Source organism: Balaenoptera physalus (genome assembly GCF_965194825.1).
Source record: "Balaenoptera physalus genome assembly, contig: SUPER_7_unloc_2, whole genome shotgun sequence".
NCBI lineage: Eukaryota > Metazoa > Chordata > Mammalia > Artiodactyla > Balaenopteridae > Balaenoptera > Balaenoptera physalus.
Window position 1 is genome coordinate 321,567 of NW_028126533.1, and position 288,358 is coordinate 609,924.

The window sequence follows — 288,358 nt, forward strand, 5'->3', positions numbered from 1 at the left end:
GTCTTTTATTTTCTGGATATTTTAAAGATTTTCTCCTTATCTTTACTCATCAGTAATCTGAGTATGATGTGCCCAGGCTTGGTTTTCTTTGTATTGATATTTATCATGTTTGGGGTTTTCTTTTTTTTTTTTTTTTAATTAATTAATTAATGTATTTATTTTTGGCTGTGTTGGTTCTTCGTTTCTGTGCGAGGGCTTACTCTAGTTGCGGCGAGCCGGGGCCCCTCTTCATCGCGGTGCGCGGGCCTCTCACTATCGTGGCCTCTCTTGTTGCGGAGCACAGGCTCCAGACGCGCAGGCTCAGTAATTGTGGCTCACGGGCCCAGTTGCTCCGCGGCATGTGGGATCTTCCCAGACCAGGGCTCGAACCCATGTTCCCTGCATTAGCAGGCAGGATGTAAACCACGGTGCCACCAGGGAAGCCCCCGAGTTCTTCAGCTTTTTTATAAGATAGCCTCAATTGAAAATAATTACACTCATTAGTTTCACTCAGTAAGAGAATGCGATTCTGTGCAATCAGTTTGTCAGACATATATCACAAAAGAAAACAACCGAATAAAATAATGGAGCATCCCTTCTCCAAACCGTCTTCCTCTCTGTTGCTCTCATGTTCCCTCTTTCTAACACCTAATTTCTATTCGTGGCAAGCCCTCCACCTCGGGTGACGCTTACTGTGTGAGTCCCCAGAAACCAGACGTCCATCTGTTCTTTCTTTCTTTCGATTACTTCCGATGATAAAGCCACTCCTCTGTTACTGAGGTGGTGGCAACAACGGATATTTGTAGTGCGCTCCATCTTTTGTATGCCCTTCATTGAAGGCTGCTGAGTTGGTAGCTTCACGAAGGAGGATGCACTCTTCGGCATTTGTACGTGTGTGTTTGGGGAAGAGGGTTTTGTAATCGTTTTCATTCAGAAAGAAATGCTGACAGCTTCACTCCAAATTAATAGTGTATACTTTTCCGTGTCGTCAATATTGACATTTGGAAATCTTATTCATTAGTCTGTGATCTGGAAGGAAACTATTTTAATGGCTCTTGGCCCTTGCATCTGTGATTCTCTTGTCATTGAAATCTGTAAAAAACTGATATTAACTCTGAAATTTTATACTTTTAAACATTATTGACTTCCTGGGAAGAAGTCATATGTTAGAACCTTACAGCATACACTTCAGCTATAGAAAAACTATTAAGTGCTGTTTATTTAATTTAATAACACAGATCTAGGCCATTTAATTTTTTAGCCAGATTTATTAAGATATAATTCACATATGATTATAACTCATCCATTTAGAGTGTAAAATTCAGTCGTTTTTAGTATATTCACAGATAGGTGCAGTGATCACGACGGTTAATTTTAAAACATTTTTGTCACCTCAAGAAGAAATCCCATACCTATCACCCTACTATCCCCTCAAGCCTCCTAGCCCTAAGCAATCACTTACTGCATTTTTGTTAAATCTCTAAAACCTTCATGAATCAGCACTTTGCTACAAATCTACAACTCTCTCTGCCACCCTTTCTTTAATTAGAAACGTTTTTTTGAGCAGTGTTAGGTTTACAGAAATATTAAGCAGATATAGAGACTCCATTTATTCTATTCTCCTGCCAACGCCCCATTCCCTTTTCCCCAATTATTAACATTTTGCATTAGTGGTACATTTTTACAATTGATGAACCAATACTGATAGATTGTTGTTAATTAAGTTTTACATTAGAGTTCACTATTTGTGTTGTACGTTCTATAGGTTTGGATAAATGTATAATGACATGTATTGACCATTACAATCTCATACATAATAGTTTCACTGCCCTAAAAATTCTTGTAATCTACCTGTTCATCATTCCTTCTCTTGTCCCTAATTCCTGGCAACCCCTAATCTTTTTAGTGTCTCCATAATTTTGCCTTTTCCAGAGTGTTGTAGAGTTGGAAGATTTTCTTCCATGTTATCTTCCAGAAGTTTTATAGCTTTGTGTTTTATATTTAGGTCTGTGCTCTATTTTAACTTAATGTTCGTGAAAGGTGTAAGGTTTGTTTCTAAATTCACTTTTTTTTTTTTTTTTTGCATGTGGATGTCTAGTTATTCCAACATTGTTTGTTGAAAAGACTATCTTTGTTCATCATATTGCCTCTGTTCTTTTGTCAAAATCAGTTGACTGTATTTGTCTTGGTCTGTTTCTGGGCTTCCTATTCAGTTCCATTGATCTATTTGTCTATTCTTTTGCCCATACCACACTGTCTTGATTACTGTTAACTTTATAGTAAGTCTTGATTTTGGGTAATGTTAATCCTCCAACTTTGTTCTCTCCCTTCAATACTGTGTCAGCCATTCTGGGTTTTTATAAACTTTAGAATCAGTTTGTCAATATCCACAAGATCACTTGGGATTTTGATTGGGATTAATTAAATCTGTAGATCAAGTTGGGAAGAACTGACATCTTAACAATTTTGATCATCCTATACATGACCATGTAGTGTCCCTCCATTTTTTAAAATTATTTGATTTCTTTCATCACAGGTTTGTAGTCTTTCCTTATATAGATATGACACATATTTTCTTAGTTTTATACCTAAGTATTTCATTTTTGGGTGTTAATGTAAATGATATTGTGTTTTTTAATTTCAAAACCCAGTTGTACATTGCTGGTGTACAGGGAAGCAATTAATTTGTATATGTGAAAAATGTATCCTGCAACCTTGCTATAATTGCTTATTAGTTCTCAAAGTTTTTTGTTGATTCTGTGAGATTGCCTACATAGATGATCGTGTCATCTACAAAAACAGTTTTATTTCTTCCTTTCCAATTTATATACTTTTAATTTCCTTTTTTTGTCTAATTAGATTAGCTGTGAATTCTAGGACAATGTTGAAAAAATGTGTTGAGGCGATATCCTTGCCTTGTTCTTTTTTATTTATTTATTTATTTATTTATTTTTGGCTGTGTTGGGTCTTCGTTTCTGTGAGGGCTTTCTCTGGTTGCGGCAAGCGGGGGCCACTCTTCATCGCGGTGCGTGGGCCCCTCACTATCGTTGCCTCTCTTGTTGCGGAGCACAGGCTCCAGGCGCGCAGGCTCAGTAGTTGTGGCTCACGGGCCTAGCTGCTCCGTGGCATGTGGGATCTTCCCAGACCAGGGCTCGATCCCGTATCCCCTGCATTAGCAGGCAGATTCTCAACGACCGCGCCACCAGGGAAGCCCCCTTGCCTTGTTCTTAATCTTAGTGAGAAAGCATCTAGTTTCTCACTAATAAATATTATATTAGCTGTAGGTGTTTTGTAAATTCTCATTATTAAGTTGCAATAGTTCCCTTCTATTTCTAGTTTACTGAAAGTTTTTGTCATGAATGAATGCTGGATTTGTCAAATGCTTTTTCTGGATCTATTAATAGGACCATATAGTTTTTCTTCTTTAACCTGTTTATATGATGAATTACACTAGTTGGTTTTCTTATGTTGAACCAGCCTTGTATACCTGGAATAAATCCCACTTGCCCATGGTGTATAATTCTGTTCATACATAGTTGGATTTGATTGACTAATATTCTGTTCAGGATTTTTGCAACTATATTCATTTGTCTGAATTTTTCCTTTTTTTTGTAATGCTTTGTATGCTTTTGGTGTTAGGATAATGCTGGTTTCCTAGAATGAGTTAGAAAGTATTTATTCTAGTTCTATTTTTAGAGAATAAGCATACATTTTCCCTAAAATATTTGTTAAAATTCACCAGTGAACCAATCTGGCCCTAGTGCTTTCTTTTTGGCAGGTTATTAATTATAGTTTCAAATCCTTTAATAGATATAGGCCTATTGAGATTGTCTGTTTCTCCGTGTGTAATTTTGGTGCTGGAACAACTGGACAGCTACATGCAAAAAAAAAAAAATGAATCTAGACAAAGACCTTACACTTTTCATATACATTAAATGGATCATAGAACTCAATATAAAATGCAACAGGACTTCATTAAAATAAAATAGTAATAAAATAAAATGTGATGCCCCCGGTAAGCCTTTTTAGATTCTTCAATCATGTGTTTCTTCCTAATTATGCCTTAATTTCACCTGGTTTATACCTCTGCAGTATTTATAAAAGAAATCTTGCATGTTATATGTACATGCCTATCAACTCCATTGGACTGTGACCTCGTTGAGGGCTGGTAGGATGTGTCATTCATCTTTGGTGCCAGTTCAACATTTGTTCTGGTACAAAATAGTAAGTAGAACATATCCTTTGAATTGAACAATGCAGAGTTTTGGTTAATTTAAAATTCAGTTTCACAGGCCTACAATTACTAAATGGTATAGGGACACAAAACTCTTTATAACTAAAACATTCACGAGTCCATTTATGAAATCAGTGTCCTCTCAGCTCTCCTTTGCTCATCGTAGTGGAATTGATCCCCACCCACCAGGTCAGGTGTTTGATTAGTTCTTTTTGATAGGGGAATGGTGCCAATCACCACTAATCTAAACAATTGCAATGAAGTTGATTGCAAGGGAAATAGTCCCATCCAAGGAGTATGATTAGACTTGGTAAAAGAGGGGCAAAGGGAAGGGAGAAGGAAAAGCAGAAGTGTACAAGCAATCTCCCCAAGTAAGGGGGAAGACCAAAAAGAAGGAAGAGTGGGGCAGTGGTGGAGGTTCTCCCCAGGGTTCTCTCCAGGCAGACAGCGGGAACAAGCAGGGCAGGGAGGTGGTGGTGAGTAAGGACACCTCAGTGTTGTAGGTGTAAGGACACCTACAGTATGGAGCTGCAGGCTTAAACTTTCCAGAATAAATCTCAGCTTTGGATAGGAGCCTGTTATCAGACCCACCCTCAAATCACTAGGCACTAACTATCCTATGGAAAAGGGCAGAGTCCAAAATTTTGATTAAAAATTATATATGAGCTTAAAACAAATATAAGCCTACATATTTTTAACAGAGAAACTTAACATATCTACTGGATATTGGGAAATCTGAGCTCTTATGAACCCAAATAAAAGCAGGGAAAAGATAGCAGAGATACTGTTTGAAAGTGACCAGTTTTTTTGGTGTGTATGTCCATGCAGGTAGCCCTTACTTTGTGTGCCCATGGTTTGTTGACTGGTGCACATTGTGCTTCTCACAATTGCTCCTTGTCAAAGTATCATTTTCATAAATTAAACTCATGACTCTCATGCAAATGTAAAATGAGTATATGGCACAGATTTAATGAACCCATTAATAAGAGAACTGGCATGATGGTAGTGCTGATTCAAAAGAACTAAATGGGGTAGAAGCTTTTATAGTAGCTGGAAGAATTCCTAAATAGGATTACTGATTTTAGATAAAAAAATAGCTCATGTTCTGTAGGGAAAATCAGCTAACATTCTGAATTTTGGAAATTGTATTTTCCATCAGAAAGGAATCATTTGCATCCCTACTGAACAGACATTATTTGTCTTGCTATCTGACAGAAATCAAGGTACAAATCAACATCAACCCCTTCAGAATTACACCATACCTTTATCAATAGTAAATAACAAGTTAAACAAAGATGCAAAGGTACATGCCTAGAGATTCAGATAATCCGCAGGCAGGCCTGATAATCAAACCCTAGCATAACTAAGAAAGAACAGGCAAACGTCCCTTTAGATTTTTTCAGGCTTCTGGATAATTTTCCTTAACGCCATTTTACAAAGGTTTTTCTCTTCCGTATCTTACTGATGTCAAGGAGACTAGAATTACTGGGAAGGGTATTCTCAGATATATTATCAAGTTATCCCATTGTAAAAAATACGAAAAACCAAAACACTAATCTTGAAGCTATCCACAGGATTAAAGAAAAACTATACAATTTTGAGTGAGAGCAGAAACTGCTCTTAGAAAGCATAGTATTAGTGAGTTCTTACAGGCTCCCAGGTAGCTACATCATCAGAGAGAAGGAAGCACCAGAAGAGGTATTTTACCCATGTTTGGTCAATACGAGGGAGTGCAGAATTGCTTTTGACACAGTCTAGAGGCTGACATTGATACCATGCCAGAGACCCGTAAGCATGTTGTGCTTTCTCAAAGGTCTTCTCTGTGAGCTGAGCTGCCTTCGAACTTAGAACATGAATTGTATGGTTTTACCTTGAACAAGATTCTGGAAATAGTTTATAAAATAATATCTGCATATAGGCCTCACCTTGGAGAGAGCTCATTACATTCCTGGGCACTGCAGTGCTACCAGATATCATGAGAAATAGAGGCAGGACAAGAATACCAAGGGAGGGTTGCTCAGCATAGATGACTGATGTGACCATTGTGATGATTTGACCAACTCCAAAGTTCATTCCCATGTCACCACTAAAACATTTTTTTCCCCTTCATTGCTAATGTCTGAGAGGAAATTTCTTTCCTCTACCCTCTTAGGTTTATTCGTAGGGGCCTGCAAAGTAAACTGACAAACGACAGAATGATGGAAGAAAAAACATAAATTATTTTAATTAATATTTTCTGTGTGAAAGAGTCCAAGAGGAAGGAAGTGAAACTCAAAGAAGTAGTTAGACTTGGGGGCTTATATTCCATTTTTAAGAAAGGAAAGGGGGTTTGGAGGAAAGTGAGTAGGAAATATATGGGGAAACTGATGGGAGAGAAGCGCTATTTTCATAAGGTTTGTTTATGTAGACTCACCTCAGTGCCCATTCTCCACCTTTGGTGACAAGAGTCACTCTCTTCTTCCTGGTTCGGGAGAGGGGGCCCCGGTCTCAGGGAAAATTCATGCCCTGCTTTTAGGGAGAAAAGGGGAGGGAAGATTTCTTCCTGCATCTGCTGATTTTCAACTGCTTTCAGCTGAAAACCATATTTATGCCAAAGTGGCATTTTTTGAGGTGGCATTTTTTTTTTTTAATTTATTTATTTTTGGCTGTGTTGGGTCTTCGTTTCTGTGCGAGGGCTTTCTCCAGTTGCGGCAAGTGGGGGCCACTCTTCATCGCAGTGCGCGGGCCTCTTATTATCGTGGCCTCTCTTGTTGCGGAGCACAGGCTCCAGACGCGCAGGCTCAGTAGTTGTGGCTCACGGGCCCAGTTGCTCCGCGGCATGTGGGATCTTCCCAGACCAGGGCTCGAACCCGTGTCCCCTGCATTGGCAGGCAGATTCTCAACCACTGCGCCACCAGGGAAGCCCTACTGCTTATGTTTTTGAACTCCCATTTTTCAGTTACATTTCTATTTGGAATAGTGTGGTAAAGTAGATGTCAATGGATTCAATGTTTTTCTAGAGTTTCTGTATTCCTTTTTAAAAACAGCTTTGAGATATAATTCACCTACTGTACAATTCACCTACTTAAAGTGTCCAATTCAATTGTTTTTTTGTATATTCACAGAGTTGTGCATTCATCTCCACAATCTATTTTATCCATTTTATTGATAAAAAAAATTTTGGAAATTTTATCAATTTCCAAAACAAGAAATCTTTCTTTTCCTAGCCTACAAGGCTCCCATCTCCCACAGCCCCAAGCAAACACTCATCTACTTTCTGTCTCTATAGGTTTGTCCTTTCTGACATTTCATATCAATGGGCTCATATAATATATGGTTCCTTATGACTGACTAATTTCACTCAGAGTATTTTCAAGATTCCTGTACATTGGAGTACTTCATTCATCAGTACTTCAGCCTAAAACAATATCACTGGAATTATGGAATAAACTTAATCCTTACGGGTGTATTTTTTTAATTATCCAGCACTATTACAAGTTCTCAGTCTTGTTTTCAATTTAAAAAGACTTTTAATGATAATCATTAAAATGCTTATGGTTGAATTTAGATTCAATTCTGTGCAATAAAATCAAATTGGTTATAACACAATAAAGGCCGTATATGAGAAGCCCATAGCTGATGTCATACTCTGCGCTTTTCCTCTAAGATCAGGAATAAGAGAAAGATGCCCACTCTCGCCACTTTTATTCAACGTAGTATTAGAAGTCCTAGTCAGAGTAATTAGGCAAAAAAAAAAAAAAAAAAAGAAATCAGCAGCACCCAGCTGGAAAGGAAGAAGTAAAATTGTCAATATTTGCAGATGACATGATATTATATATAGAAAACCCTAAAGACTCCACCAAAAAAACACTGTTAGAACTAATAAACAACTTTAGTACTGTTGCAGAATACAAAATCAATATACAAACATTGGTTGCATTTCTATATGCTAGTAATAAAACAATACCACTTACAATTGCATCAAAAGAATAAAATACCTATGAATAAATTTAACCATGGAGGTGAAAGACCTGTACATTGAAAACTGTAAGACACTGATGAAAGTAACTGAAGAAGACACAAATAAATGGAAAGATATTCTGTGGCTCATAGGTTAGAAGAATTAATATTGTTAAACTGTCCATACTACCAGAAGCAATCTACAGATTCAATTCAATCCCTATCAAAATTCCAATGGCATTTTACACAGAAACAGAGCAAAAAAATCCTAAAATGTGTAAGGAACCACAAAACACCCTGAGTAACCAAAGCAATCTTCAGAGAGAACAAAGCTGGAAGCATCATGCTTCCTGATTTTAAGTTATATTACAAAACTATGGTATGGTATTGGTATAAAAACAGGCACATGGATGAATGGAGCAGAATAGAGAGCTCAGAAATAAACGCACACATATATGGTCACTTAATTGATCACAAAGGAGCCAAGAATATACAATGGGGAAAGGACAGTCTGTTCAACACATGGTGTTGGCAAAACTGGACAGCCACATGCAAAAGAATAAAACTAGACTACTACCTTACACCATACAGAAATTAACTCAAAATGGAATAAAGACTTGAATTTAAGACCTGAAATCATAAAACTCCTAGAAGAAAACATATACGGTAAGCTCCTGGACATTGGTCATGGCCATGATTTTTTGGATATGACACCAAAAGCAAAGGCAATAAAAGTAAAAATAAACAAGTGAGACTACATCAAACTAAAAAGCTTTTGTACAGTAAAGGAAACCATCCACAAAATGAAAAGGCAACCAATTGAATGGGAGAAATATTTGCAAATCATGTATCTGATAATGGGCTAATAGCTAATATATATAAAGATCTCGCACAACTCAATAGCAAACAAACGATCTAATTAAAAATGGGCAAAGGATCTGAATAGACATTTTTCCAAAGAACACATACAGTTGACCAACAGGTATAGGAAAAGATGCTCAACGTCACTAATCATCAGGGGAATGCAAATCGAAACCACAATGAGCTATCACTTCACACCTGTTTGTATGATTAGCATCAAAAGATAAGAAATAACAAGTGTTGGCAAGGATGTGGAGAGAAGGAGACACTTGTGCACTCTTGGTGGGAATGTAAATTGGTACAGACAGTATGGAAAATAGCATGGAGTTTCCTCAAAAGATCAAAACTGGGACTACCATATGATCCAGCAATTTCACTTCTGTGTATTTGTACAAAGAAAATGAAAACACTAACTCCAAAAGATATATGCACACCCATGTTTATTACAGAATTATTTACAAGAGTTGAGACATGGGAACAACTTCAGTGTTCATTGATGGGTGAATGGCTAAAAAAATGTGATACACACACTGGAATACTATTGAGCCATTAAGAAAAAGGAAATTTTGCCATTTGTGACAACATGGAGGGACTTCGAGAGCATTATGCTAAGTGAAATAAGTTAGAGAAAGATAACCTATGGTCTCACTTATATGAGTAATCTTAAAAAGAGAAAAAAGGAGCTCATAAATACAGAGAAGAGATAGTTGGTTGCCAGACTGCGGGGATGGGGATGGGGGTGGGAAGTAGGTGACATGAGTGAAGGGGGTTCAAAAGGTACAAATTTCCAGTTATAAAATAAATAAGCCACAGGGATGTAATGTATAGCATGGTGAATATAGTTATTAATACTGTATTGCATATTTACAAGTTGCTGCAAGTAAATCTTAAAAGTTCTCATCACAAGAAGAAAGAAAAAAATCTGTGACTGTGTATGGTGATTGATGGTAACCAGACTTACTGTGATGTTCATTTTGCAATACACACAAATGTCAAATCATTGAATTGTACACCTGAAACTAATATAGTGTTCTATGTCAATTATACCTCAATAGAAAAATTCTTAGGTCAAGATCAGATGTTGATTTTAATTTTAAATTAGAAAAGGACTTTTAAGGATACACTCAACTCTGCCTCCCTCTTCCTACCCCAAAGAAGTAAAGAAAAACTGTGACCTTTTATGCCTTTCATAAAATTAGAAATTTTGTTTAAAGGGTATAATATATCTCAATTTAAAAAGTTAAAAAAAAAAAAAGAATTTTTTTTCCTGGACACTCATGTAGTTGATTCTGTGAATTTATCCTTCTTTGTGATATGATAGAAGGAAGTTCTCGAATCTCCCTTTTCTCTATATGTATGCACCTCAGCTGCTGCCATCAGTGGACATGTGTGCAAGATGATATTGGAGACTGTGGTGCTTGAATTGGGTAGAATGCTGGACAGCTGACTCTGCACTTCATTTTAACGTTAAGCCTCTCTGATTCTACTTGTGCCAGAATGTCAGGAAAAGTGTGTTGTTTATGCGCAATCCTGTGAAATGTTTATTAAGCACTTTTGGAAATACCATGCAGTATTGCTTTTATACTTCAAGTTCTTAGTTGTGGTTTGTTCTGTCTTAGATACCAGTGTTTGTTAGTCCCCAAAAGTCCTCCTGGGTTGAAATGGGCTGAATTGGAAAGAAATATTATAAGCAGATAAGGTAGGGGGTCTATGGAGAAAGAAAACCAGGCATGGCTTTCTGGCCATAAGAGAACACCTATTCATTTAGTACAAGCCATTTCGTGATCTAAGCCTGGCCAGAGCGCTTGCCCTTGAACAGGTCTCAGTAATTAAGGATCTTAAGGGAAAACAAGAATGCTGACTGTTATCAGGCAAGAGAAGTAGCACTAGTAATAATGTATCAGTTGTAAAGACTTCCAGTTCTGTTTCCATGGTAGGGATTAGCCTGAAACAGACAATCACCCCATCCCCCTCAAGAATTTTTTAAAAATCAGGTTGTAGGGAGTAAGGCAAGCTCTTATGCATTTCAAGAAAGTGCTAGTAGGCATGTTAGAAACCGACCTTGCTGCTGGGGGTGGGGTGGGCTGGGGAACTCTGCCCTTACCAGAAGTTTGTGCTAAAGTGAAAAGCATATTGTACAAATAGTTACCCTTCCAGCATTCATCCAGATATGCCCCGAGGCTGTGATAAGTTTGTGTTGTCATCATTTAGTGTCAGCTCATTTAATGCCATATTATATGAGTCACTCCTGAAAATGAGCCTTAGTCTCCTTTAAGAAAATACTGCCCCGTGTTTCAGACGGAATTTTAATTTAACTTTGGGCACAATTTCCATGAATTAATTAAAATGGGGGCATTTACATGAAATCCTTAGGTCCTGCAGTAAAGCATTTATCACTTTGCTAAGAAATTAAAAATGTAGTACTAAATGATTTGCTAGTATAAAAGAATTGTAGAATAATTTAACATAGTACACTGAGGTGCAATTAAAAAGTCACCAGAGGTCACTCTTACTTAAAGGAAACATGGCTTCAAAAATCCTTCCCTTAGAAGAGAAGCAGAGTGCTGTGCTGCCTTTCTTGTCTCCTTAGTTGTGATTACAGGATATTGCAAGATCAGTTATTTTGATATTTCTTTATTTTCTGTTTGTATTTTATTCCCTGAAATCCACAGAGGTATCATGTTCTTCATACTGAACATCTTTTTTAAGAGTCACATGCTCTGAGGTGCTCCATGTCTGAATATCCAGGCAGATAGCCTTTTCTGAATTGAATATATCTCTAAGCTCAGTTCGTCTGGGTCTCTGGCTGACTCTTCAAATGTCAATGCTAGTTTTCACTTTTCAGCCTCTGTTTTATTTAGATGTGCTTAGTACTCTGATTAAAAGTTCAGTAAGTTTAAAGTACCTATGTAAATTTGCATGGCTAAGAACATTTTAGATACTATAGAGTCCTTGATCACTGCAAAGATGGCTACTATAGTTGTTCAAGTGTCAAGTATATATTTAAATGTCTTTGCAGACTTAAAGATTCATAGAGGGTACACAAACTGTGTTTGATCATTGCTTGCTAATCTCATTTGACAGTATCCTTTGTAGCAGTAGAAGTAATGGTGAATGAATCTTATTATAGTCTAGATTAGCTAATTTGACCAATTGGATTTTTCCTTAACTCTCGAATATTTGGGAGGTGTTTGTTTGTATGTGTAGATGTATATAGAAGCAAGGTATTTCAAACCCATATTTGAAATTTGTTAGTACGTAAATCAAGGTAGAGGGTTCTTTTAGTCCTGTCCCATCATTTGAGAAATTCTAAAGAGGAGTTTGCCAGCAGGATGGGATTTAGGCTACCAACAAGAAATCACGAACACCAGCATTTGCTCAAGTCTTTTGATCGCTAACCTTTTATTCCTAAGAAGTGTTTTAAGAACTCAAGTAATCTTTTCAGACAAGACTTTAAAACTAACAAAAATGAAATATTCTTAAGCCCTGATAAAATAATGAGAACTGTATGTAAATTTTTAAAAAGGTAAAGATCTTCTCCCCAAAAGGATACAGTGACATTTTTCCTCTATTTACAACTGGTTCTCAGTAGTAAGTTAGTCAGACGGGGGGGAGGGGCGGGGGGGGTGTCAACCTGGGTGAGGTTCTGGCATAAGACATACTCTCATACAGGACTTGGTTGAAACATTTGACATCTCAGAAATTGTCCATGTTTTGACATGAATCTTTATAATTAATGGGAAATTTTAAGTCAGGAGGAGTCTACACAGGGCGAGAGTAATGTTTCTAAATAGCCAAAAACATGGGCTTTTTTTTTTTTTTTCTCTTATTCTCTGTCTTTTTGAAGATAAAACAAGTTGAATGGACAGCATCCTCTAGGACCTGATATTTAAAAATTGTGCATCTCTACTTGGTCTGCCTTCTAGAGCTCTTTGTATTTAGTCAAGATGAAAGTGTTATTCTAATGGAGTTATCCTCTTAAATGGAACTTGCCCAAGTTCCACAGCTTCTGTGAAAAGCTAATTTTCAAAGTAAACATTTTAGTGCTATTTGACTTTTTAAACTATGTGCCTCTATTAATTTTGTGACTAAAATTTTAAAATTCCAATTGAATAGAGATTTTTTGCTTCCATTATATTTTTTTCTGGAAAAAATATTATTAAGTTTGCCCCCAAATACCACTGAATTATAAAGTTGCTTTTTACAGTTATACATCCAAAACTTAATGCAAAATTGAGATCTAAAGATAATAGGCAATATTTTCTATTGGTGTTTGTAATATCAGGGCACAAACTTTTAGAAGTGACTTTGTTAGCCAGCCCTCCTGTAACTAAATCTATTTGGAAATCTCAGCCTATTATCTTAAGGTGTCGTTAAAATGAATTATCGGAGTGGCTGGGTACATCTGTACTTAAAACACTATTTGTCTAATTGCTTCTACTTAAGTAAACATTACATATTACTAGAGATTTCAAATTGATTTTAAATTAAATAAGATCTAGTAAAACAAAGAGCAACATAAACTGTTTTAACTTGCCGCTTGCTTTTGTTGTTTTGTTTTGTTTTCTTCTTCTTTTCAAAGAGTTTCTTACTGATTTCTTCAAAGGAAATCAGGAAACTCTACATGTTTCGATAAAGTTCTATCTATAGCATAAGACCCAGGACTTCAGATGAAAAAGGTTTTATAGATAATCCTCCTCCTCTTGAAATATTTATAATAATCCAGGACATACCTTCCGGTCAATCATATCATCTAGATAAATACTATTTTTAGTTTTTATTACTTATTCAGTACCTATGGAGTATTACGTAATGCAGTGTAGTCCAATTTATATATGAAATACAAATTTAAATAACAGAATTTGGTGTATAGTGCACCTTTATTTCTTTTAAACATAGACATGTTTTAAGAGGTGAACTTTATCAACTTTACATGGACATATCGTTTTGGAAGTGGAGTATTAAGTTTGAATAGAATAAAGGTTTCCAAATGGATATTGGCTAATATATCATTTATATATATACATATGTTATAAAAATAATTTTGTTTTATTCTCTAAAACATCACATACATGTTTTCACCCTGGGAATCATTCCTGTGTAAGTCAGTGCCTTAAAATATATATGCTAATAAACAATATTCAATGTGCTACAAAAATAATTTAGTTAAATTTTTAAATGAACTTACCTTCTAGTGACCTCATTTCAATATTTATAGATTATAGGAATGAAGTACAGGAAACTGAATTTTACCTTATAGGGAACTTGCATTCAGGAGCACCATCAATTTTAGCCTGCAATGATTGTGCAAATATGTCTAAGAAAAGAAGCATGCACTTAGATGCAGAAATTCTTCCATCTTACAGCTTACAGTGTTTAAGAAGTTGATCTATATGCATATATAATAAGCTTTTAACAATATGCCTTTGAAATTCAGTTGTTTATACAAATATTTTTAGGACAATAAGTTTGAAGAATATGACAAGAATTTAGAGCACCAAAGTGTTTTTGTTTTTTTTTTTTAATTGCCATGTGGTTAAACATCTTTGTCATAAAGCTACAGTAAAGGCACTCATGTGAAATGTACATGTGTGAGGTGTAAGAAGGGATCTCCTCTCTTGGTTACACTATTGCCAATAGCTATTTCAGTCTCGTGAATTCAAACATAATTGGTGGATGCTCCAAGCTTAGAGTCCAAAATCATCCACATGTTTTTGATTGAAATCTCCCAAGATCTTAGATAATACTAAAACAAGGGTGGGAAGATGTTATATGGAGAACAAATGGAGCACAAGTACAATGAAATGTGATTTTTCACTTGATGAAACAGAGGTGAATTAGAAACTATAGAAGAGAGTGTACAAAATACCCCAAATAACAGCGATCTAAAGTCCCTATTAAAAGCTAGCTTTTCATAGGATATTTTAAAAGAATCAAAAAAATCATTTTTTTTGGTTTTAGTTCTTCAGCATTTTTTTTTTTTTTTTGGTTCCTCTGTATGTGTTGTGTCTTTTATTTTCTGGATATTTTAAAGATTTTCTCCTTATCTTTACTCATCAGTAATGTGAGTATGATGTGCCCAGGCTTGGTTTTCTTTGTATTGATATTTATCATGTTTGGGGTTTTCTTTTTTTTTTTTTTTTAATTAATTAATTAATGTATTTATTTTTGGCTGTGTTGGTTCTTCGTTTCTGTGCGAGGGCTTACTCTAGTTGCGGCGAGCCGGGGCCCCTCTTCATCGCGGTGCGCGGGCCTCTCACTATCGTGGCCTCTCTTGTTGCGGAGCACAGGCTCCAGACGCGCAGGCTCAGTAATTGTGGCTCACGGGCCCAGTTGCTCCGCGGCATGTGGGATCTTCCCAGACCAGGGCTCGAACCCATGTTCCCTGCATTAGCAGGCAGGATGTAAACCACGGTGCCACCAGGGAAGCCCCCGAGTTCTTCAGCTTTTTTATAAGATAGCCTCAATTGAAAATAATTACACTCATTAGTTTCACTCAGTAAGAGAATGCGATTCTGTGCAATCAGTTTGTCAGACATATATCACAAAAGAAAACAACCGAATAAAATAATGGAGCATCCCTTCTCCAAACCGTCTTCCTCTCTGTTGCTCTCATGTTCCCTCTTTCTAACACCTAATTTCTATTCGTGGCAAGCCCTCCACCTTGGGTGACGCTTACTGTGTGAGTCCCCAGAAACCAGACGTCCATCTGTTCTTTCTTTCTTTCGATTACTTCCGATGATAAAGCCACTCCTCTGTTACTGAGGTGGTGGCAACAACGGATATTTGTAGTGCGCTCCATCTTTTGTATGCCCTTCATTGAAGGCTGCTGAGTTGGTAGCTTCACGAAGGAGGATGCACTCTTCGGCATTTGTACGTGTGTGTTTGGGGAAGAGGGTTTTGTAATCGTTTTCATTCAGAAAGAAATGCTGACAGCTTCACTCCAAATTAATAGTGTATACTTTTCCGTGTCGTCAATATTGACATTTGGAAATCTTATTCATTAGTCTGTGATCTGGAAGGAAACTATTTTAATGGCTCTTGGCCCTTGCATCTGTGATTCTCTTGTCATTGAAATCTGTAAAAAACTGATATTAACTCTGAAATTTTATACTTTTAAACATTATTGACTTCCTGGGAAGAAGTCATATGTTAGAACCTTACAGCATACACTTCAGCTATAGAAAAACTATTAAGTGCTGTTTATTTAATTTAATAACACAGATCTAGGCCATTTAATTTTTTAGCCAGATTTATTAAGATATAATTCACATATGATTATAACTCATCCATTTAGAGTGTAAAATTCAGTCGTTTTTAGTATATTCACAGATAGGTGCAGTGATCACGACGGTTAATTTTAAAACATTTTTGTCACCTCAAGAAGAAATCCCATACCTATCACCCTACTATCCCCTCAAGCCTCCTAGCCCTAAGCAATCACTTACTGCATTTTTGTTAAATCTCTAAAACCTTCATGAATCAGCACTTTGCTACAAATCTACAACTCTCTCTGCCACCCTTTCTTTAATTAGAAACGTTTTTTTGAGCAGTGTTAGGTTTACAGAAATATTAAGCAGATATAGAGACTCCATTTATTCTATTCTCCTGCCAACGCCCCATTCCCTTTTCCCCAATTATTAACATTTTGCATTAGTGGTACATTTTTACAATTGATGAACCAATACTGATAGATTGTTGTTAATTAAGTTTTACATTAGAGTTCACTATTTGTGTTGTACGTTCTATAGGTTTGGATAAATGTATAATGACATATATTGACCATTACAATCTCATACATAATAGTTTCACTGCCCTAAAAATTCTTGTAATCTACCTGTTCATCATTCCTTCTCTTGTCCCTAATTCCTGGCAACCCCTAATCTTTTTAGTGTCTCCATAATTTTGCCTTTTCCAGAGTGTTGTAGAGTTGGAAGATTTTCTTCCATGTTATCTTCCAGAAGTTTTATAGCTTTGTGTTTTATATTTAGGTCTGTGCTCTATTTTAACTTAATGTTCGTGAAAGGTGTAAGGTTTGTTTCTAAATTCACTTTTTTTTTTTTTTTTTGCATGTGGATGTCTAGTTATTCCAACATTGTTTGTTGAAAAGACTATCTTTGTTCATCATATTGCCTCTGTTCTTTTGTCAAAATCAGTTGACTGTATTTGTCTTGGTCTGTTTCTGGGCTTCCTATTCAGTTCCATTGATCTATTTGTCTATTCTTTTGCCCATACCACACTGTCTTGATTACTGTTAACTTTATAGTAAGTCTTGATTTTGGGTAATGTTAATCCTCCAACTTTGTTCTCTCCCTTCAATACTGTGTCAGCCATTCTGGGTTTTTATAAACTTTAGAATCAGTTTGTCAATATCCACAAGATCACTTGGGATTTTGATTGGGATTAATTAAATCTGTAGATCAAGTTGGGAAGAACTGACATCTTAACAATTTTGATCATCCTATACATGACCATGTAGTGTCCCTCCATTTTTTAAAATTATTTGATTTCTTTCATCACAGGTTTGTAGTCTTTCCTTATATAGATATGACACATATTTTCTTAGTTTTATACCTAAGTATTTCATTTTTGGGTGTTAATGTAAATGATATTGTGTTTTTTAATTTCAAAACCCAGTTGTACATTGCTGGTGTACAGGGAAGCAATTAATTTGTATATGTGAAAAATGTATCCTGCAACCTTGCTATAATTGCTTATTAGTTCTCAAAGTTTTTTGTTGATTCTGTGAGATTGCCTACATAGATGATCGTGTCATCTACAAAAACAGTTTTATTTCTTCCTTTCCAATTTATATACTTTTAATTTCCTTTTTTTGTCTAATTAGATTAGCTGTGAATTCTAGGACAATGTTGAAAAAATGTGTTGAGGCGATATCCTTGCCTTGTTCTTTTTTATTTATTTATTTATTTATTTATTTTTGGCTGTGTTGGGTCTTCGTTTCTGTGAGGGCTTTCTCTGGTTGCGGCAAGCGGGGGCCACTCTTCATCGCGGTGCGTGGGCCCCTCACTATCGTTGCCTCTCTTGTTGCGGAGCACAGGCTCCAGGCGCGCAGGCTCAGTAGTTGTGGCTCACGGGCCTAGCTGCTCCGTGGCATGTGGGATCTTCCCAGACCAGGGCTCGATCCCGTATCCCCTGCATTAGCAGGCAGATTCTCAACGACCGCGCCACCAGGGAAGCCCCCTTGCCTTGTTCTTAATCTTAGTGAGAAAGCATCTAGTTTCTCACTAATAAATATTATATTAGCTGTAGGTGTTTTGTAAATTCTCATTATTAAGTTGCAATAGTTCCCTTCTATTTCTAGTTTACTGAAAGTTTTTGTCATGAATGAATGCTGGATTTGTCAAATGCTTTTTCTGGATCTATTAATAGGACCATATAGTTTTTCTTCTTTAACCTGTTTATATGATGAATTACACTAGTTGGTTTTCTTATGTTGAACCAGCCTTGTATACCTGGAAGAAATCCCACTTGCCCATGGTGTATAATTCTGTTCATACATAGTTGGATTTGATTGACTAATATTCTGTTCAGGATTTTTGCAACTATATTCATTTGTCTGAATTTTTCCTTTTTTTTGTAATGCTTTGTATGCTTTTGGTGTTAGGATAATGCTGGTTTCCTAGAATGAGTTAGAAAGTATTTATTCTAGTTCTATTTTTAGAGAATAAGCATACATTTTCCCTAAAATATTTGTTAAAATTCACCAGTGAACCAATCTGGCCCTAGTGCTTTCTTTTTGGCAGGTTATTAATTATAGTTTCAAATCCTTTAATAGATATAGGCCTATTGAGATTGTCTGTTTCTCCGTGTGTAATTTTGGTGCTGGAACAACTGGACAGCTACATGCAAAAAAAAAAAAAATGAATCTAGACAAAGACCTTACACTTTTCATATACATTAAATGGATCATAGAACTCAATATAAAATGCAACAGGACTTCATTAAAATAAAATAGTAATAAAATAAAATGTGATGCCCCCGGTAAGCCTTTTTAGATTCTTCAATCATGTGTTTCTTCCTAATTATGCCTTAATTTCACCTGGTTTATACCTCTGCAGTATTTATAAAAGAAATCTTGCATGTTATATGTACATGCCTATCAACTCCATTGGACTGTGACCTCGTTGAGGGCTGGTAGGATGTGTCATTCATCTTTGGTGCCAGTTCAACATTTGTTCTGGTACAAAATAGTAAGTAGAACATATCCTTTGAATTGAACAATGCAGAGTTTTGGTTAATTTAAAATTCAGTTTCACAGGCCTACAATTACTAAATGGTATAGGGACACAAAACTCTTTATAACTAAAACATTCACGAGTCCATTTATGAAATCAGTGTCCTCTCAGCTCTCCTTTGCTCATCGTAGTGGAATTGATCCCCACCCACCAGGTCAGGTGTTTGATTAGTTCTTTTTGATAGGGGAATGGTGCCAATCACCACTAATCTAAACAATTGCAATGAAGTTGATTGCAAGGGAAATAGTCCCATCCAAGGAGTATGATTAGACTTGGTAAAAGAGGGGCAAAGGGAAGGGAGAAGGAAAAGCAGAAGTGTACAAGCAATCTCCCCAAGTAAGGGGGAAGACCAAAAAGAAGGAAGAGTGGGGCAGTGGTGGAGGTTCTCCCCAGGGTTCTCTCCAGGCAGACAGCGGGAACAAGCAGGGCAGGGAGGTGGTGGTGAGTAAGGACACCTCAGTGTTGGAGGTGTAAGGACACCTACAGTATGGAGCTGCAGGCTTAAACTTTCCAGAATAAATCTCAGCTTTGGATAGGAGCCTGTTATCAGACCCACCCTCAAATCACTAGGCACTAACTATCCTATGGAAAAGGGCAGAGTCCAAAATTTTGATTAAAAATAATATATGAGCTTAAAACAAATATAAGCCTACATATTTTTAACAGAGAAACTTAACATATCTACTAGATATTGGGAAATCTGAGCTCTTATGAACCCAAATAAAAGCAGGGAAAAGATAGCAGAGATACTGTTTGAAAGTGACCAGTTTTTTTGGTGTGTATGTCCATGCAGGTAGCCCTTACTTTGTGTGCCCATGGTTTGTTGACTGGTGCACATTGTGCTACTCACAATTGCTCCTTGTCAAAGTATCATTTTCATAAATTAAACTCATGACTCTCATGCAAATGTTAAATGAGTATATGGCACAGATTTAATGAACCCATTAATAAGAGAACTGGCATGATGGTAGTGCTGATTCAAAAGAACTAAATGGGGTAGAAGATTTTATAGTAGCTGGAAGAATTCTTAAATAGGATTACTGATTTTAGATAAAAAATAGCTCATGTTCTGTAGGGAAAATCAGCTAACATTCTGAATTTTGGAAATTGTATTTTCCATCAGAAAGGAATCATTTGCATCCCTACTGAACAGACATTATTTGTATTGCTATCTGACAGAAATCAAGGTACAAATCAACATCAACCCCTTCAGAATTACACCATACCTTTATCAATAGTAAATAACAAGTTAAACAAAGATGCAAAGGTACATGCCTAGAGATTCAGATAATCCGCAGGCAGGCCTGATAATCAAACCCTAGCATAACTAAGAAAGAACAGGCAAACGTCCCTTTAGATTTTTTCAGGCTTTTGGATAATTTTCCTTAACGCCATTTTACAAAGGTTTTTCTCTTCCGTATCTTACTGATGTCAAGGAGACTAGAATTACTGGGAAGGGTATTCTCAGATATATTATCAAGTTATCCCATTGTAAAAAATACCAAAAACCAAAAAACTCATCTTGAAGCTATCCACAGGATTAAAGAAAAACTATACAATTTTGAGTGAGAGCAGAAACTGCTCTTAGAAAGCATAGTATTAGTGAGTTCTTACAGGCTCCCAGGTAGCTACATCATCAGAGAGAAGGAAGCACCAGAAGAGGTATTTTACCCATGTTTGGTCAATACGAGGGAGTGCAGAATTGCTTTTGACACAGTCAAGAGGCTGACATTGATACCATGCCAGAGACCCGTAAGCATGTTGTGCTTTCTCAAAGGTCTTCTCTGTGAGCTGAGCTGCCTTCGAACTTAGAACATGAATTGTATGGTTTTACCTTGAACAAGATTCTGGAAATAGTTTATAAAATAATATCTGCATATAGGCCTCACCTTGGAGAGAGCTCATTACATTCCTGGGCACTGCAGTGCTACCAGATATCATGAGAAATAGAGGCAGGACAAGAATACCAAGGGAGGGTTGCTCAGCATAGATGACTGATGTGACCATTGTGATGATTTGACCAACTCCAAAGTTCATTCCCATGTCACCACTAAAACATTTTTTTCCCCTTCATTGCTAATGTCTGAGAGGAAATTTCTTTCCTCTACCCTCTTAGGTTTATTCGTAGGGGCCTGCAAAGTAAACTGACAAACGACAGAATGATGGAAGAAAAAACATAAATTATTTTAATTAATATTTTCTGTGTGAAAGAGTCCAAGAGGAAGGAAGTGAAACTCAAAGAAGTAGTTAGACTTGGGGGCTTATATTCCATTTTTAAGAAAGGAAAGGGGGTTTGGAGGAAAGTGAGTAGGAAATATATGGGGAAACTGATGGGAGAGAAGCGCTATTTTCATAAGGTTTGTTTATGTAGACTCACCTCAGTGCCCATTCTCCACCTTTGGTGACAAGAGTCACTCTCTTCTTCCTGGTTCGGGAGAGGGGGCCCCGGTCTCAGGGAAAATTCATGCCCTGCTTTTAGGGAGAAAAGGGGAGGGAAGATTTCTTCCTGCATCTGCTGATTTTCAACTGCTTTCAGCTCAAAACCATATTTATGCCAAAGTGGCATTTTTTGAGGTGGCATTTTTTTTTTTTAATTTATTTATTTTTGGCTGTGTTGGGTCTTCGTTTCTGTGCGAGGGCTTTCTCCAGTTGCGGCAAGTGGGGGCCACTCTTCATCGCAGTGCGCGGGCCTCTTATTATCGTGGCCTCTCTTGTTGCGGAGCACAGGCTCCAGACGCGCAGGCTCAGTAGTTGTGGCTCACGGGCCCAGTTGCTCCGCGGCATGTGGGATCTTCCCAGACCAGGGCTCGAACCCGTGTCCCCTGCATTGGCAGGCAGATTCTCAACCACTGCGCCACCAGGGAAGCCCTACTGCTTATGTTTTTGAACTCCCATTTTTCAGTTACATTTCTATTTGGAATAGTGTGGTAAAGTAGATGTCAATGGATTCAATGTTTTTCTAGAGTTTCTGTATTCCTTTTTAAAAACAGCTTTGAGATATAATTCACCTACTGTACAATTCACCTACTTAAAGTGTCCAATTCAATTGTTTTTTTGTATATTCACAGAGTTGTGCATTCATCTCCACAATCTATTTTATCCATTTTATTGATAAAAAAAATTTTGGAAATTTTATCAATTTCCAAAACAAGAAATCTTTCTTTTCCTAGCCTACAAGGCTCCCATCTCCCACAGCCCCAAGCAAACACTCATCTACTTTCTGTCTCTATAGGTTTGTCCTTTCTGACATTTCATATCAATGGGCTCATATAATATATGGTTCCTTATGACTGACTAATTTCACTCAGAGTATTTTCAAGATTCCTGTACATTGGAGTACTTCATTCATCAGTACTTCAGCCTAAAACAATATCACTGGAATTATGGAATAAACTTAATCCTTACGGGTGTATTTTTTTAATTATCCAGCACTATTACAAGTTCTCAGTCTTGTTTTCAATTTAAAAAGACTTTTAATGATAATCATTAAAATGCTTATGGTTGAATTTAGATTCAATTCTGTGCAATAAAATCAAATTGGTTATAACACAATAAAGGCCGTATATGAGAAGCCCATAGCTGATGTCATACTCTGCGCTTTTCCTCTAAGATCAGGAATAAGAGAAAGATGCCCACTCTCGCCACTTTTATTCAACGTAGTATTAGAAGTCCTAGTCAGAGTAATTAGGCAAAAAAAAAAAAAAAAAAAGAAATCAGCAGCACCCAGCTGGAAAGGAAGAAGTAAAATTGTCAATATTTGCAGATGACATGATATTATATATAGAAAACCCTAAAGACTCCACCAAAAAAACACTGTTAGAACTAATAAACAACTTTAGTACTGTTGCAGAATACAAAATCAATATACAAACATTGGTTGCATTTCTATATGCTAGTAATAAAACAATACCACTTACAATTGCATCAAAAGAATAAAATACCTATGAATAAATTTAACCATGGAGGTGAAAGACCTGTACATTGAAAACTGTAAGACACTGATGAAAGTAACTGAAGAAGACACAAATAAATGGAAAGATATTCTGTGGCTCATAGGTTAGAAGAATTAATATTGTTAAACTGTCCATACTACCAGAAGCAATCTACAGATTCAATTCAATCCCTATCAAAATTCCAATGGCATTTTACACAGAAACAGAGCAAAAAAATCCTAAAATGTGTAAGGAACCACAAAACACCCTGAGTAACCAAAGCAATCTTCAGAGAGAACAAAGCTGGAAGCATCATGCTTCCTGATTTTAAGTTATATTACAAAACTATGGTATGGTATTGGTATAAAAACAGGCACATGGATGAATGGAGCAGAATAGAGAGCTCAGAAATAAACGCACACATATATGGTCACTTAATTGATCACAAAGGAGCCAAGAATATACAATGGGGAAAGGACAGTCTGTTCAACACATGGTGTTGGCAAAACTGGACAGCCACATGCAAAAGAATAAAACTAGACTACTACCTTACACCATACAGAAATTAACTCAAAATGGAATAAAGACTTGAATTTAAGACCTGAAATCATAAAACTCCTAGAAGAAAACATATACGGTAAGCTCCTGGACATTGGTCATGGCCATGATTTTTTGGATATGACACCAAAAGCAAAGGCAATAAAAGTAAAAATAAACAAGTGAGACTACATCAAACTAAAAAGCTTTTGTACAGTAAAGGAAACCATCCACAAAATGAAAAGGCAACCAATTGAATGGGAGAAATATTTGCAAATCATGTATCTGATAATGGGCTAATAGCTAATATATATAAAGATCTCGCACAACTCAATAGCAAACAAACGATCTAATTAAAAATGGGCAAAGGATCTGAATAGACATTTTTCCAAAGAACACATACAGTTGACCAACAGGTATAGGAAAAGATGCTCAACGTCACTAATCATCAGGGGAATGCAAATCGAAACCACAATGAGCTATCACTTCACACCTGTTTGTATGATTAGCATCAAAAGATAAGAAATAACAAGTGTTGGCAAGGATGTGGAGAGAAGGAGACACTTGTGCACTCTTGGTGGGAATGTAAATTGGTACAGACAGTATGGAAAATAGCATGGAGTTTCCTCAAAAGATCAAAACTGGGACTACCATATGATCCAGCAATTTCACTTCTGTGTATTTGTACAAAGAAAATGAAAACACTAACTCCAAAAGATATATGCACACCCATGTTTATTACAGAATTATTTACAAGAGTTGAGACATGGGAACAACTTCAGTGTTCATTGATGGGTGAATGGCTAAAAAAATGTGATACACACACTGGAATACTATTGAGCCATTAAGAAAAAGGAAATTTTGCCATTTGTGACAACATGGAGGGACTTCGAGAGCATTATGCTAAGTGAAATAAGTTAGAGAAAGATAACCTATGGTCTCACTTATATGAGTAATCTTAAAAAGAGAAAAAAGGAGCTCATAAATACAGAGAAGAGATAGTTGGTTGCCAGACTGCGGGGATGGGGATGGGGGTGGGAAGTAGGTGACATGAGTGAAGGGGGTTCAAAAGGTACAAATTTCCAGTTATAAAATAAATAAGCCACAGGGATGTAATGTATAGCATGGTGAATATAGTTATTAATACTGTATTGCATATTTACAAGTTGCTGCAAGTAAATCTTAAAAGTTCTCATCACAAGAAGAAAGAAAAAAATCTGTGACTGTGTATGGTGATTGATGGTAACCAGACTTACTGTGATGTTCATTTTGCAATACACACAAATGTCAAATCATTGAATTGTACACCTGAAACTAATATAGTGTTCTATGTCAATTATACCTCAATAGAAAAATTCTTAGGTCAAGATCAGATGTTGATTTTAATTTTAAATTAGAAAAGGACTTTTAAGGATACACTCAACTCTGCCTCCCTCTTCCTACCCCAAAGAAGTAAAGAAAAACTGTGACCTTTTATGCCTTTCATAAAATTAGAAATTTTGTTTAAAGGGTATAATATATCTCAATTTAAAAAGTTAAAAAAAAAAAAAGAATTTTTTTTCCTGGACACTCATGTAGTTGATTCTGTGAATTTATCCTTCTTTGTGATATGATAGAAGGAAGTTCTCGAATCTCCCTTTTCTCTATATGTATGCACCTCAGCTGCTGCCATCAGTGGACATGTGTGCAAGATGATATTGGAGACTGTGGTGCTTGAATTGGGTAGAATGCTGGACAGCTGACTCTGCACTTCATTTTAACGTTAAGCCTCTCTGATTCTACTTGTGCCAGAATGTCAGGAAAAGTGTGTTGTTTATGCGCAATCCTGTGAAATGTTTATTAAGCACTTTTGGAAATACCATGCAGTATTGCTTTTATACTTCAAGTTCTTAGTTGTGGTTTGTTCTGTCTTAGATACCAGTGTTTGTTAGTCCCCAAAAGTCCTCCTGGGTTGAAATGGGCTGAATTGGAAAGAAATATTATAAGCAGATAAGGTAGGGGGTCTATGGAGAAAGAAAACCAGGCATGGCTTTCTGGCCATAAGAGAACACCTATTCATTTAGTACAAGCCATTTCGTGATCTAAGCCTGGCCAGAGCGCTTGCCCTTGAACAGGTCTCAGTAATTAAGGATCTTAAGGGAAAACAAGAATGCTGACTGTTATCAGGCAAGAGAAGTAGCACTAGTAATAATGTATCAGTTGTAAAGACTTCCAGTTCTGTTTCCATGGTAGGGATTAGCCTGAAACAGACAATCACCCCATCCCCCTCAAGAATTTTTTAAAAATCAGGTTGTAGGGAGTAAGGCAAGCTCTTATGCATTTCAAGAAAGTGCTAGTAGGCATGTTAGAAACCGACCTTGCTGCTGGGGGTGGGGTGGGCTGGGGAACTCTGCCCTTACCAGAAGTTTGTGCTAAAGTGAAAAGCATATTGTACAAATAGTTACCCTTCCAGCATTCATCCAGATATGCCCCGAGGCTGTGATAAGTTTGTGTTGTCATCATTTAGTGTCAGCTCATTTAATGCCATATTATATGAGTCACTCCTGAAAATGAGCCTTAGTCTCCTTTAAGAAAATACTGCCCCGTGTTTCAGACGGAATTTTAATTTAACTTTGGGCACAATTTCCATGAATTAATTAAAATGGGGGCATTTACATGAAATCCTTAGGTCCTGCAGTAAAGCATTTATCACTTTGCTAAGAAATTAAAAATGTAGTACTAAATGATTTGCTAGTATAAAAGAATTGTAGAATAATTTAACATAGTACACTGAGGTGCAATTAAAAAGTCACCAGAGGTCACTCTTACTTAAAGGAAACATGGCTTCAAAAATCCTTCCCTTAGAAGAGAAGCAGAGTGCTGTGCTGCCTTTCTTGTCTCCTTAGTTGTGATTACAGGATATTGCAAGATCAGTTATTTTGATATTTCTTTATTTTCTGTTTGTATTTTATTCCCTGAAATCCACAGAGGTATCATGTTCTTCATACTGAACATCTTTTTTAAGAGTCACATGCTCTGAGGTGCTCCATGTCTGAATATCCAGGCAGATAGCCTTTTCTGAATTGAATATATCTCTAAGCTCAGTTCGTCTGGGTCTCTGGCTGACTCTTCAAATGTCAATGCTAGTTTTCACTTTTCAGCCTCTGTTTTATTTAGATGTGCTTAGTACTCTGATTAAAAGTTCAGTAAGTTTAAAGTACCTATGTAAATTTGCATGGCTAAGAACATTTTAGATACTATAGAGTCCTTGATCACTGCAAAGATGGCTACTATAGTTGTTCAAGTGTCAAGTATATATTTAAATGTCTTTGCAGACTTAAAGATTCATAGAGGGTACACAAACTGTGTTTGATCATTGCTTGCTAATCTCATTTGACAGTATCCTTTGTAGCAGTAGAAGTAATGGTGAATGAATCTTATTATAGTCTAGATTAGCTAATTTGACCAATTGGATTTTTCCTTAACTCTCGAATATTTGGGAGGTGTTTGTTTGTATGTGTAGATGTATATAGAAGCAAGGTATTTCAAACCCATATTTGAAATTTGTTAGTACGTAAATCAAGGTAGAGGGTTCTTTTAGTCCTGTCCCATCATTTGAGAAATTCTAAAGAGGAGTTTGCCAGCAGGATGGGATTTAGGCTACCAACAAGAAATCACGAACACCAGCATTTGCTCAAGTCTTTTGATCGCTAACCTTTTATTCCTAAGAAGTGTTTTAAGAACTCAAGTAATCTTTTCAGACAAGACTTTAAAACTAACAAAAATGAAATATTCTTAAGCCCTGATAAAATAATGAGAACTGTATGTAAATTTTTAAAAAGGTAAAGATCTTCTCCCCAAAAGGATACAGTGACATTTTTCCTCTATTTACAACTGGTTCTCAGTAGTAAGTTAGTCAGACGGGGGGGAGGGGCGGGGGGGGTGTCAACCTGGGTGAGGTTCTGGCATAAGACATACTCTCATACAGGACTTGGTTGAAACATTTGACATCTCAGAAATTGTCCATGTTTTGACATGAATCTTTATAATTAATGGGAAATTTTAAGTCAGGAGGAGTCTACACAGGGCGAGAGTAATGTTTCTAAATAGCCAAAAACGTGGGCTTTTTTTTTTTTTTTCTCTTATTCTCTGTCTTTTTGAAGATAAAACAAGTTGAATGGACAGCATCCTCTAGGACCTGATATTTAAAAATTGTGCATCTCTACTTGGTCTGCCTTCTAGAGCTCTTTGTATTTAGTCAAGATGAAAGTGTTATTCTAATGGAGTTATCCTCTTAAATGGAACTTGCCCAAGTTCCACAGCTTCTGTGAAAAGCTAATTTTCAAAGTAAACATTTTAGTGCTATTTGACTTTTTAAACTATGTGCCTCTATTAATTTTGTGACTAAAATTTAAAAATTCCAATTGAATAGAGATTTTTTGCTTCCATTATATTTTTTTCTGGAAAAAATATTATTAAGTTTGCCCCCAAATACCACTGAATTATAAAGTTGCTTTTTACAGTTATACATCCAAAACTTAATGCAAAATTGAGATCTAAAGATAATAGGCAATATTTTCTATTGGTGTTTGTAATATCAGGGCACAAACTTTTAGAAGTGACTTTGTTAGCCAGCCCTCCTGTAACTAAATCTATTTGGAAATCTCAGCCTATTATCTTAAGGTGTCGTTAAAATGAATTATCGGAGTGGCTGGGTACATCTGTACTTAAAACACTATTTGTCTAATTGCTTCTACTTAAGTAAACATTACATATTACTAGAGATTTCAAATTGATTTTAAATTAAATAAGATCTAGTAAAACAAAGAGCAACATAAACTGTTTTAACTTGCCGCTTGCTTTTGTTGTTTTGTTTTGTTTTCTTCTTCTTTTCAAAGAGTTTCTTACTGATTTCTTCAAAGGAAATCAGGAAACTCTACATGTTTCGATAAAGTTCTATCTATAGCATAAGACCCAGGACTTCAGATGAAAAAGGTTTTATAGATAATCCTCCTCCTCTTGAAATATTTATAATAATCCAGGACATACCTTCCGGTCAATCATATCATCTAGATAAATACTATTTTTAGTTTTTATTACTTATTCAGTACCTATGGAGTATTACGTAATGCAGTGTAGTCCAATTTATATATGAAATACAAATTTAAATAACAGAATTTGGTGTATAGTGCACCTTTATTTCTTTTAAACATAGACATGTTTTAAGAGGTGAACTTTATCAACTTTACATGGACATATCGTTTTGGAAGTGGAGTATTAAGTTTGAATAGAATAAAGGTTTCCAAATGGATATTGGCTAATATATCATTTATATATATACATATGTTATAAAAATAATTTTGTTTTATTCTCTAAAACATCACATACATGTTTTCACCCTGGGAATCATTCCTGTGTAAGTCAGTGCCTTAAAATATATATGCTAATAAACAATATTCAATGTGCTACAAAAATAATTTAGTTAAATTTTTAAATGAACTTACCTTCTAGTGACCTCATTTCAATATTTATAGATTATAGGAATGAAGTACAGGAAACTGAATTTTACCTTATAGGGAACTTGCATTCAGGAGCACCATCAATTTTAGCCTGCAATGATTGTGCAAATATGTCTAAGAAAAGAAGCATGCACTTAGATGCAGAAATTCTTCCATCTTACAGCTTACAGTGTTTAAGAAGTTGATCTATATGCATATATAATAAGCTTTTAACAATATGCCTTTGAAATTCAGTTGTTTATACAAATATTTTTAGGACAATAAGTTTGAAGAATATGACAAGAATTTAGAGCACCAAAGTGTTTTTGTTTTTTTTTTTTAATTGCCATGTGGTTAAACATCTTTGTCATAAAGCTACAGTAAAGGCACTCATGTGAAATGTACATGTGTGAGGTGTAAGAAGGGATCTCCTCTCTTGGTTACACTATTGCCAATAGCTATTTCAGTCTCGTGAATTCAAACATAATTGGTGGATGCTCCAAGCTTAGAGTCCAAAATCATCCACATGTTTTTGATTGAAATCTCCCAAGATCTTAGATAATACTAAAACAAGGGTGGGAAGATGTTATATGGAGAACAAATGGAGCACAAGTACAATGAAATGTGATTTTTCACTTGATGAAACAGAGGTGAATTAGAAACTATAGAAGAGAGTGTACAAAATACCCCAAATAACAGCGATCTAAAGTCCCTATTAAAAGCTAGCTTTTCATAGGATATTTTAAAAGAATCAAAAGAAATCATTTTTTTTTGGTTTTAGTTCTTCAGCATTTTTTTTTTTTTTTTATTTGTTCCTCTGTATGTGTTGTGTCTTTTATTTTCTGGATATTTTAAAGATTTTCTCCTTATCTTTACTCATCAGTAATCTGAGTATGATGTGCCCAGGCTTGGTTTTCTTTGTATTGATATTTATCATGTTTGGGGTTTTCTTTTTTTTTTTTTTCATTAATGTATTTATTTTTGGCTGTGTTGGTTCTTCGTTTCTGTGCGAGGGCTTACTCTAGTTGCGGCGAGCCGGGGCCCCTCTTCATCGCGGTGCGCGGGCCTCTCATCATCGTGGCCTCTCTTGTTGCGGAGCACAGGCTCCAGACGCGCAGGCTCAGTAATTGTGGCTCACGGGCCCAGTTGCTCCGCGGCATGTGGGATCTTCCCAGACCAGGGCTCGAACCCATGTTCCCTGCATTAGCAGGCAGGATGTAAACCACGGTGCCACCAGGGAAGCCCCCGTGTTCTTCAGCTTTTTTATAAGATAGCCTCAATTGAAAATAATTACACTCATTAGTTTCATTCAGTAAGAGAATGCGATTCTGGGCAATCAGTTTGTCAGACATATATCACAAAAGAAAACAACCAAATAAAATAATGGAGCATCCCTTCTCCAAACCGTCTTCCTCTCTGTTGCGCTCATGTTCCCTCTTTCTAACACCTAATTTCTATTCGTGGCAAGCCCTCCACCTCGGGTGACGCTTACTGTGTGAGTCCCCAGAAACCAGACGTCCATCTGTTCTTTCTTTCTTTCGATTACTTCCGATGATAAAGCCACTCCTCTGTTACTGAGGTGGTGGCAACAACGGATATTTGTAGTGCGCTCCATCTTTTGTATGCCCTTCATTGAAGGCTGCTGAGTTGGTAGCTTCACGAAGGAGGATGCACTCTTCGGCATTTGTACGTGTGTGTTTGGGGAAGAGGGTTTTGTAATCGTTTTCATTCAGAAAGAAATGCTGACAGCTTCACTCCAAATTAATAGTGTATACTTTTCCATGTCATCAATATTGACATTTGGAAATCTTATTCATTAGTCTGTGATCTGGAAGGAAACTATTTTAATGGCTCTTGGCCCTTGCATCTGTGATTCTCTTGTCATTGAAATCTGTAAAACACTGATATTAACTCTGAAATTTTATACTTTTAAACATTATTGACTTCCTGGGAAGAAGTCATATGTTAGAACCTTACAGCATACACTTCAGCTATAGAAAAACTATTAAGTGCTGTTTATTTAATTTAATAACACAGATCTAGGCCATTTAATTTTTTAGCCAGATTTATTAAGATATAATTCACATATGATTATAACTCATCCATTTAGAGTGTAAAATTCAGTCGTTTTTAGTATATTCACAGATAGGTGCAGTGATCACGACGGTTAATTTTAAAACATTTTTGTCACCTCAAGAAGAAATCTCATACCTATCACCCTACTATCCCCACAAGCCTCCTAGCCCTAAGCAATCACTTACTGCACTTTTGTTAAATCTCTAAAACCTTCATGAATCAGCACTTTGCTACAAATCTACAACTCTCTCTGCCACTCTTTCTTTAATTAGAAACGTTTTTTTGAGCAGTGTTAGGTTTACAGAAATATTAAGCAGATATAGAGATTCCATTTATTCTATTCTCCTGCCAACGCCCCATTCCCTTTTCCCCAATTATTAACATCTTGCATTAGTGGTACATTTTTACAATTGATGAACCAATACTGATAGATTGTTGTTAATTAAGTTTTACATTAGAGTTCACTATTTGTGTTGTACGTTCTATAGGTTTGGATAAATGTATAATGACATGTATTGACCATTACAATCTCATACATAATAGTTTCACTGCCCTAAAAATTCTTGTAATCTACCTGTTCATCATTCCTCTCTTGTCCCTAATTCCTGGCAACCCCTAATCTTTTTAGTGTCTCCATAATTTTGCCTTTTCCAGAGTGTTGTAGAGTTGGAAGATTTTCTTCCATGTTATCTTCCAGAAGTTTTATAGCTTTGTGTTTTATATTTAGGTCTGTGCTCTATTTTAACTTAATGTTTGTGAAAGGTGTAAGGTTTGTTTCTAAATTCACTCTTTTTTGTATGTGGATGTCTAGTTATTCCAACATTGTTTGTTGAAAAGACTATCTTTGTTCATCATATTGCCTCTGTTCTTTTGTCAAAATCAGTTGACTGTATTTGTCTTGGTCTGTTTCTGGGCTTTCTATTCAGTTCCACTGATCTATTTGTCTGTTCTTTTGCCCATACCACACTGTCTTGATTACTGTTAACTTTTATAGTAAGTCTTGATTTTGGGTAATGTTAATCCTCCAACTTTGTTCTCTCCCTTCAATACTGTGTCAGCCATTCTGGGTTTTTATAAACTTTAGAATCAGTTTGTCACTATCCACAAGATCACTTGGGATTTTGATTGGGATTAATTAAATCTGTAGATCAAGTTGGGAAGAACTGACATCTTAACAATTTTGATCATCCTATACATGACCATGTAGTATCTCTCCATTTGTTTAAATTATTTGATTTCTTTCATCACAGGTTTGTAGTTTTTCCTCATATAGATATTACACATATTTTCTTAGACTTATACCTAAGTATTTCATTTTTGGGTGTTAATGTAAATGATATTGTGTTTTTTAATTTCAAAACCCAGTTGTACATTGCTGGTGTACAGGGAAGCAATTAATTTGTATATGTGAAAAATGTATCCTGCAACCTTGCTATAATTGCTTATTAGTTCTCAAAGTTTTTTGTTGATTCTGTGAGATATCCTACATAGATGATCATGTCATCTACAAAAACAGTTTTATTTCTTCCTTTCCAATTTATATACTTTTAATTTCCTTTTTTTGTCTAATTAGATTAGCTGTGAATTCTAGGACAATGTTGAAAAAATGTGTTGAGGCGATATCCTTGCCTTGTTCTTTTTTATTTATTTATTTATTTATTTATTTTTGGCTGTGTTGGGTCTTCGATTCTGTGAGGGCTTTCTCTGGTTGCGGCAAGCGGGGGCCACTCTTCATCGCGGTGCGTGGGCCCCTCACTATCGTTGCCTCTCTTGTTGCGGAGCACAGGCTCCAGGCGCGCAGGCTCAGTAGTTGTGGCTCTCGGGCCTAGCTGCTCCGTGGCATGTGGGATCTTCCCAGACCAGGGCTCGAACTCGTATCCCCTGCATTAGCAGGCGGATTCTCAACCACTGCGCCACCAGGGAAGCCCCCTTGCCTTGTTCTTAATCTTAGTGAGAAAGCATCTTGTTTCTCACTAATAAATATTATATTAGCTGTAGGTGTTTTGTAAATTCTCATTATTAAGTTGCAATAGTTCCCTTCTATTTCTAGTTTACTGAACGTTTTTGTCATGAATGAATGCTGGATTTGTCAAATGCTTTTTCTGGATCTATTAATAGGACCATATAGTTTTTCTTCTTTAACCTGTTTATATGATGACTTACACTAGTTGGTTTTCTTATGTTGAACCAGCCTTGTATACCTGGAATAAATCCCACTTGCCCATGGTGTATAATTCTGTTCATACATAGTTGGATTTGATTGACTAATATTCTGTTCAGGATTTTTGCAACTGTATTCATTTGTCTGAATTTTTCCTTTTTTTTGTAATGCTTTGTATGCTTTTGGTGTTAGGATAATGCTGGTTTCCTAGAATGAGTTAGAAAGTATTCATTCTAGTTCTATTTTTAGAGAATAAGCATACATTTTCCCTAAAATATTTGTTAAAATTCACCGGTGAACCAATCTGGCCCTAGTGCTTTCTTTTTGGCAGGTTATTAATTATAGTTTCAAATCCTTTAATAGATATAGGCCTACTGAGATTGTCTGTTTCTCCGTGTGTAATTTTGGTGCTGGAACAACTGGACAGCTACATGCAAAAAAAAAAAAAATGAATCTAGACAAAGACCTTACACTTTTCATATACATTAAATGGATCATAGAACTCAATATATAATGCAATAGGACTTTATTAAAATAAAATAATAATAAAATAAAATGTAATGCCCCCGGTAAGCCTTTGTAGATTCTTCAGTCATGTGTTTCTCCCTAATTATGCCTTAATTTCACCTGGTTTATACCTCTGCAATATTTATAAAAGAAATCTTGCAAGTTATATGTACATGCCTATCAACTCCATTGGACTGTGACCTCGTTGAGGGCTGGTAGGATGTGTCATTCATCTTTGGTGCCAGTTCAACGTTTGTTCTGGTGCAAAATAGTAAGTAGAACATATCCTTTGAATTGAACAATGCAGAGTTTTTGTTAATTTAAAATTCAGTTTCACAGGCCTACAATTACTAAATGGTATAGGGACACAAAACTCTTTATAACTAAAACATTCACGAGTCCATTTATGAAATCAGTGTCCTCTCAGCTCTCCTTTGCTCATCGTAGTGGAATTCATCCCCACCCACCAGGTCAGGTGTTTGATTAGTTCTTTTTGATAGGGGAATGGTGCCAATAACCACTAATCTAAACAATTACAATGAAGTTGATTGCAAGGGAAATAGTCCCATCCAAGGAGTATGATTAGACTTGGTAAAAGAGGGGCAAAGTGAAGGGAGAAGGAAAAGCAGAAGTGTACAAGCAATCTCCCCAAGTAAGGGGGAAGACCAAAAAGAAGGAAGAGTGGGGCAGTGGTGGAGGTTCTCCCCAGGGTTCTCTCCAGGCAGACAGCGGGAACAAGCAGGGCAGGGAGGTGGTGGTGAGTAAGGACACCTCAGTGTTGTAGGTGTAAGGACACCTACAGTATGGAGCTGCAGGCTTAAACTTTCCAGAATAAATCTCAGCTTTGGATAGGAGCCTGTTATCAGACCCACCCTCAAATCACTAGGCACTAACTATCCTATGGAAAAGGGCAGAGTCCAAAATTTTGATTAAAAATTATATATGAGCTTAAAACAAATATAAGCCTACATATTTTTAACAGAGAAACTTAACATATCTACTGGATATTGGGAAATCTGAGCTCTTATGAACCCAAATAAAAGCAGGGAAAAGATAGCAGAGATACTGTTTGAAAGTGACCAGTTTTTTTGGTGTGTATGTCCATGCAGGTAGCCCTTACTTTGTGTGCCCATGGTTTGTTGACTGGTGCACATTGTGCTACTCACAATTGCTCCTTGTCAAAGTATCATTTTCATAAATTAAACTCATGACTCTCATGCAAATGTAAAATGAGTATATGGCACAGATTTAATGAACCCATTAATAAGAGAACTGGCATGATGGTAGTGCTGATTCAAAAGAACTAAATGGGGTAGAAGCTTTTATAGTAGCTGGAAGAATTCCTAAATAGGATTACTGATTTTAGATAAAAAAATAGCTCATGTTCTGTAGGGAAAATCAGCTAACATTCTGAATTTTGGAAATTGTATTTTCCATCAGAAAGGAATCATTTGCATCCCTACTGAACAGACATTATTTGTCTTGCTATCTGACAGAAATCAAGGTACAAATCAACATCAACCCCTTCAGAATTACACCATACCTTTATCAATAGTAAATAACAAGTTAAACAAAGATGCAAAGGTACATGCCTAGAGATTCAGATAATCCGCAGGCAGGCCTGATAATCAAACCCTAGCATAACTAAGAAAGAACAGGCAAACGTCCCTTTAGATTTTTTCAGGCTTCTGGATAATTTTCCTTAACACCATTTTACAAAGGTTTTTCTCTTCCGTATCTTACTGATGTCAAGGAGACTAGAATTACTGGGAAGGGTATTCTCAGATATATTATCAAGTTATCCCATTGTAAAAAATACGAAAAACCAAAACACTAATCTTGAAGCTATCCACAGGATTAAAGAAAAACTATACAATTTTGAGTGAGAGCAGAAACTGCTCTTAGAAAGCATAGTATTAGTGAGTTCTTACAGGCTCCCAGGTAGCTACATCATCAGAGAGAAGGAAGCACCAGAAGAGGTATTTTACCCATGTTTGGTCAATACGAGGGAGTGCAGAATTGCTTTTGACACAGTCTAGAGGCTGACATTGATACCATGCCAGAGACCCGTAAGCATGTTGTGCTTTCTCAAAGGTCTTCTCTGTGAGCTGAGCTGCCTTCGAACTTAGAACATGAATTGTATGGTTTTACCTTGAACAAGATTCTGGAAATAGTTTATAAAATAATATCTGCATATAGGCCTCACCTTGGAGAGAGCTCATTACATTCCTGGGCACTGCAGTGCTACCAGATATCATGAGAAATAGAGGCAGGACAAGAATACCAAGGGAGGGTTGCTCAGCATAGATGACTGATGTGACCATTGTGATGATTTGACCAACTCCAAAGTTCATTCCCATGTCACCACTAAAACATTTTTTTCCCCTTCATTGCTAATGTCTGAGAGGAAATTTCTTTCCTCTACCCTCTTAGGTTTATTCGTAGGGGCCTGCAAAGTAAACTGACAAACGACAGAATGATGGAAGAAAAAACATAAATTATTTTAATTAATATTTTCTGTGTGAAAGAGTCCAAGAGGAAGGAAGTGAAACTCAAAGAAGTAGTTAGACTTGGGGGCTTATATTCCATTTTTAAGAAAGGAAAGGGGGTTTGGAGGAAAGTGAGTAGGAAATATATGGGGAAACTGATGGGAGAGAAGCGCTATTTTCATAAGGTTTGTTTATGTAGACTCACCTCAGTGCCCATTCTCCACCTTTGGTGACAAGAGTCACTCTCTTCTTCCTGGTTCGGGAGAGGGGGCCCCGGTCTCAGGGAAAATTCATGCCCTGCTTTTAGGGAGAAAAGGGGAGGGAAGATTTCTTCCTGCATCTGCTGATTTTCAACTGCTTTCAGCTCAAAACCATATTTATGCCAAAGTGGCATTTTTTGAGGTGGCATTTTTTTTTTTTAATTTATTTATTTTTGGCTGTGTTGGGTCTTCGTTTCTGTGCGAGGGCTTTCTCCAGTTGCGGCAAGTGGGGGCCACTCTTCATCGCAGTGCGCGGGCCTCTTATTATCGTGGCCTCTCTTGTTGCGGAGCACAGGCTCCAGACGCGCAGGCTCAGTAGTTGTGGCTCACGGGCCCAGTTGCTCCGCGGCATGTGGGATCTTCCCAGACCAGGGCTCGAACCCGTGTCCCCTGCATTGGCAGGCAGATTCTCAACCACTGCGCCACCAGGGAAGCCCTACTGCTTATGTTTTTGAACTCCCATTTTTCAGTTACATTTCTATTTGGAATAGTGTGGTAAAGTAGATGTCAATGGATTCAATGTTTTTCTAGAGTTTCTGTATTCCTTTTTAAAAACAGCTTTGAGATATAATTCACCTACTGTACAATTCACCTACTTAAAGTGTCCAATTCAATTGTTTTTTTGTATATTCACAGAGTTGTGCATTCATCTCCACAATCTATTTTATCCATTTTATTGATAAAAAAAATTTTGGAAATTTTATCAATTTCCAAAACAAGAAATCTTTCTTTTCCTAGCCTACAAGGCTCCCATCTCCCACAGCCCCAAGCAAACACTCATCTACTTTCTGTCTCTATAGGTTTGTCCTTTCTGACATTTCATATCAATGGGCTCATATAATATATGGTTCCTTATGACTGACTAATTTCACTCAGAGTATTTTCAAGATTCCTGTACATTGGAGTACTTCATTCATCAGTACTTCAGCCTAAAACAATATCACTGGAATTATGGAATAAACTTAATCCTTACGGGTGTATTTTTTTAATTATCCAGCACTATTACAAGTTCTCAGTCTTGTTTTCAATTTAAAAAGACTTTTAATGATAATCATTAAAATGCTTATGGTTGAATTTAGATTCAATTCTGTGCAATAAAATCAAATTGGTTATAACACAATAAAGGCCGTATATGAGAAGCCCATAGCTGATGTCATACTCTGCGCTTTTCCTCTAAGATCAGGAATAAGAGAAAGATGCCCACTCTCGCCACTTTTATTCAACGTAGTATTAGAAGTCCTAGTCAGAGTAATTAGGCAAAAAAAAAAAAAAAAAAAGAAATCAGCAGCACCCAGCTGGAAAGGAAGAAGTAAAATTGTCAATATTTGCAGATGACATGATATTATATATAGAAAACCCTAAAGACTCCACCAAAAAAACACTGTTAGAACTAATAAACAACTTTAGTACTGTTGCAGAATACAAAATCAATATACAAACATTGGTTGCATTTCTATATGCTAGTAATAAAACAATACCACTTACAATTGCATCAAAAGAATAAAATACCTATGAATAAATTTAACCATGGAGGTGAAAGACCTGTACATTGAAAACTGTAAGACACTGATGAAAGTAACTGAAGAAGACACAAATAAATGGAAAGATATTCTGTGGCTCATAGGTTAGAAGAATTAATATTGTTAAACTGTCCATACTACCAGAAGCAATCTACAGATTCAATTCAATCCCTATCAAAATTCCAATGGCATTTTACACAGAAACAGAGCAAAAAAATCCTAAAATGTGTAAGGAACCACAAAACACCCTGAGTAACCAAAGCAATCTTCAGAGAGAACAAAGCTGGAAGCATCATGCTTCCTGATTTTAAGTTATATTACAAAACTATGGTATGGTATTGGTATAAAAACAGGCACATGGATGAATGGAGCAGAATAGAGAGCTCAGAAATAAACGCACACATATATGGTCACTTAATTGATCACAAAGGAGCCAAGAATATACAATGGGGAAAGGACAGTCTGTTCAACACATGGTGTTGGCAAAACTGGACAGCCACATGCAAAAGAATAAAACTAGACTACTACCTTACACCATACAGAAATTAACTCAAAATGGAATAAAGACTTGAATTTAAGACCTGAAATCATAAAACTCCTAGAAGAAAACATATACGGTAAGCTCCTGGACATTGGTCATGGCCATGATTTTTTGGATATGACACCAAAAGCAAAGGCAATAAAAGTAAAAATAAACAAGTGAGACTACATCAAACTAAAAAGCTTTTGTACAGTAAAGGAAACCATCCACAAAATGAAAAGGCAACCAATTGAATGGGAGAAATATTTGCAAATCATGTATCTGATAATGGGCTAATAGCTAATATATATAAAGATCTCGCACAACTCAATAGCAAACAAACGATCTAATTAAAAATGGGCAAAGGATCTGAATAGACATTTTTCCAAAGAACACATACAGTTGACCAACAGGTATAGGAAAAGATGCTCAACGTCACTAATCATCAGGGGAATGCAAATCGAAACCACAATGAGCTATCACTTCACACCTGTTTGTATGATTAGCATCAAAAGATAAGAAATAACAAGTGTTGGCAAGGATGTGGAGAGAAGGAGACACTTGTGCACTCTTGGTGGGAATGTAAATTGGTACAGACAGTATGGAAAATAGCATGGAGTTTCCTCAAAAGATCAAAACTGGGACTACCATATGATCCAGCAATTTCACTTCTGTGTATTTGTACAAAGAAAATGAAAACACTAACTCCAAAAGATATATGCACACCCATGTTTATTACAGAATTATTTACAAGAGTTGAGACATGGGAACAACTTCAGTGTTCATTGATGGGTGAATGGCTAAAAAAATGTGATACACACACTGGAATACTATTGAGCCATTAAGAAAAAGGAAATTTTGCCATTTGTGACAACATGGAGGGACTTCGAGAGCATTATGCTAAGTGAAATAAGTTAGAGAAAGATAACCTATGGTCTCACTTATATGAGTAATCTTAAAAAGAGAAAAAAGGAGCTCATAAATACAGAGAAGAGATAGTTGGTTGCCAGACTGCGGGGATGGGGATGGGGGTGGGAAGTAGGTGACATGAGTGAAGGGGGTTCAAAAGGTACAAATTTCCAGTTATAAAATAAATAAGCCACAGGGATGTAATGTATAGCATGGTGAATATAGTTATTAATACTGTATTGCATATTTACAAGTTGCTGCAAGTAAATCTTAAAAGTTCTCATCACAAGAAGAAAGAAAAAAATCTGTGACTGTGTATGGTGATTGATGGTAACCAGACTTACTGTGATGTTCATTTTGCAATACACACAAATGTCAAATCATTGAATTGTACACCTGAAACTAATATAGTGTTCTATGTCAATTATACCTCAATAGAAAAATTCTTAGGTCAAGATCAGATGTTGATTTTAATTTTAAATTAGAAAAGGACTTTTAAGGATACACTCAACTCTGCCTCCCTCTTCCTACCCCAAAGAAGTAAAGAAAAACTGTGACCTTTTATGCCTTTCATAAAATTAGAAATTTTGTTTAAAGGGTATAATATATCTCAATTTAAAAAGTTAAAAAAAAAAAAAGAATTTTTTTTCCTGGACACTCATGTAGTTGATTCTGTGAATTTATCCTTCTTTGTGATATGATAGAAGGAAGTTCTCGAATCTCCCTTTTCTCTATATGTATGCACCTCAGCTGCTGCCATCAGTGGACATGTGTGCAAGATGATATTGGAGACTGTGGTGCTTGAATTGGGTAGAATGCTGGACAGCTGACTCTGCACTTCATTTTAACGTTAAGCCTCTCTGATTCTACTTGTGCCAGAATGTCAGGAAAAGTGTGTTGTTTATGCGCAATCCTGTGAAATGTTTATTAAGCACTTTTGGAAATACCATGCAGTATTGCTTTTATACTTCAAGTTCTTAGTTGTGGTTTGTTCTGTCTTAGATACCAGTGTTTGTTAGTCCCCAAAAGTCCTCCTGGGTTGAAATGGGCTGAATTGGAAAGAAATATTATAAGCAGATAAGGTAGGGGGTCTATGGAGAAAGAAAACCAGGCATGGCTTTCTGGCCATAAGAGAACACCTATTCATTTAGTACAAGCCATTTCGTGATCTAAGCCTGGCCAGAGCGCTTGCCCTTGAACAGGTCTCAGTAATTAAGGATCTTAAGGGAAAACAAGAATGCTGACTGTTATCAGGCAAGAGAAGTAGCACTAGTAATAATGTATCAGTTGTAAAGACTTCCAGTTCTGTTTCCATGGTAGGGATTAGCCTGAAACAGACAATCACCCCATCCCCCTCAAGAATTTTTTAAAAATCAGGTTGTAGGGAGTAAGGCAAGCTCTTATGCATTTCAAGAAAGTGCTAGTAGGCATGTTAGAAACCGACCTTGCTGCTGGGGGTGGGGTGGGCTGGGGAACTCTGCCCTTACCAGAAGTTTGTGCTAAAGTGAAAAGCATATTGTACAAATAGTTACCCTTCCAGCATTCATCCAGATATGCCCCGAGGCTGTGATAAGTTTGTGTTGTCATCATTTAGTGTCAGCTCATTTAATGCCATATTATATGAGTCACTCCTGAAAATGAGCCTTAGTCTCCTTTAAGAAAATACTGCCCCGTGTTTCAGACGGAATTTTAATTTAACTTTGGGCACAATTTCCATGAATTAATTAAAATGGGGGCATTTACATGAAATCCTTAGGTCCTGCAGTAAAGCATTTATCACTTTGCTAAGAAATTAAAAATGTAGTACTAAATGATTTGCTAGTATAAAAGAATTGTAGAATAATTTAACATAGTACACTGAGGTGCAATTAAAAAGTCACCAGAGGTCACTCTTACTTAAAGGAAACATGGCTTCAAAAATCCTTCCCTTAGAAGAGAAGCAGAGTGCTGTGCTGCCTTTCTTGTCTCCTTAGTTGTGATTACAGGATATTGCAAGATCAGTTATTTTGATATTTCTTTATTTTCTGTTTGTATTTTATTCCCTGAAATCCACAGAGGTATCATGTTCTTCATACTGAACATCTTTTTTAAGAGTCACATGCTCTGAGGTGCTCCATGTCTGAATATCCAGGCAGATAGCCTTTTCTGAATTGAATATATCTCTAAGCTCAGTTCGTCTGGGTCTCTGGCTGACTCTTCAAATGTCAATGCTAGTTTTCACTTTTCAGCCTCTGTTTTATTTAGATGTGCTTAGTACTCTGATTAAAAGTTCAGTAAGTTTAAAGTACCTATGTAAATTTGCATGGCTAAGAACATTTTAGATACTATAGAGTCCTTGATCACTGCAAAGATGGCTACTATAGTTGTTCAAGTGTCAAGTATATATTTAAATGTCTTTGCAGACTTAAAGATTCATAGAGGGTACACAAACTGTGTTTGATCATTGCTTGCTAATCTCATTTGACAGTATCCTTTGTAGCAGTAGAAGTAATGGTGAATGAATCTTATTATAGTCTAGATTAGCTAATTTGACCAATTGGATTTTTCCTTAACTCTCGAATATTTGGGAGGTGTTTGTTTGTATGTGTAGATGTATATAGAAGCAAGGTATTTCAAACCCATATTTGAAATTTGTTAGTACGTAAATCAAGGTAGAGGGTTCTTTTAGTCCTGTCCCATCATTTGAGAAATTCTAAAGAGGAGTTTGCCAGCAGGATGGGATTTAGGCTACCAACAAGAAATCACGAACACCAGCATTTGCTCAAGTCTTTTGATCGCTAACCTTTTATTCCTAAGAAGTGTTTTAAGAACTCAAGTAATCTTTTCAGACAAGACTTTAAAACTAACAAAAATGAAATATTCTTAAGCCCTGATAAAATAATGAGAACTGTATGTAAATTTTTAAAAAGGTAAAGATCTTCTCCCCAAAAGGATACAGTGACATTTTTCCTCTATTTACAACTGGTTCTCAGTAGTAAGTTAGTCAGACGGGGGGGAGGGGCGGGGGGGGTGTCAACCTGGGTGAGGTTCTGGCATAAGACATACTCTCATACAGGACTTGGTTGAAACATTTGACATCTCAGAAATTGTCCATGTTTTGACATGAATCTTTATAATTAATGGGAAATTTTAAGTCAGGAGGAGTCTACACAGGGCGAGAGTAATGTTTCTAAATAGCCAAAAACATGGGCTTTTTTTTTTTTTTTCTCTTATTCTCTGTCTTTTTGAAGATAAAACAAGTTGAATGGACAGCATCCTCTAGGACCTGATATTTAAAAATTGTGCATCTCTACTTGGTCTGCCTTCTAGAGCTCTTTGTATTTAGTCAAGATGAAAGTGTTATTCTAATGGAGTTATCCTCTTAAATGGAACTTGCCCAAGTTCCACAGCTTCTGTGAAAAGCTAATTTTCAAAGTAAACATTTTAGTGCTATTTGACTTTTTAAACTATGTGCCTCTATTAATTTTGTGACTAAAATTTAAAAATTCCAATTGAATAGAGATTTTTTGCTTCCATTATATTTTTTTCTGGAAAAAATATTATTAAGTTTGCCCCCAAATACCACTGAATTATAAAGTTGCTTTTTACAGTTATACATCCAAAACTTAATGCAAAATTGAGATCTAAAGATAATAGGCAATATTTTCTATTGGTGTTTGTAATATCAGGGCACAAACTTTTAGAAGTGACTTTGTTAGCCAGCCCTCCTGTAACTAAATCTATTTGGAAATCTCAGCCTATTATCTTAAGGTGTCGTTAAAATGAATTATCGGAGTGGCTGGGTACATCTGTACTTAAAACACTATTTGTCTAATTGCTTCTACTTAAGTAAACATTACATATTACTAGAGATTTCAAATTGATTTTAAATTAAATAAGATCTAGTAAAACAAAGAGCAACATAAACTGTTTTAACTTGCCGCTTGCTTTTGTTGTTTTGTTTTGTTTTCTTCTTCTTTTCAAAGAGTTTCTTACTGATTTCTTCAAAGGAAATCAGGAAACTCTACATGTTTCGATAAAGTTCTATCTATAGCATAAGACCCAGGACTTCAGATGAAAAAGGTTTTATAGATAATCCTCCTCCTCTTGAAATATTTATAATAATCCAGGACATACCTTCCGGTCAATCATATCATCTAGATAAATACTATTTTTAGTTTTTATTACTTATTCAGTACCTATGGAGTATTACGTAATGCAGTGTAGTCCAATTTATATATGAAATACAAATTTAAATAACAGAATTTGGTGTATAGTGCACCTTTATTTCTTTTAAACATAGACATGTTTTAAGAGGTGAACTTTATCAACTTTACATGGACATATCGTTTTGGAAGTGGAGTATTAAGTTTGAATAGAATAAAGGTTTCCAAATGGATATTGGCTAATATATCATTTATATATATACATATGTTATAAAAATAATTTTGTTTTATTCTCTAAAACATCACATACATGTTTTCACCCTGGGAATCATTCCTGTGTAAGTCAGTGCCTTAAAATATATATGCTAATAAACAATATTCAATGTGCTACAAAAATAATTTAGTTAAATTTTTAAATGAACTTACCTTCTAGTGACCTCATTTCAATATTTATAGATTATAGGAATGAAGTACAGGAAACTGAATTTTACCTTATAGGGAACTTGCATTCAGGAGCACCATCAATTTTAGCCTGCAATGATTGTGCAAATATGTCTAAGAAAAGAAGCATGCACTTAGATGCAGAAATTCTTCCATCTTACAGCTTACAGTGTTTAAGAAGTTGATCTATATGCATATATAATAAGCTTTTAACAATATGCCTTTGAAATTCAGTTGTTTATACAAATATTTTTAGGACAATAAGTTTGAAGAATATGACAAGAATTTAGAGCACCAAAGTGTTTTTGTTTTTTTTTTTTAATTGCCATGTGGTTAAACATCTTTGTCATAAAGCTACAGTAAAGGCACTCATGTGAAATGTACATGTGTGAGGTGTAAGAAGGGATCTCCTCTCTTGGTTACACTATTGCCAATAGCTATTTCAGTCTCGTGAATTCAAACATAATTGGTGGATGCTCCAAGCTTAGAGTCCAAAATCATCCACATGTTTTTGATTGAAATCTCCCAAGATCTTAGATAATACTAAAACAAGGGTGGGAAGATGTTATATGGAGAACAAATGGAGCACAAGTACAATGAAATGTGATTTTTCACTTGATGAAACAGAGGTGAATTAGAAACTATAGAAGAGAGTGTACAAAATACCCCAAATAACAGCGATCTAAAGTCCCTATTAAAAGCTAGCTTTTCATAGGATATTTTAAAAGAATCAAAAAAATCATTTTTTTTGGTTTTAGTTCTTCAGCATTTTTTTTTTTTTTTTGGTTCCTCTGTATGTGTTGTGTCTTTTATTTTCTGGATATTTTAAAGATTTTCTCCTTATCTTTACTCATCAGTAATCTGAGTATGATGTGCCCAGGCTTGGTTTTCTTTGTATTGATATTTATCATGTTTGGGGTTTTCTTTTTTTTTTTTTTTTAATTAATTAATTAATGTATTTATTTTTGGCTGTGTTGGTTCTTCGTTTCTGTGCGAGGGCTTACTCTAGTTGCGGCGAGCCGGGGCCCCTCTTCATCGCGGTGCGCGGGCCTCTCACTATCGTGGCCTCTCTTGTTGCGGAGCACAGGCTCCAGACGCGCAGGCTCAGTAATTGTGGCTCACGGGCCCAGTTGCTCCGCGGCATGTGGGATCTTCCCAGACCAGGGCTCGAACCCATGTTCCCTGCATTAGCAGGCAGGATGTAAACCACGGTGCCACCAGGGAAGCCCCCGAGTTCTTCAGCTTTTTTATAAGATAGCCTCAATTGAAAATAATTACACTCATTAGTTTCACTCAGTAAGAGAATGCGATTCTGTGCAATCAGTTTGTCAGACATATATCACAAAAGAAAACAACCGAATAAAATAATGGAGCATCCCTTCTCCAAACCGTCTTCCTCTCTGTTGCTCTCATGTTCCCTCTTTCTAACACCTAATTTCTATTCGTGGCAAGCCCTCCACCTCGGGTGACGCTTACTGTGTGAGTCCCCAGAAACCAGACGTCCATCTGTTCTTTCTTTCTTTCGATTACTTCCGATGATAAAGCCACTCCTCTGTTACTGAGGTGGTGGCAACAACGGATATTTGTAGTGCGCTCCATCTTTTGTATGCCCTTCATTGAAGGCTGCTGAGTTGGTAGCTTCACGAAGGAGGATGCACTCTTCGGCATTTGTACGTGTGTGTTTGGGGAAGAGGGTTTTGTAATCGTTTTCATTCAGAAAGAAATGCTGACAGCTTCACTCCAAATTAATAGTGTATACTTTTCCGTGTCGTCAATATTGACATTTGGAAATCTTATTCATTAGTCTGTGATCTGGAAGGAAACTATTTTAATGGCTCTTGGCCCTTGCATCTGTGATTCTCTTGTCATTGAAATCTGTAAAACACTGATATTAACTCTGAAATTTTATACTTTTAAACATTATTGACTTCCTGGGAAGAAGTCATATGTTAGAACCTTACAGCATACACTTCAGCTATAGAAAAACTATTAAGTGCTGTTTATTTAATTTAATAACACAGATCTAGGCCATTTAATTTTTTAGCCAGATTTATTAAGATATAATTCACATATGATTATAACTCATCCATTTAGAGTGTAAAATTCAGTCGTTTTTAGTATATTCACAGATAGGTGCAGTGATCACGACGGTTAATTTTAAAACATTTTTGTCACCTCAAGAAGAAATCCCATACCTATCACCCTACTATCCCCTCAAGCCTCCTAGCCCTAAGCAATCACTTACTGCATTTTTGTTAAATCTCTAAAACCTTCATGAATCAGCACTTTGCTACAAATCTACAACTCTCTCTGCCACCCTTTCTTTAATTAGAAACGTTTTTTTGAGCAGTGTTAGGTTTACAGAAATATTAAGCAGATATAGAGACTCCATTTATTCTATTCTCCTGCCAACGCCCCATTCCCTTTTCCCCAATTATTAACATTTTGCATTAGTGGTACATTTTTACAATTGATGAACCAATACTGATAGATTGTTGTTAATTAAGTTTTACATTAGAGTTCACTATTTGTGTTGTACGTTCTATAGGTTTGGATAAATGTATAATGACATGTATTGACCATTACAATCTCATACATAATAGTTTCACTGCCCTAAAAATTCTTGTAATCTACCTGTTCATCATTCCTTCTCTTGTCCCTAATTCCTGGCAACCCCTAATCTTTTTAGTGTCTCCATAATTTTGCCTTTTCCAGAGTGTTGTAGAGTTGGAAGATTTTCTTCCATGTTATCTTCCAGAAGTTTTATAGCTTTGTGTTTTATATTTAGGTCTGTGCTCTATTTTAACTTAATGTTCGTGAAAGGTGTAAGGTTTGTTTCTAAATTCACTTTTTTTTTTTTTTTTTGCATGTGGATGTCTAGTTATTCCAACATTGTTTGTTGAAAAGACTATCTTTGTTCATCATATTGCCTCTGTTCTTTTGTCAAAATCAGTTGACTGTATTTGTCTTGGTCTGTTTCTGGGCTTCCTATTCAGTTCCATTGATCTATTTGTCTATTCTTTTGCCCATACCACACTGTCTTGATTACTGTTAACTTTATAGTAAGTCTTGATTTTGGGTAATGTTAATCCTCCAACTTTGTTCTCTCCCTTCAATACTGTGTCAGCCATTCTGGGTTTTTATAAACTTTAGAATCAGTTTGTCAATATCCACAAGATCACTTGGGATTTTGATTGGGATTAATTAAATCTGTAGATCAAGTTGGGAAGAACTGACATCTTAACAATTTTGATCATCCTATACATGACCATGTAGTGTCCCTCCATTTTTTAAAATTATTTGATTTCTTTCATCACAGGTTTGTAGTCTTTCCTTATATAGATATGACACATATTTTCTTAGTTTTATACCTAAGTATTTCATTTTTGGGTGTTAATGTAAATGATATTGTGTTTTTTAATTTCAAAACCCAGTTGTACATTGCTGGTGTACAGGGAAGCAATTAATTTGTATATGTGAAAAATGTATCCTGCAACCTTGCTATAATTGCTTATTAGTTCTCAAAGTTTTTTGTTGATTCTGTGAGATTGCCTACATAGATGATCGTGTCATCTACAAAAACAGTTTTATTTCTTCCTTTCCAATTTATATACTTTTAATTTCCTTTTTTTGTCTAATTAGATTAGCTGTGAATTCTAGGACAATGTTGAAAAAATGTGTTGAGGCGATATCCTTGCCTTGTTCTTTTTTATTTATTTATTTATTTATTTATTTTTGGCTGTGTTGGGTCTTCGTTTCTGTGAGGGCTTTCTCTGGTTGCGGCAAGCGGGGGCCACTCTTCATCGCGGTGCGTGGGCCCCTCACTATCGTTGCCTCTCTTGTTGCGGAGCACAGGCTCCAGGCGCGCAGGCTCAGTAGTTGTGGCTCACGGGCCTAGCTGCTCCGTGGCATGTGGGATCTTCCCAGACCAGGGCTCGATCCCGTATCCCCTGCATTAGCAGGCAGATTCTCAACGACCGCGCCACCAGGGAAGCCCCCTTGCCTTGTTCTTAATCTTAGTGAGAAAGCATCTAGTTTCTCACTAATAAATATTATATTAGCTGTAGGTGTTTTGTAAATTCTCATTATTAAGTTGCAATAGTTCCCTTCTATTTCTAGTTTACTGAAAGTTTTTGTCATGAATGAATGCTGGATTTGTCAAATGCTTTTTCTGGATCTATTAATAGGACCATATAGTTTTTCTTCTTTAACCTGTTTATATGATGAATTACACTAGTTGGTTTTCTTATGTTGAACCAGCCTTGTATACCTGGAAGAAATCCCACTTGCCCATGGTGTATAATTCTGTTCATACATAGTTGGATTTGATTGACTAATATTCTGTTCAGGATTTTTGCAACTATATTCATTTGTCTGAATTTTTCCTTTTTTTTGTAATGCTTTGTATGCTTTTGGTGTTAGGATAATGCTGGTTTCCTAGAATGAGTTAGAAAGTATTTATTCTAGTTCTATTTTTAGAGAATAAGCATACATTTTCCCTAAAATATTTGTTAAAATTCACCAGTGAACCAATCTGGCCCTAGTGCTTTCTTTTTGGCAGGTTATTAATTATAGTTTCAAATCCTTTAATAGATATAGGCCTATTGAGATTGTCTGTTTCTCCGTGTGTAATTTTGGTGCTGGAACAACTGGACAGCTACATGCAAAAAAAAAAAAAATGAATCTAGACAAAGACCTTACACTTTTCATATACATTAAATGGATCATAGAACTCAATATAAAATGCAACAGGACTTCATTAAAATAAAATAGTAATAAAATAAAATGTGATGCCCCCGGTAAGCCTTTTTAGATTCTTCAATCATGTGTTTCTTCCTAATTATGCCTTAATTTCACCTGGTTTATACCTCTGCAGTATTTATAAAAGAAATCTTGCATGTTATATGTACATGCCTATCAACTCCATTGGACTGTGACCTCGTTGAGGGCTGGTAGGATGTGTCATTCATCTTTGGTGCCAGTTCAACATTTGTTCTGGTACAAAATAGTAAGTAGAACATATCCTTTGAATTGAACAATGCAGAGTTTTGGTTAATTTAAAATTCAGTTTCACAGGCCTACAATTACTAAATGGTATAGGGACACAAAACTCTTTATAACTAAAACATTCACGAGTCCATTTATGAAATCAGTGTCCTCTCAGCTCTCCTTTGCTCATCGTAGTGGAATTGATCCCCACCCACCAGGTCAGGTGTTTGATTAGTTCTTTTTGATAGGGGAATGGTGCCAATCACCACTAATCTAAACAATTGCAATGAAGTTGATTGCAAGGGAAATAGTCCCATCCAAGGAGTATGATTAGACTTGGTAAAAGAGGGGCAAAGGGAAGGGAGAAGGAAAAGCAGAAGTGTACAAGCAATCTCCCCAAGTAAGGGGGAAGACCAAAAAGAAGGAAGAGTGGGGCAGTGGTGGAGGTTCTCCCCAGGGTTCTCTCCAGGCAGACAGCGGGAACAAGCAGGGCAGGGAGGTGGTGGTGAGTAAGGACACCTCAGTGTTGGAGGTGTAAGGACACCTACAGTATGGAGCTGCAGGCTTAAACTTTCCAGAATAAATCTCAGCTTTGGATAGGAGCCTGTTATCAGACCCACCCTCAAATCACTAGGCACTAACTATCCTATGGAAAAGGGCAGAGTCCAAAATTTTGATTAAAAATAATATATGAGCTTAAAACAAATATAAGCCTACATATTTTTAACAGAGAAACTTAACATATCTACTAGATATTGGGAAATCTGAGCTCTTATGAACCCAAATAAAAGCAGGGAAAAGATAGCAGAGATACTGTTTGAAAGTGACCAGTTTTTTTGGTGTGTATGTCCATGCAGGTAGCCCTTACTTTGTGTGCCCATGGTTTGTTGACTGGTGCACATTGTGCTACTCACAATTGCTCCTTGTCAAAGTATCATTTTCATAAATTAAACTCATGACTCTCATGCAAATGTTAAATGAGTATATGGCACAGATTTAATGAACCCATTAATAAGAGAACTGGCATGATGGTAGTGCTGATTCAAAAGAACTAAATGGGGTAGAAGATTTTATAGTAGCTGGAAGAATTCCTAAATAGGATTACTGATTTTAGATAAAAAAATAGCTCATGTTCTGTAGGGAAAATCAGCTAACATTCTGAATTTTGGAAATTGTATTTTCCATCAGAAAGGAATCATTTGCATCCCTACTGAACAGACATTATTTGTATTGCTATCTGACAGAAATCAAGGTACAAATCAACATCAACCCCTTCAGAATTACACCATACCTTTATCAATAGTAAATAACAAGTTAAACAAAGATGCAAAGGTACATGCCTAGAGATTCAGATAATCCGCAGGCAGGCCTGATAATCAAACCCTAGCATAACTAAGAAAGAACAGGCAAACGTCCCTTTAGATTTTTTCAGGCTTTTGGATAATTTTCCTTAACGCCATTTTACAAAGGTTTTTCTCTTCCGTATCTTACTGATGTCAAGGAGACTAGAATTACTGGGAAGGGTATTCTCAGATATATTATCAAGTTATCCCATTGTAAAAAATACCAAAAACCAAAAAACTCATCTTGAAGCTATCCACAGGATTAAAGAAAAACTATACAATTTTGAGTGAGAGCAGAAACTGCTCTTAGAAAGCATAGTATTAGTGAGTTCTTACAGGCTCCCAGGTAGCTACATCATCAGAGAGAAGGAAGCACCAGAAGAGGTATTTTACCCATGTTTGGTCAATACGAGGGAGTGCAGAATTGCTTTTGACACAGTCTAGAGGCTGACATTGATACCATGCCAGAGACCCGTAAGCATGTTGTGCTTTCTCAAAGGTCTTCTCTGTGAGCTGAGCTGCCTTCGAACTTAGAACATGAATTGTATGGTTTTACCTTGAACAAGATTCTGGAAATAGTTTATAAAATAATATCTGCATATAGGCCTCACCTTGGAGAGAGCTCATTACATTCCTGGGCACTGCAGTGCTACCAGATATCATGAGAAATAGAGGCAGGACAAGAATACCAAGGGAGGGTTGCTCAGCATAGATGACTGATGTGACCATTGTGATGATTTGACCAACTCCAAAGTTCATTCCCATGTCACCACTAAAACATTTTTTTCCCCTTCATTGCTAATGTCTGAGAGGAAATTTCTTTCCTCTACCCTCTTAGGTTTATTCGTAGGGGCCTGCAAAGTAAACTGACAAACGACAGAATGATGGAAGAAAAAACATAAATTATTTTAATTAATATTTTCTGTGTGAAAGAGTCCAAGAGGAAGGAAGTGAAACTCAAAGAAGTAGTTAGACTTGGGGGCTTATATTCCATTTTTAAGAAAGGAAAGGGGGTTTGGAGGAAAGTGAGTAGGAAATATATGGGGAAACTGATGGGAGAGAAGCGCTATTTTCATAAGGTTTGTTTATGTAGACTCACCTCAGTGCCCATTCTCCACCTTTGGTGACAAGAGTCACTCTCTTCTTCCTGGTTCGGGAGAGGGGGCCCCGGTCTCAGGGAAAATTCATGCCCTGCTTTTAGGGAGAAAAGGGGAGGGAAGATTTCTTCCTGCATCTGCTGATTTTCAACTGCTTTCAGCTGAAAACCATATTTATGCCAAAGTGGCATTTTTTGAGGTGGCATTTTTTTTTTTTAATTTATTTATTTTTGGCTGTGTTGGGTCTTCGTTTCTGTGCGAGGGCTTTCTCCAGTTGCGGCAAGTGGGGGCCACTCTTCATCGCAGTGCGCGGGCCTCTTATTATCGTGGCCTCTCTTGTTGCGGAGCACAGGCTCCAGACGCGCAGGCTCAGTAGTTGTGGCTCACGGGCCCAGTTGCTCCGCGGCATGTGGGATCTTCCCAGACCAGGGCTCGAACCCGTGTCCCCTGCATTGGCAGGCAGATTCTCAACCACTGCGCCACCAGGGAAGCCCTACTGCTTATGTTTTTGAACTCCCATTTTTCAGTTACATTTCTATTTGGAATAGTGTGGTAAAGTAGATGTCAATGGATTCAATGTTTTTCTAGAGTTTCTGTATTCCTTTTTAAAAACAGCTTTGAGATATAATTCACCTACTGTACAATTCACCTACTTAAAGTGTCCAATTCAATTGTTTTTTTGTATATTCACAGAGTTGTGCATTCATCTCCACAATCTATTTTATCCATTTTATTGATAAAAAAAATTTTGGAAATTTTATCAATTTCCAAAACAAGAAATCTTTCTTTTCCTAGCCTACAAGGCTCCCATCTCCCACAGCCCCAAGCAAACACTCATCTACTTTCTGTCTCTATAGGTTTGTCCTTTCTGACATTTCATATCAATGGGCTCATATAATATATGGTTCCTTATGACTGACTAATTTCACTCAGAGTATTTTCAAGATTCCTGTACATTGGAGTACTTCATTCATCAGTACTTCAGCCTAAAACAATATCACTGGAATTATGGAATAAACTTAATCCTTACGGGTGTATTTTTTTAATTATCCAGCACTATTACAAGTTCTCAGTCTTGTTTTCAATTTAAAAAGACTTTTAATGATAATCATTAAAATGCTTATGGTTGAATTTAGATTCAATTCTGTGCAATAAAATCAAATTGGTTATAACACAATAAAGGCCGTATATGAGAAGCCCATAGCTGATGTCATACTCTGCGCTTTTCCTCTAAGATCAGGAATAAGAGAAAGATGCCCACTCTCGCCACTTTTATTCAACGTAGTATTAGAAGTCCTAGTCAGAGTAATTAGGCAAAAAAAAAAAAAAAAAAAGAAATCAGCAGCACCCAGCTGGAAAGGAAGAAGTAAAATTGTCAATATTTGCAGATGACATGATATTATATATAGAAAACCCTAAAGACTCCACCAAAAAAACACTGTTAGAACTAATAAACAACTTTAGTACTGTTGCAGAATACAAAATCAATATACAAACATTGGTTGCATTTCTATATGCTAGTAATAAAACAATACCACTTACAATTGCATCAAAAGAATAAAATACCTATGAATAAATTTAACCATGGAGGTGAAAGACCTGTACATTGAAAACTGTAAGACACTGATGAAAGTAACTGAAGAAGACACAAATAAATGGAAAGATATTCTGTGGCTCATAGGTTAGAAGAATTAATATTGTTAAACTGTCCATACTACCAGAAGCAATCTACAGATTCAATTCAATCCCTATCAAAATTCCAATGGCATTTTACACAGAAACAGAGCAAAAAAATCCTAAAATGTGTAAGGAACCACAAAACACCCTGAGTAACCAAAGCAATCTTCAGAGAGAACAAAGCTGGAAGCATCATGCTTCCTGATTTTAAGTTATATTACAAAACTATGGTATGGTATTGGTATAAAAACAGGCACATGGATGAATGGAGCAGAATAGAGAGCTCAGAAATAAACGCACACATATATGGTCACTTAATTGATCACAAAGGAGCCAAGAATATACAATGGGGAAAGGACAGTCTGTTCAACACATGGTGTTGGCAAAACTGGACAGCCACATGCAAAAGAATAAAACTAGACTACTACCTTACACCATACAGAAATTAACTCAAAATGGAATAAAGACTTGAATTTAAGACCTGAAATCATAAAACTCCTAGAAGAAAACATATACGGTAAGCTCCTGGACATTGGTCATGGCCATGATTTTTTGGATATGACACCAAAAGCAAAGGCAATAAAAGTAAAAATAAACAAGTGAGACTACATCAAACTAAAAAGCTTTTGTACAGTAAAGGAAACCATCCACAAAATGAAAAGGCAACCAATTGAATGGGAGAAATATTTGCAAATCATGTATCTGATAATGGGCTAATAGCTAATATATATAAAGATCTCGCACAACTCAATAGCAAACAAACGATCTAATTAAAAATGGGCAAAGGATCTGAATAGACATTTTTCCAAAGAACACATACAGTTGACCAACAGGTATAGGAAAAGATGCTCAACGTCACTAATCATCAGGGGAATGCAAATCGAAACCACAATGAGCTATCACTTCACACCTGTTTGTATGATTAGCATCAAAAGATAAGAAATAACAAGTGTTGGCAAGGATGTGGAGAGAAGGAGACACTTGTGCACTCTTGGTGGGAATGTAAATTGGTACAGACAGTATGGAAAATAGCATGGAGTTTCCTCAAAAGATCAAAACTGGGACTACCATATGATCCAGCAATTTCACTTCTGTGTATTTGTACAAAGAAAATGAAAACACTAACTCCAAAAGATATATGCACACCCATGTTTATTACAGAATTATTTACAAGAGTTGAGACATGGGAACAACTTCAGTGTTCATTGATGGGTGAATGGCTAAAAAAATGTGATACACACACTGGAATACTATTGAGCCATTAAGAAAAAGGAAATTTTGCCATTTGTGACAACATGGAGGGACTTCGAGAGCATTATGCTAAGTGAAATAAGTTAGAGAAAGATAACCTATGGTCTCACTTATATGAGTAATCTTAAAAAGAGAAAAAAGGAGCTCATAAATACAGAGAAGAGATAGTTGGTTGCCAGACTGCGGGGATGGGGATGGGGGTGGGAAGTAGGTGACATGAGTGAAGGGGGTTCAAAAGGTACAAATTTCCAGTTATAAAATAAATAAGCCACAGGGATGTAATGTATAGCATGGTGAATATAGTTATTAATACTGTATTGCATATTTACAAGTTGCTGCAAGTAAATCTTAAAAGTTCTCATCACAAGAAGAAAGAAAAAAATCTGTGACTGTGTATGGTGATTGATGGTAACCAGACTTACTGTGATGTTCATTTTGCAATACACACAAATGTCAAATCATTGAATTGTACACCTGAAACTAATATAGTGTTCTATGTCAATTATACCTCAATAGAAAAATTCTTAGGTCAAGATCAGATGTTGATTTTAATTTTAAATTAGAAAAGGACTTTTAAGGATACACTCAACTCTGCCTCCCTCTTCCTACCCCAAAGAAGTAAAGAAAAACTGTGACCTTTTATGCCTTTCATAAAATTAGAAATTTTGTTTAAAGGGTATAATATATCTCAATTTAAAAAGTTAAAAAAAAAAAAAGAATTTTTTTTCCTGGACACTCATGTAGTTGATTCTGTGAATTTATCCTTCTTTGTGATATGATAGAAGGAAGTTCTCGAATCTCCCTTTTCTCTATATGTATGCACCTCAGCTGCTGCCATCAGTGGACATGTGTGCAAGATGATATTGGAGACTGTGGTGCTTGAATTGGGTAGAATGCTGGACAGCTGACTCTGCACTTCATTTTAACGTTAAGCCTCTCTGATTCTACTTGTGCCAGAATGTCAGGAAAAGTGTGTTGTTTATGCGCAATCCTGTGAAATGTTTATTAAGCACTTTTGGAAATACCATGCAGTATTGCTTTTATACTTCAAGTTCTTAGTTGTGGTTTGTTCTGTCTTAGATACCAGTGTTTGTTAGTCCCCAAAAGTCCTCCTGGGTTGAAATGGGCTGAATTGGAAAGAAATATTATAAGCAGATAAGGTAGGGGGTCTATGGAGAAAGAAAACCAGGCATGGCTTTCTGGCCATAAGAGAACACCTATTCATTTAGTACAAGCCATTTCGTGATCTAAGCCTGGCCAGAGCGCTTGCCCTTGAACAGGTCTCAGTAATTAAGGATCTTAAGGGAAAACAAGAATGCTGACTGTTATCAGGCAAGAGAAGTAGCACTAGTAATAATGTATCAGTTGTAAAGACTTCCAGTTCTGTTTCCATGGTAGGGATTAGCCTGAAACAGACAATCACCCCATCCCCCTCAAGAATTTTTTAAAAATCAGGTTGTAGGGAGTAAGGCAAGCTCTTATGCATTTCAAGAAAGTGCTAGTAGGCATGTTAGAAACCGACCTTGCTGCTGGGGGTGGGGTGGGCTGGGGAACTCTGCCCTTACCAGAAGTTTGTGCTAAAGTGAAAAGCATATTGTACAAATAGTTACCCTTCCAGCATTCATCCAGATATGCCCCGAGGCTGTGATAAGTTTGTGTTGTCATCATTTAGTGTCAGCTCATTTAATGCCATATTATATGAGTCACTCCTGAAAATGAGCCTTAGTCTCCTTTAAGAAAATACTGCCCCGTGTTTCAGACGGAATTTTAATTTAACTTTGGGCACAATTTCCATGAATTAATTAAAATGGGGGCATTTACATGAAATCCTTAGGTCCTGCAGTAAAGCATTTATCACTTTGCTAAGAAATTAAAAATGTAGTACTAAATGATTTGCTAGTATAAAAGAATTGTAGAATAATTTAACATAGTACACTGAGGTGCAATTAAAAAGTCACCAGAGGTCACTCTTACTTAAAGGAAACATGGCTTCAAAAATCCTTCCCTTAGAAGAGAAGCAGAGTGCTGTGCTGCCTTTCTTGTCTCCTTAGTTGTGATTACAGGATATTGCAAGATCAGTTATTTTGATATTTCTTTATTTTCTGTTTGTATTTTATTCCCTGAAATCCACAGAGGTATCATGTTCTTCATACTGAACATCTTTTTTAAGAGTCACATGCTCTGAGGTGCTCCATGTCTGAATATCCAGGCAGATAGCCTTTTCTGAATTGAATATATCTCTAAGCTCAGTTCGTCTGGGTCTCTGGCTGACTCTTCAAATGTCAATGCTAGTTTTCACTTTTCAGCCTCTGTTTTATTTAGATGTGCTTAGTACTCTGATTAAAAGTTCAGTAAGTTTAAAGTACCTATGTAAATTTGCATGGCTAAGAACATTTTAGATACTATAGAGTCCTTGATCACTGCAAAGATGGCTACTATAGTTGTTCAAGTGTCAAGTATATATTTAAATGTCTTTGCAGACTTAAAGATTCATAGAGGGTACACAAACTGTGTTTGATCATTGCTTGCTAATCTCATTTGACAGTATCCTTTGTAGCAGTAGAAGTAATGGTGAATGAATCTTATTATAGTCTAGATTAGCTAATTTGACCAATTGGATTTTTCCTTAACTCTCGAATATTTGGGAGGTGTTTGTTTGTATGTGTAGATGTATATAGAAGCAAGGTATTTCAAACCCATATTTGAAATTTGTTAGTACGTAAATCAAGGTAGAGGGTTCTTTTAGTCCTGTCCCATCATTTGAGAAATTCTAAAGAGGAGTTTGCCAGCAGGATGGGATTTAGGCTACCAACAAGAAATCACGAACACCAGCATTTGCTCAAGTCTTTTGATCGCTAACCTTTTATTCCTAAGAAGTGTTTTAAGAACTCAAGTAATCTTTTCAGACAAGACTTTAAAACTAACAAAAATGAAATATTCTTAAGCCCTGATAAAATAATGAGAACTGTATGTAAATTTTTAAAAAGGTAAAGATCTTCTCCCCAAAAGGATACAGTGACATTTTTCCTCTATTTACAACTGGTTCTCAGTAGTAAGTTAGTCAGACGGGGGGGAGGGGCGGGGGGGGTGTCAACCTGGGTGAGGTTCTGGCATAAGACATACTCTCATACAGGACTTGGTTGAAACATTTGACATCTCAGAAATTGTCCATGTTTTGACATGAATCTTTATAATTAATGGGAAATTTTAAGTCAGGAGGAGTCTACACAGGGCGAGAGTAATGTTTCTAAATAGCCAAAAACGTGGGCTTTTTTTTTTTTTTTCTCTTATTCTCTGTCTTTTTGAAGATAAAACAAGTTGAATGGACAGCATCCTCTAGGACCTGATATTTAAAAATTGTGCATCTCTACTTGGTCTGCCTTCTAGAGCTCTTTGTATTTAGTCAAGATGAAAGTGTTATTCTAATGGAGTTATCCTCTTAAATGGAACTTGCCCAAGTTCCACAGCTTCTGTGAAAAGCTAATTTTCAAAGTAAACATTTTAGTGCTATTTGACTTTTTAAACTATGTGCCTCTATTAATTTTGTGACTAAAATTTAAAAATTCCAATTGAATAGAGATTTTTTGCTTCCATTATATTTTTTTCTGGAAAAAATATTATTAAGTTTGCCCCCAAATACCACTGAATTATAAAGTTGCTTTTTACAGTTATACATCCAAAACTTAATGCAAAATTGAGATCTAAAGATAATAGGCAATATTTTCTATTGGTGTTTGTAATATCAGGGCACAAACTTTTAGAAGTGACTTTGTTAGCCAGCCCTCCTGTAACTAAATCTATTTGGAAATCTCAGCCTATTATCTTAAGGTGTCGTTAAAATGAATTATCGGAGTGGCTGGGTACATCTGTACTTAAAACACTATTTGTCTAATTGCTTCTACTTAAGTAAACATTACATATTACTAGAGATTTCAAATTGATTTTAAATTAAATAAGATCTAGTAAAACAAAGAGCAACATAAACTGTTTTAACTTGCCGCTTGCTTTTGTTGTTTTGTTTTGTTTTCTTCTTCTTTTCAAAGAGTTTCTTACTGATTTCTTCAAAGGAAATCAGGAAACTCTACATGTTTCGATAAAGTTCTATCTATAGCATAAGACCCAGGACTTCAGATGAAAAAGGTTTTATAGATAATCCTCCTCCTCTTGAAATATTTATAATAATCCAGGACATACCTTCCGGTCAATCATATCATCTAGATAAATACTATTTTTAGTTTTTATTACTTATTCAGTACCTATGGAGTATTACGTAATGCAGTGTAGTCCAATTTATATATGAAATACAAATTTAAATAACAGAATTTGGTGTATAGTGCACCTTTATTTCTTTTAAACATAGACATGTTTTAAGAGGTGAACTTTATCAACTTTACATGGACATATCGTTTTGGAAGTGGAGTATTAAGTTTGAATAGAATAAAGGTTTCCAAATGGATATTGGCTAATATATCATTTATATATATACATATGTTATAAAAATAATTTTGTTTTATTCTCTAAAACATCACATACATGTTTTCACCCTGGGAATCATTCCTGTGTAAGTCAGTGCCTTAAAATATATATGCTAATAAACAATATTCAATGTGCTACAAAAATAATTTAGTTAAATTTTTAAATGAACTTACCTTCTAGTGACCTCATTTCAATATTTATAGATTATAGGAATGAAGTACAGGAAACTGAATTTTACCTTATAGGGAACTTGCATTCAGGAGCACCATCAATTTTAGCCTGCAATGATTGTGCAAATATGTCTAAGAAAAGAAGCATGCACTTAGATGCAGAAATTCTTCCATCTTACAGCTTACAGTGTTTAAGAAGTTGATCTATATGCATATATAATAAGCTTTTAACAATATGCCTTTGAAATTCAGTTGTTTATACAAATATTTTTAGGACAATAAGTTTGAAGAATATGACAAGAATTTAGAGCACCAAAGTGTTTTTGTTTTTTTTTTTTAATTGCCATGTGGTTAAACATCTTTGTCATAAAGCTACAGTAAAGGCACTCATGTGAAATGTACATGTGTGAGGTGTAAGAAGGGATCTCCTCTCTTGGTTACACTATTGCCAATAGCTATTTCAGTCTCGTGAATTCAAACATAATTGGTGGATGCTCCAAGCTTAGAGTCCAAAATCATCCACATGTTTTTGATTGAAATCTCCCAAGATCTTAGATAATACTAAAACAAGGGTGGGAAGATGTTATATGGAGAACAAATGGAGCACAAGTACAATGAAATGTGATTTTTCACTTGATGAAACAGAGGTGAATTAGAAACTATAGAAGAGAGTGTACAAAATACCCCAAATAACAGCGATCTAAAGTCCCTATTAAAAGCTAGCTTTTCATAGGATATTTTAAAAGAATCAAAAGAAATCATTTTTTTTTGGTTTTAGTTCTTCAGCATTTTTTTTTTTTTTTTATTTGTTCCTCTGTATGTGTTGTGTCTTTTATTTTCTGGATATTTTAAAGATTTTCTCCTTATCTTTACTCATCAGTAATCTGAGTATGATGTGCCCAGGCTTGGTTTTCTTTGTATTGATATTTATCATGTTTGGGGTTTTCTTTTTTTTTTTTTTCATTAATGTATTTATTTTTGGCTGTGTTGGTTCTTCGTTTCTGTGCGAGGGCTTACTCTAGTTGCGGCGAGCCGGGGCCCCTCTTCATCGCGGTGCGCGGGCCTCTCATCATCGTGGCCTCTCTTGTTGCGGAGCACAGGCTCCAGACGCGCAGGCTCAGTAATTGTGGCTCACGGGCCCAGTTGCTCCGCGGCATGTGGGATCTTCCCAGACCAGGGCTCGAACCCATGTTCCCTGCATTAGCAGGCAGGATGTAAACCACGGTGCCACCAGGGAAGCCCCCGTGTTCTTCAGCTTTTTTATAAGATAGCCTCAATTGAAAATAATTACACTCATTAGTTTCATTCAGTAAGAGAATGCGATTCTGGGCAATCAGTTTGTCAGACATATATCACAAAAGAAAACAACCAAATAAAATAATGGAGCATCCCTTCTCCAAACCGTCTTCCTCTCTGTTGCGCTCATGTTCCCTCTTTCTAACACCTAATTTCTATTCGTGGCAAGCCCTCCACCTCGGGTGACGCTTACTGTGTGAGTCCCCAGAAACCAGACGTCCATCTGTTCTTTCTTTCTTTCGATTACTTCCGATGATAAAGCCACTCCTCTGTTACTGAGGTGGTGGCAACAACGGATATTTGTAGTGCGCTCCATCTTTTGTATGCCCTTCATTGAAGGCTGCTGAGTTGGTAGCTTCACGAAGGAGGATGCACTCTTCGGCATTTGTACGTGTGTGTTTGGGGAAGAGGGTTTTGTAATCGTTTTCATTCAGAAAGAAATGCTGACAGCTTCACTCCAAATTAATAGTGTATACTTTTCCATGTCATCAATATTGACATTTGGAAATCTTATTCATTAGTCTGTGATCTGGAAGGAAACTATTTTAATGGCTCTTGGCCCTTGCATCTGTGATTCTCTTGTCATTGAAATCTGTAAAACACTGATATTAACTCTGAAATTTTATACTTTTAAACATTATTGACTTCCTGGGAAGAAGTCATATGTTAGAACCTTACAGCATACACTTCAGCTATAGAAAAACTATTAAGTGCTGTTTATTTAATTTAATAACACAGATCTAGGCCATTTAATTTTTTAGCCAGATTTATTAAGATATAATTCACATATGATTATAACTCATCCATTTAGAGTGTAAAATTCAGTCGTTTTTAGTATATTCACAGATAGGTGCAGTGATCACGACGGTTAATTTTAAAACATTTTTGTCACCTCAAGAAGAAATCTCATACCTATCACCCTACTATCCCCACAAGCCTCCTAGCCCTAAGCAATCACTTACTGCACTTTTGTTAAATCTCTAAAACCTTCATGAATCAGCACTTTGCTACAAATCTACAACTCTCTCTGCCACTCTTTCTTTAATTAGAAACGTTTTTTTGAGCAGTGTTAGGTTTACAGAAATATTAAGCAGATATAGAGATTCCATTTATTCTATTCTCCTGCCAACGCCCCATTCCCTTTTCCCCAATTATTAACATCTTGCATTAGTGGTACATTTTTACAATTGATGAACCAATACTGATAGATTGTTGTTAATTAAGTTTTACATTAGAGTTCACTATTTGTGTTGTACGTTCTATAGGTTTGGATAAATGTATAATGACATGTATTGACCATTACAATCTCATACATAATAGTTTCACTGCCCTAAAAATTCTTGTAATCTACCTGTTCATCATTCCTCTCTTGTCCCTAATTCCTGGCAACCCCTAATCTTTTTAGTGTCTCCATAATTTTGCCTTTTCCAGAGTGTTGTAGAGTTGGAAGATTTTCTTCCATGTTATCTTCCAGAAGTTTTATAGCTTTGTGTTTTATATTTAGGTCTGTGCTCTATTTTAACTTAATGTTTGTGAAAGGTGTAAGGTTTGTTTCTAAATTCACTCTTTTTTGTATGTGGATGTCTAGTTATTCCAACATTGTTTGTTGAAAAGACTATCTTTGTTCATCATATTGCCTCTGTTCTTTTGTCAAAATCAGTTGACTGTATTTGTCTTGGTCTGTTTCTGGGCTTTCTATTCAGTTCCACTGATCTATTTGTCTGTTCTTTTGCCCATACCACACTGTCTTGATTACTGTTAACTTTTATAGTAAGTCTTGATTTTGGGTAATGTTAATCCTCCAACTTTGTTCTCTCCCTTCAATACTGTGTCAGCCATTCTGGGTTTTTATAAACTTTAGAATCAGTTTGTCACTATCCACAAGATCACTTGGGATTTTGATTGGGATTAATTAAATCTGTAGATCAAGTTGGGAAGAACTGACATCTTAACAATTTTGATCATCCTATACATGACCATGTAGTATCTCTCCATTTGTTTAAATTATTTGATTTCTTTCATCACAGGTTTGTAGTTTTTCCTCATATAGATATTACACATATTTTCTTAGACTTATACCTAAGTATTTCATTTTTGGGTGTTAATGTAAATGATATTGTGTTTTTTAATTTCAAAACCCAGTTGTACATTGCTGGTGTACAGGGAAGCAATTAATTTGTATATGTGAAAAATGTATCCTGCAACCTTGCTATAATTGCTTATTAGTTCTCAAAGTTTTTTGTTGATTCTGTGAGATATCCTACATAGATGATCATGTCATCTACAAAAACAGTTTTATTTCTTCCTTTCCAATTTATATACTTTTAATTTCCTTTTTTTGTCTAATTAGATTAGCTGTGAATTCTAGGACAATGTTGAAAAAATGTGTTGAGGCGATATCCTTGCCTTGTTCTTTTTTATTTATTTATTTATTTATTTATTTTTGGCTGTGTTGGGTCTTCGATTCTGTGAGGGCTTTCTCTGGTTGCGGCAAGCGGGGGCCACTCTTCATCGCGGTGCGTGGGCCCCTCACTATCGTTGCCTCTCTTGTTGCGGAGCACAGGCTCCAGGCGCGCAGGCTCAGTAGTTGTGGCTCTCGGGCCTAGCTGCTCCGTGGCATGTGGGATCTTCCCAGACCAGGGCTCGAACTCGTATCCCCTGCATTAGCAGGCGGATTCTCAACCACTGCGCCACCAGGGAAGCCCCCTTGCCTTGTTCTTAATCTTAGTGAGAAAGCATCTTGTTTCTCACTAATAAATATTATATTAGCTGTAGGTGTTTTGTAAATTCTCATTATTAAGTTGCAATAGTTCCCTTCTATTTCTAGTTTACTGAACGTTTTTGTCATGAATGAATGCTGGATTTGTCAAATGCTTTTTCTGGATCTATTAATAGGACCATATAGTTTTTCTTCTTTAACCTGTTTATATGATGACTTACACTAGTTGGTTTTCTTATGTTGAACCAGCCTTGTATACCTGGAATAAATCCCACTTGCCCATGGTGTATAATTCTGTTCATACATAGTTGGATTTGATTGACTAATATTCTGTTCAGGATTTTTGCAACTGTATTCATTTGTCTGAATTTTTCCTTTTTTTTGTAATGCTTTGTATGCTTTTGGTGTTAGGATAATGCTGGTTTCCTAGAATGAGTTAGAAAGTATTCATTCTAGTTCTATTTTTAGAGAATAAGCATACATTTTCCCTAAAATATTTGTTAAAATTCACCGGTGAACCAATCTGGCCCTAGTGCTTTCTTTTTGGCAGGTTATTAATTATAGTTTCAAATCCTTTAATAGATATAGGCCTACTGAGATTGTCTGTTTCTCCGTGTGTAATTTTGGTGCTGGAACAACTGGACAGCTACATGCAAAAAAAAAAAAAATGAATCTAGACAAAGACCTTACACTTTTCATATACATTAAATGGATCATAGAACTCAATATATAATGCAATAGGACTTTATTAAAATAAAATAATAATAAAATAAAATGTAATGCCCCCGGTAAGCCTTTGTAGATTCTTCAGTCATGTGTTTCTCCCTAATTATGCCTTAATTTCACCTGGTTTATACCTCTGCAATATTTATAAAAGAAATCTTGCAAGTTATATGTACATGCCTATCAACTCCATTGGACTGTGACCTCGTTGAGGGCTGGTAGGATGTGTCATTCATCTTTGGTGCCAGTTCAACGTTTGTTCTGGTGCAAAATAGTAAGTAGAACATATCCTTTGAATTGAACAATGCAGAGTTTTTGTTAATTTAAAATTCAGTTTCACAGGCCTACAATTACTAAATGGTATAGGGACACAAAACTCTTTATAACTAAAACATTCACGAGTCCATTTATGAAATCAGTGTCCTCTCAGCTCTCCTTTGCTCATCGTAGTGGAATTCATCCCCACCCACCAGGTCAGGTGTTTGATTAGTTCTTTTTGATAGGGGAATGGTGCCAATAACCACTAATCTAAACAATTACAATGAAGTTGATTGCAAGGGAAATAGTCCCATCCAAGGAGTATGATTAGACTTGGTAAAAGAGGGGCAAAGTGAAGGGAGAAGGAAAAGCAGAAGTGTACAAGCAATCTCCCCAAGTAAGGGGGAAGACCAAAAAGAAGGAAGAGTGGGGCAGTGGTGGAGGTTCTCCCCAGGGTTCTCTCCAGGCAGACAGCGGGAACAAGCAGGGCAGGGAGGTGGTGGTGAGTAAGGACACCTCAGTGTTGTAGGTGTAAGGACACCTACAGTATGGAGCTGCAGGCTTAAACTTTCCAGAATAAATCTCAGCTTTGGATAGGAGCCTGTTATCAGACCCACCCTCAAATCACTAGGCACTAACTATCCTATGGAAAAGGGCAGAGTCCAAAATTTTGATTAAAAATTATATATGAGCTTAAAACAAATATAAGCCTACATATTTTTAACAGAGAAACTTAACATATCTACTGGATATTGGGAAATCTGAGCTCTTATGAACCCAAATAAAAGCAGGGAAAAGATAGCAGAGATACTGTTTGAAAGTGACCAGTTTTTTTGGTGTGTATGTCCATGCAGGTAGCCCTTACTTTGTGTGCCCATGGTTTGTTGACTGGTGCACATTGTGCTACTCACAATTGCTCCTTGTCAAAGTATCATTTTCATAAATTAAACTCATGACTCTCATGCAAATGTAAAATGAGTATATGGCACAGATTTAATGAACCCATTAATAAGAGAACTGGCATGATGGTAGTGCTGATTCAAAAGAACTAAATGGGGTAGAAGCTTTTATAGTAGCTGGAAGAATTCCTAAATAGGATTACTGATTTTAGATAAAAAAATAGCTCATGTTCTGTAGGGAAAATCAGCTAACATTCTGAATTTTGGAAATTGTATTTTCCATCAGAAAGGAATCATTTGCATCCCTACTGAACAGACATTATTTGTCTTGCTATCTGACAGAAATCAAGGTACAAATCAACATCAACCCCTTCAGAATTACACCATACCTTTATCAATAGTAAATAACAAGTTAAACAAAGATGCAAAGGTACATGCCTAGAGATTCAGATAATCCGCAGGCAGGCCTGATAATCAAACCCTAGCATAACTAAGAAAGAACAGGCAAACGTCCCTTTAGATTTTTTCAGGCTTCTGGATAATTTTCCTTAACACCATTTTACAAAGGTTTTTCTCTTCCGTATCTTACTGATGTCAAGGAGACTAGAATTACTGGGAAGGGTATTCTCAGATATATTATCAAGTTATCCCATTGTAAAAAATACGAAAAACCAAAACACTAATCTTGAAGCTATCCACAGGATTAAAGAAAAACTATACAATTTTGAGTGAGAGCAGAAACTGCTCTTAGAAAGCATAGTATTAGTGAGTTCTTACAGGCTCCCAGGTAGCTACATCATCAGAGAGAAGGAAGCACCAGAAGAGGTATTTTACCCATGTTTGGTCAATACGAGGGAGTGCAGAATTGCTTTTGACACAGTCTAGAGGCTGACATTGATACCATGCCAGAGACCCGTAAGCATGTTGTGCTTTCTCAAAGGTCTTCTCTGTGAGCTGAGCTGCCTTCGAACTTAGAACATGAATTGTATGGTTTTACCTTGAACAAGATTCTGGAAATAGTTTATAAAATAATATCTGCATATAGGCCTCACCTTGGAGAGAGCTCATTACATTCCTGGGCACTGCAGTGCTACCAGATATCATGAGAAATAGAGGCAGGACAAGAATACCAAGGGAGGGTTGCTCAGCATAGATGACTGATGTGACCATTGTGATGATTTGACCAACTCCAAAGTTCATTCCCATGTCACCACTAAAACATTTTTTTCCCCTTCATTGCTAATGTCTGAGAGGAAATTTCTTTCCTCTACCCTCTTAGGTTTATTCGTAGGGGCCTGCAAAGTAAACTGACAAACGACAGAATGATGGAAGAAAAAACATAAATTATTTTAATTAATATTTTCTGTGTGAAAGAGTCCAAGAGGAAGGAAGTGAAACTCAAAGAAGTAGTTAGACTTGGGGGCTTATATTCCATTTTTAAGAAAGGAAAGGGGGTTTGGAGGAAAGTGAGTAGGAAATATATGGGGAAACTGATGGGAGAGAAGCGCTATTTTCATAAGGTTTGTTTATGTAGACTCACCTCAGTGCCCATTCTCCACCTTTGGTGACAAGAGTCACTCTCTTCTTCCTGGTTCGGGAGAGGGGGCCCCGGTCTCAGGGAAAATTCATGCCCTGCTTTTAGGGAGAAAAGGGGAGGGAAGATTTCTTCCTGCATCTGCTGATTTTCAACTGCTTTCAGCTCAAAACCATATTTATGCCAAAGTGGCATTTTTTGAGGTGGCATTTTTTTTTTTTAATTTATTTATTTTTGGCTGTGTTGGGTCTTCGTTTCTGTGCGAGGGCTTTCTCCAGTTGCGGCAAGTGGGGGCCACTCTTCATCGCAGTGCGCGGGCCTCTTATTATCGTGGCCTCTCTTGTTGCGGAGCACAGGCTCCAGACGCGCAGGCTCAGTAGTTGTGGCTCACGGGCCCAGTTGCTCCGCGGCATGTGGGATCTTCCCAGACCAGGGCTCGAACCCGTGTCCCCTGCATTGGCAGGCAGATTCTCAACCACTGCGCCACCAGGGAAGCCCTACTGCTTATGTTTTTGAACTCCCATTTTTCAGTTACATTTCTATTTGGAATAGTGTGGTAAAGTAGATGTCAATGGATTCAATGTTTTTCTAGAGTTTCTGTATTCCTTTTTAAAAACAGCTTTGAGATATAATTCACCTACTGTACAATTCACCTACTTAAAGTGTCCAATTCAATTGTTTTTTTGTATATTCACAGAGTTGTGCATTCATCTCCACAATCTATTTTATCCATTTTATTGATAAAAAAAATTTTGGAAATTTTATCAATTTCCAAAACAAGAAATCTTTCTTTTCCTAGCCTACAAGGCTCCCATCTCCCACAGCCCCAAGCAAACACTCATCTACTTTCTGTCTCTATAGGTTTGTCCTTTCTGACATTTCATATCAATGGGCTCATATAATATATGGTTCCTTATGACTGACTAATTTCACTCAGAGTATTTTCAAGATTCCTGTACATTGGAGTACTTCATTCATCAGTACTTCAGCCTAAAACAATATCACTGGAATTATGGAATAAACTTAATCCTTACGGGTGTATTTTTTTAATTATCCAGCACTATTACAAGTTCTCAGTCTTGTTTTCAATTTAAAAAGACTTTTAATGATAATCATTAAAATGCTTATGGTTGAATTTAGATTCAATTCTGTGCAATAAAATCAAATTGGTTATAACACAATAAAGGCCGTATATGAGAAGCCCATAGCTGATGTCATACTCTGCGCTTTTCCTCTAAGATCAGGAATAAGAGAAAGATGCCCACTCTCGCCACTTTTATTCAACGTAGTATTAGAAGTCCTAGTCAGAGTAATTAGGCAAAAAAAAAAAAAAAAAAAGAAATCAGCAGCACCCAGCTGGAAAGGAAGAAGTAAAATTGTCAATATTTGCAGATGACATGATATTATATATAGAAAACCCTAAAGACTCCACCAAAAAAACACTGTTAGAACTAATAAACAACTTTAGTACTGTTGCAGAATACAAAATCAATATACAAACATTGGTTGCATTTCTATATGCTAGTAATAAAACAATACCACTTACAATTGCATCAAAAGAATAAAATACCTATGAATAAATTTAACCATGGAGGTGAAAGACCTGTACATTGAAAACTGTAAGACACTGATGAAAGTAACTGAAGAAGACACAAATAAATGGAAAGATATTCTGTGGCTCATAGGTTAGAAGAATTAATATTGTTAAACTGTCCATACTACCAGAAGCAATCTACAGATTCAATTCAATCCCTATCAAAATTCCAATGGCATTTTACACAGAAACAGAGCAAAAAAATCCTAAAATGTGTAAGGAACCACAAAACACCCTGAGTAACCAAAGCAATCTTCAGAGAGAACAAAGCTGGAAGCATCATGCTTCCTGATTTTAAGTTATATTACAAAACTATGGTATGGTATTGGTATAAAAACAGGCACATGGATGAATGGAGCAGAATAGAGAGCTCAGAAATAAACGCACACATATATGGTCACTTAATTGATCACAAAGGAGCCAAGAATATACAATGGGGAAAGGACAGTCTGTTCAACACATGGTGTTGGCAAAACTGGACAGCCACATGCAAAAGAATAAAACTAGACTACTACCTTACACCATACAGAAATTAACTCAAAATGGAATAAAGACTTGAATTTAAGACCTGAAATCATAAAACTCCTAGAAGAAAACATATACGGTAAGCTCCTGGACATTGGTCATGGCCATGATTTTTTGGATATGACACCAAAAGCAAAGGCAATAAAAGTAAAAATAAACAAGTGAGACTACATCAAACTAAAAAGCTTTTGTACAGTAAAGGAAACCATCCACAAAATGAAAAGGCAACCAATTGAATGGGAGAAATATTTGCAAATCATGTATCTGATAATGGGCTAATAGCTAATATATATAAAGATCTCGCACAACTCAATAGCAAACAAACGATCTAATTAAAAATGGGCAAAGGATCTGAATAGACATTTTTCCAAAGAACACATACAGTTGACCAACAGGTATAGGAAAAGATGCTCAACGTCACTAATCATCAGGGGAATGCAAATCGAAACCACAATGAGCTATCACTTCACACCTGTTTGTATGATTAGCATCAAAAGATAAGAAATAACAAGTGTTGGCAAGGATGTGGAGAGAAGGAGACACTTGTGCACTCTTGGTGGGAATGTAAATTGGTACAGACAGTATGGAAAATAGCATGGAGTTTCCTCAAAAGATCAAAACTGGGACTACCATATGATCCAGCAATTTCACTTCTGTGTATTTGTACAAAGAAAATGAAAACACTAACTCCAAAAGATATATGCACACCCATGTTTATTACAGAATTATTTACAAGAGTTGAGACATGGGAACAACTTCAGTGTTCATTGATGGGTGAATGGCTAAAAAAATGTGATACACACACTGGAATACTATTGAGCCATTAAGAAAAAGGAAATTTTGCCATTTGTGACAACATGGAGGGACTTCGAGAGCATTATGCTAAGTGAAATAAGTTAGAGAAAGATAACCTATGGTCTCACTTATATGAGTAATCTTAAAAAGAGAAAAAAGGAGCTCATAAATACAGAGAAGAGATAGTTGGTTGCCAGACTGCGGGGATGGGGATGGGGGTGGGAAGTAGGTGACATGAGTGAAGGGGGTTCAAAAGGTACAAATTTCCAGTTATAAAATAAATAAGCCACAGGGATGTAATGTATAGCATGGTGAATATAGTTATTAATACTGTATTGCATATTTACAAGTTGCTGCAAGTAAATCTTAAAAGTTCTCATCACAAGAAGAAAGAAAAAAATCTGTGACTGTGTATGGTGATTGATGGTAACCAGACTTACTGTGATGTTCATTTTGCAATACACACAAATGTCAAATCATTGAATTGTACACCTGAAACTAATATAGTGTTCTATGTCAATTATACCTCAATAGAAAAATTCTTAGGTCAAGATCAGATGTTGATTTTAATTTTAAATTAGAAAAGGACTTTTAAGGATACACTCAACTCTGCCTCCCTCTTCCTACCCCAAAGAAGTAAAGAAAAACTGTGACCTTTTATGCCTTTCATAAAATTAGAAATTTTGTTTAAAGGGTATAATATATCTCAATTTAAAAAGTTAAAAAAAAAAAAAGAATTTTTTTTCCTGGACACTCATGTAGTTGATTCTGTGAATTTATCCTTCTTTGTGATATGATAGAAGGAAGTTCTCGAATCTCCCTTTTCTCTATATGTATGCACCTCAGCTGCTGCCATCAGTGGACATGTGTGCAAGATGATATTGGAGACTGTGGTGCTTGAATTGGGTAGAATGCTGGACAGCTGACTCTGCACTTCATTTTAACGTTAAGCCTCTCTGATTCTACTTGTGCCAGAATGTCAGGAAAAGTGTGTTGTTTATGCGCAATCCTGTGAAATGTTTATTAAGCACTTTTGGAAATACCATGCAGTATTGCTTTTATACTTCAAGTTCTTAGTTGTGGTTTGTTCTGTCTTAGATACCAGTGTTTGTTAGTCCCCAAAAGTCCTCCTGGGTTGAAATGGGCTGAATTGGAAAGAAATATTATAAGCAGATAAGGTAGGGGGTCTATGGAGAAAGAAAACCAGGCATGGCTTTCTGGCCATAAGAGAACACCTATTCATTTAGTACAAGCCATTTCGTGATCTAAGCCTGGCCAGAGCGCTTGCCCTTGAACAGGTCTCAGTAATTAAGGATCTTAAGGGAAAACAAGAATGCTGACTGTTATCAGGCAAGAGAAGTAGCACTAGTAATAATGTATCAGTTGTAAAGACTTCCAGTTCTGTTTCCATGGTAGGGATTAGCCTGAAACAGACAATCACCCCATCCCCCTCAAGAATTTTTTAAAAATCAGGTTGTAGGGAGTAAGGCAAGCTCTTATGCATTTCAAGAAAGTGCTAGTAGGCATGTTAGAAACCGACCTTGCTGCTGGGGGTGGGGTGGGCTGGGGAACTCTGCCCTTACCAGAAGTTTGTGCTAAAGTGAAAAGCATATTGTACAAATAGTTACCCTTCCAGCATTCATCCAGATATGCCCCGAGGCTGTGATAAGTTTGTGTTGTCATCATTTAGTGTCAGCTCATTTAATGCCATATTATATGAGTCACTCCTGAAAATGAGCCTTAGTCTCCTTTAAGAAAATACTGCCCCGTGTTTCAGACGGAATTTTAATTTAACTTTGGGCACAATTTCCATGAATTAATTAAAATGGGGGCATTTACATGAAATCCTTAGGTCCTGCAGTAAAGCATTTATCACTTTGCTAAGAAATTAAAAATGTAGTACTAAATGATTTGCTAGTATAAAAGAATTGTAGAATAATTTAACATAGTACACTGAGGTGCAATTAAAAAGTCACCAGAGGTCACTCTTACTTAAAGGAAACATGGCTTCAAAAATCCTTCCCTTAGAAGAGAAGCAGAGTGCTGTGCTGCCTTTCTTGTCTCCTTAGTTGTGATTACAGGATATTGCAAGATCAGTTATTTTGATATTTCTTTATTTTCTGTTTGTATTTTATTCCCTGAAATCCACAGAGGTATCATGTTCTTCATACTGAACATCTTTTTTAAGAGTCACATGCTCTGAGGTGCTCCATGTCTGAATATCCAGGCAGATAGCCTTTTCTGAATTGAATATATCTCTAAGCTCAGTTCGTCTGGGTCTCTGGCTGACTCTTCAAATGTCAATGCTAGTTTTCACTTTTCAGCCTCTGTTTTATTTAGATGTGCTTAGTACTCTGATTAAAAGTTCAGTAAGTTTAAAGTACCTATGTAAATTTGCATGGCTAAGAACATTTTAGATACTATAGAGTCCTTGATCACTGCAAAGATGGCTACTATAGTTGTTCAAGTGTCAAGTATATATTTAAATGTCTTTGCAGACTTAAAGATTCATAGAGGGTACACAAACTGTGTTTGATCATTGCTTGCTAATCTCATTTGACAGTATCCTTTGTAGCAGTAGAAGTAATGGTGAATGAATCTTATTATAGTCTAGATTAGCTAATTTGACCAATTGGATTTTTCCTTAACTCTCGAATATTTGGGAGGTGTTTGTTTGTATGTGTAGATGTATATAGAAGCAAGGTATTTCAAACCCATATTTGAAATTTGTTAGTACGTAAATCAAGGTAGAGGGTTCTTTTAGTCCTGTCCCATCATTTGAGAAATTCTAAAGAGGAGTTTGCCAGCAGGATGGGATTTAGGCTACCAACAAGAAATCACGAACACCAGCATTTGCTCAAGTCTTTTGATCGCTAACCTTTTATTCCTAAGAAGTGTTTTAAGAACTCAAGTAATCTTTTCAGACAAGACTTTAAAACTAACAAAAATGAAATATTCTTAAGCCCTGATAAAATAATGAGAACTGTATGTAAATTTTTAAAAAGGTAAAGATCTTCTCCCCAAAAGGATACAGTGACATTTTTCCTCTATTTACAACTGGTTCTCAGTAGTAAGTTAGTCAGACGGGGGGGAGGGGCGGGGGGGGTGTCAACCTGGGTGAGGTTCTGGCATAAGACATACTCTCATACAGGACTTGGTTGAAACATTTGACATCTCAGAAATTGTCCATGTTTTGACATGAATCTTTATAATTAATGGGAAATTTTAAGTCAGGAGGAGTCTACACAGGGCGAGAGTAATGTTTCTAAATAGCCAAAAACATGGGCTTTTTTTTTTTTTTCTCTTATTCTCTGTCTTTTTGAAGATAAAACAAGTTGAATGGACAGCATCCTCTAGGACCTGATATTTAAAAATTGTGCATCTCTACTTGGTCTGCCTTCTAGAGCTCTTTGTATTTAGTCAAGATGAAAGTGTTATTCTAATGGAGTTATCCTCTTAAATGGAACTTGCCCAAGTTCCACAGCTTCTGTGAAAAGCTCATTTTCAAAGTAAACATTTTAGTGCTATTTGACTTTTTAAACTATGTGCCTCTATTAATTTTGTGACTAAAATTTAAAAATTCCAATTGAATAGAGATTTTTTGCTTCCATTATATTTTTTTCTGGAAAAAATATTATTAAGTTTGCCCCCAAATACCACTGAATTATAAAGTTGCTTTTTACAGTTATACATCCAAAACTTAATGCAAAATTGAGATCTAAAGATAATAGGCAATATTTTCTATTGGTGTTTGTAATATCAGGGCACAAACTTTTAGAAGTGACTTTGTTAGCCAGCCCTCCTGTAACTAAATCTATTTGGAAATCTCAGCCTATTATCTTAAGGTGTCGTTAAAATGAATTATCGGAGTGGCTGGGTACATCTGTACTTAAAACACTATTTGTCTAATTGCTTCTACTTAAGTAAACATTACATATTACTAGAGATTTCAAATTGATTTTAAATTAAATAAGATCTAGTAAAACAAAGAGCAACATAAACTGTTTTAACTTGCCGCTTGCTTTTGTTGTTTTGTTTTGTTTTCTTCTTCTTTTCAAAGAGTTTCTTACTGATTTCTTCAAAGGAAATCAGGAAACTCTACATGTTTCGATAAAGTTCTATCTATAGCATAAGACCCAGGACTTCAGATGAAAAAGGTTTTATAGATAATCCTCCTCCTCTTGAAATATTTATAATAATCCAGGACATACCTTCCGGTCAATCATATCATCTAGATAAATACTATTTTTAGTTTTTATTACTTATTCAGTACCTATGGAGTATTACGTAATGCAGTGTAGTCCAATTTATATATGAAATACAAATTTAAATAACAGAATTTGGTGTATAGTGCACCTTTATTTCTTTTAAACATAGACATGTTTTAAGAGGTGAACTTTATCAACTTTACATGGACATATCGTTTTGGAAGTGGAGTATTAAGTTTGAATAGAATAAAGGTTTCCAAATGGATATTGGCTAATATATCATTTATATATATACATATGTTATAAAAATAATTTTGTTTTATTCTCTAAAACATCACATACATGTTTTCACCCTGGGAATCATTCCTGTGTAAGTCAGTGCCTTAAAATATATATGCTAATAAACAATATTCAATGTGCTACAAAAATAATTTAGTTAAATTTTTAAATGAACTTACCTTCTAGTGACCTCATTTCAATATTTATAGATTATAGGAATGAAGTACAGGAAACTGAATTTTACCTTATAGGGAACTTGCATTCAGGAGCACCATCAATTTTAGCCTGCAATGATTGTGCAAATATGTCTAAGAAAAGAAGCATGCACTTAGATGCAGAAATTCTTCCATCTTACAGCTTACAGTGTTTAAGAAGTTGATCTATATGCATATATAATAAGCTTTTAACAATATGCCTTTGAAATTCAGTTGTTTATACAAATATTTTTAGGACAATAAGTTTGAAGAATATGACAAGAATTTAGAGCACCAAAGTGTTTTTGTTTTTTTTTTTTAATTGCCATGTGGTTAAACATCTTTGTCATAAAGCTACAGTAAAGGCACTCATGTGAAATGTACATGTGTGAGGTGTAAGAAGGGATCTCCTCTCTTGGTTACACTATTGCCAATAGCTATTTCAGTCTCGTGAATTCAAACATAATTGGTGGATGCTCCAAGCTTAGAGTCCAAAATCATCCACATGTTTTTGATTGAAATCTCCCAAGATCTTAGATAATACTAAAACAAGGGTGGGAAGATGTTATATGGAGAACAAATGGAGCACAAGTACAATGAAATGTGATTTTTCACTTGATGAAACAGAGGTGAATTAGAAACTATAGAAGAGAGTGTACAAAATACCCCAAATAACAGCGATCTAAAGTCCCTATTAAAAGCTAGCTTTTCATAGGATATTTTAAAAGAATCAAAAGAAATCATTTTTTTTTGGTTTTAGTTCTTCAGCATTTTTTTTTTTTTTTTATTTGTTCCTCTGTATGTGTTGTGTCTTTTATTTTCTGGATATTTTAAAGATTTTCTCCTTATCTTTACTCATCAGTAATCTGAGTATGATGTGCCCAGGCTTGGTTTTCTTTGTATTGATATTTATCATGTTTGGGGTTTTCTTTTTTTTTTTTTTCATTAATGTATTTATTTTTGGCTGTGTTGGTTCTTCGTTTCTGTGCGAGGGCTTACTCTAGTTGCGGCGAGCCGGGGCCCCTCTTCATCGCGGTGCGCGGGCCTCTCATCATCGTGGCCTCTCTTGTTGCGGAGCACAGGCTCCAGACGCGCAGGCTCAGTAATTGTGGCTCACGGGCCCAGTTGCTCCGCGGCATGTGGGATCTTCCCAGACCAGGGCTCGAACCCATGTTCCCTGCATTAGCAGGCAGGATGTAAACCACGGTGCCACCAGGGAAGCCCCCGTGTTCTTCAGCTTTTTTATAAGATAGCCTCAATTGAAAATAATTACACTCATTAGTTTCATTCAGTAAGAGAATGCGATTCTGGGCAATCAGTTTGTCAGACATATATCACAAAAGAAAACAACCAAATAAAATAATGGAGCATCCCTTCTCCAAACCGTCTTCCTCTCTGTTGCGCTCATGTTCCCTCTTTCTAACACCTAATTTCTATTCGTGGCAAGCCCTCCACCTCGGGTGACGCTTACTGTGTGAGTCCCCAGAAACCAGACGTCCATCTGTTCTTTCTTTCTTTCGATTACTTCCGATGATAAAGCCACTCCTCTGTTACTGAGGTGGTGGCAACAACGGATATTTGTAGTGCGCTCCATCTTTTGTATGCCCTTCATTGAAGGCTGCTGAGTTGGTAGCTTCACGAAGGAGGATGCACTCTTCGGCATTTGTACGTGTGTGTTTGGGGAAGAGGGTTTTGTAATCGTTTTCATTCAGAAAGAAATGCTGACAGCTTCACTCCAAATTAATAGTGTATACTTTTCCATGTCATCAATATTGACATTTGGAAATCTTATTCATTAGTCTGTGATCTGGAAGGAAACTATTTTAATGGCTCTTGGCCCTTGCATCTGTGATTCTCTTGTCATTGAAATCTGTAAAACACTGATATTAACTCTGAAATTTTATACTTTTAAACATTATTGACTTCCTGGGAAGAAGTCATATGTTAGAACCTTACAGCATACACTTCAGCTATAGAAAAACTATTAAGTGCTGTTTATTTAATTTAATAACACAGATCTAGGCCATTTAATTTTTTAGCCAGATTTATTAAGATATAATTCACATATGATTATAACTCATCCATTTAGAGTGTAAAATTCAGTCGTTTTTAGTATATTCACAGATAGGTGCAGTGATCACGACGGTTAATTTTAAAACATTTTTGTCACCTCAAGAAGAAATCTCATACCTATCACCCTACTATCCCCACAAGCCTCCTAGCCCTAAGCAATCACTTACTGCACTTTTGTTAAATCTCTAAAACCTTCATGAATCAGCACTTTGCTACAAATCTACAACTCTCTCTGCCACTCTTTCTTTAATTAGAAACGTTTTTTTGAGCAGTGTTAGGTTTACAGAAATATTAAGCAGATATAGAGATTCCATTTATTCTATTCTCCTGCCAACGCCCCATTCCCTTTTCCCCAATTATTAACATCTTGCATTAGTGGTACATTTTTACAATTGATGAACCAATACTGATAGATTGTTGTTAATTAAGTTTTACATTAGAGTTCACTATTTGTGTTGTACGTTCTATAGGTTTGGATAAATGTATAATGACATGTATTGACCATTACAATCTCATACATAATAGTTTCACTGCCCTAAAAATTCTTGTAATCTACCTGTTCATCATTCCTCTCTTGTCCCTAATTCCTGGCAACCCCTAATCTTTTTAGTGTCTCCATAATTTTGCCTTTTCCAGAGTGTTGTAGAGTTGGAAGATTTTCTTCCATGTTATCTTCCAGAAGTTTTATAGCTTTGTGTTTTATATTTAGGTCTGTGCTCTATTTTAACTTAATGTTTGTGAAAGGTGTAAGGTTTGTTTCTAAATTCACTCTTTTTTGTATGTGGATGTCTAGTTATTCCAACATTGTTTGTTGAAAAGACTATCTTTGTTCATCATATTGCCTCTGTTCTTTTGTCAAAATCAGTTGACTGTATTTGTCTTGGTCTGTTTCTGGGCTTTCTATTCAGTTCCACTGATCTATTTGTCTGTTCTTTTGCCCATACCACACTGTCTTGATTACTGTTAACTTTTATAGTAAGTCTTGATTTTGGGTAATGTTAATCCTCCAACTTTGTTCTCTCCCTTCAATACTGTGTCAGCCATTCTGGGTTTTTATAAACTTTAGAATCAGTTTGTCACTATCCACAAGATCACTTGGGATTTTGATTGGGATTAATTAAATCTGTAGATCAAGTTGGGAAGAACTGACATCTTAACAATTTTGATCATCCTATACATGACCATGTAGTATCTCTCCATTTGTTTAAATTATTTGATTTCTTTCATCACAGGTTTGTAGTTTTTCCTCATATAGATATTACACATATTTTCTTAGACTTATACCTAAGTATTTCATTTTTGGGTGTTAATGTAAATGATATTGTGTTTTTTAATTTCAAAACCCAGTTGTACATTGCTGGTGTACAGGGAAGCAATTAATTTGTATATGTGAAAAATGTATCCTGCAACCTTGCTATAATTGCTTATTAGTTCTCAAAGTTTTTTGTTGATTCTGTGAGATATCCTACATAGATGATCATGTCATCTACAAAAACAGTTTTATTTCTTCCTTTCCAATTTATATACTTTTAATTTCCTTTTTTTGTCTAATTAGATTAGCTGTGAATTCTAGGACAATGTTGAAAAAATGTGTTGAGGCGATATCCTTGCCTTGTTCTTTTTTATTTATTTATTTATTTATTTATTTTTGGCTGTGTTGGGTCTTCGATTCTGTGAGGGCTTTCTCTGGTTGCGGCAAGCGGGGGCCACTCTTCATCGCGGTGCGTGGGCCCCTCACTATCGTTGCCTCTCTTGTTGCGGAGCACAGGCTCCAGGCGCGCAGGCTCAGTAGTTGTGGCTCTCGGGCCTAGCTGCTCCGTGGCATGTGGGATCTTCCCAGACCAGGGCTCGAACTCGTATCCCCTGCATTAGCAGGCGGATTCTCAACCACTGCGCCACCAGGGAAGCCCCCTTGCCTTGTTCTTAATCTTAGTGAGAAAGCATCTTGTTTCTCACTAATAAATATTATATTAGCTGTAGGTGTTTTGTAAATTCTCATTATTAAGTTGCAATAGTTCCCTTCTATTTCTAGTTTACTGAACGTTTTTGTCATGAATGAATGCTGGATTTGTCAAATGCTTTTTCTGGATCTATTAATAGGACCATATAGTTTTTCTTCTTTAACCTGTTTATATGATGACTTACACTAGTTGGTTTTCTTATGTTGAACCAGCCTTGTATACCTGGAATAAATCCCACTTGCCCATGGTGTATAATTCTGTTCATACATAGTTGGATTTGATTGACTAATATTCTGTTCAGGATTTTTGCAACTGTATTCATTTGTCTGAATTTTTCCTTTTTTTTGTAATGCTTTGTATGCTTTTGGTGTTAGGATAATGCTGGTTTCCTAGAATGAGTTAGAAAGTATTCATTCTAGTTCTATTTTTAGAGAATAAGCATACATTTTCCCTAAAATATTTGTTAAAATTCACCGGTGAACCAATCTGGCCCTAGTGCTTTCTTTTTGGCAGGTTATTAATTATAGTTTCAAATCCTTTAATAGATATAGGCCTACTGAGATTGTCTGTTTCTCCGTGTGTAATTTTGGTGCTGGAACAACTGGACAGCTACATGCAAAAAAAAAAAAAATGAATCTAGACAAAGACCTTACACTTTTCATATACATTAAATGGATCATAGAACTCAATATATAATGCAATAGGACTTTATTAAAATAAAATAATAATAAAATAAAATGTAATGCCCCCGGTAAGCCTTTGTAGATTCTTCAGTCATGTGTTTCTCCCTAATTATGCCTTAATTTCACCTGGTTTATACCTCTGCAATATTTATAAAAGAAATAATGCAAGTTATATGTACATGCCTATCAACTCCATTGGACTGTGACCTCGTTGAGGGCTGGTAGGATGTGTCATTCATCTTTGGTGCCAGTTCAACGTTTGTTCTGGTGCAAAATAGTAAGTAGAACATATCCTTTGAATTGAACAATGCAGAGTTTTGGTTAATTTAAAATTCAGTTTCACAGGCCTACAATTACTAAATGGTATAGGGACACAAAACTCTTTATAACTAAAACATTCACGAGTCCATTTATGAAATCAGTGTCCTCTCAGCTCTCCTTTGCTCATCGTAGTGGAATTCATCCCCACCCACCAGGTCAGGTGTTTGATTAGTTCTTTTTGATAGGGGAATGGTGCCAATAACCATTAATCAAAACAATTGCAATGAAGTTGATTGCAAGGGAAATAGTCCCATCCAAGGAGTATGATTAGACTTGGTAAAAGAGGGGCAAAGGGAAGGGAGAAGGAAAAGCAGAAGTGTACAAGCAATCTCCCCAAGTAAGGGGGAAGACCAAAAAGAAGGAAGAGTGGGGCAGTGGTGGAGGTTCTCCCCAGGGTTCTCTCCAGGCAGACAGCGGGAACAAGCAGGGCAGGGAGGTGGTGGTGAGTAAGGACACCTCAGTGTTGTAGGTGTAAGGACACCTACAGTATGGAGCTGCAGGCTTAAACTTTCCAGAATAAATCTCAGCTTTGGATAGGAGCCTGTTATCAGACCCACCCTCAAATCACTAGGCACTAACTATCCTATGGAAAAGGGCAGAGTCCAAAATTTTGATTAAAAATTATATATGAGCTTAAAACAAATATAAGCCTACATATTTTTAACAGAGAAACTTAACATATCTACTGGATATTGGGAAATCTGAGCTCTTATGAACCCAAATAAAAGCAGGGAAAAGATAGCAGAGATACTGTTTGAAAGTGACCAGTTTTTTTGGTGTGTATGTCCATGCAGGTAGCCCTTACTTTGTGTGCCCATGGTTTGTTGACTGGTGCACATTGTGCTTCTCACAATTGCTCCTTGTCAAAGTATCATTTTCATAAATTAAACTCATGACTCTCATGCAAATGTAAAATGAGTATATGGCACAGATTTAATGAACCCATTAATAAGAGAACTGGCATGATGGTAGTGCTGATTCAAAAGAACTAAATGGGGTAGAAGCTTTTATAGTAGCTGGAAGAATTCCTAAATAGGATTACTGATTTTAGATAAAAAAATAGCTCATGTTCTGTAGGGAAAATCAGCTAACATTCTGAATTTTGGAAATTGTATTTTCCATCAGAAAGGAATCATTTGCATCCCTACTGAACAGACATTATTTGTCTTGCTATCTGACAGAAATCAAGGTACAAATCAACATCAACCCCTTCAGAATTACACCATACCTTTATCAATAGTAAATAACAAGTTAAACAAAGATGCAAAGGTACATGCCTAGAGATTCAGATAATCCGCAGGCAGGCCTGATAATCAAACCCTAGCATAACTAAGAAAGAACAGGCAAACGTCCCTTTAGATTTTTTCAGGCTTTTGGATAATTTTCCTTAACACCATTTTACAAAGGTTTTTCTCTTCCGTATCTTACTGATGTCAAGGAGACTAGAATTACTGGGAAGGGTATTCTCAGATATATTATCAAGTTATCCCATTGTAAAAAATACGAAAAACCAAAACACTAATCTTGAAGCTATCCACATGATTAAAGAAAAACTATACAATTTTGAGTGAGAGCAGAAACTGCTCTTAGAAAGCATAGTATTAGTGAGTTCTTACAGGCTCCCAGGTAGCTACATCATCAGAGAGAAGGAAGCACCAGAAGAGGTATTTTACCCATGTTTGGTCAATACGAGGGAGTGCAGAATTGCTTTTGACACAGTCTAGAGGCTGACATTGATACCATGCCAGAGACCCGTAAGCATGTTGTGCTTTCTCAAAGGTCTTCTCTGTGAGCTGAGCTGCCTTCGAACTTAGAACATGAATTGTATGGTTTTACCTTGAACAAGATTCTGGAAATAGTTTATAAAATAATATCTGCATATAGGCCTCACCTTGGAGAGAGCTCATTACATTCCTGGGCACCGCAGTGCTACCAGATATCATGAGAAATAGAGGCAGGACAAGAATACCAAGGGAGGGTTGCTCAGCATAGATGACTGATGTGACCATTGTGATGATTTGACCAACTCCAAAGTTCATTCCCATGTCACCACTAAAACATTTTTTCCCCTTCATTGCTAATGTCTGAGAGGAAATTTCTTTCCTCCACCCTCTTAGGTTTATTCGTAGGGGCCTGCAAAGTAAACTGACAAACGACAGAATAATGGAAGAAAAAACATAAATTATTTTAATTAATATTTTCTGTGTGAAAGAGTCCAACAGGAAGGAAGTGAAACTCAAAGAAGTAGTTAGACTTGGGGGCTTATATTCCATTTTTAAGAAAGGAAAGGGGGTTTGGAGGAAAGTGAGTAGGAAATATATGGGGAAACTGATGGGAGATAAGTGCTATTTTCATAAGGTTTGTTTATGTAGACTCACCTCAGTGCCCATTCTCCACCTTTGGTGACAAGAGTCACTCTATTCTTCCTGGTTCGGGAGAGGGGGCCCCGGTCTCAGGGAAAATTCATGCCCTGCTTTTAGGGAGAAAAGGGGAGGGAAGATTTCTTCCTGCATCTGCTGATTTTCAATTGCTTTCAGCTCAAAACCATATTTATGCCAAAGTGGCATTTTTTGAGGTGGCATTTTTTTTTTTTTAATTTATTTATTTTTGGCTGTGTTGGGTCTTCGTTTCTGTGCGAGGGCTTTCTCCAGTTGCGGCAAGTGGGGGCCACACTTCATCGCGGTGCGCGGGCCTCTTATTATCGTGGCCTCTCTTGTTGCGGAGCACAGGCTCCAGACGCGCAGGCTCAGTAGTTGTGGCTCACGGGCCCAGTTGCTCCGCGGCATGTGGGATCTTCCCAGACCAGGGCTCGAACCCGTGTCCCCTGCACTGGCAGGCAGATTCTCAACCACTGCGCCACCAGGGAAGCCCTACTGCTTATGTTTTTGAACTCCCATTTTTCAGTTACATTTCTATTTGGAATAGTGTGGTAAAGTAGATGTCAATGGATTCAATGTTTTTCTAGAGTTTCTGTATTCCTTTTTAAAAACAGCTTTGAGATATAATTCACCTACTGTGCAATTCACCTACTTAAAGTGTCCAATTCAATTGTTTTTTTGTATATTCACAGAGTTGTGCATTCATCTCCACAATCTATTTTATCCATTTTATTGATAAAAAAAATTTTGGAAATTTTATCAATTTCCAAAACAAGAAATCTTTCTTTTTCTAGCCTACAAGTCTCCCATCTCCCACAGCCCCAAGCAAACACTCATCTACTTTCTGTCTCTATAGGTTTGTCCTTTCTGACATTTCATATCAATGGGCTCATATAAATATATGGTTCCTTATGACTGACTAATTTCACTCAGAGTATTTTCAAGATTCCTGTACATTGGAGTTCTTCATTCATCTGTACTTCAGCCTAAAAAAATATCACTGGAATTATGGAATAAACTTAATCCTTACGGGTGTATTTTTTTAATTATCCAGCACTATTACAAGTTCTCAGTCTTGTTTTCAATTTAAAAAGACTTTTAATGATAATCATTAAAATGCTTATGGTTGAATTTAGATTCAATTCTGTGCAATAAAATCAAATTGGTTATAACACAATAAAGGCCGTATATGAGAAGCCCATAGCTGATGTCATACTCTGCGCTTTTCCTCTAAGATCAGGAATAAGAGAAAGATGCCCACTCTCGCCACCTTTATTCAACATAGTATTAGAAGTCCTAGTCAGAGTAATTAGGCAAAAAAAAAAAAAAAAGAAATCAGCAGCACCCAGCTGGAAAGGAAGAAGTAAAATTGTCAATATTTGCAGATGACATGATATTATATATAGAAAACTCTAAAGACTCCACCAAAAAAACACTGTTAGAACTAATAAACAACTTTAGTACTGTTGCAGAATACAAAATCGGTTGCATTTCTATATGCTAGTAATAAAACAATACCACTTACAATTGCATCAAAAGAATAAAATACCTATGAATAAATTTAACCATGGAGGTGAAAGACCTGTACATTGAAAACTATAAGACACTGATGAAAGTAACTGAAGAAGACACAAATAAATGGAAAGATACTCTGTGGCTCATAGATTAGAAGAATTAATATTGTTAAACTGTCCATACTACCAGAAGCAATCTACAGATTCAATTCAATCCCTATCAAAATTCCAATGGCATTTTACACAGAAACAGAGCAAAAAAATCCTAAAATGTGTAAGGAGCCACAAAACACCCTGAATAACCAAAGCAATCTTCAGAGAGAACAAAGCTGGAAACATCATGCTTCCTGATTGTAAGTTATATTACAAAACTATGGTATGGTATTGGTATAAAAACAGGCACATGGATGAATGGAGCAGAATAGAGAGCTCAGAAATAAACGCACACATATATGGTCACTTAATTGATCACAAAGGAGCCAAGAATATACAATGGGGAAAGGACAGTTTGTTCAACAAATGGTGTTGGCAAAACTGGACAGCCACATGCAAAAGAATAAAACTAGACTACTACCTTACACCATCCAAAAATTAACTCAAAATGGAATAAAGACTTGAATTTAAGACCTGAAATCATAAAACTCCTAGAAGAAAACATATACGGTAAGCTCCTGGACATTGGTCATGGCCATGATTTTTTGGATATGACACCAAAAGCAAAGGCAATAAAAGTAAAAATAAACAAGTGAGACTACATCAAACTAAAAAGCTTTTGTACAGTAAAGGAAACCATCCACAAAATGAAAAGGCAACCAATTGAATGGGAGAAATATTTGCAAATCATGTATCTGATAATGGGCTAATAGCTAATATATATAAAGATCTCGCACAACTCAATAGCAAACAAACAATCTAATTAAAAATGGGCAAAGGATCTGAATAGACATTTTTCCAAAGAACACATACAGTTGACCAACAGGTATAGGAAAAGATGCTCAACGTCACTAATCATCAGGGAAATGCAAATCGAAACCACAATGAGCTATCACTTCACACCTGTTTGTATGATTAGCATCAAAAGATAAGAAATAACAAGTGTTGGGAAGGATGTGGAGAGAAGGAGACACTTGTGCACTCTTGGTGGGAAAGTAAATTGGTACAGACAGTATGGAAAATAGCATGGAGTTTCCTCAAAAGATCAAAACTGGGACTACCATATGATCCAGCAATTTCACTTCTGTGTATTTGTACAAAGAAAATGAAAACACTAACTCCAAGAGATATATGCACACCCATGTTTATTACAGAATTATTTACAAGAGTTGAGACATGGGAACAACTTCAGTGTTTATTGATGGGTGAATGGCTAAAAAAATGTGATACACACACTGGAATACTATTGAGCCATTAAGAAAAAGGAAATTTTGCCATTTGTGACAACATGGAGGGACTTCGAGAGCATTATGCTAAGTGAAATAAGTTAGAGAAAGATAACCTATGGTCTCACTTATATGAGTAATCTTAAAAAAAAAAAAGGAGCTCACAAATACAGAGAATAGATAGTTGGTTGCCAGACTGGGGGGATGGGGATGGGGGTGGGAAATAGGTGACATGAGTGAAGGGGGTTCAAAAGGTACAAATTTCCAGTTATAAAATAAATAAGCCACAGGGATGTAATGTATAGCATGGTGAATATAGTTATTAATACTGTATTGCATATTTACAAGTTGCTGCAAGTAAATCTTAAAAGTTCTCATCACAAGAAGAAAGAAAAAAAATCTGTGACTGTGTATGGTGATTGATGGTAACCAGACTTACTGTGACGTTCATTTTGCAATACACACAAATGTCAAATCATTGAATTGTACACCTGAAACTAATATAGTGTTCTATGTCAATTATACCTCAATAGAAAAATTCTTAGGTCAAGATCAGATGTTGATTTTAATTTTAAATTAGAAAAGGACTTTCAAGGATACACTCAACTCTGCCTCCCTCTTCCTACCCCAAAGAAGTAAAGAAAACTTGTGACCTTTTATGCCTTTCATAAAATTAGAAATTTTGTTTAAAGGGTATAATATATCTCAATTTAAAAAGTTTAAAAAAAAAAAAAAGAATTTTTTTTTCCTGGACACTCATGTAGTTGATTCTGTGAATTTATCCTTCTTTGTGATATGATAGAAGGAAGTTCTCGAATCTCCCTTTTCTCTATATGTATGCACCTCAGCTGCTGCCATCAGTGGACATGTGTGCAAGATGATATTGGAGACTGTGGTGCTTGAATTGGGTAGAATGCTAGACAGCTGACTCTGCACTTCATTTTAACGTTAAGCCTCTCTGATTCTACTTGTGCCAGAATGTCAGGAAAAGTGTGTTGTTTATGCGCAATCCTGTGAAATGTTTATTAAGCACTTTTGGAAATACCACGCAGTATTGCTTTTATACTTCAAGTTCTTAGTTGTGGTTCGTTCTATCTTAGATACCAGTGTTTGTTAGTCCCCAAAAGTCCTCCTGGGTTGAAATGGGCTGAATTGGAAAGAAATATTATAAGCAGATAAGGTAGGGGGTCTATGGAGAAAGAAAACCAGGCATGGCTTTCTGGCCATAAGAGAACACCTATTCATTTAGTACAAGCCATTTTGTGATCTAAGCCTGGCCAGAGTGCTTGCCCTTGAACAGGTCTCAGTAATTAAGGATCTTAAGGGAAAACAAGAATGCTGACTGTTATCTGGCAAGAGAAGTAGCACTAGTAATAATGTATCAGTTGTAAAGACTTCCAGTTCTGTTTCCATGGTAGGGATTAGCCTGAAGCACTCAAGCACCAGGTCAAAGGGAACCTAAGGGATGATGGCCTTGACCTTTTCTGATCCTCCGGATTTCAATCAACTAAAGCCTGGGCTCTGCCTACCTCCCAAGTCCTTTCATGAATATACATGTACCCTTAGCTTCAAACTTCCCCAGTTTTGCTGTTTGGGGAGACACTGCTTTGGGAAAGATCCCTGGTGTTCTACTTACTTGCTGCAAGTAACAAATCCTTCCTTCTCTCACTCTTTGTCTTGGTTGTGTCTTTTGGCTCGACACCCACCAAGAGGCGAACCTAGTTTTTCGGGTAACAATATGAGGCTGACTATTCTCTAGCTGAGATTTTATGTAATTAGATGCATAATCCTTTGGTTGTTAAAACCAGGGCTTCCAAGGGCTAGTTATAGGGAACATAGCTCATCAGAGATAACCTGCGAAGACACCGTACAGTGTGTTTTTTATCACACATGTGACAGCTCTTCTCCCTGCAGTCTGTCTCTCCATAACTGTTCTTCAGGATTTGTTGCCTGGGGGCTTATGGGAAAAATGACTCCTAATAGAAATACTATTCTATTTGATTCACAGTATTCTTTCAGAGGATTTAATGATAAATCTGTTCCCATTACAAGAGTAAAGTTAAATGTATTCCCAGATTTAGATAAAACACGCAGAAATAATTTACAGGGAGAAAACTGCTGAATAAAGAAGAAAAATGAATGGAGTCATGTTTTGATCTATGGAGAGCATTGAGAAAGGATTTCATTCGGGTGGGGTGAGTTGATCCTTCCTCTTCTCGGTGGGGAATCCTGAGTGCACAGTCTGCTCCCAGGTGAGCAGGAAAACAGATGACTTTGGTCAGGAAATGCCAAGGGTGTAGTTTCACTTAGAATCTACTTTCCTAGGCAGCCTGTCTGCACTTACACATATGAGGGTCCACACACTTCTGAACATCGGAAGTTGATTTCTTGTCTTTTATTTGTGACGTGTGCTGATTTCAAGTTCTCTTTTGTGTTTGGTGTGAACTCTGCAGACACATACATATATGCGCGTGCGTGATTTGTGGGGTTTGAATCATCACTTATAGAAATGTGCAAGATTAGATCTACACATTTTCTTCACCTTTCCTTTGTTTTGATTTTTTAAAATTTAATTTAATTTTATATTGGAGTATAGCTGATTTACAATATTGTGTTAGTTTCAGTTGTACAGCAAAGTGATTCAGTTATACATATACATGTATCCATTCTTTTACAGATTCTTTTCCCATATAGATTATGACAGAATGTTGAGTAGAGTTCCCTGTGCTATACAGTAGGTCCTTGTTGATTATCTGTCATCTTTCTTACATAAAAGAGCAAAGGGCTGTGGAAACAGGTCACAGAATGCAGCGGACTGCCCCTGACCTGCAGGGATTTAGCTTGGAGGCCTTGGCGTTCCCGTTAGGCATCCTTTCTCCTCTGAGCCTGGAGCTCTAGCATCAGCCTACCTGATCCAGCGCCCTGTGGATGAGCATGGTGTTAAGTACTTGACATTCATTTTCTCCTGTAACCCTTGGATCAGTTCTCTGCTGGTAAGACTTCTATTATCTTATGAAACAGACAACGAAGCTGAGGATCACAGATGCTGAGCAGCTGCCGGGGGTCTCACGGGTGGGTACCAACTCCCAGGGCAGCTCTGGGGCTGGTACGTGGAATGCTCAGCAGTTTCCATCCCTTTGTGGGTGTTTCAGACCTGTAATTTCATAATGGCTCTATGACTGGCTATCATCACCGTTCTACAAACAAGAAAAGTGAAGCACAAAGCCACGAAGTCTCCAGCGAAAGAAGGCAGCTGGAAAGGGGTCAAACCAGGAGTCACATCAGCTGTCTGCTAGCAAGTCCCTGCTTTGGGCCCTGCTTTGCCTGGTCTCTTCAAGCCTCCTCACCTGGGGCTGCCCTTGTCTTGGAAGATCATGTAACAGCCCCAGTGCTGTCCAGTGGTCAATGCTGTGCACTGCACAAGGACATCTGCCTGCAAATCTCAATCCCTCGTGGGCTGTTTCATCTCTGACTTGGAAAATCCCTCCTGAATGTCTGCTCAAGTAATTTACCAGCATTGTCCTTTTTGGTTTTAATTGACATCAATTATTGAGGCGCCTTCTAACCCATTTTAAATGGATTTCCCATGAACAACTGAATAGAGTTTTCACAGGTGACAACTTTTCTGTTTCAGAGACCTGAGGGCCAGTGAGAAGGGGTTTCAGAGCTCAGCTGACCTGGTCCAAGTCTGGCTTGCTTTGTGACACATCCATTAAACTCTCTGAGGTTAGTCTGTCTATCCATTAAATGGGCAGAGTAACATTTACTTCAAAGGAATGCTGTGACCATTTATTTAGATTACACACACACACACACACAGACTGTCTGCTGTATAGGCTTTAAAAAATATTAGACACTTAATGTAAATCATTACTTTATATTTGCTTTAAAAATGAGAAATACCATATTCAGGTTCTGGGACATGTATTAGGCACTAGGAAAATGTCTGACTAATAAATGAAGGTCACTCTACCGCTTGTGGCTTTTTTCAAGGTTCTAAATGCACCCTCCGAGCAAGCTTTGCTCAGTGTTTCCCGGGACTGCTGATTGATGGGGTGGGTGGGAAGAGTTCCTGATTCCCAGGGGCCCTGAGTAGGAGTGGAGAAAGCTGGAAAGTTGGGATCAGAATCTACATATTTGGGTCAAATTCTACTTGTAAATTCTGTGGCCTTGCCAAGCTATTTACATTTTCTATTCCTGTTTTTGTTTTTTACCCAGGTTGCAGAATAGAAATAATAAAAACAGCTTTTCTGCTTTGTTCTCAGGCATACAATGCCCTATTCAAGGTTAAAGTTACTTTCATATTCTGATCACTTTGGATGGTGCAAGCATGCCTGGACACTGTTCCTAAGTCTCAGCACATTTGTCATGAGTCTGGTCACAGTTTTAGGAGAGTATTGATCCTAGTGATGCCATGCTCATACCTCCTTCATTTACATCTGCTGGCAGCCTCTTTAGGAAGTAGAGGAGGCCATGTGACTTACCTCAAGGTCATGGATCTTGAAATCCTTCTTCCTCCATGGGCCATCAGGCCTCTATCTGTATACTCTGAAACAGTTTATCTATTTATCTGCCTATCTATCCATTTATTTATCTATCCATTTATTTATTTATTTAAGATGCCTTTTCTATTCCATCATTTTTCAATATGAACTTTTGGGTAATTGTATTAAAGAATTTGAATGGAAAGGAATACACATACAGTATATAGAAGTTGATTCAAAACTCTTCATTCTTCAATTAAGTGTATTCAGTTTACCTACTTAACATAAGGTCACTTCCCTGATGATATTTGGAGTAAGATTCCTTCTCCCAGGATGCCAGTTTTTAGTTTTATATATCTGCTGACCACAATTCTCAAATCTCCAAGTAGGAATATACATAATAAAATGCTGACATTATAGTAGAAGTCGGGTCGGTGTTTTAATTAATTATTTTTAAATTTTAATTTTTTCCAGCTTTCTTGAGATGTATTTTGACACATAACACTGTATATATAACCGTATATATTTCGAAATGATTACCATAATAAGGTTCTTTAGGTTTTTATTTTTAAATATGAATCATTAAATGAGTTGGGAAAACAAAAGCAGTCTTTTTTACAACAGTTCTCAGTACATGTAAATATTTTCTTCAAACCGGGTTAGTTACTTGTCCTAACTTCTTTTCAACCAAAAAAAAAGAAACTCACCTTTTTCCTAGCATCGGTGTTAATGCTCAAGCATCATCAGCGTGGTGAAGCTCGGTCTCAGACTGAAGTCCACTGAACTGCTCAGCTGTTCAGAGTGGGAAACCTGCCGGTGAAGGAGCTAGGACCGCGGATTCGGATTCGGCTTTGGAGCGAGCGCAGGTTGAAGACCTTCACCGACTTGACTCGCACTTCCTCCCGCCACCGCCAGGAGCGCCCGGGACGCGTGGAGCTCGCAGCGCGGCGGGAGCGGGTGGGGGTGGGGGTGGGGGTGGGGGTGTGGCTGCAGGTTGGGGCTCCCGCCCCGCCGGCTGCGCGGGTTCGCCGAGCCCGGAGGAGGGAGCGCTAGCTACCCCGAGCGGGAGGGAGCTTGCAGACTCCGGCTCAGAGCAGCTGTCTGGACACCTGGGGTTTTGGGGTGGGGAGCCCCGGCGACTGTGAACATGGACTCCGCCGCGGGAGCCTGTCTCAGGATGCTCTTTCTTTTGTCTGCCCAGCCCTGGAGTACATTAGCAGCAGGGAATACTTGTGAGTACAGCAAATCTTTTAAAACTTATACTGACAACTGAGAATTCGTGTTTTTTAAAAAAATAATTGAATTTTACAAATGGAATCACTGGTCTGCTTCTGAAAATGAGGCATTTAAAAAACATCGCAAAGTCCCAACGCTTGGATAGGATGGTTTACAATGGTTTTTCCACTTGTCAAGTCTGTAATACACAAAGCCTGTTTTTGACTTGTCTGTGAGCTGAATTTTGTCTGTGTGCTGTTGTTTTGAATATTCATTGAGAAAGCTCAAGTTCTAGTAAAACCTAAAATTAGCATGAGAATATTGAGGCGGAGAGAGACCTGAGAGAATAGCAGGAGATGAGGAGAGAAGAGCATGCCAATATGTCATTTATTTCTTTTTACCATGAATACATTTTGCAGGATTTATGTCAGAAAGGAAATCGTTGGCCGACCTGGCCGGGTCCTGCATTAGCGTAGATGTTTGCAGTTGGCGCCCTGCGGAATCGGGTACCAAGAACTCGGGCGCTGCAGCGGCGGGCAGGCTCCGCAGCAGAGCCCAGGCGGCAAACCTGGTTAGTCCCCAGAATTACGAGAAGGAGAGACCCCTCAGAATTAGAAGGCTGTTGCTTAAAGGAAAAACATAACCTGCCATTCAGGTTCATTTGCAAGTGCACATGCTTGTATATCGTGATGTGCTGTGTTTCTCATTTTGTTGGTTCAGTGAAGATGTATTAACCTCTCAGTTCTGGACTGGCAATGTGAGTCTGATCTAAAGATGCTAGCCAAATTGATTCAGCCGACCTCAAGGCATTTTAATCTGGAAATCGGAAAAAGTTTTCGAAGTGTTATTCAGATTGAAATTTCCATCATAGCGCTTTTCTTTCCTTGAGCGATTGGAAGAAAGCCCCCTTAGTCCTACATCCACACCCCATCCCCCTCAAGAATTTTTTTTAAATCAGGTTGTAGGGAGTAAGGCAAGCTATTATGCATTTCAAGAAAGTGCTAGTAGGCATGTTAGAAACCGACCTTGCTGCTGGGTATCCAGTTTTATCTGGGGGTGGGGTGGGCTGGGGAACTCCGCCCTTACCAGGAAGTTTGTGCTAAAGTGAAAAGCATATTGTACAAATAGTTACCCTTCCAGCACTCATCCATATATGCCCCGAGGCTGTGATAAGTTTGTGTTGTCATCATTTAGTATCAGCTCATTTAATGCCATATTATATGAGTCACTCCTGAAAATGAGCCTTAGTCTCCTTTAAGAAAATACTGCCCACTGTTTCAGACAGAATTTTAATTTAGCTTTGGGCACAATTTCCATGAATTAATTAAAATGGAGGCATTTACATGAAATCCTTAGGTCCTGCAGTAAAGCATTTATCACTTTGCTAAGAAATTAAAAATGTAGTACTAAATGAATTGCTAGTATAAAAGAATTGTAGAATAATTTAACATAGTACACTGAGGTGCAATTAAAAAGTCACCAGAGGTCACTCTTACTTAAAGGAAACATGGCTTCAAAAATCCTTCCCTTATAAGAGAAGCAGAGTGCTGTGCTGCCTTTCTTGTCTCCTTAGTTGTGATTACAGGATATTGCAAGATCAGTTATTTTGATATTTCTTTGTTTTCTGTTTGTATTTTATTCCCTGAAATCCACAGAGGTATCATGTTCTTCATACTGAGCATCTTTTTTAAGAGTCACATGCTCTGAGGTGCTCCATGTCTGAATATCCAGGCAGATAGCCTTTTCTGAATTGAATATATCTCTAAGCTCAGTTCGTCTGGGTCTCTGGCTGACTCTTCAAATGTCAATGCTAGTTTTCACTTTTCAGCCTCTGTTTTATTTAGATGTGCTTAGTACTCTGATTAAAAGTTCAGTAAGTTAAAAGTACCGATGTAAATTTGCATGGCTAAGAACATTTTAGATACTATAGAGTCCTTGATCAACGCAAAGATGGCTACTATAGTTGTTCAAGTGTCAAGTATATATTTAAATGTCTTTGCAGACTTAAAGATTCATAGAGGGTACACAAACTGTGTTTGATCATTGCTTGCTAATCTCATTTGACAGTATCCTTTGTAGCAGTAGAAGTAATGGTGAATGAATCTTATTATAGTCTAGATTAGCTAATTTGACCAATTGGATTTTTCCTTAACTCTCGAATATTTGGGAGGTGTTTGTTTGTATGTGTAGATGTATATACAAGCAAGGTATTTCAAACCCATATTTGAAATTTGTTACTACATAAATCAAGGTAGAGGGTTCTTTTAGTCCTGTCCCATCATTTGAGAAATTCTGAAGAGGAGTTTGCCAGCAGGATGGGATTTAGGCTACCAACAAGAAATCAGGAACACCAGCATTTGCTCAAGTCTTTTGATCGCTAACCTTTTATTCCTAAGAAGTGTTTTAAGAACTCAAGTAATCTTTTCAGACAAGACTTTAAAACTAACAAAAATGAAATATTCTTAAGCCCTGATAAAATAATGAGAACTGTATGTAAATTTTTAAAAAGGTAAAGATCTTCTCCCCAAAAGGATACAGTGACATTTTTCCTCTATTTACAACTGGTTCTCAGTAGTAAATTAGTCAGACGGGGGTGTGGGGGGGGGTGTCAACCTGGGTGAGGTTCTGGCATAAGACATACTCTCATACAGGACTTGGTTGAAACATTTGACATCTCAGAAATTATCCATGTTTTGACATGAATCTTTATAATTAATGGGAAATTTTAAGTCAGGAGGAGTCTACACAGGGCGAGAGTAATGTTTCTAAATAGCCAAAAACATGGGCTTTTTTTTTTTTTTTCTCTTATTCTCTGTCTTTTTGAAGATAAAACAAGTTGAATGGACAGCATCCTCTAGGATCTGATATTTAAAAATTGTGCATCTCTACTTGGTCTGCCTTCTAGAACTCTTTGTATTTAGTCAAGATGAAAGTGTTATTCTAATGGAGTTATCCTCTTAAATGGAATGCAAGAGGAAAGTTAGAATATAGATTCCAAGTTAGAGCCCTGTTTTCCAGAAGTTGTTGTGCAGACAGTGGTTGGTTTGCTCACTTCCTACCGTGAGCCACAAGTGGAAGAGGGCAGTAGCTCTCTGTTTTAGGATTATCCCTGTGAATCTACTATTTGTTTATGAACTTTCAGATCTTTTTGGGAGGGGGAGGAAGAAGAGATATAATCTGAATAAGAAAATGTCAGTGTTTTGATTGCATATTTAGTATTGTAAATCTGTCTCCTGGATCGCATGTCACTTTGAGGAGTAATGTTCACTCTTTCCCGATTAAGGAACAACACAATTGGAAGTTAATTTACAGCTGAATTATTTTCCCCATATAAGTAAAGTACCAGCTATAGCTAGTAGCTGCTGTCCTCCGTAACTCTACTCCCCAGTGAAAAGAAAAAGGACTGAAGTCTCTGAAAAGGACTGAAGCCAGTGTTAGACATTTCAGCCGCTGTTGATGGTGATTATTTGACGTAAATGATGATATTTATAGATCCAGGGGTTCAATTTAGTGAGTGTTACACACTCATCCGCACCTTGTTAAATCTCAGTACTTGTAATTTTCTCTAGAAGTCTTCTTTTGTTTCCTTCCCCTGTCAAAAGTGCCCTTCTTGTTGTGAGAATAAAAGATGTATTTCTGGCCCACTACAGGTGGGGCACACAACTTGAATCACTGTTCTAGGAGTGGTAATCAGGATTTGTTTTTATCCAAGAATGTCTCCTCCCTGTTATGTCCTGCATATGTATGAGAGGTCTCTGCCCTTGGTTGGGGGAGCAGATCAAGCCCATTTTGTTGGCCAGCATGGGAGACAAACATGTGCTCTTCATGTAATACCTAGTGCTTGATCTAGGCAAATATATTAGCACCTCAATTTGAAGATTTGTATCAGATTTGAATCCTTTCTTCACTGGAGCAATGGCTCCTTATGTGCTAAAGTGTTACTGTATCATCTTTAATGAAAGTTTATTAATATGATCCTCTAATAGATATTATCATACAATATTATTCTTTTAAAAGAAAAATAACATAACACAGTATAATAGTGAGACACTTGTTGTATAAATTATCCTAACCCAATAACATGATTAACCTTAAGAATTTGGTATAAAAATACAGGAATTGCAGAATGGAGGAACTGAACATAATGCTACAACTGCTAAGAAATATAAAATCGTGAGAATTGATTTAAGTGAATGTCTAATAGTGTGTTTATCAAATGTCTCTTCTCAAGGGTATTGTTTGTCAGAACTCCTGTCATTTCAATGGGCACAGATTCTTTGTAATTATTTGCTAAGTGTCATCAACATATTCTATTGCTATGTGAGCACAGTCACTCTCAAGTAATGCCATGTGTGCTAAGACAATACAGTCCATAAAGAAGTTTTCACCTTGGGTAATATGGACTAAAATCCTGCTACTGTTTTAATTGGTGCAGGCTTCTTTTTGTCTCAATAGTGTGCTTAGTGGTTTTCTAGAGTGAGTCGAATCCTCCAAGTTAATCAGGATTATCCCTGTGAATCTACTGTTTCTTTATGAATTTTCAGATCTTTGGGGAGGAAGAAGAGATATAATCTGAATAAGAAAATGTCAGTATTTTGGTTGATATTTAGATTGAATTACTTATGTCTACCTATTTCTGAAAGGCATTAGACCGTATGTAATATGTTCCTTGGTTTAGGGAGGGAGCCTATCAGAGGATGTGCCCCTGGAGCAGGTGAATGGGGAATCCATTCGTGATTCAGTGAAACATGTTGGGGAAAATGAGCATAGAATATGGAGAGAGGTATTTAGTAAGCACTGGAGCTTGGACTTGTTGGAAAGAGTCTTCAACAAACTGGTAAACGGACCGTTTTTAAAAAAAAATCATATTTGAATAAACTTCCCAGAAATACTGAGGTCAGAATATTTTTGAAAACTTCGGGAAAACAACAACATTTTTTTCTCCAAAAAAACTTACAAAGTCTATGTGACTATCAACACAGAGTGACAGGCAAGGCTAGAGCTGTGAGGGTCCTGAAGCTTATGCAACTGGGGGACACTCTTTAAGCAAACAAACAAAATGACCCTAAAGACACATTATCAGTGACCCTCCCACGCCTGAAAGCCTGTTCTGGGGAGAAGACTGGAGCTCAAGAATGTCTGCTCCTTTGAGTTGATTTGGAAAAAAAACCCCAAATCATTCAAGAGTACTAAATAAAGGACATATTCACTGACAAAAATCTCAATTAACTGAGCAAATTTGAATTTGAATTTTTCCCTTTAAATCAAAATCAGAATTTGAATATAAAAGTATACTTATAAAAGTATAAAAGAGTTCAAACAATTTGGAATGAATAGATCCAGGGTTGACCTGCAATTCTAATTCTAATCCTGACAAACAAATATGAAATTAACCTCTGGATCTTCTCCCCACTTAACTTTTCAGAGCCTTTAAAGGCTTGGCTTCAACATACAAAGTTCTTCAGAGTAACTTCCAAAGTGTCCCCACTCAATCTGCCTACCTGGGGCCCGTTGCGGTGCTGATTGCTATAGGCTCTGTTGCATCGTATTGAATAACTTTTAAAAACTGAATTATTTATGTCTACCTATTTCTGAGAGGCAGGAAGCCACATGTAATACGTTCCTTCAAAATATCATACTTGTTTTTTCCAGTTTGAGTTCTATGGCGTAAGGTTAAAATCTGTGTGCTAATTAAAGTTATACACAACTTGTAAATACTGTAAAAACTAACACAACATTGTAGATCAACTATACTCCAATGTAAAATAAAAAGTTAAAAAAAGAGAGGGTATGATAGAGTGACCTTTTGACATTATGCAGGAACATTGTTTAATAGGCCCACATGATTGTTTAATTACCTAGTAGAATGCACCCATGTCTGACTTGGTCATTTACCATTTGATTGGAGTTTAGACGCTGAAATTGATGATTTCTTTTTTTTTTTTTTTTCAGGTACATATGGTAACTACAAAGGTTTTATTGCCCTGTAGGACATTGATCAGTTTTTTTGTAACCTAGCAATCTCATTCTAATGTTCTTCTATAAATGCCTGTAAATTCCTAGTTTCTCAAAATGCTCTTTTACTGGATTAGTCATTAATGAGTTTATGATTCTTTGGCATGCATTTGTTCTATATTTGTACGTGTTGTGTTTTTAACTTTTTGAAAATAAAGCTTTGACATAGAGATTGCACATGTCTGGTAGGTGTACACATAACCTTGTGTGATAATACATGTGCTTAGTTTGAGTGTTGCTTTACAATAAATTTCCTTTCTGGTTCATTAGAAACTTTACTTTTCAATAATAATATAGGGAGTCTGGCTCGCCATAAAAAATAAAAATATTCTCCTTAGTTTCCAGGTAATGGGTATTTTCAGTGTACTGATTTGAAATAGAATTGAAACATAAAGTACTTGAAATTTTGAGTAGTTTAAAGTTAGAAACTATATAATTTTTATTTAAATATATGCCCGTTTAATGGACCAGTTTAAAAAAAAACCTCCCTCCAAGGCTGTTAATCACAAATGAAAAAATGATATATTTTATCTAGGCTATGGCTTTTATTAGGTTTTTACTCGGTAGTACATCAGGAAAAGATACTCATGGAGGATGTGCTAGTTATAGCTAACACATGGAGAGAAACTTGAAAAAAGTTTGTTTTTGAAACTGGCAAATATGATCCTTTCGGATGAGTCATTTTAGGGATATGGTAAATGGTGTATCAGATATTTAAATTTATGTGTTCCTAAGTTGTATCACCTGTGGTTCCATCTCTGGCCTTAGTGGCTGTCACCTGTGGAGAAGGAATTTTTATGCCACGTGTTCACTGGACCACTGTGGGAGGAAGGGGCTGGTGAACCTTGTTTGGAATCAGTGGCAGTTTCGATAACCTCAGAAGCCACTGAACGCTGTGGCATAGACCTAGGGTCCCCACATGATCGTTTCAGTAGCATCTCATTACTTGGGGTGTTCGAGACCCAACAGAGGGTTTCTCTGGAGCTTAGGAGCAAGCAGTGACATTGCTGCTTGGATGATGCAGGAGCGACCTGCTGCCTTGAGACATAAGACCAGGTGCCACCTGCAGTTCTCAAGGTTGTAATTAGTTTTTATTTTAACATTTATAAATCCTCAGGCAGCCAAAGAGCTTGATAAAGTTAAGCTAAATACACTCTTCCTCGGAGTGGTGAATTGGTGGGAGAAGTGGCAGAATGAACCATGTGTGTGTACGTATGTTTGTGTGTCTTAAGGGAGGCTGGTTGGGTAGAGAGACCTGCTGAAGGAATTAAAAACCACTGTCAATAGTTGTAAGCGAGGCTCAGATTGGATTAGGTGACGATCCAGTTACGTGGGATTGAGCTATTTCTTACTTGTTACCATGCAGAACGGATATTCTCCACTTTGGATTTCTGAGCATGTGAGCAATCAGGAAATACAAAGACATCTGCCCTGACCCAGTTGAGCCCCAGTTGAAACTATTGCCTTCACGTGTCGGAGGTGTTTTGTGTTCTAGGATATTGCTATGCAGCCACCGTTAGAACCAGCAGCACTTAACCTGCCTCTGAGGCCTTCCCAGGTCCTGGTTCCTGTTACTACAGTTCTAAGGAATGGCTGGTAGGATTTTGATTTAAAGGCGAGTAGATATAATAAAGGGAATCTGATTAGCATGCGAAAATAATTCAGTAATTTGATTCAGGTCAAAGAAAGTAATTTTAATATAAACTTCTATTATGGAAGAAAATATTTTAAGAACTGTTAACTATTTTAATGTCTCAGATTTGGCTGATGTAAGAAAAATAATATGTTTCTATAGACATCTGTTCAAATGTTTGGAGATTATCAAAATTAAGGATTTGTCATATAGCTTTACGTTTGCTGTGTCTTTGATGATTAGAAACTTGAGAATAAGGACATTGCTATACACTAAAAGTATAATAATACAACATAAAAAGAAAAATATAGCTGTGTAATGTCATCAAGCTGGCTAGCTGCTGTGTGTCTGTGATTCTTAGGCTTCTCTGCAACGTTGTGTTAATTCATGGAAGTTTTCTTTTTTTAATTAATTAATTAATTTTTGGCTGTGTTGGGTCTTCATTGCGGCACTGAGGCTACGGGCTTTCTCTAGTTGCCACCAGCGTGGGTTACTCTTTGTTGTGGTGCGCGGACTTCTCATTGAGGTGCCTTCTCTTGTTTCGGAGCATGGGCTCTAGGCGCAAGGGCTTCAGTAGTTGTGGTGCGTGGGCTTAGTTGCTCCGCGGCATGTGGGATCTTCCTGGACTAGGGATCGAACCCGTGTTCCCTGTATTGTCAGGCGGACTCTTAACCACTGCTCCACCAGGGAAGTCTCGATTCACGGAAGTTCTGATAAGAAAACCTGTGAGCCTCGACATTTCAGAGCACATCCTTTTCTATGGTGTGAACCATGCCGTCATTGCGAGGGGTTAAAAAAACTGGGGGACTGAAAGAGGATATGTTGACTAGAGTTTAGTTAAGGTAAGTATAAGGGAGTTTAAGGGAGCAAACGCCAAATTACTTTTTGCTTTCTTAAAGTGACAAGGAACATTTCTGAAAAATATTTTTTCTGGCATAGAACACAGTAGAATTGACAGATCTCAGAGTCAATTACCTATTAGAGGTAAGTCAAATGATCTATTTTGAACTATGGTACAAGGTTAACAAACATAATATTGATTTTTCCGTTTATAAGAATAAATTTTGGATCATAATTATTTACTATTCTTTTGTCATGATGAACTACTGATCTATTTTAAGAAACCTGAAAACCTGATCTTTGGGAGATTTGCATCACTATGGACTGATTTCACTTGTTCTTCTTCTAAGTGATAGGATTCATTTGTTGGAAGATAGGCTGCATGTTTGCCTAGGGAAAGTTCCTTTTCCTCATGAATATTGCTGCAAGGTGAAGCAGGAGTGGGGAGATACATCCTGCAGGCTATTGCGCATTTGAGCATGAAAAGGACATATGTTGTATCTTAATCACCATCCCAGTTCCCTAGGGATGAGACAGGCTTACCCACCCTCCCAAGGCCTCCTTCCCAACCCCCAGCATCAACATGCCCAGAGCCTTCATGAGCATCTTCTTCCATTTTCTTAGATGGAGGTGATGCCGAATGACTTCCTGGGTTGACTTGCGTGGATTTGGCCAGCCAAAGAGGTGTCCTTCCTCCTTCACTACTTCCTGTGGGATCCATCCCCCTGAGGTCTTCCACTCTTATTCCATTTCCCAGGTGTAAGAGGGACTGAAGTGGGAGGATGGCAGTGAGAATGAGAACGTGACACTGCACACAAATAACACTTTCAGGACTTAATGGTTGTTTGATTCTATGTGGAGTAATAAGAAATGGGAGTGTGAAGGACTGGGGTATTGGCAAGTGACTTCAACAAAACGGGGAATTGTTGGTTCACATCATTGCATTTCAGGCAAGGTTAGATCCAGATGAGGCTGTGCCATCAGGATCAGCCTCTCTTCATGTTTCCGCTCTGTCTTCCCAGTGTCAGCTTGATGCTCAGGCAGGAATCTGCTTGGTAGCTCCATGTCCAAGGTCGACCTTCCTGATCACAGTGGTAGAGAGAATGCTTTCCTCTATTTGGACTTTGGTCCTTATTACCCTGAAGCACTAAGCATGTATTTATTTGTTTATTCCCTCAACTCAAGCTCCAGGAAAGCAGACACTTCCTCTTTCTTTTTGTTGTTATTCCTACTTCCTAATCCCCAGAGCACAGGGATGGTCCTGGAAGACAGTGGGTTCTCAATACATATTTGTTGGATAAGTAAAAAGGTGAATGGTTCTCTTTCCCCAAACAACCAGCAAGATCCCCAGATCTGACTTCCACTGTTTTGTCTGTGTTGTGACTGCTCTTATCCAGCTACTGTGACAGGAAAGGTTGGCCCTCATGACCAGTGGTGGAGCCAGGAAGTGATTGCAACTTGATCCTTGACCAGGTGCTTTGACTGCATCACTTTGACAAGAAAGCAAAATGCACAATCCATTTAGGTAATTAGTTTAACATCTATTATGAAAAGCACTAGCTTTCAGGCTCTTACTGGCTTCATAGAACAGATGCTTGGTTACATGTCTCCCTCCTTAATCAGATTTTAAACTTCCTGAAAACAGAATCACGCTTCTTTGTTCCTGCAGTGCTTTGCTGATGGTACTCAGTAAGTACCAAATAAATGGAGAAATTAATCTACTTTAAATATGCTACCTTGAAAGTATATAGAATATCTGCAGAATCCCCCTGTGTATTTTATAATCATTTTTTAGGTGGCCTAATCAAAATGAATTTTTATGTGACTATCCCTGAGCTCTCTACTAGCCAACTGATTTGTTCATGGAAGGATCCATTGGCTGATTTTGAGTGTTTTGTTTTCTTCCAGTAGGAAAATGCCTGACATAACTTCTGACCCAAGGCTTTGATAAAAAGCATGGTGCCTGTTCTAAAAGTTGCTGGGAAGCCCTGAGGGAGAGCTTGAAAAGGCCAGGTGTCAGGGGAACTACCAAAGACCAACAAGCAGCAAAGAGGAGGCCTTCTGGCAGGTATTATTAGGCAAGATGACTGTTATCTAGGGAGATCTTGATCAAGTCTGATCTCAGCAAGGCTCCATATTCAGGAGGAGCCTGAAACAGAGGTGCCTGGGGGCAGTGTGTAATTGGCATTCTCCACAAGCCTGGTTCATAGTGTCTACCTGATACTTGAAGCAGCATCTAATCCAGGTGGGAAAGGCTCACTGCACATCAGGGCAGAGGGCCTGCAGGTGCACAGGTGGCCATTGCACTTCAGTGTAGGTGTCCAGTTGTCTCCTTGACACCCATGAGGCTAAATTCATTTGGGTCACAGCTGCCTCTGGGAGTGCGAACCATGGACTCTGTGTCCAGTAACCTGCAACATCAAGTGGAAGCTCCCATTGTGCTTGCAGACTTGACCCCCTGGTCTAGGGTGAGGCATTTCTGAGTCTGTTTATGGCTGGCCATTATTGTCAACAAAACCTGTTACTATCTTTGAGAAGTTTTATGACTAGCTAGCTCAAAGGCATGACAAAATGCACATGCTATCACTTAAAGACTACCTCTCTTTTCAAACAAAGATCGTTCGTATTTTCAGAATTACATAGAAGGGCCCAGTGGAGGTATAGAAATGAAGATGATTCCAGCAGCACTCCTTCAAACAGCATAAAACTATAAAATTCAACAAGATGTACTAACATAATGAGTCACACTTTCAGATAGGCAGTGGAGTGGAGTGGTTATGAAAGGAATGTTTGGATTAGGTTTCTGCTTCCACTGATGAATGCCAGCTGTGTGACCCTGGGTAATGTGCTTATCCTTTCTGTGTCTCAGCTTCCTTGTCTCCAAAAATATAAGTAATAATTATAACCCATCTCATAGACTTGTTATGAAGATTAAATTAATTAATATATATAAATAATGCCTGGAACATAGTAAGTCCTCAGTGAATTTTAGCCATTACTCTTGCTCCTGTTGATCTCAAGTGTAAAATCAGAAATGTGACTTTGGTCCATGACTTTGGGTAGAATAATCAGATAAGCAATTTTAGGGAAAGGCATTTATACTGGGTATTTCCATTATTCAAAGTAGTATCACTAATACTGCAAGATTAAGACAATATTACAAAAGAAGAATATTTAAAAATAAGTTTATGTCATAGAATTAGAAACTCTAACAGTACATTGATATGTTTCAGCTTTCTGTAATATTATATCTCTCTAAGCAATAAAGCTTTTCAGATTAAGCTATTTGGATTAAATTGTCACTAGCAACTTTGACTTCTTTCGGTTTTATATATTTTTCCGTTAGCTGAAAAGGACTCCCCAGATTAAGACAATATGCTGCTGAAACATATACTGCTTGTTATCTGGCTGTTTTTTATGAAGTCTTCTAAGACATATAGTATCTGACCATCAATATGGGTTGTTTGACATTTATGATAGTGAAATGAGTGTTAGTGTCCAAGTCAAACATATTTTGTATGCTTTGGAATGTCATCTCACTTAGAATGGGTATGAAAACTTTGGTGTGGATCCTTGGAAAGAGAGCATTACTGCTTGATTGTGAAAGGTTAGGTTTAGCCCCATCTCTTGAATTTTCTCATGTCCCCTTTTCTTCAGTCATCCCATCACTGACTTATTCAAAGCCTCTAAATCTCTGGCATTTACTGTTGTTGTCTTCATGATTTTCCTGTCTCTACCTCACCTCCTTCTGATCCATTTGCTATCCTGCTGCCAGAATAATCTTTCTAAAGACCACTTACCTGATGATCTTGCTTTTCTGGGTAAAGATTTTCGAATCTTCCCTCACATCACACACACACACACACACACACACACACACACACACACACACACATTTATTCCTTGAAAGGTCCCTTCCCTTCACTTACTGTTCCTAGTCCCTCCTTTAACTGAACCTAAACTACAACCACCATCTAGCTACACTGGCATTCTTCCATCAGGACTTTCAGTTACCCCTCCCTCTACTTCTGGCACTTTCTCTCCATGTCTTGTCTTCCTGTTGAATATAGTCATCTAGGCTCTTACAGATCCATTTCCAGGAAACATATGCTCACAATAAAAATAAAAACATAAAATGCAAGAGGAAGAATCATCAGAAATAATAAACTACAGAATTAGACCAAAATAAATGTATATATTGAAATAGATTTAGGATATAAAATTTATTTTATATGTATAAAGAAATGAAAGATTAGAAGAATGAAAAGAATAAGGGACTATCAAAATGATCAAGTAGAATTGAAAAAGAGTAGTATTGAGAAATGAAAAATGTAATCACTGAAATAAAGAATTTAGTGAATGCTGAAACAGCAGATTAGACACAGGTGAAGAGAGACTCAACAAATTAGAAGACACATTTGAAATAAATAACCAGCATGCACCACAGAGATATGAAGAGATGGAAAATATGAAAGCCAGGTTAGGGGGTGGGGTAATGCGATTGATTTTTGTATCTGATCTAAGTTCTAGAAGGAAGAGCATGTGGGAAAAAGAAATACTTAAGAGATAATCTATGGGAATTGCCCAGAATTGAAGACAATCACCAATGTTTAGATTCAGGAAACCTCTCAAATCCCTAGTAATACAAAGGAAAATAAATTCCCACCCAAAACAACACTTTATATTGGAACTGTAGAACACCAGAATCAAGAGGTGTTAAAAGCAGATAAAAGATAAGTATAACAAATAAACAAACAAAATCAGAGACAAGAACTGTTAAAGTTCTGAGAGGGAATAATTACCAACCAAGAATTGTAGACTCATTGACTTTCTCTTTCTTTCTCTTTCAAGAATGAAGGTAAGATAAAGCCATTCACAGAAATAGAAAATCAAAGAGCATTTAAGGCCAATTAACCTTCACTAAAGAAGTGTTAATGGATATACTTAGCAAGAAAGAAAATTATTACAGAGGGCAGTTATGAGTACTTATAATCTAGTAGCTAGAAACAAATGGCAGGTCCTCAGGTATAATCACATATTTGAACAGTAATAAAGCTGTTTGTACAACAACATCTTTATGAAGTTGATGGAATTCAAAGGAAGAAGACAAGATAAATCTAAGTGAACAATTGAAAATATAGTTGGAAAAGGCTTACCAGACCTAAAGCATTCTAAGGTCCCTGCATTATTTTGTTTAATTTTAGGCTTTGTTAAATTGTTAAGCAGAATGCAGTGTAAAATTTTAAGGATGACCACTTAAAGAAGAGTAATAAGACATACACATTTCAAACCAGTAGGAAAAATGGAATGGGATGGGGGTAGATTTCAGTCTGTTCAACAGAAAGCAAGAAGAGAGGGGAGGAGAAAATAACTGAGAAAAAGAGACAAATAAGCATAAAATAGAATAAAATGAAGTGATAAGGATATAGAGATTTGAATAAATTATTTCTAACTTTGATTTTAAGGATATATATATATAACAGTTAGAAAATATTATGCAGGCTTTTCAATTACATGTGCAGTATTTACATTTTTACTTAACCATAAAACCAGTTTCAATAAATTTAAAAGAATTAGTAACATAAAAATAAAATTTCTTAAAACTGAAAAGCAATAATGTATCTCACTTACAAAAGCTCATATTGTGCTGAGTTAGATGAATGGAAAACAATAATTTAAAAAAAAATACCTAGAAACATGGTCACATTTTAAACCACCAAAAATAATGATATAAACTTATTTGCTCTAATGGAATGAGAGCTAATTTAACTTCAGCAGAGCTGTAATACAAGAAGCAAAAAGAAATATAGAAATAAGTATAAGTTCTGAAGGAAAATAACTTTTTTACTAGAAACTATTATTTAAACCATCGTAAAACATGAGTGGGGAGGATGAAGAGGGAGACTAAAATCTTGCTAATATTCTTTGAGAAATAAATAGAATTTAACCATGGACATTGTTTAAAAATTGAGATAAAGTATTGCGTTATAAATAGAAGGATGATCAGTAGAAAATAAATTAAATGTGATATTTTGTGTGCTTTTCAAAATCATGAAACTGATTTTCCTCCTCAGAAAAAGTCCTGTTTTCTGTTTCATGTTTTAATATGATTGCATGTTTTTTCATTCATTGTTCTTTCATCTGATAGTGAGAATATTCTTGGTTAAACAGTGAAAGTTTGTTTGTACTTTAGAATAGGTGTATGAGGCCATTTAAGCATGTGGATTTTTTTACCCAATCTATTTTTTTTATAGACTACTGTTGGCTTGTGGAAGCAGACCTGTGAAAACTGTTAAGAATGATGAGTAGCACCACTGGGTGGATTTGGGTGACACAATATAATTCACGTCCTTAACATCTTACTATTATTATACGTAGAAACTTTCACCAATTATTGTTGCTGAGAAATAACTGAAACATTTTCCTGTAAGTGATTAAAATATTTGTCGATTTCTCAGATTTTTAAATAGAATGAAATTGGATCTTATGATGCATTTTCTATAAAAATCTGGAGTTCCTTTTAGGTTAACAGATTTGTATCTTTTATAAACTAATTTTAAGTTCTATAATCTTATACAATGCTTATATGTAGTCTTATGTATAATATACATATAGTCAGGTTTACGAAAGAGAAGACCATTTCCATACCTGGTATAATTCAACAAATTCTGTGAATTTTTAATTTCCACTTGCTGCGGAATTAAAATGTTTCACCTTCTATTTGACATGAGTGCTGTACACCAGCACAGTTTGGAAGTTTTGTACAGAAAGGGAAAAAAACACCCTCTTCAGAAAAATTTTTAAAGAAATGTTTAGTTGTACCTTGTGAAAATAATACCATATAGTTATTTTATCTTTTTTTTTTTTGGGAAATATGGACATTTTTTTTATCATCTTTTTTGGAGTATAATTGCTTTACAATGGTGTGTTAGCTTCTGCTTTATAACAAAGTGAATCAGCTATACGTATACATATATCCTCATATCCCCCATATCTTTCCCTCTTGCGTCTCCCTCCCTCCCACCCTCCCTATCCTACTCCTCTAGGTGGTCACAAAGCACTGAGCTGATCTCCCTGTGCTATGCGGCTGCTTCCCACCAGCTATCGGTTTTACATTTGGTAGTGTATATATGTCCATGCCACTCTCTCACATTGTCCCAGCTTACCCCTCCCCCTCCCCGTATCCTCCAGTCTAGTCTCTAGTCGGTCTGCGTCTTTTTTCCCGTCTTGCCCCTAGGTTCTTCATGAACATTCTTTTTTTTTAAGATTCCATATAAATGTGTTAGCATACGGTATTTGTTTTTCTTTTTCTGACTTACTTCACTCTGTATGACAGACTCTAGGTCCATCCACCTCACTACAAATACCTCAGTTTCGTTTCGTTTTTAGGCTAAGTAATATTCCATTGTATATATGTGCCACATCTTCTTTATCCATTCATCTGTCGATGGACACTTAGGTTGCTTCCATGTCCTGGCTATTGTAAATAGAGCTGCAATGAACATTGTGATACATGACTCTTTTTGAATTATGGTTTTCTCAGGGTATATGTCCAGTAGTGGGATTGCTGGGTCATATGGTAGATCTGTTTTTCGTTTTTTAAGGAACCTCCATACTATTCTCCGTAGTGGCTGTATCAATTTACATTGCAAGAGTGTTCCCTTTTCTCCACACCCTCTCCAGCATTTATTGTTTGTAGATTTTTTTATGATGGCCATTCTGACTGGTGTGAGATGATATCTCATTGTAGTTTTGATTTGCATTTCTCTAATGATTAATGATGTTGAGCATTCTTTCATGTGTTTGTTGGCCATCTGTATATCTTCTTTGGAGAAATGTCTGTTTAGGTCTTCTGCCGATTTTTGGATTGGGTTGTTTGTTTTTTTGATATTGAGCTGCATGAACTGCTTGTAAAATGTGGAGATTAATCCTTTGTCAGTTGCTTCATTTGCAAATACTTTCTCCCATTCTGAGGGTTGTCTTTTCGTCTTGCTTATGGTTTCCTGTGCTGTGCAAAAGCTTTTATGTTTCATTAGGTCCCACTTGTTTATTTTTGTTTTATTTCCATTTCTCTAGGAGGTGGGTCAAAAGGGATCTTGCTGTGATTTATGTCATAGAGTGTTCTGCCTATGTTTTCCTCTAAGAGTTTGATAGTGTCTGGCCTTACATTTAGGTCTTTAATCCATTTTGAGTTTACTTTTGTGTATGGTGTTAGGGAGTGTTCTAATTTCATTCTTTTCCACGTAGCTGTCCAGTTTTCCCGGCACCACTTATTGAAGAGGCTGTCTTTTCTCTATTGTATATTCTTGCCACCTTTATCAAAAATAAGGTGACCATATGTGCTTGGGTTTATCTCTAGGCTTTCTATCCTGTTCCATTGATCTATATTTCTGTTTTTGTGCCAGTACCATACTGTCTTGATTACTGTAGCTTTGTAGTATAGTCTGAAGTCAGGGAGCCTGATTCCTCTACCTCCGTTTTTCTTTCTCGAGATTGCTTTGGCTATTTGGGGTCTTTTGTGTTTCCATACAAATTGTGAAAATTTTTGTTCTACATCTGTGAAAAATGCCAGTGGTAGTTTGATAGGGATTGCATTGAATCTGTAGACTGCTTTGGGTAGTATAATCATTTTCACAATGTTGATTCTTCCAATCCAAGAGCATAGTATATCTCTCCATCTATTTGTATCATCTTTAATTTCTTTCAACAGTGTCTTATAGTTTTCTGCATATAGGTCTTTTGTCTCCCTAGGTAGGTTTATTGCTAGGTATTTTATTCTTTTTGTTGCAGTGGTAAATGGGAGTGTTTCCTTAATTTCTTTTTCAGATTTTTCCTCATTAGTGTATAGGAATGCAAGAGATTTCTGTGCATTAATTTTGTATTGTGCTACTTTACCAAATTCATTGAATAGCTCTAGTTTTCTGGGAGCATCTTTAGGATTCTCTATGTATAGTATCATGTTACCTGCAAACAGGGACAGCTTTACTTATTCTTTTCCGATTCGGATTCGTTTTATTTCTTTTTCTTCTCTGATTGCTCTGGCTGTAACTTCCAAAGCTATGTTGAATAATAGTGGTGAGAGTGGGCACCCTTGTCTTGTTCCTGATCTTAGAGGGAATGGTTTCAGTTTTTCATCATTGAGAAAGATGTTGGCTGTGGGTTTGTCATATATGACCTTTATTATGTTGAGGTAGGTTCCCTCTATGCCTACTTTCTGGAGGGTTTTTAATCATAAATGGGTGTTGAATTTTGTTGAAAGCTTTTTCTGCATCTATTGAGATGATTATATGGTTTTTATCCTTCAATTTGTTAGTATGGTGTATCACATTGTTTGATTTGCGTATATTGAAGAATCCTTTCATTCCTGGGATTAACCCCACTTGATCGTGGTTTATGATCCTTTTAATGTGCTGTTGGATTCTGTTTGCTAGTATTTTGTTGAGGATTTTTGCATCTATGTTCATCAGTGATATTGGCCTGTAGTTTTCTTTCTTTGTGACATCGTTGTCTCGTTTTGGTATCAGGATGATGGTGGCCTCGTAGAATGAGTTTGGGAGTGTTCCTCCCTCTGCTATATTTTGGAAGAGTTTTAGAAGGATAGGTGTTAGCTCTTCTCTAAATGTTTGATGGAATTCCCCTGTGAAGCCATCTGGTCCTGGGCTTTTGTTTGTTGGAAGATTTTTAATCACAGTGTCAATTTCAATGCTTGTGTTTGGTTTGTTTATATCTTCTATTTCTTCCTGGTTCAGCCTTGGAAGGTTGTGCTTTAATAAGAGTTTGTCCATTTCTTCCAGGTTGTCCATTTTATTGGCATAGAGTTGCTTGCAGTAATCTCTCATGATCCTTTGTATTTCTGCATTGTCAGTTGTTACTTGTCCTTTTTCATTCCTAATTCTGTTGGTTTGAGTCTTCTCCCTTTTTTTCTTGATGAGTCTGGCTAATGGTTTATCAATTTTGTTTATCTTCTCAAAGAGCCAGCTTTTAGTTTTATTGATCTTTGCTATTGTTTCCTTCATTTCTTTTTCATTTATTTCTGATCTGATCTTTATGATTTCTTTCCTTCTGCTAACTTTGGGGTTTTTTTTGTTTTTCTTTCTGTAATTGCTTTAGGTGTAAGGTTAGGTTTTTTATTTGAGATGTTTCTTGTTTCTTGAGGTAGCATTGTATTGCTATAAACTTCCCTCTAGGACTGCTTTTGCTGCATCCCATAGGTTTTTGGTGATTGTGTTTTCATTGTCATTTGTTTCTAGGTATTTTTTGATTTCTTCCTTGATTTCTTCAGTGATCTCTTGGTTATTAAGTTGTGTATTGTTTAGCTTCCATGTGTTTGTATTTCTTACAGATTTTTTCCTGTAATTGATATCTAGTCTCATAGCGTTGTGGTCGGAAAAGATACTTGATGTGATTTCAATTTTCTCTAAATTTACTGAGGCTTGATTTGTGACCCAAGATATGATCTATCCTGGAGAATGTTCCATGAACACTTGAGAAGAAAGTGTATTCTGTTGTGTTTGGATGGAATGTCCTATAAATATCAATTAAGTCCATCTTGTTTAGTGTATCATTTAAAGCTTGTGTTTCCTTATTTATTTTCATTTTGGATGGTCTGTCCGTTGGTGAAAGAGGGGTGTTAAAGTCCGCTACTATGATTGTGTTACTGTTGATTTCCCCTTTTATGGCTGTTAGCATTTGCCTTATGTATTGAGGTGCTCCTATGTTGGGTGCATAAATATTTACAATTTTTATATCTTTTTCTTGGATTGATTCCTTGATCATTATGTAGTGTCCTTCTTTGTCTCTTGTAATAGTCTTTGTTTTCACGTCCAAATAGTTATTTTATCTTTATATATGTATCTAATGAGATACCTGAGAATGCACTGCTTTATTCAATAGTAATCTAATTTTTTATTTACTTGTTAAATATGTGCGTGCACGCATGCGTGTGCATGCGCACACACACACACACACTTCCTAAAATGATTGGGTTTTCTACTCTTGTAACAGCAGTGGCCTGTATTTTTGAATAAGCATGAACAATTAAACATAATGATTGTTTTATGGAAATTTTTTGGTCAGAGACCCAAGTTTTCAGTGAACTGTTGCTATTAATAATTAAATAATTTTTAGGTAAACATTACATTAAACAGCAATGCTATATTATAATAGTGTACCTCAGTAGATTAAACCTGAAAATATTTACCAGGAATTAATTGTTTTAAAACTTTAGGTGTCACTTGGATCCAACTTCTAAAATATAAAATTTTCCTTTTTCCCCTATATATTTTGTGTATATTCTTGGAACTCTACAAAGAAGTTACTGTCTTGTTTTTTTTCCCCTCTGGCAAAATGAGAAAAGCGGTATTTTATGGAGGGATCATTAACTGGTACTTGTGCTTTGAATGGATTGATTGTACTTGCTGCCTTTAGCTATGAACATCTTTTTGACAACTGTCCCCTGTTGAATATCTTGGAGAAAAGAAGGAAGAGAGGAAAGGAGGAAGACAAGGAAGAAGGAGAGGGTGGGAGGAGGAGAGATGGATGGACAAAAGGAAAGTATTTCCAAATTGCAAGACAGCGTATGAATGGAGTTTTATCCTAGTTAGACAAGCTTTTTGAAACTCCCAGTTGATTATTTAAAGCACCAAATACACATTTCTTTGCAATAATGTGTATTCTCTTTTCTCATTCTACCACAAAGCAGTGAATCTTTAGCTTTGGAATATGTTGGTTATTTTATTTTAAATTTTTTCCAATGAAAATGCCCAAATTACCAAACATAGTGTAAAAATTTCTTGTGTAACTTAAATCTTGTCCTAAAATTTTAACAATTGTTATAGTATTTATGGATCAAATATTATAGTATAGGTGTTATTTTTTTGTTAAATTTTGTAAGTTTTTAAAGTTACATGGACTTGTAGAAGAAGCACTCCTGTAAATATAAAGGAACATCTAACCCTTTCATGTTCATCACAGGTTTTTAAAAAATTTGTGCAGCAGTTTTTAACTCTTCTACAATCATATAATACAGAAAGAAATACATAATTTTGTCTCCAATTTTTAGTGGAGAAAATTGAAGGATAAAAAAAATCTCTAAAGTTTCAAAATAAATTATTCACTCAAAAAATATTTATTAGGGGGCTTCCCTGGTGGCGCAGTGGTTGAGAATCTGCCTGCCAATGCAGGGGACACGGGTTCGAGCCCTGGTCTGGGAGGATCCCACATGCCGCGGAGCAACAAAGCCTGTGAGCCACAACTACTGAGCCTGCGCGTCTGGAGCCTGTGCTCCGCAACAAGAGAGGCCACGATAGTGAGAGGCCTGTGCACCGTCTTTTAGGATTCTTATGGCATCAGGTCTTATGTTTAAGTCTTTGAGCCATTTTGAGTTAATTATTGTGAGTGGTGTGAGATAGGGGTCTACTTTCAGTGTTCTGCATATGTTTCTCCAATTTTTGCAGCACCATTTGTTGAAGAGGCTATCCTTTCTCCACCGGGTATTCTTGGCTTCCTTGTTGAATACTAGTTGACCGTATATGCCAGGGTTTAATTCTGGGCTCTCTATTCTGTTCCGTTGGTCAATTTGTCTTTTTTCCCCCCAAGTACAATACTGTTTTTCTACTATGGTTTTGTGGTATAGCTTGAAATCCAGAAGTGTGGTATCTCTGGCTTTGCTCTTTTCTCTCAAGATTGCTTTGGCTGTTTGAGGTCTTCTGTGGTTCCACACACATTTTAGGATTGTTTCTTCTCTTTCTGTGAAGAATGCCTTTGGTATTTTGGTGAGGACTATGTTCAATTTGTTGATGGCTTTAGAACTATTGATATTTTAACAATATGAACTCTTTGGATCCATGAACATTTGTTTGTGTCTTCAATTTCTTTGATTTTGTTTGTGTCTTTCCATTTGTTGGTGTCCTTGATTTCTTTCAGCAGTTTTGCAGTTCTAATTGTACAGATCTTCCACTTCCTTGGTTAAATTTATTCCTAAGTATTTTATTGTTTTGGATGCTATTGTGAAAGGGATGGTTTTCTTTATTTCTTTCTCAGATGCTTTATCATTAGTGTAGAGGAATGAAATTGAGTTCTGTACGTTGACTTTGTATCCTGCCAATTTACTGAAATTGTTGATTAATTTCAATAGTTTTTTGGCTGATTCTTTGGGATTTTCTATATATTCAATCATATCATCAGCAAATAATGACAGTTTTACTTTTTCATTTCTGATTTGGATATATTTTATTTCTTTGTCTTGCATAATTGCTCTAGCTAGGACTTCCAGTACTATATTGAATAAGAATAGTGAGACTGGGCATCCTTGCCTTGTTCCTGGTCTCAGAGGAAACACTTTCCATTTCTCTCCATCAGGTATAATGTTACCCTTGTGTTTGTTATACATGGCCTTTATGTTGAAGTATGTTCCTTCTATCCTCAGTCTGTTAAGGGTTTTTATTATGAAAGGATGTTGTTTTATGTCAAATGCTTTTTCTTTCTCTATTGAAAAGATCATGTGATTTTTATTTTTTCTTTTATTGATGTGATGTGTTGGATTTATTGATTTGCATATGTTGACCCATCCTTTCATCCTAGGAGTAAATTCCGCTTGGTCATCGTATATACTTCTATTAATGTGTTCTTGAATTTGGTTTGCTAATATTTTGTTGAGAATTTTTGCACCTATGTTCATCAGGGATATTGGTCTATAGTTTGCTTTTCTTGTGGTATCTTTATCTGGCTTTGGTATCAAGGTAATGCTGGCCTCATAGAACAAGTTTGGAAGTGTTTTCTCCCCCTCAATATTTTGAAAGAGTTTGAGGAGGATTGGTATTACTTCTTTAAATGTTTGATAGAATTATCCAGGGGAGTTTTCTGGTCCTGGAGTTTTCTGTGTTGGGAATTGTTAAATTACTGATACAGTGTCTTTACTCATTATTGGTCTGTTCCTACTTTCTATTTCTTCCTGATTCAGTCATGGTAGGTTGTGTGTTTCTAGAAATGTATCCATTTCTTTTAGGTTGTATAATCCATTGGCATATAATTGTTCATAGTAGTCTCTTATGATTCTATGTATTTCTGTAGTATCAGTTGTAATGTCTTCTCTTTTCATCTCTAATTTTATTTATTTGACTCTTCTTTTTTTTCCTGAGTCTAACTAAAGGTTTGTCAATGTTGTTTATCTTTTTGAAGAAACATTTTGTAGTTTCCTTGATCCTTTCTATTGTTTTTCTGGTTTCTATTTCATTTATTTGCATTCTGATACTTACTATTTCCTTAGTTCTGCTAACTTTGGGCTTAATTTTTTCTTCTTTTTCTAGTTCCTTGAGGTATAAAGTTAGGTTGTTTACTTGAGATTTTTCTAACATCTTAATGTATTTATTGCTATAAACTTTCCACCCAGATCTGCTTTTGCTGCATGCCATGATATTTGATAGGTTGTGTTTTCATTTTCATTTGTTTTGAGATATTTTTTATTTCCTTTTTTATTTCTTCTTTGACACAATGGTTGTTTAGACGTGGGTTTACTTTCCACATGTTTGTAGATCTTCTCATCTTCCTCTTGTTGTGGACTTCTAGTTTCATACCAATTGTGGTCACAGAAGATAGCTGATATGATTTCAGTCTTCTTAAGTTTGCTAAGATTTGTTTTGTGACCTATCATATGATCCAGCCTGAATGTTCTATGTGCACTTGAGAAGAATGTGTGTTCTGCTACTGTTGGATGGAATATTCTATATGTGTCTATTAAATCCATTTGTTCTAAGGTGTGGTTCAAGTCCAACGTTTCTTTGTTGATTTTCTGTCAAGACAATCTATCCATTGCTGATAGTGGGGTATTGAAATTCCTGCAATTACTGCATTGTTGTCTATTTGTTCCTTAATATCTATGATTACATACTTGTATATTTCAGTGATCAGGTTTTGGGAACGTACATATTTATTATTGTTATATCTTCTTGATGTAGTGACCCCTTTACTGACCTTCTTTGTCTCTTCTTACCTTTTTTGGCTTGAAGTGTGTTTTGTCTGATACAAGGATGGCTATACCCACCTTCTTTTCATTTCTATTTGCTTGGAATATCATCTTCCATCCTTTCACTTTGAGCCTATGTGCCTTTAGAGCTGAAATGAGTCTTCTGTAGAGAGCATAGAGTTGGACCTTGTTTTTTCAGCCATCCACCCACTATGTGCCTTTTGATCGGTGAGTTCAATCTGCTTACATTTAGGGGTGATTATTGATATGTAAGAATTTACTATTGCCATTTTATCTTTTGCCTTCTGCTTATTTTGTCTCTCTGTTGTTCCTTTTTTCTTCTCTTTCTGTCTGCCCTTATAAGTTGGTGGTTTTCCATGGTGATTTGCTCACTCTCCCCTTTTTTATGTTTATGTTTCTGCTCTAGATTTTTGCTTGTGGTTACCATGAAGTTTACATGAAACATCCTACAGGTAAAATAGCCCCTTTCCTGCTGATGCCAGTTTATCTTCATTCACCTATAAAGGTTTCATCTGCTTACTCTTCCCCTTTTATATTGTTAATGTTAGAAATTATCTCTATGCTGTGATTTCATTACCAAGTTGTAGTATCTATAGCTATTTTTAATGCTCTTTTCCTTTAACCATTATATTATAGTTAAGAATTTAATATAGTGTTCTAGAAAAGATTTACAGTATTCTAATTATGAGTATTTATCATCTTAATCAGAGTTTTGTGTACTTTTGTCTTTTTGTTTCAGCTTGAAGAGCTCCTTTCAACATTTCTCATAAGGCAGGTCTAGTGGTGGTAAACTCCGTCAGCTTTAGTTTGTCTGGGAAAGGCTTTAATTCTCCTTTATATCTGAAGGATAACTGCCACATATTCTTAGATGGAAATTTTTATCTTTCAATATTTTGAATATGTCATTCCACTATCTATCTCCTGATCTTCAAAGTTTCTGCTGAGAAATCTACTGTAGCCTAAAGGGGCTACCTCTGTAGGTTGCTGTCTTTTTTTTTTTTTTTTCCCCCCTGGCTGCCTTTAAAATTGCTTCTTTATAATTGAATTTTGACAGCTTCATTAAAATGTGTCGTGGAGGTCTTTCTGTGATGAGATAACAAGATATTCTGTTAGCTTCGTGGATCTGTATATTCATCCCTTCCCCAGATTTGGGAATTTCTCAGCTATTATTGCTTTAAATAAACTCTGTCCCCTTCCCACTCTCTTCTCCTTCTGGGATGCCCATTATTCTTACGTTTCCCTTTCCAGTAGAATCAGATATTTCTCATAGGCTTCACTTTTTAAAAATCTTAGCTCTCTCTTTTCTTCCACCTGAATTATTTCTATATTTCTATCCTTGAGCTTGCTAATTCCTCTTCTACCTGATTAGCTCTATTTCCAGTGCATTGTAATGCATTCTTTATCTCATTTATTGAGTTCTTCAGCTCCAGAAATCTGTCTGATTCTTTTTTAGAATTTTAATCTCTTTGGTAAAGTATTCCTTCTGCTTGTTATTTTCATTCCTAATATCATTGCATTGCCTTTATGAGTTTTCTATTGAATTTCTTCGTAACAGCTATTTAAAACTCTTTATCAGTTAGATCACAATATTCCATACCTTTGGGTTTGGCTACTGGAAAATTGTCTTTCTTTTTTTTGCGATACCGTATTACCATGATTCCCTAAATAAAAAATGGAACACCATTTTTATTTAGGTAAGACTTTGTTTACTTTGATCCTAAGAATGCAACAGGTTCGTAGCTAGGAGCCTTCCTTTCCAGAAGGTGGCGCTATGGCACAAGTTTTTGGTTTCTCTTACCAGCGTTAACTAGCGGCTTCTAAGATTGGGAACCCACACAGTTAAAACAAAACAAAACAAAAACAACAACAACAAAAACAACGCGTGGTGGCAGAATGTGGGCGCAGGGGGGAGGTGTGTGTACTTAGCACTTGGGGCTTTGTGGGTGTCCATGGCCTTGTAGAGGTATCCTCAAGTTGGGATGGGGGCGGTGTCCCAGGGGTCCTTGGGGTGTCGGTCCCCTTGCCTCCAGGGGCAGACAGCAGGAGACATTTGACTTCAGTTCTCTTTGTCTACTTACCTTTCCTTTCCCTCTGCCCATTCACTGCAGTCTCTCCTCAGAGAGAGCAACTGGTCCCGCCAGCTGTAACACACGTGGCTGGGCAGACTTCCAGTCACTGCCTTCATCCTCCAGCTCCTCTGCCAGAAAGGTGGTGCTGGCTCGCTGCCAGAACAGCAGCCGCCTTCTGTGCTGTCACAGCCTCCTGCCACCAGCTCTGCAGCCACTTACCTCAATCCCTGCTACCTACTCCATGGTCCAGTCCACCCACTTTGGATGCACAGGTGGATGGATCCCTTGGATGTCGTTGTATGCTGTGGATAGGTGCTTTTTTTTTTTTTTTTCTGGTTATGGACGTCCTAATAGTTGTAAATCAAAGGAGAGAGAGAAAAAAGGAACGATTCACACTATCATGATACTGACGTCACCCCAAAACTGCATATTTCATTGCTCTGTGACTATTTCAACAATTTGAGTAAGTTGTGTGGAATATTAGACTTTGCCCCTTAAATGGATATTTCAGATTTATATACAAGCAAGGAAGTTTTCCAGTTAATGAGCTATGGATAGTGAAAGCCTTTTTAAACTAAATATTTAAAGTAATATCAATACTAATATGAGTCAACAGCTGAGTTTCCCAAGTGCATCTTTCTGGGCACTAGCGTGATAGGGCTTCAGATTTTTGAAAGTATGTCTTTTACACTGCCCAACTCTCCAATTCTGGTTTAATAACCACAGAACATAATACAGATACCAGGGCTACTCATATGAAAACTGCAATTTAGTGCACACTCCTGGTGGCCACGTTGAGGGTCTCTCCTGGCACAGTTGAAGTTTTCATCCGCTGCAGAGATCTCTCAGCTCCTGTCCCGAGTGTTGTACATTTCCTTCTCTGAAGAACAGAATGTGTCTGCCTTAAGTACATAAATAAATCCTCTCACTAAATCAGAATTTCAGGGGCAGAGATGGGGAATTGCCCCTTGGGTATCAGTGTCTGAAAAACTGCTGTGTCTATTTCTCCCCTGAATTTCATTGCACAAAATTATACAATCTTGATAAATCTAGAGATGTTACTTCTAACACAGACATGTTCTCATCTTTCCATTTGTGAATTATTTTTGAAAAATATCTGAGTGTGTTGGATTGCTGAGTTTTACTGACATGCCCTGTTTAAGCAGGAATGAGAATGCCTTCTGAAGTGAATACTTCATTGGCAGTCCCTTCCTATTAGTGAGAACCCCTCTTCTCTATCTATATTTTCCTGGGTCCCACTGTCACATACCTACCCCACACCCAGCCTGGAAATTAAGACCGCATGAGTTTTCTGTTAGGATGAACTTGGCTGTTTCAATGTTTTAAGCTCAATATATGTCAGGGTTGAAATATAACTTAGATATGGAGATTTAAGAAAGTTGCTCTCGGACTTGTGATCAATTTAATTCAGCAAACATTTATCAAATGCTTACCATGTGCCAGGCACTGTGATGGAAGCTGAAGAAATAAAGATAAATAGTGGTTCTTTAAAAAAAAAAAAGTGCTGTTCCTGTATGAGAAGCAGTATGATTCATTAAACTGGCACAAGTTATAATTTTAGAAACACTCCCACCACTGGGAATCTGTTCCTTTTGTCGAATATAATTTTTCAGCAGTCATGAGTGAATAATAATTGGGATAATTAAAATTGACCTTTAAAACAGATCTAAATCCTTGTCTGCTTAGGGTGCTGAAGCAGGACAATCCATGAGAAACTACAGCCATTCTCCCTCCAGATACTTGATTCCTCTGAAGGCTGGTAGAGTCACACACCCTTGCACAATTTTAAAACCATGAAGGGATAGAACTAAGTTTTATAAATGGGCTCCAGGATGTATAACTGGGGGAAAAAAACCCTGAAAGTTTCTCTTCTTTCTCAGTAAGTTATTTAAATCATAGCACTTATTTTTAAGTGAATACTCAGGGTAGTTGATAAAGAGAAAGCCCCCCTGCCCTTTTTTAAAAATAAACTTTATTTTTTGAGCAGTTTTAGGTTTATGTAAAATTGAGCAGAAAGTACAGAGATTTTCCATATACCCCCTTCCCTCACACATGCTTAGCCTCTGCCATTACCAGCATCCTTCTCCAGAGTGGTGTTGATACTTTTTTTATTTTACAATTGGTGAACCTGTGCTGACACATGATAGTCACCCCAAGTCCATAGTTGATGTTTCACTCTCGGTGTTGTACATTCTGTGGGTTTGGACAAATGTATAATGACATGTATCCAGCATTATATTATTGTACAGAATAGTTTCACTGCTCTTAAAATCCCTTGTGTTCCTCTTATTCATTCCTCTCTCCCATCTAAACACTGGCAACCACTGATCATTTTACTGGCTTCACACTTCTGTTTTTTCCAGAATATCATCTAGCTAGAATCGTATGGTATGTAGCCTTTAAAGACTGGCTTCTTTCACTTAGTAATATGCATTTGGGTTTCTTCTGTGTCTTTTCATGGCTTGATGGATCATTTCTTTTTATGACTAATGTTCCACTATATGGATGTACCACAGTTTGTTTATCCATTCCCTACTAAAAGTGTCTTGGTTGCTTCCAAGTGTTGGCGTTTAATGACTAAAGCTGCTATAAACATTTTTGTGCCTGTTTTTGTGTAGACATAAGTTTTCAACCCCTTTGGGTAAATACCAAGGAACAGACTTTGGATTGCATGTAGGAATATGTTTAGTTTTGTAAGAACCGGCCAAACAGTCTTCCAAAAAGGCTGCACCATTTTGCATTCCCACCACCAATGAGAGTTCCTGTTGCTCTACATCCTTGCCAGCATTTGGTGTCATTAGTGTTCCAGATTTTGACCATTTTCATAGGAGTGTAGTGGTATCTCATTGTTGTTTTAATGTGCATTTCTCTGAAGACATATGATGTGGAGCATCTTTTCATATGCTTCTTTCTCATCTGTGTATCTTCTTCGGTGAAGTGTCTGTTAAAGTCAGCTTAGGACCATTTTTTAATTGGAGTTGTTTGTTTTCTTATTGGTAAGTTTGAGTTCTTTGCATATTTTGGATAAAAGTCATTTGTTCGATGTGTATTTTGCAAATATTTTCTCCCATCCTATGGCTTGTGTTTTCATTCTCTTGACTGTCTTTTGCAGGGCAGAAATTTTTAATTTTAATAAAGTCCATCTTATCAGTTCTTTTCTTCATGGATCGTGGCTTTGTATCTACAAAGTCTTTGCAGAACACAAGTTCATCTAGATTTTCTCCTATGTTATCTTCAAGGAGTTTTATAGTTTTGTGCTTTACAGTTAGATCTGTGAACCATTTTGAATTAATTTTTGTGAAGGGTAAAAAGTCTGTGTCTAGATTCATGTTTTTGCTTATGGAAGTCCATTTGTTCCATTACCACTTATTGAAAAGACTATCTTTGCTCTATTGTATTGCCTTCGCTACTTTGTCAAAGGTCAATTGATTATATTTGTGTAGGTCTACTTCAGGGCTCTCTGTTCTGTTTCACTGATCTATTTGTCAGTTCTTTTGCCAATACACTGTCTTAGTTACGGTACCTTTATGGTAAGTCTTGAAATCTGGTAGTGTCATTCCTACCACTCTGTTCTTCTTCAATATTGTTTTGGCTATTCTGGGTCTTTTGCTTCACCACATAAAATTTAGAATCAGTTTGTTGATATCCACAAAATAACTTGCTTGAATTTTGATTGAGATTGCCTTGAATCTATAGATCAATTGGGAAAAACTGAAATCTTGACAATATTGAGTATTGTCCATGAACATGGAGTATCTCTCCATTTATTTAGTTCTTCCTCGATTAATTGCTCAGAGTTTTGTAGTTTTCCTCATATAGATCTCATGCATATTTTGTTAGATTTATACCTAAGTATTTTATATTTTTTAGGTGCTAATGTAAATAGCATAGTGTTTCAGATTCCTAATTCCACTTGATCATTACTGGTATATAGAAAAACAATTGACTTTTGTATTTTAACCTTGTATCCTGTGACCTTGCTATAACCACTTATTAGTTCCAGGAGTTTTTGCATAGATGATCTTGTCATCCATAACAAAGACATTTCTTTCCTAATCTGTATCCCTTCTATTTCCTTTTCTTGTCTAATTGCATTAACTAAGACTTGTAGTAGGATGTGGAAAAGGAGTGGTGAGAGGGAAAATCTTTGCCTAGTCTTGATCTTAGTGGGGAAACTTTCCAGTTTCTCACCATTAAGTGTGGTGTTAGCTGTAAGTTTTCGGTAGATATTCTTTATCAATTTGTGAAAGTTCAACTCTATTCCTAGTTTACCAAGAGTTTTTACAATGGATGGGTGTTGGATTTTGTCAGATGCTTTTCTTCATCTATCGATAGCACCATGTGATTTTTCTTTGTTAGCTTGTGGATGTGATGGATTACATAAACTGATTTTTGAATGTTGAACCAGCCCTGAATACCTCGGACAAATTCCACTTGTTTCAGTATGTAATTCTTCTTCTATTTTTTAAAAATCTGTTAAAATTTTTATTTTATTTTACTTTATTATTTTGTTTTTGGCCACACCGTGTGGCTTGTGGGATCCTAGTTCCCTCACCAGGGATTGAACCCGGGCCCCCTGCAGTGGAAGCATGGAGTCCTAACCACTGGACTGCCAGGGAATTCCCTGTAATTCTTCTTATACATTGTTGGATTTGATGGCTAATATTTTGTTGAGGATTTTGCATCTGTGTTCATGAGAAATATTGGTCTGTAGGTTTCATTTCTTTTAATATCTGTGATTGGTTTTGGTATTATGGTACTATTAGCCTCATAGAATAAGTTAAAAAGTATTCCTCTGTTTCTATCTTCTAAAAGGGATTATGGAGACATGGCATGATTTCTTTCTTAAATGTTTGGCAGAATTCACCAGGGAAGCCCTCTGGACTTTGTGCTTTCTGTTTTGGAAGGTTATTATTATATTATTAAAATAATTATTTGAATTATTGTTTTAAATTTTTTAATAGATATTTGTCTTTCTCCGTCTGACTTATTTCACTTAGTATGATAATCTCCAGGTCCATCCATGTTGCTGCAAATGGCATTATTTCATTCTTTTTAATGGCTGAGTAATATCCCATTGTATATATGTAGCACATCTTCTTTATCCATTCATCTGTCCTCAACAAAATACTAGCAATCCAAATCCAACAATACATTAAAAGGATCATACACTATGATCAAGTGGGATTTATCCTAGGGATGCAAGGATTTTTCAGTATTTGCAAATCAATGGCTGTGATACACCACCACAAGTTAAAGAATAAAAACCATATGATCATCTCAATAGATGCAGAAAAAGCTTTTGACAAAATTCAACACCTATTTATGATTAAAGACTCTCCAGAAAGGGTCCTAGAGGGAACATATTTCAAAATAATATAGACCATATACAACTAACCTACAGCTAACATCATACTCAACAGTGAAAATCTAAAAGCATGTCCTCTAAGATCAGGAGCAAGACAAGGATGTCCACTCTCACCACTTTTATTCAACATAGTTTTGGAAGTCCTAGCTGTGGCAAACAGAGAAGAAAAAGAAAAGGAATCTAAATTGGAAAAGAAAGAAGTAAAACTGTCACTGTTTCCAGATGATATGATAGTAGACATAGAAAATCCTAAAGGTGCTACCAGATAACTACTAGAGCTCCTCAATGAATTCAGTAAAGTGACATTTTCTTTGCTGAGGAATTTTTAGTCTACTTTAGAACATAATGCATATTGAAAAGATGCCATTTATATACAGTTGTGTATAAACTGGATTTGAAAGTTCTGAAGAAACTAAGAGCATGCATCACCAAGGAGCTGTAGTAATCCAAAGAGGTTTGTCTGGGACTGCTTTTTATTTATGGAGGGGGTAGATTTAAGTAGTTTTAGGAGGAGGTCAAGGGTCTGGAAAACACTCAGATAGTGTCACTTAGATTGAGAGGATTAAGGCAACTATGTTTTCCCCAGCTATGGGAAGTTCCAAATTTCTAAGATTTTACCTGGAGAAAAGAATATATATATAATTTTTAAAAACAGAAGCTGAAATATTGTTTAATAATTTCAGTATAAAGCTGTTCTGTTGGCAGGACAAACAATAGGCCATTGATTAAAATGATGTTACAATAGGTACAACTACTGAGACAATGTTTGCTCATTTAATACATAAGAACTTATTCTAGAAGCATGCACACAAGGCTGTTCCGAGCACTCTGATCTGAATCACACATAAATCATGAACAATTAAGGTGTGTCTGTATTTTCTATAAGACACGTTACAATGGCTCATCAGTTTCCCTTTAGAGTTCCTAAGCTTTTCTGAGAACATTTGAGCTTCTGAGTACATTTGAACTTTTGAAGGAATAAGTGCATTTCAAAACTGAGATTATTTCATAGAATAATTTCTTCTTAATATGAGTGTTATTATGAAGAGAAATAAACTTGCTTTAGCCTATTGAACTGTAATATTATCTGTCTATTTTCATTTGTTAATTCTTACAAGATTATTACTTGTACTCACCTCATTTTCCCCCTAAGTGGTAAATAGTTGTACTTTTCAGTTGTTTTGCCATCTCGTTTGTTAAAAACAATTATTTATGAATAATTGTTGTAGCTTTGAAGCATTTCAGGATTCATCTTTTTTTTTTTTTGGATAGAAATAGTATGTATCAGACTATTGATAAGAATAATATTCAGTGGAAATCAAATATTTTTTCATGATTCCAGAAAAAGAAAATTAAATTGTGTCTTAACAATTTTGGCTCCAGGAATCGTAGTATAAAATATAGACATTTCAGATTGAAAACAATGGTTAAGGAGATTTTTGGGTGGCATCTGAGACTTCACCTTACTTGAATGTAATTTAGTTAAAAACACAGTGAATGTACTGAAAACACTGTCCAAACACAGAGCCGCTCTTTTCCAAGTACCTTATTGGACATGGTCACGTTTTTTGATCACGTGCATTCTCAAATTTGACTGTGTGGAAGTGAATTGGAACAACCAATTAGGGTTGTAAAGAAAATGATCACTTTTAAAATTGTTTCTCAAAGGCAAAGATGACTTCATAAGAGCGAGTACATCTTACTCTTTTTTTTTTTTTTTAAAGACTAAGATTCATATGCCTTCTTTTGAGGAAAGAATAAAAAATGAGAATATGGCTTGGAACGTTGCATGCTGCCTTCTATATCTCTCTATAGGGAAAACGTCCTTATAGAATATTTGGAAGAAGCTTATGTGATGACTTGTCTTACCATACTGAGAATAATAAAAGCAAACACTATTAATCCTCATAGAAACCCTATGAATTGTGTGATTCCCCTTTGTCCAGTTGTGTGATTCAGTTGTGTGACATCCTCATTGTACAGATGAGGTAACTGAGGCTTAGGGAGGGCCAGTGACTTCCCAAGAGTAGGCAGCTTGGTAAATGTCATGCCCACACCCTGTCTGGCTCCAGAATCTACACTTGGTCCTCACTGTTTCCAACCCAGAAAGGAGAGACCCCAATACGGTGAGATGAGAAAGATGTGAGCAGAGGGGACTGAGTGGGGAGCGTCTGGGGAGACTCAGAAAGGAAGCCATGCTGGGGGGGGGGTGGGGGAGGCTGGGAAAGGAGCAGGCTTCCCAAGCTAAACAGTTGATGGAGATAATCTTCACTTACCCTCAACCATCTCTGTGACTTTGAGCAGGTTACTTAGATCCCTGGGACCCCTTTACCTAAAGGGGGAATGATGCAGGCCTGGTCTGCTCAACAGGCAGAGAAATTGTCCCCTGAGAAATTGTCACGTTAACATTCGAGTTAGCACAGCTGACTGTGGATTGTGGATGATCCCAATCTTCTGGAATTTTCTGAATGGCTAATAATACCCCAGTAATGTCTCAACAGCTTTGTACTTGCAGTGCACACACTCACAACGGGTGTTTCTTTGCTCTTCCTTGTGCCAAGGACCCTTCGGGCACTTTGCTGAAGCCTGACCCCTTCTCACAGCAATGCTTGTAAATGCATAAAATGTATACATAGGGTTACAAAGTAAATAGTTATATTGAAATGCTGATATCAATGTACTAGAAATTGTAACATAGTGTCTTCTTAGTTATTAGCGCATTCAAAAACAAGATCTAGTGGTGACTTTAACAAATACTGTTATTTTGAAGTAAAGGGGACCATAAACAATATTTCTATATGTCTGTGACAACGATTGCTATTAAAATATCTGTAACTTATGTTGGTAACATATGCACGGGCACTGGTGAATATAGTCTGGTTTGTCTACATTTGTGACTGAAGAATATGCTAAATTTTAGCTAGAGGTTAGTGAAAATAAAGATGTAATTTTTTTCTATTCATCTCAACAGACCCCCTATATCATATTTGTACCACACGTTAAGAACCCCTGAGCTGTGTGGTTCACTGCTTCAAGTTCTGTGAAAAACCCTCCTGAGCTTTGATTGAACTTCTAATGAATCTTTAGATCAAGCTAGGGAAAACCAGTACCTTAAAAGTAGTCTTCCTATTTGCAATCATTGTAGTCTGAATTTATGTAGTTTTTCTTTAATGTCTTTCAATACAATTTTTATAATAATCTCCATAAATGTCCTGCAAATTCTGTAAGATTCATTCTTAGATACTTTATATGTTTTGTTAGTATTTGCTATTCTATTTAATTTAATTTCTAACTATGGATAAGTTTAGAAATACTATCAGCTTTTGTATAATGAATTGTTAAGCTAGCCAATGACTTTCAGAATTTCTACCTCCATAATCGTATCATCTGGAAACGATAACGGTTGCTCTTTTTTATCCAACTTTGTGCTTTTAATTTTTAAATTTTCTCTTACGTACTGATAGGACTTTCAGTGCAATGTTCAATAGGAACGGTGGTGTCTGTGAAAGTGTTCTTTCTGATTTTCAAGGAAATACTTTTAATATTTTCCCATTTAGGAGTGACGTGCTGGAACCAATTTTTAGCAGCTAGCAAGAGCCAATCATTAACTTTTCATGAATTTTGCATGAAAATACAATCATTATTAAAAATTAAATGACATAAACATAATTAATTAAATCATATTAAAACAAAAGTAATACATTCTGAAAACTCACCACTTCCTACTTTATGTCATCTTGCTGTTATCAGTGCTCTTGAGGTTATTTACATACCTTGTGTCGGCGTGGTGAAAATACTATATAATGATTCTTTTTCCAACTTCCTGGTCAGTGACATCACGTTGATAGCTTTGAATTGGCCATGGTACGAGTACCATGTTTGTCACAGGCTCTAGCATTTTCCTAGCCTGTTAACTAAAAAGAAAGGAAATTAAGGAAGAAGAGAAGGGAGGGTGGCAGAGAAATAGGAAGGAAAGGAAAGTAAGAGGGAAGGAAGAAGAGAGGAAGAGAGGACAGGAAAGCTTTAATCAGTGTATTAACCCGCACGTGGTGTTTCCCCCCAGATAGCTGTGACGCTCCTCTGGCGTCTGCCCTGCCCCGGGCTTCCTTCAGCAGCTCCTCAGAGCGGTCCAGCAGCCACGGCCCTGGCTTCGCAAGCCTTAATCGCAGAGACGGTGAGTCTGCAGCTGTCTTCTTGTCAATCCACGCTGATTCTTTCCCAGAGAGAATTATTTTCATTTTTAGTTCATATTCCTTCTTATAGGTCAAAACTTAATTATATTGAGTTTAATGAAACTGAAGAAAGCAGCAGGTTCATCATATCTGCTAGTATTCCTCTGCTAGCTTTCTTCTTGCTTATGATCCATTGTTTGGTTTGTTTTGATATCTTCCTTCCCTATTGATTGCCAGCAAATGATCAGCAATAAGATTTATGAGAAGGGAATTATTGGAGTCTAGATTTTTTCCAGGGTTATCATCCCTTTTTAGTTTTAGGACCGGCGACAGAAGGGTGACTAGTCAAGTGCGCTGGTCATGAATAACTAAAACAACACAAGAAGGAGCCAGTGCTGCGGCCACTGGGGAAGCCTGATGTTTGCAAGATGTGAAGCTGCCAAAGGATGTCATGGGAAAATGACTCCATTCCCAGGACTTGGCCTGGGAGGAGACCAGGTGAAGGCTGCTACTGAAAATAAAGATTCCCTTCCTATTAGTGGGAAGGGAGTTAATGACTTACTTTTTGGAAAGGTCCATTTTTGCTACTTGAATGTTGTCGAGTGAATTACCTCTTCTATTGCACAAATACTAATTCAGTGGATTAAATAAGTGAATACATACACTTCAAATTCAAATGCTTTGCTACTTTTTTGGATTAACTTTTATTGGAGTATGGTTGCTTGACAATGTTGTGTTAGCCTCCACTGCACAACAAAATGAATCAGCCACACCCGTACAGATAGCCCCTCCCTTCTGGACTTCCCTCCCACTTCGGTCACCACAGTGCATTAGGTAGAGCTCCCTGTGCTATACAGTATGTTCCCATCACTTGTCTATTTTATACATAGTATCAATAATGTATATATGTCAATCCCAGTCTCCTAATTCCTCCCACCCCACCCCTTTCCCCCTTGGTATCCATACATTTGTTCTCTACGTCTGTGTCTCTATTTCTGCTTTTGTTTTGCTACTGTTTTAAGGGATAGATTTTTTAAATGAAAGATGAATTCAGAAAGTAAAAGTGAAAATTAACTGTGTCCCATGTAAACGCACTGCTGTAAATTCTGGAGATACTACTAAGGAATTGAGTGTTTTCCTCCCTTTCTTTGACATTTCTAAGATCAGAGTTAAAGTCTAGCTTGAACTTTACTGTGTCCTTAAGGATCAAATTTGGGAACCTAGTAAGTGATCAAATCGATTGGCAGGGAAGAGTAAGAACACAGGTGAAGAAATTCAGTGAGCTCAGGATGGGAAGGCATGTCCATTAATTGTCCACCTTCATGGTCTTTTCCCAGGAAAAAGCATTTTGTGGCCAGATATTTACTCCTCAAAGCATCATTCATAATCATTTTTAGCACCCCAGTAAAAATATATTCTCATTGAAACCAGATTTCAATGAGATCAGTTATCAAATTACCCATTTTCGGTCTGGTGGTTATTCTAATATCAGCTTAACATCTAAACTTTCCAGTGGTTTCCCTAAAATTGTAAAAACTAAATAAGCCATATTTAATTAGTTTAAAGAGGCCCGAGGGGCTTGTGTGTTGTGTTTCTAATTTGCATGTGTAGAGTATCTTTATGATTCAGGCCTCCAGTGCTATCAATATGGTGGCACTGGGAAGTTTAGAAACATTAGAAGGGAAAATCCTGAAGCTTAAGATGAACTTATTTCCATTATATTTAATTAAAAAACTAATAACTCAGAATATTATAAGCCATCATTATAAAATGGTAAGTACAAAGCTTATCTTTTATATTTAAACTACTCTCTTTGCAAATTTAAATTAATTATTTTAAGAGTGGCAATCAACTGATGAGGGTTTTTTTTTCATGGTTGTTGCTACTCTGATTGCATATAGTGTACATTTCACTAAATATCCCTAGATATTACCACCTGATTTCAGACCCATTTCTAAAGCATGCTTTAGACAGCACAATTTATCAATATTCCTTCTGAAGGATTATCTATATGTGTTTTCTGTTAAAAGCCAGCATCCCAGAGTCTTTATTGACGTTTCCTTTGCCTTGGTAAATGCTGGAGAACATATTAGTTCACTTTAGTTTAGATGATTATGATGTAAAATGTGGATAGTATGAAATGTGGATGAATATAATGAGGGCGATGATTCTTCATATATAGTAGTTTTAGCTTTTTGGAATATTTTGTGTGTGATCTAGTGAGGAAAATCATGTTAGACTCCCTGATTGTATGGTTAAAATTTCCTTGGTCTGTGTTGTGGTATTTGGAAGTTTTAAAGAAGGTGGTCTGTCTTACACCCCTAGTTTCTTATTTTGCCCATAAGTCATTGCGCTTCTAGAATGTTCATTAAGAATTAGAAATGTCTCAAATATCACAGCTTCCACCAAGAACTTTATACATAGCAGCTGATCAATTCATCTACCTGATACATAAAGGTAGTAAGAGAATAGTCTATACATAATTTTTGATTGTATGTGTGTGCATATATATAAATCTGACCCACTGTATAACCCCCCAAAGCCAAATAATTCAAACTTTAAGGCATTTTATGATTTTAAAGTACTTCACTGATTCAACACATAACAAATATTAATTAATTGACTAGAACTTATTGCACATTTCATGTTTTCTCTTTTACATATTTTTTACTTATGCAGTTTATGTATTTATTTTGTTTTCTATTAATTTATGAAAAGTAGTAAAATATTTCTTAGAAAAGACTTTGCAATAAATAGAAGAAAGAAGTCTATGAAGGATATTAAGAGGAATGAGCAGAGAAGTTAGGAGGGATCCAGGCGTTTCTAGGGACAGGTGGGCCAAAGCAGAGAGATGCAGACCTTGCATCTTTGAAAACCATGATTCCTGAGCATGTTACCACCTGTTTGCCAGTGTTTTCTGTGAGCTCCCTAATGGAAGTGTTGGTTATTGTAGAGATAGTAATGGGCTAGTATCATCACTCAACATTGGACTAAGTGCTCCTGGAGTTTACTTTTGAAATTTCTAGTCTGGTTCCTCTAGCATTCCCATTTTGAAGTCTGGGATTGGGTTCCAGATAATACATTTAACAAAGTATCCCCTCTGAGGTCATACACCTTACCTTTTTATACAGAGAAACACAAATTACTGGAAATGCCTGAATGTATAATTTTTCAGAACTGATGGATTTTTTTTAAGGGGTAAACCACAGACACGTACATGTATTCATATACCTATTCAAGAAAATTGATGCCATTACATAAAAATGTAAAGTTCTTGAAACTTTACATCTTTACAGTCAAATTGGGTTTGACTATTCATATTAGCTGAATTTGTTTCCATCAATATTAAATTGATATTTCCTAGAATTACAAGTGACCTAATATTTCTCATATAAAATCAAGATTGCTGAAATCTGTGTATTCTAAATAAGAACATGCTATAATATTGACTTCATTTTTTTCTTCTCAAAAATCTCCTAAAGGAACTTTATGCAGTTTATCCAAGTTTATTCAAAACAAAAGTTAAAAAACCAAAACCAAAAGTAAAAAAACTACCTTAGAGTAAACCACGCTGGACTTTCATTCTAGATCTTGCATGTGAAAATAACCTTTTGTTTTTACAATTATTGTTACTGTAGGTGACCCTTCATGAAACTGGCTTTAGCATTTCAGATGCTGCTTTCCAACTCCGGATAACATGTTCTTTTTAGCCACGTGACGTGTCCTCTTTAGTCACCGCAGGTGTGGTGGTGAGATGAGTGGTCTGGCCAGAGCTGATTGAGATTGATTAGGAGGAAGTGTACACACATTTTGTTCTCCTTTTTTGTTCCCCCAAAGTGCTTGCATAAACAATCATCCCCAGAAAGAGGGACAACTCCATGCATGGCCCAGATGCTGAAAATCACGCCCTCTAATGCGGCAAGCCACTCATCACTGACAGTGCAAATGAGACTGCTTTAAATTTAACTTGATCAAAAATGGCATATCAGATTACTATATTGTGTATTGCAAACAGAAAGTAGATGGAGACAAGCTGAACTGACTGGATGTTTTCTTTTCTCTTTGTAATTCTTCACCTTTCCCGTACCGAGACATTGATCATATTTCCTCACAACAGACTTATGTGTTGGTGGAGCCAGGAAAGATTTTGTCTAATGCTCCCAATACAATTGATGGCTGAGCATATTAGCAACAATTCTCAGCGTTAAGATATTTATTTCTCACTTTAGGAAGTACATTTACTAGTACAAGTTAATACTCCAGGTTTTAGCAGGAAATAAATACACATGATTCGATTAGCAGAAAATGCTTAGGCCTGGGCATCAGACACTAAATATTTTCTTATAACCTGGAACGTCTGATTATTTGGACTCTGCAATATCCCAAATAAGCTGTGATGTAAAATTCACTGTTTTTTACAAAGAAATGTTAGAAAATGGAAAGAGTGAATAATAATTTAAAATATCTAGACGTATATCAACTCCCGATATAAATCAGAATATTACTGAATACATCAAAAATGTTTGATGCAAATCTTATAATAATAAACTTGTCCCTCATATTTTTTCATAAAATCGTAGTTCTCCAGTATTTCTATCTTTTATTCACAGGCTAGGTGCCTGGTAGAACTGGTCAGTATTCCCAAATACTAGTCTGAGCAATTCAGATGGCAATAAAAGGGCTTGCAAACCAGATTTTTATAAAGGCATATGAATGTACTGGGGACTTTTTGCCTCTGGATGTCAGATTTTTCATTCTGTTTATCTGTGCTTCCTAAAAGTTTTTAGACCTATTAGGGCCAAGACACATTCTTTTTCCGATTTTTCTTAACAAATGATCCTGCAGATGCAACTGTGGGTATTGAGTGCAGTGGACAGGCCAAATGTAATAGCATCCATGTAAAATACACCCATGTTCTAAAGCACAGAGCACTGTCTTGGTGACCAGGCAACTTTATTAAATCACGGCATGATGGTAGCATGTGAGAGGAGAAGCCCCCAAATCCCAGGGTTCGTGCAGACCCTGCCGTACAGTTGTCACACAGAACTCATCTGCTCAGATTTTCCCATGGTCCTTTTCAAGGTCTGGAGTCTCCAGGTTACCTCCATAGAACCTAAGATGCTAGATGAGACAAACCAGAACAAACCAAACGTGTTTTTCAGCGTTGTCAACAACCTTCAGGGAGGCAATGTTGTCATTTCTCTCTACCAAGTAGCCCAAATTATAGCACTACCCCCAGAATAAGGCAATCTTCAGTCTCTTTTGGATTCAGTGGACTCTTTTGAATGGGTGAACATCTTCCAGGGATGCTCAGATTTCTTTGTTCCTGCTTCTTTCCAAGACAGTGTTTGGGTTTACAGAAGGGCTGGTGCCCTCATGGAGCTGGATGGTGGGGCTTCTCACGTTGCGGCTCAGCTCATTGCTATCTGCTGAAGGGAGTTTGTCTGCTTTTAACGCTGAGGGTTACTTGGCACCTGCTCCTGAAACCTGTGGCGGATTTACCTCTTGGTAAGACCGTGTTCCCAGGGAACAGATCATTGTCCCTCCTGGAAGGGATCTTTGCGATGTCACTTCTTGCCTCCCTGAAGCCTGACCATGAGTCTCATTTGGTTTCCAGCCTGAGCAGCCTTGGTTACAGGTTTAATCTGCCTTTACCAAGTTGACCTTCTGTTCAGATCCAGTCAGACTCTCATCTCACTTCTGTGCCCCCTTTTGATGGCCTGTGGGCAGTCTGGTTCACCGTACCAAGGGGAAAAAGATCGTCAAATGGTTTTGTCCTGGCAGTTTAGTCCAGAGGTAACCTATCACTTCCACTCAGAGCTTGTTGGCCAGAGCTGGTCACATAGCCCCACCCAACCACCAGGGGGCGTGGAAATCGCAATCCTCCAAGTGCCTGGAAGGTAGAAGAAGGGAAATAGTTGGCAACCGTTAGTAATGACTACACAGTCCCCTACAAGGTGATCTCCCAAAATTCCAAATGGAAGCCAAGACAAAGCCTTTCCACAGCTTGCTTATTCCTCTCACTTTTCTGATCCCCCTGGGACTTCGCTCCTGAGCAAGGTGTCTGAATCACCCTCCCACCACCTTTTACCCTTCCTCCATTTCCTCTCTTTCCCACGATCGTCTGGGTTCCCGTCTCTTCTTCCTGCCAAAGAGGGAGACATCACACGTCCTGTTTCCTATTTTCTTAGTTGGTCTTTGCCCTCCCTGGCTTCGCTAGGGCTTCATGGGATAATGATCACCGGCTAACAGGATTTACCGGAGAGGAATGAAAAACACAACAGTTTATCCTTGCAAAATTATGTCTGTGTTTATTATCTGCCCAGTAAGTATCTTATGGTGGCCACAATTTTGCCATAGTATTTTTCCAAAAGTAAGTACTGCCTATGACGTACTTGGCAACTTCCCAAAAGATATGTGGAAGCCCTTCTAAGCACTATCCAAATTCAAAAATAGTTGTCTAGCAAATTCTACTCTGTTCTTTTCCAAAATAATTCACTTTTGTATCATGTATAATATACAGAAATGTTCATGAAAGTTATTTATTTAACAGTATGTATCCTTGACATACACCATGATGTCTTTGTTTACTCCACTTTTAATAAATATTATTGGCATCCCTATGGAGATATATTTTGTCCCATCACATATTGCTTTACTCATCCAATGCAATTACATTGCCTCTTGTAGGGATATTCCCTTTTTCTTGTTTGGAGTCACTGATGAAAGACGTACCAAGTGAGGTGACCTTCAATCCTGCCAAAGGGGTGAGGTTCAATTAGCAACCTTTCATGAGGCATCTGGGATCACTAATGATCAAAGCACACAGGAGTCTTGAACTTCTGGTTTAACTTGTGGCACAGAGACTGGTCCAGGAAGGCCACAGCCAGTGGCAAAGGCTAATGGAATATCTCAGTGGACCCTGTGGTCAGCTACTCCCACCTTTGCTCTGAACATTAATGAGGAGCTTCTGGACTAGGGGCTGACTGGAAGATGGTATTTCAGGGGTTCCCTGTTCTCTCTGTCCTGTGATCCTTGCAGTAGACTCTTCCCTTGTTGCCATGTTTCCTCCAAGGAAATCCAGTGGAGCAGGCTTTTCTCCGACACAAAATAATGCCATACTTTGCTGGGGATGAATGCCTACACCCCAGAAAAATGCACCTTTGTCAGTAGTATTTACATTTTGTGATGCTCAGACCTCATCCTTTTTGCATTCTCATTTTACTACTCTATTTTGTATAGCAGCTCGTCTGTACATATCTCTTTTTATCCAAGGCTTTCACAGTGTGCTTACAAATTGTAATGAATTCAGCTACATAACATCACTAAAGAAAATGTAAGTTTTACCATTAATGGACTTTTTTTCCAAAGGCTTCTGGTTAACTGAGCAGTCAAGTATGGATGGATAATTTTAGTACTCATGGTTTTATTTCTAAGCATCTCACCCTTGCATTTCCTGACATGATCCTACACTGAATTTAATTAAAAAGAAAAAGGAGCTCTTGCCTTAAGAAGAGTAACGGTGTGTTCCTGGGAAGTGGTGGGGGCCTTGGAGCAGAACGCCTGGCCTCCTGCCCTTCTGGGCATCCTGGATTCCCCACTGTTCTCTACATATCAGAGGGAGATGCAGCTATTCTGAGTGGCCTCAAGAATGATCTGGAATCATATCTGTTCTGAATAACTCAGGGGGCCTCTGAAAGATGCACAATGATGCTTTTATAGAATTAGACCAGATCTCAGAGCTGCATCTCTCATAAACATGAAGATTTCACGGGAGATGCACAAATAAACTTGGTCATACATTTTATTCAGTCATGAATGAGGTACTTAGTACATGTTCGGATGGTTTATAGGCTTGCTGGGCAATTCGTATTTTACTTCTAAGGTGAGAAATTAGCAAAATCATCTTATAGTCTTGTCAATACAGAACTTCAAACACATAAGAACTGCAAAGCCTGAGATCAACTCAGATCTGAATGCCTCGCTACTGTGTGTTTCTTTAAAACTTGGTCAGGAGTGTCTATGAGAGAAGCAAAACAAAACACACAGTAGCAATGGATTTTTGTTTATTTTATGCAGAAAGAGCTGCAGCGATGAATGTTAATTGCCAAGGGCATTGAAAGTTGTCCCTCGGGACACTGCACACAGAACTTAAGGGAGTCACGTGTGAACAGTCACACTGTACTTTTTTTCTTTAATATCACTGGCATTTAATTTGAATCACAAATTAACAAGTATACACTTATTTTTTTTTTAATTTTAAATTGTCTGTTTACAAAACCATTATAGGGTATGTCTGCATTTAGTACAGGAATCTGTTTTACAATTAGGCAGCTCTGTGTGATTTTTTCATTATGGATGCACTTTTTGGAAAGCTACCTGTTGTCTCCTGCTCAGGCTGCTAGCAGACTGCAGGAAGCACAGCAGAAAGGGAATCAGAGGTTACCTAGACAGGTCCAGAGGGAGGATTTCTGCATTTTTTACATCCTGATAGCCAGAAATGGTATATGTAGATAGTTGGAATTGCTCCTTAAGAAATCAGAGCTGGAGCAAATGCTTAAATTTCCCTCAGCAATGTAGGCAGGGTTGTGACAAAAACACCAATATATAAATCCCAGAGATCTCTGAGTGGGATGGTCAGGGAGCATCCCCAGGGCCTGCCACCCTATGGCCCCTTTTTCCTGGGAACATCTGTTACTCCTGCTTATCTCACCCTCTCCCCACTCACCCAGCCCCGCCTGGAATCTGGAATGAGTTTTCTGTGAATTAAGATGCATTTAAGTGAGGAAAGAAATACACAGAGCTTGATGAGTTCCCATTTGAGACAATGTAATGAAGATCTTGGAGGGAAACTTCCCTTGGTTACAATTTCAATTTAGCCATTTACTTGCTTGACATTTAGATGCCCTGGAGATAGGTTAGTCTGTTCACTTCAGATTATCCCACTTGACTTTGCTCCCTTCGGTATCTTTCTGCTCTGGACCTTGTTCCAACTTGAAGAAGGCATGAGCTATTCTCCTTTTCACCTCTGGGTAATTTCCACCTCTGGGTAATTTCCCCCTCTACACAAAGCTGACGCTCATTATGACAGTGCATGCCCCGTGGCCACCAGGGGCAGGGGTCATTTTCATCTTGATCAGTGACCAGAATAATTAAGGCCCTAGCTGAGAGTTTCCTGTTCAGCCTTTCCTCTCCCCAAAGACACAAGTCACTGCCTGTGTCTGAGCCAACGAAAGGTGGGGGAAACAGTCACACAGGGATAACTAGAGACAGAAACCTTCCAATATATCTGCCAGTATATCACTATAAAAGACAGTCTGGTATTGATAAGCAAACAATACTGAATAACTGACAAATCACAGGGATATGTTCTTAGAAGGGGTAGAGAATGAAAAGGGAGCTAAGCTTTTATAAAATACCCTCACCCGAACCTAAAATGATTGTTTTTTGCTTGTCTGCAAAGCAGAGACTGTAACACCCGTCCCACTTGCCGGGTGCATGGAGGAGTTGTGAGGTAGCACTTAGAGCATCTGGAAGGGTCCTGAACACATCACATGCTTGTGACAAGTTTTGGCTTTCCTCATTTTCTCTCCTTTATCTAGTATAAAGTGGCAGGTAACGGGCCATTCAGTAATGAAAAGACTGCAATGCCCCACACTCTGGATGTCACCCCTCTTTCACCATGACTGTCTCCCGTCTTGCTATCATGTATGGGAGAGAAAGTATTGTGCTAGATGCTCTAACACAGCTTCTTGTTGAATTCTCATTGCAGCCCTAAAGCATACCTATCACACTTTGCTGGGAGGGATGTTTTGTGTTCAGTGTCCTAAGCTGTGGAACCTTGTTCTGTGCAAGTTAGACCCTCTGGACATGTTTTCCTTTGTATGAATTGTGACACTTCATTCAACTAAGGGGCTGAGGTAGGAGACAGGACGGTGACAATGGAAAAAGACAGTCTGTGGTGTGGTCAGGGGAAGAGCTGGGTGGGAGGGCAAGTGCCTTTCTTGTGGGTTCAGCACTGGTGACTCCAAAACAGTAATTGCAAATCCCTGGGCTCTGTTTCAGGGGGTGTTGGTTCCCAGGGGGAATTTACTGAAGATTTGCAACATTGAATAATGCAGGCTGATCAGTTTCAGAACCACTGCTCTGCAGCTAAGAGCTGGTGGGGCGGCTGTGCTCAAGCGTACCCACTTTAATGTTGTTTCAGTGTATTTTGTTTTGTTTTCCATTACAGAGCAGTGATCTCCCTTACCCGTCAGTAAAACTGTTCGGGGCTCCCTAACAGTCCTCAGGTTACATTTGTGCATTTCCCACTTTTTCCAGTCATTAGAAAAAAGGGCATCTACCCCGGTGGACTGCGTGCATGGGCGAATGCACAGTAATTCAACATCATCACCCTACAGGGGTCTGGGGATTACGCCGTGGCTGTGTTACCCAGCTGAAATGAATTGCTTTGCAGCACAGGGAATTCTGCAGTTTCATTACTTTATCAGAGTACCTACTTAATCAGATAGCTTAATTTGCATACCAGTAGCACCTTCTCACCACAGGTAAGGAATATGAAATGTTCAAGGTTGATTACCTGCAGATGGTGAAGAGTGGTTGACAGAGACGTGGCTGCATCTGTGGGAGAGGCTGGTCCCAGGGCAGATGCTGGAAGCATGCTGACGCTTTTTACTCTGTTGCGTTTCTGTACATGTGGTGCCCGTGTTGATGGTACTTCCTGCTTCAAGAGAGATTAAAGATGACAGAGAAAGATTGTGAAATGCAAAAAGAAGAAGTATCTTCAGTACATTCTTTACAACCTTGATACAAAGAATACAGGACATTTAGCAGTTTCGCAGAGATTGAAACTGATTCATATAAAACTTCAAATGTAGAACCTTTAAGTTAAAATGATCAGCTAAATGCCAACACCTAATTTCTGACTTCTTTTGGCAATTATTATAAAATTACAGGCAGTTGCAGAGTAATGTTACTTGGGACTGTTAGTTAACCCTCAGCTAGAACCCAGAAGGACTTATCATTCATCAAACATTAGATGGGACCTTTGCACAAATCAGTAGAAGTAGCAGGGAGGTGTTGGGTGGTGATCAATCTTGTTATTAAAGACAAAGAAAGACTGAAAACTATCACAGGTTGGAAGACACTAAGGAGACAAGGTGACTAAATGCAATGTGGGGTTCTGGAACAGAAAAAGGGAGTTAGTTAGTGGAAAAACTGGAGACATCAAAAGAAAGTTTGTCGTTTTGTTACCATTGTACCAGTGTTAATAGCTTAGTTTTGATCAAAATACCATGGTGATGTCAGATATTAACATTAGGACACACTGAGTAAAAAGTAGACAGGAACTCCCTATCCCATCTTTGCAACTCGTTTGTAAATCTGAAATTATTTCAAAATAAAAAGTTTAATAATGCATTACAGAACAGCCAGAGTTGTGGCATGCTTAAGATGTGGATCAAAGGAAAAGACATTGTGCTTTTGGTTGAGAGGAAATTTTGGAATTTTGGAATAAAGATTGCAGGAAATGAGGAAATCTTAGAAAGAATTTGAGTTTTAAAGAATTTGTGAGCTTTAAATTTTGCTAAGGGTTATACACGTAGTGCCGTTAGCAGAGGACATAGTGAAGCAACAGATGTGCCCACTTGCTAGTTTCACCTCCACACCCTGATGTAAGCGCTCCACTTCCATTTTCCTTTGAGCTGTCTTGTAACCATGTCACACACCTCCTGACATGTACTTGGTCGTAACAGCTTTTGTAAACAGGACATGGATGTTAATAATAGCCCCTAATAAAAGAGATAATAAATGTTGTCTAAAGTGTCAGACCTTATTATGAGAGCCTCAAATTAGATGTCAGGACAATGGGGAAAATTTTTTTTAAAGCTAGTTTTTTTGTGTTAAGGACTGTTTACATGACACTGTGTTTTCTAGACATGGATAATTAGCAAAATATCAGTTCCAGAATGCATTTCAAACCTGTTTCCCAATTTTTATATTGCATAATAATTTAAATTCAGAAAATTTAATATGACATCTAAATCCAAATTCAAAACTCATGTTTCTGTTAAACTAGAAGAACAAAATATATCAATAATACATTCACAGGTATCCCTAATTCTTCGGTGTCTCACAGGCACTGGAGAAAACAAAGCACAGTAATTTCCACTCTGCGCCTATTGTCTTGAATACCTGAGAAACTCCTCCCCATTCACTTCCTCTGGGTTCTCGCTCACCCTCCTTGCTGACTTTTTAGAACTCTCCCTCCCTGCACAGAAATCACTTTCACCTCCACCCCTCCCATATTGCATTTCAAATTGTTCTTTGAAATGTCTGCTTCTCCTATGAGTCTGTAAGCACCATGAGTGTAGGACTATGCCATAGCCATCTTTGTTATCCCAACATTCAACATTGTACTTCCTCATGCTGGGAATCCAGAATTAAGGTTTTCTAGCTTTATTTTCCAACAAAGGAAAGTTTGTTATTTTCCAACAAAGGAAAGTTTGCCCTTTGTTTATGTCCAACAAAGGGCAAGTCATGCATTGAAGCCAGTAACGACACTAGTTCCAAGCACTGATGTAATGGCATGGTGTTTAGTTGTCCACCTATTACATTAAGCAATTTCACTTAGCGGGACACCCCAATACCAGAGAGTCAGGGGTTATGAACTAAGAAACAAAACAATTAATATAGGCTTCATCCATTTAGATTTAACCTGTGTTTTTATTTTGTGTTTGTGTGTGTGTATGTGAGTGTGTTTGTATAATTCTGAGGCATTATATAATGCAGAATTTGAAACTATGATTTTCATACATCTTATTTATGACCCCATTCTTACAGGTTAATATAGATTTCAAAGATTTCTCTGTCTTTACCGGTTTTTTTATTTTATTCCCACAAAAAGGAGCTGGTGGCTGGTCTCCCCTTGTGTCAAATAAATACCAGTGGCTGCAGATTGACCTTGGAGAAAGAATGGAGGTCACAGCTGTGGCCACCCAGGGAGGATACGGGAGCTCCGACTGGGTGACCAGCTACCTCCTGATGTTCAGCGATGGCGGGAGGACCTGGAAGCAATATCGACGAGAGGAAAGCATCTGGGTATGTGCTTTATTGAAAAGCAGTCTGTCGGAGTATGAATTATGCCAGTTACTGCATGTTGCTGCCCATCTGTCAGATCAAGTATAGAAACAGAGCCTCCTAAATTACTTGAAAATGTTTCCACTGAATGTAAGCCACATGTGACGTTCCAGAATACACCGTCCATGGCTAATTTATGAAATAAGTAAAACAATTTTTAATGTAGCGAAATATTGAAAATGTCTTCCCATTATTCCTTTAAATAGTGTGAAGTCTAAGGAATAAATAAGTCACATACGACTGATTTTATTTTTGTTTGATAACAAACACAATAGTTTATATTGCCTCAGCATTTTTAAATAAAGCAAATTCATTTTCTCTGTGCCCTCTGATAAACTGAAATTTCTGAAAGACCCTGAACATGTAAAAATAGATGTAATGGAGAGTCTCTCTGTGGAGGACTTGTTGAGGGATATGTTGAGTTCCTGCTCCAACAGGAACTTGGGCACCATGTGGCCCCTTGTAATTTATGGACAATAGATCCCTAGCATTCTTTGGAATCATAACTATTTTACATCAGTGACATAGTTTCTACTTCTGATTACATATCCATGCTTCTTTTAGAAGAATTAAATTTTGTTTGCTTAACTTTTTGAATATTAAAATTTATGTAATTTATTCTATATTTAGCATTTCATATCTTTAAATCACAGTCTGCTCTGAATGAGAAGCTCTAAAAGTAGAGTGTTGTAAAGGTCTGCAGCAGGTTTGCAATTGGCTGATGGGGTGTGGCCTGAAGAAGATTCATCAGGTGGAGAAGAAATTACTGTTTTCTTCTTCTTAAAAATATAATTTAGATGGTTGCCAAGAGCCAGGGGAAGGGAGTAATGGACTGCAAGTGTTTTAATGGAGACAAAGTTTCAGTTTGAGAAGATGAAAAAGTTCTTGAGATGGAAGGTGGTGATGTTTGCACAACAATGTGAATGTTAATGTCCAGAACTGTACACTTAAAAGTGGCTAAAATGCTAAACTTTTTGTTATGTATATCTTACCACAATAAAAAAGACACAGTGTATCTTCCATTTAATTTAGGCTAAGAATGTTGTATAACTTAAGAATTTTTTTTTCTTAATTGTCAGAGTAAGAAGAAAATTGTCAGCTAAAAAGCCGTTATGTCTTAGCACATAGCTTATCTATAAAAGTAACAGGCAACAAAATGATAATATTCGTTGTGTAACAAACTGCCCTCATTTGAATTTCCTTAGAACTCTGTAACTTATTATAACTTAATAGATTGTGGTCTACTTAATTTCTTATCCCTGGAGCTTTTATTAGTTAGTCAATAAATGTTGATGCAAATTGAATCAAGAAAAACTAGTTAGTTGTCTAATACTAGATAAAAGAACAAAGTGGGAAGGGCTATGTGAGTGTTTTTAGGGCTGGCTGACCTAAGGTTTCCAAACAAGTAATTGCCATGTGTATGATCCGAAGCAGATATTAATGTTGTGCTTATTCTAAGAACACCAAGTCCAAAGCAGGGTTAAGGTCAATATTGCTTAAGTAAGTTAAAGCTTAATGAAACATCTACTTACATAGAGAACTTTTGTTCAAAATTAAATATTATTTTTCAAAATTAGTTAACTAATAGTTAATGCCTACTTATTCTTCATTGTATTAATTAAGGTTCATATTTTCGCCCGGCTCCAATCCCATTTGATTGAGCAACTCTAACAATTCTTGTTTTTAGTTAAGCAGGTTGGAGAGGAATCATATGTAAGCATCACCCTCTGCTGATTTCTTTAAAGGTCAGGCACCCTTGGGGAGGTAGGGTCAAGAATATAGTGGCATTATTAACCCTAGATCATGCAGGTGAGGACAGAAGTGGACCCCTCAATCCTATCCATCCTATCACACAATAAACATGGGTAAAGTGGCCTGCCTTACACTCCTGCTGAGCTTGCATCCCTCCCTGTGTCCCCAGCACTTCATGGTGCCTGGGGCCGAGCACGTTGGTAAATGTTTGCTGAATTAAAACGAATGAGTGGAATCTACGTTCTGGCAGGATGCCTTCCTTAGCTCCCTGCTCTGTGCTTCTCTGTAGCCCTTGGTCTCAACTTAGTGATCCTTGAAGCTCCAGTGGAGGTGTTTCTCCTCTCTTACATTTTGAGCTCCTTTAGGAAAAGGGCTCATCCTCACATCTTCTGCGTGCACCACCGTGGGTTAAGTGAATTCATCTCCTAATCTGGGCCCAACTATACACAACTGGCATTGACAGCAGTAAATCACACTAGTTGATGATTCTGACATTATACTCACAGTTTCTTTAAAAATTGGGCTGGTTTGGCTGCTTTCCAGACCTCTCACAAAATGTCAGCTGCTCTTAAAAATCAACCATACACCTTACCAGAGGTTCTACCCCTTCTTCACGTGGTTGTTTTAGATATGAATTGCTGATGTTAACTTGAGAATGAATTTAAATTTTAAAAAAATGTCCTTGAGATATTATACTCTTCATTAGTGAAAGTAATATGTTTATTCATGGTGCCATTTACTTAATTTCCTATCACTGCTTTAACACATTTTCATGGATTTAGTGACCTAATACAGACAGAGTTATTATGTCATAGTTCTGTAGGTCTAAAGTACAGTAGACCTGGCTGGGTTCTCTGCTTAAGGCATTTTTCCTGGAGGCTCTGGGGAAGACTTGTCCTTCAAGGTGTCTGGAGATTCCCAGAACCTTCCCCAGGTTCCATGATTTGCTGGGAGGATTCACAGGACCAGTGTGTAGTCATACAGCTATGATTTAGCACAGTGAAAGGACACAGAGCAAAATGAGCAAAGGAAGAGGGTGCTTGGGGTGAAGCCCAGAGGAAATCAGGCCCAGGTTTCTACAGTCCTCTCCCAGGGAAGTCATATGGGACTAGCTTAATCCCCCAGCAGTGAGTTATAGAAACCCACATGGAATATTACCAACCAGCTGAGCTCATATACTGGGGGCTGGTCATGTAGGCACCCTCTGCCTTGCATGTAACAAAATCCCAGACTCCCAGAAGGAAGGCAGGTATTGAGTATGAACCACAGTGTTTGAACAAACATTAGGCACAGTAAGCCACCTTTATCATTAGAGTCTTGGGAATGGGCCAGCCTTGCAAGCAGGCCTTTCAGAGGGCAGCAGTCAGGACTGCCCTCCTGATGCTTCTGCATACACACTCACTCACTTCCTTGTGGGTGTAGGACTGAGACACTGATCTCCTGTAGGTTGCCAGCTGGGGGCTGGTCTTTGCTCCTAGAGGTTTCCCACATCCCTTATGCTTTCTGTGTGGCCTGTTCTTGCAGCAGGGGGTCAAGTCCCTTTCATCTTTAAATTGCTCTTTGTTCTTGTTCTCCTTCTGCTGCACCTCTCTGATTTCCTCTTCTTCTAGCTGGAGAAAGTCCTCTACTTTAAGGGCTCATGTGGTTAGACTGGATCGACTTGGGTAATCCAGGACAGTCTTCCTAACCATAATCCCATCTGCAGAGTCCCTTTTGCCATGCAAAGTAACATATTCACAGTTCCTTTCTTTAGGGCCTGGACATCTTTGAGGCCTTTCTGCCCACCCCACTGTATTTATACATCTCTGATTTTTTTTTCTTTCTGCATTTGGTATCCTTTCCTAGCAAACACATTTCTCATTGGATCTGAAGATGTTTTCCAGAGTCATATGAAGTCATGTTGCAGGGGTATCTGAGCACCTGCTCGCAGTTGGTGTGTCACAGGTGTCCCCCCTGAGAGGCTGCTGCCCCGCCATCACTAGTGTAGCTCTCACCCACAGCAGTGTCCCCAGCTTGTGGTCTCGCTGATGTAACCTTGACCCCCAGCAAGAAAGACTGTGTATTGGCTTTCTTCTCAGGAAGCCTCCTTCTACTTTTATAAGAAAGTCCAAATCAAGCACTCCTTCTCTGGCCTTAAAAGTTTTGTGGATGTTCTCCCTGTCATAATTTTTTTTTTTCTTTTTTTTTTCCGCACGCCGCTTGCCTATTGGCAGTCCCACTTTGAGCCCCACCTCCCGCTCTCCGCCCGCGAGACCCCTCCCAGGCAGTGCGGAGGCGGGGTTTAGCCGCCGGCCGGCGCAGACACCGCCTCCCATTGGCCATGCGGCCCCGTCTGTCAGTCTTCTGTTAAAGGGGCCACGACCGCCCCGGAGCTGGTTTGCGGGGGGTGGGGGGAGGAGGGAGGAGGAATTTTTTGGCGGGGGCAGGTGGGATTTGGGGGGCGCTGGTGAGCACCCCTGGATCTGACGGCTGCGGCCTCGCGGGGGGAGGCTGAACGGTGAAAGGGGCAGGGGGCTCTTTTAGGGGGTAGAGGGCTGTGAGACCGTCAAGGGGAGGGGGGGGTCCCCAGCGACCAAGCCGGAGCAAGAGACGCGGAGCCCGCGCGAGCGGCGGAGACAGGGCTCCGGAGCCACAGATCCGGGCCCCGGCCGCCGCCAGGGGCCCCGCCCGGTCCCCCCACCCCACCCCACGTCCCTCCTGCAGCCCAGCTCCGCCCGCAGCCGCCGCGGACCAGGTAGGTAAGAGCCCAGCCCGGCCCGCCTGGCAGCGCCCATCCCGGGGACCCGTCGCCGAGCTTCCCCCGCCTCCCTGAGATCCTGGATTCCCTTCTTCATCCCCTGGGACCTCAGAGCCCAGATTTCACAGCCAGACCCCAGAGACTCAGGCGTGCCCCTCCCGGCTCTGAGTCCCCAACCGAACCCTGGAATCCCAGGCGTACTGCCGCCTGCGCCTCCTCCGGGGCCCAGGAGGCTGGATTTCCCAGGTCAGCCCCAGAAAGCCCCTCTGGACCTAGATCCTCCTCCTCGGCCCAGTCCTGGGAGCTCCAGACACCGGCCGCGGCTGTGTCAGACTCCCCCAGCTAGGGCCGGCCGCCCCCCCCCCCGTCGCGTCCGCATAGTCCCCCATTCGCGCACCCAGTCTGCCCATCTCTGGTCCTCCGGCTTGAACAGCCGGCCGAGTCCCTCAGTCCCAGCCGGCTCGGCGGCCGCCCTGGACACAGGCCCGCTCTGGAGCTGTCCATGGTCACCGTTCTCGGCAGCCTCGCGTCCCCCATCTCCTGCTGCTGCCGCCGGGGAGGCGGCGCCGGCGGCGCGGGGATCTCCCCTGCCGCGCCTTTGACCTGGGGATACCCAGGCCCTCCCCGACCTGGGCGCCCGGGCCTCAGGGTTCCGCTGGTCAGGCTCTCAGCTCCACCCTCAACAACCCAGGTTTCGGAGACCCCAGCTTCTACTTGAGGAGTCAGGGCTTCTGAATGTTCCTGCCTGGTGCACCTTAGGGATCTTGGCATCTGAAGACTCAGATCCCACCGGGCTCTGGGAGCCCTGTCAGTCCTCACTTCCTCTGGCTAAAGGCCCCAGCTGGTAGTCCTCACCCCCTCAGGATCTAGGAATCCAGTTTTCCAGCTTTTGCTCCCTTCAGAGGCAGTTCAACAGCCCCTGTGCCCCTCAGACAAATATACCCATCCACCTGGCACCCCAGCATCTGCCCCCTTAGGGATTCAGGCGCCATGACTCTCTCCCTTTCAGGGACTCAGAATGCAATTCTTAATGCAATTCTCTGGCTTTTACCCACGCTGCCCCCTGGAGACCTAGATGCCTTGTCCCTGATCCTGCCTCCCCTCAGGGACCCAGGAGTTCAGACCCCACCTTCTATTCTGCCCACCAAAGCCATCTACCCCTGCCCTCCATCCAGCAAGGACTCAGGCTCCAAACTTCCATCTCCTGGCTTTGGCCTCCACAACGACTCAGGAGTCCAGTTCCCCAACTCTGCCACCCGCCACCCCAAGTATCTAGCCACTCAGCTGTTACTCTTTTGAACCCAAGTCCCTACAGCCTCACAATTTCCCATCAATTTGACATCTCTGGTGGCCTTGAAATACCCTGCTTCATCTCCATATCATCTCAGTTTCTGGGCTCCCTGGGGTTTCCAACATTCTCCCCTGAGACCCAGCTTCTTGAGATGCTTCCAGCACTCCATCACGATTTTTTCATATCGTGATGTCACATCCTTCGAGTACACTGTCAGACTGGTGAGCCAAACATACATCCCTTCCTCCAGATGTGTTCTATGGCCTAGGTTCATTCTGTGATCTAGAATTGTCTTCCACATTTCCACCTAAACATAAGCCCTGGCAATGCTTCGTGTTCTAGATTCTTCCTAAATCCTAGAACACTCCCAGTCAACATCTTTGTTCCTTTTTCACCCAAGGTACTGTTCTAAAGTCTAGGCTAGATGCTAAATTCAAGGCACGACTTTCCCCAGGTAAATTGAAATATCTAGCTAATGCTCCCAAGCCAAATTCTGATCTCACCCTCCTCCCCTTTGACAAGTTCCTTTTTTTTTTTTTTTTTGCTGCACCATGCTGCTTGCTGGATCCCCGACCTGGGATTGAACCCGGGCCCTCAGCAGTGACAGCACGGAGTCCTAATCCCTGGACCACCAGAGAATTCCCTACATGTTCCAATTTTTAAGAAGCCAGTCCTTGCTTATTTTCTTCTAAAATTTCATTTTGGGTGTGTTCTAGGTTCTAGCCACATCCTTGGCATTGTTCTAGATTCCATTCCCTTCCCAGGGGCATTCTAAGTGCTAGAATATGTGTGTTCCATTTATGTGCTCTAGCCTTTCTCCAAACTGTGCTATCCATTCTAGAATGCACTTCCTATTTTATTTTATTATATTTTAAATTTTTATTTATTTATTTTGGCTGCACTGTGTGGCATGCAGGATCTTAGTTCCGTGATCAGGGATCGAACCCACATCCCCTGCAGTGGAAGCGCCGAGTCTTAACCACTGGACTGCCAGGGAAGTCCCTGCACTTCCCTATTTTAGATTCCATCCAACTCTACAGTCTTAAATCTCGAGGATTCCCACTGAAGTGTTGTACATTGCATCTTCCTTCCTCAGGTTCTATGTTCTCGGCTCATCCATTCCCACCTTCTCTGTCCATCTTTTCCCTGGTGTGACCTTGGCTTAGAACTTGTCCCCTGGTGGATTGGGGGCTTCCTCCATCTGCCACTTCAGCATTCTAAACATGCTCTAGGCTCTCTCCTCTTTTGGAGTCTTCAGCCTAGAAATGTCCTCATTTCTAGAACACACCACCCCCATCCCCACCCCCTTTGCCAGCTCAGTCCTTATGCCAGGAAATTCTCAATTGCCAGAATGCATCTTTCTGCATCTTCCCCCAGGCGATTCTAAGTTCCAGGCAAACTCCTTGCTATTTTCTAGGTTTTCCTTTGCCTCCAGGGCATGTTCTGAATTCTAGAGCATATATTCTGCCCTCTGAGTTCTAACATTATCTAGATGCATGAGAAAACCAAGCATGCGATCTCTGCTTTATTCTGTAAAGATAAAATATACCTTTATACCTTCATCCCTGGTAGGTTCTGAGTTCTAGATTATGTCTAGATTATGTCTCCTGACTTAGGTTTGTTATGTACTGCATTAGGTCTGTTCTTAGATATCATTATCCTCCCCTCTGTGTTTGGGGTTCTGGGGTGACCCAGGCACTCTTTGAAGTTATTGGATTGCTCTTGGCTTGTTCAAAGTTCCAGACCTGGGTTCTAGAGTATGCCCTTCTATTTGGCCCCATGTATGGATCCTACCCCAAGCACATTGTAAATGTGGAAGTGTATGTCCTCTCTGCACTCTGTACTGTGTCTTCTTGCACGTGGCCTTCTAGATTCTACACCCAGCCTAGCTGAATTTTGTTTCCTTCTCAGGGAATTTGAAGTTCTAGAGCAGCCTCCCTAAAACATCCTTAGTTGCATCTCATGAAAAGATTCTGGGTTTTAGATACCATGTTGGGTTTTGGTCTAAGTCTGGCCTGCCCTCTTATAAACATTTTCTTGAATCTGATCTCTGAGTGTTGGGATTCAGGTGTCTAGATTCCCAGACGCACCTCTTCAAAGACCCAAGGTTACAGGCACCCAGCTGCCTCCTCTCCCAGGTCCCAGGTCCCTCAGTCCCCTCCTGTCCTCCCAGGAGTCCAAGGCCCCAGTCCCAGGCTTCAGACATAGTCCGAATATTGGGTGGAGCTGGAAATTATCTACTCTGAGAACCGGTTATGCGTCTGCCTGAAGGGAGAGAAAGAAAGGAGGGAAAGAGTGAAAGTCCCTCCTGCTTTCGGCTCAGCTAGATGGACCCGTCTGACCTGATGTGTGTGGAGGGAGTGGCTCAGGAGACCTCCCTTCATCTCCACCCGTGGCTCATGCACCTGGACTCCTGGGTCCTGGGGGCCTTGACTTCTGAGTTCTGAGGGGGGAGAAGTCTGAAGGCTGAGATTTCTAGGTCTACGGTTGGAGGTTGAAAGCCCAGACTCTTGTGTCCTGGGAGGAAGGGGATGTGGTCTCTGACTCCTGGGACTGGGGAGGAGAAGGCTGGAGGCTCAGACTCCTCAGTCTGGGGGAAGGGAGGGATAGGGGACCTAGATTCCTGTGACCTGAGAGAAGAGGCAGCTGGATCTTGGACTCCTGCGTAGTGGGAGATGGCTAGCATTGTCCCCACCATTTTTGTTTTTCCCAACTGGAGTGGGTCTTTAGATTCTCCTGGAGCTAGATATCTAGATATCTGGGAAGTCGAAGGAGGCAGGAATTGGGCTGAATAGCAGGTGAGGACCATCCCTGTGACATTATACAGGTGACTACGTACCAGTGACCTAATTCTGTGACCCCAGTTTTGTGGCCTCCTGAAGACATGGTCTCCCTCGCCTGGGCCTGAGTTTTCTAGCTCATGCAGTAGGTTGAAGGGGATTCTCAGCAGGGCCAGAATAGATAGTGATGGGCGGGGCCTGAGTTGCTTGAAGGGGCGGGACTTGGACCAGAGCGGAGGGGCCTGCAAACTTTCCACATTCACTCAGGCAATGGGGCCCCCGGCTTTGGCTTCTCTGACTAGGCTGGGCCTAGATTTGCTGCCAGTGTCTGATGGAGTCTGACCTGTTTCTCCACATGCTCTCACCCAGGTAGCCAGGCCTGGTTTCCTGGGAGCAATGGGTTTCCGTTTATCTTGTGCCATGATCGGAATGGATGGGCCTCAGTTTCTTCTGTGCAGCGCTTGGGTTGTCCTGCCTCAGTTTTCACTATGTAGTATCCCAGTGACCATGCCTCAAGTTTCGCTGGTGTGCTTTGACGAAGCCCCTCTCGGTTCCCTGCCCCCTCCCCGTACGTACCCGCAGGCCAGCACCGCCGCCGTGATGTGCGAGGTGATGCCCACCATCAGCGAGGATGGCCGGCGGGGTTCGGCGCTGGGCCCGGACGAGGCGGGCGGCGAACTGGAGCGCCTCATGGTCACGATGCTCACGGAGCGCGAGCGCCTCCATAATTTTTTTAAGTGACTTTTCTTGTTCTTCTGGGTCTATCTGCTGTCTGTGCTAACTCTGTCCGCTAATACATGTTAACTCTTTCCAAATTCCGAAAACTCTGAGAAAAAGGTCTATCCTAACTGCTTACTGGAAATGGACATGAGATGATAATAAGACAAAAGGTCTTTACTTATGTTACTTTGGGCAAGTTGTCCATATGCTTTGCCACATGTCTGCCATGGAATATTAATGAATATGTGAAATGCAATGTATACCTCTCTAAATTCTCAAAATTATAAAATTGAGACATGGCTGGCCACAAAGTCTTTGACTAAAAGATTTGAGGACTGCAGGTCCAGTTACTGAAGGTTAGTTATCCAAATTGACTTTCTTAAAAAAAGAAATTATGTTCTTCACTGGTGATATGTTCCACTTTAATATTTTTTCTTAATGAGTGACTGCTTCCATGGCTGAACTGGATTTCTATGTGAAAATAACCCCAAAAATTAAACAAATACTCAGATCTGTGAAATACATTCCAAAAGGGTTTTATTTAAATGGAAATATAGGCATGTGTCTTACATGACAGAAAAGGCATCACCATCTCTCACCAAGGGATGCACTACATCTCAGGACATACAAACTCTTTTGATGTGCAGAGTAAATGTCCTCACTTGAAATGTAGTGGAAGAAGTATCACTGTTTGAACAAGTTTAGAAGGGGTGCATTTCCTATACGATGTGAACAATCATGGTTTATATCGGTCATTTAGTAAACCAGGTGGCTTGACCAAGCTTGGTGCTAAACGTCCATAGGACTTAGAAGATGAGTTTGCAGCTTCAGCCCAACTAAATCAGGAAGTGGCCAGAGTCTTAGGACGCTGAGGATCATAGAACAGCATTGCAGTGAGCAGTGCAGCAGATCAGTGATTACTGACAGAGCTCACTAATGTTTATTTTCTACTGTTTCCCTGAGAATATGTCAGCCAACACTTACATCAATCTACTGTGACTCTTAGATTCATTACAAGAATTTTGTGGGGCAGCCCTTGCGAACCAGGATTCTTACCTGCAAGCTAATGTGAGCTCTGAGCTCCCTGGGGGCCTCTGGACCAGGCTGGGGAGAGGTGTGGGCGCCAACCACTGTCCTGCTCTGAGTCTGGGTCTGTGAGCATCCCTGGTGGGCAGGAGAGGTCTGTGAGTGGGCAGCCTAGAGCGCTGGCAGTATTCTAGAGGGGTGTTGGGGCAGCTCCATCACCACCCTCCTGGGCACCTATTTGGTCTTCTTGGGACCCTATAGCAAGCCTTGTCCTTCCCAGACCACCTGCCTGCCCTGACTCTGTCTCTTCTCCCTCCCCGTTCCAGTTGTTTGGGAACAATGGGCTGACTCAATGAGAGCTAGGCCAATACCCACCTCTCCTCTCGGGAGACCGTGCCTAATGGTGTCCACTGCAATGGTGTCCTCTGTTGAGGCTTATCTGGCCCAGGGACCACTGGGTCCCTATTGGCCATGGGGACCTTTCCTCCTGCAATTCCTGGGTGTTTTTTCTTCTATTTTATCAATACTTTGTCTTCATTCTCATCTCCTTACTATTTCTCCCTCTTCTCCTCTATCCTTCTATTCTTTCCTTATGTATTTTTTTCACCTATCATTAAATACTTTTCTCCTTATTTCTCTCTTCTCTCTCCATTTTTCCCTATATCCCTCTTCTATCTGTATTGTTACAAATTCTAGAAAATCAACTTGAATCAGTCTAGGTAATTTGGGAATCCGACCACACGGAGAAGGGGAGGATTTAGCTGGGTCTCTGGAATGGCTGTAACTAAGAGGCAGCCCTGTCCTGTGCCTTCTGTGGATTAGCTTCTGGCATTTATTTTCCTATATTGGTTCAAAAATCTGAGGAAATGCTCGGATTTACTTGGCTCTGGCTGAGGGGAGTCTCAGATCTCACCACCTGTGAAGAGCTGATCTGCTCAGGACGGCTCCCAGGCCACCCTACACTTAGCACCGAAGCCCCTGGATTGGGGGGTGGGGCCATGTAAAGACTTGATGTCCACCCTAATGGGGGCACTTAGAATGGAGGGATGCTGGGAGGGCCATATTATCAAATTTCCTGTTCTTTGTCTCTCTCTCTCTCTCTTTCACTCTCTCTCCATGACCTTTTGCTTTCTTTTCTATTTCTCTGCTTTCCTCTTCTTATACATCTTATCTTTCTACTCCTCGCCTTCCCTTTTTCTTTATGAATTAAAGGACCTAGATTGCTATGAGTCCTGCTGCTCAACATGTAACCTACGGACCAGCAGCATCACCCGGGATCTTGATACAAATATGGAATCTCAGCCCCCACCCCAACCTATTGAATAGAATCTGCATTTTAACAAGATGAGCAGGGGATTCCAGTACAAGCTAGATTGTGAGAAGCACTGACTGGGATGAACCAAGTCCCATCTGTGGGGGAAATTGTTTTGCCCCTTAACTATCCTCCAGCTGCCTGGATCAGAGGAGACTGTGCCGCCTGCTCTAGGATGCAGCTTATCCCACACACGTGTTAGCCTGAACAGGTGATGCTCTCTGTAACAGGGCCTCAGGAAGCTTGCTCCAGTGCCCTCTGACTGCAAGACACCCTCTTTCTCCCTGATGGTCACCAACCTAGGGGGGCGGAGCCCAGGTATTTTCTCATTGTTATCAGTGAATAAAAATCAAGTGGTTAAAGTTAGTCCTATCTTTGAGAACTATAATATTTCCTGAATCGCTATACTCTGCATTCATTAGGAGTTTATTCTTCGTATTAAAAACTCGTCAGAACTCTAATTCAGAAGTTATATCCTTTATGAATTTAAGATGGAAATTGTTATTCAAAATGCATTGAATTAAACTTAGAATTTAAGTGCATTTTTCTTCCTATGCAGGCCCTTTGTGTGAATAAGGCAATCTTCTAGGAAAGGACTGGCAAAATATATTTGAGAAAAATAAGAAAAGAAATTACTTGAAATAAACATAAGTTCTAGTATAAATAATTCTATTTAATAGATTTCTTTCGCCTTGAAAAAATAGGTAGCAGTAGGTCCTTAAATGAATATAAAATAGACGTAGCAAATCGTTTGAACCTTTGTTCTTCTTTAGATCATTTCCAACCTAGAACACCAAGTAGAGTAATTAATAAGGCTAATTAATATTGTATTGAAAGATTCACAACAATCTCACAGTGCTCTAAGAGAGCAACAAAGGTGACCCCAAATTTGCAGGGCAGAAAAAGACACGGAAATACTGGAAGCATGGGGGTTGGGATGGGGACTGTTTGTTATACCTGCACCACTTCATTTATTTAAGAGAAAGAGCTGATGCACATATGGCAAAATATTTACCTTGTTAAAATAAATCTAGATTATCAGTACATGCATATCTGTTTTGGGGGGATGTTTGAAATATTGCATAATCAAATTAATAAAGAATATTGGATTCAGGTTTAAAAGAATTACGTTTACTTGGTATAAATAGAAAGATCATATGACTGTGTAGTTTCAGAATAAAGAGGGATAAGAACAGTGTCAAATCATAATAAGAAAAACTGGACTCAGAGATAAGGAGGGTTTGTATGTAAGGAAGCAGACACTCTGCTAAGTGTGAAGCTCTATTGGTAGAAGGAGCGGAAATTCTCTTGACAGAGATTCCTGCTAATTCAGTCATTTAAATATATGTTGGTTTATTTCAGGTCTAGGTTAATACATTTATTGCTAATGAGTTGATGACTCAACAGAGCCAAGCCCCACATCAGGTAGGAGGTTGCAAAGAAGGGTCTGCAGAGTGTGCCTTGGCTGTCTGAGGCTTGTGCCAGCTCCAGGCTTGCCGATTTCAAGTTTGGCTCTGAGACTGGGTGGTTTTGGGCAGAATAGGAGCAGCATTTCAATGATTGTGTATCGATCTCTTCCATGTACTTGACCTTGTCAGGGACACGGCCCTCTCCTTCCTAACCATTCACCTCATTACGTCAAGCGCATTGATCCCCGAGGCAGTGACTTTGTACCATGGACAGTCTTGTTGATTGCACTTACCATTGTGGACCACAGTTGAATTTTCTGTACATGTCTCCCCCTTCTGGGCTCTGAGAGCCATTAGGTCAGGGATTAATCTCCTCAGAGGGCCAGGCCTATAACAGATTCTCAATAAGGAGTTGTTAGATTGAGTTAAGGAAAAGTTGCTGTTCTCAAACAGACCTCAACCCAGATGGTTAGTTAAGTTAAAACTTAGCCAACTGTGTGATGCTGCTTGTGTGATGGGAGCCTTTCGGTGCCAAGCCTAAGTGTAACAAGAGGCTTAACACTTCTTCCCCACAAAGTTGTACAAGGACGATGCCCTACTGAACCTGAGAGAGAGGTGGTTCCATTTGCCCTTCATTGCAGGTCTCAGTGACAATAGAGATAAAAGCTGGATTTGGTCTGTCGAAAACTCTCAGAGCAGCTGAAAAGGTTGAGGCAGAGAAGTGAATGAGACACCTGAGCTGCTACCACAAAGTAGCTGATGGGTCCCTGGAAAGCCAGGATCCAGTAACAACTGCCTCTTGCCAGGGCCAGCTGCATTCGGTGGGTGTGGAGCGTCCTTCCTTCCATTTGTCGATTACAATCCTTCCCAACTTGAAAACCTTCACTCGAATCCCTTTTACTCTGTACTAAAATTGTGTAGACACGCCCTTCTTTTTCTACTCCTAGGATTTTTCATTTTTATTTCTCAAGTATTACTTTTCTTTTGCCATATTTATTCACCTCGTGCTTATTTCACATCAATTCTGGCATCAGGGACTACAGCTTGTTTATCCCGATATCCTTTGTACCTACTTTATTGCTTTGCAAAAGTAACGATTTTGCTCATTTGAATTGCCAGGTGTTATCAGGTTGGGAGAGAGGGGTGTGGTGGTGAGTAGAATTTTAAATATGCAGCAGGATAAATAGCAACTCTTGAGACATCTTACAAATTACAGTTTTACTTTTCCTGGAATGAAGTAGTTCCAGAAGTGGTGTTATTAGAGATATATGGAAATTAGGATATATTTTATGAAAAAGGTAAATCTTAAACAGTAATATGAACAGAGTATGGCAGAGTTGTGGGGGAAATAGCTTTATAAGTAGACTTTTTTATTCATTTGGGAGATGGCAAAAGTATTGTTTTTGATCAAGAAAAGTAAATGATGGAAAAAGTGAATTTTTACCAAAAAAGGTGCTCCGGCAGCAGACTCATTGAAAGGAAGTGCTGCAGAGCCAAGTTTTGGGAAGGTGGAAGGCAGGACAGCCCAGGGAGCATCTCACCAGGGTTTCATGGAAATTCTTCCTCGTGACTGCAGTTCTGGCAGCTTAGCTTCATAGGATGTTGTACTAATAGTGGGTCTCATAGGGAATGACAGGTAAAGTCTACAAATTCTACAATTTGCACACATAATGTAAATGTACAGAAGGCACAGATTATGGTATGTACTTCAGGCTATTCATGGGTGATTTCCTGGGTCTGTTGTTTTGACATAAAAGACTCAAGTGGTTTGGTACCAAACTAACTGGGATCTTGCGAAAATGGCCCACAGCAGAGGTGGAGTGTTTAGAGCACTGCTGTGTTCACAGCCCTTGATAACTCCTATGGTTTCTGCACTCTGCAGTCCTATGCCACTTAACAGTTAGAACAATTTTCTGCCTTTGATGCAGACCACATTTTATATATTTGTATAGACAAAAGCAATGATGAAATTTTAAAATTTTGCAAAACAGGAAGACAGGCTTTGAGTACTTTTTTTTTTTTTCTTAAACGTCACGTTTGTTAACTTTTTTTTTTTTTACTTTATTTATTTATTTATTTTATTTTTATTTTTGGCTGTGTTGGGTCTTCGGTTCGTGCAAGGGCTTTCTGTAGTTGCGGCAAGCGGGGGCCACTCTTCATCGCGGTGCGGGGACCGCTCTTCATCGCGGTGCGTGGGCCTTTCACTATCGCGGCCCCTCCCGTTGCGGGGCACAGGCTCCAGACACGCAGGCTCAGTAGTTGTGGCTCACGGGCCCAACTGCTCCGTGGCATATGGGATCTTCCCAGACCAGGGCTCGAACACGTGTCCCCTGCATTAGCAGGCAGATTCTCAACCACTGCGCCACCAGGGAAGCCCTTGAGTACTTTTTTTAATATTAATATCACAGTCTCAAAACTCTGAGATGTTGAGAATTTCTGATCAGCAAACCTCAAACTTTCAGAGTGGCTAAGATTAGGGCAGCAGTTGAGAAGCTGGATGCTGTTCAAGCATGTTTAAGGGTCTCAGACAGAGAGAAATATTGGTTTAGACCAGGGGCCAGCCAACTTTCTCTATAAAGGGACAGATAATAAATATTTTTGGTTTTGTAGACCATGCAGTCTCTGTTGTGACTCTCAACTCTGCTGCTGTGTGAAAGTAGCCAGAAGCAATATGTAAATGAACGAGCGTGGCAGTGTTCCAATAAAACTTTATTTAAAAAGCCACACAGCCAGCTGGTTTTGGATTTAGGTTGCTTACCCCTGGTGTAGTCCACTTTGTATCTATTTAAGGTATGATGTATGGATTCAGTAGGAAGAAATGAAAATTACAACATCAGTGTGACACAATGTAACCTCTCCCACTTGAACTCCACAAAACCTTTGCTAATACTCCTGCTTAGGACAGTCCTTTTCAAACTGTGTCCTAGAAAAACTTTCTTTTCATTTTAAATGTATGCATGTAATTTGATGTCTTTCAGAATAAGATATAGATAGTATACATCTGATCTATGATATTATTACATAGCATTTAGCATAAAACTAAGATTAAAAAGAGAATCAATTTAAAGAAAACTATTAAACCAATAAGAAGTGTTATACTGAGTACTTAGTGAGTGCCTGACACTGCTTCATGCGCTTTATACATATTTATTAAACACATCCTCACAACAGCCCTCTTATGCCCAGTTTACAGAAAAGGACACTGAGGCATGAAAAGTTCAAGTTCACTATCCTCAAATCACAGAACTAGTTAGTGATGTAACAAGGATTTGAACCCTAGCTGTCTGGCTGCAGGGCCCACACTCAAACCACCTTAGCACAGTACAGAGGATTCATGTTGGAGGTGAATAAAGTGATGATACAGGATGGGGATCCTCTTCCTCAGGGCGTGGGAAGCAAGCACTCTCAGACAGTGCTGGTAGGAGCATAAAATGGCATAAGATGGGGATATGCCCAAAGCATATACCCAAAGCGGGATCTTGAAGAGATGTTTGTACACCCATGTTCATCACAGCATTATGCACGTCCTTGGAGGACAATTTCTATAAAAAGTGTTCAATAGCACCCGCTATTTAGAGCGCTGAAGATGACAGCCCAAAAGGAGTAATGCTTTTAAGTCCTGTCAATATATCGTCTACACCAAGTAACAATTCCACTTCTAGGAGTTAGTCCCACAGGAACACTCAGAGGTGCACAGAAAGTGCCTGTAAGAAAACTAAGTGCATTGTTTACAGTCAAGATCCAGTTTTCTGTCAATAGGTGAACACAAAGAAATTACGATACTCCATTTTATGGAATAATATAGTATTATATGGAATTCATTCCTTTGAAAACAATGAGGTTATTTAATTAATTGATCTGTTTATTTATTTGAGGTAACGTTGGTTTAAAACATTATATAAGTTTCATGTGTACAAGATTATCAAATACATTTATTCATAATGAGATTTAAGAAACATTTTTTTTTTACATCTAGGAAAAGGGATGTATTTATTGTGCTTCCATTAGAAATTTCCAAGATTAACATATACGTATATGTGCATGTAAATATAATTAGACTATTTCTGGAAGCATACAAGATAAATTATTAATAGCATTTCTCATTCTGGGTAAAGATATGCCATGAGTACGCGATGAATGGTATTTTTCAACTACATGCGTATATTGCTATTCAATTCAATACCAGGTTTTGAAAGGATTAGAGGAAAAAAGCAAAGGAAATACAAAATAGTTTTTTAATTGTGGTAAAAAAAACATAACATTAAATTTACCATCCTTACCATTTTTAAGTGTACGGTTGAGTGGTGTTAAGTATATTCACATTGTTGTGGAATAGATCTCTAGATCTTTCTCATCTTGTAAAGCAAACTTAAACCCACTAAACACAAATTTCCCTCCCCATCCCCTCAGCCCTTGGCAAGCATCTCTCTACTATCTGTTTCAATGATTTTGACTACCTTAGATTCTTCATATTAGTGAAATCATACAGTATTTGTCCTTTCGTGATGGTTTATTTCAAGTAGCATAATGTCCTTGAGTATCCATATTATAGCACATGACAGAATTTCCTTCTTTTTAGGGCTGCATAATATTCTATTGTATGTATATCCCAGATTTTGTTTATCAGTTGCTATGGTCTGAATGTTTGTATCCCACCAGAATTCATACGTTGAAATCCTAACCCCTTAAGGTGATAGTATTAGTAGGTAGGGGGTTTGGGGAAGTGACTAAGTCTTCCACTAAGAAAGGGCTTAGTGACTCATAAAGAGGCTCCAGAGAGATCCCTACCTGATTCCAACATGAGAGAATGCAACAAAAGTCTGAGACCCAGGGCTTCCCTGGTGGCGCAGTGGATGAGAGTCTGCCTGCCAATGCAGGAGACACGGGTTCGAGCCCTGGTCTGGGAAGATCCCACATGCCGCGGAGTGACTAGGCCCGTGAGCCACAATTGCTGAGCCTGCGCGTCTGGAGCCTGTGCTCCGCAACAAGAGAGCCCGCGATAGTGAGAGGCCCGCGCACCGTGATGAAGAGTGGCCCCAATTGCCGCAACTAGAGAAAGCCCTCGCACAGAAACGAAGACCCAACACAGCCATAAATAAATAAATAAATAAAATAAAATTAAAAAAAAAAAAAAAGTCTGAGACCCAGAAGAGGGCCCTCACCCAAACTTACTGGCACCCTGACCTCAGACTGTCAGCCTCTAGAACTGTGAGCAATAAATTTCTATTGTTTGTAAACCACCCAGTCTGTGGTATTTTGTTATATCAACTTGAATGGACTAAGAGATCTATTCATCCATCTACGGGCAATTGGGTTGTTTGCACCTGTTGGCTATTGCGAATAATGCTGTGATAAACATGGGTATACAAATATCCCTTCAAGATCCAGATTTCAGTTGTTTTGGACATATACCCGGCAGAGGAATTGCTGGAGTTTATTATGCTAATTCTATTTTTACTTTTTTTGAGGACTCTGCATATTGTTTTTTATAGTGGCTGCACCATTTTGCATTTCCACAAGGGTTCCAATTTCTCTGCATCCTCCCCTAAATAGTGTTTTTATTTGGTTCCCTTACCCACTGAAATAGCCTCAAGATATGTGGGGAGATGCAATCCACATGGACCCTGAGTGCTTGTGTGCTCTTTCTAGATAGGCTAAGAGTGAAGGCTCTAGCTGCATTTTATCCAGGCCATTCTCAGGGTGTGCTAGAGAAACAGCAGTCCTGAGAGATGAGAGGCCAGCCTCCCCCAGGCAAGGAGCAGGTCTGCATCTTCTCATTACAAGAGCAGTGAATCCCCCGAGCGTGGTGCTTGATCCTCTAAGGCAGCCCACTGCCTGCAGCATCATCTGTCCTGGACGCTTTGCATTACCTGTAGCACATAGGGAGGTTCATGGGAAACCGAGGCAGTATTCACTAAGCCGTGTCTCTGCCACGTGAACAGCTTCCAAAATGGTGCCATTTCTCAGATGTCTTTCTGGATGACCATGAACTATACGACGCTCAGTCTCTCTGTGCTGGTGTTTGGAATGCTTTCAGTTATCGTCTTTTCTCTTTCATGGTGCTTTTGTGCTGATCTTGTTTCCCAAATTATACACTCGACCTAAATTATGTCAAATATGAGATCTGTGTACTAACTGTTAGAAGTCAAACCGTTTATATGGCCTTTTTATTAAACATAAAAAATATAAAAATATGCTCATTACTTACTTGAGATTTTCAGCTCAAATTGGGATTTAGACTTAAGTTTCCTTCATGTAAGTAGATTCTAAGTCATTTCCACAGTGAATATATTCCTAATACAGGCTTTTAGATGATATAGATAAGAGTAAGTACTATTTCAAGTTAAGAAAAACCTTTTTGGGTGACTTTCTTCCTTTTTAAAAATTAATTTTATTGAAATATAGTTGATTTACAATGTTGTGTTCATTTCTGCCATGCAGCAAAGTGATTCAGTTATGTATATATACACATTCTTTTTCATATTCTTTTCCATTATGTTTTATCACAGGATATTGAATATAGTTCCCTGTGCTATACAGTAGGACCTTGTTGTCTATCCATTCTATATATAACAGTTTGCATCTGCTAATCCCAAACTCCCAATCCATCTCTCCCCCAGCCCTCCTCACTCTTGGCAACTTCAAGTCTGTTCTCTATGTCTGTGAGTCTGTTTCTGTTTCCTAGATAAATTCATTTGTGTTGTATTTTAGATTCCACATAGAAGTGATAGCATCTGATATTTCTTTTTCTCTATCTGACTTACTTCACTTAATATGATAATCTCCAGGTCCATCTGTGTTGCTGCAAATGGCATTATTTCATGCTTTTTATGGCTGAGTAGTATTCCATTGCATTTGTGTACCACATCTTCTTTATCCATTCATCTGTCGATAGACATTTAGGTTGTTTCCATGTCTTGACTATTGTAAATAGAGCTGTAATGAACATTGGGGTGCATGTATCTTGTCTAATTATAGTTTTCTCTTGATATATGCCCAGGAGGGGGATTGCAGGATCATATGACAACTCTATTTTTAGTTTTTTGAGGAACCTCCATACTGCTTTCCAGAGTGGCTGCACCAGTTTACATTCCCAGCAACAGTGTAGGAGGGTTCCCTTTTCTCCATACCCTCTCCAGAATTTGTTATTTGTAGACTTTTTAATGATGGCCATTCTGACTGGTGTGAGGTGGTACCTCATTGTAGTTTTGATTTGCATTTCTCTAACAATTAGCAGTGTTGAACATCTTTTCATGTGCATGTTGGCCATTTGTTTGTCTTCTTTGGAGAAATGTCTATTTAGGTTTTCTGCCCATTTTTCAATTGGGTTTTGTTGTTGTTGTTGTTATTGAGTTGTATGAGCTGTTTGTATATTTTGGAAATCAAGCCCTTGTTGGTTGCATCATTTGCAAATATTTTGTCCCAGTCCGTATGTTGTCTTTTCATTTTGTTTATAGTTTCCTTTACTGTACAAAAGCTTGTGTGTTTGATTAGGTCCCATTTGTTTATTTTTGTTTTTATTTCTATTGCCTTGGGACACTGACCTAAGAAAACATTGGTACTATTTACGTCAGAGAATGTTTTGCCTATGTTCTCTTCTAAGAGTTTTATGGTGAGGTGGCTTTCTTCTGGCATATATAAGGGTAAGCTAGGGCTTCCCTGGTGGCGCAGTGGTTGAGAATCTGCCTGCCAATGCAGGGGACACGGGTTCGAGCCCTGGTCTGGGAGGATCCCACATGCTGCGGAGCAACTGGGCCCGTGAGCCACAACTACTGAGCCTGTGCGTCTGGAGCCTGTGCTCCGCGATGGTGAGAGGCCCACGCACCGCGATGAAGAGTGGCCCCAGCTCACCGCAACTGGAGAGAGCCCTCGCACAGAAACGAAGACCCAACACAGCCAAAAATAAATAAATAAATTTATTTTTTAAAAAAAGGATAAAATCAATCAGTTCAATTAAAAAAAAAATAAAATAAAAAAAAATAAAAGGATAAGCTGTCTCTGAGATGATATTACATTGGTTTGGATGCATGGACAGGAGTGCATCTGTCTGCCATGCACCCTAAATACCTATAGGGTGAGCTCCGGACCTGAAGCACGTGACTCATCTTCCAGTCATTTTCCCAATTACCCTGTGGTATGCTTGAAAACCTCTGCTTATTTTATTGGCATACTCTACCTTTCACTTTGTCCGTGAGGAGAGATCAGTTAAGAGCTAAGGAAGAGCAGTTTTGAAGAAGAGTCGAAGGTCAGGGCATTTTTCTAGAAGGAGCTGTGCATAAGAAAGAAGAAGGGCAGGTGGTGGAAATACCAGAACTTAGCCTCACACTACAGGTATGGCCAAGGGAGAGAAGTTCAAAATAAATAATATTTGATGTGCATTAGACAAATGAAGTTTATTTGGATTTGAACTCCTGTCTTCTCTTTTGTGTTTTTTAATGTTCTTAATCATTCAACCTGAATGGCTTATCTTCCTCTCAGAGCTTTGAACATTTTAATGATTCAGTATCCTTCTTTTTTAGAAGAGAGAGAAGAGAAAACTCACTTGAGCAGTGGAAAGAGCTCCCTGGGGAGCTCTTGTGTATGCTGCAGCAAATGCTTTATTAGCTAAAGTTCCCACTGATGGAAAATTCAGACATAGGAAAAGCTCCTACATATTGGAAGAAAATTTGAGAGTTACCAAAAAATATCGTCAGAATGGAAAGCAAAATTACTGTGGCAACACTTTTTCATCCATATATACCCAAGTCATAATAAGTGAAATGGTCAGTGAATTACATCGCCAATAAGTTTTCTATCCTTAGATGAAATAAATAATAAATACATGAGTCACTTATTAAAGGAACCTGACTGTGATATCTAGGGTCTTTTGAAAACCCTCCCCTGTCAAACAGTACAGGGCACCTTTAAACTGAAAGGAATTAAATCTCTCCCTGGATGAGTTTCCTAGGGCTGCTGTAACAAAGTACTGGAAATTGAGGGGCTTAAAACAACAGAAATTTATTCTCTCATAATTCTGGAGGCTGGAAGTCCAAAATCAGTGTCTTGGCAGGGCATGGGCAGGGCAAGGGTCTCGGGAGAATCTCTTCCAGGTCATTCTCTTAGTTTATGATGTTGTCAGTAATTCTTGGAGTTCTTTGGCTTGTAGATCATCACTCCAATCTCTGCCTCCACTGTCATGGGGTGTTCTCCCTCTGTGTCTTTATTTCATCTTCCCTCTGTGCATGTCTCTTCTCTTCTTGTAAGGACCCAGGTCATATTGGATTAGGGTCCACTGTCATGACCTCATCTTAACTTGATGACTTCTGCAAAGACCAGATTTCCAAATAAGTTCACATTCACAGGTTCCGGAGTAAGAACTCCAATATATCTCAACGTGAACATGACAGTGGCCTGGAAGGACAGAGGTGGCTATAGTCAAACGATGCTTATCGTAAAGAAAAAGAGGCACTTTCTCATTTTGTTTGTTGTGCCCACTTTTTGTAAGGGAAGAAGAAGATTAATCTGGAATTGATGAGAAATTGATAAGAAATGCTCTGGACACCATGGCAAATGGAATGTGAGAAAATGAGCAAACAACACCCCTGAGTACTACAAGGAGTGGCATCTAGAAAGGGAGGCTGGAGTTTGTGTCAAGGTGAAGAACCGTGGTTGGTGTCTGACATTTACTGAGTGTTTATTGTGAGCCAGGCATGGTTTTAAGCATTTCAGGTGCATCATATCATTTAATCTTTCTCCATGAGTGTCTTCATTTTACAGACGAAGAAACTGAGGCTCAGAGTTACACAATGGTCAATTTCTGTGTTACTCTGGAATATTCTAAGGTATGATTGAAGTAGCCCTTTATTTTCCTGTTTATTATTATGATTAATTACGTGCAGTGAGATAGATTCCCAGAGCACACAGAAGAAAGAGGGGATGAGAGGGAGGAAGACTGTACAACGCAATCGTGTTCTTGGTGGGGCAGAGGCAAGTCTGGGTCACCTCAGGGCTGGGTTTAGGAGGTGAGGGTGCACCCAAGGGCAGTGGTCAGAAATGACCTGGAGAACTGCTGACCTCAGGATCCTGAATGGACACCTATGTGCTGTGGTTTTGCTGTTGTCCCAGCCCAGGCTGTGGCTCTGTTCTTAGGGATCTGCCATCTTTGCTCAAGGTTCCACATAGAAACAAAGATGCTGGATTGTTTGGTGCCTTTGTGAATTCTGTCTCCCTACTGGGAGTGAGATGTAGAATAGACACAGATGTTCCTGCCAGGTTTGGAAGCCAGCGATGAGGAGTTCAGCGTTGGACAAAACGCATTCCCTGCTTCATAAAGGGGTGTGGACTTGCTCAGCTCAGGACCTGGGGCGTCTTGGTTCAGGGAAATGAGAGACAGAGCAGTTCCAGGCCAGGCTTTGTTTTTCTGCCCTCTTATCTGGACACAGCCTCTCTGAGCATCAGTTTTTCCTGAGTCTTTGTCCTTTACTGGTCCTTTCCTCAGTCACAGGAAGCCCTCAAGATGCATCAAGATGTTTATTATTCCCTAAATCGATCTGAACCCAATGCCTGGTCCTCAAGAACTACCTTAGGCCAAGAATCAACCAGGGAAGGGGAGAAAGGATGAAAGGAGGATGCAGGGGAGAGGTGCACAGGTAAGGGTCCTAGCTCAGCTGTCACCTGCAGAACAGAAGCAAGTGGCCTTGATTGTTCACACCTCACTTTACCTGCCTCCAGGTTGGAGCCTGAAGAGCTTGACTGGATTCACTTCTCTCTATTAGAAAGTTGTTAGGTCATTTTCAAATTTCATTTTAATTTATTTTCTCATTTACACTTACTTTGGTTTTGCTTTCTGCTTTTTTCTCCTGATTTTGGCTTTATTACTTTCAAGTAACACTTTTCTTTCAATCACCATTTTCTTCTTCTTAATGCCAGTTTACGTTATTTGCTAAGGGCTGATTTTGTTACCTTCACTCCTGTTTTGTTTATTTGACAGCCCCCTGAGATGATCTGTTTACTGCACTGTGTTCCCCAAGAAACAGTGGGGAAGCTGCCTAACAGACAATCTCCTGGGAGACTTTCCGCTACCCGTTTTCAGTGGGAAGCAGTTTCAGTCAGAACTGGCTCCCTCATCATAGCTGGGTAATATAAGCATCCAAATCACAGGGGGTGGGAGCACGTGGCCTCTCGGCGTTTATCTTGATTGAATCATGGGTGTGTAACTTTCTGTCGTTCAGCTCTTGATTTGTATTAATGATTCAGAGTTCATTACCTTAAGATAAAAAAGGTGTTCCTGCTGGCAAGAGCTAGATAAGATTGTGGGCAGTTTGAGACTCTCACTGTGTGAAGTTGATGATGACTATATTCCCTGGTAAGAACTGAGAAATTCTGTCCTGTCCTGCCACCGCGTGACACCAAACAAGGTACAGTCACAATGGGCTTTGTGTCACTGACATGAAATTGAGGGTGGGCGTGGTGGCACCCACCCAGAGTGCCCAGGAAATCTGCAGCAGTGGCTGGGACGAGTAGAGTTTCCCATTACCACAGGGAGTTCATAGGCAGGAAATTTTCTGTTTCTCATTGTATCAGTCTGGGTCTCATTGCTAACATTTCACCTAAATGAAAATGCACTTTTACTTTGTTGAAATTTTTCTTGTGGTAAAATATACATAACATATAATTTACCCTTTTAAGTATTTTAAGTGGCATTAAGTACACTCACATTGTTGTGTCACTATCACCCCACTATTCATCTTCAGAATTTTTTTGAGAGGTAAAACAACTAATATTTACTGTGTATATTTTTTGTACAATTTTTAAAGGTTACACTCCATTTTCAGTTATTACAAAATATTGGCTCTATTCTTCGTGTCGTACAATGCTACCTTGTAGCCTCTCTTACACCCAATAGCTTGTACCTCCCACTCCCCACCCTTTTTTTGCCCCCCTCCCCCCGGTAACCACTAGTTTGTTCTCTATATCTGTGAGTCTGCTTCTTTTTTGTTATATTCACTAGTTTGTTATAGGTTTTAGATTCCACGTGTAAGTAATATCATACAGTGTTTGTCTTTCTCTGTCTGACTTCTTTCATTCAGCACAATGCCCTCCAACTGCATCCATCAGAACTTCTTTCATCATCCCAAACTGAAACTTGCTACCCATTAAAAACTAACTCCCCATTTCCTTTCTTTCTCCAGGCGCTGGCAATCACCATTTTACTGGCTTTATAAATTTGAATAGATACCTCATATAAGTGGAATCATATAATTTTTGTTCTTTTGTAACTAGCTTATTTCACTTAATGTTTTCAAGGGTCATCCATTCTGTGGCATGTGTCAGAATTTCCTTCATTTTAAGGCTGAATAATATTCCACTGTATGTATATCCCAGATATTTTTAATCCATTCATCTGTTGGTAGATATTTGGATTGTTTCCACCTTTTGGCTATGATGGATAATGTTGCTGTGAACATGAGTGTACAGATATCTCCTTGAGACCCTTCTTTCAACTTTTTTGGATATATACCCAGAAGTGAAATTGCTGGATCATATGGTAATTCTATTTTTAATTTTTTGAAGAACTGCCATAACGGTCTTGCAAGTGGCTGCACTGTTTTACATTCCTACCAGCAGTGCACGAAGTTTCCTATATATCCTTGCCGACACATCTTATTTTCCATTAAAAAAAAAAAATAGCCAATCTAAAGGGAGTGAAGTAGTATCTTACTACGGTTTTGATTTGTATTTCCCTAACAAACATCTTTTTCTGTGCTTATTGGGCATTTGTGTATCTTCTTTAGATAAATGTTTATTGCAGTACTTTGTGCATTTTAAAATCAGATTGATTTTTTTGTTCTTGAGATGTACAAAGTTCTTTATATATTCTGGATATGAACCCCTTATCATATATATGATTTGCAAATATTTTCTGTTGTTCCATTGGTTGCCTTTTTCACTCTGTTGATAATGTTCTTTGATGTATCCAAGTTTTAAATTCTGTTGTTATGTTTTGATATTTCTTCTTTTTCAATGTAAGCATTTATAGCTATATGTTCTATTGTTATCTATTTTGGCTTATGTGGTCTGTACTTTTGGTTTCATATCCAAGAAATCATTGCCAAATCCAATGTGATGAAATTTTTATACTATGTTTTCTTCTAAGTGTTTTATAGTTTTAGGTCTTATGTTTAGGACTTTGATCCATTTTGAGTTAATTTTTGTATATGGTGTAAGGTAAGGGTCCAATTTTATTCCTTTACATGTGAATATCCAATTTTCCCAGCACCAATTGTTGAAAAGACTGTCCTTTCTGAATACATGGTACCCTTGTTGAAAATGATTTGTAGATCACTTTGTGAAACATTGACATCTTAAAAATATTAAGTTTTCCAATCCATGAACACAGAATGGTTTTCCATTTATTTGTGTCCTTAATTTCTTTTAGCAATGTTTTGTAGTTTTCAGAGTACAAGTCTTTTGCCTCCTTGACTAAGCTTATTCCAAAGTATTTTATTCTTTTTGATAATGTTGTAAATGGAATTGCTTTCTTAATTTTATGTTTGTATTGTTCCTTACTAGTGTATTGAATTGCAACTGATTTTTGTGTATTGATTTTGTATCCCGAAACATCGTTCCCTGATTAGTTCTAACAATTTGGGGGGGGGGGTGGACCTTTAGGGTTTTCTACATATAAAATCATGTTGTCTGCAGAGATAATTTTACTTCTTACTTTACAATTTGGATGTCTTTCATGCCTAATTTCTCTGGCTAGGACTTCCAGTATTATGTTGAACAGAAGTGACAAAATCTAGCATCCTTGTCTTGTTCCTGATCTTAGAGGAAAAGCTTTCAACCTTCACCAAAAATTATCATGTTCAGTGTGGGTTTTTCATATATGGCTTTTTATTATGTGGAGGTAGTTTCTTCTATTCTTAGTCTCTTGAGTGCTTTTATCATGTAAGTGTGCTGACTTTTGTCAAGTGCTCTTTCTGTATCAGTTGAGATGATCCTGTGCTTTTCCCCTTCATTTCATTAATACTGTATATGACATTGCTGGTTTTCTATACATTGAACCACCCTTGCATTCCAGAAATAAATCCCACTTGGTCATGGTGCATAATCCTTTTAATATGCTGCTAAATTTGATTTACCAGTATTTTGTTGAGGATTTTTGCAGCATTGTTTATAAGGGATGTTGGTTACAGTTGTCTTTTCTTGTAGTGTCTATGTGGCTTTGGTATCAGAGAAATGCTGGCCTCAGAATGAGTTAGAGAGTGTTCCTTCTCCTTTAAGTTTTGTAAGAGTTTGAGAGGATTGGTGTTGGTTCTTCTTAGTTCTTCTAAATATTTGGTAGAATTCATCCATGAAGTCATCTGGTCCAAGGCTTTTCTTTGCCAGGAAACTTTTGGTTACCAATTAAATCTCCTTACTAGGTCTATTCAAATTTTCTGTTTCTTTTTGATTTAGTTTTGGTAAGTTATGTGTTTCTAGGAATTCATCCATTTCACCTGGATTATCCAGTTTTTTAGTGTACAGTTCATAGTAATCTCTTATAATCCTTTTATTTCTGTTAAATATGTAGCCATGTCTTTGTCTTTATTTCTGATTTCAATTATTTGAGTCTTTTTTTTATTTTCCTTAGTCAATCTAGCTAAAGATTTGTCAATTTTGTTGATTTTCAGAGAACGGACTCTTGGTTTCATGGATTTTTTCTATTGTTTTTCTAGTCTCTCTTTGTTTATCTCTGCTCTAATCTTTATTATTTCCTTCCTTCTTTGAGCTTTCAATTTAATTTGTTCTTCTTTTTCTAGTCCCTTAAGGTGTAAGGTTAGGTGGTTGATTGTGATATGTTTCTTCTTTTTCAATGTAAGCTTTTACATTATATTTTCCTCTAAGTACTGCTTTCCCTGCATCCCATGAGTTTTGGTAAGTTGTGCTTTCATTTTCATTTTCATTTCATTGTTTTCTTGATTTCCTTTAGTTCTTTGTTGGTGTATTCCTTTAACGTTTTGAGCATACATAAGATAGTTGTTCTAAAATCTTTTTCCAGTAAGTCCAAAACCACTTTCTTGAGGTATGGTGTCTGGATATTTATTTTGTTCCTTTGAATGAGCCTAGTTTTACTGTTTCTTTGTCTGCCTGGTGATCTTTTGTTGAAAACTGGGCATTTTAAAAAACAGCCACCTCTCCCAGTCTTCTTATACTTGCTCTACACAGGGGAAGACCTTTGTAATCAGCCTAATGTGATGTCTTAGGGTCTTTTCAGACCTGTGTTGTCTCTGGACCAGTGCGTGTGTTTTTTTTCCCCAGTTCTCCTATTGATACATCTGCTTTTAAATGTCTTGCTTTTCTAAGAGTCTCACTCTTGCTTACTCTTGGGGCCTTAGCTGTCCTATTGTACTCCTCAATCAGTAATCTCTTGTCCTTGGTGTCTGTGGGTCTATAGTTACCTTTGCAACCGTTTTTACAAATCATACCCGCTGCTTCCCATGGCTCCCTTATTCTGAGATCTGAGCCATTTTTGTTTGTCTGAACTCTGAGTTAGGTGTCAAAAGACCAATCCTTAGGCAGCCCACAGACAGGTTAGAACATTGCAGATCAGTCTGCTCTCTCTCAGGTTTGCAAAAGGGGGCTGGGGATCTGGCTGCCACTTTCCTCAAGCTGCACTAAAAAGTGACTAAAAAATGCCACAGGTTTCCTACCCTTTTAAATGTGACATTTTTTTGATGGTGCGTTCGCTTGGTTGTTGTAGATCTTTGACTCATTTCTATAGTTTCTATAATGCCTTTTTAGTCTGTTTCTGGTTATGTACTTAAATCAAAACAGGAACATATTCTCGTCACTGCTGGAAGAAAAGAGTCTTTACTCTGCCAACCTGTCACGTGTGATGGATAAAAGGGCCCTTAGGACTGCACGTGGACACTGTCACTTTTTACAGAGAACCAATTGACCTTGTATAACTGGAGATGCTTCCCCTCAAACACAGCTCTGCTCCCTCTGCTGAGGGTGGTGTCAGTCTCTCCCAATGCTACTGGAAATGGAACACTGCATGCCTGGACACCCCACAAAAATAAAGGGTACTGACGTGCTCGCAGGCCAATACTTGTTCAGGAAGTGAGAGAAGTACTGTAGATATAAAAACATGCCAGTTTCTAAGGCAGCCTTCACTCCACATAGGAAGTACATGGCCAGGATTTGATTTGATAAAAAATTAGTATCACAGTTAGAAACCAGACCTGACCCTGAGCTCCCTTAATGACTTCATCTAATGTCTCCCTGTTGACCCACCCAGGCCTTATCTTATCCTGTGTCTGGCTATCATTGGCTCTGCCGGTCCCCTAAGCCCTGCCCTGCCCCAGGATCTCCTCTCTCTAGGTGCATTTCAGGTGACCTACACTTACCAATTTCTATCAGATGTTTCCTGAGGGCCATCTGGATGTGATCCTAACAACCCGGGCTGAGTGATGCCACTTTGTGGATTCACTAAATGACACATTTCTGTGGGTCACGTCCTCCCAGCCCAGCGGCCCTAACAAGCACCAGCACGGAAGCTGCTGGCAAACGCTGGGAGGAGCCCTTAGTACTGCAGGGAGCTGCCGGGGGCAGCCTCTCAGGGCCCCACACCCAGGGCTCATCCCAGGAGACACTCCTGAGGAGGGGAAGGCAGGGCTGTGCCGTTGAGGAAGGAGGGACCGCTCACCTCTCTGACCTCGGGCTGGAGAAGGACGAGGGCTCGGGACCGTGGAAGACGGCAGGGAGCTCGCCCTCCTCCCTGAGAGCTCGGTGAGCTGCATCCAGGCGAGGAGGTGAGACCCTGCTCACTGCCCCTCCCTCCGGAATGCAGTCACTGCTACTGAGAACTCTACCCCAGCCCTGATTTCATTGTGGCTGGTTAGAAAAAAGGGAAAACAAACAAAACTAAAACCAAAACCTGACTCAGCACCAGAAGATAAATGAGCTTCCACGTGTATGTAGCACCTTTTAAGGATTTGTCTAATTCCAAATGAAATGATCTCTATTTTAACTCATTACTGATTACTAATTTTCTTCATTTCAGATACAGTCTATAACAATAGATTCCCGTCTGTGTTCTGAAGCAAATCCCCCAGCCTCGCCTCCCACCCCTGTGGGGCCTGGGGAGGGGGGAGGCATCTTCCCCCAGAGAAGGTGGGCATATTCCCCCCTCTCCCCCGTGCCTCCCTGGGCACCCCGTTGCCTGGGGACTGCGGTCTCCCTTCCTTACTCTCACACTCAGGGCCCCTCACAGAGTGGCCCTGACCTGACTCCCCAGACTCTTCTCACCATCCTGTTTCCTAAACTTCAGCCAAGTTCCGCCCAGCATCCTGCTTGTCCGGAGAGCGTACCGCCTTCTTCCAAGTCCAGGCCTCTGCATGGTGGTTTGCTCTACCAGAGATGCCCCTCCTCTTGTGGCAACAGTTTAAATTCCTCGTTATTAAATTACAAATCTGCAGCCTCCTTCTCCTTGAGAGTTGCCTGATTTCCCAGCAAACGTATCTGCTGCAATTCCCTGCAGAATCACGTCAGGTCAGGGGCCACTTGGTGCTAGTTTCGGTTCCTGCATCCCAGCCCGTGCATCCCTGAGCGCACAGCTCCGTCTCATTTGTCTCTGCCTTGGGTGTTTCCTCATCAGTTATTCTCCGTAAACGTTGTGAGTGAAGTATTTTCTACATTTCCAGATATAAGCACCTGCCATCTCATAAGATAACGTTCTTAAAAGAAGTGATTCACGGTGTATAGAGCATATTGTAGTTTAACCAGTGGTGGGGGGCAGGGTTGATACAAGTTTCTTCTCATTATTCCTAATACCAGCTCACCAGAGTGATGCTTAAAGGCAAGGACAGTTATGCTAATTTTTGCAGAATAATTTTTAATTCACAAAAACCATTAATTCTAAGACTGAAAAGTTGTATGTGAGATAAGCGTATGGTTACTACATCCACAAGCAAATTTTTACAGCCCTGGGACATTATGATGCCCTTAAATCCTCTTGGAACAGGTTGAAAGTTAAACTGCATTGAGGATTTCTGAATTGCTGATACTATGATATACCATAGTTCTTTTTTTTTTTTTAATTTTATTTATTATTTATTTATTTATTTATTTATTTATGGCTGTGTTGGGTCTTCATTTCTGTGCAAGGGCTTTCTCTAGTTGCGGCAAGCGGGGGCCACTCTTCATCACGGTGCGTGGGCCTGTCACTATCACGGCCTCTCTTGTTGCAGAGCACAGGCTCCAGACGCGCAGGCTCAGTAGTTGTGGCTCATGGGCCCAGTTGCTCCGCGGCATGTGGGATCTTCCTGGACCAGGGCTCGAACCCGTGTCCCCTGCATTGGCAGGCAGATTCTCAACCACTGCGCCACCAGGGAAGCCCCCATAGTTCTATAGTTCATCTAAATTAATAAAATGAGATTTAAAAATCACATTCAAAATTGAGCAAAAGCCAAACTATTTTCGTATTAATTAAATGATAATAATGAGAAGTATGATTGTCCCTTTCGTAAAACATACCAAAATTATATGTTAAATTACATTCACTTAGCACAAAATGTCTTTCAAAAATAAATTGTAAGCACTAAACAATCTGAGGGATACACCTGCACAGTTTTAGTTGCATATCTGCGTGTACATGACTGGCATCCCTGACAGCTTGTAATTCATGTTTTAAAAAATGATTCAGTATTTTAAAAGAATATAGCAGAAGGATAGCTTCTTATGCCTAAATCACCTGTTGTGCAAGGTCCTCACTCTAGTGCATTTTACACAATAGGGTTTTATTAGTCATAAACCATGGCTGACAGTCATAAGCGCCAGTGTAAATGGGGAGAATGAAAATAAAGATGGGGCCTGAGAAACTGAGCTATTGTGAGCCAAGGTCCAGGAAGCAGACTCTCTAATAGCTTATTGGGTGTCTAGGAGCCAACAGAACCTTCTAGATAGTCTGTATAGGAAATCATCTAGCTTTCCCAAACTACATACATTTGGAATTAAAATTCCATTTGCTGCCAGCATCATTGTAAATGGGGGAGTAAGTCCCCCTTGTAGGGTCTTTAAGGGCCACTGCAATATTTCTGCAGAAGAAATTACAGGGTTTATTATACTCACAGGTCCTAGAGGAGAAGACAGGGCGCACCTCACCATTCAGCAGCCACCTAGCAGGTGGGGAGTCGAGAGAGAGTGAGGACCTTGGGCAAGTCTGGGTGGAGCAGAAACAAGGCTTGAGGAGATTTCATTGTTTCTTGGAATGTCTAAGTCACAGTCGGGGAGGGCAAAAAGGGAATCTTGCGGCAGGAACCAGCCTGGGCACACCCACGCACCTGGTCCCCTGGGTGTTGAGGCAGCAGGAAAATAGGAAATTAAAAAAAAAATTTACAATCCAATCATCTTCACTCTTTATTCTCATTTTCAACCTTATTTTCCAAAATATACAAGCCTTAGTTCTCCGAAAGTTAGGGAGAGGAAACTGGCTTCCTATTAGTTAACGGTGATGCAACATTGAAACACTGGACATCCTGCTGAGGTTTCCATGGTGTCCGCTGGGCTCTGCAGCACCCAGCTCCTGGAACTTTTCAGACTCCTCAGTGAATTCATTATTGTTTAAAAGAAAAGAACACCCCGTCTTTCTGTTTTTGTTCCTTCTGTCACTGTTTTTATTCTACCTTGCCTCATTCTACAAACCATCGGCCATGGAACTCCTGTATAGTTTTTCATTGTACGTAAAACACCAATACATCTTCCATCGTGGAGGTAGTCAGGGCAATCACTGTTACCTCTCTTTTGCACAGAAAAATGGAGGTTCATGGAGATTAAGAGATGTATACAAAGTTGGAATCACAACAGGTCAGGAACTCTAATTTAGTTCTTTGGACTTAAAAAAATATTGTTTTCTCCACAAATTCATCACTGCCTCACTAAGTTTATATGTGCAGCAAACATGGACAGAAGGCTCTTAGGTCTGGGCATTCATCACTACCTCCGGGGAGGGAGCCCAGGGGCAGCGGTGCTGAGAGCTCTCACTGCCCTCAATCTCCCCCTTTGCTCTCCTGAGCTCAGGTAGGACCCTGCGGGCAACTCATGTGGTCCCCCAGGGCTCTCCTAATGGGTCCAACATTGAAGCCAGGACACAGACCCCATGGGGCCTGTAAACTGCCTGCCCATCTGCACGAGGATGACAGGCAGACTCAGTGATGGGACAGGCAGAGCCCACACAGAAACAGTAAGGAAGTCACCTGCTCCTCTGTGCTTCATTGAACCTTTGAGAGACAGGCACGGAACCGAAAATGCCATCCTTGTATCAGGACACCTACCACACTTATGTCACTTTCAAACACAAAGTCAAAGAGACTTTATGTCACTCAAAAACACAAAGTAAAAGCTTCTTCAAGACAGGAGGTGAACAGAAGAATTCTATCTTTGAATATTCCTACAATATTTGTAGTGAGTATTTAACATGAAAAAAGTATTTTTCTTAAAATCACCTCCTATGCAGCTATAAAAATCTTTAAGAAAAATAGTCCAGGATAGAAATATAATAGAGACTGCACACATTCATGAATTTATCTGCCTCCTAACAAGTCCAACTTGTGAAGTGTAGAGCATTTTATATGTTAGAGGCATAATTATAAATCGCTAAAATACCCGCTTGATCACACTGCAGTACATTTTCATTGCTTTACTTGAATGCTCACCTAAGATTTTTCTCTGAAATGTACTCAGAGCAGAGACAGTTATACAATGAAAGTGAGAAATTGTAAGAGCATAACACTGTCTTAGAAATAGTCCATGTAGAAACCACTTACCCCAGCACAATCTTGCCACATGTTTTATGTTCTGTCCACAGAGCCAGCCCATGGCAGCTCATAGTAAGGCGGTCAAAGAGAGTGTTCTGTCCTTTCCCTCTTACTTACTCAGACATCAACATTTTCTCCTGCTCTTTCTGTGTCAGCTGCTCTCAGGTGAGAATAAAGGAGGTGAAAATGTGAGCTTTCCTAGGAAAGCTCTGCCTCTGTCTCCCATCCTCTTCAGAGCCTTACACGGCGCCTGCTGGCAATTGTGGTTCAAGTAATATTGTTGGATGAATAAACGGATGAGAGACCCTGACTTAAAAGAGTCACTTTGTTGTACAACAGAAACTAACACAGTATTGTGAAGCAATTATACTCCAATAAAGATCTATTTTAAAAAATAATTAATTTTTTTAAAAAAAGAATGCCACAAAGGGTAGCTCCATTTCAGAAAGACACTTCTTAAGATTGAAAAGTCTTTGAGGTTCACAGTAAATCAATATTTCAATGCCATGGTGGCCCCTTCGACACTATGGGGAAGACTAGAAGGGATATTTTGAAAGACACTGACCATTTCTAGTATATTTCAAATCGTACCTCATGGTTTGCCCAGTGATTATAAATTTGATGCTGTTCATCATATAGTCCTTCTTTATAGTGAGGCGAGCGGGGGCTACTCTTCGTTGCAGTGCGCGGGCTTCTCATTGCGGTGGCTTTCTCATGTTGCAGAGCTTGCGGGCTCTAGAGCACAGGCTCAGTAGTTGTGGCGCACGGGCTTAGTTGCTCTGCAGCACATGGGATCTTCGTGGATCAGGGCTCAAACCCGTGTCCCCTGCATTGGCAGGCAGACTGCTAACCACTGCGCCACCAGGGGAGTCCCTGTACTTTGTCTTCTATAGACGTTTATTCATCTGTAGTAGCCTGTAGTAGTCAGGTGTTAAGTTTAAAGCATTAATTCTGCTATCTTGCTTTTTTAGCATTTTTGTGAATGAGATAAATCTTTGCTTTTACTTATTTGTAAAGAGTATATTATATTACATTATATATTTGCATTTCTGAAATTTTTATAGCTAACACATGATAAAAACATGGGAAGATCTGCTAAACTAAAATGGAGAATTTTCTTCTAAAACTTCGAACTAATGTCTGTGAAGTAATCCAGAAGAGAAGTAATAACAAGCACTTTTCTTTATAAACCAGGGAACATCAGTGAACTCTTCCTTGCATTTCAACCAGTCAGACTGATTGAATTCATATTTAGGTGAGAGTGATTACGCTGTCGAGACAATTAAGTGAGGTGATCTAAGCCAAGTGCTTGGCTCAGGGCGTCATTTATGGGAAACTCTCCACAAACACACAACATCATTATCATTATTATTTCATGAATAATTTGATAATATATTTGCTCCTGGCTTGGATTCTTCTCTCTTGGATACTTTTGCTAGCACAAAAATTTTTTTCAATTATTGTAAATTTCACTAAATTTTGGAAACTGATGATCTTTTGTTGCCTAATGGTAAAATACCATCGGATTCTGATTTGAAATGGTACATAGAAAAACTCCTCTCTCATGCAGTTAAGAAGTGATTAGTTAGCAATGTGCAAAACATTCAGGTAGAAATAGTTCCTCCAGGAGTCTCTATTTCAGAATTCCCCAGATAACGGTAAACTCCCTACTCCCTCATGTAAACCGACATGTTCATGTTATTGTAGCATGGTCTGTCATCCCGTTGGTTTGGAAGGAAACTAGGATGGTAGAAAGAAATATGCAGAAAGATGCAGTCCAACTTAAGTAGAACCTGTTTTTAAAAAGTGACCCTGTGATACTAGCCCATTAAAAGCTCCCTTAGAAACCTCTGACATCCCCAGGGTCAAACGTGCCTCATTCAGTGGCTGTTTCATTATCTCAGTCCAGTGGGTGTCGTCCTAGGCACAAGCTCCACCATCACCTTTATTTTTGTTCTTCACTCTGCCCAGATCAGAAGCTGCAAGTTGTTAGGGAACCAAAAGTGCAGCCCCACTAGAAATGGGTAAAAAAAAAACCCAAATGTTTGTTTAGATGATATTATCCATCAGAGCTGGAGAGACACGAAGCTGATCATGAGAGAAGAGTCTCTGCTGTATATTAATGTGAACTTTTCTAGAACAACATGCTCTCTTTAGCTTTTCCACATGTCTAATCACTAAGAGCTTGTCTAGCTACATGAGAAAAACAAAACCAAAAGCCCCACAACTGCCTAGAAGCTTATCAGTATCAGAAGGGTACATCATTTTAAGTCCATTCAGTATAACACCATGCAGCTGTTAAAAAAGAATGAGCAACACTGAGATGTTCTGACATGGAAAGATCTATAAGACTTGAGTGGTTTAAATGGAAACAGGAGGTTGGAGAATAATTTGCAAAATATGATTCCATTTCTGTTAAAATGCATGAAGACAGCTCATGAGTGCACAGATTAAAAATATGTATGACTATGATGGTAAAGGACTAGAAACACATCCACTGATGGTGACCCCTGGGAAGAGGGTGGGCAGGTGGGTAAGAGATGATTTACATGTTTTACTCTGTACACTTAGTCTTGGAATATTTTATAAGAATGTGTTGATGTCTATAAAGTAAATAATAATAAGAGCAGATACTTAGCACTTACTATGTGCCTGGAACTGTTCCTCAAAGCATGCTTCTGAAGTGAATACTGTAATCATTTTACAGATGGAAAAACCGGGACACAAATGGGCTGAGAAAATTGTCCAACACCCCCCATTTAGTGATTGACAGTGACGTAAACAAATTTCTTCAATAGCATAAAGAGGGTTGGATCACATGAGCTCTAAGATCTCTCTTATTTTTTTTAAACGTTTGTTGTTGTTGTTCTATTTTATTTTTGGCTGTGTTGGGTCTGTGTTGCCACTCATGGGCTTTCTTTAGTTGCACCCAGCGGGGACTACTCGTTGCAATGCACGGGCTTCTCATTGCAGTGGCTTCTCTTGTTGCGGAGCACGGGCTCTAGGCATGTGGGCTTCAGTAGTTGTGGCCCACAGGCTCAGTAGCTGTGGCCCACGGGCTTAGTTGCTCTGCGGCATGTGGGATCTTCCCGGACCAGGGCTCAAACCCGTGTCCCCTGCCTTGACAGGTGGATTCTTAACCACTGCACCACCAGGGAAGCCCTCTAAGATCTCTTGAGTGATCATGTCTCAAAGGGCTAAGAGGCTGGGCTATGGATTCAGATGTCCCTTGTAATAATCCAGCTCTGAAACTGGCTAGTTGTTCACCGGGGGCAGGTAACTGAGTCCTTCTGAGCCAGTTTCCTTATCTGTACAAGGTAGAGTAGGCACTGCCTCACAGCATTACAAGTGAGGACATATAGGGAGGAATGCCTAGAGACCCAGTTGGACCCTCAGAGTTTGTATGGAGATTATTTTAATCTCAAAACATTTGGGAATCAACAGATGCAGAAAGAGCTTTCCTTATTTGACTAAAAGCAGACATTTCTGAGAAATGAGGCTTCTATGATTCCCTCTTCAAGACAGGTCTACTCCCAGGAGAGAAATCAAGAGTAAACCTACCACAAATCCCCTCTCTGGGGAGATTCGCATAGAAGAAGGAAAGACCCCTTGAACGTGCAGACACAAAATAATCACAAAATTACTTATCGTTCATTTATTCTTCTAAAAGAATAGAAGTCCTTTCTTCCACTTTCCTTTTCTCTGCTAAGTTAGATATATAAACCTCTAACTTTAAACATTTAGTGAGATAGTTACTTCTCTTGTTAGCTCCCATATATGTGAATAAACTTCTTCTCCTGTTAAACTATCTTTTGTCATTTTAATTTGCAGGCCCCTAATTACTAAACCTAATAGGGCAGAAGAAAAGTCTGCTTCCTGACACTAGCAATTGGTTGGTGAATGATACCATCATTGCCTGTGACTCTGAAATCACAAGATCATAGATTAATCTGCATATCTAAAGAGTCCAACCTGTACTCTGAGGTTAAAAATAAGATCATCAAAGCATACTGAAGTATGGATATAAACATTTCGAAATGATAAAGATCTGGCTGTACACATAACATGTTTCTTCAATTCTGTAAAATTTTATGTAGGTGGAAATTTTACTGCAGAAACAAACTCAAAGACTGAACTTACATGAATAGAATATGGTGTAGCAAAATTTAGAGCTGAGCAAATGTGACATATAGTTAACGAGATGCATGCTTTTTATTATGTCTCATTTTAATTAAAAATGAATGGTAATCAGTTCACAATAGTGACTTCAGTTGATCCTGCTTCTAAATGGTTAAAGCAAAAATAAGCTCCTGATCTGCTCTTCAGAAGATTAACTATGGCCATGGTAGATCTTTTTCTCTTTCCCTTTTGGAAGAGAAAAGGGGAGGGTGTCCCCAGGTGACAGGGACTGGAGTCTTGTGGGCCCAGCACACTTCCCTGTTGGGAAGAGGAAGGAGGAAGTATTTGCTTACATTTCCCCCAGTGCCTGGAACCTAAGCTGCAGCTTCCCTAGAACATTGTTAATGATGAGAAGGATCTCATGGCAGAGGGATGGTGGCCGCCGTGCCTAAACCAGGAACCTGATGCCTTCTCTGTCTTAGATTGTGGAGTTTCCTACCAGAAAATCTGAAAAGAAAGGATTTATGGGAAGCAGTAAACGCAGAAGTAAAAGACAATTTTTTTTTAAGCAGATATTCATTTTTAATTATTTATTTATTTATTTATTTATTTATTTTTGGCTGTGTTGGGTCTTCGTTTCTGTGCGAGGGCTTTCTCCAGTTGCGGCGAGCGGGGGCCACTCTTCATCGCGGTGCGCGGGCCTCTCACTATCGCGGCCTCTCTTGTTGCGGAGCACAGGCTCCAGACGCGCAGGCTCAGTAGTTGTGGCTCACGGGCCTAGTTGCTCCGCGGCATGTGGGATCTTCCCAGACCAGGGCTGGAACCCGTGTCCCCTGCATCAGCAGGCAGACTCTCAACCACTGCGCCACCAGGGAAGCCCAGACAATTTTAATAAACCATAAAAATGGTTAAGTTGGTGCTGGGTTGGAAAGAGTGGCTTCTGTGTTCTTTAAGCTTTTCTGTACTATTTGAATTTTCTAGCCAAGTGTGCCTCTGTCTATTATTTATTTTTTATGTCACCAGGGATTTTCTGACTAGTGAGACCACAGACTACATTTTTTTTCACTGTTATTTTCCATCAAAAAACAATGCAATACATACCATTTTTTAAAAGGAAACAAAGAAGAATTTCTAATCATGCATCAATAAAAAACAAAAGAGCACAAACATACATATATATTTGAACATATTGAGCAGATCAATATGTTAAAATATATAAATGTTTGCATAGTGACCTGAAATAAATAGATTATTTAGTCATAGACCTTTTCATATGCATTCTATAGTAAGTCTTCTGAGAGATGAACTTTAATCTTTCCATCCAGAACTTTGGAGTATCTGAGATTTTGCCCTATTTGCAACAAGTTAAGCTGCCGTTTTCCATGGATGCAGGTAGAAGACAGAAGACTTATGGGTCAGAAACAAAGGACTCTATTACTTACTTGGTTACTCGTAAACCACTGCAGCCAGCATGGGCATCCGAATATTTGCCTTGGTTCTCCTTGACCCTGAGTCACACAGGGACTGTGTGGACAGGCCCAGATGGATGCCTGCACACACAGTGGGTTATAATACAAGAGTTCAGGGAATCAGAGTCTTTTGGGAGGTAAGCATGCTTGCCCTTACCTCTGGAAGAAGACATTATCTTACAAGGCTGTTTTCTATCTAAACATCCTTGGAAAGATAGCTGAGAATAAAGGGCTGTCGGTGCTTCTGTTTGTAAGATGTGCAGAAATGTGAGAAACCCATGGAGAATTGTCTTACCCCTGCTCTGACTAACACACAGCCTTTTACTTTTCTTAGGAAATGGCAATTATATGTTGCAAAGGACTTATTTCACATTTACTTAAACTTAGTTTTCAAATATATATTTCTTTTTCCTATTCTAAGATTAACTTCTCTTGTGTAAGAGTTAATTTTGAAATTACAGTGTGAACCGTATGACCCTAATCATTTTGGTTTAACAGTATTGCTAACTCAAATTTAAAATGCTGAGAAAAAAGCATCTCTATTTTGTCACTAAAACTACCAAAACAGCTTTAAATACACAATTAGTTTAAAAACAGCTGTGTGATCTTGATATATTTTTTTTAAAGAGCTTTTTGATGTGGACCATTTTTAAAGTCTTTATTGAACTTGTTACAATATTGCTTCTGTTTTATGTTTTGCTTTTCTGGCCCTGAGGCATGTGGGATCTTAGCTCCCTGACCAGGGATTGAACCTGCACCCCCTTCATTGGAAGGCAAAGTCTTAATCACTGGACCACCGGGGAAGTCCCGATCTTGACCTATTTTTAAACATATTTGGCTAAATCCTATTTAACACTTCCTCTGAAATCGGAATTGTGACAAACACTGTAAGAGAGCTACTATTTTTTGCATAAATGAGAGCAAAATCTTGTGGTAGTAAGTATGTTTCCCTTACAAACATAGTGTAGGATAAATCTAAATATTCTGATTTGAGAAGAAAATGTCGAATGGAGGAATTTTTCATTCCACTGTTGCAGGATTGTCTACTTCTCCCTAATATTAAAATGGACAGTTAGCCTCTTGAAAGAGGTTAAAAATCCATACGGAATGTCTCAGAAGGGTTTAGTTGTTCAGTGGCTTTCACTCTTCCTCACAAATTATTTAAAAATGGAATTTTTGTTCAAGATGTCTACCATTAGCGTGAAATTTATTTTCCAGTTTTATTGAGACGTAATTGACACATGACATTGTGTAAGTTTAAAGTGTACAACGTAATGATCTGATGTATGTATATATTGTGAAATGATTACCACAATAAGTTTAGTTAACAAACATCACTTCACATTGTTACACATTCTTTTTCTTGTGATGACAAGTGTGAAGTTTGATGCTTACCTGGTTCTCTTCTTTTGGACTTTGGCAAATCTAAGAATTAACCCTACCACACATAGCCTATACTAGTCTACCCAAATCTAACAGTTAGTACAGACATTAACACATTTATCTGTTTGTATGTTTTATTGAGCACAAGATAATAATCTCATTCTCAGAAGCAATGAAATCACCGAAAGAGCCAAATCTTGAGAAAGCCTCGTAGAGTTGCCCTGTTACTAGATAAAGCGCTTGGAATATATAAGTATGTTGTGTCACGCGTCTTCCTGTGACCTGTGATTGTTACTTGAAAGTGTGGAAATGCAGAACAGATCTCCTGTTATTATGAAAGGCCCATCTGTGACAGGTGGAAAGGAGGACGCTATGTTAAGAGCTTGTTCTGTGCAGTTCTCATGGAGGTGACTTGTGTCCTATAGGGAATGTCTCCAGGCTGCATTCCACTCTGGGTTCTTTGCCTCTGGCAGTTCTCCGTGATCACCCCTGTATTGGGGTCCCCCACGCCACTCCCAGGCTCCATGATTCACTGGAAGGACTCATAGGAATCAGCCTAGGGTTATATTCACAGCTGTGATTTATTACAGCAGCAGGACACAAAGTACAGTCAACAAAGGAAAAGGCAAGTGGACCAAAGTCTGGAGGAAACCAGAGGCAAGCTCCCTCGAGTCCTCTGCCAGTGGAACCACACAGGACACGCTTAAGTCCTCCAGCCATGAGGACAACATGTGTGAAATGTTGCCAACCAGGGAAGCTTAGCCTCAGCCTAGGAGCCCAGGCTTTTATGGGGGATGGTCATGTAGGCACCCTCTCCCTGGTACATATCAAAATCCCAGATTCCAGAAGGAAAGCAAGTGTTCAGCACCAACCACATTGTTTGCATAAACATCTTAGGCAGCAGTGAGCCACTCTTATCAATTCTGCGAGTGGTGAAAGCCCTCCCAAATTTCAGGTGCCTAGACACCAGCAAGCCTTTCTCAGGATGGTGACTCAGGCCTGCGATGTTATCACTGTTATCTCTTTTGGTTCTGATTTTTTTTCTTCCTTTCCTTCAGTCTTTCTTACCTTCAATCTTATATTCTATTATTTTAATAAGATGATCTGATTTAACACCCTTAGTTTCTTACATGAAAATACCAGCATGGTCCTGCGCTAAGGTGGACAGAACACACCAAGTCCTTCTGAAGCTCTGGAGGCTCTGCTCCCGAGGAGGGCACGACCAAGGCCCTTCATTCATTACCTAAGAAATGGTCATTCCCTAGTAAGGCGCTTAATCCGTCACATTTCAAAAATAAATGATGCCACATTTCAAAACTAAGGACTCAGGGTAATTTCCCTGAGTCCTTAAGAGCGATGGCTCATAGAGGACCCCTCTGGACTGGCCCTCTCTACAGGAGAGAACAAGGAGCCTGCGCTAGAAAGAATGGAAAGGCCTAGAAATGACCAATTGGCCCTGAAAATTGAGTCAGTGAACAAGTGTCTGTTAGGCACGGACGGTGTGGAATGTGGTTAAGGATGGTCTGAGTTAGCTAGGAGGTACCATCGTGGTCCTTCTCAGACACATACTCTTCCGGGAATTCAACTGGCAGACACAATTAAACTTGAAAACTTCCTGAATTTCCACAATGCCACCGAGTGCCTTCTGCTTGCCAGAACTAGACTGGTCAGTGATGGTCTGAGGAGAAACTTAAACTACTTTGGAAATAAGGCAGACTTAGAGAGTGGTAGCGAACGTGGCACCCACCTAGCATACAAACCTTGTGAGACCCTGAGGGTCATGAGTATAACGGATTGTGGCTGAGCCGTAAGGGACTCACTGATCCAAGTCACTCAGCAAGGCCACCACAGGCCAATCCAGAAGCTAAGAGTATTATTTTCCTCGGGCTGCAGTAACAAAATGCCACATTCAGATGGTTAAACAACAGAAATTTCTTTTCTCACAGTTCTGGTAGCTAGAAGTCCCAGATCGAGGTGTTGGCAGGGTTGGTTTCTTCTGAGGCCTCTCTCCCTGGCTGACAGATGACTGTCTTCTTGCTGTGTCCTCACATGGCCTTTCCTCCGTGTGCACACTTCCCTGGTGCTTCTCTGTGTCCAGATTTCCTCTTCTAGTAAGGACACCAGTCAGATTGGATTAGGACCCACCCTAATGGCCTCCTTTTACCTTAATCACCTCTTTCAAGACCCTTTCTCCAAATACAGTCACATTCTGAGGTACTGGGGGTTAGGGCTTCAACATAACAGTAGGTTAAAGGAATTCCCTACCATTTGAAGTAGTTTAATGTTGAACTAAACACATATTGGGATCACTTTAAGTCAATGGAACTTCTTAATGAGAAATCTTCCTAAATTTTGTACAAATGACCCAATTTGCATATTACTATTTTCAACATATACAGGAGGCCACTGGGTTAGTGCTATTCTCCCAGTAGTCCTGAAACAGTCTAGACTCACAGTTAAATACTTTAATTCCTTTAATTTCATTAATTTATTTAATTCCTTGAAGCTGCTAATAGAATATGCCCACTACCCAGCACTCCTTTGAGGCATTCCTTAATAACACTGACCATACTTCATTTTCTTCTTTTGTGTTACTCTTGAAGTTTAGAAGCCAATTCATTTGTCAGAACTAAATTTGTGCCATGTATCAAATAACATACTTTTATTTGCAGTGTTCTAGTATTGTTTTCAACAGCCATAGATTGATTTTGAGACAGGCTGGGACCTGGGACCCTTTGCTGGGACCTGGGGCCCTTTGCTGCAGTGTTGCAGTGCTTGCACCTCGACACACCTCTCCTCGAGCAACAAAATAACAAAGAAACTGTATGGGACTAAAAATAACGACGTGCACGCCCAGTTGGGGCAAATTCTGGACAAAAGATACAAAGAGACCAAAAAACCCAACTGCCACTTTTGAAGATCCCAGAGCAAAAGCAGGGTACTGCACGTGCCCCCTGCACACAACACCACCTAAGCGGTGGGCAAACCACCTAAGCCACCCTTCTGGCCCGACCCCTGGACACACCCCTGCCCTCACGCCATATAACAGGGGTCCCCAACCCCCAGGCCGCAGCCTGGTAGGAATCAGGCTGCACAGCAGGAGGTGAGTGGCAGGGGAGCGAGTAAAGCTTCATCTCCTGCTCCCCATCGCTCACATTACTGCCTGAAACATCCCCCCACCCCACCCCCTGCCGGTCCGTGGAAAAATGGTCTTCCATGAAACCGGTCCCTGGTGCCAAAAAGGTTATAAGGTTATAAGCAGCAAGCTCGCCCCCGCTTAGGGAGCACGCAAGCAAAGGAACCTGTTGTTTGTTCTCGCTCCCTGTTGTTTGTTCTCGCTCCCCCCTGCTGCAGCAGGGGCCCCAATAAAGCCTTGACTGAATTTCTTGTCTGGCCTTTGATCAATTTTTATTGTTTAAGGACGCCAAGAACCCTGGTCGGTAACAATTTCAAAATACGGTCTTGATGTCATTGGAAGTAATTTTTTTCTGACTTTTTCTCTGTTTTCAACATCTTTGCCAGCAAAAGATATGTTCCCAGATGTCTTCTAAAATGTTTTCTTCCTGATCATTTAGAAAGATTGGGAAAGAAAGAGTATTGAGAAACTTGAGCTGTACTTTTGCTGCACAGGAAGGGTGACCTGTGTTCCATCCTAGATTAATAATATTTCAAGCAGGAGGGAAAAAAAAAAGTAAAAGCTTATAACTTTAGCAATGTGTTTGAAAAATACTTGATTTCAACAATGTTTCTATCATGCTTACGTTGCAGCTGTCTAAACAAGACAGATAACAAAAGCATGTCAATTAAAAGCAGCATTTAGGACCCAGTTTCACAGATCTGCATTGGCCCTGGGTTTCGGATGATTTCAGGGCCAGGCGCTGTGAGTTCCTGTGTGGTGTAGTTGTGCTCAGCCATGGGGCAGGTGGGTTCCCTCTTGCTGTAGGAGAAGGTGGTGGGACACACGGAGATGGTTATCTCTTTCTGCTTTTGACTCTCCTGAGTTGCTTCCACCAAGAGGCCATAAACCCAAACTGGAAATACTGATTAAGTGCATACTTTTTCCAACACATTGACCACAACTTGAGATTTTCATGGCGGAATATATTACATAAATGTCTGGAAAGCAAATATTTTAAGTGCACTTTAGGTAGATGTTTGCTTACTTTAATCAAGCAGAAGGAGAGATTATTCTTTTACCTTCTGGAACGTGTTGAGGTAAACTTATCTACAGAAGGGAAAACTTTAGAGTTCACCTGGTACAAAGCACCCGCATCCGGATAAACTAAGGTTGTTACCGAGTCCAAGCTTGCTGTGCTTGCCGCACGACAGGCCAATAAATCAGAGATGACGCATTGAGGGAAAGAATACGACTTTATTCGGAAAGCCAGCAGACCGAGAAGACGGCGGACTAAAGTCTCAAAATAACCATCTTATCGGGGTTTGGATGCCAGTTTGTTTTATAGCACAGAGATGGGGAGGAGATGAGGAGGTAAAGTAAAAGGGCCATAAGTTTTGCGAATATCCCCTGGAATGGCCAGCCTCAGGGAGGGGATGTGTTAATTTCTTTTTAATTGCAGCCATCCACAGGTGGACAGAGTCTGTATGTTTCCCTGAACAAAGGCACTTTGGTTTAACATTCAGGCAGAGGAACAGGGTTCCCCGAGGCAGGCCATTATGTACAGACAGTATCCTTTTAGTGAACAAAAGCAGCGGAAGGCAAAGGTTAAAGTCAAAGAAACAGATGCAACGTGTAGTCAGATTTGGTTCTTCCCTGTAACAAAGTCTCAAAGAGTGAGTGACTCCCTCCAGGTCACATATACTAATAATATATATAATAATAAAAATTATTCTGGTAGAGAAAAGAATGCAGAACTCTAGCCACTCTAACTCCTTAGTTAAAAAATGAGATTTATTTGCAGGATAAGAATGATGCTGCTATTAAAAATAATAATAGCAATAGCAAGTTTGAAAACTTTCACGTGGACCTATTCAGGTGCTTCATTGGCATTTAAGGCCTTCTAAGTATCTGTACTAGCCTCCTTCAGGTCAGCCTGTGTTGCTGGGAAACTTCTTTTCTCACTACTCTCTGGACAAAATTCTGGGTCTAGTTGCCATTATTCCGTGGAGTGTTTTTAGATCCCACCCGTTGTTAAACACACACACTTTTGTTATTAATACAAGAACAGACTTTTCAGAGTTTTTTCTTTGTCTTTTATTGTTAAAATTTTTTTAATTGAGGTATAATTGAGGTAACATTACATTGGTCGCAGGTGTACAATGTCATGATTTGATGTTTGTATATGTTGCAGAGTGATCACCACAATAAGTCCACTTAACATCCACCACCTCACATAGTTACAGCACTTTTTTTCTTGTGATGAGAATTTTGAAGAGCCACTCTTCTAGCTACCTTTAAATATGCAATACAGTATTATTAACGTACATAGTCACCATGCTGTGAAAGTTCCATCCCCATGACTTACTCATTTGATAACTGGAAGTTTGTACCTTTTAACCTCCCTCACCCATTTGGCTCACTCATCCCCTGCCTCAGGCAGCCACCAGTCTGTTCTCTATCTGTGAGCTTGACATTTTTTTGTTTGTTTTTTAAGGTCCCATATATGTGAGATTATATGGTATTTATCTTTTTCTGTCTGGCTTATTTCACTTAGCATAGTGCCGTAAAGGTCCATCCATGATGTTGCAAACAGCAAGGTTTCATTCTTTTTTATGACTGAATAATCAAAAACAGATTTTTTATCGGTTCTTTAGTAGATGCCAGCTTCTGATATCAGCTTTTAGATGAAATTATTGTTAATCTTTTTATGTGTGATTTTATGAGTCAGAGTTCAGAAGACCATTTGGATTTGCTATTGTAGGCAGATGTTGAAAATTCAGTTTTTTAATAGAATCTTGTACTGTTTTGTAGATTTTACTTTTTGGATTTGATTCTCAAAAAGAAATCTTAACCTGTAAAATGTTTCTTACTTCCTTTTCTTACCAGGAAGAGATATTAGGAATCATCTAGGAAACAAATGTAGCAGTTTTATGCAATTTAAGCAATAAAAATGAGTTTCAAAATCCTCCTTTACTACCAGTAAAGCTTGAATTTTGTACTTAAATATAATATTTTCCCCTTTCCCCTTTTACCCAAGATTTACCCGCCTATTAATGTGCTGCCCTCGTTGTCTCGGTGAATGAAGTCTGCTACTGGAGAAGGTATGACCAGAAAGGATCACGCCGATGTATCTAATCAGCTGGTACGTATGTTTTCTCCAGGATTGTGTTTAAAGAAATGAATACTTTCTCAGTTCATGCTGCTGTCTTATACCTCTTGTCTTTCTTCCATATCACTTTTCTTCTCCCCCCATCAAAGTAGAATTTTAATATAGAATATATAATATAGAATACTGGAATACAGAAACATTCATTAGAGCCAAACAGTCTTTTTCATAAGGATAACTGCTCATGACAAAGATTAAAGATCACATGCTTGAAACCCACCTCTAATGCTGTATGAGGTAGTTTTTAAATAAAAAAGGCATAAGACGATTAAGTTTTTATTAGTAACCTTTATCATAGAGTATTTCTGAAAGACTATTCTAACTAATTTTTTGTTTAACATATTAGGCAATCACCAGAACGCTAAGGGATACAGCTGTGTATATTCTATGAAATCCTTGGTTTCTATAGTCCTGAGATTGTATACCAAGCATAATTAAAGAAAACTACATTTGACCTTAAAGTAGAAATGATAAATAAACCTACTGATAACCCAGATTTTTTTTTTGAATAGAATTTAGAGATGGATTTCTCCTATTGCGTAAGTTGTGATTTTTAAATGCTCTACAAAATGGAAGCTCATTGATATATTGAGGGAGTGTATTTTTTGTAGAGTGTTAGTAATGTCTATGTATTGCATGCCTGAAGACTCCTTCCTTAGTGAGACTGCTGTATAATAAAGTCTTTCCAATACTTGCATATGTGAATTATGTTTGGAAATAATGTGAAATACTGTGAAGATAGCTACAGCAATACACTTATAATGCCCAGAGTACCGTTACCATTTATAAAGGTTCATGTAAACCTTTTTTCCTCTTTAGTATGCATGCTATGCTATTGGTAAGGATGTGCAGGCCGTGAAAGCCGTAGTTGGAGAAGAAGCCCTTACCTCATATGATGTGCTTTACTTGGAATTTCTGCAGAAGTTTGAGAGGAACTTCATTGCTCAGGGTAAGATTACTATTTTCCTATGAATAGAAACAGCATCATATGCAGTTTTTTTTTTTTTTTTTCATGTAATGTCTGAAACATTTATATTAACATATTTCCATACATATTTCCATACAAATACAAATACAAGATTTTTAGAAATTTCATGTAATGTCTGAAACATTTATATTAACATAGTTCCATACATATTTCCATACAAATATAAGATTTTTAGGAATTTCATGTAATGTCTGAAACATTTATATTAACATATTTCCATACAAATAACCCAATGAAAGTTTAGTATTAGTTGTTTTGTTTGTTTTTTTATACTGCAGGTTCTTATTAGGCATCAATTTTGTACACATCAGTGTATACATGTCAATCCCAATCGCCCAATTCAGCACACCACCATCCCCACCTCACCGCAGTTTTCCCCCCATGGTGTCCATATGTCCATTCTCTACATCTGTGTCTCAACTTCTGCCCTGCAAACTGGCTCATCTGTACCATTTTTCTAGGTTCCACATACATGCATTAATATATGATATTTGTTTTTCTCTTTCTGACTTACTTCACTCTGTATGACAGTCTCTAGATCCATCCACGTCTCAACAAATGACTCAATTTCGTTCCTTTTTATGGCTGAGTAATATTCCATTGTATATATGTACCACATCTTCTTTAACCATTCGTCTGTTGATGGGCATTTAGGTTGCTTCCATGACCTGGCTATTGTAAATAGTGCTGCAATGAACATTCGGGTGCATGTGTCTTTTTGAATTACGGTTTTCTCTGGGTATATGCCCAGTAGTGGGATTGCTGGGTCATATGGTAATTCTATTTTTAGTTTTTTAAGGAACCTCCATATTGTTCTCCAGAGTGGCTGTATCAATTTACATTCCCACCAACAGTGCAAGAGGGTTCCCTTTTCTCCACACCCTCTCCAGCATTTGTTGTTTGTAGATTTTCTGATGATCCTCATTTTAACAGGAGTGAGGTGATACCTCATTGTAGTTTTGATTTGCATTTCTCTAATAATTAGTGATGTTGAGCAGCTTTTCATGTGCTTCGTGGCCGTCTGTATGTCTTCTTTGGAGAAATGTCTATTTAGGTCTTCTGCCCATTTTTGGATTGGGGTGTTTGTTTCTTTGATATTGAGCTGAATGAGCTGTTTATATATTTTGGAGATTAATCCTTTGTCCGTTGATTCATTTGCAAATATTTTCTCCCATTCTGAGGGTTGTCTTTTCGTCTTGTTTATGGTTTCCTTTGCTGTGCAAAAGCTTTGAAGTTTCATTAGGTCCCACTTGTTTATTTTTGTTTTTATTTCCATTACTCTAGGAGGTGGATCAAAAAAGATCTTGCTGTGATTTATGTCAAAGAGTATTCTTCCTATGTTTTCCTCTAAGAGATTTATAGTGTCCAGTCTTATATTTAGGTCTCTAATCCATTTTGAGTTTATTTTTGTGTATGGTGTTAGGGAGTATTCTAATTTCATTCTTTTACATGTAGCTGTCCAGTTTTCCCAGCACCACTTATTGAAGAGACTGTCTTTTCTCCATTGTATATCTTTGCCTCCTTTGTCATAGATTAGTTGACCATAGGTGCGTGGGTTAATCTCTGGGCTTTCTATCTTGTTCCATTGATCTATGTTTCTGTTTCTGTGCCAGTACCATATTGTCTTGATTACTGTAGCTTTGTAGTATAGTCTGAAGTCAGGGAGTCTGATTCCTCCAGCTCCATTTTTTTGCCTCAAGACTGCTTTGGCTATTCGGGGTCTTTTGTGTCTCCATACAAATTTTAAGATGATTTGTTCTAGCTCCGTAAAAAATGCCATTGGTAATTTGATAGGGATTGCATTGAATCTGTAGATTGCTTTGGGTAGTATACTCATTTTCACAATGTTGATTCTTCCAATCCAAGAACATGGTATATCTCTCCATCTGTTGGTATCATCTTTAATTTCTTTCATCAGTGTCTTATAGTTTTCTGCATACAGGTCTTTTGTCTCCCTAGGTAGGTTTATTCCTAGGTATTTTATTCTTTTTGTTGCAATGGTAAATGGGAGTGTTTCCATAATTTCTCTTTCAGATTTTTCATCATTAGTGTATAGGAATGCAAGAGATTTCTGTGCATTAATTTTGTATCCTGCAACTTTACCATATTCATTAATTAGCTCTAGCAGTTTTCTGGTGGCAGTTTTAGGATTCTCTATGTATAGTATCATGTCATCCGCAAACAGTGACAGTTTTACTTCCTCTTTTCCAATTTGTATTCCTTTTATTTCTTTTTCTTCTCTGATTGCCGTGGCTAGGACTTCCAGAACTATGTTGAATAATAGTGGTGAGAGTGGACATCCTTGTCTCGTTCCTGATCTTAGAGGAAATGCTTTCAGTTTTTCACCATTGAGAATGATGTTTGCTGTGGGTTTGTCATATATGGCCTTTATTATGTTGAGGTAGGTTCCCTCTATGCCCACTTTCTGGAGAGTTTTTATCATAAATGGGTGTTGAATTTTGTCAAAAGCTTTTTCTGCATCTATTGAGATGATCATATGGTTTTTATTCTTCAGTTTGTTAATATGGTGTATCACATTGATTGATTTGCGTATATTGAAGAATCCTTGCATCCCTGGGATAAATCCCACTTGATAGTGGTGTATGATCCTTTTAATGTGTTGTTGGATTCTGTTTGCTAGTATTTTGTTGAGGATTTTTGCATCTATATTCATCAGTGATATTGGTCTGTAATTTTCTTTTTTTGTAGTGTCTTTGTCTGGTTTTGGTATCAGGGTGATGGTGGCCTCATAGAATGAGTTTGGGAGTGTTCCTTCCTCTGCAATTTTTTGGAAGAGTTTTAGAAGGATGGGTGTTAGCTCTTCTCTAAATGTTTGATAGAATTCACCTGTGAAGCCATCTGGTCCTGGACTTTTGTTTGTTGGAAGATTTTTAATCACAGTTTCAATTTCATTACTTGTGATTGGTCTGTTCATATTTTCTGTTTCTTCCTGATTCAGTCTTGGAAGGTTATACCTTTCTAAGAATTTGTCCATTTCTTCCAGGTTGTCCATTTTATTGGCATAAAGTTGCTTATAGTAGTCTCTTAGGATGTTTTGTATTTCTGCAGTGTCTGTTGTAACTTCTCCTTTTTCATTTCTGATTTTATTGATTTGAGTCCTCTCCCTCTTTTTCTTGATGAGTCTGGCTAATGGCTTATCAATTTTGTTTATCTTCTCAAAGAACCAACTTTTAGTTTTATTGATCTTTGCTATTGTTTTCTTTGTTTCTATCTCATTTATTTCTGCTCTGATCTTTATGATTTCTTTCCTTCTGCTAACTTTGGGTTTTGTTTGTTCTTCTTTCTCTAGTTTCTTTAGGTGTAAGGTTAGATTGTTTACTTGAGATTTTTCTTGTTTCTTTAGGTAGGCTTGTATAGCTATAAACTTCCCTCTTAGAACCGCTTTTGCTGCATCCCATAGGTTTTGGGTCGTCGTGTTTTCATTGTCATTTGTCTCTAGGTATTTTTTTATTTCCTCTTTGATTTCTTCAGTGATCTTCTGGTTATTTAGTAACGTATTGTTTAGCCTCCATGTGTTTGTCTTTTTTACGTTTTTTTCCCTGTAATTCATTTCTAATCTCATAGCGTTGTGGTCAGAAAAGATGCTTGGTATGATTTCAATTTTCTTAAATTTACTGAGGCTTGATTTGTGACCCAAGATGTGATCTATCCTGGAGAATGTTCCGTGCGCACTTGAGAAGAATGTGTAATCTGCTGTTTTTGGATGGAATGTCCTATATATATCAATTAAATCTATCTGGTCTATTGTGTCATTTAAAGCTTCTGTTTCCTTATTTATTTTCATTTTGGATGATCTGTCCATTGGTGTAAGTGAAGTGTTAAAGTCCCCCACTATTATTGTGTTACTGTCGATTTCCTCTTTTATAGCTGTTAGCAGTTGCCTTATGTATTGAGGTGCTCCTATGTTGGGTGCATATATATTTATAATTGTTATATCTTCTTCTTGGATTGATCCCTGGATCATTATGTAGTGTCCTTCCTTGCCTCTTGTAACATTCTTTATTTTAAAGTCTATTTTATCTGATATGAGTATAGCTACTCCAGCTTTCTTTTGATTTCCATTTGCATGGAATATCTTTTTCCATCCCCTAACTTTCAGTCTGTATGTGTCCCTAGGTCTAAAGTGGGTCTCTTGTAGACAGCATATATATGGGTCCTGTTTTTGTATCCATTCAGCCAGTCTATGTCTTTTGGTTGGGGCGTTTAATCCATTCACGTTTAAGGTAATTATCGATATGTATGTTCCTATGACCATTTTCTTAATTGTTTTGGGTTTGTTTTTGTAGGTCCTTTTCTTCTCTTGTGTTTCCCACTTAGAGAAGTTCCTTTAGCATTTGTTGTAGAGCTGGTTTGGTGGTGCTGAATTCTCTTAGCTTTTGCTTGTCTGTAAAGCTTTTGATTTCTCCATCAAATCTAAATGAGATCCTTGCCGGATAGAGTAATCTTGGTTGTAGGTTCTTCCCTTTCATCACTTTAAGTATATCATGCCACTCCCTTCTGGCTTGCAGAGTTTCTGCTGAGAAATCAGCTGTTAACCTTATGGGAGTTCCCTTGTATGTTATTTGTCGTTTTTCCCTTGCTGCTTTCAATAATTTTTCTTTGTCTTTAATTTTTGCCACTTTGATTACTATGTGTCTCGGCGTGTTTCTCCTTGGGTTTATTCTGTATGGGACTCTCTGCGCTTCCTGGACTTGGGTGGCTATCTCCTTTCCCATGTTAGGGAAGTTTTCGACTATAATCTCTTCAAATATTTTCTCTGGTCCTTTCTCTCTCTCTTCTCCTTCTGGGACCCCTATAATGCGAATGTTGTTGCGTTTAATGTTGTCCCAGAGGTCTCTTAGGCTGTCTTCATTTCTTTTCATTCTTTTTTCTTTAGTCTGTTCCGCAGCAGTGAATTCCACCATTCTGTCTTCCAGGTCACTTATCCGTTCTTCTGCCTCAGTTATTCTGCTATTGATTCCTTCTAGTGTAGTTTTCATTTCAGTTATTGTATTGGTCGTCTCTGTTTGTTTGTTCTTTAATTCTTCTAGGTCTTTGTTAATCATTTCTTGCATCTTCTCAATCTTTGCCTCCATTCTTATTCCGAGGTCCTGGATCATCTTCACTATCATTATTCTGAATTCTTTCTCTGGAAGGTTGCCTATCTCCACTTCATTTAGTTGTTTTTCTGGGGTTTTTTCTTGTTCCTTCATCTGGTATATAGCCCTCTGCCTTTTCATCTTCTCTATCTTTCTGTAACTGTGGTTTTTGGTCCGCAGGCTGCAGGATTGTAGTTTTTCTTGCTTCTGCTCTCTGCCCTCTGGTGGTTGAGGCTATCTAAGAGGCTTGATGGGAGGCTCTGGTGGTGGGTAGAGCTGACTGTTGCTGTGGCGGTCAGAGCTCAGTAAAACCTTAATCCACTTGACTGTTGATGGGTGGGGCTGGGTTCCCTCCCTGTTGCTGTGGCGGTCAGAGCTCAGTAAAACCTTAATCCACTTGACTGTTGATGGGTGGGGCTGGGTTCCCTCCCTGTTGGTTGTTTTGCCTGAGGCAACCCAACACTGGAGCCTACCCGTACTCTTTGGTGGGGTTAATGGCAGACTCTGGGAGGGCTCACGGCAAGGAGAACTTCCCAGAACCTCGGCTGCCAGTGTCCTTATCCCCCCGGTGAAACAGAGCCACCACTCGCCTCTGCAGGAGACCCCCCAACACCAGCAGGTAGGTCTGGTTCAGTCTCCCCCAGGGTCACTGCTCCTTCCCCTGGGTCCCGATGCACACATTACTTTGTGTGTGCCCTCCAAGAGTGGGGTCTCTGTTTCCCCCAGTCCTGTCAAAGTCCTGCAATCAATTCCCACTAGGCTCCAAAGTCTGATTCTCTAGGAATTCCTTCTCCCGTAGCCGGACCCCCAGGTTGGGAAGCCTGACGTGGGGTTCAGAACCTTCACTCCAGTGGGTGGACTTCTGTGGTATAAATGTTCGCCAGTCTGTGAGTCACCCACCCAGCAGTTATGGGATTTGATTTTACTCTGATTGCTCCCCTCCTACCGTCTCACTGTGGCTTCTCCTCTGTCCTTGGATGTGGGGTATCCTCCTTGGTGAAGTCCAGGTTCTTCCTGTCAATGATTGTCCAGCAGCCAGTTTTGATTCTTGGGCTCTCGCAAGAGGGAGTGAGAACACGTCCTTCTACTCCGCCATCTTGGTTAATCCCCTCATATGCAGTTTTGAGGACTTCTTTCCTAGTCTGAGAGAATTTACATTGGTCTCCATACAATTCTCCTTCTGATTAGAGAAGAGGTTCTTCCAGCGCCTGCCATGTCTTCGTTCTTAGCCCTCTGGTTCCTTCCCCTCTACCTTTAATTTCTTTATCCATTTATTTAGCTCCTGTCTTATTTTTTATCTTCCTTACAACCGGCCTTCTGCTCTCCTACCTCCATTGCCACTTCTCCTCGCTCTTAACCTCTCTGCAATGCTCTCCTCTGGCTTTGGGGGTTTTGGACTTTCCCAGTCCCTCTGTTTTCATCCTCCTGATTTCTTATCTTCCTGCTTCTTAATTGTTAATGTTCCCAAAGGCTTAATTACCTGTTCTTTCTGTGCTTTTTTCCCCTATGCTGATGACTAACTTGCTATGTATGAGCCTTGACCCTCTTTCTGAAGCTCTAATCCCACATCTCCAGCTAGGAAGCCTGTGTTTATGCCACCATCCTCTCTGGCTCAGCGTGGTGAGAACCAAAGTCTTTTCCCAACTGACCACCTGCCTAGCAATTCCCTTTTCAATTTCTGTCTACCTCTGGCATGACCATTACCCTAGTTAGCCCAAGCTCAGGAATTGGGCATTCTTAAGCCTCTTCATTTATTCTCCAGTCATCAAATATTTGCTAATTTGCATTGTTCTCCTTTGAAACATCTTATCCTGTTCTCTTTTCATTCCTATTAAAAACACTTAGGCCAGTGTTTCTCAAAGTTGAATATGCTTTTGAATCTACCAGGGATCTTGTTGAAGTGCAGATTCTGATTCGGTAGGTGTGGGTGGGGCCAGAGAGCCTGTATTTTGACAAGTTCCTGGGCGATGTTGAAGCTGCTGATCTCTGACCACTCTTTGTGTCCCAAGACCTAGTCCAGACCTTTGTCCCATCATCCTTGGCTGTTAGTGCGAGCATCTTCACCAGTCTCCCTGACTCTCTATGTGCCATTGCCGGGGTAAATTTAGTATTAATTTTATTGATTGTCCTTCTGTTAAAAAGTCTATAATGGTTTTTATTACATAGCATGTGTAGGGCTTTCAAGCTGTTTTGTTTGGTCTCTTCCCTGCCACCCCTGCTAATGCTGGTAAACTCTATTTTTGACCTCAGTGATACTTACAAACGATGTGTTTATTTTGGAATAATGCATCAGCTGCACCCTTAGGATTTGTGCACTTTTCTATTTGTGTGATACATTTTTTAAGTACTATTAAAATCCCCAGAACATATGATTGTTGGGTTTTCTAAAAAAAAAAAAAAAAAAAAAATTTATGCAGAACCTTAATATCTTAAAAAAATAAAAATTATTCTGGTAGAGAAAAGAATGCAGAACTCTAGCCACTCTAACTCCTTAGTTAAAAAATGAGATTTATTTGCAGGATAAGAATGATGCTGCTATTAAAAATAATAATAGCAATAGCAAGTTTGAAAACTTTCACGTGGACCTATTCAGGTGCTTCATTGGCATTTAAGGCCTTCTAGGTATCTGTACTAGCCTCCTTCAGGTCAGCCTGTGTTGCTGGGAAACTGCTTTTCTCACTACTCTCTGGACAAAACTCTGGGTCTAGTTGCCATTATTCCGTGGAGTGTTTTTAGATCCCACCCGTTGTTAAACACACACACGCACGCACGCACGCACGCGCCCAACGTCTCGCCTGCGAGCTTTCTCCCTTTTCTCTGATTCCCAGGGGTACTTACTGTCTAGACCCTCATTTCCACATTTGGTCACATCCAGTCCTGGGAGGCCTGACTGCTTTGTGTTTCTTTTTTATACTTCCTGCTCACAGTGCTAGACCCATAACAATAAATTTTGAATAACGCTGATAAGTTGGAAGCACTTGGCCTTTATTCATCTAATCTCAATTTTTTGTAAGGTCCTTACGAAAACCGCACTGTCTATGAGACTTTGGACATTGGCTGGCAACTGCTCCGAATCTTCCCCAAAGTAATGCTGAAGAGAATCCCTCAGAGCACCTTGAGCGAATTCTACCCTCGAGACTCTGCAAAGCATTAGCTGCTACTTCATCGCTGGCTCGATGCTCTTGTGAAATACTGGTTCTGTTTTCTTTATTCCTTTTGCACTCCCCCATCCCCACCTTTGTGTTGGAGTTTACTGTGTTACCCTGTAATTAAAAACAAAGAATAGGTAACATATTGTGCCAGTGTTGCAATGTTTTAAATTGCTAACAGACTTTAAAATATCCCCTGTTTCGAAAGCCTGGAACTGCAGTGCTTTGTTTAAAGTAGCTGAGGGTTGGAGGTGAGGTTTTCTTACTGATGTGTGTATTTGTACGTAGTGGTGTAGTTAGCTGCCTAGTGTCCTCATTATGTGGGTCTCTCAGACCTTCCCTGTCCACCCCCTCCAGAGTATCACTATCTGAAGTTACAATGCTTTGATCTCCAAACTAGGGACAAGATAGGGTCTGAAAGACGCTTCCTCTCCGAGCCGAGACGCTTTCCTGAGCGCTTGTTTTTAGACTTTGGTGTGCCTCTGGGTCTGCTCTAAGCAGATGGCTTTTCCTGTCCACCTGCTGTTTCCTATTTAATGAATAGGTTAGAAAAGGAGTTTCCTTTTCCTCTTTGGTGCGGATAAGTTTCAACTCCTGTGTCTTACTGTTCTCCCTCCCTCTGAGTAACACAGAATCATGCAGCTTTTGCCCAACTGGCATTGATCTGATAGTAGTGAGATGCCCTGTCTTGATGATCCCTTACTGGGTTTCCATGCAGAGGAATCATAATGAAAATAATTAATAGAATTCTTGGTTGGAAAGAGTTGGGATACAATTTTTTAAGAAAGAAAAAACCTATATCGGTTCTACATTCGGACATGCTAACAGTGGTTTTAAGTTTCTGAAGTGTTGACCGGATGCTAAAGGCAAGGTGGGGAAGAGAAAGCTCTTCTGTGTATGGAAACTTTTATATATATATATAATCTATGGATATTTTAAACTCTGTTAGATAGCAGCCTTTGGAAAATCCCCTAATTGGTTCTGCTTTCTGACCTATCTGCCTTTTCATGGTAATCTTGTGGCACAAGTGATAGCATTTAAAAGCTTTAGTCTTTTAATTCCTCCTCCTTCCTGCTGCGCGTCCTGAGCTGTCTTCTGTGCACTTCTGACATGTCTACTGTTTGGTCTCTCTGTGTTCTTTGTTACTTGGGTGCAGTAGCAACTTCTCTGTGCATTCCATCTTTCTTTCAAGTTGTGTAAAGTTCTTCACTTTTTTTCTCTGAGGGTATAGGGGGTGGGGGGAGTCAGCATGATTATATTTTAATGTAGAAAATGTGACCTGGATATAAAATGAAAATAAATATTAAATTAAATGGAAGTTACCTAAAGTGACTCTGTATCTTCTAATCAGAAAAGCAATAGCAACAAGCAAATATATAATAATGCACCTCTCTTTGATTGACAGTTTTGAACATCATAACCAGTATTGTGAACCAGCCCCTTGATTCACAATATTATGAACCATGTCCCCTTTACAGGGACATGGCCCATGTTCTGTACCCTCTGCCTTTTAGGCTGCCCTTTCAAGCTCTTTTCAGTAATACCTCTTCCAACATATTGTAGTTTGATCCAAGGTTGAGAGTTGCTAGGGTGTGGGGTTGTTTGTTTGTTTATTTGTTTGTTTTGCAGATCATTAGTGACTGTAAGTTCTCTGAAACTTGAAGTTTTGATTCAGGGTCCACTTAGCATTTTCGAGAGTTACTAAGGTGTTTTATAGCATTCTTTGTTTCAGACATTCTCAGGACCTCTAGAGCCTGTCTGCCATGAATGAAAGAGGGTAATAAATAGAACATGAAATACATACTGAAGCGAGCCAAAACTTCCTTCAAATAAAATCTGAAATAGATGGTCCACTATATAAAGGAAACATACTTGTTAAAGCACAGGGATGTGGCATCACGGTGGTCTCCCATTTCTTTCCCCTCTTCAACTCAGAGTGACATTTAGGAGATGTAGAAGAAGAGGCTCAGTCATAGCAAGAGTAGGTAGACCTGTGTTCTGATTCTGGTGCTGCCACTAACTGTATGGTCTTGCTTAGTCATTTAACAGATTTGTGTTCCTTTTAGGGTTATTATAAGGACTAGAGATTTTGCTTTTTATATCGCTTTTTAACTTATGTAAAAAAAAAACAGTTTGTGGGCTTCCCTGGTGGTGCAGTGGTTGAGAGTCCGCCTGCCAATGCAGGGGACACGGGTTCGAGCCCTGGTCTGGGAAGATCCCACATGCCGCAGAACAACTGGGCCCGTGAACCACAATTACTGAGCCTGCGCGTCTGGAGCCTGTGCTCCGCAACAAGAGAGGCTGCGATAGTGAGAGGCCCGCGCACCGCGATGAAGAGTGGCCCCCGCTCGCCGCAACTAGAGAAAGCCCTGGCACAGAAACGAAGACCCAGCACAGTCAAAAATAAATAAATTAATTAATTAATTAAAAAAAAAAAAAAAAGAGAACTTCTTTAAAAAAAAAAAAAAAAAAAAAAAAACAGTTTGTTGTATTGGCATGTGTCTATTTCTGTATTCTCTATCCTATTCATTGAACCATGTATCTATCCTTCCACCAATACCACACTGTCTTACTTATAGCTTTACAGTAGGTCTTAATATCTTCTAACTATATTCTGCTTTCTCAAAATTGTTTTACTTATTCTGGTTCCTTTGCCTTTACCTTTTGTTCATACATTTTAGAATAAGCTTGTCCATGTTGACAAAAAAATTCTGTTGGAAGTTGACCTTTTATTGTGTTGGGTCTTCCAATCCATGAATGCGATATGTCTCTCCATTGATTTAGGTTTTGTTTGGTTGTATCATACAGATCCTCTATTAAAATATTTATAATCAAATATTTCATGTTTTGGAAGCATTGTGTATAGCATTGTGTTGTTTTTTTTTTTTAATTTTTCTTTTTTTCTTTTTGTCTGTGTTGGGTCTTCGTTTCTGTGCGAGGGCTTTCTCTAGTTGTGGCGAGTGGGGGCCATTCTTCATCGCGGTGTGCGGGCCTCTCACTGTCGCGTCCTCTCTTGTTGCAGAGCACAGGCTCCAGACGCACAGGCTCAGTAGTTGTGGCTCACGGGCCTAGTCGCTCCACGGCATGTGGGATCTTCCCAGACCAGGGCTCAAACCCGTGTCCCCTGCATTGGCAGGCAGATTCTCAACCACTGCGCCACCAGGGAAGCCCCGGCATTGTGTTTTTAGTTTTGGTTTCCAGTTGTTCATTGTTAATATTTGGAAATATGACTAATGTTTTTGTGTTGATCTTGTATCCTGAGACTTTGTTAAAGTAATTGCCACTTATTAATTGCTTTTTAGAGATTTCTTGGGATTTTCTATGCAGACAGTCATGCTATCCATGAGTATGGACAGTAGTATTTCTTCCTTTCTAATCTGTGTGTCTTTCTTTCTTTTTCTTGCCGTGCTGCACTGGCTAGTACCTACAGTACTAAGTTGAAAAGGAGAGATGAAAGAGGACATTCTGGCCTTCTTTTGAATTTAGGAGGAAAACATTCATTCTCTCACCATTAAGTATGATGTTCACTGTTGGTTTTTTGTAGATATTCTTTACTGGGTTGAAGTAGAGCCCTTCTATTCCTGAGAGTTTCTGACATGAATGTGTGTTGAAGTTCATCAAATGCTTTTTCTTCATTAATTGATGTGGCCATGTAGAGTTTCTTCTTCAATCTATTAATATGGCAAATTACGCTGAGTATTTTTGAATAGTAAACCAAGCTTGTGTTCCGAGAATAGACTCCAGTTGATCAGAATGTATTGTTATTTGCTTCCTTCTTCATGTGTTGATTTTATTGTGCAATTTTTTTCCCGTTTCCGTGTGTGAAAGCTTAGATTATTGATCTGAGACCTTCCCTCTTTTCTATTATAAGCATTTAGTGCCATTCGTTTCCCTCTTAAGAATGTTTTCTCTGGATCCTTCCACATTTTATGTGTTGTATTTTCATTTTCACTCAGTTCTATTTATCTTAAAAATTTTCCTTGAAATTCCTCTTTAACCATGGATTATTTAGAAGTGTGCATCTTAATTTCCAAATGTTTGGAGGCATTCTACTTCTCGTTCTCATTTTTATACAATTTAAAGCTTAGACTGTGGACACAGTGAAATAAAATGCGATTATGTTTGTTTAGTTATTTTATAGAGGTTCTTCAAATATCACTGGAGTGAAGTTTTCAAATATTAGTTTTACATAGTAGTTCTCAGTCTTTTGCACTTGTAACCATGAGAGAGTTCCCTAAAAATATGTAACCCTGGCTGCTGGAGCCATGTTTATCAGGGGCAGTTCACAGTCACAGGAATAGTGGGGAGTTTGTGGGTCCCCACTGCACACTTTGTTCTGGGCCAACACACAGGGATCCAGTAGGGATCCAGGGTCCAGGAGAGGGACCCAAACTTTGGGCTCTGGTGTTTATATTGCAGAATCAGGGAAGCCCAGGTCCCGTGTGGGCAGGAACTAGGAACAGCACTGGGACACACAGGACCCAGGTCCAGTCCCTCTCCATGGAACGAGCAGTCAGGCTGAGGGAGGCCCAGCCTCTCTCCTGCTGGTCAGGGCTGAGCCAAGCTGCAGTTGCAGCTGTATTGCTCAGTAGGCCCATGGCTGAGTCACCAGCTATGACAGCCGTAAACCCTGGCTATGGGTAGTGTCCATGAAGTCTTGAGGAAGGCCGGCCTTCATGCAGGGAGGCAGTCTTGAACAAGTTAGCCCTGCCCTGTCACTACTTCAACAACCAAAATTTTCATTACTCCCTCTTGCTCCCCAACCCCACTCAGATAAAAGCATAGTTTCTCATGGGGTGGCCAACCTTTTATTTTTCAAACATTATCAACATCATTTCATACAAGAAAGGACATTCGAACCCCAATTAACTAAGAAGCACATATTGCAGAATAAGCTCGTTTGCCCTAAAACAAGACCCTTAGCTATTTCCATGGACCATCCTTGATTTCTCCATTATGCTGCTGAGTAGTGCAAAGTTGGTGCTCAAGAACTCCTTGGATGATGGTGTGCTATCAACAGCTGCTGTGAATGCAAGCAGCTGGCACCCTCGGTGGCTATATGGGCAGAGGAGTTGAGGAGACAGTAGGTGATGGCTCTGTGCTGTCAGTGAGGGCTGTCCTCTGCCCGCACCCCTTTTAATCCCTTTGTATCCCTACCACCTGAGGAATGAAGGCAGTGATGAGTTATTGGCAGAATTGCCCTGTCTGATAAGAGAGTCACCTGCAAGCCAGAGGGCCCAAATCCTCCCTGAAACACATCACTCCCTACCCACCACTTAACAATTCCCTTCAAACAAAGGTGCAAATTTGTAATAGCTGTACCGTTAAGATATGCCGTCTGTGATTCGGACAACTGTGACTCCTTGTCCTGTTCTTGGAGGAACATGACATTTTGTAGGGAGAACCCAGGCCAGGTGGCCAAAGTCTCTGTCAAGTCTGTTTCTTCAGCCAATACTTTAATTCAAGTTGAGGGTGGTGGAGATGAGTGGGCCTTCACCATGATAGCCTTTCCCTGGTATCACTGGCCAAGGTTCCCTTTGGTGAACATTACATACAAAAGCTTGCCCAGCACATGCCTCGCTCTCAGATGAGCCGTGGCCATGCTGCTCCTGGGATTAGGCACCTCCTTTGCACACCCTGTGGATGGTGCTCATTTCCTTGATTCTGTGAATGAGGCATTTGTTAAACTATTATTTCTTGAGACCTGTAAACTATTATTTCTTGATGTCTGTGCAAGTTTCAATTCTGCAATTTCTATTTCCTTCTTCTTACGGATTGAAAAACACTAGTGAAATTCCTCATCTTACAATCTCTGCTCCTTAACATTAACCGTAGTCTTCTTAAAGTCCTTGGTCTTGCTCTCTCAAAGGCTCCCTGGGGCTTGATTCCAGTGGGCTGGTGAGGTGGACACCACTGAGCTTGACAACATGCCATACTCCACCCAAGCCTGGAGATCTCCGGTGTCTGGGGGAAAAGGCAGGGGCCATGAGACAGGAGACAAGAATGGAGGTAAATTCAGGGGTAAAGCCCAGGGAAGAGTCCATATGGCAGTTGCAGGTCAGCTATGTGCCCTGTGTCCGAGAAGACACCCCTCAGTGTGGGATGACCAGCTGCTCTCAGAGAGAGCGAGGCTCCTGGCCCCGGCTTCTCATGTGATACTGGGGCAGATCCTATGCACAGAGGCTGTGGCCTGCAGGGGGCGTGTATCAGCACCTCTGCAGGGTCGAGGGGCCAAAGGGGGCCATGAGCAACCTCTCCCAGGAGAAGTCACCTGCCCTGGGGCTGGGGCATCAGTCCCTCAGACCCACACCATCTACCTTTCTACCTGGGTTCCAAGCCCAGCAAGGCACAATCCTGACTTCCCCAGTGTAGGATTTCCCCAGTGTGTGACAAGCCAGGCTGTGGCCACCTACCCCGAGGGTATAGTTCAGCAGGGCAAAGCCCGTCACTGCCCCCTGGTGAGGCAACTACAACAGAAAGGTGAGCTTTTGAGAGCAAGGGTCAGGAGTCAGGGAGGAGAGGCAGAAACCCAAGAAAGGACCCATCGCCTGAGCCCACATCCTTGTCCACCTCTGTGGGGTCAGTCAGCCTCCAGTGTCTGCTCTGAGATCACAAGACTCCACAGTACTGGCCATCACAACCACCTGCCTCAGAACAAAACAAGAGGGCACAAGAGCAGGAGGCCCGTATGATAAGTGTGGTCCGTTGAGGAGGTGCTCCCTGGGCCAAGTGACAAGACATGGCTTCTCAGGGCACAGCTGCCCCCAGACTCAGCATAAATGTCTGGGCTGTGAGCCCATTGATTCTGGGAAGGGCACCAGCACAAGGTGAACAGATGCTCCATCCTTTGCGTCAGGCAAGCCAGGAGCCAAGCACTGACAAGCAGCCTGCGTTACACCCTCATGTTTCACAGGGCAGGAGCCTCGGGGCGGGGGGGATGGGGCCTGCCCTGAGGTCACAGCAGAGAAGGTTTGCTGCTGGAGGGCCACACACAGGACAGCTGTATAGAATGTGATCAAAGGCTCTCTGGTGCTTCATGCCATTCAAAACCAGGGGCTCTTAAACAGCCCGAGGGTAAGATACCGCCAAATCCTTGCTGAAATTTCTGAGCCCATCCTCAGATCCCAAATTTTGCCCAGATTGCCAAAAGTTTCATGGACTTCTGGTCAAGGACCCGATTCATCTGGACTACTCAGTGCACAGCAAGATTGCCAGGACGGGGCCTAGGGATCTTGCCCACACAACCGTCCCTGACATTTGCTCCTGGAGAACCACCTGCCCAGCTACCGACATCTCCTCCTTCCCTCTCATCAGGCTAAATGCAACTGGGAGAAAGGCAACAGAAAAGGAGGCAAATGTGGAAACATAAACCCGACAGTGCTGTCTCCCACAGCCAAGACTAAGAGTCCATGAGTCTACCCACTGCACTCACATGAAAGCCCCCACATATCACCAGGAGCACAGAGAGCACACAGGCCATCAGATACACCTGACCTCAATTTCCTCCTGAGAGAGCACTCAGGGGCCTCCCTGGGATTTGGAGGTGTCAGCAAGTCACTGCATTGTGGTTTATGCCACAGAGCAATTTTGAACAAGGATTATAGTACCAGTAAACTTTAAGCACTGCTTTAAGTCCAATCACTTTATGTTTAAAGAGAGAGGAATTGGGGCTCAACCACCAGAGGGCAGACAGCAGAAGCAAGAAAAACTACAATCCTGCAGCCTGTGGACCAAAAACCACAGTTACAGAAAGATAGACAAGTTGAAAAGGCAGAGGGCTATGTACCAGATGAAGGAACAAGAAAAAAACCCCAGAAAAACAACTAAATGAAGTGGAGATAGGCAACCTTCCAGAAAAAGAATTCAGAATAATGATAGTGAAGATGATCCAGGACCTCGGAATAAGAATGGAGGCAAAGATTGAGAAGATGCAAGAAATGATTAACAAAGACCTAGAAGAATTAAAGAACAAACAAACAGAGATGACCAATACAATAACTGAAATGAAAACTACACTAGAAGGAATCAATAGCAGAATAACTGAGGCAGAAGAACGGATAAGTGACCTGGAAGACAGAATGGTGGAATTCACTGCTGCGGAACAGAATAAAGAAAAAAGAATGAAAAGAAATGAAGACAGCCTAAGAGTCCTCTGGGACAACATTAAACGCAACAACATTCGCATTATAGGTGTCCCAGAAGGAGAAGAGAGAGAGAAAGGACCAGAGAAAATATTTGAAGAGATTATAGTCGAAAACTTCCCTAACATGGGAAAGGAAATAGCCACCCAAGTCCAGGAAGCGCAGAGAGTCCCATACAGGATAAACCCAAGGAGAAACACGCCGAGACACATAGTAATCAAAGTGGCAAAAATTAAAGACAAAGAAAAATTATTGAAAGCAGCAAGGGAAAAACGACAAATAACATACAAGGGAACTCCCATAAGGTTAACAGCTGATTTCTCAGCAGAAACTCTACAAGCCAGAAGGGAGTGGCATGATATACTTAAAGTGATGAAAGGGAAGAACCTACAACCAAGATTACTCTACCCGGCAAGGGTCTCACTTAGATTTGATGGCGAAATCAAAAGCTTTACAGACAAGCAAAAGCTACGAGAATTCAGCACCACCAAACCAGCTCTACAACAAATGCTAAAGGAACTTCTCTAAGTGGGAAGCACAAGAGAAGAAAAGGACCTACAAAAACAAACCCAAAACAATTAAGAAAATGGTCATAGGAACATACATATCGATAATTACCTTAAACGTGAATGGATTAAATGCCCCAACCAAAAGACATAGACTGGCTGAATGGATACAAAAACAAGACCCATATATATGCTGTCTACAAGAGACCCACTTTAGACCTAGGGACACATACAGACTGAAAGTGAAGGGATGGAAAAAGATATTCCATGCAAATGGAAATCAAAAGAAAGCTGGAGTAGCTATACTCATATCAGATAAAATAGACTTTAAAATAAAGAATGTTACAAGAGACAAGGAAGGACACTACATAATGATCAAGGGATCAATCCAAGAAGAAGATATAAAAATTATAAATATATATGCACCCAACATAGGAACACCTCAATACATAAGGCAACTGCTAACAGCTATAAAAGAGGAAATCGACAGTAACACAATAATAGTGGGGGACTTTAACACCTCACTTACACCAATGGACAGATCATCCAAAATGAAAATGAATAAGGAAACAGAAGCTTTAAATGACACAATAGACCAGTTAGATTTAATTGATATATATAGGACATTCCATCCAAAAACAGCAGATTACACGTTCCTCTCAAGTGTGCACGGAACATTCTCCAGGATAGATCACATCTTGGGTCACAAATCAAGCCTCAGTAAATTTAAGAAAATTGAAATCATATCAAGCATCTTTTCGGATCACAACGCTATGAGATTAGAAATGAATTACAGGGAAAAAAACGTAAAAGAGACAAACACATGGAGGCTAAACAATACGTTACTAAATAACCAAGAGATTACTGAAGAAATCAGAGAGGAAATCAAAAAATACCTAGAGACAAATGACAATGAAAACACGACGACCCAAAACCTATGGGATGCAGCAAAAGCAGTTCTAAGAGGGAAGTTTATAGCTATACAAGCCTATCTCAAGAAACAAGAAAAATCTCAAGTAAACAATCTAACCTTACACCTAAGGAAACTAGAGAAAGAAGAACAAACAAAACCCAAAGTTAGCAGAAGGAAAGAAATCATAAAGATCAGAGCAGAAATAAATGAAATAGAAACAAAGAAAACCATAGCAAAGATCAATAAAACTAAAAGTTGGTTCTTTGAGAAGATAAACAAAATTGATAAGCCATTAGCCAGACTCATCAAGAAAAAGAGGGAGAGGACTCAAATCAATAAAATCAGAAATGAAAAAGGAGAAGTTACAACAGACACCGCAGAAATACAAAGCATCCTGAGAGACTACTACAAGCAACTTTACGCCAATAAAATGGACAACCTGGAAGAAATGGACACATTTTTAGAAAGGTATAACCTTCCAAGACTGAACCAGGAAGAAACAGAAAATATGAACAGACCAATCACAAGTAATGAAATTGAAACTGTGATTAAAAATCTTCCAACAAACAAAAGTCCAGGACCAGATGGCTTCACAGGTGAATTCTATCAAACATTTAGAGAAGAGCTAACACCTATCCTTCTCAAACTCTTCCAAAAAATCGCAGAGGAAGGAACACTCCCAAACTCATTCTATGAGGCCACCATCACCCTGATACCAAAACCAGACAAAGACACTACAAAAAAAGAAAATTACAGACCAATATCACTGATGAATATAGATGCAAAAATCCTCAACAAAATACTAGCAAACAGAATCCAACAACACATTAAAAGGATCATACACCACTATCAAGTGGGATTTATCCCAGGGATGCAAGGATTCTTCAATATACGCAAATCAATCAATGTGATACACCATATTAACAAATTGAAGAATAAAAACCATATGATCATCTCAATAGATGCAGAAAAAGCTTTTGACAAAATTCAACACCCATTTCTGATAAAAACTCTCCAGAAAGTGGGCATAGAGGGAACCTACCTCAACATAATAAAGGCCATATATGACAAACCCACAGCAAACATCATTCTCAATGATGAAAAACTGAAAGCATTTCCTCTAAGATCAGGAACGAGGCAAGGATGTCCACTCTCACCACTGTTATTCAACATAGTTCTGGAAGTCCTAGCCACGGCAATCAGAGAAGAAAAAGAAATAAAAGGAATACAAATTGGAAAAGAAGAAGTAAAACTGTCACTGTTTGCGGATGACATGATACTATACATAGAGAATCCTAAAACTGCCACCAGAAAACTGCTAGAGCTAATTAATGAATATGGTAAAGTTGCAGGATACAGAATGAATGCACAGAAATCTCTTGCATTCCTATACACTAATGATGAAAAATCTGAAAGAGAAATTATGGAAACACTCCCATTTACCATTGCAACAAAAAGAATAAAATACCTAGGAATAAACCTACCTAGGGAGACAAAATATCTGTATGCAGAAAACTATAAGACACTGATGAAAGAAATTAAAGATGATACCAACAGATGGAGAGATATACCATGTTCTTGGATTGGAAGAATCAACATTGTGAAAATGAGTATACTACCCAAAGCAATCTACAGATTCAATGCAATCCCTATCAAATTACCAATGGCATTTTTTACGGAGCTAGAACAAATCATCTTAAAATTTGTATGGAGACACAAAAGACCCCGAATAGCCAAAGCAGTCTTGAGGCAAAAAAATGGAGCTGGAGGAATCAGACTCCCTGACTTCAGACTATACTACAAAGCTACAGTAATCAAGACAATATGGTACTGGCACAAAAACAGAAACATAGATCAATGGAACAAGATAGAAAGCCCAGAGATTAACCCACGCACCTATGGTCAACTAATCTATGACAAAGGATGCAAAGATATACAATGGAGAAAAGACAGTCTCTTCAATAAGTGGTGCTGGGAAAACTGGACAGCAACATGTAAAAGAATGAAATTAGAATACTCCCTAACACCATACACAAAAATAAACTCAAAATGCATTAAAGACCTAAATATAAGACTGGACAGTATAAAACTCTTAGAGCAAAACATAGGAAGAACACTCTTTGACATAAATCACAGCAAGATCTTTTTTGATCCACCTCCTAGAGTATTGGAAATAAAAACAAAAATAAACAAGTGGGACCTAATGAAACTTCAAAGCTTTTGCACAGCAAAGGAAACCATAAATAAGACGAAAAGACAACCCTCAGAATGGGAGAAAATATTTGCAAACGAATCAACGGACAAAGGATTAATCTCCAAAATATATAAACAGCTCATTCAGCTCAATATCAAAGAAACAAACACCCCAATCCAAAAATGGGCAGAAGACCTAAATAGACATTTCTCCAAAGAAGACATACAGACGGCCACGAAGCACATGAAAAGATGCTCAACATCACTAATTATTAGAGAAACGCAAATCAAAACTACAATGAGGTATCACCTCACTCCTGTTAGAATGGACATCATCAGAAAATCTACAAACAACAAATGCTGGAGAGGGTGTGGAGAAAAGGGAACCCTCTTGCACTGTTGGTGGGAAAGTAAATTGATATAGCCACTATGGAGAACAATATGGAGGTTCCTTAAAAAACTAAAAATAGAATTACCATATGACCCAGCAATCCCACTACTGGGCATATACCCAGAGAAAACTGTAATTCAAAAAGACACATGCACCCGAATGTTCATTGCAGCACTATTTACAATAGCCAGGTCATGGAAGCACCCTAAATGCCCATCAACAGCCGAATGGATAAAGAAGAAATGGTACATCTATACAATGGAATATTACTCAGCCATAAAAAGGAACGAAATTGAGTCATTTGTTGAGACGTGGATGGATCTAGAGACTGTCATACAGAGTGAAGTAAGTCAGAAAGAGAAAAACAAATATCGTATATTAATGCATGGATGTGGAACCTAGAAAAATGGTACAGATGAGCCAGTTTGCAGGGCAGAAGTTGAGACACAGATGTAGAGAATGGACATATGGACACCATGGGGGGAAAACTGCGGTGAGGTGGGGATGGTGGTGTGCTGAATTGGGCGATTGGGATTGACATGTATACACTGATGTGTACAAAATTGATGCCTAATAAGAACCTGCAGTATAAAAAAACAAACAAAACAACTAATACTAAACTTTCATTGGGTTATTTGTATGGAAATATGTTAATATAAATGTTTCAGACATTACATGAAATTTCTAAAAATCTTATATTTGTATTTGTATGGAACTATGTTAATATAAATGTTTCAGACATTACATGAAATTTCTAAAAATCTTATATTTGTATTTGTATGGAAATATGTTAATATAAATGTTTCAGACATTACATGAAATTTCTAAAAATCTTATATGTTCTGGTATAATGTTATAAGTAATAATCCTAGTTATTACTTTAAAATGTATATCTCAGAAATAACTAATTTTCTTGTCAACTGCATTATTATGAACTTTCATCAAATCTTTAACCGTGGTCATTTTTAAGTCTTTTGTCATTTACAGACAGTTCTGGGTGTACTCTGATGATTTTGCAAATATGTTCCTATAAAAGGGTTTCATCTTCAAGAAATTCATGGAAAAGACTCTGACAAGTACAGGTTTCTGGTAACTGACTGTACTGCTGAACTGAATGAATAAGCATTTTCAGAACTCTAATGAAAAACTGATGAACTCATAAAAGTGCTAACAAAAGATCAAGATGAAAAAAAAAATTAATTACATGGGACTGAGTGAACTGATGAGGATGAGTATAATTTTTGAGACTTTCTGTCTGAATTTAAAAAAAGAAAAAAATCCCACAAGGACTCAGAGGCAAAGAATATACAAATCAATTTTCACTGCAAAGTAAAGGAGCTGTTACAGTGGAGGATTACTGGACTGAATGTCAATATTATGACATAGTATGAGTGTGTTTCATGTTTGGTAATTGCAATCATTGTTGCTTTTGTTGTGGTCATCCATGTACAATGCTTGGTGTCAGTCTATTTATCTCTTGTAAAAATAAAATACAGTGTGTGTGTGTGAAAAAAAAAAAAGTATATTAAAGGACACTTTGATTACTTCCATATTTTGTCTGTTGTAAACAATGCTGCAATGAAAATTGGGGTGCATATATGTTTTCTAATTAGTGTTTTTTTCTTCCAGTAAACACCTAGGAGTGGAATTGCTGGATCATATGGTAGTTCTATTTTTAATTTTTTGAGGAATCTCTGTACTGTTTTCCATAGTGGCTACACCAGTTTACGTCTCCACCAACAGTGCACAAAGGTTCCCTTTTCTCCACATCCTTGCCAACATGGCTTTGACAGTAACCATTCTGACAGATGTGAGGTGATATCTCATTGTGGTTTTGAGTTGTATTTCCCTGATGATTAGCAATGTTAAGCATCTTTTCATGTGCCTATTGGCATCTGTGTGTCTTCTTTGGAAAAATGTGTGTTCAGATCCTCTGTGCATATTTTAATTGGGATGTTTGTTTTTTTTGATATTGAGTTGTATGAGTTCTTTGTATATTTTGGATTATTAACCCCTTATTGGACATATCATTTGTAAATATCTTCTCCCATTCAGCACAGCCACTATGGAAAGCAGTACGCAGGTTCCTCAAAAAATTAAAAATAGAATTACCAGATGATCCAGCAGTTCCACTCTTCATATCCAAAGAAAATGAAAAAAAAAATTTGAAAAGATATATGCATCCCAGTGTTCATAGCAGCATTACTTATAGTAGCCAAGACATGGAAGCAACCTAAGTATCCATCAACAGATAAGTGGATAAAGAAGATGTGATATAATGGAATATTTCTCAGCTATAAAAGAAGAGTGAAACTTTGCCATTTGCAACAACATGGATGGCCCTACAGGGTGTTACGCTTAGTGAAATAAGTCAGACAGAGAAAGACAAATACTGTATGTTTTCAGTTTATATGGAATCTGAAAAATAAAACACATTAACGAACATAACAAAACAGAAACAGACTCACAGATACAGAGATCAAGGAGAGGGACAAGATAGGTGAGGGGTATTAAGAGGTACAGACTACTATGTATAAAATAAATAAGTTACAAGGATGTAATGTGCAGCACAGGGGAATATAGCCAATATGCAATAATAACTGTATATGGTGTATAAGCTGTAAAAACATCGAATCAGTGTGTTGTACACCTGAAACTAATATAATATTGTAAGTCAACTATACTTAAAAAAAAAAAAAAACTTCTCAGTAAAAGATACCATTAAGAAATCCTGACTGCACCAACTATTGGAGAGAATGAGGGTTTGAGTGGATCTATATATATCTTGCATAACATACATGCCCCAAATAGATACACGTTTATACTATATAAAGAGCTCTTAAATAAGAACAAATTGTAAGGTACGAAGGATATAACAAGGTGATTCACAGAAAAAGAAATAGAAATAGCTAATAAACATAGGAAAAAGTGTTTCAATTTCAGTAAATAAGGAAATGCAAACTAGAACAATGATAAATCTCTTTTATCCACCTAACTGGCAACAAATCTTTAGAAATAAAATGTTGCATTTTGCCAGAGTTGTGGGGTATAAGGTGCTTTTTCATACGCACTTGGTGGAATTGTGAGTTGGTATAAACATTTTTCTCAGTGTTGCTATCAAATTTAAAGTGGAATTGTGTCTTTTGACCCAGCAATTCTACTTCTAGAAAAATTTGTCCTAGAGAAATACTTGCTTATGTGTGTGTGGAGAGAACATGTATAAGGATTCCAGCATTGTTCATAATAATGAAAAACTGGAAGCAGTCAAATTGTCAGCCTTTGTTATAGTTACTCAGAATATTTAGAGTATTTGTTTATTTATTTATTTATGACTGTGTTGGGTCTTCATTTCTGCGCGACGGCTTTCTCTAGTTGTGGCAAGCGGGGGCCACTCTTCATCGCGGTGCGTGGGCCTCTCACTATCGCGGCCTCTCTTGTTGCGGAGCACAGGCTCCAGACGCGCAGGCTCAGTAGTTGTGGCTCACGGGCCTAGTCGCTCCACGGCATGTGGGATCTTCCCAGACCAGGGCTCAAACCCGTGTCCCCTGCATTGGCAGGCAGATTCTCAACCACTGCGCCACCAGGGAAGCCCCGGCATTGTGTTTTTAGTTTTGGTTTCCAGTTGTTCATTGTTAATATTTGGAAATATGACTAATGTTTTTGTGTTGATCTTGTATCCTGAGACTTTGTTAAAGTAATTGCCACTTATTAATTGCTTCTTAGAGATTTCCTGGGATTTTCTATGCAGACAGTCATGCTATCCATGAGTATGGACAGTAGTATTTCTTCCTTTCTAATCTGTGTGTCTTTCTTTCTTTTTCTTGCCGTGCTGCACTGGCTAGTACCTACAGTACTAAGTTGAAAAGGAGAGATGAAAGAGGCCATTCTGGCCTTCTTTTGAATTTAGGAGGAAAACATTCATTCTCTCACCATTAAGTATGATGTTCACTGTCGGTTTTTTGTAGATATTCTTTACTGGGTTGAAGTAGAGCCCTTCTATTCCTGAGAGTTTCTGACATGAATGTGTGTTGAAGTTCATCAAATGCTTTTTCTTCATTAATTGATGTGGCCATGTAGATTTTCTTCTTCAATCTATTAATATGGCAAATTACGCTGATGATTTTTGAATAGTAAACCAAGCTTGTGTTGCGAGAATAGACTCCAGTTGATCAGAGTGTATTGTTATTTGCTTCCTTCTTCATGTGTTGATTTTATTGTGCAATTGTTTTCCCGTTTCCGTGTGTGAAAGCTTAGATTATTGATCTGAGACCTTCCCTCTTTTCTATTATAAGCATTTAGTGCCATTCGTTTCCCTCTTAAGAATGTTTTCTCTGGATCCTTCCACATTTTATGTGTTGTATTTTCATTTTCACTCAGTTCTATTTCTCCTAAAAATTTTCGTTGAAATTCCTCTTTAACCATGGATTATTTAGAAGTGTGCATCTTAATTTCCAAATGTTTGGAGGCATTCTACTTCTCGTTCTCATTTTTATACAATTTAAAGCTTAGACTTTGGACACAGTGGAATAAAATGCAATTATGTTTGTTTAGTTATTTTATAGAGGTTCTTCAAATATCACTGGAGTGAAGTTTTCAAATATTAGTTTTACATAGTAGTTCTCAGTCTTTTGCACTTGTAACCATAAGAGAGTTCCCTAAAAATATGTAACCCTGGCTGCTGGAGCCATGTTTATCAGGGGCAGTTCACAGTCACAGGAATAGTGGGGAGTTTGTGGGTCCCCACTGCACACTTTGTTCTGGGCCAGCACACAGGGATCCAGTAGGGATCCAGGGTCCAGGAGAGGGACCCAAACTTTGGGTTCTGGTGTTTATATTGCAGAATCAGGGAAGCCCAGGTCCCGTGTGGGCAGGAACTAGGACCAGCACTGGGACACACAGGACCCAGGTCCAGTCCCTCTCCATGGAACGAGCAGTCAGGCTGAGGGAGGCCCAGCCTCTCTCCTGCTGGTCAGGGCTGAGCCAAGCTGCGGTTGCAGCTGTATTGCTCAGTAGGCCCATGGCTGAGTCACCAGCTATGACAGCCGTAAGCCCTGGCTATCGGTAGTGTCCATGAAGTCTTGAGGAAGGCCGGCCTTCCTCCTGCAGGGAGGCAGTCTTGAACAAGTTAGCCCTGCCCTGTCACTACTTCAACAACCAAAATTTTCATTACTCCCTCTTGCTCCCCAACCCCACTCAGATAAAAGCATAGTTTCTCATGGGGTGGCCAACCTTTTATTTTTCAAACATTATCAACATCATTTCATACAAGAAAGGACATTCGAACCCCAATTAACTAAGAAGCACATATTGCAGAATAAGCTCGTTTGCCCTAAAACAAGACCCTTAGCTATTTCCATGGACCATCCTTGATTTCTCCATTATGCTGCTGAGTAGTGCAAAGTTGGTGCTCAAGAACTCCTTGGATGATGGTGTGCTATCAACAGCTGCTGTGAATGCAAGCAGCTGGCACCCTCGGTGGCTATATGGGCAGAGGAGTTGAGGAGACAGTAGGTGATGGCTCTGTGCTGTCAGTGAGGGCTGTCCTCTGCCCGCACCCCTTTTAATCCCTTTGTATCCCTACCACCTGAGGAATGAAGGCAGTGATGAGTTATTGGCAGAATTGCCCTGTCTGATAAGAGGGTCACCTGCAAGCCAGAGGGCCCAAATCCTCCCTGGAACACATCACTCCCTACCCACCACTTAACAATTCCCTTCAAACAAAGGTGCAAATTTGTAATAGCTGTACCGTTAAGATATGCCGTCTGTGATTCGGACAACTGTGACTCCTTGCCCTGTTCTTGGAGGAACATGACATTTTGTAGGGAGAACCCAGGCCAGGTGGCCAAAGTCTCTGTCAAGTCTGTTTCTTCAGCCAATACTTTGATTCAAGTTGAGGGTGGTGGAGATGAGTGGGCCTTCACCATGATAGCCTTTCCCTGGTATCACTGGCCAAGGTTCCCTTTGGTGAACATTACATACAAAAGCTTGCCCAGCACATGCCTCGCTCTCAGCCGAGCCGTGGCCATGCTGCTCCTGGGATTAGGCACCTCCTTTGCACACCCTGTGGATGGTGCTCATTTCCTTGATTCTGTGAATGGGGCATTTGTTAAACTATTATTTCTTGAGGCCTGTAAACTATTATTTCTTGATGTCTGTGCAAGTTTCAATTCTGCAATTTCTATTTCCTTCTTCTTACGGATTGAAAAACACTAGTGAAATTCCTCATCTTACAATCTCTGCTCCTTAACATTAACCGTAGTCTTCTTAAAGTCCTTGGTCTTGCTCTCTCAAAGGCTCCCTGGGGCTTGATTCCAGTGGGCTGGTGAGGTGGACACCACTGAGCTTGACAACATGCCATACTCCACCCAAGCCTGGAGATCTCCGGTGTCTGGGGGAAAAGGCAGGGGCTGTGAGACAGGAGACAAGAATGGAGGTAAATTCAGGGGTAAAGCCCAGGGAAGAGTCCATATGTCAGTTACAGGTCAGCTATGTGCCCTGTGTCCGAGAAGACGCCCCTCAGTGTGGGATGACCAGCTGCTCTCAGAGAGAGTGAGGCTCCTGGCCTCAGCTTCTCATGTGATACTGGGGCAGATCCTATGCACAGAGGGTGTGGCCTGCAGGGGGCGTGTATCAGCACCTCTGCAGGGTCGAGGGGCCAAAGGGGGCCATGGGCAACCTCTCCCAGGAGAAGTCACCTGCCCTGGGGCTGGGGCATCAGTCCCTCAGACCCACACCATCTACCTTTCTACCTGGGTTCCAAGCCCAGCAAGGCACAATCCTGACTTCCCCAGTGTAGGATTTCCCCAGTGTGTGACAAGCCAGGCTGTGGCCACCTACCTCGAGGGTATAGTTCAGCAGGGCAAAGCCCGTCACTGCCCCCTGGTGAGGCAACTACAACAGAAAGGTGAGCTTTTGAGAGCAAGGGTCAGGAGTCAGGGAGGAGAGGCAGAAACCCAAGAAAGGACCCATCGCCTGAGCCCACATCCTTGTCCACCTCTGTGGGGTCAGTCAGCCTCCAGTGTCTGCTCTGAGATCACAAGACCCCACAGTATTGGCCATCACAACCACCTGCCTCAGAACAAAACAAGAGGGCACAAGAGCAGGAGGCCCGTATGATAAGTGTGGTCCGTTGAGTAGGTGCTCCCTGGGCCAAGTGACAAGACATGGCTTCTCAGGGCACAGCTGCCCCCAGACTCAGCATAAGTGTCTGGGCTGTGAGCCCATTGATTCTGGGAAGGGCACCAGCACAAGGTGAACAGATGCTCCATCCTTTGCGTCAGGCAAGCCAGGAGCCAAGCACTGACAAGCAGTCTGCATTACACCCTCATGTTGCACAGGGCAGGAGCCTCGGGGCGGGGGAATGGGGCCTGCCCTGAGGTAACAGCAGAGAAGGTTTGCTGCTGGAGGGCCACACACAGGACAGCTGTATAGAATGTGATCAAAGGCTCTCTGGTGCTTCATGCCATTCAAAACCAGGGGCTCTTAAACAGCCCGAGGGTAAGATACCGCCAAATCCTTGCTGAAATTTCTGAGCCCATCCTCAGATCCCAAATTTTGCCCAGATTGCCAAAAGTTTCATGGACTTCTGGTCAAGGACCCGATTCATCTGGACTGCTCAGTGCACAGCAAGATTGCCAGGACGGGGCCTAGGGATCTTGCCCACACAACCATCCCTGACATTTGCTCCTGGAGAACCACCTGCCCAGCTACCGACATCTCCTCCTTCCCTCTCATCAGGCTAAATGCAACTGGGAGAAAGGCAACAGAAAAGGAGGCAAATGTGGAAACATAAACCCGACAGTGCTGTCTCCCCCAGCCAAGACTAAGAGTCCATGAGTCTACCCACTGCACTCACCTGAAAGCCCCCACATATCACCAGGAGCACAGAGAGCACACAGGCCATCAGATACACCTGACCTCAATTTCCTCCTGAGAGAGCACTCAGGGGCCTCCCTGGGATTTGGAGGTGTCAACAATTCACTGCATTGTGGCTTATGCCACAGAGCAATTTTGAACAAGGATTATAGTACCAGTAAACGTTAAGCACTGCTTTAAGTCCAATCACTTTATGTTTAAAGAGAGAGGAATTGGGGCTCAACCACCAGAGGGCAGACAGGAGAAGCAAGAAAAACTATAATCCTGCAGCCTGTGGACCAAAAACCACAGTTACAGAAAGATAGACAAGATGAAAAGGCAGAGGGCTATGTACCAGATGAAGGAACAAGAAAAAACCCCAGAAAAACAACTAAATGAAGTGGAGATAGGCAACCTTCCAGAAAAAGAATTCCGAATAACGATAGTGAAGATGATCCAGGACCTCGGAATAAGAATGGAGGCAAAGATTGAGAAGATGCAAGAAATGATTAACAAAGACCTAGAAGAATTAAAGAACAAACAAACAGAGATGACCAATACAATAACTGAAATGAAAACTACACTAGAAGGAATCAATAGCAGAATAACTGAGGCAGAAGAACGGATAAGTGACCTGGAAGACAGAATGGTGGAATTCACTGCTGCGGAACAGAATAAAGAAAAAAGAATGAAAAGAAATGAAGACAGCCTAAGAGTCCTCTGGGACAACATTAAACGCAACAACATTTGCATTATAGGGGTCCCAGAAGGAGAAGAGAGAGAGAAAGGACCAGAGAAAATATTTGCAGAGATTATAGTCGAAAACTTCCCTAACATGGGAAAGGAAATAGCCACCCAAGTCCAGGAAGCGCAGAGAGTCCCTTACAGGATAAACCCAAGGAGAAACACGCCGAGACACATAGTAATCAAAGTGGCAAAAATTAAAGACAAAGAAAAATTATTGAAAGCAGCAAGGGAAAAACGACAAATAACATACAAGGGAACTCCCATAAGGTTAACAGCTGATTTCTCAGCAGAAACTCTACAAGCCAGAAGGGAGTGGCATGATATACTTAAAGTGATGAAAGGGAAGAACCTACAACCAAGATTACTCTACCCGGCAAGGGTCTCACTTAGATTTGATGGAGAAATCAAAAGCTTTACAGACAAGCAAAAGCTACGAGAATTCAGCACCACCAAACCAGCTCTACAACAAATGCTAAAGGAACTTCTCTAAGTGGGAAACACAAGAGAAGAAAAGGACCTACAAAAACAAACCCAAAACAATTAAGAAAATGGTCATAGGAACATACATATCGATAATTACCTTAAACGTGAATGGATTAAATGCCCCAACCAAAAGACATAGACTGGCTGAATGGATACAAAAACAAGACCCATATATATGCTGTCTACAAGAGACCCACTTTAGACCTAGGGACACATACAGACTGAAAGTGAGGGGATGGAAAAAGATATTCCATGCAAATGGAAATCAAAAGAAAGCTGGAGTAGCTATACTCATATCAGATAAAATAGACTTTAAAATAAAGAATGTTACAAGAGACAAGGAAGGACACTACATAATGATCAAGGGATCAATCCAAGAAGAAGATATAAAAATTATAAATATATATGCACCCAACATAGGAACACCTCAATACATAAGGCAACTGCTAACAGCTATAAAAGAGGAAATCGACAGTAACACAATAATAGTGGGGGACTTTAACACCTCACTTACACCAATGGACAGATCATCCAAAATGAAAATGAATAAGGAAACAGAAGCTTTAAATGACACAATAGACCAGTTAGATTTAATTGATATATATAGGACATTCCATCCAAAAACAGCAGATTACACGTTCTTCTCAAGTGCGCACGGAACATTCTCCAGGATAGATCGCATCTTGGGTCACAAATCAAGCCTCAGTAAATTAAGAAAATTGAAATCATATCAAGCATCTTTTTGGATCACAACGCTATGAGATTAGAAATGAATTACAGGGAAAAAAACGTAAAAGGCACAAACACATGGAGGCTAAACAATACGTTACTAAATAACCAAGAGATTACTGAAGAAATCAGAGAGGAAATCAAAAAATACCTAGAGACAAACGACAATGAAAACACGACGACCCAAAACCTATGGGATGCAGCAAAAGCAGTTCTAAGAGGGAAGTTTATAGCTATACAAGCCTATCTCAAGAAACAAGAAAAATATCAAGTAAACAATCTAACCTTACACCTAAAGAAACTAGAGAAAGAAGAACAAACAAAACCCAAAGTTAGCAGAAGGAAAGAAATCATAAAGATCAGAGCAGAAATAAATGAAATAGAAACAAAGAAAACAATAGAAAAGATCAATAAAACTAAAAGTTGGTTCTTTGAGAAGATAAACAAAATTGATAAGCCATTAACCAGACTCATCAAGAAAAAGAGGGAGAGGACTCAAATCAATAAAATCAGAAATGAAAAAGGAGAAGTTACAACAGACACCGCAGAAATACAAAGCATCCTAAGAGACTACTACAAGCAACTTTATGCCAATAAAATGGACAACCTGGAAGAAATGGACACATTTTTAGAAAGGTATAACCTTCCAAGACTGAACCAGGAAGAAACAGAAAATATGAACAGACCAATCACAAGTAATGAAATTGAAACTGTGATTAAAAATCTTCCAAGAAACAAAAGTCCAGGACCAGATGGCTTCACAGGTGAATTCTATCAAACATTTAGAGAAGAGCTAACACCTATCCTTCTCAAACTCTTCCAAAAAATCGCAGAGGAAGGAACACTCCCAAACTCATTCTATGAGGCCACCATCACCCTGATACCAAAACCAGACAAAGACACTACAAAAAAAGAAAATTACAGACCAATATCACTGATGAATATAGATGCAAAAATCCTCAACAAAATACTAGCAAACAGAATCCAACAACACATTAAAAGGATCATACACCACGATCAAGTGGGATTTATCCCAGGGATGCAAGGATTCTTCAATATACGCAAATCAATCAATGTGATACACCATATTAACAAACTGAAGAATAAAAACCATATGATCATCTCAATAGATGCAGAAAAAGCTTTTGACAAAATTCAACACCCATTTCTGATAAAAACTCTCCAGAAAGTGGGCATAGAGGGAACCTACCTCAACATAATAAAGGCCATATATGACAAACCCACAGCAAACATCATTCTCAATGGTGAAAAACTGAAAGCATTTCCTCTAAGATCAGGAACGAGACAAGGATGTCCACTCTCACCACTATTATTCAACATAGTTCTGGAAGTCCTAGCCACGGCAATCAGAGAAGAAAAAGAAATAAAAGGAATACAAATTGGAAAAGAAGAAGTAAAACTGTCACTGTTTGCGGATGACATGATACTATACATAGAGAATCCTAAAACTGCCACCAGAAAACTGCTAGAGCTAATTAATGAATATGGTAAAGTTGCAGGATACAAAATTAATGCACAGAAATCTCTTGCATTCCTATACACTAATGATGAAAAATCTGAAAGAGAAAATATGGAAACACTCCCATTTACCACTGCAACAAAAAGAATAAAATACCTAGGAATAAACCTACCTAGGGAGACAAAAGACCTGTATGCAGAAAACTATAAGACACTGATGAAAGAAATTAAAGATGATACCAACAGATGGAGAGATATACCATGTTCTTGGATTGGAAGAATCAACATTGTGAAAATGAGTATACTACCCAAAGCAATCTACAGATTCAATGCAATCCCTATCAAATTACCAATGGCATTTTTTACGGAGCTAGAACAAATCATCTTAAAATTTGTATGGAGACACAAAAGACCCCGAATAGCCAAAGCAGACTTGAGGCAAAAAAATGGAGCTGGAGGAATCAGACTCCCTGACTTCAAACTATACTACAAAGCTACAGTAATCAAGACAATATGGTACTGGCACAAAAACAGAAACATAGATCAATGGAACAAGATAGAAAGCCCAGAGATTAACCCACACACCTATGGTCAACTAATCTATGACAAAGGAGGCAAAGATAGACAATGGAGAAAAGACAGTCTCTTCAATAAGTGGTGCTGGGAAAACTGGACAGCTACATGTAAAAGAATGAAATTAGAATACTCCCTAACACCATACACAAAAATAAACTCAAAATGGATTAGAGACCTAAATATAAGACCGGACACTATAAAACTCTTAGAGGAAAACATAGGAAGAACACTCTTTGACATAAATCACAGCAAGATCCTTTTTGATCCACCTCCTAGAGTATTGGAAATAAAAACAAAAATAAACAAGTGGGACCTAATGAAACTTCAAAGCTTTTGCACAGCAAAGGAAACCATAAACAAGACGAAAAGACAACCCTCAGAATGGGAGAAAATATTTGCAAAGGAATCAACGGACAAAGGATTAATCTCCAAAATATATAAACAGCTCATTCAGCTCAATATCAAAGAAACAAACACCCCAATCCAAAAATGAGCAGAAGACCTAAATAGACATTTCTCCAAAGAAGACATACAGATGGCCACGAAGCATATGAAAAGATGCTCAACATCACTAATTATTAGAGAAATGCAAATCAAAACTAAAATGAGGTATCACCTCACTCCTGTTAGAATGGGCATCATCAGAAAATCTACAAACAACAAATGCTGGAGAGGGTGTGGAGAAAAGGGAACCCTCTTGCACTGTTGATGGGAATGTAAATTGATACAGCCACTATGGAGAACAATATGGAGGTTCCTTAAAAAACTAAAAATAGAATTACCATATGACCCAGCAATCCCACTACTGGGCATATACCCAGAGAAAACCGTAATTCAAAAAGACACATGCACCCGAATGTTCATTGCAGCACTATTTACAATAGCCAGGTCATGGAAGCAACCTAAATGCCCATCAACAGACGAATGGATAAAGAAGTTGTGGTACATATATACAATGGAATATTACTCAGCCATAAAAAGGAACGAAATTGGGTCATTTGTTGAGACGTGGATGGATCTAGAGACTGTCATACAGAGTGAAGTAAGTCAGAAAGAGAAAAACAAATATCGTATATTAATGCATGTATGTGGAACCTAGAAAAATGGTACAGATGAGCCAGTTTGCAGGGCAGAAGTTGAGACACAGATGTAGAGAATGGACATATGGACGCCAAGGGGGGGAAACTGCGGTGAGGTGGGGATGGTGGTGTGCTGAATTGGGCGATTGGGATTGACATGTATCCACTGATGTGTATAAAATTGATGCCTAATAAGAACCTGCAGTATAAAAAAACAAACAAAACAACTAATACTAAACTTTCATTGGGTAATTTGTATAGAAATATGTTAATATAAATGTTTCAGACATTACATGAAATGTCTAAAAATCTTATATTTGTATTTGTATGGAAATATGTATGGAAATATGTTAACATAAATGTTTCAGACATTACATGAAATTTCTAAAAATCTTATATTTGTATTTGTATGGAAATATGTATGGAAATATGTTAATATAAATGTTTCAGACATTACATGAAATTTCTAAAAATCTTATATGTTCTGGTATAATGTTATAAGTAATAATCCTAGTTATTACTTTAAAATGTATATCTCAGAAATAACTAATTTTCTTGTCAACTGCATTATTATGAACTCTCATCAAATCTTTAACCGTGGTCATTTTTAAGTCTTTTGTCATTTACAGACAGTTCTGGGTGTACTCAGATGATTTTGCAAATATGTTCCTATAAAAGGGTTTCATCTTCAAGAAATTCATGGAAAAGACTCTGACAGGTACAGGTTTCTGGTAACTGACTGTACTGCTGAACTGAATGAATAAGCATTTTCAGAACTCTAATGAAAAACTGATGAACTCATAAAAGTGCTAACAAAAGATCAAGATGAAAAAAAAAATTAATTACATGGGACTGAGTGAACTGATGAGGATGAGTATAATTTTTGTGACTTTCTGTCTGAATTAAAAAAAAAAAATCCCACAAGGACTCAGAGGCAAAGAATATACAAATCAATTTTCACTGCAAAGCAAAGGAGCTGTTACAGTGGAGGATTACTGGACTGAATGTCAATATTATGACATAGTATGAGTGTGTTTCATGTTTGGTAATTGCAATCATTGTTGCTTTTGTTGTGGTCATCCATGTACAATGCTTGGTGTCAGTCTATTTATCTCTTGTAAAAATAAAATACAGTGTGTGTGTGTGAAAAAAAAGTATATTAAAGGACACTTTGATTACTTCCATATTTTGTCTGTTGTAAATAATGCTGCAATGAAAATTGGGGTGCATATATGTTTTCTAATTAGTGTTTTTTTCTTCCAGTAAATACCTAGGAGTGGAATTGCTGGATCATATGGTAGTTCTATTTTTAATTTTTTGAGGAATCTCTGTACTGTTTTCCATAGTGGCTACACCAGTTTACGTCTCCACCAACAGTGCACAAAGGTTCCCTTTTCTCCACATCCTTGCCAACATGGCTTTGATAGTAACCATTCTGACAGATGTGAGGTGATATCTCATTGTGGTTTTGAGTTGTATTTCCCTGATGATTAGCAATGTTGAGCATCTTTTCATGTGCCTATTGGCATCTGTGTGTCTTCTTTGGAAAAATGTGTGTTCAGATCCTCTGTGCATATTTTAATTGGGATGTTTGTTTTTTTTGATATTGAGTTGTATGAGTTCTTTGTATATTTTGGATTATTAACCCCTTATTGGACATATCATTTGTAAATATCTTCTCCCATTCAGCACAGCCACTATGGAAAGCAGTACGCAGGTTCCTCAAAAAATTAAAAATAGAATTACCAGATGATCCAGCAGTTCCACTCTTCATATCCAAAGAAAATGAAAAAAAAAATTTGAAAAGATATATGCATCCCAGTGTTCATAGCAGCATTACTTATAGTAGCCAAGACATGGAAGCAACCTAAGTATCCATCAACAGATAAGTGGATAAAGAAGATGTGATATAATGGAATATTTCTCAGCTATAAAAGAAGAGTGAAACTTTGCCATTTGCAACAACATGGATGGCCCTACAGGGTGTTACGCTTAGTGAAATAAGTCAGACAGAGAAAGACAAATACTGTATGTTTTCAGTTTATATGGAATCTGAAAAATAAAACACATTAACGAACATAACAAAACAGAAACAGACTCACAGATACAGAGATCAAGGAGAGGGACAAGATAGGTGAGGGGTATTAAGAGGTACAGACTACTATGTATAAAATAAATAAGTTACAAGGATGTAATGTGCAGCACAGGGGAATATAGCCAATATGCAATAATAACTTTATATGGTGTATAAGCTATAAAAACATCGAATCAGTGTGTTGTACACCTGAAACTAATATAATATTGTAAGTCAACTATACTTAAAAAAAAAAAAAAAACTTCTCAGTAAAAGATACCATTAAGAAAGACTGACAGCACCAACTTTTGGAGAGAATGAGGGTTTGAGTGGATCTACATATATCTTGCATAACATACATGCCCCAAATAGATACACGTTTATACTATATAAAGAGCTCTTAAATAAGAACAAATTGTAAGGTACGAAGGATATAACAAGGTGATTCACAGAAAAAGAAATAGAAATAGCTAATAAACATAGGAAAAAGTGTTTCAATTTCAGTAAATAAGGAAATGCAAACTAGAACAATGATAAATCTCTTTTATCCACCTAACTGGCAACAAATCTTTAGAAATAAAATGTTGCATTTTGCCAGAGTTGTGGGGTATAAGGTGCTTTTTCATACGCACTTGGTGGAATTGTGAGTTGGTATAAACATTTTTCTCAGTGTTGCTATCAAATTTAAAGTGGAATTGTGTCTTTTGACCTAGCAATTCTACTTCTAGAAAAATTTGTCCTAGAGAAATACTTGCTTATGTGTGTGTGGAGAGAACATGTATAAGGATTCCAGCATTGTTCATAATAGTGAAAAACTGGAAGCAGTCAAATTGTCAGCCTTTGTTATAGTTACTCAGAATATTTAAAGGATTTGTTTATTTATTTATTTATGACTGTGTTGGGTCTTCATTTCTGCGCGAGGGCTTTCTCTAGTTGTGGCAAGCGGGGGCCACTCTTCATCGCGGTGCGTGGGCCTCTCACTATCGCGGCCTCTCTTGTTGCGGAGCACAGGCTCCAGACGCGCAGGCTCAGTAATTGTGGCTCACGGGCCTAGTTGCTCCGCGGCATGTGGGATCCTCCCAGACCAGGGCTCGAACCCGTGTCCCCTGCATTGGCAGGCAGATTCTCAACCACTGCGCCACCAGGGAAGCCCCCAGAATATTTAAAGAGGAACTATCCTGGTACAATAATCCTTGGATAATTAACTTTATCATCACTTGGCTTAAGGCAGGAATCTCACTTTTCGGTGAGACATGTTAGTAGAAAATGCTATTTTGTTTTTTCTTTTTTCATAGCACTGGCTAATTTTGTATGTGCTCCTTATTTGACTCTTCTGCCCTTTATTCATGCCCATATTTTATGAACTACAAGATAACGTTTGGTTATAAATCATTTATGTAGAAAAGTATTCCCAAACTCAGGGACTTTTCACTGAAGAAGTTTTTTGTTTGTTCATTTTTAACTTTTTTACTTGGCTCAGGTTTGCTATTTGCTGTCCTGAAAATGTAAGCTGTAAACTCGTTAAGCAAGCAGATGAACCAGTCTAATCTAGAGAAGGCAGACTTCCTCTGTGTCTTTCAGTTCATCGAATTATGGAGTGGTTCAAACAGAGAACAATTTAGGGTGCTAAGAATTAGAAGTGGTCCTTCCTAAACACACACAGGGAGAAGACAAAGAAACATCGTGCCAACTGTCTCCTGTTTTTTAGCGTTTTTTTGGAATTTCGTGTTACTTATGAAGAGGTATTGTTCTGGAATCTGGGAAAGAGATGTAAATGTTAGGAACACAGAAGCAGTATTATTATTTGCTGATGATATAGTCGTGGGCCTAGAAGAGCCAGGATAATCAGTGAATATATGGAGGCTTATAATAAAGTCCTCAGTTACTTTGTATTATTAATGAAATTTTTTTCCAAAATTTCCTTTTCAGTAGCCTTTTCTGACTTTTTATTTGTAGTTTTCAGGATTTTGATATTCAAGGGTCCAGAAGATGCAGTTTGGACTGGTTGACGATAGAAACATACAAGAATATTGAAAGCTACAGAGCCTGTGGTTCTACAATCCCACCACCATATATTTCTTCACAAGACCACGTCTGGATCAGGTTCCATTCCGATGACAGTATCTCTAGGAAGGGTTTCAGACTGGCATACTTTTCAGGTGTGTTTTTAAATAAGAAGAAAGATATGGAACAGAATTCTATAGTATTTACTGCTCAGTCACTTTGGGACTCGCCTTCTAAACAAGGTCCATTTAATTGTGACTCAATCCTCAAGGCAGCTGAGATTGAGAAATTAGAGGCTAAAGGTTCAGGTGCCGTAGATCCGGGTCTCCAAAAGGCATTTTGTATAATCCTAATAAAATGATTAATTTTACAAACTAAGGTCAGTTTTCTTTTTAAATATTTTGAATACGTTTATTTTAAAAGGAACTTTTTCCCCTCAAGTGTTTACCAGTATCCTGCAAGTTACTTCAGAATGTATTTTTGTGTGTGCATTACCCTTGTCTTTACACCTTCAAAGAAAAGACAATCAATTTCACTTTCGTAGTTTGTAGTATCAGAAGTCTTCTTATGCTAATTCTTAAACTTTATCCAAAAAGAGTGAGCAGATCATATAAATATGAAGAACTCAGAGCATTAGAGTTATGTAAATTTTTGCTGAAAATCATTTTACACTTTCTGAAATTACATGGTCTCCTTTAGCAACATATGCTGCTTTTTCTCTTTTTTATTAAAAGCACAGTCTTTGTAATATTTACTTAGGTGCTGAAGCACATTTTCTGTCACCTATTTGCCAGTAAATAAAAGTTGTTAATGGAGAGGTAAGCATTGGCCGACATCATCAGTGTGGACTGTAGGAATCTAATGTTTGGTTTTCTTTCCCTACCTCATTATTGTTATATATTTAAGGTAGTCCACTAAGATAATCAGAATTCTATAAACATTTCAATTCTTTTCTCTCTTCTTCCCCCTACTGTTTTGTTGAGTAAATTTATACCTTTAGCTCAGATTCATAAAATATTTTGCAGTTGTATTAAAACAATAGAAATTATAAAATGGAAGTACCATGTTGTGGTTACATGAAATGTTAGAAATAGAATAAAGTTAACTTATGATAATCTTAGCAAAAATTTGAGTCTAAATAATGGGCTTGCAAAATATGCTATGATACACAAAGCAAAATATTGTGTGTATGTGTATATATATATATATATATATATAATATATATAAACAACTCAAAAAGAATATTAAAACTGGATTTGAAAAGGTGATTATTATAGAGGAGTTTTTCTTCATTGCAAAATGTTTATACAATAGAGTATTTGAAATTCTTAGGCAATACATCCTACTAACTTATATATCTTACATCACTTTACTAAATGTTCTGCAGTAAAATAGCTTCTGCAAAAACAGGATTGGTCTTTTCTCTTTAGATCAGCTGTAGAGATCTTCATGGAACAAATCATAAGTGTTTAATAAATTGTTGAGTAATCAGTAAGCCAATATTAATTTGTCATTAGAGTTTAACCTATTTTTGATCAAGCCCAACTATCATTTGGGCTAATCAACATTTATGATAAAAATGCCACTTGCTGTTACATACCCTTTAAAGAGTATGTTTTTCCCTCCTTATCTCTCCATCTCCCTCCTCCCAATGTCCTCCCAGGGAAATCTGAGGAACCAAACTGTGACCAGATTCGTTGTGGTAATGGAAAGTGTATACCAGCAGCCTGGAAATGCAATAACATGGACGAATGTGGAGATAGTTCTGATGAAGAGATCTGTGCCAAAGAAGTGAATCCTCCAACATCGGCCGCTTTCCAACCCTGTGCTTACAACCAGTTCCAGTGTCTATCTCGGTTTACCAAAGTTTACACTTGCCTCCCCGAATCTTTAAAATGTGATGGGAACATTGACTGCCTTGACCTTGGAGATGAGATAGAGTGTGATGTGCCAACTTGCGGGCAGTGGTTAAAATATTTTTATGGTACTTTTAATTCTCCCAATTATCCAGACTTTTATCCTCCTGGAAGCAATTGCACCTGGTTAATAGACACTGGTGATCATTGCAAAGTCATCTTACGCTTCACTGACTTTAAACTTGATGGTACTGGTGATGGTGATTATGTCAAAATATACGATGGATTAGAGGAGACTCCACACAAGCTTTTGCGTGTGTTAACTGCTTTTGATTCTCATGCGCCTCTCACTGTCGTGTCTTCTTCTGGACAGATAAGGGTACATTTCTGTGCCGATAAAGTCAACGCTGCCAGGGGATTTAATGCTACTTACCAAGTAGACGGCTTCTGTTTGCCATGGGAAATACCCTGCGGAGGGAACTGGGGGTGTTATACGGCGCAGCAGCGCTGTGATGGGTATTGGCATTGCCCAAACGGAAGGGATGAAATCAATTGTACCATGTGCCAAAAGGAAGAGTTCCCATGTTCCCGGAACGGCGTCTGTTACCCTCGTTCTGATCGCTGCAACTACCAGAATCATTGCCCAAATGGCTCCGATGAAAAACACTGCTTTTTTTGCCAGCCAGGAAATTTTCATTGTAAAAACAATCGTTGTGTGTTTGAAAGCTGGGTGTGTGACTCTCAGGACGACTGTGGCGATGGCAGCGACGAGGAGAATTGCCCGGTAATCGTGCCTACCCGAGTCATAACTGCAGCCGTCATAGGGAGCCATATCTGTGGCCTGTTACTGCTCATTGCCTTGGGATGTACTTGTAAGCTTTATTCTCTGAGAATGTTTGAACGAAGGTCAGTATCAAGACAAAACTATAGTGCTTATGCTCTCTACAGTAAAAGCATGGCCCAAATATTTACAACACATTTTTTTTAATGAGATTAGCAATATATTTTTGTTATATTGTTGAGAAATAAATACTTCTTATGATTTATAAAATGACTATGAAAAGCCTATGACTCAAAAACCTAATAAGAACATTAAAAAACAAATAAATACTAAGAGTTATGAGGTGAGAAAAGCCAATCAGTATTTATCAGTTCCTGTTTTCAGGTTAATCTGTCTTACAGGAATTTTGCAAGCTGTAATTCTCGGTGGTTGCTCTTTAACCTCGGTTTTTATAAATATTAATTCAACAATTCCAGATATTTGAGAACCTTCTGTGTTGAAAGCATTATACAGGTGAATAGAGAAATGCGTAGGAGTAATCTCATGGGCAGTTTACAGTTAGAAGGAAGGAACTGTTGGGTAGAATTAGATGACAAAAAATATAAATGTTGTAAGAGCTATAAAATAAAGTGGTATAAAAGTCGAAGATCTCAGTTAAGAAGTGGTTCGGCGTTAAAGGGTGGCCTTCAGGGAGAGCTGTCTTTTGTGTGGTAGAGGAGAGACTGGACCTGGGAGAAGTTGATGGCAGAGAGGCCTTCTAGAAAGCTCCTGTGGAGACCATGACCGTCAGTCCCAGGAGAATTACAAATGATAGATACAACAAAGAAGTCACATACCAGACAGCTAAGAATAGATGCACAGTATCACAATAACCAAGTGCATCTTATCTTTGGTTCAGTATAAATGGCCAGAAAATGTTTTACTACATTGCAACATAAGAGTACAATGAAGACCAGAGGTCTTGAGTTTAAGAACAAGTTATTCCAGAAAGGGTTTTGGTGACTCATTTCACTCTTTTCCTTATCTGAAAAGTAAATGTGTTGGACTTGATGAATAAAGTGTCTTCTAAGAATTTTCAAATACTTTCACCTCAAGTCTCAAGCCCCTATGTTCTTAGGGGTTTAAAGATCTAGTACTTTTATCTTTTACGGGGATATCTAATTTATTAAAACTTAGTGATCCAGACCGCTAGTGTAAAACCTCATGAGACTAAACTGTCTGCTTCATCTTTGTGTTCTCAGTGTAGGGTAGTATAGATACTCATCAAATGTTGGCTAAGTAAGCTTTACAAATGAACAAGTATATTAAAATTCAGATTGTTTTAATTGTTGATAATTTAAAAATTACTGTTTTGGCTTGCCTTTTTTTTAAATCCTTTTCATCCCCCTGTTTCTCTCAAAGATCATTTGAAACACAGTTGTCCAGAGTGGAAGCAGAATTGTTAAGAAGAGAAGCTCCTCCCTCTTATGGACAATTGATTGCTCAGGGTTTAATTCCACCAGTTGAAGATTTTCCTGTTTGTCCACCTAATCAGGTATGTTGCAACTTATTATTTCTCTTTCCGTACCTCTTAAAATGAAATCTATACTTGTATATAATGGTAAAGTATCCTTGACTGTGTCAGAATTTTTGCAGTCAAGTTAAGAATTAAATATATGGAGGATTTGAGATAATACAGTTGACCCCTGAACAACGAGGGGGCTAGGGACACCCACCCTCCGTGCAGGTGAAAATTCACATGTAACTTTATAGTCAGACCTCTGTGTCTGGGGCTCAACATCCATAAATTCAACCAACCATGTATCATGTAGTACTCTAGTATTTGCCATTGAAAAAAATCCACATATAAGTGGACCCGTGCATTTCAAGCCCATGTTGTTCAAGGGTCAACTCTAATTGTTTCATTGTATTTTAACAAATTCAGAAGTATACTTTTCATTCTTTACTTCTGATTTGGTTAGGTGATTCTTAAGCATTTTACTGTTTAGGATAATTTAGTGCGTTAAAATTCAAAAGTAAAGTTTGACAGCTTATTTTCTACTTGAACTATTTCAAAGATTTAAAAAGAAATACTAAAGTTGATATGCTTAGTAATAGATTAGTAATATGCTAGATTAAAATAAAAGTTGTTGAAATTAAGTTAACATTTCTACCTGACTTGAGAGGAAACTTCTTCACAGCTGGATTTTACAGTGCTTAAAAATTCATATCATTTTCTTTAAATAGTAACTCATTCTTTATTAATGTTTCTGAATTCTTTAAATTTTTGTGAGTGATTTTTTACTTCGGGTGTACATTAAAGTGATCCAGTTATACATATATATATATATTCTTTTTCAGATTCTTTTCCATAATAGATTATTATAAGATATCAAATATAGTTCCCTGCAATTTATTTTTTAATTTCTTTTTCAATGCTTACAATTGTGCCCAGGGTTCTTAAGGGCATTAAGGTTTCTACATTTAAAATGTAAATTCATCCAGAATCATTTCTAAAAGTTGTTCCCAGTATCAGAATTAAGAAAAATTGATGAACATTGTTTTCCCAGTAATTGAATTCTGTTCAAAATGAAAGACCGTTTCCTTTTTGTTAAATAGGTTTCCAATTACAGTGGGTCATCTTATTTGAGTCTTTTAGGAAATCTTTGTGAGAATTTGATGTAATTTGCTAAGTAAGTAATTCAGAACTTCCACTGGTTGGAATTTTGTGTGCAACATAGGAAAAACCTACATTGTGGCTTTTATATATTGTTGTCCCTGCCATGGGGAAGGGTTCTTTTTAGGTAGGAATTCAGAGGATGGTTAATTCCATCCACCCACTCCACCATGTATCACCCCACCCCTATATCCTGAGGCTACCTTCAAGAGGTTAGTCAACTGTGAAGTTAGAGGGGGCACAGTCCACACAAGACAGCCCTTACTTCTAAAACCAATTTTAAGTTCCGGGGCTCCCAAACCATCCTCAGGTTTGATAATTCACTAGAAGGACTGAGAACTCATTGAATGCTGTTTTACTTAATAGTGTAAGCTGGTGTAACTATTATTGCTGGGAAAGGATCCAGATTAAATCAGCCAAAGGAAGAGACACGTAGGACAGGGTTCAGGAGGGTACCAAACACGACCCTTCCAATTGTCTTTTCCCCATAAAGTCAGGACAGTGTTATTCTCTCGACACAGGTGTGTGACAGTATGCACGAAACATTGCCAACTAGGGGAGCTCACCCAAACTCGGTGTCCAGGGTTTTTACTGGAGCTCCATCACATAGGCATGATTAATTGCACACGTGGCTGATCCCAGTCTCTAGCCTCTCCAGAGGTTGACTGATTCTGCTGACTCAACTCTCCCACGCTACATCACATTGGTGTGGCTCAGAGCCTCCACCGAAAACGCGATGCTACTCTCTGGCTGGCCCAAGTCTCCATGCAATGACACTCCTGTCAAAGCTGACATTCCAAGGTCTGAGGTCTCATCCCAGAAGTAAAGGGCAAAGGTCAGACCTCACTTTGGGTAAGGTTTCAATTCTTTACTACCTACTACAGCATTTTTGTAGGGTTATAATTTACCCTTGTGAGGGAATTCTGCTTCAACAAAGTTTTAAAATAAAATATGTTTGCAAATGGTAAACTCGATTTTATTCAGTTAATGAGATTACACTCTTATGTTTGAAACTTTTGGTAATAAATTATCAAATTTCCTTATTTGTTTTTAAAAAGAAAAATAATCTTCTGATTACCAACTCATTCAAAATAGCGATCCTTTCTGAAGAATCCTTTTCTTCTGCTTCATAAATGGAAGAAGTATATAAAATTATTCCTAAAACAATCATGAGATCCCCTTGTAGAATCTAATGTTAAATTGGCAATCATTTAATTAAACAGACTTTGAAGCCAGTAGAGAGCTTCATCTCACTGACAGACTATACTGTTAAAGTCGGCTTTGAAGTGTGCTGAAGGCATTGTGGGTGGCAGCTGCATAAAAGTGGAGGATATCTGAAGAGCCTTGTATTCATTGCTGGATTTAATGACAGTGCTCACACAAAGCCTTAGAACGTGAATGCCAAATGAAGAGGACCAAATCTATGGAGTTCATAGGGATGTGAGCCACTTTTTTTTTTTTTTTCAGTTAGTTTATAGTTACATTCCCAATTGGTGAAAACTCTTACTCATTTATATAGTAAATTTTATGTGCTGATATTCAGATTTCTTATTGGCAATCTGTTATTTACTAAGGCTAGACTATGAAATATTCCTGTGATAGTAGCTTCTTAGCTTTCTGTGAATTATATTCCAGGGATTATGTTCAAAGGGTGTATATGGAAATCACAAATCTATATGGAAAACCTGAGGCTAGCTGTACGGTATCAGCTTGGATTTACTTCAATACCAGTCACAAACAGAGATGGAAAACATACGTTATCACATCTTCTTATTCTCTTCCCTTCCTTTTTTCTGTGGGGGGACAGGCAAGAGCCATTCATTTTGGCGGAGGGAAACTGTATCACCTTTTGAAAGGGAGTATATCAATTCACCATTGTTTCTTGGAAATACTGTATTTTAAATACTAAATGCCAGATTGATGAAAGCTGTGTTTGTTCCAAGTTTGATTACTCCTTTTTGTAACCACTAGATGGAGCTTAAAGACTGTTTTTGTAAATACTGTAGTTTTTTTTTTTTTTTTTTTTTAATTCCGATAGTCATTCATCTAGAAAAAAGAAAATCTAGATGATTTTTCTTTCAGTTGGGCAATATGGTCACCTCCCATATGCACTAATTAAAAATCACCAATTTTCAAAGAATAAGGTTATAATTTATGTTTAACATGAAGCTGTAGAAAATAAGACATAAATCTTTTTTTTTTAAAGACTTTTTTTTTAAAGGAATTCCTTTATTTTTATTATTTATTTACTTATTTATTTATTCATTTTTGGCTGTGTTGGGTCTTCGTTTCTGTGCGAGGGCTTTCTCTAGTTGCGGCAAGCGGGGGCCACTCTTCATCGCGGTGCGCGGGCCTCTCACTATTGCGGCCTCTCTTGTTGCGGAGCACAAGCTCCAGATGCGCAGGCTCAGTAGTTGTGGCTCACGGGCCCAGTTGCTCCTTGGCATGTGGGATCTTCCCAGACCAGGGCTCGAACCCGTGTCCCCTGCATTAGCAGGCAGATTCTCAACCACTGCGTCACCAGGGAAGCCCAAGACTTAAATCTTTAAGATTGAGAAGGAACCCAAATGTCTCAGATACCATTGAATAGGGCTATAAACAAGTTAATTTCTTTGGCTTTTTGTTTCCTGTGCTGCATTACAAATACAGTAATTCCTTTGTTTATGACAATATAAATAAATTTGTATTTATTTATAATAAATATTTATGGATATCCTCAATTTATGGATATCCTCAATATCCACTCATTCAACAAATCCTTGAGAACCAACTGTGAGATATAATTTTTACATGTTTTGGAAGGTTTCATCCTTGTAAATCAAGTCTAACTTGTGCTGTGTTAAAACAAAAAAACAAACAGCCTAGTTTTCACACTTCTTTAGGTCATTTAGAGAATTATTGTAGAGACTCTTCTATCTTCGTAGCTAAAGAAGTATCAAATACTTTTATTTTCCATCTTTGGTGCATTTCTAGGATTGGATTACTATGTGAAGTTTTGAAATAAAATTGCTGTTGTAATTGGCATTAAACATCATTTTAAAGTTCATATATAAAATGAAGTATCGAGAAAATCTTAAACACAGTGAACAGTGGTTCAAGTTATAGGTTAGATTCTGGAGTGAGGTGAACCTGTATCGATGAGAGAATTTAATTCATCCTCCATAGACCGTAAAATGAGTAATAGAACTTTCATCCACAACACATGCTGAATAGAAGGGTGTTTTCCATCTTAATACCTCGTTGTTAGCTGTTTTAAGATCTTTTCTTTCTTCCTTCCTTCCTTCCTTCCTTCCTTCCTTCCTTCCTTCCTTCCTTTCTTTCTTTCTTTCTTTCTTCCTTTCGTTCTTTCTTTCTTTCTTTCTTTCTTTTCTTTCTTTCCGCAGGCTTCTGTTTTGGAAAACCTGAGGCTAGCTGTATGGTCTCAGCTTGGATTTACTTCAATCAGACTTCCTATGGCAGGCAGATCCAGCAACATCTGGAATCGTATTTTTAATTTTGCAAGATCACTCCATTCAGGGTCATTGGCTCTGGTCTCAGCAGATGGGGATGAGGTTGCCCCTAGTCAGAGTACCAACAGAGAACCTGAAAGAAATCATACTCACAGAAGTTTGTTTTCTGTGGAATCTGACGACACAGACACAGAAAATGAGAGAAGAGATACGGTAGGAGCATCTGGCGGGGTTGCAGCTCCTTTGCCTCAAAAAATCCCTCCCACAACAGCGGTAGAAGCAACAGTGGGAGCAAGTGGAAGTTCCTCCACTCAGAATACCCGAGGTGGTCACACAGAAACCGGACGGGATGTGACAAGTGCGGAACCCCCAAGTGTGAGTCCGGCGCGTCACCAGCTCACAAGTGCGCTAAGTCGTATGACTCAGGGGCTACGTTGGGTACGTTTTACATTAGGGCGATCAAGCTCCATAAGTCAGAACCAGAGCCCTTTGAGACAACTTGATAATGGGGTAAATGGAAGAGAAGAAGATGATGATGTCGAAATGCTGAGTCCAGTTTCTGAAGGAGCTTCAGACTTTGACGCGAATGACTGTTCCAGACCTCTTCTTGATCTTGCCTCCGATCAAGGGCAAAGGTTCAGACAACCATATAGTGCAGCAGACCCTGGAGTAAGACCAAGTAATCGCGATGGCCCCTGTGAGCGCTGCGGTATTGTCCACACTGAGCAGATATCAGACTCTTGCTTAGAAGCAACGCTGAAAAATGAAACGAGTGATGATGAAGCTTTGTTACTTTGTTAGGTACACGAATCCCATCAGGGAGATTGGATACAAGTTGGAGCAATATCCATTCATTGTTTTGGAACTTTACAATTAAACTAGTTTTAATTTAAAAAGAAAAAAGATGCAGGGTGATTTCTCACTATCATATGTTAGCCTGCATGGTTAAATTAAACACCTGTAACTCTATAAACTTTAGAGTTTACTATTGTAGCAGCTAAAAATGCATTATGTATTCAGATTGTTCAATAATGTTCTTCCATTTGTTTCTAATTGTTTTCATCCTGGTACTGTAGTTCGCAGTAGAGATATGGCTGCAGAAACTCATTTGACTGTCAGTTTCTATCTATCCTATGTTAAAACGTTTCTTTGTTCAAAATAATACCTTCTTTTAATTGAACCCTTTATGCTTTTGCCAATACATCTTGTAACTTAATATACTAGATGTTAAGGTGGTTAATATAAAAAGAGAAAAAGTCCTTATTCTCACCTGTTTTTATTTGTATAACATCTGTCTAAACATTATTAGATTTCATAATATGAGCTTGTCAAAGGGAAAAAAACTGTCTAAAATTTTTTCTCATGTTTAACATGCAATGATGTGAAATTTAGATAGAGTTAGATAAATTAATGGCAAAAACAAAACTCTTTTATAAATTTTCTAATGTTGACTTTAATACTCTAATATGGTACAAACCAAATGGTAAAAAGCCCAAATCATTTCTTTTTTTATCTCTATTTAAGGACAGAATTAAGCGGATGAAGATATTCTACTATGCATTAAATCTTGAACTTTATAAAATATGTACAAAAATTGTACAAGATAAGTTCCAACTGGTAATGTCTTTCCCTGATACAGGGTTATGCTTGTATTGGACCCTAGGGATTTGCACTAAAATCATATCAAGGTCTCAGATGAGTTTAGTGCAGAAGCACTATCACTTTAAATACTATTATTTGCTATCATAATGACTATATATTTCCATAGCTTATGGGGGGGGGCGTGAGGGGGCATTTTTATGACAACTTGAGGTTGCTTTGCTAGTTTCATATTTATTTGTTGTATTTAAAAACTGCATTATAGTAAGAAAGTGATTTTTTCAATATATTTTATTCATAAGGGGAGGATCATGCTACATGTTGAAAAGCAAATTAAGAAATCATTCAGATCACCTCCCTTTTTTAAGTAAAATGAATTGCAAAACCCCACATATTTTTTTATTGTCAATTCCCATTTATTTATTCTTTAGCTGTCTGTTTTAGTAGCTTAATGTTTGAGTATGAAAAATGTATTTGTGTATGATTATTGCTATTTATTAAATTTTAAATACTTTGCTGAATGTCATTTTAAAGCATGTTTGAGGTCTTGTGTATTTGTCGTGTTATGCTGTCAGGAAGAACTGACTGAAATGTTTTAATATGTATCAAAAATTAAAATGACTTCTTTTTTTTGTATTGCCTTGAGGTACTTTTTAAATCAAAGTTTCTATTTATTTTTGTTCATTTGGTGCATATACAATTTCAGGCCATGAAATATGCAGTGTGTCTAGAAGAAAAATTAAAGAGGGGATGTCTTTCTTAACTCCCTTATAGTAAAGTAGTAGCTTACTCCAGTTCTCAAGGGTAAAAAAATCCCTAAGGACCTGGACATTATTTTGCCTTTAATTGATGTGTCTTATAAGAGTCAGTAACTATATCAGTTCTCTTTTTATATTATTTTCAGATACATTTTAGACCCCTATACAATATTTTACTGGCAGAATTTGGGTTACCAAATTAACCTTGTTTAGGTCCTACTAATTATATACTATTATGTATAGGTTTTTTGTTTTTGTTTTCTGACATATATTTTAATTTCTTTGTTTAATTAACTAATACATCTTCTTGATTCAAACAATAAAAAAATTAAGTCTCTCTCCTATCCCTGACAGCCATCTTCTAGTTCCCTTTCAAAGAAATAGGTACCAAGACCAAATTCTTGTATACCCTCCAGAAATACCATATAGATACATAAATGTATCTATATGTATAAATGCTATATGATGTAATACAAATTGTAACATACTATGCATTCTTTTTCTGCACCTTTTTTCAAGGGAAAAAGTGTATCTGCTACTGGTTGAATGTTAAAAGTACAGTTGGGTATTTCTGTTATTTGACTTTTCACATTTAAAAATTTGATCTATCCTGAATTTAAGGCTCCAGTTTTTCTTCCTAGGTAACTACCTAGTTACTGCAAGGCTGTTTATTAAATCTGTCCTTTCCTTGCTGTTGGAAATGGCCCTTTTATCGTATTGCAGATTTTCATATTATGTGGATGTATTTCTAGACTCTAATTCCATTCTCTTCAATTGACTTGCCTTTTTTTTTTTGTACCAGTCCTACACTGTTTTAATAACAGTAATTTTTAAATGTTCAAATATTCTTGCTTATTTCTCCATTTGAACTTTAGAATCAACCCTTTGTGTTCCACAAAACAAATCCATTGTACATTTATTTTTTTGGACAGTTTTACTTGTATAGGTCAACTTGGGGAAATTTGACATCATTATCATGTTAAAGCTTCTATCTAAACCATGGTGCTCTATCCAAAAATGGTTCCCAATTTGTTCAAGTCTTTTTTGTTGTTTCCTTCACAGATGCTTCGCATTTTACTTTACAGAGATCTTGTACATGTTTTTCAAGAGTTCTTAGAAATTTTATTATTTTTGTTACCATTATTAAGGAAGTCCTTTCTGTTTATAATTTAGTCTGATTTTAGTATATATGAAAGCTAATGACTTATTTATGTTAATTTTCTGCCCAGCTACCAGACTCTCATTTTCTTATGGTTTGTAATAGTACTTCAGTTAATTCTTTTGTGTTTTCCAGTTATACAGTCATGTCTTCCAGTTTGCATACCTCTTTATGTCTTGATTGCATTGTCTAGTACTTCTAGAATAATGTTAAAATATATTGGCTATAATGAACTGGGTTGAGATATATACATTTAATCATGTTAAGGAGTATCCATTGATCCCTATTTTAAAATAAATTAGTCAGGAATGCATGTTGAATTTTATCACATGCCTTTTCATTTTCTATGGAGATGATCATACGATTTTTCTCCTTTGACTTTTTAATATATTTTGTCATTTTGGACCATCCTTGCGTTCCTGAAATAAACTACTTGACCATATGTATTATTCTTTTAATATATTTCCAGATTATGTTTCATATTTTATTTAATATATTTGCATCTGTATTCATCAGTGCAGTTAGTCCTGTGTGTGTGTGTGTGTGTGTGTGTGTGTGTGTGTGTTGCACGCTATCTTTAATAAGTTTTGTTTTTAATTTTATGCTGGTAAATTGGAAATGTTTTTCCTTTTCCTGAGTTCTGGAACAGTTTGCACAGCATTGGAATTTTCTCTTCCTTAAAATTTCAGTGAATTTATCTGGTGCTGGTGGATGTTCGGCAATAGCTCTTTGACAGCTCTTTTAGTATCTGTTACAGTAATTGGTCTGTGTAGTTTTTCTGTCTTAGCTAGGATCATCAACCATCCATTTTGTCCATGTTTTCAAGTTCATTTGCCTAGAGGTGAGCAAAGTTACCCTCCTCTTTTCTGCATATGGCTCTGTCCCCCTTACTATGTATTATGCTTGCTCCCTTGTTGTCTTAATTGAGATGGCTAATGGTTGACCTATTTTGTTGTTGTTTTTGTTTGCTTGTTTCCCCCAAGTGGTATGCTTTGAACGTCTCTTCTGTTATTTTTCTGTTTTCCAATTAATTGATTTCCTTAAATGTCCTACTTTTTGCTTTCCTTAGTTTATTTTGTTGTTTTTTTTTTTTCTAACTCCTTGAGTTAGCATTCAGTTTAATCATTTTTATTTTTTCTTAATTATTAATATGAGATTTAAGGTGTGGACTTGAGTACTGCTTAAGCTGAATCACTTAGGTGAACTAGTGTTGTCATTACTATTATATTCTAGGTGTTCTGCAGTTTCAGTTTTTATTTCCTCCTTAACCGACAAGTTGTATAAAAGAAGGCTTTTTCCCTTTTTCTTTGCTGTTTTTTTCCCCCAGATAATGGCAGTTTGGTGTGGGTAGTGGTTTTGTTTTCTGACTCTTTTATTAGTTGTCATGTTTTGGCATCAGGATCAGAGAATGTTATGTGTATTCTATTTACTGTGGAGAGTTTATTGTCTTTTCTTAATTTTAAAATATTCCAGGATCACTTTAAAAAAGTATATTCCCGGTTTACAGGATATAGATTTTAATAGATATTACTCAGGTTTATCATGTATCAGTTAGATCTTCCCTCCTGTACTTTGTCTTGTCTTATCCATCTGTCTGTCAGAGCTCCAGTGTTGGTATAAAGGAAGAGAGGGGGAACCAAGGGGCTGTGTCAGACGAGCTCCCGGGGCAAGATCCCCGCCTCAGGTCATGTCACTTACTAGGACTGAGAACATAAGCACGTGATGAGGGCAGTCTTCCAACAAGCTCTTGGGGGTTTGGCTGCTACTACTGCTTACCACCGGCATCCACCGTTAAGCTGGAAATAAATGCATACGACAGGTTAAAAGAATAAAGGAAGAACGAGCAGATTGACTTCACAAGGTGTTTGTCGAGTCCCTACCACAGACCCAGTAATGCTGACAGCGGTGACCTGCCTGCTGCTGCTCTCCATTCAAGCTGCTTGGCCATTCCCTCTCACCCTGCTGAATTCCAGGCAGAAGATGACAGCAACTTGATCGGACTCATTTTACTCAAGTGGGCCCTTGTTTAAAAATTGATAGACATCTCTGCAGAAACTTCTTATGAGCTAGTCTCCGAAGGCCCAAAATGTCACTTACGCCACATTCTGTTGGTCAAACGAATCACTAAGGCCAACCCAGCTTCCATAGAAAGAGAGACTCCACTCTCCATAGCAGATGTAACAAAGAATTTGTGACGTCTGTAATCGACCCCAGGACAGTGCCTGATACGTAAGAAACACCAAGTTGCCAGAATTAATATTTTAAGCAGAAAAACAGTGCTACAGTCCCAGTAAGAAGCTCATTTGCCAAAAGGTTATCAAATGAGCTCCTCTGTCACGTCACGTACATGAATTGTGCATATCTTAGTTGATTAGAAATACAGTAGTGTAACAATTTGCTTTAGCATGTTCGAATGAGAAATCATAGCATTGATGCAAATTTAGATAAGCATGTTTAGGCATTTGATGAATGTTAACAATTAGTTATTTTTCAGCTAAGTTTATTTCAACATGTTATCATAACCTGTAAAATATTTTTAAATTTATTAGAGGCAACATCGTGGATGAAAACAATGGAGCCACATTGCCTGTCCCGCTCCTTCCTATCGTGCAATCTTCAACAAGTCCCTTAATCACTCTGTACTTAAGTTCTTCATCTGTAAATGGGGATAATAGGGCTGTTGGAAGATTCAATTAATGTATGTAAAGCTCTTGGAGCAGTGCCTGGCTCATTGTAAGGACTACATCTTTGCTATTTTTGTCATTGTCTGAATGTTAAACAGAGAACATCTCTGAAGCTTGAATTAAATCAGATCTTGTATGTGAAAAGTCCGAAATGATTCATGGTTTCCAAAGGTCGTGAAGATGTGCTTCCCAGGTGCTTCTGAATGCAGCCGCTTCCCCTGGGATCATCGTGGAAGTGAACCGGCAGCTCAAAGTCAAAAGGGGAGCAAGAAAAGGGGGGGAAGAAAGCAGTAGCAGCCCGCTTGTGATGAGTTGAAGGGAGCTCCAAGACCCAGGAAACAGGATCGTGCTGCGCTTGGGGCCTGAGGAAATTACCACAGTGACTGAATCTGGAGAAAAGTCTTCACAGGTCTCCTAGAACCTGGTAATTTTTAGACCACTTAGTTCTTCCATTGTAGCAAATGTGCATCCTCAACATCCAGAGGGAGAGAAGCCTCATTTTAAGGGTTTGGGGAAAGGATAAAAGAAGCCTGATGTCTCTGAGCAACTGCACCAGGCTTGGCCTGGCTCCCTCAACTTCCCGGTTCCATGAAGCAAGGGTGGTAGGCTTCTCCGTCACCCACGGAGTAAGACATGCCTAACTCATGGGCGGGTTCTTAAGTTGGGAATAACAACAGTGGTTGGGAGGATTAAATGAGAGTTAATGAGGATTAGTGAGTTAAAATAGTGTCAGGTGAGTGCTCGGTAAACGATAAATGTGGCTACAGTTGATGATGGTCAGGTTATCAATGCACTGCTCACCCTGCTCTCTTCCAGAAGCAACTCTGTTTATGTCTTGGGCTTTCCTATAAGATTTCATTTGAACAAAGGGTTTTGAGAGTTAATAAAATTTAGAAACCAGTGCTAGAACATGACAAGACTAAGTTGCCGTATGCTAATCTAGGGCACATATGGTTTACTGATCATGAAGTGCCTTGAAAAGAATTTACAGAGTGATTTCAAGTAACGATACTGAGATGTCAATTGGAGTGGATTTTCCCACGTGCTGGAGGGAGGCTAAAGCCCAAGGAAGCTTAATATCCTCCAAAAAAGGGATATGTAAGCTTTACTAAGGAGAAATAATAGAGTGTGGTGGGAAAGCATGGACTCTGAAGTCAGACACATAACAGTTTGACTCCTGGCTCTGCTACTTTAGGAGTTTTATAACCGAATAAATCACTTGATCTCAGTAAGCCTTGTTGTGTCATCTGAAAAATGGGCTAACATCCAGGCTTGAGGGTTACTGTAAGGATTAAACTAAAGAAAGAAATAAGAGGTTGAAATAAATTTTAATTGTGATTATTACAGACTCATTTTCAAATAAAAAGGACCTTTTTTTCGAGCTCCCCTCCACTGAGTGTTATGCATTTTGTATATTAGTAGAGCTTTCTTTAAGAGCATATTTCTTACAGTAATCATTCTCCTGTTTTCTTGATTACAGGGCAACTTATGGCTGTATCTCAATGAAAAGTAGATTCACTAAACAAAGGTAGAGTGGCATCTTGGCACAGACGTCTTTATTTTATTATAAAAAGGCCAAAATGGTGATCTTCCATAGAGCCCCAGACCAAGAAAGATGTGGCTACAAGCTATGGACTTCGTAACATATGTTGAGCGAGTATAAATAAAAGACATACAGAGAAGTGATTTCTATTAAAAAATTATAGTAACAAACAATATTAAAAAAACTTTTCTCAATTTCACTACAGTATCAAATTTCACTTGAATATTTATACTTCTCTCATCTGCTGAGCTCTGATTTCAAGGAGCATAGAAATTCCTTATCTAATTTGGCTTTTAGATTTAGTTTTTACTTACCTTAAATATAGACTTTGTTATTGTGCATTGTGTAAATTTCAACTTCACTGGGTTCTTATTACTTTCCTTGGGTTGGAACTTACATTATTGCTGTTTTCGATGGAGATTTCACCATACAACATAATTTCCATTTCTCTAGCTCATGAGTTGCCATTAGAGATGTTAGCCAAGTGCACAAAGCAATTCTTCGTAACCTTTTCCTAGATTTGGAATGAAAATAAGCATCCATGTTTAGAGTACTTCCTGAGAACCAACCACAGTACTAGATATATCACACTTTGTTTACCCATTTATCAAATGATGTTTTTTTGAGTTATTTCTCCTTTCTGACTATTAAGAATAATGCTACTATAAACATTCATGTACAAGTTTTTGGGTATATACCTAGGAGTAGAATTTCTGGGTCATAGGGTAACTCTCTTTAACTTTTGAGGCACTGCCAAACCACTTCCCACTGTAACTGTACATTTCATTCCTACCAGCAATGTATGAGGGTTTCAATTTCTCCACATCCTTGCAATGTGAAAATATAATACAGCAAAGAGTCATATTGCTTCCAATCCCAATGAGAAAGGCACTTCCTGAAGCTTCTGCTGATGTTTGAGAGGATAAGCCCTACCCCACAGATTTGTTCTGAGGATTAGAAATGAAGTACATCAGGTACACAGTGAACTCTTCTTAGACGTCACCATGGTCTGTGATAGGTCTTTGAATACAAAAACAAATACCATGCAGTTTTCATTTTCCAGAAGCTCACAGATTAGTGCCCTTAAGTACAGTTACACAACAGACGGGTAGTTGGTATTATCCTTGACCTTAAATCACATTTTCACTGTGCTTGCCTTGTCTAATACTAAATACCTCTCACAGCAAGCAGAACAGTAAGTTTCTCCCAAGACGTATTTGTTTAAGATGAACAAAAGTTTTAATAAAGAAGGAAGATATACAAATCTAGTCCCTTCCAGTTATATTAGAGAAATGAAGTATAAAATGAGATGGCACAGCCAGTGCAGAGACAGAAAGGTTCTAATTCAGAGGGTGTGGGCCCCGGTGGGACAAGTGCAGGTAAAAGGGGCAGCACCTTGACTACTGTCTCTCTCTATCTTATGGTCTTCCTTTTACACTGATGCCTCCAACATCTGGGGCATCAGTCTCGACACTGTCCTGTCTACATAACTGTAAACAGTGTCATGAGGGCTCCAGAACGGCACCTGCTGTCCCTGCTTCAGCCCCAACTGTGGTCACGCTCAGGACCTCCCAGGATTCCTGGAAAAGTTGAGGTAAATCCTAGTAAGGTCCGCCTTTGAATCTTTTCAGCTTTAGACCTTGACAGCATCAACAGCAGGGCATAGGAAGAGTTTTACTAAGTGGCAGAACCGAAGTTGAACTCTCCAGAAGATACCCAGCAACTTACTTTGTTTCCATGTCTCAAGTCAACAAAATACAAAAGACTGAAAGTAGATCAGGGGTTGCCAGGGGCCAGGGCTGGGGGAAGAGGATTGACTGCAAAGGGGCACCCGGAAACTTTTCTGAGTGATGGAAATATCTTCTATCTTGATTGTGGTGGTGGTTACATGACAGCGTGTTTCTGTCAGAATTCATAGTACTGTACACTTGAAAAGATGGATTTTGCTCTATGTGCTTTACTTTAATTTTTGTTAAGAAATTAAATATATAAAATGCATATTCAAACCCTCTTTGGTCTGTGTAGCAAAGTCCAAGTAATTTTTTTAATGATTTACTCTTGACTCTTAAAAAAATAAAACTTTCTCAAAATGAAATCTCAGAGATGGTGGTTTCTGCACTCTCATGTTCATTGCAGCATTGTTTCCAATAGCCAAAACATAAAAGTGTCCATTAACACATGAATGGATAAAAATGTGGCATATATATATATATATATATATATATATATATATATATTGTGTGTGTGTGTGTGTAAAATTAATAAACAGAAACCTCAATCAAATACAGCTGGGAGACCAGAGGGGGCGCTCTCACCTCCTGCACCTATAGCAGAGCCCCGCAGGAATAATGACTCCTCCTCATTCCTGGCAAGGACTCAGCCAAGGAAAAGCCATGCACTCCTTGTTCACTGTAGCCCTCCCTGCTTCTTTTTCCCTCTCTTAAAGCCTGTTCCTTCCTTTGCCCAGTGGCTTGCCATGGCTGGAGACCCCAAATTGCAATCCTTTGCTGATCCCAAATAAACCCATCTTTGCTGGAGAAATATCTGGCAGTCTATTTGTTTCAGGTCAACAAATGGAATATTATTCAGAAAAAAAAGAAGGAAATCCTGCCATTTGCAACAACGTGGATGGACGGTGAGGATATTATGCTCATAGTGAAACAGATCAGAGAAAGACAAATACCACATATGATCACATATGATCTCACTCATATGTGGAATCTAACAAAACCAGACTCATAGAAACAGAGAACAGATTAGTGATTGTCATGGGCAGGGCTGTAAATGAGTGAAGGTGGTCAAAAGGTGCAAACTTCCAATTATAAGATGAATAAGTTCTGGGGACTTAATATACAGCTTGGTGACTAGAGTTAACAGTACTGTGTTGCGTACTTGAAAGTTGCTGGAAGAGTAAATTTTAAATATTCTCACCACACACACGTACACAAAGTTGTAACTATGTGAGGTGATGGATGTGTTAACTCACCTTATTGTGGTAAACGTTTCACAATATATGCATATATCAAATTATTACATGTACCCCTTACACTTACACAGTGTTATGTGTCAATTACATCTCCATAAAGCTGGAAAAAGTTCTTCTCAAGATCAGTAAAATAATTTCATAAGCTTGTGGATCTCACATTTTAAAAAGTGAAACTATTAATAAGAAGAAAATGCTAGAATAGAGAAATGAAACAGTTGGTTTTGCTAAAAATAATATCTAACAAGCACTATGCTATGGGCTTTACATGAATTATCTCATTTAAAGTGTACAGCCCTTAATGGGTTGCTACCACTATTCAAAAAACGAACAAAACAAACAAAACAAAACAAAACAAACAGACAAAAGAAAACAACAAACCCAAAAAAAAAAAAAAAACCAAGAGGCTTAGGACCATTAAGAAACTCAACCAAGAATCCACAGATGTGGACTTCCCTGGTGGTGCAGTGATTAAGAATCCGCCTGCCAATGCAGGGGACATGGGTTCAATCCCTGGGCCAGGAAGATCCCACATGCCGCAGAGCAACTAAGCCCACAAGCCACAACTGCTGAGCCCGTGCACCACAACTACTGAAGCCTGCGTGCTCTAGGGCCTGCGTGCCGCAACTTCTGAGCCCGCATGCTGCAACTACTGAAGCCCACGCACCTAGAGCCCGTGCTCCACAACAAGAGAAGCCACTGCAATGAGAAGCCCGTGCACTGCAACGAAGAGTAGCCCCGACTCGCCGCAACTAGAGAAAGCCTGTGCGCAGCAGCGAAGACCTAACACAGCCAAAAAAAAAACCCAAAGAATCCACAGATGATAGGTGATAAAACCAGAACTCAAATCTAGATCAATTTGGCTCCAAAGTACAAGCTTTTTAATTTTACTTTATTACATTTTTTCTAATCAAGGGGGCGCTTCCTCTATTTCCTTGAGTATTATTTCACTGCTGAAATATAGTTTGCTAGGAAAGCTCAAAGTAACTTGGAAACCGTGGCACAGTACGCATGAGGTCAAGGGGCAAGAGAGTTTCTGGAAGCATACATTAGTGCTGCTGGCAGAAAGGGCAGAAGAAACCTTTGAGCCGAGCTTGGTGCTCCTAGGCCATCCCTTGAGAAAGCAGCGTCTTTTTGTTCAAGGGGGGACACTGATAGGCACTGTCATAGGCTGAATTACGGGGCGCGAAGATACCCAGATATCTTTCTAGTCCCTGGAACCTGGGAAAGTTACCTTACATGGCAAAAGGGACTTTGCAGATGTGGCAAAGTTAAGGATTTATTGAAATGAAGAGATCATCCTGGATTATCTAGGTGGCATGTCCTGAAAATTTTCCCCCAAGGCAGGTCAGTATTGGTATATTAGATCTGGACTCACTAAATTTGTTTGTTACAGGATGGAGCACTTTTTTTAAACCCTCATGACATTAGTTATCTGAGCAAAAACATAGACCAGCTCCCCAATATTTAGATAACAATCTGAAGCAGCTTTGCAGCCCCATGTCACAAGTGCTCGAGGTATAAAGAGTGATGGATGTAGGAGTTCATTCCGGGATTACGCTCATCCATGTACGTAACCTGAGGCCCAAATGCAGCCAGGATTTGAACCTGGCTTTAGAGTTTGGACTCACATAATGAGTAAATGACAGGTTCCGGAATGAAAGGCTTACCTCCAGCATTTACTGTTAGGTGACCTTGAGCAGGTCCTTTTACCTCAAAAGGCTCATCTGTTAAACAGGGAAATAGTATTTAGCTCAAAGAGGTGTTGCGGAGGACGAAGTAAAATAAGGCATGTGAAGCATTTGGCTCAGTACTGACTTGATTCAGGTACTCAATAAACCTTAGCTCCCGATGCTGGTATTGTTATTCAGGGCTATTATTTCCTCTTTCTGCCTGGGAGGTTCAGGGAAGAGTGCCCTCTGGAGTTGTGCAGTGGCCAGCTTTCTCTCTCTGGTCCTACAGAGACCACTGCCGGCTGCCAGAGAGAAAGATGTTGTCCCTGCTCATGACCGAAAGGTCCCACCAAGCATCGTCCCCCCATGACCTACATCTGGATTTACACTCTGTGCTTGGCACCCTTTCCTAGCACATCCCCTCTGCTTCAGTGGAGGGACCAGAAATAAAAGAGCCCCAAATCTAGAAGGCAAGTCCTTCTTGGTCTCCATTTCCCTTATCTAGACCTGAGAAGAGTTTAGCTCTAGGACTATGCCAGGCACTCCGTGGATGGGCGTCTTGTCCCTGTTCACAGAATCACAAGACTTTTAAAAGTGCAAAGGCTGGGTCTTACGAGCTCTTGTCAACTTAGCTCCTCATTTTTCAGTTGAGGAGAGAGAGGCCCTAAGAGTAAGTGGGTTGCCCAGACTCACACCAGAAGCTTGCATCAGAGCCAGGATTAGACGCCTAATTCCCATCCATGCTGCCTACCTGCCTCTCCTATCGCTGATTCAGGTATAACCTCATCACCCTGCCAGGGACCTTGATCCCAGCGAGGGTCAGGGGACTGGGGCTGCCCAGAGCCCCCAGCTGGGGCGCACTGGAGACGCCCGGCTCTGCCCCCTCTCTCCTTGCTCACTCTGGCTCACACACCCTCGTTGTCTGCTCTTTCTGCCCCACGGACAGCTTTTCCTCCAGAGGAAACAATACCCTGAAATCCCCTCAGAGCCACAGGGGCCTGGAGTAGGAGTGGGGGTGGGTTAGGAGAGTAGGGAAAGCAAACTCAGTGACTCCAGGGCTTCAGAGGACTTAAATACACCTGGGCCTGGTGGCTTTGTTTCCCCAAAACCCTGAGCTGCTCAGTGAAGGAAGTCACCCTTTTCTGCTCTGCCTTTCTGTCCCTTTAGACCATCAGTCAGGGCTGGGAAGGCCTTCCTTTCCAATTGCTCTCACCTACACTTCAAAGTAGATATGTTTCTGTGGGTTAAGCTTTCACAACCTTTGTAACCCTCCTTTAAAATGAGTCCTCTAAGGAGTCATGGCTCCTCAGACACACTTTGGTGTGTTAGTTAATCAAACTGATTCTTTCTCCAGCAAGAAGAAGGCAAAACAGCAGGAGGCTTGCTTCCCGCCTTCCTCCAGTGCCAAGATCATCGTGTCTGGGATTACTTGTTTCATGCCCACTGAGGGCCCGTGTGTCTGGGTGCAGAGGTGGCTGAGTAGGGCAGAGAAAAGGGAGGTGAGGGGTTTCTGAGGACAAGCTTCCCCTCTGAGCACGTTTGCTCGCCTCCCACCCGGCAAGCTGGTGGACGACATCCGGCATCTAGACATGCCCAGCGTCTGGACAGTGGTGGCCAGAAAGGGGGAAGACACCTTCTTTCTGCGAGCTGGCTTTTCTCCTTAAACTTACCCAACACTCTCTTCTGTGCGGTCAGTGAATCTCAATGAGCTATTTCCTTCTGCCTCAGTGACATTCTACAAATCCCCTCTTCTGATCAAGTTTGAGTTAATTAAATGTGGAGAGTTTATGCTGCATTGTGTTACAGGGCATTTTGTGATATAAAGTGTCTGAGATAAAGAAACCTTTGAAATCATCATCTGAGCTTCAGAAAGGATGTCACAACCACCCTGACACCCAATCTTACTTTCCTAGAGTGCTGTTATGTGTGTAGCTTGGCAGAGTTGCATATTTATTATTATTCTTTTCATCTTTACACAATGGTCTTTGGACAATAATTGCATAACCTTCTTGGGCTTCTTATTCCTGGCTTGACAGCCAAATCTATGGCACTTTATTGATGTTTCCTAATTTTTAATCATTTTGCGGTTTGTGTGATCTGAGACTTGAGGAAATTTGATAATAATAACACCTTGCATTCCACTATTAAAAATGCCATCTCCGAGGTCACATGTGACCGACCACCTACTCCCCAAACTCAAAGTACCTTCCCATCCTCTGTCAGTTGATGGTTGAAAAGGACAAAAGAACCAAAGTAAACCAGCTGAAGCAAACACTGGAGAGTCTGAAAGAGGGGACATCAGGCATGGCTGGTTCCAGGAGCACCAACGGTGTCATGAGAACCCAGTTCCTCTCCATCTCTCCTTCCTGTTCTCTGTGTTGGCTCTGTTCACAGGACTAGTCCCTTGTTGTCTTTTACTCCCTCCAGGATTCAAGTCCAGCAGGAAAGAGAAAGCCCCTCATCTGCTCAACCTAACACAAGTTAGGATCAGCTCTCACTGAGCACAGGTAGTCTTCTTGGGACCCGTGTCATCCCCGAACACATCACCGTGGCCGTGAGGACTTCCTGCTGTGATTGGAAGTGCTTAGATAAGCAGATCAGTCCCAGAGCCGGAGGTCCCATCAGTTCCACCCAGGCGAGTGTTCTGAGAATGCACGGGGAGGATTTCCTGCTAAAGAAACTCCAGTGACTGTTGGCAGAACGAGGAAGAGAATAGACGATGCAGCAGCATGCGTCCACCACGCTCCCCACGCTTCCTGCGGCATTCGATCTCGGTGCTCTTGAAATCCCGCACTGCCGTCTTCCCCCACGCAGGGCTCCCCGAGCTCCCTTCTCTCTCACGGCTCCTCCTCTGTCTTCTCTTCATCCTTCTCACCTGGGAGGAAGGGGGTGGTCCACAGCTGTCCAACCCTATCCCCTCAGCTTGACCACGTGGAGGTCACACTCAACTTGCCATCACCTTCTTGGTGCCTTTATCCAGCTGTTCCCTCACCCAGAGCATCGTCCCTCTTCTCACCCCTCCTCTCTCCATGTCCACGTCCTCTGCGTCCTGCTTCAGATACCTCTTTGTGAATCTTCCATATCTAATTTCCTTCAAGGCAGAAATAAACTCCCCCTTTCCTCTAAACTCGTATCTTTAGCCTCTCTCGAAGGTAGAATTTTCTGGTTTCTTTATTGTTATCCATTGAAATATGTATGTGTGTCACTGTTGGCTCTTAGCTCCTTGACGACGAGAATGTCATTTATCTTTGTTCCTCACATAGTTAAGAATATTTAAAAGGAAATCCAGATCAAGTGGTTCTTCGGGGCGTGGGTATTTTCATTGCTGCTGGTGGTGTCTGTCTGTCTCCCTCCCTTCCTCTCTCTCTCTGCCTGTCTCTCTGCATTTTGGTACAGACACACTCTTCATAAAGGGAAGAAATGAGGTGGATTTCTTTCCCCAAAGTGCCTTTTCTTAGAAAGGAAAACAAACGTCCCTCGTCTTTAAAAGTGCCTCCAAGATTTTTCCCTTCCAATGACTGGAAGGGAAAAAATCTCGGTGTACATCCAGGGTCTGGACGTACACCTGGATTCAGGTCGGCGGAACTTTCAGGTCAGACCCCCGCTGACCTCTGCGCCCGCCCCAGCCTTTCGCGCAGGCCCAGCCCCCCGGGGGTGGAGCCGCTCCTCCCCCACCCCCTCGCAGCGGGTCCTTGATAAACCCGGAGCCCCGCCAGAGCGCCCGCCCCGTGCCGCCGGAAGGAGGGCGGCTCCGCAGCGTGTGCGCCCCTCGCCATGGCGGCGCCGTCGCGGCTCCTGATACGCGGTGGGCGCGTGGTCAACGACGACTCCTCGCAGGTGGCCGACGTGCTGGTGGAGGACGGTCTGGTGCGGGCGCTGGGGCGCGACCTGCTGCCGCCCGGGGACGCGCCGGCCGGGCTGCGGGTCCTAGACGCCGCCGGCAAGCTGGTCTTGCCCGGCGGCATCGACACGCACATGGAGTTCCCCTTCATGGGCTCGCGGTCCGTGGACGACTTCTACCAGGGCACCAAGGTACCCGCCTCGCCGCGCCCTGCACCCCGGGATGCCCGCCGAGTCCTCAGCCGCCTCTGAGGCTGCCCCCCGGGGTCTGGCCGGGCCGGCTCGCGCCGGCGTTGCGCGGGGGCCTGAGGGGGCGGGAGCGAGGCGCGGCGGCCTGAGGGGGCGGGAGCGAGGCGCCGGGGCCTGAGGGGGCGGGAGCGAGGCGCGGCGGCCTGAGGGGGCGGGAGCGAGCCGCGGCGGCCTGAGGGGGCGGGAGCGAGGCGCGGGGGCCTGAGGGGGCGGGAGCGAGCCGCGGCGGCCTGAGGCGGCGGGAACGAGGCGCGGCGGCCTGAGGGGGCGGGAGCGAGGCGCGGCGGCCTGAGGGGGCGGGAGCGAGCCGCGGCGGCCTGAGGGGGCGGGAGCGTGGCGCGGCGGCCTGAGGGGGCGGGAGCGAGGCGCGGGGGCCTGAGGGGGCGGGAGCGAGCCCCGGGGGCCTGAGGGGGCGGGAGCGAGCCGCGGAGACCCGAGCGGGGTCAAGGCGCCCACGCTGAGCTTCCTTCTTCTAGGTGGCCCTCCTCGGTGGCATCAGCCCGGCTTTGGCCAAGCCAAAGGAGCAACGGTTCCTTGCAAAGTGGAAGTATCGATACCCTTAAGGTCTAAAATGTCACTCACGGATGCGCGGGTTTTTCCTCGTGGGCCACGCCCTGGTGTGTGTGAAACAGATCGGGCTGTTTAGTGCAGGTACAGGCTGCAAACACTTTCAGAGCAGTTTTGAGGATATATCCGTTACCCAACCGATTTCTAACCGTTTTACTCTCCTTACACCTCTCTCCCTCCACGTTCCCCAGCCCTCTAGGATAGACCAGAATGTTTCACAGAAAAAAGAACCCTCTGACCCAGAGAGAGGGGTCTGGGGCAGGCTGCTGACGCCAACATTTGCAAAGCGTCCTCCTATTTACTAATTATCAACCTTTATCATTAGGCCAATGGTCAAAGTCGTTTGTAGGAAGGATCGTTATCTGTTTTGAAGAGTATTTATTTTTCTCTCTTGCTAAAACGTGAAATTTGCTAAATTTCATTGAATTTATGTTGACATTTAAAATACGTTTTTTTAGATATCCAAGCAATACACGATTATAGACAATTGGAAAAAAATAATAGGAAAGTAGAAAGAGGAAAAGTATTACCCATAATCTCCCAGTCAGTGACAACCCATGTTTTGGTGTATTGTCTTTATGGTTTTCATATGCTTTATTTTACATAATTGAGGTTGTATTGTGCATGTGTGTATGAATGTGTGTACCTGTATTACAAAAGTTTTGTAACCTGTTGTATTCAATTATAGTACAGGCACTTTCTGTTATCACAGACTCGTCATTCACTAAGTGCATTGCTGATGGCAGGGCATTCCATTGACACCCCCGTTTGCCAAGTGGGGACCTGCTGCTATGGCTGACCATCAGTCACCAGACCCACTAGCGTTATTCCCCCTCATTATTTCCCTTTCTCTGATCAGGGTTCCAGATGAAGCAGCCAAGAAGAGGGGTTAGAATGTTGCCAGGGCAGGACATTCCTTCTCATTCTCAAGTTTATCTGTGCATGCCCCAAGACCCTGGGAGGTGGTTCTTAGTTTTCTATCTGTTCTTGGCCATTCTGGGATTCCAGTGTGGAGAGATTTACGGTTCCATACTTAGAAGGCAGGTTTTTGTAGCATATATATATATATATATATATATATATATATATATAGTCTGTTCTCACCATTTGAAAGAACTTACTCACCAGTTGATTCTGTAGGCGTTTCTGTACTTAAAGGTTGTCAAAACATTAAAGGAAAACATGTTTTTCATGAGCTTAGGATCACAAGCGGAAAATGATATGGTCCGAGATAAGGTCAAAGATTTAGCAAAGACTAAATTCACGTGGAACATTAAACAGTACTCACAAAAGGGCCAAGTTGCAAAAGTCTACTGCAAAATTGGTTGGTTGAATCCCAGGACATCCCCATCCCCCAAACAGATGAGGCTCCGTAAAATGGAACCAGCCAGGTAAATACAGATAAACATGAGCATTAAAGTACTGGCCTGAGTTCTGAAAGAAGGGCATTGTGGAGTTATTTTGTCCTCTTTTCTAGAGTCTTCACGATAATTCCCAAGGCAATGTTGATGGAGTTTCTGGTTTGGGGAAACAGGGACAAAGAAGTCTTTTGTAAATGCTCATCATACTATATACCAAACTTGAAAAACATCTTATGAATACTGTTAAGTAACATTTACTTTATCAAGTCCGTGCTATGTACTAGACACTGTGCTAAACTGTGCATTGTCTTCCAACAATCCCAGGTGCCATTGTCTACTCTTCGCAATTGAAGAAACTGAAACTTAAGTCACTTGCCCAAGGTCGCACACCTGGTAAGTGGTAGAGTGGCTCTTCAAATTCAGGACTGCCTGCCATCCCTAGAGCTCTTACCTACTAGGTTCTCTTCCTTTCTGAAATGATGATTGAAAAAAAGTCTAATGTTTAGATTCGTCAGAATGGCAGTAGGTAGATGAAAAAGCTGTAAATGTAAGGTGTGTGTTACTGTGAGAAGTCTTTTGTCAAAGACAGAGCAAAGTCATCTTTCAGAAATACACTAGCCCTTCTTTACCTTCCCGACACTGGAGGCAGTTAAGGTTGTCAAAATAAATACACATGTCATGGTGTGGGTTTGTGAGACATTTATACGTGCATTTATAGCCACATCATCCCTAAGGCTACAGAAATGGGTACCTTAAGTACAGAAAGCCATAAAGTAAGAACGATATATCATGCTTTCAGGAGATGGGCCCCCAAAGGTTAGACCAATAGCTGTGTGCTTCCTGCAAGCATAATGCTAATCATTTATAATATCTGACAAACAGAAGGGATACTATTTGTGGTGGTCTATGTATTGATCACTAGATTGTGATGGACCCCAGTTTTAAAAATGAAATATAGGTCAACCAAAGGTTACATATTTTGGAAATCTAATTCGTGTCAGAGGTAGGTTTAAAGCTTATAATTGATTTAGTTAATTACAGGTAAAAGCTTTCCATCTGATATAAGTAATGGAAATAGCGTTCTGCTTTAAAGAAATCATATTTCATTTTGTTGGTCTAGACTGGATGTACAGTGGTCTTGCAGTAATTCAGTATCCATCGTGAAAGACAGTGGGACTTTTTTATTCAAATGGGTATTGAAAATTAGATAAACTTGAAGGAAATACGACTTTGCTTTTACTACATCCTGTGATAAGAGAATGAATTAAAAGGACTTGGCCAGTCTTCAAATATACGTATTTGTATTCAGACATAGATACAGCTTGGCGTGGGTGGACTCACATTGAAAACCTGGCAGCATCAGTAGCTGGCAAAAGGATCTTTTTTTTTTTTTTTTTTTTTTAATTGAGAAAATGCAGAACACTTTTTTTTGTAAAGGACAAAAAGTCCTCAAAATTATCAAGAGAGAAAATTATACTTTGCTCTGGAACATTTTGGTAAAATGCCATGGAGGTGATTACTTATAATAAGGCAGTGGAAGGTACATGATTAAGCACATATTTATGGTTGTATTTATAGAGCTTCCTCACCTGGTAGAAGAGCTGTGATTCAGAGAGCTTGGTTACAAACCAAATCCCTTATTTTGTTTCTTGCTGGCGCTCCAGGATGGTTTTCAGAAGCTGTGCATGCTGACTGCATGACCTTGGGCAAGTCACTTCCTCTACTGGTGTTGTCAGCATTTCCGAATCTGTAAAACAAGGCAATAGTTAGAACATCTCGGATTAAATTTTTTTTCTAAGTAATGAAAAATACATATATTTATCATTCAGGAAAATGCTGGAGCATTATATTCGCTGATCATACATAGTTGAATGAAGACACTGCTTTTTTTTTTTTAAAAAAGGAAAATACAGAAGAGTATAAAGAAAAATAATATATAAATCATCTATAATTTCAGCATTTTGCTTTTAACATTTTCCTTTCAGATTTTTCTTTTTGGGGGCACATATAAACATTTTTCCTTCTACTAACTGGTGCGTACACTTTGGAATCAACCTTGTTCGTTAAACCTTTCCCCCACGGCCTTCACTGTTGTCAGAGAACGTGATTTCTGTGGCCTGTTGACATCTCCGAGGCTAAGTCCCAGATCTTTCTCTCTGGTCTTGTATCTCTTCCGCATCAGGCTTCCATTTCTGCCCATCGACAATGAATGTCCCACAGGCGCCTCAAACTTCAAGTGCTCGACCCATTTTTCATCCTCTGTTTCCCCAACTGTTAACAGCTCCACTCTCATCTTGTTCGTGTTGGACATTTTGGTGGTTTCCAGCTTTTTTTGGCTTGTGCATAACAATGTTGTGACGTAATTCATCACTCAGATTCCTGATGATTGACGGAGAAATCACCCCTCAGGGTGAAATGCCTGGGCCAGTGAGTGTTAGATCCATCCTAAAGGAGTCTAACATACATCCAAATTGCCTTTCAATTTATGCCCCCCTCACAGCAGTACATCCTAATTCCCATCTCACTGCATCCTAGCTAATTGTGGATATTGACTTTTTAAAAATCTATGCTAATTTAATAGGAAAAACATAGAATTTCGTAATGTTTTTAAACAAGCATTTCTTTAATTGCTTGCAAGGCTGAGCTTTGAACATTCTTGTGTTAATAACTTCCATGTTCCAGCTGTAAGAGTGTATAATTCTGTCATTTCCTTCAGTGGCTATTTACTGATTACAAAGTTAATCTTTGCACTAATCAGAGGAAGAAAATAAAACCACCTCAAAGATTAATTTGCAACCACTTGACATTAAATAGGGCTTTCGGCCTATTGAAGGTATTGTGTGTTAGGAATCCTTTCACTGAATTTTACAGAATCTGGGACTTGCCTTCTTTCAGTTTTCATACTTGAGTTTTGCAGGCTTTTCACTTCCACTGCTTGTTTTCTCCCTCATTTATCTGGACTGCATGCCTTCAGTGTCTGACAGGGGTAGTCAGGATTCAAGGTTTCCTTGACGTTGCTGTCGGGAAAGAAACATTTTTCCTCTAACCTCTTATGTTCAGTTTTTGGGGGCCCACAAATTAAACTGACAAAAGACAGATTCACAAGAGAAAAGACAGATTTTTAAAATTCATGTACATGCAGTGCAAGTTCACAGAAAAATGTGCTTCAAGGAGGCAGTTAGAATTTGGTGCTTCTATATCACCTTAACAAGGGAAGGGGAGGGGAAGAAGGGCACTTATGGAAAAGCAAATGACTTTTAGGAAAGACCAGTGGGTTCTTAGGGGAATAGATGGAGATACGATAGTTCATGACGAGGTCTATTTAGGTGCAGTGCAGGCTTCTAGTCTCAGGTGGTAAGAGTCATCTTCCTGGAAAGGCATTTATGACAATTCAGTTCTTTTGAAAAGCTCTGCTTTTAGGCAGCTAAGGGAGTTCAGGAAAAAAAGCCTATTCTCAAATGCCTTCAGCTCAAAATGATTTTTATGCCGCGGTGGCACATTCTGGACCTTGTCACTGCCGTCTAATATGGAATAACCTTAAGCTAAGGAATTTTCAAGTTGATAGTTATGTTCCGTGAATTCAGTCAACAAATAGTTCTTGGGAACCCACTACGAGCCAGGCATTATGGTTGGGGTTATAGAGATGAAAACTGTGGTCTTTGCTTGCAATGGCAGACAGACTGGAGGTATATGGGGTTCTAATTTATCTTGGCTTTAATAATAAATTATATACAGTGGACTTTTGGACTTGTAGACTTAACTTGGACAATTTGTGACTATTTTTGAGTGAACAATTTTTGATCTGGCATTTCCCCTTGTGTTTAGTAACCATTTATAATTGCTGGCATCGCTGGGCTGCATTTCCAATAGGTGAGCCTCAGCAACTCCCCAGAGCCTTCTCCTCAACACCGTTCTGTGCTTTTTCTCAGATGTCAAGTGACAGTTGAGGGAGGACACTGCAATTTTTCTGTTATGCTTCATTGCATCTAATAGAGGAATTTCATGTTATAGTGAGAGTCATGCGTTCCTGAGCCCTGAGGATCTGTTCACACGTAAAAGCTTAAAATAAAACAAACCATAATCTTTTTATAAAAACAGGAAATTATTGGAGGCATAGATATAGAAATAGGCTATAATTCTGTTTTGTTAAAAGTCCTCGTTAACGCTGATGAGGTAATGGGCTTGGGACAAAACTGAGCATTCAGCTTTCAAGTGTGCTCAGAGTCTACATTCTACAGTAACATTTTCATAGAAGGATTTCAGAAACCGCACAGCCAGGGCTAGCAATATTTTTGAGAAACAAAATTTCACATGAATATGCAACTTGCGCAGCTTTCCCACTTTGCTGTTGGAAAAGTGAACCATCTTAATTCTTCCATCTCATAATTTCTGGGAGACATTCATTGGCCTCTCTTCCTTTCTTCCTTAAACATTTAAAGAGTATTTATGTACTAGGCACTGTAACAGGCACAGGGCCTATGGAGATGAAACTACATCAGCTAAATCAGAATCTCTGGGGGGCAGGATAAAAGTTCCCTAGACCATGCCAGTGTGCAGCCAGGGTTAAGAGTCGCTGGACTAGGTAGAGAGGGGACAGGGAGAGAAGAGTATGGGTGACTTGTCTCTCCGAGGTGGAAAGGAACTCAGATCATGCAGGGCTTTATGGGCTGTGTAATAATTGTTTTCTTCATCGTGAGAGCAGAGGGAAGTCAATAACAGATTGGAAGTGGCCCAGACTAACTGGTCTAGTCTAGTCAGAAGATGAGGGTGGCACAGGGCAACGGAGGTGCAGACGCAGGAAGTATGGAGACTCATGGAGTATGTAGGGGAAGGGATAGGTTGCTGATGGATTGGATTTGGGGATGTAAGGAAGGGAACAGGTAGACGTCAAGGGTGCCTCTTGAGTCTGTGGTTTGCACAGTGGGATGGGTGATGGTGTGATGAATATTTCACATTTGGGGAGGCAAGGAGTGTGGAGAGGCACTGTGGAGGACATCTTTACAAAGCTGGATATGCTTCTAGAGTTGGAACGTAAACTGGGATCATGAAGTTTGTTCTCATAAGTCTTAGTGACTATGAGAAGTCTGAAAATTCAGCCACGTGTTTTTCTCCCTAAGGCTCAAATGTACTGTTGGATTTCTTTTTGTTTTATTTGGGTCGAGCAGGTCCTCTGATAAATTTTAGGGAAACAAAGTCACTTGTTCTAGGATGAGCTTAGAAATGAAAATTCAGTGACCCCATAAAAGGAAAGAAAATCCTTGGGATGCTTTCAATAATGATTTACAACCTAATACAGTCTTAAATAAAGTCTTGTGTTCTGTCATATTATGACCCCACTGTTGGTTAAGAGTTTATCCCAATTTATGTTCTATCACGTTTTCACGTAAGACAGCACATGCTCTTTTCCCCTCAAGACAAGGTTTTAGACAAATTGGAAGGTTTTCAAGGGAGAACAGCCAAAGTAATTAGGAGCTGAAAGAACTGATTTATGAGCCAAGATTAGAAAAGGCAAAGGCATTTTGTTTGGCTACCTGACAAATAAAGGAGAAGTCAATCAGCAATAAATACAAAGGAAACAATTAGGTTTTATATAAAAATATGAAAGAAATTTTCACCCTTTACTGGTTCTCCCTCCCCTAAACTCTCTTCATTCTTCAAATGTTGATCCTGGTGAACATTTTGTGAAGTGAATCTAGACGCATCTGATGTTAAAAGCAATTCAATGAATACTGAAAATATCCAAGGTGAGCTAGGAATGAGATGTTCTGCTGAGTTGGTTTGCTGGATAAAGTTAATTATCCCATGGCTAACAAGTGTGTGGAGGCCAAGAAGCACTGATATGGGCCTTTCCTTGTAACTCTTCTAGGGGCGCATTATTTCAATGGCAGGTGTCGCAGTGATGAACATCACATGAGCTTAATGAAGTTGCGTCTCATTTGTGAATTTACAATTTATAATTTGATGGGACTTGTTTTGTTTTGGTATGGCTTTGGGTTTCCTAAATGCTTGATTCATTTTACCAACCTATGCCTTTCTCCAAGTAATGATTCACTGATGACCTGGGGCAACAGGCTGGAAGTCAGATCACACTAAATGGAAGATGGGATAAGGGGGAATGGCCTGCATAGGGTTGAGGCCCAGAGTAGGCTGAATGTAAGACCTCCTGCTCAAAGCTGTATCCTCCTCCATGTTCCCAATGAGGATTTACCAGCTGTGAGACCCTGGAGAGTCATTTGACCTCTCTGAGCCTCATTATCGTCAACTGTAGAATAAGAAAAGCAATTTCTACCTCTCAGGACTGTAGCAAGGCTTCGTTCAATGAGCTAACGTGTGTAAGATGCTTAACCCAGGACTGGGCATTTGAACAAGCTCTTCTTTCAAGAGGCAGATACTTCCCGGGAGGGGCAGGTCTCCTTCACAGCTCCTGGTGTCCCCTCTAATTGGGATTATAGAACTGCAGCTCTGGCACGTGGCTCCCTGGATCCAGTGGAAAGAAGGCAACGTTTCAGATCTTGAAATAATAGGGATTTGAGATAACTTTGGGCAGCCAAGGGACCCTGGATAACCAGAGAGAACGGAAGAGGCAGGAGGAAGAAAGAGGTTCCAAGGAGGCTGGGGCGCTGACTGTCCGGCCACTGTTTGCCAGGTCCCAGGGTAGCAGCCAGGATCCCTGCGGCAGGTGGATGGATAAAGCCCCAGGGGTTTGGAAAAAGACAGGTTCCGTTTTCAATCCATTGCCTAGGATTGGCCCAGGCTGTCCTGTCCCAGGCACTATAGTTTTTCTAGATCTGTTCCCATTTTGAGGGTGAGGAGAAGGAGGAAATTAGGGAGGAGAAACAGAACAAGAAGAAACCAAAGAAGACAAGTGGTTGCTCCTTTACTGTTCATTAGGGAGATAGAGCATTTGTGATAAATCCTTATTTATGGGCTTTTAAATGATAGCCCCAGGAATTTCAATTTGCTGTAGTTTAAAAAGAAAAAAAAAAAGTGGCCATTTGACCATCACATCTTCAGTCTCATAAGAGGCCCATCGAAGTTGAACTACTTAATTTATATGGCATATGCATGCATACCTGGATTTGTATCACATATATGTAAAATCTTTATTTTTTTCTTCTTTTGAAAGTTAGGCTTTGTTATAGAAAATGTAGCAACTACTGAAAATAAAATTGAACTAGAGGAAAATTAAAAGGATCTGTAGTCACTCCACCCAGAAACAGCCACTGGCTCAGACCTGTTTTGTTTTCTTGCTAAGGGTTGGTATGTTCTGGAGCATGTTGCCATGGCGTCTCTGTCTCTCTGGTTATTTCCCCTGACCTTGGGACCCCTCTGGCCTCCTCTGCAAGGTGACTGCCACATCTTTCTCCTGCGTTTGAGTGCTCTTGTGCTCGGGGCTGCGTTTCTCTGTCTGCAAACACACAGAGTGGACATGTGCCTGAGCACCTCATGCTCAGGGTGCTCTCCGCAGAATTCATGCTCCCTCCAAAGACCAGATCGGCTGCCCTCCTCTGTCCCCTCATCTGCCACCTCTCAGTCACTCCAGCCAAAATCAGCTCCTGGACTCCCGTCACCCCCGCAGCCAGCCAGCCACTGCCTTGCCCTCTGGGAACCATTGCTTCACACATCCCAGTCATCTTTTTTTAAAGTACAGTTGGTTTAGAGTAGTATGTTGGTTTCAGGTGTACAGCATAGTGAGTCAGTGTTTTTGCAGATTATACGCCATTATAGGCTATTACAAGATAATGGGTATAATTCCCTGTCCTGTACAGTATATCCTTGTTGCTTATCTGTTCTATACATAGTTGTTTGTATCTCTTAATCCCATACTTCTTATTTGTCCCTCCCCATCTTCCTTCTCTCCTTTGATAACCACAAGTTTGTGTTCTCTATCTGTGAGTCTGTTTCTCTTTTGCATGTAGATTCTGCCCTTTACCACTTTTCTGCTGATGCTTCCTCACGGACCCTTTTCTCAGAGTTTCTCCCCTGCTGTCAACTGTTACTGAAAGCACTGGCTCTGGAGCCCAATGACCTGCGTCCAATCTTGCCTTTGTTACTCTCTAGCTGTGAGATGTGGGGAGTTATTTCATGGTGCTGTTCTCAGTTTCCTCAACCCTGAAAAGGGGTTAACAATACGACCTGCTGCAGAGCTGATGAGATGGTTAAAACACTTAGGACATCAGAATAGTTCCTGGCACATAATAAGCACTCACTACAAGTTAGATACTATTATCCTTATCGGCAACTGCACATTTATGTCCTAATGCTAATTCAAATCCCAGCTTCCTCTGATCTGTTTCCTTCCTCTGAATTCCCAGGAGTCTTTTCCTCTTCTAGGGAGCTTAGCAATTTTAACTTCCCTTTAGCAATTCCTATACCACATTTACTATGGAAGTGTACTTGCTACCTATTATTACCATCTGATTATTTGATTATAATTGTTTGTGCATGTTTCTGTCTCCCCCTCTAGACGGTCTGATTATTTGTGTGTGTCTGATTATTAGTGTGTCACATGGTGCAGTGACCAGGTGAACCACTGGGGGGTCCAGTTTCTTCCATTTAGTCCCTTAGTCCTTGCTCTGTACAAGATCAAGAAATGGGCAGATCAAGAAATGGACAGTGTCAAAACACAAGAAACTGGTGATGTTGGTTGCTTCCTGGAAGTCAGAATTGGAGGGAAGACTTTTCATTGCATTGTGTGTAACAGCCCACTCACTCCCTGTAATGGCTTACTTGGGTAGACATTTTTTTGGTAATAATTTTATGAAGATGTAATTGATATACAATACCAGTTAGCCATTTAGAGTGTACAGTTTAATGTTCTTTAGTATATTCACAGAGCTGTGCAACCATCACCACAATCAATTTTAGAACATTTTTATCTCCCCAGAAAGAAGCCCATACCCTTTAGCTATCACCCCAACTTTCCCCAACCCCCCTGGCTCCAGGCAACCACTATTCTACTTACTGTCTATGGATTTATCTCTTCTGGACATTTCATATAAATGGAATCATATGATATGTGATCTTTTGTGACTAGATTCTTTCACTTAGCATCATATTTTCAAGGTTCATTCAAGTTGTAGCAAGTGAATCAGAACCTCATTCCTTTTTATGGCCAAATAATATTCCATTGTATGAATATACCACATTTTGTTTATCCATTCATCAGTAGATGGGCATTTGGGTTGTTTCCACTTTTTGATTATTATGGATAATGCTGCTCTGAATATTTGTGTACAAGTTTTTGTGTGGACATGTTTTCATTTCTTTTGGGTATATACTTAGGAGTGGAATTGATGGGTCATATGGTAACTCTCTGAGGAACTGCCAAACTCTTTTCCAAAGTGGCTGCATCATTTTATTTATATTTCTACCAGCACTGTATCTAGTTTCCCCACATCCTGCATGTGATAGACATTTAATATGGAAAGAATTGCTCTTTAAGCTTGATTTTCTAGTTCAGTAGACACTAAAAAAGTACTTTCTTCCAACACTTTAATTAACAGCACTTTCTATTAGAAAAATGCCCTTCAGCCTCAAGGGATATCTGTCAGAAGACATTTTAGAAGGAAGAAGGTGAGAAGGTTAATCTGCATTCGAATAAAAATATAGAGCCTAAGGGATTTTTTCTGGTATTGTCATTATACCAATAGGGATTTCTTAAGAAATGCAAATATGCATTGTTTTGCCATGCATAAGGCAATTGTTATCGAAAGATAAAGTACAGGATCCTGTATAAATAGTGAGATTTCTGAGAGCAAAAAGAGTTGGAGTGGGACCAAGTGACTTAAGGACAAATAAAAATCCATTGAAGTAAGCAAGAACAAGGAGCTAGAAAATAGAGCTCATGTAGCAGCTGGGACCTTGGGAGCACTCGGCATGTCTGGGGGCCTGTGAGTGGGGGGGAAGGTGACAGGGGTGCAGACCTGGGAGGGAAGCTGGTGGCACTCCCTTCTTTGTTGTAACATGACCATGTTTCTGGTGGTGAGATGAGTCAATGTATGAAAAGTGGGGAAATGCCTGATTCTAAAGCAGTGGTGCAAAGGCTCATCACTCATTGTGGGCTGAAGCTTATGAAGCACTTACCGTGAGTCAAACACGGTATTAAGCACTTTATATACGTCACCCCAGTTTAATCCTCCCAACAACCCTATGGTTCAGGTACAATTATTGTCCTCACTTTACAGGTTAGGAATCAAAGGCACACAGAGGTTAAGAAATTGCTGTCTACACTCCCACGTTCATTGCAGGATTATTCACAATAGTCAAGATATAAATAAATTAACGTGTCCATCTGTGAATGAGTGGATAAAGGAAATATGGTGTATGTGTACAATGGAATATTATCCAGAAAGAGGGAAATCCTGCCATTTGTGACAAAGTGGATGGACCTTGAGGACATTGTGCTAAGTGAAATAAGGCAGACAGAGAAACCCAAATATTACATGATCTCACTTATATGTGAAATCTAAAAAAACCAAACTCAGAGAAACCAAGAGTAGAATGGTGGTTGCCAGGGGCTGGGGACGGGGCGCATGGGGGGAATGGGGAGCTGTTGATCAAAGGACACAGACTTCCAGTTATAAGGTGAATAAGTTCTGGGGATCAAATGTGCAGAATGTACAGAACAATACTGTACAAGGAAAGAAGGAAGGAACGAATTAAGGAAGGAAGGGAAGGAGGAAGGACGGAAGGAAGGAAGGAAGGAAGGAGGGAAGGAAGTGGTTAAGGAATTGCTCAGAGTACCATAGCTGATAAGTGCTGAATCTGAGCTGTGCCCTGGAACCAATAAGCCTCTTTGGTCGGTGCCCTTAACCAGTGCACTAGTATATCCCTGCCTATGTTTTTTTTTTTCACCTACATTGTCTGAACACAGCAGTTAAAACCACATTTAACCATCTTTTAATCTTAGTTTAAATAAAATCAAAGCCAGTAATTAGTCAAAGACGTGATTTAATAACTTAATAGTTTTTAATCCAGTTGTAATGTAACATAGTGTAACATGCCAGGGAAAATAGAAGCTTCGAGGCAGATCGCGCAGGGCCTTGTAGATCATGTTAAAAAGATTAAACGCTATTCCAGAGGCAGTGAGAAGCATTCAGTTTTAAGTCTTGGAGTCAAGGGGCCCCATCTGTGCTTTGGAATTTCCCCCTAATTGCAAAAAGGGGTTTGCATTGGAGGAAGTAAGAGCAAAATTGGGGACATAAAGATCAAGCTGAGGGGTGACACTAAGACCAGAGCATTGGAGATGGATTAGAGGGGACAGCTGAGAATTAAGGAGTCACCAGTTGGTTGTGGAGAATGAAGGCGAGGTGGGAATCACGTGAGTCTCCCAGGATTCTGTGTGGAACACAGTGTAGTTAGAGATACAGTTCACCAAGATTGATTCTAATGAAATGGATTGTACAATGATGTTTTCTTGAGAAGAAAAATGTTTGAATCGTCTCTGTTTTTCCATTTTGGTTTTTCTTTACAGCCTTCACTATTTTCTTTGGTCAAAGCCATTTTCATTTCATCAGACGTGTCATTCTTTTTGCAGAAGCAATTCCAGCTCTTTGAATACTTCAAACTTTAATTTATGGGACATCTATTCATGTCTCTCTAGATCTTTTAAACAGGCAGCATCTTTGTGCAATTTCCTGGACCCATCAAGTTTGCCCGAGTGCTTGCAAATGCATGTTGTTCAAGGAGATAAATGACTCAACTAGAAAACTGTTGGCTAACCTGTTGAAACTCTCTTGTGATTCCAGGCTGCCCTGGCAGGAGGCACCACCATGATCCTTGATTTCGCCATTCCTCACAAAGGCCACTCCCTCATCGAGGCCTTCGAGACCTGGCGAAGCTGGGCTGATCCCAAAGTCTGCTGTGACTACAGCCTTCATGTGGCGGTGACATGGTGGAGTGAGCAGGTGAACCACTGGGGGGTCCAGTTTCTTCCATTTAGCCCTTTAGTCCTTGCTCTGTGCAAAGATCAAGGAACAGGCAATGTCAAAACATAAGAAGCTGGTGATGTTGGTTGCTTCCTGGAGGTCAGAATTGGAGGGAAGACTTTTCATTGCATACTCTTTTGTACTGTTTGAATTTTGAATCATGTGAGGTATTATCAATTTAGAAAACTAAAAAAAATTTTAAAGCATATGAAGGTGGTAGGATAAATCCCTTATACTCATTCACAAAAGACTTTCCTAATATTTAACTCATGAATTGTAAATACTTTAAATGTAATTTTTAAAAGTACTGGACTTCTCAACTTCAACAATACAGGACGCTTTTAAGCAGTCTTTTCCCACAGATCAGAACTTTAGTTAGAAATGTTTTTAATATCTGGGAAAAAACCAAGGAAGCGACAGACTGGGAATGTGTTCAAGGCCTTCTCCCAGCTGTGCACTAACCTGGTGCTCTGCGAACATCAACACCTGGTCAAAGCATTTCAAAACAGAGCTTACACAACCTTCCGTATCTGCTAATTATTTAGGTCATGGCAGAAATGATAACATGATTCAGACAGAAAAGACAGTTTTGAGAGATGTTAAAATATGTTTATTTTTTTTCCCGTGAAAACATGTATGTGTACTTTGGAAGAAACTTTTACTTGTGGTTTAAATCAATAACATGTTTTTCCACATTGAACTTAATTCAGAACTCGTTTTGCCAGAAAGGGCTCACGGGATGACTTTATTTGAAGTTACCATGTAACTTATGTCCCTCCTTCCTTCCCAAATTTGGACTGTAGACACCAAGTTAATATAAAACAAGTAATCAGTCTTTAACAGATAGTTCAGCAAACATACTAGCAAGGTTTATAGTCCAGAGAAAAAGTTAATTTTTCCCCAGAAACGCCATTCTAACTGAGGCATCTTATCTCTTTCGTGCTTTTAGGGTCTTCCTACCTTCCTACCTTCCTTCTTCCCTCCCTCCCTCCCATCCTTCCTCTCTATCTCCCTTCCTTCTTTCCCTTCTCGCTTCCTCCTTTCCTCCCTCTCTTGTTTTATAAGATAGAGCAAAGGTGAAGATGTTTGCCCTTACCAGCGTTTCTCACACTTTAATATGCAAATGATTACCTGGTGAATATTGTTAAAGCACAGATTATGTTCAGTAAGTGTATTAGTTTGCTAGGGCCGCTGTAACAAAGAACTACAAATTGGGTGGCTGAAACAACAGAAGTGTACTGTCTCACAGTTCCGGAGGCTAAAAGTCTGAGATCAAGGTGTTGGCCGTGTTGGTTCCTTCTGAGGGCTGTGAGGAAGAATCTCTTTCATGCCTCTCACCAGCTTCTGGTGGTTTCCTGACAATCTCTGGTATTGTTTGATTTGTAGGAGCATCACCTGAATTTCTGCCATCATCTTTACATGATGTTGTGTGTGTGTGTGTGTGTGTGTGTGTGTCTAAATTTCCCCTTTTACTAAAGACACCAATCTTATTGGATTGTGGTCCACCCTGCTGACCTCATCTTTTTTTTTTTTTTTTTTTTAATTTATTTATTTTTATTTATTTTTGGGTGTGTTGGGTCTCCGTTTCTGTGCGAGGACTTTCTCTAGTTGCGGCGAGTGGGGGCCACTCTTCATCGCGGTGCGCGGGCCTCTCACTGTCGCGGCCTCTCTTGTTGCGGGGCACAGGCTCCAGACGCACAGGCTCAGTAATTGTGGCTCACGGGCCCAGTTGCTCCGTGGCATGTGGGATCTTCCCAGACCAGGGCACGAACCCGTGTCCCCTGCATTGGCAGGCAGATTCTCAACCACTGTGCCACCAGAGAAGCCCTGACCTCATCTTAATTAATTACATCTGCAATGCCCCTATTTCCAAATGTTGACCTGAAACAAATAGACTGCTGGGTATTTCTCCAGCAAAGATGGGTTTATTTGGGATCAGCAGAGAATTGCAGTTCAGGGTCTGCAAGCTTGGCCAGCCACGTGCAAGTCCCCGCAGGGCAAGGGAAGGAGCAGGCTTTCATAGAGGGGGAAAGGAAGCTGGGAGGGCTGTAGTAAACAAAGAGCCCGTGACTTTTCATTGGCTGAGCCCTTGCTAAGAAAGGAGTCTTTTTTTTTTTTTTTTTCCCCTGTGTTGATATGCAGGTGTGAGAGCTCCCCCTTCTGGTCTCCCGACATCCGCTTAATTGAGGTTTCTATTTATTAATTTTTTACACAAGTGAGGTCACATTTGGTACTGGGGGTTAGGACTTCAACATATGAATCTGGGGGGACACAGTCAACCCATAGCAGTAGGTCTGGGGCAGGGCCTGAGATTCTGCATTTCTAACAAGCTCCCAGGTGGTGCTGATGGTGCGAGAGCAATACAGTATAGTGAGACTTACCCATGGGTATGGATGTGGATGACAGGGACGTTTAACGAGGTCACCTTCAGAAAGGCTCTTCTACTCAGGGAGTAATAGGTATTTCATCTGAGCAATGCAGATTATAATTCCCTTTGGGAACCCCATCGTGTGAATATTCCAACAATGTTTAAAGCATTTTTTTTCTGACTATAAAAAATAAGAGACTCATGGTAGAAAATATGAACTTGAAGCTTAAAAAAATGAGGCACACTATCCCAAGTCCTACCTTTGCTGTTGTCACTTAATGTACCTTGGAACCCATTCCATCATTTCAGTGATGACCACTCTCAACATTTTGGTGTTTGCCGTTCCTTTTCATGCATTTATTCATCCAACAAAAAGCTATTGAGTGGCCACTATGGACCAGGCACTCTTCTAGGATATAGCAAGGGACAAACTGTACAAAGGCCCTGCTCTTATGGGGTGGAAATTCTAGAGGAGGAGGCAGGCCATCAACAAGTAACTATATTATATGCCAGGTGATAAAGCGCCATGGAGGAAAGTAAGGAAAATTAGTAAAGGAATAAATAGTGATGGAAGTGAGTAACTTAATATGTGATATTGTCATTTTTAAAACGTTACTGATTCAGTAGGGAAAAGTTGCGTTGTTTTAAAAAATAAATTAATTTATTTATTTATGGCTGCGTCGGGTCTTCGTTGCTGCACGCGGGCTTTCTCTACTTCTGGCGAGCAGGGGCTACTCTTCATTGCTGTCTGTGGGCTTCTCATTGCAGTGGCTTCTCCTGTTGTGGAGCACGGACTCTAGGCACGCGGGCTTCGGTAGTTGTGGCACGCAGGCTCAGTAGTTGTGGCTCACGAGCTCTAGAGCACAGGCTCAGCAGTTGTGGTGCACCTGCTTAGTTGCTCCGCGGCACGTGGGATCTTCCCGGATCGAACCCATGTCCCCTGCATTGGCAGGCGGATTCCTAACCACTGTGCCACCAGGGAAGTCCCTATTTTGTACTTTTTAATCAGTAGGAAGGTTAACATTTTTTCCATGTTTATTAGTCATTTGTATATACTGTTTGAGATTTCACCATACAACATAATTTCCATTTCTCTAGCTCATGAGTTGCCATTAGAGATGTTAGCCAAGTGCACAAAGCAATTCTTCGTAACCTTTTCCTAGATTTGGAATGAAAATAAGCATCCATGTTTAGAGTACTTCCTGAGAACCAACCACAGTACTAGATATATCACACTTTGTTTACCCATTTATCAAATGATGTTTTTTTGAGTTATTTCTCCTTTCTGACTATTAAGAATAATGCTACTATAAACATTCATGTACAAGTTTTTGGGTATATACCTAGGAGTAGAATTTCTGGGTCATAGGGTAACTCTCTTTAACTTTTGAGGCACTGCCAAACCACTTCCCACTGTAACTGTACATTTCATTCCTACCAGCAATGTATGAGGGTTTCAATTTCTCCACATCCTTGCAATGTGAAAATATAATACAGCAAAGAGTCATATTGCTTCCAATCCCAATGAGAAAGGCACTTCCTGAAGCTTCTGCTGATGTTTGAGAGGATAAGCCCTACCCCACAGATTTGTTCTGAGGATTAGAAATGAAGTACATCAGGTACACAGTGAACTCTTCTTAGACGTCACCATGGTCTGTGATAGGTCTTTGAATACAAAAACAAATACCATGCAGTTTTCATTTTCCAGAAGCTCACAGATTAGTGCCCTTAAGTACAGTTACACAACAGACGGGTAGTTGGTATTATCCTTGACCTTAAATCACATTTTCACTGTGCTTGCCTTGTCTAATACTAAATACCTCTCACAGCAAGCAGAACAGTAAGTTTCTCCCAAGACGTATTTGTTTAAGATGAACAAAAGTTTTAATAAAGAAGGAAGATATACAAATCTAGTCCCTTCCAGTTATATTAGAGAAATGAAGTATAAAATGAGATGGCACAGCCAGTGCAGAGACAGAAAGGTTCTAATTCAGAGGGTGTGGGCCCCGGTGGGACAAGTGCAGGTAAAAGGGGCAGCACCTTGACTACTGTCTCTCTCTATCTTATGGTCTTCCTTTTACACTGATGCCTCCAACATCTGGGGCATCAGTCTCGACACTGTCCTGTCTACATAACTGTAAACAGTGTCATGAGGGCTCCAGAACGGCACCTGCTGTCCCTGCTTCAGCCCCAACTGTGGTCACGCTCAGGACCTCCCAGGATTCCTGGAAAAGTTGAGGTAAATCCTAGTAAGGTCCGCCTTTGAATCTTTTCAGCTTTAGACCTTGACAGCATCAACAGCAGGGCATAGGAAGAGTTTTACTAAGTGGCAGAACCGAAGTTGAACTCTCCAGAAGATACCCAGCAACTTACTTTGTTTCCATGTCTCAAGTCAACAAAATACAAAAGACTGAAAGTAGATCAGGGGTTGCCAGGGGCCAGGGCTGGGGGAAGAGGATTGACTGCAAAGGGGCACCCGGAAACTTTTCTGAGTGATGGAAATATCTTCTATCTTGATTGTGGTGGTGGTTACATGACAGCGTGTTTCTGTCAGAATTCATAGTACTGTACACTTGAAAAGATGGATTTTGCTCTATGTGCTTTACTTTAATTTTTGTTAAGAAATTAAATATATAAAATGCATATTCAAACCCTCTTTGGTCTGTGTAGCAAAGTCCAAGTAATTTTTTTAATGATTTACTCTTGACTCTTAAAAAAATAAAACTTTCTCAAAATGAAATCTCAGAGATGGTGGTTTCTGCACTCTCATGTTCATTGCAGCATTGTTTCCAATAGCCAAAACATAAAAGTGTCCATTAACACATGAATGGATAAAAATGTGGCATATATATATATATATATATATATATATATATATATATTTGTGTGTGTGTGTGTGTAAAATTAATAAACAGAAACCTCAATCAAATACAGCTGGGAGACCAGAGGGGGCGCTCTCACCTCCTGCACCTATAGCAGAGCCCCGCAGGAATAATGACTCCTCCTCATTCCTGGCAAGGACTCAGCCAAGGAAAAGCCATGCACTCCTTGTTCACTGTAGCCCTCCCTGCTTCTTTTTCCCTCTCTTAAAGCCTGTTCCTTCCTTTGCCCAGTGGCTTGCCATGGCTGGAGACCCCAAATTGCAATCCTTTGCTGATCCCAAATAAACCCATCTTTGCTGGAGAAATATCTGGCAGTCTATTTGTTTCAGGTCAACAAATGGAATATTATTCAGAAAAAAAAGAAGGAAATCCTGCCATTTGCAACAACGTGGATGGACGGTGAGGATATTATGCTCATAGTGAAACAGATCAGAGAAAGACAAATACCACATATGATCACATATGATCTCACTCATATGTGGAATCTAACAAAACCAGACTCATAGAAACAGAGAACAGATTAGTGATTGTCATGGGCAGGGCTGTAAATGAGTGAAGGTGGTCAAAAGGTGCAAACTTCCAATTATAAGATGAATAAGTTCTGGGGACTTAATATACAGCTTGGTGACTAGAGTTAACAGTACTGTGTTGCGTACTTGAAAGTTGCTGGAAGAGTAAATTTTAAATATTCTCACCACACACACGTACACAAAGTTGTAACTATGTGAGGTGATGGATGTGTTAACTCACCTTATTGTGGTAAACGTTTCACAATATATGCATATATCAAATTATTACATGTACCCCTTACACTTACACAGTGTTATGTGTCAATTACATCTCCATAAAGCTGGAAAAAGTTCTTCTCAAGATCAGTAAAATAATTTCATAAGCTTGTGGATCTCACATTTTAAAAAGTGAAACTATTAATAAGAAGAAAATGCTAGAATAGAGAAATGAAACAGTTGGTTTTGCTAAAAATAATATCTAACAAGCACTATGCTATGGGCTTTACATGAATTATCTCATTTAAAGTGTACAGCCCTTAATGGGTTGCTACCACTATTCAAAAAACGAACAAAACAAACAAAACAAAACAAAACAAACAGACAAAAGAAAACAACAAACCCAAAAAAAAAAAAAAAACCAAGAGGCTTAGGACCATTAAGAAACTCAACCAAGAATCCACAGATGTGGACTTCCCTGGTGGTGCAGTGATTAAGAATCCGCCTGCCAATGCAGGGGACATGGGTTCAATCCCTGGGCCAGGAAGATCCCACATGCCGCAGAGCAACTAAGCCCACAAGCCACAACTGCTGAGCCCGTGCACCACAACTACTGAAGCCTGCGTGCTCTAGGGCCTGCGTGCCGCAACTTCTGAGCCCGCATGCTGCAACTACTGAAGCCCACGCACCTAGAGCCCGTGCTCCACAACAAGAGAAGCCACTGCAATGAGAAGCCCGTGCACTGCAACGAAGAGTAGCCCCGACTCGCCGCAACTAGAGAAAGCCTGTGCGCAGCAGCGAAGACCTAACACAGCCAAAAAAAAAACCCAAAGAATCCACAGATGATAGGTGATAAAACCAGAACTCAAATCTAGATCAATTTGGCTCCAAAGTACAAGCTTTTTAATTTTACTTTATTACATTTTTTCTAATCAAGGGGGCGCTTCCTCTATTTCCTTGAGTATTATTTCACTGCTGAAATATAGTTTGCTAGGAAAGCTCAAAGTAACTTGGAAACCGTGGCACAGTACGCATGAGGTCAAGGGGCAAGAGAGTTTCTGGAAGCATACATTAGTGCTGCTGGCAGAAAGGGCAGAAGAAACCTTTGAGCCGAGCTTGGTGCTCCTAGGCCATCCCTTGAGAAAGCAGCGTCTTTTTGTTCAAGGGGGGACACTGATAGGCACTGTCATAGGCTGAATTACGGGGCGCGAAGATACCCAGATATCTTTCTAGTCCCTGGAACCTGGGAAAGTTACCTTACATGGCAAAAGGGACTTTGCAGATGTGGCAAAGTTAAGGATTTATTGAAATGAAGAGATCATCCTGGATTATCTAGGTGGCATGTCCTGAAAATTTTCCCCCAAGGCAGGTCAGTATTGGTATATTAGATCTGGACTCACTAAATTTGTTTGTTACAGGATGGAGCACTTTTTTTAAACCCTCATGACATTAGTTATCTGAGCAAAAACATAGACCAGCTCCCCAATATTTAGATAACAATCTGAAGCAGCTTTGCAGCCCCATGTCACAAGTGCTCGAGGTATAAAGAGTGATGGATGTAGGAGTTCATTCCGGGATTACGCTCATCCATGTACGTAACCTGAGGCCCAAATGCAGCCAGGATTTGAACCTGGCTTTAGAGTTTGGACTCACATAATGAGTAAATGACAGGTTCCGGAATGAAAGGCTTACCTCCAGCATTTACTGTTAGGTGACCTTGAGCAGGTCCTTTTACCTCAAAAGGCTCATCTGTTAAACAGGGAAATAGTATTTAGCTCAAAGAGGTGTTGCGGAGGACGAAGTAAAATAAGGCATGTGAAGCATTTGGCTCAGTACTGACTTGATTCAGGTACTCAATAAACCTTAGCTCCCGATGCTGGTATTGTTATTCAGGGCTATTATTTCCTCTTTCTGCCTGGGAGGTTCAGGGAAGAGTGCCCTCTGGAGTTGTGCAGTGGCCAGCTTTCTCTCTCTGGTCCTACAGAGACCACTGCCGGCTGCCAGAGAGAAAGATGTTGTCCCTGCTCATGACCGAAAGGTCCCACCAAGCATCGTCCCCCCATGACCTACATCTGGATTTACACTCTGTGCTTGGCACCCTTTCCTAGCACATCCCCTCTGCTTCAGTGGAGGGACCAGAAATAAAAGAGCCCCAAATCTAGAAGGCAAGTCCTTCTTGGTCTCCATTTCCCTTATCTAGACCTGAGAAGAGTTTAGCTCTAGGACTATGCCAGGCACTCCGTGGATGGGCGTCTTGTCCCTGTTCACAGAATCACAAGACTTTTAAAAGTGCAAAGGCTGGGTCTTACGAGCTCTTGTCAACTTAGCTCCTCATTTTTCAGTTGAGGAGAGAGAGGCCCTAAGAGTAAGTGGGTTGCCCAGACTCACACCAGAAGCTTGCATCAGAGCCAGGATTAGACGCCTAATTCCCATCCATGCTGCCTACCTGCCTCTCCTATCGCTGATTCAGGTATAACCTCATCACCCTGCCAGGGACCTTGATCCCAGCGAGGGTCAGGGGACTGGGGCTGCCCAGAGCCCCCAGCTGGGGCGCACTGGAGACGCCCGGCTCTGCCCCCTCTCTCCTTGCTCACTCTGGCTCACACACCCTCGTTGTCTGCTCTTTCTGCCCCACGGACAGCTTTTCCTCCAGAGGAAACAATACCCTGAAATCCCCTCAGAGCCACAGGGGCCTGGAGTAGGAGTGGGGGTGGGTTAGGAGAGTAGGGAAAGCAAACTCAGTGACTCCAGGGCTTCAGAGGACTTAAATACACCTGGGCCTGGTGGCTTTGTTTCCCCAAAACCCTGAGCTGCTCAGTGAAGGAAGTCACCCTTTTCTGCTCTGCCTTTCTGTCCCTTTAGACCATCAGTCAGGGCTGGGAAGGCCTTCCTTTCCAATTGCTCTCACCTACACTTCAAAGTAGATATGTTTCTGTGGGTTAAGCTTTCACAACCTTTGTAACCCTCCTTTAAAATGAGTCCTCTAAGGAGTCATGGCTCCTCAGACACACTTTGGTGTGTTAGTTAATCAAACTGATTCTTTCTCCAGCAAGAAGAAGGCAAAACAGCAGGAGGCTTGCTTCCCGCCTTCCTCCAGTGCCAAGATCATCGTGTCTGGGATTACTTGTTTCATGCCCACTGAGGGCCCGTGTGTCTGGGTGCAGAGGTGGCTGAGTAGGGCAGAGAAAAGGGAGGTGAGGGGTTTCTGAGGACAAGCTTCCCCTCTGAGCACGTTTGCTCGCCTCCCACCCGGCAAGCTGGTGGACGACATCCGGCATCTAGACATGCCCAGCGTCTGGACAGTGGTGGCCAGAAAGGGGGAAGACACCTTCTTTCTGCGAGCTGGCTTTTCTCCTTAAACTTACCCAACACTCTCTTCTGTGCGGTCAGTGAATCTCAATGAGCTATTTCCTTCTGCCTCAGTGACATTCTACAAATCCCCTCTTCTGATCAAGTTTGAGTTAATTAAATGTGGAGAGTTTATGCTGCATTGTGTTACAGGGCATTTTGTGATATAAAGTGTCTGAGATAAAGAAACCTTTGAAATCATCATCTGAGCTTCAGAAAGGATGTCACAACCACCCTGACACCCAATCTTACTTTCCTAGAGTGCTGTTATGTGTGTAGCTTGGCAGAGTTGCATATTTATTATTATTCTTTTCATCTTTACACAATGGTCTTTGGACAATAATTGCATAACCTTCTTGGGCTTCTTATTCCTGGCTTGACAGCCAAATCTATGGCACTTTATTGATGTTTCCTAATTTTTAATCATTTTGCGGTTTGTGTGATCTGAGACTTGAGGAAATTTGATAATAATAACACCTTGCATTCCACTATTAAAAATGCCATCTCCGAGGTCACATGTGACCGACCACCTACTCCCCAAACTCAAAGTACCTTCCCATCCTCTGTCAGTTGATGGTTGAAAAGGACAAAAGAACCAAAGTAAACCAGCTGAAGCAAACACTGGAGAGTCTGAAAGAGGGGACATCAGGCATGGCTGGTTCCAGGAGCACCAACGGTGTCATGAGAACCCAGTTCCTCTCCATCTCTCCTTCCTGTTCTCTGTGTTGGCTCTGTTCACAGGACTAGTCCCTTGTTGTCTTTTACTCCCTCCAGGATTCAAGTCCAGCAGGAAAGAGAAAGCCCCTCATCTGCTCAACCTAACACAAGTTAGGATCAGCTCTCACTGAGCACAGGTAGTCTTCTTGGGACCCGTGTCATCCCCGAACACATCACCGTGGCCGTGAGGACTTCCTGCTGTGATTGGAAGTGCTTAGATAAGCAGATCAGTCCCAGAGCCGGAGGTCCCATCAGTTCCACCCAGGCGAGTGTTCTGAGAATGCACGGGGAGGATTTCCTGCTAAAGAAACTCCAGTGACTGTTGGCAGAACGAGGAAGAGAATAGACGATGCAGCAGCATGCGTCCACCACGCTCCCCACGCTTCCTGCGGCATTCGATCTCGGTGCTCTTGAAATCCCGCACTGCCGTCTTCCCCCACGCAGGGCTCCCCGAGCTCCCTTCTCTCTCACGGCTCCTCCTCTGTCTTCTCTTCATCCTTCTCACCTGGGAGGAAGGGGGTGGTCCACAGCTGTCCAACCCTATCCCCTCAGCTTGACCACGTGGAGGTCACACTCAACTTGCCATCACCTTCTTGGTGCCTTTATCCAGCTGTTCCCTCACCCAGAGCATCGTCCCTCTTCTCACCCCTCCTCTCTCCATGTCCACGTCCTCTGCGTCCTGCTTCAGATACCTCTTTGTGAATCTTCCATATCTAATTTCCTTCAAGGCAGAAATAAACTCCCCCTTTCCTCTAAACTCGTATCTTTAGCCTCTCTCGAAGGTAGAATTTTCTGGTTTCTTTATTGTTATCCATTGAAATATGTATGTGTGTCACTGTTGGCTCTTAGCTCCTTGACGACGAGAATGTCATTTATCTTTGTTCCTCACATAGTTAAGAATATTTAAAAGGAAATCCAGATCAAGTGGTTCTTCGGGGCGTGGGTATTTTCATTGCTGCTGGTGGTGTCTGTCTGTCTCCCTCCCTTCCTCTCTCTCTCTGCCTGTCTCTCTGCATTTTGGTACAGACACACTCTTCATAAAGGGAAGAAATGAGGTGGATTTCTTTCCCCAAAGTGCCTTTTCTTAGAAAGGAAAACAAACGTCCCTCGTCTTTAAAAGTGCCTCCAAGATTTTTCCCTTCCAATGACTGGAAGGGAAAAAATCTCGGTGTACATCCAGGGTCTGGACGTACACCTGGATTCAGGTCGGCGGAACTTTCAGGTCAGACCCCCGCTGACCTCTGCGCCCGCCCCAGCCTTTCGCGCAGGCCCAGCCCCCCGGGGGTGGAGCCGCTCCTCCCCCACCCCCTCGCAGCGGGTCCTTGATAAACCCGGAGCCCCGCCAGAGCGCCCGCCCCGTGCCGCCGGAAGGAGGGCGGCTCCGCAGCGTGTGCGCCCCTCGCCATGGCGGCGCCGTCGCGGCTCCTGATACGCGGTGGGCGCGTGGTCAACGACGACTCCTCGCAGGTGGCCGACGTGCTGGTGGAGGACGGTCTGGTGCGGGCGCTGGGGCGCGACCTGCTGCCGCCCGGGGACGCGCCGGCCGGGCTGCGGGTCCTAGACGCCGCCGGCAAGCTGGTCTTGCCCGGCGGCATCGACACGCACATGGAGTTCCCCTTCATGGGCTCGCGGTCCGTGGACGACTTCTACCAGGGCACCAAGGTACCCGCCTCGCCGCGCCCTGCACCCCGGGATGCCCGCCGAGTCCTCAGCCGCCTCTGAGGCTGCCCCCCGGGGTCTGGCCGGGCCGGCTCGCGCCGGCGTTGCGCGGGGGCCTGAGGGGGCGGGAGCGAGGCGCGGCGGCCTGAGGGGGCGGGAGCGAGGCGCCGGGGCCTGAGGGGGCGGGAGCGAGGCGCGGCGGCCTGAGGGGGCGGGAGCGAGCCGCGGCGGCCTGAGGGGGCGGGAGCGAGGCGCGGGGGCCTGAGGGGGCGGGAGCGAGCCGCGGCGGCCTGAGGCGGCGGGAACGAGGCGCGGCGGCCTGAGGGGGCGGGAGCGAGGCGCGGCGGCCTGAGGGGGCGGGAGCGAGCCGCGGCGGCCTGAGGGGGCGGGAGCGTGGCGCGGCGGCCTGAGGGGGCGGGAGCGAGGCGCGGGGGCCTGAGGGGGCGGGAGCGAGCCCCGGGGGCCTGAGGGGGCGGGAGCGAGCCGCGGAGACCCGAGCGGGGTCAAGGCGCCCACGCTGAGCTTCCTTCTTCTAGGTGGCCCTCCTCGGTGGCATCAGCCCGGCTTTGGCCAAGCCAAAGGAGCAACGGTTCCTTGCAAAGTGGAAGTATCGATACCCTTAAGGTCTAAAATGTCACTCACGGATGCGCGGGTTTTTCCTCGTGGGCCACGCCCTGGTGTGTGTGAAACAGATCGGGCTGTTTAGTGCAGGTACAGGCTGCAAACACTTTCAGAGCAGTTTTGAGGATATATCCGTTACCCAACCGATTTCTAACCGTTTTACTCTCCTTACACCTCTCTCCCTCCACGTTCCCCAGCCCTCTAGGATAGACCAGAATGTTTCACAGAAAAAAGAACCCTCTGACCCAGAGAGAGGGGTCTGGGGCAGGCTGCTGACGCCAACATTTGCAAAGCGTCCTCCTATTTACTAATTATCAACCTTTATCATTAGGCCAATGGTCAAAGTCGTTTGTAGGAAGGATCGTTATCTGTTTTGAAGAGTATTTATTTTTCTCTCTTGCTAAAACGTGAAATTTGCTAAATTTCATTGAATTTATGTTGACATTTAAAATACGTTTTTTTAGATATCCAAGCAATACACGATTATAGACAATTGGAAAAAAATAATAGGAAAGTAGAAAGAGGAAAAGTATTACCCATAATCTCCCAGTCAGTGACAACCCATGTTTTGGTGTATTGTCTTTATGGTTTTCATATGCTTTATTTTACATAATTGAGGTTGTATTGTGCATGTGTGTATGAATGTGTGTACCTGTATTACAAAAGTTTTGTAACCTGTTGTATTCAATTATAGTACAGGCACTTTCTGTTATCACAGACTCGTCATTCACTAAGTGCATTGCTGATGGCAGGGCATTCCATTGACACCCCCGTTTGCCAAGTGGGGACCTGCTGCTATGGCTGACCATCAGTCACCAGACCCACTAGCGTTATTCCCCCTCATTATTTCCCTTTCTCTGATCAGGGTTCCAGATGAAGCAGCCAAGAAGAGGGGTTAGAATGTTGCCAGGGCAGGACATTCCTTCTCATTCTCAAGTTTATCTGTGCATGCCCCAAGACCCTGGGAGGTGGTTCTTAGTTTTCTATCTGTTCTTGGCCATTCTGGGATTCCAGTGTGGAGAGATTTACGGTTCCATACTTAGAAGGCAGGTTTTTGTAGCATATATATATATATATATATATATATATATATATAGTCTGTTCTCACCATTTGAAAGAACTTACTCACCAGTTGATTCTGTAGGCGTTTCTGTACTTAAAGGTTGTCAAAACATTAAAGGAAAACATGTTTTTCATGAGCTTAGGATCACAAGCGGAAAATGATATGGTCCGAGATAAGGTCAAAGATTTAGCAAAGACTAAATTCACGTGGAACATTAAACAGTACTCACAAAAGGGCCAAGTTGCAAAAGTCTACTGCAAAATTGGTTGGTTGAATCCCAGGACATCCCCATCCCCCAAACAGATGAGGCTCCGTAAAATGGAACCAGCCAGGTAAATACAGATAAACATGAGCATTAAAGTACTGGCCTGAGTTCTGAAAGAAGGGCATTGTGGAGTTATTTTGTCCTCTTTTCTAGAGTCTTCACGATAATTCCCAAGGCAATGTTGATGGAGTTTCTGGTTTGGGGAAACAGGGACAAAGAAGTCTTTTGTAAATGCTCATCATACTATATACCAAACTTGAAAAACATCTTATGAATACTGTTAAGTAACATTTACTTTATCAAGTCCGTGCTATGTACTAGACACTGTGCTAAACTGTGCATTGTCTTCCAACAATCCCAGGTGCCATTGTCTACTCTTCGCAATTGAAGAAACTGAAACTTAAGTCACTTGCCCAAGGTCGCACACCTGGTAAGTGGTAGAGTGGCTCTTCAAATTCAGGACTGCCTGCCATCCCTAGAGCTCTTACCTACTAGGTTCTCTTCCTTTCTGAAATGATGATTGAAAAAAAGTCTAATGTTTAGATTCGTCAGAATGGCAGTAGGTAGATGAAAAAGCTGTAAATGTAAGGTGTGTGTTACTGTGAGAAGTCTTTTGTCAAAGACAGAGCAAAGTCATCTTTCAGAAATACACTAGCCCTTCTTTACCTTCCCGACACTGGAGGCAGTTAAGGTTGTCAAAATAAATACACATGTCATGGTGTGGGTTTGTGAGACATTTATACGTGCATTTATAGCCACATCATCCCTAAGGCTACAGAAATGGGTACCTTAAGTACAGAAAGCCATAAAGTAAGAACGATATATCATGCTTTCAGGAGATGGGCCCCCAAAGGTTAGACCAATAGCTGTGTGCTTCCTGCAAGCATAATGCTAATCATTTATAATATCTGACAAACAGAAGGGATACTATTTGTGGTGGTCTATGTATTGATCACTAGATTGTGATGGACCCCAGTTTTAAAAATGAAATATAGGTCAACCAAAGGTTACATATTTTGGAAATCTAATTCGTGTCAGAGGTAGGTTTAAAGCTTATAATTGATTTAGTTAATTACAGGTAAAAGCTTTCCATCTGATATAAGTAATGGAAATAGCGTTCTGCTTTAAAGAAATCATATTTCATTTTGTTGGTCTAGACTGGATGTACAGTGGTCTTGCAGTAATTCAGTATCCATCGTGAAAGACAGTGGGACTTTTTTATTCAAATGGGTATTGAAAATTAGATAAACTTGAAGGAAATACGACTTTGCTTTTACTACATCCTGTGATAAGAGAATGAATTAAAAGGACTTGGCCAGTCTTCAAATATACGTATTTGTATTCAGACATAGATACAGCTTGGCGTGGGTGGACTCACATTGAAAACCTGGCAGCATCAGTAGCTGGCAAAAGGATCTTTTTTTTTTTTTTTTTTTTTTAATTGAGAAAATGCAGAACACTTTTTTTTGTAAAGGACAAAAAGTCCTCAAAATTATCAAGAGAGAAAATTATACTTTGCTCTGGAACATTTTGGTAAAATGCCATGGAGGTGATTACTTATAATAAGGCAGTGGAAGGTACATGATTAAGCACATATTTATGGTTGTATTTATAGAGCTTCCTCACCTGGTAGAAGAGCTGTGATTCAGAGAGCTTGGTTACAAACCAAATCCCTTATTTTGTTTCTTGCTGGCGCTCCAGGATGGTTTTCAGAAGCTGTGCATGCTGACTGCATGACCTTGGGCAAGTCACTTCCTCTACTGGTGTTGTCAGCATTTCCGAATCTGTAAAACAAGGCAATAGTTAGAACATCTCGGATTAAATTTTTTTTCTAAGTAATGAAAAATACATATATTTATCATTCAGGAAAATGCTGGAGCATTATATTCGCTGATCATACATAGTTGAATGAAGACACTGCTTTTTTTTTTTTAAAAAAGGAAAATACAGAAGAGTATAAAGAAAAATAATATATAAATCATCTATAATTTCAGCATTTTGCTTTTAACATTTTCCTTTCAGATTTTTCTTTTTGGGGGCACATATAAACATTTTTCCTTCTACTAACTGGTGCGTACACTTTGGAATCAACCTTGTTCGTTAAACCTTTCCCCCACGGCCTTCACTGTTGTCAGAGAACGTGATTTCTGTGGCCTGTTGACATCTCCGAGGCTAAGTCCCAGATCTTTCTCTCTGGTCTTGTATCTCTTCCGCATCAGGCTTCCATTTCTGCCCATCGACAATGAATGTCCCACAGGCGCCTCAAACTTCAAGTGCTCGACCCATTTTTCATCCTCTGTTTCCCCAACTGTTAACAGCTCCACTCTCATCTTGTTCGTGTTGGACATTTTGGTGGTTTCCAGCTTTTTTTGGCTTGTGCATAACAATGTTGTGACGTAATTCATCACTCAGATTCCTGATGATTGACGGAGAAATCACCCCTCAGGGTGAAATGCCTGGGCCAGTGAGTGTTAGATCCATCCTAAAGGAGTCTAACATACATCCAAATTGCCTTTCAATTTATGCCCCCCTCACAGCAGTACATCCTAATTCCCATCTCACTGCATCCTAGCTAATTGTGGATATTGACTTTTTAAAAATCTATGCTAATTTAATAGGAAAAACATAGAATTTCGTAATGTTTTTAAACAAGCATTTCTTTAATTGCTTGCAAGGCTGAGCTTTGAACATTCTTGTGTTAATAACTTCCATGTTCCAGCTGTAAGAGTGTATAATTCTGTCATTTCCTTCAGTGGCTATTTACTGATTACAAAGTTAATCTTTGCACTAATCAGAGGAAGAAAATAAAACCACCTCAAAGATTAATTTGCAACCACTTGACATTAAATAGGGCTTTCGGCCTATTGAAGGTATTGTGTGTTAGGAATCCTTTCACTGAATTTTACAGAATCTGGGACTTGCCTTCTTTCAGTTTTCATACTTGAGTTTTGCAGGCTTTTCACTTCCACTGCTTGTTTTCTCCCTCATTTATCTGGACTGCATGCCTTCAGTGTCTGACAGGGGTAGTCAGGATTCAAGGTTTCCTTGACGTTGCTGTCGGGAAAGAAACATTTTTCCTCTAACCTCTTATGTTCAGTTTTTGGGGGCCCACAAATTAAACTGACAAAAGACAGATTCACAAGAGAAAAGACAGATTTTTAAAATTCATGTACATGCAGTGCAAGTTCACAGAAAAATGTGCTTCAAGGAGGCAGTTAGAATTTGGTGCTTCTATATCACCTTAACAAGGGAAGGGGAGGGGAAGAAGGGCACTTATGGAAAAGCAAATGACTTTTAGGAAAGACCAGTGGGTTCTTAGGGGAATAGATGGAGATACGATAGTTCATGACGAGGTCTATTTAGGTGCAGTGCAGGCTTCTAGTCTCAGGTGGTAAGAGTCATCTTCCTGGAAAGGCATTTATGACAATTCAGTTCTTTTGAAAAGCTCTGCTTTTAGGCAGCTAAGGGAGTTCAGGAAAAAAAGCCTATTCTCAAATGCCTTCAGCTCAAAATGATTTTTATGCCGCGGTGGCACATTCTGGACCTTGTCACTGCCGTCTAATATGGAATAACCTTAAGCTAAGGAATTTTCAAGTTGATAGTTATGTTCCGTGAATTCAGTCAACAAATAGTTCTTGGGAACCCACTACGAGCCAGGCATTATGGTTGGGGTTATAGAGATGAAAACTGTGGTCTTTGCTTGCAATGGCAGACAGACTGGAGGTATATGGGGTTCTAATTTATCTTGGCTTTAATAATAAATTATATACAGTGGACTTTTGGACTTGTAGACTTAACTTGGACAATTTGTGACTATTTTTGAGTGAACAATTTTTGATCTGGCATTTCCCCTTGTGTTTAGTAACCATTTATAATTGCTGGCATCGCTGGGCTGCATTTCCAATAGGTGAGCCTCAGCAACTCCCCAGAGCCTTCTCCTCAACACCGTTCTGTGCTTTTTCTCAGATGTCAAGTGACAGTTGAGGGAGGACACTGCAATTTTTCTGTTATGCTTCATTGCATCTAATAGAGGAATTTCATGTTATAGTGAGAGTCATGCGTTCCTGAGCCCTGAGGATCTGTTCACACGTAAAAGCTTAAAATAAAACAAACCATAATCTTTTTATAAAAACAGGAAATTATTGGAGGCATAGATATAGAAATAGGCTATAATTCTGTTTTGTTAAAAGTCCTCGTTAACGCTGATGAGGTAATGGGCTTGGGACAAAACTGAGCATTCAGCTTTCAAGTGTGCTCAGAGTCTACATTCTACAGTAACATTTTCATAGAAGGATTTCAGAAACCGCACAGCCAGGGCTAGCAATATTTTTGAGAAACAAAATTTCACATGAATATGCAACTTGCGCAGCTTTCCCACTTTGCTGTTGGAAAAGTGAACCATCTTAATTCTTCCATCTCATAATTTCTGGGAGACATTCATTGGCCTCTCTTCCTTTCTTCCTTAAACATTTAAAGAGTATTTATGTACTAGGCACTGTAACAGGCACAGGGCCTATGGAGATGAAACTACATCAGCTAAATCAGAATCTCTGGGGGGCAGGATAAAAGTTCCCTAGACCATGCCAGTGTGCAGCCAGGGTTAAGAGTCGCTGGACTAGGTAGAGAGGGGACAGGGAGAGAAGAGTATGGGTGACTTGTCTCTCCGAGGTGGAAAGGAACTCAGATCATGCAGGGCTTTATGGGCTGTGTAATAATTGTTTTCTTCATCGTGAGAGCAGAGGGAAGTCAATAACAGATTGGAAGTGGCCCAGACTAACTGGTCTAGTCTAGTCAGAAGATGAGGGTGGCACAGGGCAACGGAGGTGCAGACGCAGGAAGTATGGAGACTCATGGAGTATGTAGGGGAAGGGATAGGTTGCTGATGGATTGGATTTGGGGATGTAAGGAAGGGAACAGGTAGACGTCAAGGGTGCCTCTTGAGTCTGTGGTTTGCACAGTGGGATGGGTGATGGTGTGATGAATATTTCACATTTGGGGAGGCAAGGAGTGTGGAGAGGCACTGTGGAGGACATCTTTACAAAGCTGGATATGCTTCTAGAGTTGGAACGTAAACTGGGATCATGAAGTTTGTTCTCATAAGTCTTAGTGACTATGAGAAGTCTGAAAATTCAGCCACGTGTTTTTCTCCCTAAGACTCAAATGTACTGTTGGATTTCTTTTTGTTTTATTTGGGTCGAGCAGGTCCTCTGATAAATTTTAGGGAAACAAAGTCACTTGTTCTAGGATGAGCTTAGAAATGAAAATTCAGTGACCCCATAAAAGGAAAGAAAATCCTTGGGATGCTTTCAATAATGATTTACAACCTAATACAGTCTTAAATAAAGTCTTGTGTTCTGTCATATTATGACCCCACTGTTGGTTAAGAGTTTATCCCAATTTATGTTCTATCACGTTTTCACGTAAGACAGCACATGCTCTTTTCCCCTCAAGACAAGGTTTTAGACAAATTGGAAGGTTTTCAAGGGAGAACAGCCAAAGTAATTAGGAGCTGAAAGAACTGATTTATGAGCCAAGATTAGAAAAGGCAAAGGCATTTTGTTTGGCTACCTGACAAATAAAGGAGAAGTCAATCAGCAATAAATACAAAGGAAACAATTAGGTTTTATATAAAAATATGAAAGAAATTTTCACCCTTTACTGGTTCTCCCTCCCCTAAACTCTCTTCATTCTTCAAATGTTGATCCTGGTGAACATTTTGTGAAGTGAATCTAGACGCATCTGATGTTAAAAGCAATTCAATGAATACTGAAAATATCCAAGGTGAGCTAGGAATGAGATGTTCTGCTGAGTTGGTTTGCTGGATAAAGTTAATTATCCCATGGCTAACAAGTGTGTGGAGGCCAAGAAGCACTGATATGGGCCTTTCCTTGTAACTCTTCTAGGGGCGCATTATTTCAATGGCAGGTGTCGCAGTGATGAACATCACATGAGCTTAATGAAGTTGCGTCTCATTTGTGAATTTACAATTTATAATTTGATGGGACTTGTTTTGTTTTGGTATGGCTTTGGGTTTCCTAAATGCTTGATTCATTTTACCAACCTATGCCTTTCTCCAAGTAATGATTCACTGATGACCTGGGGCAACAGGCTGGAAGTCAGATCACACTAAATGGAAGATGGGATAAGGGGGAATGGCCTGCATAGGGTTGAGGCCCAGAGTAGGCTGAATGTAAGACCTCCTGCTCAAAGCTGTATCCTCCTCCATGTTCCCAATGAGGATTTACCAGCTGTGAGACCCTGGAGAGTCATTTGACCTCTCTGAGCCTCATTATCGTCAACTGTAGAATAAGAAAAGCAATTTCTACCTCTCAGGACTGTAGCAAGGCTTCGTTCAATGAGCTAACGTGTGTAAGATGCTTAACCCAGGACTGGGCATTTGAACAAGCTCTTCTTTCAAGAGGCAGATACTTCCCGGGAGGGGCAGGTCTCCTTCACAGCTCCTGGTGTCCCCTCTAATTGGGATTATAGAACTGCAGCTCTGGCACGTGGCTCCCTGGATCCAGTGGAAAGAAGGCAACGTTTCAGATCTTGAAATAATAGGGATTTGAGATAACTTTGGGCAGCCAAGGGACCCTGGATAACCAGAGAGAACGGAAGAGGCAGGAGGAAGAAAGAGGTTCCAAGGAGGCTGGGGCGCTGACTGTCCGGCCACTGTTTGCCAGGTCCCAGGGTAGCAGCCAGGATCCCTGCGGCAGGTGGATGGATAAAGCCCCAGGGGTTTGGAAAAAGACAGGTTCCGTTTTCAATCCATTGCCTAGGATTGGCCCAGGCTGTCCTGTCCCAGGCACTATAGTTTTTCTAGATCTGTTCCCATTTTGAGGGTGAGGAGAAGGAGGAAATTAGGGAGGAGAAACAGAACAAGAAGAAACCAAAGAAGACAAGTGGTTGCTCCTTTACTGTTCATTAGGGAGATAGAGCATTTGTGATAAATCCTTATTTATGGGCTTTTAAATGATAGCCCCAGGAATTTCAATTTGCTGTAGTTTAAAAAGAAAAAAAAAAAGTGGCCATTTGACCATCACATCTTCAGTCTCATAAGAGGCCCATCGAAGTTGAACTACTTAATTTATATGGCATATGCATGCATACCTGGATTTGTATCACATATATGTAAAATCTTTATTTTTTTCTTCTTTTGAAAGTTAGGCTTTGTTATAGAAAATGTAGCAACTACTGAAAATAAAATTGAACTAGAGGAAAATTAAAAGGATCTGTAGTCACTCCACCCAGAAACAGCCACTGGCTCAGACCTGTTTTGTTTTCTTGCTAAGGGTTGGTATGTTCTGGAGCATGTTGCCATGGCGTCTCTGTCTCTCTGGTTATTTCCCCTGACCTTGGGACCCCTCTGGCCTCCTCTGCAAGGTGACTGCCACATCTTTCTCCTGCGTTTGAGTGCTCTTGTGCTCGGGGCTGCGTTTCTCTGTCTGCAAACACACAGAGTGGACATGTGCCTGAGCACCTCATGCTCAGGGTGCTCTCCGCAGAATTCATGCTCCCTCCAAAGACCAGATCGGCTGCCCTCCTCTGTCCCCTCATCTGCCACCTCTCAGTCACTCCAGCCAAAATCAGCTCCTGGACTCCCGTCACCCCCGCAGCCAGCCAGCCACTGCCTTGCCCTCTGGGAACCATTGCTTCACACATCCCAGTCATCTTTTTTTAAAGTACAGTTGGTTTAGAGTAGTATGTTGGTTTCAGGTGTACAGCATAGTGAGTCAGTGTTTTTGCAGATTATACGCCATTATAGGCTATTACAAGATAATGGGTATAATTCCCTGTCCTGTACAGTATATCCTTGTTGCTTATCTGTTCTATACATAGTTGTTTGTATCTCTTAATCCCATACTTCTTATTTGTCCCTCCCCATCTTCCTTCTCTCCTTTGATAACCACAAGTTTGTGTTCTCTATCTGTGAGTCTGTTTCTCTTTTGCATGTAGATTCTGCCCTTTACCACTTTTCTGCTGATGCTTCCTCACGGACCCTTTTCTCAGAGTTTCTCCCCTGCTGTCAACTGTTACTGAAAGCACTGGCTCTGGAGCCCAATGACCTGCGTCCAATCTTGCCTTTGTTACTCTCTAGCTGTGAGATGTGGGGAGTTATTTCATGGTGCTGTTCTCAGTTTCCTCAACCCTGAAAAGGGGTTAACAATACGACCTGCTGCAGAGCTGATGAGATGGTTAAAACACTTAGGACATCAGAATAGTTCCTGGCACATAATAAGCACTCACTACAAGTTAGATACTATTATCCTTATCGGCAACTGCACATTTATGTCCTAATGCTAATTCAAATCCCAGCTTCCTCTGATCTGTTTCCTTCCTCTGAATTCCCAGGAGTCTTTTCCTCTTCTAGGGAGCTTAGCAATTTTAACTTCCCTTTAGCAATTCCTATACCACATTTACTATGGAAGTGTACTTGCTACCTATTATTACCATCTGATTATTTGATTATAATTGTTTGTGCATGTTTCTGTCTCCCCCTCTAGACGGTCTGATTATTTGTGTGTGTCTGATTATTAGTGTGTCACATGGTGCAGTGACCAGGTGAACCACTGGGGGGTCCAGTTTCTTCCATTTAGTCCCTTAGTCCTTGCTCTGTACAAGATCAAGAAATGGGCAGATCAAGAAATGGACAGTGTCAAAACACAAGAAACTGGTGATGTTGGTTGCTTCCTGGAAGTCAGAATTGGAGGGAAGACTTTTCATTGCATTGTGTGTAACAGCCCACTCACTCCCTGTAATGGCTTACTTGGGTAGACATTTTTTTGGTAATAATTTTATGAAGATGTAATTGATATACAATACCAGTTAGCCATTTAGAGTGTACAGTTTAATGTTCTTTAGTATATTCACAGAGCTGTGCAACCATCACCACAATCAATTTTAGAACATTTTTATCTCCCCAGAAAGAAGCCCATACCCTTTAGCTATCACCCCAACTTTCCCCAACCCCCCTGGCTCCAGGCAACCACTATTCTACTTACTGTCTATGGATTTATCTCTTCTGGACATTTCATATAAATGGAATCATATGATATGTGATCTTTTGTGACTAGATTCTTTCACTTAGCATCATATTTTCAAGGTTCATTCAAGTTGTAGCAAGTGAATCAGAACCTCATTCCTTTTTATGGCCAAATAATATTCCATTGTATGAATATACCACATTTTGTTTATCCATTCATCAGTAGATGGGCATTTGGGTTGTTTCCACTTTTTGATTATTATGGATAATGCTGCTCTGAATATTTGTGTACAAGTTTTTGTGTGGACATGTTTTCATTTCTTTTGGGTATATACTTAGGAGTGGAATTGATGGGTCATATGGTAACTCTCTGAGGAACTGCCAAACTCTTTTCCAAAGTGGCTGCATCATTTTATTTATATTTCTACCAGCACTGTATCTAGTTTCCCCACATCCTGCATGTGATAGACATTTAATATGGAAAGAATTGCTCTTTAAGCTTGATTTTCTAGTTCAGTAGACACTAAAAAAGTACTTTCTTCCAACACTTTAATTAACAGCACTTTCTATTAGAAAAATGCCCTTCAGCCTCAAGGGATATCTGTCAGAAGACATTTTAGAAGGAAGAAGGTGAGAAGGTTAATCTGCATTCGAATAAAAATATAGAGCCTAAGGGATTTTTTCTGGTATTGTCATTATACCAATAGGGATTTCTTAAGAAATGCAAATATGCATTGTTTTGCCATGCATAAGGCAATTGTTATCGAAAGATAAAGTACAGGATCCTGTATAAATAGTGAGATTTCTGAGAGCAAAAAGAGTTGGAGTGGGACCAAGTGACTTAAGGACAAATAAAAATCCATTGAAGTAAGCAAGAACAAGGAGCTAGAAAATAGAGCTCATGTAGCAGCTGGGACCTTGGGAGCACTCGGCATGTCTGGGGGCCTGTGAGTGGGGGGGAAGGTGACAGGGGTGCAGACCTGGGAGGGAAGCTGGTGGCACTCCCTTCTTTGTTGTAACATGACCATGTTTCTGGTGGTGAGATGAGTCAATGTATGAAAAGTGGGGAAATGCCTGATTCTAAAGCAGTGGTGCAAAGGCTCATCACTCATTGTGGGCTGAAGCTTATGAAGCACTTACCGTGAGTCAAACACGGTATTAAGCACTTTATATACGTCACCCCAGTTTAATCCTCCCAACAACCCTATGGTTCAGGTACAATTATTGTCCTCACTTTACAGGTTAGGAATCAAAGGCACACAGAGGTTAAGAAATTGCTGTCTACACTCCCACGTTCATTGCAGGATTATTCACAATAGTCAAGATATAAATAAATTAACGTGTCCATCTGTGAATGAGTGGATAAAGGAAATATGGTGTATGTGTACAATGGAATATTATCCAGAAAGAGGGAAATCCTGCCATTTGTGACAAAGTGGATGGACCTTGAGGACATTGTGCTAAGTGAAATAAGGCAGACAGAGAAACCCAAATATTACATGATCTCACTTATATGTGAAATCTAAAAAAACCAAACTCAGAGAAACCAAGAGTAGAATGGTGGTTGCCAGGGGCTGGGGACGGGGCGCATGGGGGGAATGGGGAGCTGTTGATCAAAGGACACAGACTTCCAGTTATAAGGTGAATAAGTTCTGGGGATCAAATGTGCAGAATGTACAGAACAATACTGTACAAGGAAAGAAGGAAGGAACGAATTAAGGAAGGAAGGGAAGGAGGAAGGACGGAAGGAAGGAAGGAAGGAAGGAGGGAAGGAAGTGGTTAAGGAATTGCTCAGAGTACCATAGCTGATAAGTGCTGAATCTGAGCTGTGCCCTGGAACCAATAAGCCTCTTTGGTCGGTGCCCTTAACCAGTGCACTAGTATATCCCTGCCTATGTTTTTTTTTTTCACCTACATTGTCTGAACACAGCAGTTAAAACCACATTTAACCATCTTTTAATCTTAGTTTAAATAAAATCAAAGCCAGTAATTAGTCAAAGACGTGATTTAATAACTTAATAGTTTTTAATCCAGTTGTAATGTAACATAGTGTAACATGCCAGGGAAAATAGAAGCTTCGAGGCAGATCGCGCAGGGCCTTGTAGATCATGTTAAAAAGATTAAACGCTATTCCAGAGGCAGTGAGAAGCATTCAGTTTTAAGTCTTGGAGTCAAGGGGCCCCATCTGTGCTTTGGAATTTCCCCCTAATTGCAAAAAGGGGTTTGCATTGGAGGAAGTAAGAGCAAAATTGGGGACATAAAGATCAAGCTGAGGGGTGACACTAAGACCAGAGCATTGGAGATGGATTAGAGGGGACAGCTGAGAATTAAGGAGTCACCAGTTGGTTGTGGAGAATGAAGGCGAGGTGGGAATCACGTGAGTCTCCCAGGATTCTGTGTGGAACACAGTGTAGTTAGAGATACAGTTCACCAAGATTGATTCTAATGAAATGGATTGTACAATGATGTTTTCTTGAGAAGAAAAATGTTTGAATCGTCTCTGTTTTTCCATTTTGGTTTTTCTTTACAGCCTTCACTATTTTCTTTGGTCAAAGCCATTTTCATTTCATCAGACGTGTCATTCTTTTTGCAGAAGCAATTCCAGCTCTTTGAATACTTCAAACTTTAATTTATGGGACATCTATTCATGTC

At 39.4% G+C, this 288,358-nt stretch overlaps 4 protein-coding genes across 12 annotated transcripts in view; all 4 read left to right on the top strand.

Moving 5' to 3' along the window:
* Positions 1-88,089: 88,089 nt before the first annotated feature.
* On the top strand, positions 88,090-234,194 carry LOC309665266 (low-density lipoprotein receptor-related protein 12-like). 6 transcript variants are annotated; one of them, XM_082478895.1, is made up of 8 exons: positions 90,052-90,295; positions 90,698-90,849; positions 125,271-125,381; positions 138,287-138,480; positions 223,939-224,141; positions 225,651-226,749; positions 228,026-228,158; positions 232,664-234,194. In XM_082478895.1, exons 4-8 carry the CDS (start codon positions 138,434-138,436, stop codon positions 233,528-233,530), a joined length of 2,349 nt encoding a protein of 782 aa, XP_082335021.1. In that variant the 5' UTR covers positions 90,052-90,295; positions 90,698-90,849; positions 125,271-125,381; positions 138,287-138,433; the 3' UTR covers positions 233,531-234,194. The 6 variants fall into 6 exon arrangements, with proteins under 6 accessions (XP_082335023.1, XP_082335020.1, XP_082335021.1 ...); XM_082478894.1 differs by lacking the exons at positions 90,052-90,295; positions 90,698-90,849 and adding an exon at positions 88,091-88,305; XM_082478893.1 differs by lacking the exon at positions 90,698-90,849.
* On the top strand, positions 168,512-194,965 carry LOC309665267 (V-type proton ATPase subunit B, brain isoform-like). Of its 4 annotated transcripts, none has more exons than XM_082478899.1 (4): positions 168,512-168,685; positions 185,453-185,557; positions 186,401-186,530; positions 194,683-194,965. In XM_082478899.1, the coding sequence occupies exons 2-4, from the start codon at positions 185,495-185,497 to the stop codon at positions 194,820-194,822; spliced, it is 333 nt and encodes a 110-aa protein (XP_082335025.1). In that variant the 5' UTR covers positions 168,512-168,685; positions 185,453-185,494; the 3' UTR covers positions 194,823-194,965. The 4 variants fall into 4 exon arrangements, with proteins under 4 accessions (XP_082335025.1, XP_082335026.1, XP_082335027.1 ...); XM_082478900.1 differs by lacking the exon at positions 168,512-168,685 and adding an exon at positions 177,635-177,859; XM_082478901.1 differs by lacking the exon at positions 168,512-168,685 and adding an exon at positions 179,797-180,000.
* A 13,738-nt stretch (positions 234,195-247,932) lies between the features above and the next one.
* Positions 247,933-263,338, top strand: LOC309665269 (dihydropyrimidinase-like). Its single transcript, XM_082478903.1, has 2 exons — positions 247,933-249,160; positions 262,896-263,338. The coding sequence occupies exons 1-2, from the start codon at positions 248,903-248,905 to the stop codon at positions 263,142-263,144; spliced, it is 507 nt and encodes a 168-aa protein (XP_082335029.1). The 5' UTR covers positions 247,933-248,902; the 3' UTR covers positions 263,145-263,338.
* Positions 263,339-273,549: 10,211 nt separating this feature from the next.
* LOC309665268 (dihydropyrimidinase-like) overlaps positions 273,550-288,358 on the top strand; it is a 15,404-nt gene continuing 595 nt past the window's right edge. Inside the window, exon 1 of the mRNA XM_082478902.1 lies at positions 273,550-274,777. Within this exon, the coding sequence (XP_082335028.1) occupies positions 274,520-274,777 (258 nt within the window). The 5' untranslated portion in view covers positions 273,550-274,519. The remainder of the gene's footprint in view (positions 274,778-288,358) is intronic.

Bases quoted from the DNA above. Each gene is read 5' to 3' on its own strand.
- LOC309665267 (XM_082478899.1), top strand. From the start codon at position 185,495: ATGAAGTCTGCTACTGGAGAAGGTATGACCAGAAAGGATCACGCCGAT. The intron at 185,558-186,400 runs GTACGTATGTTT...TTTCCTCTTTAG, and splicing joins CCGATGTATCTAATCAGCTG to TATGCATGCTATGCTATTGG. The intron at 186,531-194,682 runs GTAAGATTACTA...ATTTTTTGTAAG, and splicing joins GAGGAACTTCATTGCTCAGG to GTCCTTACGAAAACCGCACT.
- LOC309665266 (XM_082478897.1), top strand. From the start codon at position 138,434: ATGGCGGGAGGACCTGGAAGCAATATCGACGAGAGGAAAGCATCTGG. The intron at 138,481-223,938 runs GTATGTGCTTTA...TTTTATTTGTAG, and splicing joins GACGAGAGGAAAGCATCTGG to TTTTCAGGATTTTGATATTC. The intron at 224,142-225,650 runs GTGTGTTTTTAA...ATGTCCTCCCAG, and splicing joins CAGACTGGCATACTTTTCAG to GGAAATCTGAGGAACCAAAC.
- LOC309665269 (XM_082478903.1), top strand. From the start codon at position 248,903: ATGGCGGCGCCGTCGCGGCTCCTGATACGCGGTGGGCGCGTGGTCAAC. The intron at 249,161-262,895 runs GTACCCGCCTCG...TTGTGATTCCAG, and splicing joins ACTTCTACCAGGGCACCAAG to GCTGCCCTGGCAGGAGGCAC.